The sequence below is a fragment of the Pagrus major genome, chromosome 18, assembly GCF_040436345.1.
Source record: "Pagrus major chromosome 18, Pma_NU_1.0".
Classification (NCBI taxonomy): domain Eukaryota; kingdom Metazoa; phylum Chordata; class Actinopteri; order Spariformes; family Sparidae; genus Pagrus; species Pagrus major.
This window is the reverse complement of record NC_133232.1, coordinates 20,495,860-20,777,958: the sequence shown is the minus strand read 5'-3', so window position 1 is coordinate 20,777,958 and position 282,099 is coordinate 20,495,860. Positions and strand designations below refer to the sequence as shown.

At 42.9% G+C, this 282,099-nt stretch overlaps 13 protein-coding genes across 21 annotated transcripts; 4 read left to right on the top strand and 9 right to left on the bottom strand.

The window, feature by feature from the left end:
* Positions 1-1,782: 1,782 nt before the first annotated feature.
* On the bottom strand, positions 1,783-8,141 carry stc2a (stanniocalcin 2a). The gene is made up of 4 exons (XM_073487124.1): positions 7,867-8,141; positions 5,739-5,881; positions 4,874-5,085; positions 1,783-4,717 (listed from the first exon to the last, which is right to left on the bottom strand). Exons 1-4 carry the CDS (start codon positions 8,003-8,005, stop codon positions 4,351-4,353), a joined length of 861 nt encoding a protein of 286 aa, XP_073343225.1. The 5' UTR covers positions 8,006-8,141; the 3' UTR covers positions 1,783-4,350.
* A 43,412-nt stretch (positions 8,142-51,553) lies between these two features.
* nkx2.5 (NK2 homeobox 5) lies at positions 51,554-53,146 on the top strand. The gene is made up of 2 exons (XM_073487650.1): positions 51,554-51,920; positions 52,536-53,146. The coding sequence occupies exons 1-2, from the start codon at positions 51,554-51,556 to the stop codon at positions 53,144-53,146; spliced, it is 978 nt and encodes a 325-aa protein (XP_073343751.1).
* Positions 53,147-55,267: 2,121 nt separating this feature from the next.
* bnip1a (BCL2 interacting protein 1a) lies at positions 55,268-60,656 on the bottom strand. Its single transcript, XM_073486352.1, has 6 exons — positions 60,567-60,656; positions 59,358-59,450; positions 58,831-58,922; positions 58,541-58,645; positions 58,197-58,315; positions 55,268-58,047 (listed from the first exon to the last, which is right to left on the bottom strand). Exons 1-6 carry the CDS (start codon positions 60,645-60,647, stop codon positions 57,851-57,853), a joined length of 687 nt encoding a protein of 228 aa, XP_073342453.1. The 5' UTR covers positions 60,648-60,656; the 3' UTR covers positions 55,268-57,850.
* Positions 60,657-61,065: 409 nt separating this feature from the next.
* On the bottom strand, positions 61,066-63,395 carry atp6v0e1 (ATPase H+ transporting V0 subunit e1). Its single transcript, XM_073486947.1, has 4 exons — positions 63,165-63,395; positions 62,576-62,623; positions 61,405-61,527; positions 61,066-61,279 (listed from the first exon to the last, which is right to left on the bottom strand). The coding sequence occupies exons 1-3, from the start codon at positions 63,266-63,268 to the stop codon at positions 61,434-61,436; spliced, it is 246 nt and encodes an 81-aa protein (XP_073343048.1). The 5' UTR covers positions 63,269-63,395; the 3' UTR covers positions 61,066-61,279; positions 61,405-61,433.
* Positions 63,396-64,797: 1,402 nt separating this feature from the next.
* On the bottom strand, positions 64,798-68,399 carry rpl26 (ribosomal protein L26). Its single transcript, XM_073486606.1, has 4 exons — positions 68,344-68,399; positions 67,432-67,603; positions 67,199-67,339; positions 64,798-64,963 (listed from the first exon to the last, which is right to left on the bottom strand). The coding sequence occupies exons 2-4, from the start codon at positions 67,597-67,599 to the stop codon at positions 64,835-64,837; spliced, it is 438 nt and encodes a 145-aa protein (XP_073342707.1). The 5' UTR covers positions 67,600-67,603; positions 68,344-68,399; the 3' UTR covers positions 64,798-64,834.
* A 1,055-nt stretch (positions 68,400-69,454) lies between these two features.
* Positions 69,455-113,341, top strand: ppp2r2ba (protein phosphatase 2, regulatory subunit B, beta a). 3 transcript variants are annotated; one of them, XM_073487117.1, is made up of 10 exons: positions 69,455-69,533; positions 100,929-101,026; positions 102,611-102,776; positions 103,703-103,815; positions 106,907-107,084; positions 107,234-107,398; positions 109,789-109,958; positions 110,515-110,606; positions 110,699-110,822; positions 112,975-113,341. In XM_073487117.1, exons 1-10 carry the CDS (start codon positions 69,455-69,457, stop codon positions 113,128-113,130), a joined length of 1,341 nt encoding a protein of 446 aa, XP_073343218.1. In that variant the 3' UTR covers positions 113,131-113,341. The 3 variants fall into 3 exon arrangements, with proteins under 3 accessions (XP_073343218.1, XP_073343219.1, XP_073343220.1); XM_073487118.1 differs by lacking the exon at positions 69,455-69,533 and adding an exon at positions 92,152-92,221; XM_073487119.1 differs by lacking the exon at positions 69,455-69,533 and adding an exon at positions 95,362-95,371.
* A 2,406-nt stretch (positions 113,342-115,747) lies between these two features.
* gpr151 (G protein-coupled receptor 151) lies at positions 115,748-117,070 on the top strand. Its single transcript, XM_073486600.1, has one exon. It carries the CDS (start codon positions 115,748-115,750, stop codon positions 117,068-117,070), a length of 1,323 nt encoding a protein of 440 aa, XP_073342701.1.
* Positions 117,071-122,218: 5,148 nt separating this feature from the next.
* adam19b (ADAM metallopeptidase domain 19b) lies at positions 122,219-141,810 on the bottom strand. The gene is made up of 23 exons (XM_073486961.1): positions 141,554-141,810; positions 140,784-140,896; positions 140,615-140,685; positions 132,075-132,153; positions 131,775-131,851; positions 129,217-129,418; positions 129,033-129,098; positions 128,668-128,739; positions 128,395-128,561; positions 128,122-128,206; positions 127,733-127,872; positions 127,143-127,320; positions 126,953-127,042; positions 126,659-126,854; positions 126,000-126,108; positions 125,694-125,910; positions 125,459-125,536; positions 124,646-124,754; positions 124,422-124,548; positions 124,149-124,251; positions 123,699-124,046; positions 123,511-123,608; positions 122,219-123,423 (listed from the first exon to the last, which is right to left on the bottom strand). Exons 1-23 carry the CDS (start codon positions 141,672-141,674, stop codon positions 123,417-123,419), a joined length of 2,853 nt encoding a protein of 950 aa, XP_073343062.1. The 5' UTR covers positions 141,675-141,810; the 3' UTR covers positions 122,219-123,416.
* A 2,827-nt stretch (positions 141,811-144,637) lies between these two features.
* thg1l (tRNA-histidine guanylyltransferase 1-like) lies at positions 144,638-150,007 on the bottom strand. 2 transcript variants are annotated; one of them, XM_073486330.1, is made up of 7 exons: positions 149,413-150,007; positions 149,017-149,217; positions 148,743-148,919; positions 148,485-148,654; positions 148,280-148,368; positions 146,765-146,872; positions 144,638-145,030 (listed from the first exon to the last, which is right to left on the bottom strand). In XM_073486330.1, exons 2-7 carry the CDS (start codon positions 149,205-149,207, stop codon positions 144,869-144,871), a joined length of 897 nt encoding a protein of 298 aa, XP_073342431.1. In that variant the 5' UTR covers positions 149,208-149,217; positions 149,413-150,007; the 3' UTR covers positions 144,638-144,868. The 2 variants fall into 2 exon arrangements, with proteins under 2 accessions (XP_073342431.1, XP_073342432.1); XM_073486331.1 differs by lacking the exons at positions 149,017-149,217; positions 149,413-150,007 and having other exon boundaries at positions 148,485-148,558; positions 148,730-148,905.
* Positions 150,008-150,167: 160 nt separating this feature from the next.
* lsm11 (LSM11, U7 small nuclear RNA associated) lies at positions 150,168-154,568 on the top strand. The gene is made up of 4 exons (XM_073487261.1): positions 150,168-150,666; positions 152,177-152,316; positions 152,431-152,514; positions 154,016-154,568. The coding sequence occupies exons 1-4, from the start codon at positions 150,204-150,206 to the stop codon at positions 154,319-154,321; spliced, it is 993 nt and encodes a 330-aa protein (XP_073343362.1). The 5' UTR covers positions 150,168-150,203; the 3' UTR covers positions 154,322-154,568.
* Positions 154,569-155,904: 1,336 nt separating this feature from the next.
* Positions 155,905-169,953, bottom strand: clint1a (clathrin interactor 1a). Its single transcript, XM_073486613.1, has 12 exons — positions 169,814-169,953; positions 165,908-166,012; positions 164,961-165,057; positions 164,323-164,431; positions 163,662-163,826; positions 163,362-163,545; positions 162,755-162,971; positions 162,567-162,654; positions 161,909-161,974; positions 161,120-161,418; positions 158,897-159,107; positions 155,905-158,766 (listed from the first exon to the last, which is right to left on the bottom strand). Exons 1-12 carry the CDS (start codon positions 169,852-169,854, stop codon positions 158,480-158,482), a joined length of 1,869 nt encoding a protein of 622 aa, XP_073342714.1. The 5' UTR covers positions 169,855-169,953; the 3' UTR covers positions 155,905-158,479.
* A 28,126-nt stretch (positions 169,954-198,079) lies between these two features.
* On the bottom strand, positions 198,080-249,376 carry ebf1a (EBF transcription factor 1a). Of its 3 annotated transcripts, none has more exons than XM_073486899.1 (17): positions 249,185-249,376; positions 248,208-248,364; positions 247,097-247,160; positions 246,390-246,445; positions 245,073-245,146; positions 243,492-243,560; positions 221,223-221,304; positions 219,943-220,084; positions 217,530-217,660; positions 215,652-215,778; positions 208,419-208,507; positions 205,175-205,240; positions 204,476-204,638; positions 203,171-203,350; positions 201,015-201,212; positions 200,716-200,787; positions 198,082-199,534 (listed from the first exon to the last, which is right to left on the bottom strand). In XM_073486899.1, the coding sequence occupies exons 1-16, from the start codon at positions 249,316-249,318 to the stop codon at positions 200,717-200,719; spliced, it is 1,803 nt and encodes a 600-aa protein (XP_073343000.1). In that variant the 5' UTR covers positions 249,319-249,376; the 3' UTR covers positions 198,082-199,534; position 200,716. The 3 variants fall into 3 exon arrangements, with proteins under 3 accessions (XP_073343002.1, XP_073343000.1, XP_073343001.1); XM_073486900.1 differs by having other exon boundaries at positions 198,292-199,534; positions 200,716-200,784; positions 249,185-249,373; XM_073486901.1 differs by lacking the exon at positions 200,716-200,787 and having other exon boundaries at positions 198,080-199,534; positions 249,185-249,318.
* A 7,981-nt stretch (positions 249,377-257,357) lies between these two features.
* On the bottom strand, positions 257,358-261,545 carry il12ba (interleukin 12Ba). Of its 4 annotated transcripts, none has more exons than XM_073487319.1 (9): positions 261,464-261,545; positions 260,777-260,973; positions 259,985-260,072; positions 259,606-259,893; positions 259,376-259,481; positions 258,806-259,047; positions 258,500-258,672; positions 258,182-258,303; positions 257,358-257,694 (listed from the first exon to the last, which is right to left on the bottom strand). In XM_073487319.1, the coding sequence occupies exons 2-9, from the start codon at positions 260,873-260,875 to the stop codon at positions 257,643-257,645; spliced, it is 1,170 nt and encodes a 389-aa protein (XP_073343420.1). In that variant the 5' UTR covers positions 260,876-260,973; positions 261,464-261,545; the 3' UTR covers positions 257,358-257,642. The 4 variants fall into 4 exon arrangements, with proteins under 4 accessions (XP_073343420.1, XP_073343422.1, XP_073343424.1 ...); XM_073487321.1 differs by having other exon boundaries at positions 260,777-260,984; positions 261,464-261,494; XM_073487323.1 differs by lacking the exon at positions 260,777-260,973 and having other exon boundaries at positions 261,464-261,502.
* Positions 261,546-282,099: the final 20,554 nt, after the last annotated feature.

Genomic DNA, 282,099 nt, shown 5'->3' with positions numbered 1-282,099 from the left:
CAACATAATGTTATCCCAGCATTCAAACTTCCTACCCTGAGCATGACGTCAGAGGAAACTGGCTGCCGTGTGAATATGGTCAGCAATTAACACTTGTGTGTGAAAACAAAGCAAACATATTTAAAAATTAGTTATATATATATAGATAGATAGATGTAAAAAAATAAATAAATAAGATGCAGTCGTCCCAGCAGTGTCTTTTCTGTCTCAACAAGCAAAAGCTATCGAGTGTATAAGGGACACTCCAGTGATTTCACTTCCACAAAGACAAAATACTCTCAAAAGATTTTTTTGGTGACAAATTAAGCTATCCCAGTCTGGGTCAGACTTCAAACATGCCGGGATTTCCCATAATGCAACTTGATTAGTGTTTTCCATTAGACCCTTACTGCATATTAACCCCCCCTCTTCTTTTACATTTCACACCTCTTTCTACGGCAGGAATTCGGTTAAAAAGTCTCAAGCAAAAACTGAGATAACCTTCATGACACCGCACAGAGCCCAAAGGAAAAGACAAAACCCATCTCAGCGCAGTCTGTTTACTCCGCTGCTGTCTGGCAAAAGATACAGAAGTATCCGCTGTCGTACCAACGGACTACAAAGCAGCTCCTTTCCTCAGGCTCTACGCCCTCCACCATAATAAGTAGTTTTTCTTGTGAAGTGTAAAGGAACTACAACTTGCATTTCATTGTACAACCCTGTGTTGTCGAACGACAAATACATTATCCTTGAACCTTTACATCAAGAGGGTGAATGTTTTAAAACTTTGGAAAGCTCAACGAGAGCAAGACGAAGCTGTTTTCACAGGCTGAGTGGTACTCATGCTGCTTCATCGTTAGAGTCCTCCTTTAATAAAAAAATAAAATAACAGAAATGCATCTGTTGTTCCTCATCAGATTGTTTGGAAACATCTTGTGTACTTCCTGTAATACAAGTTAAAGGAGGATAACAGGAAGTTGAGATACTTAAGTCATCAAATTCTTTGACCAACTATTCATTTTAGCTTTAAAAGCATCTGTAGCTTCAATCAAGTAACCCATCTCACCCCTATTAAAATTCTGATACTTGCACCTGCTCCCAACCTCTGCCTCCCTGTCAATACAAAGAGAAATGTCACCACCCAGTGGTCGTTGAGTGTCACTACACAATGAGAGCACCGACAGAATGTCCTTACGCAGCTTAAGAACTGCAGAGGTGCTGATATTAAAGGAGCTGTATGATATGTTACAACCTGGCATGTAGCCTTCCTTCTTCCCTGTCAAACCGTAGACTAATTGAAGAGAAAGACGCCAGGATTTGTCAAATTCCCTTATACGGCAACTGCGAAATGCACCTCCGTATGCTCAAGTTGACTCTAGGATAAGTTAAAGCTTCAAAACAACAGCTTGACGTCTACCTTTCAAATCAGAGCACTGTGTAAATGATTAGTGAGGCAATGTACACTGTTGGGCCAACTCATAAAAACTGACACGATGAACACACCTCGAGCATTGCACACAATCCAGAGCTGCTGACGTAAATGTTTAGGTTCCTTCAGTGGGGAGGATATTTCCAGGCCCTGAAACTTTAAACACAGCCCGTATTTCACTGTCAGAGAGGAGGCGGAGAGTCAAATGAGAATGGGGTGTCTTTTAACTTGTGTGTATACCTGAGACGACGAGGGCTTCTCTGCTGACCTGCTCAGAGCTCGTCCAATGTCTGAAAGTGACTTTTGTCCACAACAATGTGTTTGCCATGTTTTTATGCTGAATAAAAACTATATTGATAGACACATGTACAAAATACAGACAAACTTATTTTAATGATAACAAGATACATCTGACTTCATGAGTCCAAAGATATTTATAGGATCACATGCCCAATGTCTTACAGGTGTGTTACAAACTTCTAGACCATGTTCTGAGTCCTTGTGCCTGACAGAGGAAACACGTAATGTGGCGACGGAGCACCAGAAATACAGGAAACGTGGTTAGTTTTTATTCTCCTCTGAACACATAAAGAACAGCCATTCAAGCCACTAACATTATTACAAAAAGCCATATCAAACCTAATGACAGAGAGCTGAAACAGATTGTCACTTTACACACATACAGTACATTCTCAATAGGATTAGCTTATGTCTTGTGTTGGGATGTCACAGGAATCCCAACCTCCACAACAGAATAAAAAAAAAAAAGAAAAAAAAAAAGAAAAGCCTGAACGCCTCACTGATGATTCAAACCCTTGGAGCTTATAATAGTGTCTAAATGATTGGGAGGAAAAAGCATGACCTTCCTGTAAGAAAAGTGAAAAAACAAAAACCTTAACAGAGCCACAAAATCTGCACGTGTTTCATCTTCTTTTTTTTTTTTTTGCACCAGTCGCTCTCCAGCATGTGGTGTCGTGTGCTCACAGACTGCACCTCCACAGCTAAAGCATGTGACTGGCCTGAAATGGTCAGAAGCTGAAAGCAGGAAGAGAAAAAGAGTACAAGGAGAAGTAAGAGGAGAAGTGAATCATCACATTTAAAAAAAAGAAAGAAAGAAAGAAAGAAAGGTTGAGCATGTCTCTCTCCTTCTCGCCCCGCTCCTCTCTGCCTCTCTGGCTCTTGGCTGTGGCCCAGAGGAATTCTCTGGTGGCCTCAGTAAATATAACATTTAGAATAACAGCGCCAGAGCCCCCGTGTGTGGACTTAACCCAGTTCCTGGGTCCTCGCTGCGTTGCCTGCGGCTCTAACGGGTAGAATAACAGGCCTTCATGTCTCTCCTGACCTAGGTAAGGGACTGAGAGAGAAATAAGGGCTAATTTAGAGGGGCTGGAGATCTGGAGGGTTTCTGTCAAGCCTCTTTCCTGCCTGCTGGGACACCACAAAAGGGTAATGTTACTCTTCTAAAGAAGGGGCTCAGTCTGGTCCTACGGAGCATGTGGGGATACAGGAGTTGGTGAAATATCCTATACAGTAAGGTCTGATTAGAGGGCCTGGTCTTATGTCTTAACCTGCAGCAGTCCAACACAAACCGACAATCATCCAATCCAAAGTGCAAAATCTAAGACTGTGGCTCAACATCATCGTAATATAGCTCAACAGGAAAGCTTCCCCCATGACACAGTATCATCCATTCACTTAAATCACAGAGAAGCGGTCACTGTGGACAATAACAAGTTTAGGCACCTCGATGTGTGTGATTTGTTCAAGTGAAAGGACTCGGCATCAGAACGTGATGGAGCGTCCTCTCTTTGCTGCAGTTCACTGATAGCTGTATGGAAAAGCGACTCAAAGAGAATGTGGAACATTTGACGGATCGGTTATTATCTGTGAAACAAGAACAATAACGTCTCCTGAAGCTATGAACGTGACTTGCATCTGTCATGTCACCGAGACACAGCCTCTGAGGCTCTGTTAAAAATGAATGTGACACTTTTCCTGCAGCCTAACGAGTTGCACAATAAAAACAGAAGTCACCTCGTCTTCCACTCACTGCTGCCCAGACATCAGCGCTCGATGACATCACAGATCAGTCTTGGCTCTCTTATGTCTAGCTTTGCGAGAGACCTATCGATACATACAAGTGTCAAATAACCGTCCGTATTCATAGTATTACATCTGCATCCTCTTTAAAAATGGATTTTCACTTGAAGAATGCGCACAAGTTTGTTGGCTTCGTGGCCATCATGCACTACGATTCATATGTGCCAGAACTGGACTTGAAACCTGTACAATTTGTATTTGATCATCAAGTATCTATAATTAAAATACACATTCCCCACTCTGAAACAACAAATGGTGTATGTTACATATCTACAGACCGATGTGTGATGGGTGCAATACTGTGAAGAGAACGACAGACAGCACACCACATACTATGTCATCTATAGTATATCAGTATTGCATATTGTAACTATATTTATACATGTTTATATAAATATAGATAAGTATATTTCTATGTACATTTTGATATTTCAACATTGCATAAAGAATAAAATAAATAATACAAATATAATCAAATCTTACAGTAAGTATGATTTGAGAAAATGCTATATTAGAGCCAAAATAGTCCTAACAGTTGAAATAATCATGATAATAACAATTATTACTCCATTTTTAAAAAATCGTGGCCTACAGTCTGGCATAACAGTACAAGCTACACCACAATTACCCTGCAAGTTTACCATGTGGGGCTGCTGGAATGACTGGAGAGGGCGGAATAAGGACAGGAAATGTCGGGGCTTGTTTCCTTACGCTAAGTCTGTCTGGGAATTTGTGTGTGTGTGTGTGTGTGGGTGGGTGTGTGTGGATGTGTGCATAAGTCTGCAAGTGTGGTTTTGTTAGACGTTGTAGGGGGTCAAAGGTCGGGGCAGTCTCCTGCGCTTTCACCTCCGGATGTCGGTGGCTTCGGGGTCTTCCTGCTCGGCCACCACTCCGGCCGCTGGACTCTGGCGGCGGGGTCCCTGACTGCGATTGCGTGGGTGGGCATTGAAGCCCGCCTTACCAGGTTTGTCCTTGTCGCCTTGCCGTGGTGGGCGAGGGTGCTCCGGCTCGGGAAGGGAGGGCAAGGGGCGACGGTGGTTTTGCTCGACGACTGTTCCGGCAGGAGACGGGGCGAGGGAGGAGCAGAGGCTCAGGCTATCGCACAGAGCCCCCCAGTTCTGCTCGCACTGTAGCCGGACGCTTCGTGTCAGCGCCTCCTTCACCTCCTCTCCGCAGCTCAGCAGGATATTCACCAGCTCCACGTATGGACTGAAGACAGACAGGCAGAAGGTTGTGATATAACATTTGGAAGGATTACATCTAGGTTTCATGACAGGGATAAATAGCATGGTATTATTACCAAACATGGAAGAACAGAAGAGTCCAGGGAAGGTAAACAATCAGGAGAGAAACTATCTGTCTCACCCTTTAGGGAAGAGATCCTGGAAATGGATCATCTCCACCATGACGGCCACATTCTCCTTAGCAGCAGAGCACAGGTTGTGTTTGATGTAACACTCTCTCTGGAGCTGGAACACCATCTCTTTAATGGACACACACTTCCTGCTGATGCAGCTGAACTTGTGCCGTAGCCCGTGCGCCATACACTTGAGAGCATCCTTGATGAAGGACTTCCCCTACGGACACACAGACACACAACTGTTGAGTCCCTTGAAGTTGACACTTGAGGATTTAGACTTCAGCCAAAGAAAACACTGGCACGTTGGTATGTCATTTTGACTTCTGTATTACTTTGTGCACCTGTTTCAGCAGTGTTGGGAGTGCAGTGTGTGACTATATCATTCTGTGATCATGAATTCTGCGTGAATAACAGTAAATCGTGTCATTCTCCAGCTATAATCTTTTGGATTTGTCAGCCAAAGATGTGAATTTCATGCATGTGACTGCATAGACATGTTACGACCCCGGTCAGGCCTGGCTTGGCAGGACTTCAGCCTCCGCTATGTATGAAAATTGAGCAAACTGGGCTCGTGTCCAACTGGCTCATGACCCTTGGTCCGTACTGTACATGCATCGGTCACTGAGAGGGAAGTGAACGTCCCATGAGAGGAAAAGAGATTATGAGATGAGTGCACGTACAGTCTCGCTTCTAGATTGTACATGCAGTGTTTTGAGGTATGTAGAGAGAAGAAAAAGTAAACAAATCTGTTCATGGATGACGAGGGTGGAGCAGTGAACCAGTGAGAAGGAAAAGGAATGTTGCCTCTGGTTATACCATTTGTTTTTTTTTGTTTTTTTGCAAACACACAGACAAAGACAAGTTTAGTACCTGAGAGTCAAATTTGCCAGCGTTGTGCAGGAACGTCATGCAGATTTCCTGTAGCCCTCGTATCTCGCAGGAGTTATTCTCAAAGCACTCAAACACGCCACAGCCGACATCCCCTGCACTCACCAGGCAGTGCTGGATCTCAGCTGGAGAGAGAGAACAGGTTAGGGGAGGGACCTTATCATCTGTTCGCAGCAGAGACGGCAGCAGATTGTTGCAGGCGACGCGTTGCCAATGAAGACTACAGGGGCTTGAGGGCACAACTCCACTCCGGCGCTGATTGCCGCACGAATCACAAAGCTGATGTGGCGTGTAACTATTTCCACAGACACAGGCGGTCGTGGAGGAGAGTCGAGGGGAGAGAAAAGGGGGATGCAGGGCGGGTGAGAGGGGGTGGGTAGTCTAATTTCCCAAGCTGAGGGGTTCCTGCAGAGGAACACTTGGTGACAGATATTACTGTGTCATTCTGCAGCACAATCCTTCTGCACTGCCTGGCATTGAGATGGGATGGTGCATTGCAGATACCGAACAGCCTTGACGACAAATGCATTTCTGTCTGTCAACTACATGTGCATCAACAAGTCTCTGATTATTGCATTCGAAGATGATGCATCACATTATTCAAACGGTGCATCAGCTACACGAGGGGTGCACGGCAGCAATGCAGGCAGAAAAACTTGAAATATGTAAGTATATGTCATGTGAATACATAATATCAGCTTCTGCTCACAACTGGCCGGCTCTCAAGTGCCTCTTTACTGTAGCCATGAGAGACAGGAATAACGCAGAAGACATGAGGACAGAAATTACCAGGAGAAAGTGAAGGTCTCTCTCTTAACCCCTAATTGCTGTGTAAGACCATGCATTAAGAGACATGTGACCAGCAGCAGCAGCAGCATCAGCAGGGGAGCCTGTCACTGCTCACCCTATGTGACATCGTTGGGAGTGTTTTATTCTTAAGATAAGCCAGCAGGCCGCGTAGTGTTTCACTTTGGCTATGAACACCCAAACTGTTGACCTAAGTAAAACATAATTACACGCGTGATTTGTCTCGGAGCTGATAAGTGATGCGCGCAAGGAACATTTTCCCCTTTAGTGCGCACCAGTTGCGCAAAAGAAAACCGTCAGAAGGAGAAGAAGAAGACAGCAAACAACTGATTAAATGCGGCTTATTAGAAATCACGCTTGTCAACAAAGAGCCTCTGTCGGGGGGTCAGTAGTAGGAGGGGGGGCGGCTGCTGCGGGGTTTGTAGGCACAGAGTTGAACTTTAGTGCGCAGGAAAAGTGAGCCGCTGTCAGCAGTGCTTGTTTTGGCATCGCGGGAATGTGCTTGGATCGTACGAGCTTGGCCGCAACGTGCATTGAATTACACAGCGGTGTTAGCAAGGTCTCTGCTGGGGAACCTGCGTTGGAGTTTGTCCCTATTTGTCAGATAACAATTAATGCTGTAATATTTTGACACATGGCTCACATGGCGGGGCGCAGGTCATGCTGTGTGTGAGGTGGGGGGGATGAGCCGACATAGGGGAGAAGTTTCTGGGAAGAATCCAGCGAGGTCTCGTCGCTTTGTGTTAATCAGGGAAATCACACGTGCCTTTTTAATTAAAAAAAAAAAAAAAAAGGTATTTAATCGATATTTCCGCAGAGGACTGGTCTGATACATAAACTTGCCTTCGGCGCTGACCCTCCAGCACACTGCTGCACTCATTACTGCTCCACTAACCTGCTTGAACACATCAGCCCACATTGGTTTCAAGAGACAGCACATGCAAAAGCCAGATTTCCTCCAGAAAGCCGCTGAAACGGGTGATCCATAACGCGCGCGCACACGCGCAGACCCGCGCGCACGCACACCTAGATGCGCTGCCGTATACATTACCTATTACCTTGTGCCATTCTATTAATAGTTTACTAACATATTGAATTTCTGTCTGAGAGTATTTACAAGATATCGTCTGTCTGAGTAATCGAAAAGGCTCACCGGCGTGCACCGTCGCTTAAGTTATAAACAGCGGATTGCTCAAATCGCCCGCACGAGTCCCCCAGCATGGTTAAATCTGCAGCCACAGAAACACGTGTAGATGTGCGAGCAGCGAGAAACCTCCACATTCTTCCCCCACTTCTTTCTTACCTGTGTTCTGCAGGGAGAGGCGTCCTTTCTGGCTCGCAGGCTTCTCCGGGAGGCTGTCATGGATGTCAATATTATCCGATCCCACTACTTGCTCCAGCACTGACAAAACCAGCAGCGCCACGGCCAGTTTCACCAACATTGCGTCTCCGACGGTGCGCTTCGATTCCCAGCAAAGATCCGGCAGTGTGCGGAGCGTGTGTGCGTGTGCGTATCCGTGTGTGTGTGTGAGTGTGAGTGTGTGTGTGTGTGTATGTGAGGGTTCACCTTGGATCAGTAATAAGCGCAGCTGCGGCTTGGTGTCTTACGGGGCAGCTGTGGGACTGAATGCATGAGCTGCAAGGGATGCTGCCTATATTTCTCAGAGCCCCGGGTGTCAATTTGGATGAAGGAGTTAAGCAGGTGTTGTCGGTTGGGGCTTCACAACCAATCAGAGACGCAGACATCCACGTCCAAGGTTTTAGGGGAGTGTCCAGAGAAAGTCCCCTTTTTGCAATAAAACTGGCGCCATAAAGCAATATTCATGAGTAAGTTGAGTGTGACAGCTCTGGGATGAGTGTTTCACAAACCAAATCTGCACAAGTCAATCATAGATTGTCCAATATAGACCTCCAATAACACACAGGCATTATTATAATCCCTCACCAGCTCATATGTTTTGTATATATTGCAAGATACCTTCCAGCTCCTGCTTGTTGCAACAGTGAAAACGCAACAGAAAGTCTGTTTTTACCATAAAAACTGGAGCACATATTTAGGCTACAGGGCTAAGCATGAGAGCAGTGGGAGGATCAAGAAGTGCCAAGCTTGCCAACAAGCTGGAGAAAACTGAAGCATATGATGTCCAAGTGCTCTACATAAAATAGGCTCAGCTTGTCGGGGCTACAACCTACTAAGTCATTAATGCAAGGTGATTAAATGAGCAGCAGCTCGAAAAGGTGTCTGCAGCCAGTGTTCTCACACAAAGTGGGTGAAAAGTCACAGAACACTAAAAGAAAATGAACACAGCGTCATCTTGCAATCAATCCTTTAATAAAAATGTCACACAGAGAGCAGGGTGTCAGAACTTTATAAATACTCTATATTGATTTTCAGATCATGCTATAATCGCTGCATAATGACACTTGAAAGCCCCTATAAACACAATGCCTCAAACTAACTTTTTTTTATGGGGAAGTGAATATGAAGAGGTCTGTTACACAATGCCCAGTTTAGTCTGTGACAATGAGGTCTGCTAACCACTACTACAGAGTGTGATCTAAGAATAGAAGACCAGCATTGGCAAGGCTGCACATTTGGAGACGGTAGAGGAATCTTTGTCAAGAGCAACACTTGAGGATGCCATGTGGAATAACTGCTGCTACATGGGAACATAAAGTCTCTGTCTGCGAAATGTTTCCAGTGACCTAATGGTGCGTCTATAGGAGCCAGTGGTGCCACGCTCGCCACTCCAGGGGCCTACTGGTGGACAGGAAGCGGCACCGGTGGCAGGAAGTCACTATCAGAGTGCAGGGCGGGCGGCTGCACTTGGGTCCCGAGCCTCTAGGGGGCCCACTGATACTAATAGTTTCATTAATTACAGTGTAGAGGAACCTCACTGTTTAAACTTATAAACTTCAAACGGATAAATGCATTCACGTCTCCAGGCGATCTTTTTTCTTCTCCTTTAACCTTCTTATCGCTGTTAATTCTCAGATTTTTAAACCAAATTCAACCTATTTCTCAGGGAGGAAGAACAATGAGGAGCAATAAGGGTGGTTTAGTGTCTGAATGTGATTGGGTGTGTGCGGGGGGCCCGAGTAAAACCCAGACCCTGAGACTGATACGTTACGGCACTGCTCAGGCGCCCCATAAACGAACATAGGGAAACGATTGGGCATGGCGCGTGTGTGTGTGTGTGTGTGTGTATGTGTGTGTGTGTGTTGGTGTGAAGAGACAGACAAACAGGCATGTGATTGCGGTCAACCGAATTTCATAGATCTGTGACTTTAAAATCTGTTTATGATAACATTTCATTTATTTTCATAAAATCCTTTTCATGGGAAGCTCTGGCTCCATGTGCTGGAAAAACGTTCAAACCCAGGCTATATTTAGACCATCAATGAAATTAGCCTAACCTAACCAAAATGACGATCACTTATGGCTCTAAATATAGATAATTATCATCCTCAGACTGCAGTATCTATCGGTTTAATTGAGGTTTTGAGTGAGTGGAATGAATTCTGGACAAGTCACCACAGCTGAGAAATGGGAGGTATTTTGGCCAGGAGATGATGCAGCGTAGAAAACCTCAACATTTCAATATTCCCATTATATTCTTATGGTGGATGTGGTCTTTTTTTTTTCTCTTATGAATTTATGATGATCTTGTCCTACTTTTGTCTTCCATCCTCATGACATACTCTAACACAAAGATCAGCTTTGATGTCAAATTAGTGCAATCTAAAATTTAATATGCCATCACTATAGACTTTGTTCTCCTCAATAAAAAAAGTTGTTCCAGTCAGTGTGCCACAAATTGGCTTAAGCTTGCCGAGCACAGAACGGAAATTGCAATGCAGCATTTTCATTTCATTTTTTTTTTTTTCTTCAAAGTGCACAGGTTTTGCAGCAGGCGCACACACGCGGGTGTAGCGTACCGTGGCACGCGTCTGGAGATGGGCTTGGTGCGTTTCCAGTTGCGCCTATACCACAAACTGGAATCTCCTGCTCAATTCACGTCTGTTAAAAGCTGCCCACGCTGTGAACACACCCTCGATTTGGCCCAATCAGTGTGCTGCAGTGGACCACAGGCTTGTAATGGGCTGCATCACCGCTGCCGACTGGTGCTGCATTCAAGTCTTATGGGAAAAACTGCCCGGTGGTCTTCAAACCAGCATCAACGACCTGGAGGTATTCAAGTATCGTAGTTATTTAGAGACTTTCATGTTCCTGTCGTGTGTTTTCAAGCATCTTGCTGACATTAGTGAGCTCACAACAGACCAAATGCTTAATGAAGAAATTAATTATCTCTCCATAATAAACTACAGTTACTATCTTTGACTAAATTAAACTCTCAAGGTCAACTTATTAGATTTTTCCAGAGCTTATATACACATTTCAGACCAGACAACCACATGTCTTCCTCAGCAGATGGAGAAAGTACAGTCACTTAGGTCAGAAATCTGCCGAGGAACAGCTGGTAAGTGGACCTTGACTTTTTGTTATTTTGGTCAAAACGCTGTTTTCAAGAGCAAGACAGAGCAGTCGTACTGTACTATACAATTAGCACCTCTTCTCCAATTCACATTTAAAATTCAGGTAATCTACAGAGTTTTTGAACACTGGTAGCACTATGGGGCAGTTTTTCTATGCCTGGGTCACCAAGCTGTCTTTCGCATGATCGCCGACAGCAACACATCCTCATACCTAAACGACTACATAGGTCGTGTATCAGAGTCTCCCAAAACAACATATATCACCATTTCAGAAACAACATGGCTATTGCAGCATAACGTCAACACACATACCGGGCCTTTGTCAAACAGTTGTAGTTTGGTCAGGTTTAGGAAAGAAAACTACTTGGTTAGGTTTAGGAAAACTTTGTGGTTTGGGTTCGAATCACTACATTACTTCTGAAACTTCTGTTACAAATGTACCTACATCACTTGGGTAACTTATGTTACGTTATGTATGGGACATAACTTCACTACTTACTATGTTAAAAGAGCTCACTGTAGACTTTGGGTTTCACACTGGACACAAACAGCGGTCTCCTGAATCAAGGTCCTGTCCTTGTTTAATCTATCCACCATCCATCCCTCTACCTATACAGATTTTGACTACTTCTCCTTACTTCCTCCTCCACAGCTGTAAAACCTACTACAGCTGTTAGAGGATGCCGCCTAACAAGAAACGTAAATATGGGTCGTAATGACCACCTAGATTTTTCAACCTCGTTTTTCTGAGGAGAGGCTTATAGACTAAATACAATCCTGCCAATGGTGGTAAGACACCAACATATTCTCATTCTACACAATTCATAGCACTCAAGGATACACACAAATACATTTTGGGGAATGTAAACATAACTTTTTTTTCCCACGGGACACTTTTAAAGCTTGGAAATATGGGTGTAACTCTGAACTAAGAACTTTTAACATGTATTCTACTTTTTAAACAATTTACCACCGGATGACTTAAGTGAATTGCTGAAAGGTGTAGAAAGTGGTACTTCCAGTATCATTTACATTTACTACTTCACTTGAATGCATCACAAAACACCAAGCACTGGCAATGAGAATAAGAACATTCAGTGGTTTGACCATAGACTGCATAATAAATAGTGGACGGAGCCACTGTGACGTCACCCATTGATTTGTGGACTACTGTTTTGAAGCCTCGTGTTTGGCACTTTGGCTGTCGGCGTCTTGGTTTTTTGGAGCTGGAAGTGACCATATTTGGGCGGGAGGATGAAGCTGGACTGACTGGATGTGACTGAGAGCATGAAGACATGTTGTGGTTAGTGCTTGTCAATCGCAAGGTAGCCACACCATAAAGCATACCCCGCTTTATGGTCTATTTTACTCTGAATTGGGCCATAATTTACAAAATGAACACCATAATGTGTTGAAGACGACTGCAAAACTAGCGATTGAGACCATAAACTCACTAGAAAACCGCTCTGAACCATCCTGTTAATAAAGCTGTAAAAAGGCCAAAAAACAAACAAACAAAAAAAACAGTTTATGTGGGTTATAAATCAAGTGAGTAGGGTCATTTTCTCATAAGCTTGCATGTAATTGGGCATATTTTGGAACAAATACTCTCCTGGCCATTAGAAATAATGTGTGTTCAAGGCACTGCCACATTGGCTTCACTTTTCAGACCTGGAATCTCAACCTCACTATTTATTACACAGTCTATGGTGCGACTATCTGATGAATGGACACTGTGATTTAAAACTTCATTCAAAAGGTTTAAAATAATCTTTGAATACATGTATTCCAGCTGCAAATCATTACTTTGAAACATTTTTACAACACATTCATTTAAAGTATGTTTCAATTTGACAACACAATCTCACCTCAACCTCCACTCATCGGCAATTCTGGAGCTTTCAATCACATCGCATGATCGTCATTAGCAGATGGAGTTGTGGATAAATCCCATTTGTTGACATCTCGTCCATGTTGTTGTAACGGTTAAGTTGAACTGTATGTTGTATGTTTTATAAGGGTGTCACAGGGTGATGTTGCGCTGTATATGACGACCTTCAGCCTCAAAGCGCTTGTCATTCACAACTCGCCTGCTTCTGTCACTTGGCTGTGTGAACATGTTGCAGAGCTGTCGCTGCCTTTAATGACAACCATGCCGTATCTAAAGTGTGAGGACCGTTGCGGTCTGGTTGCTGCAGTTGGTCGCGCGACAGCCATGGTGATATGTTATTTATGTTCGTATTTAATCTGTTTGTTTTCAGAGGTATTCAGAATCTATGTGATGTTTATGTTGCATAAAGCCATTGTCTCCTTTTGGTGACACTGTCCAGAAAATACACAAGTATGCTCTGACAGCAGTGACATTCATTCACTCTGACTGCTGTACTGTAAACATACGGAAAGTAGACATGTGTTCTGAGTTGGGACCCCTGGGGCCCTGGCAAGTGATCAACCAATGAAACCACAACAGAGAGGCCAGGCTGGGGTGTGTGTGTGTATTTGTGTGTGAATGGGGGGTCGCTTCACTGGGAGGGAGGCTTCTGTAACAGCAATTAATGTTAGGAGTTTACAGACTCCTCATAGTACTTTGCTGGAAGCGTGTGAGTGTAATTCAGCGCTCAGTGGCGGAAAACGTCCGGACAATAACTCTTGAGTGACCCACACAGACAAACAAAGTGTTCCACTCACACAGTGGGTTTTTGTTGTCAGATGAGTGACACTACAGCTGTGATCACAAGGCAGGTAAAAGTGGCCCAAATCTGGTATTTTACCTTTCATACATGAGTAAAATCCTTTCAGCAGCGACTGAAACAAAACTAATTTCAAATTTTTCTCCGTGTGGTCCTAAATCTAATACATATCTCATGTGGAAATTGTGACTTTCCTGCAAAATTTGTCATGGTTCTGTGCGTGCATTTGAAAAAAAAAAAGACAACACACAGCTGTAATTGAGCTGTCCGAATGCGTAATTATGTAGGAATGTAATTTGGAATTTGGCCTCAATGCAAAAAGTAAACAAACAAACAAACACGCAAAAACAAGCTCCATGTGGTGTAACTAGTGGGAAAATAGCAAACAATCGCAAGTACGGAGATAGTTTGATGTTTTGTTCAATTAAATGCAGAGCGTTAGATGAGATGTTCAGTATCATTCTCACGTCCGTCTGTTAAATATGGAGAGGTGTGATTAGCTTCGCACAAAGACTGAAGATATGGGGGAACAGTGAGCCTGGCTCTGTCCAAAGGTAACACATCTGTTTACCAGCACCTTTACAGATATAGTACGTATTATTTCTGCATTAAAATGTCTAAAAATGACTCGACCTTTGTTATTTTATTGAGTTGTTTACTTATATTATCCCAAATGTTTCAGTTCAAACCAGAGAAATCCATAATTTTATTCAAGGTAACGCTGTGTTTCATTTGGTTCCCAGTTGCTTTAACCTGCGGGAGAGAGTCAGAGATTGAGAGGGGAAGTTGGCAAACGTGACTAAACATAACTGATTAAAACTTTAAAACATTACCTCATCTATTAACATTTCTGTCTGAGACATGTAGATTTTATTTGCAGCGGTGGCTGTTTAACAATGAAGACAACAACTCCCATGATTCAACGCTACTTGTGTGTTTTGTTTTGTTTTGATTGAGAGTAGAAATTAAATACTCTGCATTTGATTTGTTTTAAAGCAGTCGTGTGACATATCACGAAATACACTCATCAGCGTACTGAATCTTAGATGACAAGATTGATACCACTCTTTAAATCTGTATGCTAAACATGAAGCAATACAGCCAGCGGACCTTCTAGCTTAGCTTAGCACAACGACTATAAACAGTGGGAAACAGCTAGCCTTGCTGTCTGAAGGTTGTCTTTAAAGGTGCAATATGTAAAAATTGGCAACCTGTCAAATTCATACTCAAAACTCCTAGGGGGCAGCATATCACCAGAGTAACCGCTGACTGCTGCTAACTATAGCTGCTGTTAGCTCGTCTCGGCTCGAGGATCAGGGGAGTGTAAGTGTTCAGACCACACATCAGAATGTCAAAACAGCTATTTCTTCAGACTCTGTTGATAATGTTAGTTATTGCACGTTTGACGCTCCCATATTAACACAGCATATCTCAGTTTATTTGATCCGGACCAAAACAAGAGCAAAATTGCAAAAAAACGTTAGCTGTAGTTTCATATTTATTGGACAGACATGAGAGCGGTAATAGAAAGAGAATAAGAATATTTCCCAAATGTTGACTCACTCCTTTGAAACTAAAATAAATATATGTGTCAGTTAAACACTAATCTGTGTGATGACACATGGCCCTCCTATTTCACTTGCATACTTCTGTTCAAGAACGTCGGGTGTTAATTCTTTATATCAGTGTCATGATTTGGAATTAGGTGGCTCAGACTGATGCAGAGTACGGCCTCAAAAACATAATGTCTAAAAAAAAAATCTGAGCAGTAGAGAGTCTGGCAGTGTAAACATTAACCTCTAAAACCCCTGGAGGAGAAAGAGCATGAGAAGGGAGCAGTGTTGGGCTGTGAGAAGCAGGAGCCGTGAAATATCAAATACCAAAGTCTTCGAGGAACCTGAAGATGATATCTTAGTTTCTAAATTTGGCTCAGTTTATGACTGTGTGCATTTGTGAGTGTGCGTGTGTCTGTGTGTGTGTGTGTGTGTGTGCAGTCAGGTGAAAACCTTGTATCTCCCAAATGTTGACTTCTTGGGAGCCGCATTTAAGAAAACATTCCTGTTTTAGCAGGATGACAGTGCATTTTTAGCCTCATCCAACAGAGTTTTATGAGCGTAAGGAGTTGAAAAACTGTCTCAACTCATTAAAAAGGGCATGTAAACTTTATGTTTTAACAGAAAAAGACGCAATTTTGCAAGATTGAGCTGCAAAATCTCTCTCTCTCTCCCCATTACCACGCTCCTTGGTGTGTTAACTCACCTGACTCGTGAAAAGAGAGGTTTTACTGGCCCAGCTCAGCAGGCCAGCTCTGGGCTCTGATTCCAGCCGGTGTGAAAGCGCCACATCTCAGACCCTCACTTAACTCGCCTCAAACAATGTGCTATTATAGAGTTTGCCCTGTATGGGTTATATTGCTACAGCGCTGGCAGATTACAAAGTGCTCCGTCTCATTACTGTCCATATAAGCCCGCAGGCCTCGCCAGCACAAAGGAGTGATTGAGTGATAAGGGAAAAGAGATGGCCCGTAGCTGCCCATGAGAGCCCTCACCTTGGCTGCTCTAGCCTTGATGAGGGCAGAGGTGATGTCATCATGGCTAGAGACACAGGGGTCGACCCCTCTGATAGGTGGGCATGCTGGGACAAAAGCGAGCAGCTTGGACACAAAGGCCCCATTTAATGAGAGTGAGACATGAGGCCAGAGCGGACTCCGTGGGTGGCACATAGTGTCATAGCCGCTGAAAAGACCGGTGAGCAATTAATCATCTGATTCAAGAACTGGGCAAAGGGCTTATTATGTAAGATCAGTTTAGACAACATCATTGAGGCAGAGGGAGCCTTTCTGGGTTACACTTCTATTTAATCACACTGATCCCCCAAATTTTCCTAGATCCCATAATATTGGATCCTGGGATGCTATATTTATCATCATTGCTCAGGTCCAACAATTGTGCAACATAATATGACACACTTACCCCTCATTAGAGATGAAGGGTCCTTTGTGGCAGCCTGACAATCATTAAAACTTCTCCCCTGGCTTGGCTTGTTTACTCTCTGGTAATTACCAGGTGATTGTGTAGCCTGTGACCCACATTCAGAGTCAGGTCAGCCAAGACATGGGGGATAATTGACAATGTTCAGAGAAGTGCACGTAGAGAAAGAGTGTTAGAGTGGATAGTCATTTGTTCCTGCCTCATTAGACTGTGTTAGAAGACAAGCTGGCTCACGGTATTCTTACAGTGGAACAATGCCTCGTTCCACTGTAAGACCAAAACGTGGGCTCTGGTGTGTAAATGTGTTTGAGAGGGCATATGGCAGCCTCGTTCATCGCGTTATGCACTAATTTATTCATTCGCTGGTCATATGGAAAATAAATGAATAAACTGAGTGTGTAATGTATATGTGTTTTGTGTGAGCTCATTCCGACCGGGTATGGCTTCTGAATCATTTTTGGACAGCATGTATGGCTCTTCAGCTCTACCCATTTCACCTGTCCAAGTGAGCGAACCACTTCTCCTGGCAGCGATCCTGCCATGACAGAAACAAGTGGCTGACTGCCTCCCTGAAACACACACAGGCACACACACACACATAAAACATCTGCCCCATCTTGAATCGGTGGTCAAGAGTCTTCTGTCGTCATCCCCACTGTTCGTCAGCTGTAGTCTCACTTTAAAGGTGCAATATGTAAGAATAAATGGTATATAAAACGTGAGAAAGTGTCCTCCAGGATTCCTTCCAGCTCACTATAAATGTATCATGACTTTCTGTGGTGCCCCACTCCATACAGCTGGTGCCGTCCCCCTTTTTTTTTGCGCCCCTACCGCTCAAACATCCTGAGTCTGCCACTGCACTCAGTCCCATGACATTGTTAACTAACTGCAGGTAAGGGCCTGTTGCGGGACAGTGAACAAGGCTGTACAAAATAATTGCACAAGCTTGAGTGACTGCAGCTTTGTTTTTGGTTGCATCATGCAGTTTCACCCGTACACACACACCTGATTTGATTTTTTAAATTTAATTAATCTTCAATTAATCTTCTCAATTGGAAAACTTTAAAAGAAAGATTAGTGTACTGAAAAGAGCACCGTGACTTGTGATGTCTCTGTATTCTCTTACAAAGATGTCCACTGAAGTTAGCATGCTAACCAGCTAGCCCTGGTCCGTCCCGGTCCAGAGCTCTTGTGCTAATGGGGTTGCCACCAATAAACCCCTGGTCCCAGAGCTCCCAGTCTGGACCGCTAGCTGCACAGCTAACTAAGCTAAGTAAGTAAATAGTAAGTAATCCCAGAGTTGTTCAGTTTCCAGCCAAAAGCCAAAATTCACAAATGGTATGTTTGATGGAGTATGTCACCTCAGAATGAAGCAAGAAATTGAGTTAAACTCGTGTTAACCACCAGCATAATTTCAAGCTTTTGACCAAAGCCCCATTTAAATTGAGAACCAGCTGCTAACAATAGCTAAAGAAACGCTAAGTCACTGCTCTGTTTTAGCGCCAAAACCCCAAAATAACAATATTTAATTTCACCAACTCGTTGACTCTGTTTCATGTGGTTCTTAAGTCCTGGTTATATAAGAAGTCAGACTCTGAGGGAGAAATATCCCAGCTTTTATTTGTGTCTGAGACTATCCAGTGCTCCTCAGACACATCTTGGACCCTGTGCGAAGTATGCATTGGTGAGCAATAATAAGCCTTTTAGGTAGCTCATTAGAAAAGTGTTATTTGACGTGGCTTGATTGGAAAGCATTGTTTCTATACTGGCGCCTGTGTTTACAGAAAAGAGCATTGGACTGTTATGTTGATAATATAAAAGCCTCATATAAGTCTACATGTCTGTAAAACATAATGCATTTTATTGTACTGTTGAGGAGTACCATATGCATTTAGCATTTTTGCCGTGTTTGGAATACAAATCTCAAAGAAAGGAACTATTTTCTGATAGTGGTATAAATAAAGCACATGATATATTTAGAATAGTTGAGGTTAATTAGCCAGCTCATGAATTAGTGGTTGGGTCCAGATCAAACCAACATGTCACAGATGCTTGTGAACCTCAGTGCCATGAGGTTACAATTGTAGGATGTTTTGGGATATTTGTTGTTTACGATGTGTGTTCTACAGTTAGGGGTAATTGATTGCTGTGATGGTGTGTGTTGGAACATGTTGTATTTTTCCGTAAGGGCCAGCGGCTGGGTTGCTGCAGATAAAAAAAGTCTTCTAGGACCATCCAACCTTCCCAGGAATTCCCAGAATTCCAGTTCCTAATTATGACATCCGCGGAGCAGAGGCCCAACATCGTTCCCCCCAAACACCCCCTCCACACACACACACACACACACACACACTTGCGTGGACACGTGCACGCACGCACAAACACACGCACACATTCCAATTACCTCTCTGCGAGCATCATCACAGACGAGAGACAGAAAGTGACGGGGAAATGGAGGGAGAGGATGGAGAGCGTCGGCGCAGAAACAGGGAGACAGGAAGGCAACGATGGATGAAGAGGTAGAGAGTGGCTTCAGGTTTGAGAGGTATGGTGAACAGACCTCAGCTTGTTCCTGGAGATCAAATAACACGTTTTCTTAAAGGTAAGAAAATACATCATCTCCACATTTGATGGTTTACAGGTTTGTACAAAATTATAAATCATGATAGTTTTTGTTTGTCTGAACGTGCATAATCACCCGTCCTGGCCTTCAGTAAATGAAACTGAAGGTATATGAAAGTTTGAAAAGTGTCCTAGAATTAACAAACTATCAATAACAATCCATCAGAAAGAGTAACTTATGCTCTCTACGTGAGAAGAGCTGCTAGTATATCTAAGTTGAGCTAAGCTAGGCTAATGTCAGCAGTCAATACGATGCAGACCTCTATAATTTTCTATTCATTTAAATCTGCAATAACTAATATTTTTGCCCACTTGGGAGCAGCAGAAACAAGCTCTAAATACAACACTGAGATATTATCACCTTTTGACTCGGCATGGTGAACTTGTTAGCAAACAGTTGCCTATTTGCGCATCCTGCAGACATGGAAACACACTACCATTCTTATGGAGTCGTCAGTCTGGTCACGCTAACAAGTTTAAGTCCTGGGTTCACTTTGTTTTTGGCTCTGTTTTTGGTCTTTGCCATCTCTTGAGGGGAATATCTGGCTCATTAGCTGCTAAACGCTCCACTATGTTCACCGGTCGTTATTTGCCTTTGTCTGCCAGATAGTCAGTGTTCAGTCAGTTTTAGAGCTTCAGAGAGCTAAAAACAGCTGCTATCTGTGCCCAAGCAGTGACAGACAGGTATGAGAACGGTGAGAGGCAACCATACAGTAATGCCGCGAGCTGAAAAGAGCTGAAAGATGCTCAAATGGGCATTGTAGCATCTTTCAGCTCGTTGTTTTGGTTTTCCACATTACTGTTTGGTTAGCGAATTATCCCCTGACTTTGTAATTCCCATCAGCTCTGGAAAACCCAAACAACATCTGCAGAGTCAGACGATAATTTGGGTTCATCACTTCCCCATAAAAGTAGTCATGTAATCCACTGTTAATATAAAAACACTGATAAAAGCCACTTTGAATAGGAAAAATCTTAAAATTTCTTAAAACAAATCAATCATCAACCCCCATGCTCCCACATTTCGCAGTATGGGGCTGTTTAACTGGGTTGTCCGCCTGGCTTTATGTACAGCCTCTTCATTTCATGTGCCAGAAATGCTCTGGTGTGACTCGTGGGAGGTACGAGCTGAGCACGGGTGTTTCTGTTTGCTCTGTACATTTTGTTCCTTGGGGAAATCTCACTGATTAAGTGCTACTATTTTGACAATATGTCAACTCACAGGGAGTGAAGATGAATTTATGTGCTTGGCAGTTCTGTAAACAGCATCGCTGACCAACATGTTCCCAACCTCATCCCAATGCCGTCTGAAAAAAGAGGGTCAGAAGACCGCCTATTTTAGTGCTGCTGTCAGACTGCAAAACTGCAATGAATCCTTTTAATTACAACACATGAGGTGCCTTCTCTTTCTTTTAATTTCTCTTCTAAATAAATCTTTGGTGTAGCATCAGTGAGCGTGCATGAATTCTCTATGACACAAATACACCAATTCCTGAAATGCATATGTATGTTTCTTTATTTTTAGGATTGAGCCCCTGGCTAGACCACTCTGTGAGTCACCGTGGGGATAAAAGGGCCCTTTATTAGAGATGGCACACAGGGGTCCTTCATAAGGCCCACATGGGCACTTTATAACATCTGACATAAGCATTAGTGAGTCTGCTTACCAATGCTTGTGGTTCCATCACTGAGGCTGATGGAGTCCAATCTTATGAGCTGGGAGGCTCGCTGTTACTCACTTTCTCTCCACTCTGCGCTGCTCTCCGATGAAGAGAAAGAAAAAGGGAGAAAGAAACAGACAAACAGGGGAAAGGGGCAGAATCAAAATCTAGGGATGCTGGACTAAAAACACACAGAAGCAGTTGGATAAACACCATGAACTTCATATAAAAGCTCTAAGGGGGCTACTAATCATTGTTAGCCTGTGCTATATTAGTCTGCATCAGAGGTGTTGGCTGACTTTATTAATGTGTTATAGAAAAGTAATTCCAGAACAACTTATACGAGTGTTGTCTGATCCTGTGCCCCTTTCAGCAGGAGGGCACCTTTGTCAATGTTGTTCAAATGAATAATCCATATTATCACCACAAATCACCACTGATCTGACACCTGCATGGACTGAATAGGTTCATATACTTGGGTAAGGTCAGGGCATGACAGCATGATGTTTTTGTTCTTACCCTGTTTATGATCTTAATTTAGAGAGTTAGCATACTGACATTTGCTAATTAGCACTCAACACAAAGTATACAATAGATTGTCAAAGTAATTGAAGTTACCTTGAATGTCTGTACGAAATTTCAATCCAATATCAGACTCGCTAGCCCTGTAACACTATACATTTTAAACTGCTTGACCATAATTTCAGCTCACCAGATCTAGGATATGCATCAAATTGCACTCACTCATAGATACCAACCACTTAAATACACCTGATTTCTTCCATCTACGACCCATGCATTATTCCCTGAGAAATTAATGAAAATGCCGATTCCTGGATCCGTACCTTTCTCTGGATCCCCGCCGAAAGCTAGTGGGGTCTTTTCTGGCCCGACACCCATCCTTCATATAAGTTTCGCGGAAATCCGCTCAGTAGTCTGAACACATAATCTCCTTGGTGGATGTAACAAGTTGACAATCGTGACTCAGTCTGATATTATGCAAGAACATTCAGGGGATCAAGTCATTAGAATTCATCGTCTGGGAACCAGGAGTGTCTGGAGCAAATTTGATGTCCATCTCGTACGTATTGAGATAATTCTTTGAACAAGTGAAAACTGTAAAAAGTCAAAGGATCACTGAAGTTAAAGGGATCCATCCTCTGGAGACCATGAATGTCTGAACATAACATCTGTCTGGTATTGGTTCGATTATTTTATTCTGGACCAAATTAGTGGACCGAAGAACAAATAGGCAGACTTTTCCATCTCCCTGCCACTAGCATGGCTAAAAACTTCTTAGTCAAGGTTAGAAAAATATTGTGGTTTGGGTTTTAAAAAAATGTGGTAAAGTTTAGACGAAGATCACGGTAGAACGAAAACAACATTGGCAGCTGGTAGTAAAAGGGGATGCAAACAGCAGTTACTGGTGTCACCCAACCATCCATTCAGACCGCGTCCCAAAGAGATTATTTGCGGTGCTTTAACAACATCACGCTGCTTCCACCTTTGCTTCTGACAGACAACAGTCATAATTCGCACGGCCCCACAAAATCATAAACAGAGGTCATTTCAGGCATTGGAACAAACAAGCAGGGCTGTAGTTTTTCTCGTGAGGACCAAGGCTCCAAATTTAGCTGATGTCTTCCAGGTCAGGAATGTTAGATAACCTGCTACCAGTTTTCAGGCCATGCCTGAGTGTTTGTGTTTGTATCCGTATGTGTGAACATTCCTTGCACGGCAAAGCATCAGAGCTGAGTGGGGGGGAGGGGGAGTGCTTGTAGACCAACTCAGTGAACCCTGGAAGGCCGGTTCATCCTTCATCATTACCTTGTGCTGAAAGATCACAGTAACAGAGAGGGAGCAGGCTGTGTGCACACACAGAACACACTTTTATCCAGCTCACAATCCCTTATCTATCCCTTAAACCCTCACTTATCCATTGCCTCTGAGCACATTTTATTGAGTCATGTAATAAATCTGTTCTCTGCGTGGTTGGTTGGATTTTGAGGCAAGAGGCAAAAGTTATTTGTTATTCAAGAATCAGGATTTCTGAACCTTTTTGACCCAGAATTAAAGTCCCCAAATTCCATATGTTATCACAAATCACATTTTGATGTATTTAAAGCTCCTTACTTACAGTATAAACTAAATATATCAGACATCCATGTATCAGTTTGACAAATCTCCTCTGACCCTGTTTGCATATTAAACAACCACAAATAGCATCTCGACCCCGAGGTTGAGCACTCTGGTGTAAACATTTGAAGCTCTGCTGCTCTTGTGCAACAAGTTGAAATAAACTGGAGCCGTAAGTACTTGTTGCAATGTTGATGTCTTCCTCCAGCGTGAACCTCTTGTTTGGCTCTAAACACTCAATCGAAGGCGACCACATGGCACAGTGAGACATTTTTAAGGTCCAGGCGGCCTCAGCGCAGCGAGGTGCAGCTTAGTTTTCATGACATTGCGATGGTGGGCGCCACTCATCTTCATGGTTGCGGATTCCAACCCCCAATCTGATGATTACGCTGTCTTGGCCATCACAGCGTCTGTAGTCATACCTGTGGGTTGGATGGGAGCTGCAGACAGCTAGTGAATTGAAGTTGAGCGTTTATGGTGTGAGAAGCAGCCCCGGGGTCTAAGCGTGGTCTTAGTGGAGTCTGTCACGGTAGGTTTGGTGAGAGACGCAGACAATGGCTCCTCCGGTGCCTCCTCTGTGGTTATAGGCTTCTGTGGTGGGAGCTGATCTAAGCTGCGGTATCAGATGATTTGAGTTAGCTTAAACCTATATGTCTGCGGGCTAATGCTTCTGGTTAACAGCTAGCCAGTCTATATGTGTTGTGGGTTACACTGAGCTGCTAACCCAAGGCCAGGCTTCTTTGTGGGACCTAAACTGGATGAAGTTGCTGTGTGGGCTCTTTGCGCCGTTGGTTTGGGTTAGAGGGAGTTGGCCTGAGGAGCTGAGGATGTAGCAGACATGCACAGTGGTGGGAAGTATGTGGTAATTATTGTGTTCAGGACTGCCATCTGTCAACTCTCCCCTTCTAGATATTTACTGGACCCACATTCCTCCTGCCGGGTGGGTGGATGGGATGCACTTTGTGCTGTGCGTGTGTGTTTGCGTGTGCGTGGTTAATGCATGCATGCAGTAGACAAAGTGGTGCATATGGTGTGTGCACCAGAATCTATGCCCTGGGCCATCTTCCATCATAATACCTTATTGTCCAATTCTTCTTCTTCTTCTTCTTCTTCTCTCTCTCTCTCTCTCTCTCTCTCTCTCTCTCTCTCTCTCTCTTATTCTCGTGGCTTATGTCTGCTCTACAGATTCAGTTTGTCTTTTTGAGGTATTTACATTTTTCAGAGACGCAGTTATTCATTGAATATACAAATATAACTCTGTGTGTTTATGTGTTGTGTGTATGTTAGATTCCAAACATTCTCGTTGTAATGATGCACAAAGCATTAGGTGCATTAGTTGTGTTGCGTGTTTGCAGACAGACTGGGGGTGAATGCTTTCCGTTAGACAAACAAAATCCTTTATGGCATTTTTTGGTTTGTATAGTTACCCGCTGTCTCGCCAAGAAAAACAAATAAGAAGATCTGCGAGGTCGAGTTTGTCTTCGCTGTTGGTTTTAAGTGTACCTGCTCTCATGTGAGCTGAGCTCACCTCCACAGTTTGGGCAGAGCTCTTGGCTTTGCCAACGGAAAACTGCGGAGAGCTTATATGGGCATTTCAGTTTCCAGTTTGTGCTCTTCTATAGCTGGTAGAAATTGATTAAAAGTTTGTGTTTGAGCTGATTTGACTGCAGGGAGTGATGAATAAATGAATACAGATGAATAATGGCTCTATCTCTCTCTGTCTGATACAGGAGCAGTGGTCCTGGTCCATTGCCTGTGGAGCCGACTTGGAGGATTATTATAATCCAGTTAGATAACAAAGATATTCTTTTACTGACAGCGAAGGAAGCTTGTACAAGAAAATAAAGCTCAAGAGACATACAGTGGGACCGACAGGGACAGGCTGAAGGTGATGTGAGACAGGGGGACATGAGGAAAGTTAAAGGGGCACTATGTAGTGTTCGAGAAGCAATTCAACTCAGAAACTCAGAATTTTAATATTTACAATATTAATGAGGTAATCATACAAACTCAGAAACATTTATTTTTTCCATAACTGAATAAACAAGCTGTTCTCAGAGGACAGTAAGGTCACCAGAACACTGTTTGAAGCTAGAAAGGTGGCAGGGTCCGCCACATATAAACAAAGTAAAACAGTATGAAAGTGTGTTGTCCTTTAAGATCAGTTTGTTTATCAGAAAACAAAACAAAACACACAAAGAGAGTTTGATTATTTAGTTTGTCAATTTAGTCAATGTAGATCTTTCTCTTCTGGTTTGAATTTCTTCCTCAAGACTACACAGTGCACCTTTAATCAAACCATTCTCTGTCCGTCGATGCACATGCATACACCGCCGCTTTGGTTTGAGATGATTTCTCGCCACGCAGGTCTACCTACCATCCCCTCGCAGGTTCAGACGTGCGGTGATGTCAGAGGAGCGACTTCTGTCTGAGAGCTGCTCTTGGCATCGAGCCAGACAGGTCGGTCAGTAAACACGGCTCGGGTCCCCTGTAGCGTGTTTGATGTTTGAAGTATACACAGCAGGCAGGGCCCGAGCAGTGGTCTTGGCTGTCATGGTGGGACCCTTGAAGGAGTCTGTGTTGTTATAGGAAGGGTCCCAAGCCACGGCATTAGCTCTTATTCCCCACAGCCACTCATGACAAACCAGCAGGCTTCAGATGTGGCTTTTCCACACACACAAGAGCAGAGTGGGTCAGACTAATATTTTATAGACCTGTAAAAACAGCACCATAAACAGAGGCTTCACTGAGTAACACATGGGGGTCTTGTCCTGTGAACCAGCAACTCAAAGAGGCAATGATTTTTGTGTATTTGTGTGTGCAGCCATTAAAATTCTGTCATCGTGAGTGTTTAACCCCTCATCTGTAAAATGAACTGTGTGATTCTATGCATGTGAACTCGGCAGTTTATTGGAGCTGCACATCCATAGCATTCAGTCTGGACGTAGTCTCCTTTGCACTGTGGCAGCGACGACTTCAGCTTTTTTCCTTGAAGGTCTGTGTTTCTCATGGCAATAAACTTTATTTGTTGGCTGCATCTCCCACTGGCACGATCCTGAAAATCACGCTTTCCTAAATCAAAAATTCCAGTGAAGTATGGTTCTCTGAAATACTGTATGGTGGAAGTGTTCCCAGAATATGTTGTTCCTAGAAAACTGGGTGCTAAATCTCAGGAATGCGTCTGAAACCAAAATATGGGCCAAATGGTTTCTACGAAAGCCAAACTTGGAAACAGAATGACACAGAGACTCTTTGGATTAGCAAAAGAGAGCATTGTAGTGGTAGATGGGATGGTGAGGGGCACAAGGCAAGGAGGAGGAGGATGGGGAGCGCTGAGATGATTGATCCACCGAGTGAGCATTCTCCACTCGGCAACCTTAATGGACAAGATGGTGGGCACTGAGGCCAGTATTGTTTTCTGAGTGGCACACACGCATGCATACACACACACACACACACACTGTAGCGCAAAGCCAAGCATGAGTGCCACCACACATGAATGGAGATAAATGCAGTGAGTGCCTGAGGTTTCCAACGTGGCTGTGTCATATGAGTAAATGATTAATCCGCATACTTGGAGCCTGTCCGCAGCAGCATACTCCAAGGCCACACAGCTGGTACCAATTTGCGTGCCCCCGCCACATCGTGATCCAACTGCATGTGTAGGAATCATGGCTTATCGCGGCAGTAATTCACTGCTTCCTCTCATGCCGAGGCTATTCTTGGCCTTTCTGCCTCTTTATTTTTAGTCACGGCTGCTTCTCTGGGTCATTGAAGTGGTCTTGATGTGGTGTGTCAGTTCAAAGCAATGAGACCCTGGGTCTAAACTGTCATGAATCTTCTTTGGTATGCGTGCACGACCTCAGTCACAACATCTCACACCAGCAAAGAAACTGCTTTGTGTTGCTTTGTTCCTTTCTAAAAGCTGCAGATGTTACCACTCACCTGCATGTGGTGGAGCCAAGAATGCTTCATCTGTGTTTCTGCGCTCTGTTGTGTGACTGCTCTTGTTTGGGTGGCTAATTACATGTCAGAGTGCGTCCGTGTTTGACTCAGTGCATCAGGTTTAAATGGTTATCTTGCACAAAAGAGTCTGGGCCCCATTAAAGCTCTGGCAAATGAAAACACAAATAAAAATAGACTGATAAATCATCATTGGAGCGTGTATTCTTTAAAGACATCAAAGTGGTCACACACAGGACATGTGTTGTGTTTCCATGCAGCGGCAGGCCCTGAGGTGACCTCGCAGGAGAACGAATGGCCCCCGGGCTCCACATTTGATGACCTCATTCACCGTATGAACTCGTCTCCCCATCCTCTGTGTCTTGGCTCGTCCCCGGGTTCCTGGGTGGACTGGGAGCTAAAGGGAACATGGAGTGCATCCCAGATTAACATAATGGAGTTAATTGATCAACTAAAGTTCAGTCAGGGGACAGTGCTTGAATGCACTCACTCCTTTTTCTGTGTGTTACTCACTGAGGTCCAAGATTACCTCACTCCATTCATCGTTCATACCTGAATGTGAGCTCTCGGGTCACATCAGATAGTAATGACAGCTGCCTTTGTCTCTTTCTGTTGCCTTTTCTTTGTTCAGCTCTCTTATTACTGTTGGGGTCAAAGGAAATCAACCGCAGATTTGGAGACAGTTAGCTCCCATTCTTGAGACGAATGTAGAAACATTTCTAAAGTTATTGAGAGTTAGATGAAAAGATGGCCCAATCCCATTTTCAAGTTTTACCCCTATTCCTCTTTGTCAACTGAACCCTTTGCCCCTCAGAACAGACTTACGAGGGATAGTGATAAAATCTCTCCCTATGAAATGGGACAACCCTACAAGACCCTCATACCTCGTCAGTTACGTTACGACTAGACATTTCCAACATGGCGTTTACCGCTGCAGTGATTTTCTCCGTGTCAGTCCTGGTGTTATCACAATGCCATTTATCTGATGGAAAGAGAAAAGCGTGGAGGCTCGCATCTCATTCACAACTTCATGCTATCAATCAAGCCATCAAATAAAAAAGAACACTGCTTTGTTACCGGCTGCTAACGTTGACTAACATTAACCAGTTCTTCTACCCTGTCAGTCTTGGATGATTTGTGCATGACCGTCCCCCATTTGAATGTCGGACTCACCATCAGTGAACTGGTCGCGATTGTTTTACGCTCGTAATAAAGACAACACCGTAATACATTGAAATGACAGAGAGCTCTTACAACCCTCACTTTGATATGTGCCTCTGAAAAATCTCTGTTTGGAGGTCCATGTAGCCCAAACACGTCACCCTACCCCTCTATCCCAGCGACAATCAGAACACCCTTTCCCTGGACCTGATTGCGCAAAACAGAGGAAGTAAAAATATAATTTCCCGACCATATCTTTCTATCTAAGTGCTTTTGTTGCCAAAAACTAACAACAGACTGGGCACGAATAACCCTGGATTCACATTCGCCATCTACCCTGGCCGCCTCTGTGCGACTCCTGCGCTTTTCATAAATGTAGAGTCTCAATCAGTCAAAGAAACATAATGCAGCCTAGAAAGATAATCGAGCTGAGAGTCATGAAAACAACTGAACATTTTTATCAGTTTACATGAATTCTGTTCTATGTCGGTTAATAAGACAACAGTACTGGGAGTAGCTTTTCTCCTCTTTTGGACAAACGTGGACTGGACCAGTCAGACAAGGTTATTACCGACCCTATTATCTGGCTGGCCTTGACTTGTCTTTCTTCTGTACTGAAGAGATAAAAGGTGGAACACAGGTTGAGGACGGAGAGGAGGAGTGAGGGGATATTGATGGCAAAGCAAAAATAATGACCAGTTTTCATACAACAGCCAATGACCTTTGACAACAACTGAGGGGGAGGAAGGGAGACGCATGAGAAATGAGAAGAAGTGCGCGGAATGAACTGAGGTAACGTCTAACGCCCTCCTGCTTACTGCTTCATGAAGATCAGTGTTCCCTCATTAAAATATCTCCACAGGATGAACCTCGTCCTCAGCTCAGGGAGCGACTGCAATCTCTATATAGGCTTGATATCAGATTCAAATTAGATTAATAATGTGTGTGCATGCATGTGCAGGAGTGTGTTTTTGCAGAGACAGGGATCGATGTGTGGAGAGAGAGAGAAGCTATGAGGGGGTTATTCAAAATAGTTCCTGTTGAGGCAAATAAGCTGCCGCTGGCTGTTGAGGGATTTGCTAAGATTCCATTTTTATTATCAGACTTTCTCTTAATTACTTTTAGGACGAAAACTATGGGAGGATTTTGAATTTGGACGGTTGGAGCAGCTGGCATGCTGACAGACATTTCTATACTAATGCATTTTATGATTTCAGTCGCATTAATCATTGTGTGAATGTGGAACCGCAAAGGCTGACGCTTGTCACTAATGTCATTAAAAATATCATCCAATATTCCATAAATCAGTAGGCCATTGAAACCATTTAAAAGTATCATTTCAGACTTGATGTGTATTTGTGGTGGAATAACCCTTTATTAGGATCTTATTAAGAGCAGACTTCATTGAGTAAGTCATCATTTTTACATTATAATGGCTAATCACCTCTGTTGTTATACATAGTAGGTAGCTGTCAGTAAAGGGTTATTCCACCACAGTTATCAGGCCTTGCATGATAAATGTTAATAGTGTGTGAGTCAGTGGATTTGTTCAGATGCTTTGCAGCCAGAAGGAATGTGATTTAATGAACGGAGGGATTTTCCTGAATTATAGAACTGAATAAAAAAATGCTAGAGGAGGATAAACATCAGCCACAGGAATGTTTCACACCTCACAGTCCAAATCCTTACTACTGATCAATGATGAGTTAAAAGAACAGTCCAACATTTCGGGAAATACTTTTATTTGCTAAGACACAAGACAATTAGCATATCTTGGTTCATCTTAGCTTAGCATAGTTTAGCATGAAGACAGGAAACAGGGGTGTCAGCTTTGCACGTGTGAAAATGGTCCGGTCAGTTAAGAAGGTACATGCAATGTACGCCTGTTCAAAATGATTTGTGGCATGAATGACTGATCATAAAACAACCCTACTCAAACTAAATCTTTCAAATCAAGGTCACAAAATGTGTTTCAATCATTGTAAATTTAAAAAGTTCATTATTATGTAAAGAGGGAATTTACAGAAGCTATCAAAAACCTTATTGGACAGTACTGGGAATTTGACATTTCAAACAATAACACTGAAAGATATTGGGAATTGCTTTAAAACAAAATTAGGAAATTTAAAATCCAATTTAGCAAGGATGTATCTAAAAGGAAAGGTTAAAGTTAAAAATGTAGAAACTGATAAAATGTCAATGTCAAGTAAAGAAAGATAGAAAGGAATTCAAGATCTAAATTAAAAATAGAGAACTCTATATAACAGAGGATTACTCTGATTTCAACATCAATTATTTTTACATAATTTTTTTATGTATCTTTACAGCAACTTTCATAATGAAAAACTATCTGAAACATGTACTTTTCATATATTGAATCCATCGACTTGAACACCAAATTAAACTTTAATCTCAGCACAGATACAGAAAAGGAATAACTACCTTTGGTGACAATGTTTTACTTAAACAGTGTCTGAAATCTCTCTCTGTTTTCTATAGTGCACGACATAGTCCAAAATCTGAATTTACTTCTCACTATTGAGTGAACTATTGAAATATTATAATGATCCGTTCTACAGGGAGCAGTGAATGAGTGAACCGGGGAGTGATTTCGTATACAGCTGTTAGTTGGAGTCCCTTTAGAACCGCATCGTGTTAAATTTCAGTTAAAAAAACAACAAAAAACAACATGAAGGGTCTTAATTGGTCAGATTCGGAGTTGCTGGTATGCAAACTTTTATACTTGTGACGTAGCCAGACTCGCTGGTTTCCCCTGCTTTCAGTATTTACGCTAAGCTAAGCTAACAGCCTCCTGGCTCCAGCTCCATAGCTAGTGTTCAAATATGAGTGTTATTGTTCTAACTCTGAAAAGAAGAACTATTTCTTTAATCTATTACAAAGTAAGGCTAGTTAGTAATTGTAAAGCATAACCATGAAGGTTTTGTGTGTGCATGTGTGTGTTTGTGTACCAGCCTAGATCTCAAAATAGACCTCCACATCAGTCAGTAAGTCGTCCATAAACCACCTCAAACAGACAGAAGCCAAATGAAAACCTAATTTGGGTCCTAAATCATTACACCTGTGTGTGACAGGCTTTGACTTCTCTGGGCATTGTGTGTGTGTGTGTGTGTGTGTGTGTGAGAGAGAGAGAGAGAGAGAGAGAGAGAGAGAGAGAGAGAGAGAGAGAGAGAGAGAGAGAGAGAGAGTGTGCGCGTTTTGAAGGATTGCATACTGCCAACACTTCAGTTCTTCCTACGTCTGGCCAAGCACAACACTGGCATGGAAGCAAAATGGCCATAGCGAGCGCCTGGCAGGGGCATCCAAGAGGAGAAGGCCAAGCTGAGGCAGCAAGAATCGAGTCTATGCAAATAAAAGGTCGCACCTTCACCTCTGCCCTACAGTCCAGACTAGACTGACAGATACGCATCTCAGTCTGGTAGCTATTAACACACAAATGCATTCATCATTCATGCTCGTATCAGCCAATGTAGTCTCATAATTCAAGAAAAATAAGATGCAGTGATACGAGCATCTGTTAAATGTACATGAGGAGAAGCAGAGGTCTGGTTTGGCCTCTCGCTGAGCTCTGGCACCGATGTAGAATCATATCGCAGACATTTAGCATCATTCAAACTGAGGCATTGAAATCCTTCCTGTATGTTATAATGACATTTGTACATTTCTTCTGGTCACACCATAACTATTTAACTGTCTTCTTGGAAAAAGCAGCACTGGTAGACATTATTTGTCAAATCCAGTTTTTCCACCATTCATCACAGGGGCAGGGGTAATTGTGGAGGGTACAGCCTATGGAACATTCCATCCAGGGAGGAATGATGGGGGTGGATGGATTCAGTATCTCTCCTGTGCTGGACAGAGCCTCCGAACTGTCTTCCATTAAGGCATGTGTTCTGATGAGTGATTCAGTGTGTCTATATTGGGCAGGAACTCGAAACAGTAACATGAAAACGCAGTTGGCAGCAGCTTCACAAATCCCACATCAGGCCCAGGGAAACCATAATCACCACTTTCGTTTTTCAGCCTTGTTTATTTCAGAGGCTGGGGTTACAATTAAGACCATTTGCCTTGCAATTACTGTGTTAAAAATAATAAAACAATTTCGGCCTACCTAAAATACCTGCATTTTGTGTAATGATTCAGGGCGTGCAAATTGAAATTGCAATGTTTGGACATTGTCAGGGAGCTGTGCGAAGCTGCCAGAGTGATAGAACTATGTTTATCTGGATGTTTGTCTGCTTCTGGATTGCTAGCACTTTGTCAGAATGCAGCCAAACCCTGGTCACAATTTCTGCCTGACCTTCACGGGATAATTTTAACTGTGTGGATGTATAATGTCATGATTTACTGCGAGGATTAGTTTTTCAACAGCCACAACGTAACAGAGGAACGTCTCCCGAGGGCCAGTAAGTAAATTCCCTTGTCAGTAACTCGCCCCCGCTACAAACAGCCCCCCCCCTTCCCCTCTCCCTCGCCCACACGCTCACCACCACAACACTTACCCTAATTCTCCCAATCAAGTCAGTCACACAGCCCAACCGATCTGTAGACAGAGACGTACACAACATTTTGAGGGGGTGAGGGGGGTGAGGGGGCTGTCCCCTAGGAGACACTCTGCAACCTCCGACTGTCTGGCTCCCATCACCAGTGAGGAGAGCTGGCAGCTCTCATATCCCTGCTGGGAAAGTGTCCAACATACATCCCTTCTTTGTCTTTGTCTCTGCACCACATGTCCATATCTGTGTTGTGTTCAGCCTCTGAAGCGTAACACAAAGTTACCTGGCCAGCTATACCGAGGAAGCTTAGCTATGAGAACAATAGCACATGATTGAAAACACCACTAACAGTGGCCTGAAGCAAAAGAAACCGCTACCACCAATGTAAGTTAGGTCTGGGGTTTGCCTGGCCGGATTAAAGTTAATAAACTGGACATGGATACTTGCAGGGTAAGGGTTAGGGTGCATTTACCAGCGGCAAGAGCTTCTTCTCATGTCACAAACACCAACAACATTTCCCTTCCAGCAACTCTGAGGGGACAGACTACATTTAGTTCTCTCTGGCAGGCTCAGTGGTTGATGATTACCGGCGCTGATGGACAATGGCATTGTTCATTGGCACAACTGTAGTCTACAATCCTCAACCTGGAGCCCCCAAGAGCAGAAACTGCAGGTCACGTGATGCTGCCCCAAAACGCCTGGTTGAAAAACCCACGATTACAGCCTTTGGGTCAATAAAAAGGAGTCTCTGAGAGGTGTATCAGTACATTATTTTCCTGGCAGCACAAAGTGGGCCTGGTCAGCTCGAGAAGGGCTCTATATGTCTATATCTGACCCAAGCCAGAGAAATGTTTTTGGTACATGCACTTGGTGACCTGATACACATCTTTGCAGACTGCAGAGATGATAATGCAGTGTGGTGGGAAGTTTTGATCCTTTTTGAACCTTAATATATTTATTTATCACAGGCCATCATTACTTTCTTCAAACTTGTGATCATTATTTATTTGTAGGCTATACTTTGCTAATAATACGAGACAAATTAGGGACTGGGACAGGAAGGGAGACGTCTGGAGCCACTGTCTCCCACATGCAGCGTTGGTGAGCTCGGAGCACAAATGCTGCTCCCTGGGGAGGATGGTTTTCCACTTCCCGCTATCTGCTCTGTGCGCTTGTATCACATGTGCACACCACACCTGGTATTCATGTGCGGGAGTAATGAGACTAATTAACGCCACGGAAGAGCTCCTTTTAATCGCTTTTTAACAATGCTTTTTAACAATGCTTTTTAAATGTCAACACTAAAGGGTTCCAAGGATATTTAAAATCTTCTTTCACCCGGGTGAACACACTAAATTCCGCCACCCGAAGTGATGAAGCGTTATCAACATCCGGTGGTGGCGCGTAAATAAAAGAAGGAATTTTGGATGCGGCCTACTCAAGGACGTCTTATTACTGGACACAGTGTTGGAGGTGGAGCCATGTTTATTCCTATGAAAGCTGCTCAGTGGTGTTTTGAAGCCAAAAAAGCTCGACTTCCCGGCTATGAAAATACCTGGATCGCCGACCTAGCTGGCTAACTTCCGGTTTAGCATCCGGCTAAAATCAAATTATGATAGTGACTTGAATCATTTCACGGGGGTTGTGACGCTCAAAATAATTTATCCACCGTTTTACAGACGCTTCTTTCACAATAGGTCTATTGTTGTTTTCTCTTCTGTTACAACTGTTTCTGGCGCATTCGTGACGTGAAACATGACGCTTCACAGACAGGCTGTCTTTCCTGCGCGAAGTGGGAATGGGGTCAATGGGTTGACCTGGGTTTATAAAACCTGTGTATAAAACCATGCTAATTTTGGTGGAAAAATCGCATAAGTAGACTTTTTGGTAAACACTTAATGGTTATGGTAGTGAGCGAACACAAAGCAACATTAGCATCCATTCTTGCCAATTCTAACATCCACTCTCCTTTTAGCTCTGATTTTGGCCTCCACTCAGCCCTTGAGGGTAATATCTGGCTCTTAATGCTCCACTATGTTCCCCTCAGCTTGTTACTAACTTTGGCTGTTAGACAGGGGGCTGAGCAGGTAATGTGCAGTTGGATTTCTGCCTGCTGGGACAGGAAGCATTGGTTGAGGAATCAAAACAGTGATGTAGCTGAAAGACACTAAAAACTGCAGTGATATCAATTTCTCTGTGGGTTTGTCAACACAGCAACCACTTTCACATTACACATCATTTGATCTATTGTTAATGTACAACTATTGATGAGTGCAGCTGTTATAATGTTTCCACAACCTCTCTTACTGTCCTTTATTTCCTCGCTTTCCAAACTTTCTTTTCTCAACAACTTTCCTTCCCGACAGCCCTTTGTCATCTTTTAAAGGCCTTAAATCGATCCACTCTTGTAAGGCATTTGGCACTCATGAGCACCAAGATGTGTGTTTGTGTGTGTCTGTGTGTGTGTGTGTGTGAGGGCGGCACGGATTTGGATGTCGGTGTTTCATGTTTTTGATCCAGTTGTTTTGGAATCTTATTCAGAATGCGACACATGTGCTGTTAAGATGAGAAAAAGCGAGCCCATAAAAGTTGTGCGTCACATCCCACGCAATGCAAGCCGTATAGGCACGAGGTCTGGCCGTGCCGTGCGGGGGAGAGCTCGCAGTGCACGGAAAGCTCATGTCTCACACCAAGCTCTGTGCTGCAGGCCCACGTACACTAATTAGACCTGATATACAGCCTGATGTGTGCTGATTGAAAGCAGGCTCATCTAACTCAGGACAGGGTCCTGTTGCACTGCTGTGGAACGCCGGAGGGTGTCATTTTGTTTCCAGGCGTTGGTCTAAGGTCAGTTACACAGTCTCAAGACAAATTTCTTTGGTAGTGATTTAGAGAGGGTAAATGGATCTGCGGATCTCTGAGTATTATGCACCGATGTATTGACGGTGTAAAAGGATGTGGTGGTTTGAGCGCTCGCTCACACGGACAGCTCACAACCAGCTGTCCATGTGGCGACAGCTTCAGCTTCACACAGAAATGAGTAGCATGCACCAGGCAGCACAGGCCGCGGCACCATGCCAACCATGCCAGGCACTCCCTCGGTGCCTCTTGTTGCATGTGCCCTGTGTTGGATGTGCTCGGCTATAGTGCCTTGCTTGAGGAATGATAACAGGGAAACACGAAGCCCTCAACCCTCGTTGTCCATCTGTGTATCTCTTGCTTTCATGAAGTTGTCATGCAGTTTTTGTGTAACTGGTCCGAGAAGTACATGCTTTCATCATCCTCTCTGCTGATTAGCCAATGAGCTGTTTTCACTGGAACTGCAATCAAGCATCTGGAAGAATTGACCATCCATTATCAGGCTTTTAGCCAGAGCTTTACTATTTTACATTGAGACTGTTCATGTATAAATTGCTGTCGAGTGGACTCTCTGTTTAGGTATGGATTCCATTAGCCGTGTTATATAAGGCTGGATGCAGGGCTCTTTATTAACTATAGCAGGACTGTCCAACAGAGACTTCTCTCTGTGACTTCCAGTCTTCACTAAAAAAAAGGAAAATGCTGCGACAGTTAAGCAACTCAGACCAATAGCACATAGAGGACAGCCATCCTTGTGATTTTACAGCTGGTTTGCAATTGCAGCGTAATTATAGATTAAGAAAACATGACTTGTGTCAATGAAATAATGGCAGCCCATTGACAAAAACATCTATAGCAGCCCAACACCTGGTGAAAGACCAATTGTTAGGTTTAACAGCATGCCAGCTTGAAAAGAACACAGTGGGTACACCGGGTTCATTTGTCTTTGTAATGGACCAAGATTTCTCTTTGGGATGTGGACCTGCCATGTCTACGGAGCTTAAACAAATTGTGTTCCAATAGCTTTTTCAGTGAACCAGAGGTGATTTGACTTTCCTTCAACTCGCACACTATTAGTCAAAATATCACATTTCTATTTCTTCTGTTAGGACTGTGTGTACAATCACTGAGTATCCAGCAGAGTTGTTGACCTGACTGATGGTGGCCACAGCTTAATAACAGAGTCTGTCATGTGTGGATTTTAATTCCTAATCATGCATAATGCTAACACTTGCGCAATGAATACCCAAGCACACGGGTACAACTAAACAGATGGGACCGGCCGAACCACCAGCCTCCCTGACAAATAGCACATGAAGTCCAAGCTGTGTTCAATAAACTACTGAAACACATTTGCCTTTTATTTATAATCTTATATTTATGTTTCTCAGTTCTGAAGTCGGCAAGGAAAGATCTTTACGCAATAGTTTGATATTTTGGGAAATACACATATTTTCTGTCTTCGTGAGACTGAGATGAGAAGACATGTACCACGCTCGTGTTCGTGCAGGAGCCAGCAGCTGGTTAGCTTAGCTTAGCACAAAGACTGGAAACAGAAGGAAACAGCTAGCCTGGCTCTGGCCCAAAGTAACAAAATCTGGCTACCAGAACCTCTAAAGCTAGTTTAGAGTTTTAAGTGTGAAAACAACATGTTGGATTTTTACAGGGGGCTGTGAGCAGGACTATTTCTTGGCTGGGTGCAGTGACTCAGCAGTGTGATGTGTTTACATTTGAGTTTTTGTACAGATTAAACAAATGAGATATAACATATTGGTGAGCTTAAAAGGGGCTGGCAGACAGATTTTGTTACCGTTGGACAAAGCCAGTCTAGCTGTCTAGCTCTTGGTGCTAAGTTAAAGGGTGTGTTCACCCAAAAATGAAAATGTAGTCATTATCTACTTGACCCTCATGCCGATTGAAAGTCGGGGGACATTTTTTAGCCCACAAAACATTTCTGGAGCTTTACAGCAAAACAGTTTTGAAGCATTCTACTAAACAACTAAAGTAGATGGAGACCTGTTTTAAAATGTAAAACAACAACTGAAACAAAACCTAAAATGACTCCATACAGCTCGTCTGGCTAATCCAAGTCTCTGGAAACCCTGTGTTCCCTAATTGATTTTAAAAAATGTAGATTACACCCTGGACATGCGGTCAAACTCATGCTCCCACTTAAGACAGGGTGTGTGCTAGCGCTTTTAGCTTAGCAGCTCCAGTGAAGATTTTAGCTTTTAAAGGTGTGTAAATGAAGTATTTTTCAATCAATTTGCGATCTCAGGGCTTCCAGAGATTTGGATTATGCAATATAAGCTTTATGGAGCCATTTTATTTTTCATTTTCATTCATTGTTTTTTTACATTTTAAAAGTCCACATCTTTTTCAGTTATTTTTAGAAGAATGCTGCAACGCTGTTTTGCTGTGAAGCTCCAGAAAAGTTTTGTGGACTGCGAAACTTCAAACCGTCTTTCCATCAGAAGGACGAAGCGTAGATAATGACAACATTCTCATTTTTGGGTGAACTTATCCTTTAAACTCACCGGCAGCTGCCTGTAGCTTCAAACACACTGTGGAGCCGTTGTGACTGATAAGAAAGAAACATGTTGCGCCAACAGAAAACTATACAAGGTATGTCTATGTGTATGATGACGTTTAAAGGCAAATATAATTTATAATATAATCAGTTTTCTCGACAGTCATACAAAAATACACGCAACACCACCACGCAAATTTAAGCGTTTTTCCCTTTTCAAATACCAGACGATGTACTGGATGACATACACGACATGAGCCATCTTAGAGACACAACTTTGGTGTCAGAATATGCTGACTCAGCTAGTCTTCATTAAACTGTTTGACAAGGAGCAGGCTCTGGAGGATAAATGCTGGAGAGATGCCTGATGGGAGACATTGGTTCATCCTGTGATTTAGCTACCAGTTGGACCGTCTCACTGCGGCACTGATTCACTTATACAAGTCATTTCAGTAGCGCAAGCCGAAGCCAACTGTAATGACGAGTTGCAGTATGCCAACCACATGGTGGACGCTGCCTTACTAGTGGCCTGCTCAGACCTCAGACTGTCTGCACAGAGGTACACCTTACTGTGTAAGGAGTAGAAGAGCGTGCCAGAAAGCCAGGGGGGAAAGTATTCAGCAGTTTTTCATCCTTTAATCAAAATGACCTTTTATTTCTGCACACGCAAGGACGAATCTACACCCACAATCCATTTATGGAAAAAGACGTAGATGGACATGTCGCATGCACAGGTGATGTAGTTTTCAAAAAGTTGATCCTGTTTGTGTTGTTTAACTTCTCGTTCTTTCTCCCCATCCAGCTCTCTTCTTCCCGTCTCTCTCCTCCTCCTCCTCCTCCATCCCTTTTCTGTCTCCCACTTAAAGCTGCTTCTCCTCTCTGTTGACAGCTTTGCTCGGCTGAAAAAAAGAAGCAGAATTACTGAGTAAAAGGGAAAAAGAGAGCAAATAACAGCTCTTAGAATGTTTGGATTGTGAAACCAGAACATTAGTACAAACCATAATGGCTGGCCCAGAGAGCCCAGCGCCTCTCCAGAACTTCACTCTCACAGGCAATGATGTAACGCCAGCCATTTCATATGAAGCATTCGCTTGTTGCAGTCCTCAAAGTCTATTTATACCTTCTTCGTCTACTCAAAATAAAGCAGCCTATGTTAGGCTGATGCCCTTTAAATAGCCTGTTTGTTTAAGCTGAGGGAATCAGAAAAAAACTTTACGGTGGTGATAGCTTACTATGATTCTGGAAAAAAAAACTCTGAATTGCTTAATGCTGCAAAGTAGAAAAAGATGTGAGCTATTTATCGCAAAAACGATGAAAAAAAGAATTTTTTAACGTCAGACAACCTTGCCTGTTAGTGATGATGTCCTGCGCTCAGTTATCCATAAATGACTGAATTAATGGACATGAAATACAAGTGACTCACTCAACTGGCAGGTACAACCTGCTGCGCTGTCCAGGATAGATACTTTTACTACTACAAAGCGACGTGTGTGTGTGTGTGTGTGTGTGTGTGTGTGTGGCACGTGTGTTTGTGGTGCCAACCAGGCCTCAGTGTATACTACGCAGCAGAATAAACAAGTCTGTCTGTGTTCACAGTCTGTAATTAAAGCCGTATAAAAGTGCACACGCATGCAGTAACAGCACACGTCATGGCCCTCAGCGGCTCTGTTTCCCTCAGCCCTCAGCATGGGCCTGACAACAGCTGACCTAAACCATCTATGCCTAACTTCTCTGCACATATGAAACATAAAAACAAAGCATTAAAAAAAGCTGCACAGGCATGGGCTGCATAGCTTGCTTCATACAATGGTGCTGAATGTGCAGCATACAATAAATGCTGCGTAATAACATGCTGCTGCTGCTCACGTCTGCCCTTTGCAGTCGTGCTTTTTTCAAAACTGGATTAACAGAGCAGCGCCATGTATCAGCCACTGCAGGGAGATTTGATTGTATTGGCTTATTTTGAGGGGTAATCAGACCTCCCAATGGCTCCACCACCACCACCACCACCACCTCAGCCGTAAAAATAACCTAGACATGAGAGAAGACCACATCATGTTGAATCCTGCCAGAGTTTGGCTTGAACGCAGACATACTCCGGTGGCCCGTAATCTACCGTGAGGTGAGCTCATCGAGGGAGAGTCAGCCTCAAGACCTCACAGCTCAAAGATGACAGTTACCTGTGCTGGGCAATCAAATGAATTCTGGGGCCAATGCATCACATTTTCCTCCCTAAACATGCTATTTTGTTTGGATTAGAGGGTCAATCATTGCCTTCCAGTTGTAAGGGGCTATTCTTTGCTATATGCTATATGTGCTATATGTCCAGATCTACATGTTCAACAGAATGCCTAATATAAACAGCTCAAGCTGTGATTTGTATATACACGAGTGAAAGAATGTAAATGATGACATAGGAAGGCTTGTATGTATGTCGAATGGTGGGGAGTGTGCATCTGTGCATCTCACCACGTTCATGTGTGTCTGTGTGTACATGCACGAGCTTGAGAGACTCTTCATTATAGTTTCTGACCAGATTTTGCCCTCTGGTGGTTCAATTTGGGCAGCACTGTTTATACATCCCCTTCCTTGACAAGTGAAAAGCATCACTAACAGCTGCACACCGCAGATGAATGATGAGTTTTTTTACCGTTTAAATGCAGAAATGTGCTCCAGATGAAAACCGCACTTTATAGCTTACACTTGGAGATTTAAGGAGAAAAAAAACTGCAGGTAAGTAGCTCAGATGGACGCCTGCTGCAGCCAAGCATTAAATGGAAGGTTGTTGAGAGGACTAAGCCAAGGTGAATAAATCGCTCCACACTTACAGTGTGTGTGTTTGTGTGTGTATATCCATGCATATATGTACGTCCCAGTGTGTGCGTCAGTCACCAAACAGATCCCCTTGGAGCCAGTGATGGTCCAGAAGTCCCACGCATTTCCCATGCTCACTCACACCAAGCAGTGAGTTCCACCACACACACTCTCACTCCTCTCTCTTTCCCTCTCTCGTTTTCACCCTGTCATGTCCTCTTCCCCTCTCCTTTTCATTCTCTCGCTCCAGTCGTCACTGATGCCGTTATCATCCCACTTTGTTTTCAGCTGATTTTCAGCCTGACCTCATCTATGGTGGAGAATAATTACCAAATGGGGACACAGTGTTTTAACAGTGATTTCGAGGTCAACGACTCGCTCACGTTTTCTGGTCTTATTTGTTCTCGGCTGTGAAACTCGCCAATGTTCCTGTTCCACCACCCCCCTCTTTTCTCTGACCCCTGTGTATACATCAGTCCATAGTGAGATTGCTTTAGGAGCAATCATTGTAATCTCACACTGTCGGAGGAGTTGGCGGGGCACTGCGTCTTGGAACATGCTGTGCTAGATGTTAAAGAGTGGTGATTGCGGAGAATGTGGCATGGTTTTGCAGAATGCCAGCCTATTAAGTTCAGCCATGCCAAAGCTATATTTGTGCTCCAACTGCTCTTCTGAGTTGCAAAGTAGAATATACTGTACATTTTTTTCACATGAAAACACAAGAAAATGGCTTCAGTTTGCAAGGAAAAGGGGTCTAACAGGTAGGACATACAGATACAGTTTTATCGTAAGGTGTCGCTCTAAGAAAGTCTAATGAGGTTCTGACAGGAAGGAAGTAAAGATGGTCTTTGCTTTATTTTGCAGTACAGTTTTCTTTTAACGTGTTGCTAATTAACCTCCAAGAGTAAGTAAGTAGTATAAGTATAATAAGGTGCCAAGAAGAGAAATGGCTTTAGTTAGCAAAAAAAAGCCTATAAAAACATGTATCACGACCTCATAATCATTGGAGTTTTATTGGTGTGCGCAGTCTGAGCGGCTGCTAAGTGGCCACATGCAGGTTTCATTAGTGTGACCTGGTTAGGGGACAGTGTTGGAGCAGGTGGTCAGTGGTAGATAGGGCAGAGAGATGGGGACCCTGAGCGAGTAAAGCACAGGGCTAACAGGAGCTGCGCTGGTATTCCACTCACCTTGAGTATGTAAAACACTATCCCTGTGGAAGCAGCATGAGGCGTGGGGGGAAGGGGTCGGACTTTTCTTCCCTGCCTGGACATAGATCACATAACTGGGCCAGCATGGGACTGAGCCTGCCTCAGCTGTCGAGGCACAAACTACTCTTAAACATTCAGATCTGCGTAAGCTTGGCTCAGCATGTAAAGAAACCCATTTCTGTCACTTCATTGATTTTATTTTTAACAAGGAGAAGTGACCAAATCAAGATGACCCTCATAGGTCCCATTTTAGTGCAGTTTTAATTAAATCAGACACATACATGAATCAACACCCATCACTACCCTATTCATTCCCCAGTAACACCCATCACTGCCCCTACGTGTCAGTTTGAAGGAGCAGCATTCAGGGAATGTAAGTCATGTCGTACGTGCCTCGAGGTTGCCACAGAAATTAAGCACATAGGTGTAAAGAAATGCCAGTCAGCCTCTCCATGGCTGCCTCAGTTCACCTCCTAGCAGTGCGCTGGCGAGGCCTGGGACCCAGGAATGCTGTGCCCATCTGTCAACACGGAGCTGCCTTCCCTGGCAGATGCCACAGAGAGGATTTTTGTAACCTGGCCCTGGGTGGATTTCATAACCTGGCCTGGCAGTATAGCAGAGGGCCTACGAGCTGCAGGAAGATTATGTGCTACCCTAGGATGGAGCTGAATACATGTGTGTATATGTGCGTGCGTATCCCATGAACGTGGGTTGAACTTGAGGCTGATAAAGACACAAAAAAAGTTTATTTAGGTAGAATTTATTGAGCTATCATCGAGCAAATATCTAACATCTACCTGTGCTGCACTCCTCCACTCGCGTTCTGTGCTCATCTATCTGTCCTGCCCTCTCCTCCTTCACCTTCTCCTCCCCCTCTCATATCTCTTCCCACCACTCCTGCTCTGCTCTGATATTTATAATGAATGGTGTTCTCTGTGTGGGGCCTGAATGTGTGTTTGGTGGAGCAGAGGGAGCACCACCTGAGTGATGATTCTGTCTGCCCAAGTCTCTCTCTACCTCTCTCTCTCTCTCTCTCACTCACTCACACACACACATACACACACACACACACACACACACACACACACACACACACACACACACACACACACACACACACACACACACACGCCTGACCTGCTGGGAACACAGGGTCTTGCTGTATCAGGCCTCTGTGGCAGGGGCAATTAGAAAGGTCCAGACGGAGCACAAGCTCTCTTCTCATACTGTCCCCATTAGAGAGGGAGAGACAGGCAGTGAGGAAAGACAGGAAGAGGACACGCATTAACACACTGTCTCTCTCTGTCTCTCTCTCTCTCTCTCTCACACACACACACACACACACACACACACACACACACATGCAGTGTCTGTACAGTAACCTTACTCAGCCCTGCACTGGTTAAGGTGACTTGGTGGCATGGTGTGTTATAATTAGCTCGTTTTTTTAACTCCTCAGCTGTGCTTTGACCTGCTCAACAGACGTCTCAGTGAGTGCCCGAGACATGGGTCAGGCCATCGTCTTGGTTTCCCTGATGTCCACCATCAAATCCTGAAAATAATGGGCCGGAGTTGGATGAAGCAGTGTCCGATTTGTGCCAAGATGACGGCACAATGGTGGATTCTCTAAATGCTGCACAACTTACCACACAATTAGAAGTGATGAAAATGGACCCAGAGTCACTGAATGAGGTGTTTATGTGTGTGTGTGTGTGTGTGTGTGTGTGTGTGTGTGTGTGTGTACCACTAGAGTTTTTGCACATGATGATGCCAAGGACTCGGTGGCCTGCCTTGCAATACATGCACGTCACAGCTAACAGTGTGTGTGTGTGAGAGAGAAAGAGAGTACCTGATGGGTGGCTCATCCCTGAGCTGAGACGTGCACAGAGACCAGTGCTGTTTCCACGCTGCCTTTGTCTCCACATGAATTATCCATTGGGCCAAGTGTGGTAATCAAGCTGCTGCGGCAAGCCTTATTACAATGTTGGTCATTTAGCCTATTAGCAATGCTCTTACCTCATTTCTTGGTCAACTCCAATTGCATGGAAAACGGAGCAGTCAGCATGTTAAATGGGCTCTGGGATAGCTGGGTGTATTAAGGGCCATAAAGCGACAGCAGCTGATACAGCACAAGCAGGCTCGCCGCATGATGAGCGCCTGAAAACTAATATTTAACGAGTGGACAAAGGAGGACACAGAGCTAAACTGTATATACACAAACAGGCTGAGCATTAGGGAAATTATATGGCTCCTAACACACCAGTGAAGTATAATTCAGAGCTGAAAAAGTCCAGAAGAACAGATCAGATGAGCACGCTTTAAAGCAACACTGTGTAGGTCGGTCTCATCTGTTGTAAATACAATCTGAATAGGATTTCATAATATTATAAAATAATCATTTGACGTTTCATTTATTCAAAAAGACGTAATGACTTGAGCTGGCAAACTACTATGTGATGCTGCCCTCCTCTGGCCACTTTGTGTACTAACACAACAGAAGTCACATTCAAACTGGCACAGCAGATTACACTGCACTCCAGATGTAATGTTTAGTTTATAAAATGTATGTGTCAGGGACCTGAACATTAAGACTTTAATCTCATCAAATCACACATCTTTTTGTATTTGGATGTGCATGAAAGAATGAAGTCGGCCAACCCTTTGGTTAGGTTTAGGCACCAGAACTACCTGGTTAAGTTTAAGAAAATATTATGGTTTGGGTTCAGATAAGAACATCGTTTTAATGAGAACAAATAGTTTAATCAGGTAAGTTCTGAGTCTATTGTCAGAACAAAAGGCCTTCAGTGCAATTATCTATCAGTGACTATCAGGATTTTGGGATAACAGACTGTTGGAACAATCATAGCATCATCTCAGGTTGTGTTTGAGACTTCAATTGGTGCTTCTGGCCCGCCATCATGAAGGATGTCTCGGTTTGTTTTTATCTGCTGAGAGGAGTGAAGAGGGAGGATCGAGCAAGGACAGAGACAGTCTTTTATCAGACCCTTTAGCCCTTTTTGTAAAGACTTGTTGCTTCTGATCCGGGTTGCTTTGACACCGACACTTCCATTCAGGTGTCGTATTACTTCAAGTCTTTAAATTTAAATACACAGTATGTAATTTTTGCCACCAGGGGTCTCTCAATCAAATTAAAACAAAAGACATGTAGAGTGGGATCAGGGGAGTAGTCGTCTCCACTGAAAACTAGCACCATTGCTCATGAAAATCTATCTATGTGACTCAGAAATGTTCTTGGACGAGGTTTTCAAGTTTTATTCACGTTATGTTTATCCACGTTCGCCAGCTTCCTTCCTCACTCTCTGACTTTCTCCCAGAAGTTGTAGCGACAGGCGACCAAATGAAACGCCTCAAATAAAATGACAGATTTCTCTGGGTTTGAACATTGTTGGAAACATTTGGGATCATTTAACGACACACCTCAACAAAATATTGTTGGAAGTATTAATGCAGAAATGTTACATATTATATCTTTAATTGTTGTTTCTGATGCTCCGTCTAGTTAGGGGCACGGACATACGGACATACAGGCATACAGTGGCACTCAGTGGCTTTGATACTTGACTCACACAAAGGACTAAAATTCTGGATATCTCGGCATCTGCTGCTTCAATTTTGCCCTCCACCGTTACGATACTTACAGGAACAGCCCTTCAAAATCCTTTCTTCATATCCACTTTGCATATACTGTATCAACAGAGCACAACCTGTCCCTTAAAATCCATTCATCAGCTCATAAGCTACAACACAGCAGTTTCCCACCACTGACCTCAAACATCAGCTGTAGACAAAACTAAAGCAGGCACAGAGTAAGAAGCATCCTATTATGTCCCCTGAGGGCCCTAACATCACCTTGAACTCAGTGGAAGACTGTGTGAAGCCTTGCCAAGCCTGTTAACATGACCTGGCTTGAGTCTGTGTGAGTGGTGCAGAGGCAGATGATGGAGCGTAGATGAAGGGGATGCTGCTCCCTCCATCACAGACAAGACAAATGATGCACAGACAGACGGCACTCGACATCGCTAGTAGTTAGTGTCCAGTTACAACAAACTGACTCCGGACCAGCGGATGCTTTAAATGATACAGTGTGAACGAGCTCTGCCACAACAGGACCTCCGCCACGATCATTTGGCCGGAGTTAAGGTGTGTTCTTCCAAAGGCCACATGGGGGTGGTGTAACTCCCTAGGGAGTGATGGAGAAGGCAGAGGGAGCTACAGATTTAACTCATCCAACAGTAAACCACATCAGTCGTGTCCACACAGGAGTTCAGTTCATAACATCTCCACCACAGTTACTAATGAGACAAAATGTGAGATGTAGTTACAAAGACATGGCCTTGAACTGGAAGTAAACAAGACAGTCCGGAGCATTAACTGATACGTGGGGGACAAGGAAAGTATGATGGGAAATATGATATATGATGATCTCTTGACCACAAAGATGGAAAAACACAGCTGGTGATATGAATTTACAATGTATCAGGATACTGAAAGAAACTGTGATGTCTTACATGAACATCATGCGAGTCAGTTAAAGGTTTAGGTTTAACTTTGAAGCTGATTTAATCAACGACAGTCAGTATTTATTCTAAATTAAGAGTTGGACAGAAGCTGATTGAATGACAGTGATGGTAATCTGCATTTTCGATGAAAAGAAACATTATTTTATGGTTTAATGGATACCATTCTGTTTAAAGCAAACTGAAATCAAGAGCTTTTTAATGGTTTAATTTAAAAAGTGAACATTTCAGATATGAATTATGTAGGTTTTTCGGTCGTCTATCAGATTCTGTGAATAACTATACAATGTGTCATCATACAATTCATTTAAAAAGAAATAAACTCTTTTTTTTTACATCATTTTATTTTAAAATTTGTATCATTTCAGGACAGGTTATCTATATATTTCTTTCTGTCATTTGAAAAAAAAATGTTTTTATCATTGCTGCATTTCAACATATTTCCCATGTGGACTCTTGCACATAGAACATATTCATGTTGAAGTATAGTATTGGTTCAGAAGTTTGCATTAACTAATGTTTGTGTGAAATTGATTTATTCAATATGTTAAATTGTTGGATTCCCCTTTTAATATCCTCCTTTTGTTGGTGTTGCATGATTTTATGAATGATTTAGTGTAATAATTAAATCAATTTTATGTATATTGCCCAAAATCACAATCACGTTGCCACAGTGGGCTTTACAATCTGTACAGCGAGCGATATCCTCTGTCCTGACACCCTCGATTCGAGTGAGGAACAACTTGCCGCATTGGAAAAAAAATACTGTTAACAGGGAAAAAAAGACAGAAGAAGCCTCAGGAAGAGCCACAGAGGAGGGACCCTTCTCCCAGGACAGACAGACATGTAGTAGATGCCACATGTATGGAACAAAACTAACAAAATCAGTTTATACATTTCAATGACAGAATATCTGATACAAGGAAATTAAATACAGTGTGTGTCACTGTGTTGTTAGGAAAAACTCTCCTTTTGAAAAGTTAATGTATAGAAAATATGTAAAATTGGTCTGATGTCATTTTTTAGAGTAGAATATAATCTCATTGTCCACCAGAGAGGAGAAATATCTTTTAAAACTTTCTAAAGAAGCCTTTAATACATCCACAAACTGTATATTCTCTAATCTAGATTATTGCCACCAGACTCTCTATATGTACAAAATCACAGAGCATATCACTGCTTTCACTGGTTGCCAATGAAGTTTAGAGTTTTTACACATTTCAACATCACAGATCTTGTGGCTCTGTATGAACCGGGGTGTCATAAGATCCTCAGGCAGGCACTTCTACATTAGACGCATCAGGAGTGGACTTCTTCAGTCCTCGGAGGCGCCTGTCTGCCTCGTCGCGCCGCTTCACAGTGTGTCCTCGTATAAATTCAACTCTTAAAACTTCTCTTTCTTAACTATGAGGTCAAAATTGTTTTTCGTTTAAATTTTACTTTATTCTAATGGGTTACATTAGGCACGGCTATATTTCTGCATTTGTGTCTGAGTGTGAACATATATATAAATTGGTGTTTATATGTAGGACTGTATATGTGCACAGATGCAGTCGAATACTAAAAACATGTATATAAGTGTGTTTACATCTAGGTTTACGCAGGAACATATTTATGTACGTGTTGTGTGTATGTTGATGTGTTTATGAATATGTACTGCATATTTATATGTACGCTCAGGCTTCTTTTAGGCCCAAAGCTTTAAATGTTTTGGTTTTAATTGTTCAGCTGATTACTACCCTCGTGTTACCATTTGATTTGTGCTCGTTTCTTTTTTTATGTAAGCTTCGTAAGAATGTTTCAGGGGCTGAAAGTAACTGTATGCACTCTTCCTCGTGTATCATACTTCAACATTTTGAGGCACTTGTTCTTTATTTTACAGTTCCTCAGACGTTCTTCATTTACTCCTCAACTCTCCAACTTTTTAAGGGGAAAGTTGGATTTTCTTTTTTTTTTTCACTCACTTCTGACAGAAAAAGTTAGTTTGCAATTTGGGATCACATAATAAAATACATATAAGGCTGAAAAAGTGACTTAAAAAAAAATTGAGCAAACCGATTACCTCAAATTTGCAGTGCACCTAATAAAATATGAGGTAAAACAGTGTGAACAAGCCTGTAGTGATCTGTGTAGTTACAAGTAAAGCCAGCCGAAGGAACCAAAATGTTAACATAAAGCTTATAGAGTAATAATGTAACAATAATTCATCATGTCCATCAGGATAAGGGCTTTAATGGATTATTTAATAACTTCTGCATACACACTTTTGAATGCAAGAACACTTGATCTGTGGCCTATGTCCACCACTGCAACGCACGACCATGTTGAACTGGTAGTGATGCTCACCAGCTTTGGAGGAGAAAGTGTAAATCGTTTGCTGTGTCATTCTTGACCGGATTATATCCTCATTAGTCTAATCACTAAACAGTGAATGGATCTAAATCACCAAAAGGCCTCCAGGACAGAGAATACCAGCGGCGTCCTGCGCCACCAGGAACGTTTAGACAGGAGACAAAAATGTTAATTTGGGTCACACACACACACACACACACACACACACACACACACACACGGAGGGGCTCCCGACACGCAACCCTCAAAATACCCAAGCGTTCGTGCAGCGGAAGTTTTTAAGCAACCTTATCTGCAGCTTTATCTGAGCTGGAGATGTGCTGCAGAGAGACGGGTCAAAGGCGACCGCAGGGCTGCTGCAGCTCGGAGCATTAGGGATATGAAACACATGCCAGACCTGTCATGTTCAATTTACAGTCGACTCAATCGTTTACCATCCGGCAGAACTGGAGACGTGCGTAATTTGCTGGATGATTTGTCATCCCGCAGGATAAATCGTTTGAATTCTGAATTTCTTGTTGCAATTAATGACACAAAAACATTTCACTCAGGCCCAGTGTGAATCAATCATGATGAAAACATCTTCCCTGTGTCTTCTCCTCCTCCCCACCCCGCGTTTACTTTATTTCGCCAATTATTACAGCAAGAGCCGAGCCAGTGTTGACTCTCACTGCGTCTGAGAGAGATTTTACGGCCATTCATCAGCTCGCGAGGCGCACAAATAGTCTTTAAAACTATAAACACTATCGTTGGTCGGAGACAGGGGGACCCATTTACCCCGTGGCTGTGCTAAACGCTGAAGATAAAACAAACGATAATACTGTCTGTCTCCTGTGACCGTCTCCACAGGCATTAATAGCGGGTTTAGTGCCAACCGTGTTAGGGGGGGAAAAAAGACATGCGGGCTATGCGTCATTACGCACAGTTGTGTCAGTTTTACTGCCTCCAGGGGGAATGATTTGTGCTTTGTTATTGGGAATCTATAAATTACTGATTGGAAGTAATTGCTTGTCTTGAATTTGCAAAAATAAAATCTTACTCTCACATCGGTTAAAACTCGGGTGTCATATGTGGCACATCTTCAGGATAACCTGGCCTGCAGCGTGGGTGGGAGTGTGTCTGTGTGTGTGTGGTGTGTGTGTGCAGGTTTGTTGTCATCTGTTATCACGTCCTGATAACGCAGACAGCGGCTCCAGCATCTCTTGGACGCAGACAGCAGAGTGTGTCGCTCCTGGTTTCAGGTTCCGTGTCCAGGGACCCCGGCCTGTTGTCAGCTCTCCGTCTTTCTTGTCGCTCGTCTGCTCCGTTTCCCGTCGGATGAGGGCCGGGGCCGACACGTGCACGCGCATCGTCAGGCTAATCAGACACATTAAGTTAAATAATGTAGATTTGGCCTCCTTAGTCATCATTAGTCACGTTTTTATGCACGCAAAGTTAGATGAATTATTTCTCCGGGTACTTAAGGATATGTGTAAACATCCGCCCAAACGCTGCACGTGTAGATTTAAAGGGGCACTATGTAGTTTTGGAAAATTCAAACTCAGAATTTTAACATTTCCGATATGAATGAGGTTATAATACAAACTCAGAAATATTTATTGTGTCCATAATTGAATAAACAAGCTGTTCTCAGAGGAAAATAAGATCCCCAGAACACTGTTTCAAGCTAGAAAGGTGGCAGGGTCCGCCACATATAAACAAAGTGAAACAGTATGAATATGTGTTGTCCTTTAAGATCAGTTTGTTTAGAAGAGAGTTTGTTTAGTCATAAAAATCAGTCAACAGAGATATTTCTCTTCTGATTAAAATGTCTTCCCCAAATCTACATAGTGCTCCTTTAACTGGAAGCGCCTTACACGACTTACATCAACTGACAGCTTCAAAATCCGTCAAATCATTTATTTAGTTTTTTCCTTCATGTATGAACTTTATAAACCTTTTTTTTTTTTTTTTAACTAGAAACAAAGCAGAAGAACATAAATGTTTCCCACCAGGATTAATAAAATGGCTGATTTAAAGCAACATTTCTGACAATTTAATTTGTTTTGGAAAGAGAATTAAAAGCTCTGGGCTGGTGTAGGTTGGGTGTATGTACACTGATTGAACACACACACACACACACACACACACACAGAGAGAGAGAGCTATAACAGGACATCACTTTACGTCATAAAGTGGGAGTACCAGTGGCTCCATACAGAGGGTCCCACTGGCTCCCTCCCCCCTCCTCCCTGCGTCACCGGGAGGAGAGGGAGGCCAAGCAACAAAAAAAAAGAGAAAAGTTTGGAGACAGGGTTGACATTCAAAATGCACACTTCACTCAAGATCAGTCTGCTACACCAAACTAATACTTAAATCCAGTAAATATTACCAGGAAGGAGAGAGAGTTTGTTGACTTCTCCTCTGCTGCCTCCACATGACAGGTTAATAGGTGACTTTTTGGAGTTTCTTGGCAATGTTTCCCTGCCCCAGCAGCACGTCCACTCCCTTCTCTGTAAAGGATATATTAAACTTGGAGCAGACTCATGACGTTATGGTGTCTTCTCTGGACGTGTCTTCTCGCATGGACTGCTGCACCGTGCCGACCTCCTCCTCCTCCACCTCCTCCTCTTCCTCCTCCTGCATGCTGGCCCGCCTGAAGCAGGAGCCTCTCCGGGACATGTCCGCCGCCGCCTCGCTGTTTGGAGAGGAGCTCCACGAGTCCAGAGCCGGCAGAGGCAATGCGCTCAACTTTGCTGCTGCCTTTTATGGAAAATCTCTCCTGGAAATGGATGTGGTTAAGGACGGGAAATCAGACGCGTTTGAGGGGAAACGGAGAAAAGGTGAGTTGATAATGAGAGGATGATTTTTATTTATTTATTTGGTTTTTTTTGGAGGCCTGCGCAAAAATTAGGCCCACAGGCTCCTGTTTGATTTGTGCAAAACGCAACACATGCTTCAAAAAAATAAAAGAAAAGAAATAACACTGATACAGAAAATAATCTTGTACACGAAACAGGTTTTGATACCAGATATTAAAAAATCAAAGAAATCTAAATGTTGAGTTGATGGTGAGCGTTTCCTTTCAGGCCTGTTGACACTTTTTAATGAAATGTAGGAAAAGAAAATCGATGCAAAGACTACAAAATGTAAAACAGAATACATTGAATTCAATTACGTGTTTCATGTGTTACATTTTTGTAAATTATGTTTTTTAAGGGCTCACTGAACGCATCACGGGTGGCCAGGGAAATTGAGCCACCGACCACAATTTGTAAAAGCAAAAATAACAATATAATGCAACATGTATGGGATGCACGCTGCGTTCATTACTGGTGCTGTCAGTAGTAGAAGAAGTAAAAATAAGTTTAAAAACTGTGAAAATAAAGAACTATCCATCCCTGTGACCAGAGGTCATATTTAATGTCCATCCTCTCCTCTCTCTCTGCTGTATTCAGAGGAGTTCAGTCCTCCGGCCGAGCCTGTGGACGACATGAAGCCCGAGGATCCGGACCGACCGAGGCCGCGGAGACGCCGGAAGCCGCGGGTCCTCTTCTCCCAGGCGCAGGTGTACGAGCTGGAGCGCCGCTTCAAGCAGCAGAGGTACCTGTCCGCCCCGGAGAGAGACCACCTGGCCGGCGTGCTCAAACTCACCCCGACCCAGGTGAAGATCTGGTTCCAGAACAGGAGGTACAAGTGCAAGCGGCAGAGGCAGGACCAGAGCCTGGAGATGGTGTCTCTGCCGCCGCCCAGGAGGGTGTCGGTGCCGGTGCTGGTGCGGGACGGGAAGCCTTGTCTGGCGGCGGACTCGGCCCCCTACAACCCGTCCTCCTACAGCGTGGGTCACATCAACCACTTCACTTATAACAACTACCCAGCGTTCAGTAACTACACCAGCCCCGGCTGCAACACAAACTATGCGTGTAGTTACCCCGCAGCCACGATGCAAACTATGCAGGGACCCTCCGGCGGCGGGAACTACGTGAACTTCGGTGTGGGGGAGCTGAGTAGCGTGCAGAACACGTTCTCCTCCAGCAACGGGCCGTTACATGGCATCAGGACATGGTAACCTGCAGACCACGCGCTCAGTCACCTGTGAGGTTTAACGGGGCTGTTTTCTGACTGCATGTGTTTTTAAACGTGTCGAGACTTTACGGAGTTTGTGTAACTTCTCCTGTATTTAATAATTTACCTTGGGTAGTTTTTCGTTTTGGATTTCAGCACCAGTATTTGTCTGAATAGTGTAGATACATTTTTATTTATTCTCGTGACGTTAGCGCACAGACGTGACATTTCAGCCCAAATTAATGCAATTGAAAAAAAACAAATTGCAACTGCAGTTCTTTAAATGTTATCTTAAATCTTAAACCTGCCTCACCATTTTCTATTTTTTATTATATTAGAAACATTTTGACACGCGAAAATTGATTGTTAAATATTTTTTACCAAACAATCAGACAGTGACTATAAAAACATTGTAACAATTTAGTTCGTAACAATTATTAATTTTATGTAGGCCATAATTATTATTATAATTATTATAATTATAGTGAATATAGTTGACATAAACTTATTGAAATGGCTTTAAACTGTTTAAGGTAATAATGAGCCTCTAGTTTGGCTGTCAATCCATAAATCATTAAAAATACAAACAATAATATTAGAAAAAAATATATTTCAGCCACATTATATATAATATGTAATATGGAAGTATAATTATGACAATATATTGACAGCATGTAATCCATGTCTCCGGGTCACATACTGGTTAAACTGGTTATACAATAGATCAACATAAAGGGGCCCAACATCTGTACGGCCCTCATATGGTTTGTGTCTGGTTAAAATGTTCAAGTGGCTATTAGGAAGCTTCCTTCAATATGCTTCAACAAGGTTAAAAGGTTGCTAAAAGTTTACACATTTTACAACCCGCTGTCAGCCACATGTACACTCCACACATGTTTAAAGTCACTGGGACAGAGGCGGCTGTGAGCCGTGACCTTGAACGGTACTGAAGGTTTTGTTAAAGTCAGGGTTTTCTGATTTAATCAGTGTTTAATCTGTTTTTAATTCTTTAGAACTAAACATGTTATGATTTTTGGAAATTGTGTTGCTCACACACGCTTTTTCTGTAGAATCGGTCAAAAATTCTTCCTGAGTCGACAACTTTGTCAACAAGTTCAAGATGTTACCTGACCCAAGATATTCATCTATTTTTGGACATTTGATTATTAAACACTTTCTTTTTGAAACTTTGGCTGACTCATTAGTCTATTTTATTTGAGGAGTTTAACTGGACTCAGAATGAATGTCATTATCTACTCACGCTCACACAGATGGAGAGTTGGGTGAAACATTTCTGGAGCTTCACAGCAAAACAGTGTTGCAGCATTTTCCTAGACAGCTGAAGCAGATGAGGAATTGTTTTAAAACAAATAAAATAACTGAAATAAAAAACATAAAATGGCTCCATACATCCCATCCGGCACAATCCAAGTTTCTGGAAGCCCGGTGATCCTAAATTGATTTGAAAAAGACATTATTTACACATTCAACAGGCGGCTGAGCTCATGCACCCACTTCAGAAAGGTGCATGCTTTTAAAAGCTACAGTTCAGATTTCAGCTTTAAAAGGGGTATAAATAAAAAAAGGTCACGTAAATTTGGGATCTCGGGGGTTCAGGAGACTTGTATTATGCTAGACAAGCTGGATGGAGCATTTTCTTTCTTTCTTTCTTTCTTTTTCGTCAAGTCACCATCTACCTCAGTTGTGTAGGAGAATGCTGACTTCCCAATGGCAGTAGATAATCAGTACATTTTAATTTTTGGGTGAACCTATCCTTTAATATACGAACGCAAAGTTGAGACTCTGTCTGTTCCTGTGTTTACTCCATCAGTCCCCTGAGACCCTCGTCCACTTGTCCAGATACAAACCCGCACACTTGATTGACACTATCGTGGTGCTAAATGCAAGAATAGTCCAATTTGCTTGACAGAGAGCCAGAGTCCTCGTCTAAGTGTGCAGTTATACGAACAGGCTCGGAGCTGCGTGGCTCTGCCCAACTGCCTCCACTTTACATGAGTAAGAGATGCTTAGGCATCTCTCAGGTCTCTCCACACATGCTCAGTTCTTCTATCTCATTTTAAAGAACACACCCTCACAAACACACAACTCAGGAACACAACAAACATGAAGCCAGAAGATTTTGTATTTATTGATAATCAATAGACAGTTACATATTTTAAACAAAATGGCAATGCCAGGCAATTGCAGAAAGGGTAGCAAGGTCATGTAGCTCCTCTGGCCACCCTCTCCTCGGAGGTGTTGAAAAGGCAACGTCAGATAACAGCGGCACACAAACCTAAAAATATCCCCCCTCACCCTCCACCCACACTGGAAAGGGAGAGGGAAACGGGTCGGAATAATCTGCTTTTCCGGGTCTTATCTGAAGAAAGGCAGGGATGCATGCTGCTCTATCTCTGCCAGTGTGATCGCTGCCACTACTTTTCTGAGCTTTTCTGCTCTGCTGCAGACCGGAGCCAAGCGAACACGGGCAGAGATGGAGGGAAGTGTGCAGACTCTTTCTTTGAGAAAAGTTTTCTTTTTTTTTCTTCAGGTTTGCACGCCGACTGAATAAAACATACGTAAAGTGCACATGTACAAGCAGAAGCGTCGTTCTGATTTTCCAGCTAGTGAAACACAAGCTGAGTGAATGCAGTCAGCTTGTATCAAAGTTAAAATCCATTTCTATTCTATTCTCCCATAAAAAGGCATTCAGTCATTATTAAGCCGTAATAAATTAAACCTTACAGTATTTATACAGTACATGATTATAAATAAAAATAACACAAAATGTGTGTTCAGTCTTTGTGACTTCATGATATCAGGTTAAAACAACAGTTAGTGAGGAACATTTGCAGACACAGACATGTTTGTTTTTTTAATGTCCTAATATTGTTCCTACAATACGCATCCTTATATTAGAATTTGATACTACTATTGAATAATAGTAATTGATAGTATGTATATCACTATATTATTGTTTTGAGGACATGCATGCCAATAAAAGCCTGTTGAACTGACATGAAAAGTGCACTTGTTTTGTGATTACCAGATTTTACACAAATTCTGTCTAGTTATTTACCTTTAAATTTTATCATATTTGATTTTCCTTTACTTCATTTTTTCTGTCTCTAAGATCCCGTTGTCTGTCACACATAAACATGAGTTTTACTGCCGTCAGCACTCACACTTTTTTTCTTCATCTTCAGAATCTGTGTGTCTGTGTGTTTATTTTTGAGTGTCAAAACTCTCCAAATCCACAATTCAATTTGGTTTTCCATTATAAGGCCACGATTCAATTCAATGTTTGTTTTAAACATTTTTTTTCTCCAGAGCATTGGTTTCATGTCCTGACGACCGTCATTTACATTTTCATTTTTGTTAAAAAGATATATATATATATATATATATATATATATATATACTAAAGGCCCCTACACACTAGGCTGATGGTCGGCTGTTAGGCTTTGTCAGGACAGTCAGTGAGTGTCTGAGCTCTAGTCAGTGCAGTGTGTCCTGCACTGCTGGCACTCGATGGCCGTTGTCGGAGGCTTTTTGGCTGATTCAGCATGTAGAATCGGTGGCGGCTCGTCAGTGAGAAAAATCACCCTGACTGGCTGTTCAGGTAAGCAAATCAGTGCAGAAAAGAGAAATGGAAAAAGAAAGGCAAAGCCCCTTGAGCCTGTCGCTGTGTTATCCATGATTTCACCCATTTAGTGCAGTTTCTCCTCATTTTTCTCCTCTGCCTCTTTGCCAGTGCCATCTGCAACTTTTTATCAGACATATTCTTGATTAGAAGCGACTATATAAGCAAGAGTGGTGTCAAAGAATGTTTCTTAATCATAACAACAGTTTTTATATCTGCAGAGAAGTGTTTCCTTTAACATAGGTGCAGAACGTACAAGCTTGTTGGCTGCCAGCTGTAGTGTTAGCGGTGCGTTCAAGTGCAGCTTTTTGGCCGAGCTAAAGTAGACACAAGGCAACGCAACAGTCGGCCTTTGTAGCAGCTACTTCTCTGATGTCAGTTTGGTGTGTAGAGGCCTCAAGGCCATACGGTCAAATTTAAATTATTTATTTATAATGTAATAACAATATGTCATCATATTACAAACGACTACTTTAAAACAACAATTTGAGTTTCCTGCCATTTCATTTCGCTGACTGAAAGTGAATGCTTTTGATTGATTTTTGATTTAAAATTGAAATTGAGAAACCCCAATGTAAACGTACACACACACACACACACACACACACACACACACACACACACACACACACACACACACACACACAGTACATAGCGTTGTATACATGAAACAAAACCATACCGGACATCTTCCACAGGAATGTATAAAAGACTAGATCATTATAGTTGTCCACCTCCTCTCACAACTGATTTGATTAAAAGTAATGCACAGCATTGTTTTTTGTGCACGTGTTGTGCATCCTCTTTTCCTCTGTATGATGAACCACAATTTTCTAAACAAATTATACACTGCATGGAACTACAGGTCTGCAGGTTTATCTTCCTCTTTGTGGACAGTTTTCCCTCTCTGCAGCGTGTCAGTTAAGCAAAGTGAGCGGTCCACATTCCACTGAGCAGATACTCAAATGTAATGTGTGTGTAATAAGACGCACGGCATTCAGACTTGTTTATATCATGGAAAGCACTATATGCGGGAAAGGGAGAGCTCCTCGAAAGGTACCTGGTCTACAGGAAGGGGAACAGTCTCTTCTTAAGGATGTAGAGAACTGTGGCGAGGAAGAGGGCGAGCGCCAGGAAGATGAGCAGTTTGTCAGTGAGCTCTCGGCGGTTGTACTTGGTGATCAGTTTCCTCCCGAGCTGGATGGTCCCCGTCATGGTCTTAAACTCGTCATTGGTCTCTTGGATTGTCCTTGAGGAGGTTGCTTTAAACAGGAGAGAAGACTTTCTCAACACAATTTCGACTAATCTAAGTGGACAATTTAAGTATCAGTCATATATAAAGTATTAAAAGGATTATTAGGAATTTTGCTTAACAAACTCTCCCTTTTTAGGTTGTGTTTCCTTCACTAACCTAGTGATGTCATGGTGTCCTCGCTCTGCTGAACCTGCTGCGCCATCATACGGCTGATGCTCATGAGATTCTCTGTAATGTCACTGCTTGTCTGAGCCAGGCCCTCTTTGGTCATCTTCCTAAGAAAGAGATACAAAACAAGACATACTAACGATATAAATGTCCTTGTGCCAATTATCCTATAAGAGGAGAGTAAAGATGTAAAAACAATGTAGTTTTCTAATTAGAAACAGTGAGAAGAATTACTATGTTGTTTGAAAATACTTGACCAAGACATACAGCTGATATTATCTACAAACCTCTCAGTTATTTATGAGACTGTTTGGAACACATTGTGAGCTCACCTCTGCCTCACAGCACTATCTGCTCCATTAAGAAGTGCCCGCTTTTCCATGTTGTCTATGGATAGTTTGCTGGCCAGGTTGGCTTTCCTCCAAACTGTCTGGTTACTGTTAAAACAGCAGTGATAAAAAAAATAAAAAATAAATCATAAAGTAGATAGTAGATAATTTTCACATGCTTCTCCCCCACCAGTGAGGCGGAAAATATCAACACAAAAGTGTGATGAACTATACACAGTTCACATTAATAAAAGTCAGGGAAGAGTAGAAAATTCCAATCTAAAAGGCGCTACCTCAGCATCTGTTTTCTGTGGCCCTCTACCTGAGCCATCATAGCTTGCTTGTCTGACTCTTTATCCTGCTCCAGAGCCATCTGCTCGAAGTCCTGTCAAAGAAACGCAACAAACGTTTTCTGAGCCATGTGTTACAATAAAGCCAAGTGCATGTTCTGTCACGTTTGCAAAGATTAGAGCCCGAACAACGTATTGGTTGGCCGATATTGGCAGAACACAGATGTATCGGTTATCAGTGTATAGGTGGTCTTATATGTGCCGAAATGAAAACCTTTTTCAAAGATTACAATGCAGAAAATAGGTGCTTCAGTCATCTACAATTATTAAATTCACATTTAAGCCTACTGCTTCAGTGCACCAATGTTATTTTAGACAATAAAGTTTAAACATCCAGCCTATTTTCCCTGTCGGATAATCACATTTTAGGGCTCACTGCAAAAAACTTTACTTTACTACCTTACATCTGGCCCCAAATATCAAGTATCAGTCCAGCACTAGCAGAGATATTCACAAATAGCTTTGCTTACCTGAATTCGCAATCTGAGATTGTGGAAACTTTTCTTCACATCTGCGTTCAGCTCGGTCAGCTTGCTTTGAGGGCCTGTGCACTCAGTAATATCCTGGTGAGACATCAAAACAAGGATTAGCTCCTGTATCAATATAATAAGAGAAGTTACTGGCGTCAACATGAGGCTCTCATTTGTGAGGTAGAGACACGCTGCTGGACGATATTTGTTCTGACAGATTGAGCTGTTCTCTCAGGATTAACACCACTAGAGGGGTTGGAATAATCTGTTTACATGGGCTACCAACTGTGGCAAAAAATAAAGCAACTCCAATGACAATGCAATGACTCAATTTCTTGATAATTCTTCATCACTTCATTATCAGTTGATCTATTGATCAGATTTTCGTTATGATAATCAATTATCAACTGCTTGTTTATCATCTGTAAAATGTCAGAATAGACAAATCACATTTTCCTACAGTCAAAAAGATGCCTTCAAATCCCTTTATTTTCCCCTGATGAACCATTAAAAAGCCAAAATGTACTGAATGTTAAATGGTGTAAAAACAGAGAAAAGTGGAATCAGAAAATACTTGGAAATATTGCTTTAAAAATGACTTCAACCATATATCAATTATCGAAATGCTGTATTCATTTTCTGTAATGGGTTTATGGATTTATTTCGGCACTAAGTAGGGGAAATAAGCTTTTTTTTTTTTTTTAAAAAAGCTATAAACTTGAACTTTGATATTAAAAAACATTGCATAGGCTAATATTAAAGACAACATATGAAAATTTAACAAAGAATGGACTTTCTTATTACAAGCATGTTTCTGTCTGACTGGAAATCAGCTTTAAAACTATTTCTGTCGACCTAAGTGAGCTGACGTTACCTTTAATTATCACCAATTTTAAGTTTTTCTGTTCTTTTGCTGACATTTCTTACATGTGCCACTTCTTATAATAACCATAACTTGGCGGTGAGCATAATATGAGAGTTAATGTGGACTGAGACAGAGATTTCATTGAGCACTTTCCCTTCACTTCACCGGCAGCTCATCATGTGAGCGCGACTGTCGGTACACCGGCTGCCTGCGGCTGAAAACACAAACGTTGTGATGTAGCATAAAAGCTATCACACAAACACACGATTCAATTCACTGACAATCTCAGGAACCAGCGTGTCGTAACACAGCACTAAGTAATCTTACCAAATAAATACTCGCACCTGGATGAGAGCTTTGATTTCCAAGTCATATTTGAGTATTTCTTGTTCACATATTCGGACGTGGACATCGGAAGACGCCATGTTGCCAACGTAGTCGGCTCGAACTACGGCAAGCAGGAAGCCGGTTTTGAGCTTCGACTGTCGGCTTCGGCCGTACAACCACACTGATGCATTTACGACATTTAAAACATAACCTGTATTTAATATTATATATAATAAAAAAATATTTAACTATATATAAAACAATTCATATATTAATTGTAATACAGTCAATTAAAATCGAAATATTTTTTAAAATAGATATACCTCAGTGAGTATTTCAACATAATAGCCCTTTGAAGATATATTTGGTGAGTGAAAAAAGATGTATCATGAAAATAAAATAAACATTCTTTATAGATGAAAATTATAAGTGGAAATACTTTATCATCATAAACTTGATTCACTTGGACTATCGAGTCATAATGTTTTTGAGAAAACAAAAGCGTTGGATCACTTAAGTTGATTCTTAGTTTATTAATCAACAACTATTGAATGGATTTACAGCCATCACTAATATTACCAGACAGAAAGACATCACATCAAACACACTGCACATCAACGCTTTAAGGCAAGGTCATTCATATTAACAGCAGCAATAAACCTAATATACATAACAATTAAAGCAGTGAGCAGCAAACATCCATTGGTATGCAGCAGGGTCAGGTCCACTCCTGCGGAGAGAAATTACAATACACACAGTTTTAGACAAAACCAAGCCAAGCAATAACATACATTATCTATAGGCTACATCTAAGTACAGTGTCTATGTATATGCTGCATACAAGTAGGTAGTTACCTGCTTGGTCAGGAGTCCTGGGAGGGACATTATGCCCAGTGATAGCTCAAGTACCAGATGACATCAGAGGACAGAGAGGGCCCAAAAAGTGGGTTCAGCTGGGCCAGAATTGCTATCAACCAGCTGATGGACAGAGAGGATGTTCAGATCACACGTGTCAATACAAACCAACTCACATCCGTCAAAATGAGTGATGTAGGTCATTTCATTTTCTCTAAACATTTAAACGTAATTCTGAATTTAGGCCCAGGTCCAGTTGTTAGCATTGGTCTACACAGGCTTTGGGAAACTACTAAGCTGCAACACTACTTGTACTCTGCACTCTTTCACTCTCTGACGTGGAACATGACACCATATGCACACTAGCACCTCATTGTGAATATAAATAATTAAATAGGAACAAAGAAATACTACATCCATAACAGTACTAACTCCAATGACAGGCTTTGTTTTATTGTGACAGTAATTTACACAAACATAAACCCACTGGTGGAAAAAAGGTACTATATTATTTTTTTATTATGTATATAATTAGAGCTGCAAAAGATTTTCATTGTCAATAAATGTGACATCTTCAATTTAGAGCTACAAAGGTTAGTGGTCTAATCGATCTAATCTAATCAATTTCAACCATTTTGAGAATCGCTTAAGTGTTTCAGTCATTTTTCAAGAAAAAAAGTCAAACATTCGCTGGTTCCAGCTTCTTAAATTTAAGGGTTTTCTGCTTTTCTTTCTAATTCATGAGCGTAAATAAAGATTCTTTGGGTTTTTAACTGCTTGAACAAAATAAGCAATTTCAAGATGTCACTTGTCAATATTTTTTGACATCTTATAACAAAACAAATAATCGATTATTTTTGTTTTGTCTGACTAACAGTTCAAAACCCAAAATATTAATTTAACTATAAAACAAAGTTCTAACAAGGGATAGTTTGGTTTTTCTGCATGACGAATCACTTAAACGATTCATAGATTATAATGGATGCCACACAATTTCCTCTTAATGGATTAACTGATCGATAATCCAAGCTTTTTATATGATAGTTCAGTCACTGAGCCTCCATCAATTTGATTGAATATGTCCTATAAGTGCACATAAGTGTTTTTAAAGCACAAGCTGCCTCAACATGTGGAAGAAATCCTGGTTCATTTCCAGAATAATAATACTTACAACAGGTAGCAGCAGACTGCAGTTAACACCAGCATTGTGACTATCACTCTGTGGGAACAGGAGAAATTATTGAAGTCATATAAAAATACTTATACTCATCTAATGACTGCATACATGGTTTTAAAATATATCACAGGCCCATTCATTAACACGGGCTGATCTCGTGATGTGGGTGACAGACGGGAAAATAAGGGAAGTTGCATTAGGAACATTTTCCAGAGATGAAGTGTATATTTACTCTTGAGTTTGGTCTCTAAATACAATGAAACAGACAATCTAGACTTATTGTAGATTGATGTAAACAACTGCAGCATTAAAGAGGTAACACAGATGAAGTTTACTTCGACTCACGCAGGCGGAAGAGCTGTCAAATTAGCTTCAGCTAGCTAACCATTACTTTTACTTTACAATGCTAGCAGCGAGCAGCTAACCTTGAAACTTTTTGAAATAGTTCAAGTAACATTGATAAACTTGTTATAAAAGCATGTCCGCTTTATACACTGTATATCAAATGAGAGTCAGGGGATAACAAACAATAGAAACTTAGGTTCCAGCTGGCTAAAGAAAAAGAGCTAGCTAACAAACTCACCCTCTGTTTGGTCCTTTGGGGATGAACCAGGGCACAACTCCTCCGACAATAGCCCAAAACAGGGTCATCACAGACATGGCGATCACAAAACTTAGTTCCGCCATGGTGGGTTTTGTTTTAAACTAAGATTATATCAGAATACAAACTTTTTGACTAACTTCAGGACTGTCCAGCTGCCACACAAACAGAGAGAGGCAGCTCGTGTCACATGACCGTCAGCCACAGAGGGAGGAACCAAACTGAGCTGCACCTTCACAGCAGTCACTGCGAGGTTCACTAATGGTGGTTAAAGGTCTGAACCTCCTGAAAAGATGCAACAAGGAACAATTTGGCCCTTTTCTTTTGTAGATCAACGCACTATATCATATATTATAACAGTTATACATGAAACCTTGTAAGTTAGCTTGTAAAACATTAAGATTATGACATTTCTTCTTGATAAATAACATCAGCTGTTCAAGCAAAGCTTCAACTTGACAGGCTTGTTTGGTAAAGTTATGTAACTCTGAGACACTTAGTGGACATGTTTGAAATGTACATTTAAACCTACAGTTGGAAACTTTCAGACTGTGGTAAAAAAGTGACACCTATCGGTCATTTAGTAAAATTACATGAGCACCAAAGAGGCATCACCAGTCTGCTGTTGTTTAAACAAATGCATGTCAATTTCAGGCTGAATGGATGATGCTCATTTTAGTGTCAGACCATGAGAAATGATGAGCAGTTCAATCTGTTAAAGACAAACTACCATTGCCTTTCATTCAGGCAATCTGCAAATTCAACATCATATGAAATTTTGTTTCTATGCATAAATCACATTCTCCTTTGTGTCTGAGCCTTTCCTGACCCCATCATGCACCTCTGTATTATACAGGGTGTCTGTCTACATCTATGACACTTGAATTAAATGCTTTTTATGACATTTAAGATAATTTTTAACCAGCTTTCACACAAATCGTCTTTCTTTATTCAAGCATTGCAGGTTTTATGTAGGAATATGATGACAGTGACTTTTTAGTTTAACAGTATTAGGTTTCAAGATTTAGAAATGTGGACTTTCACACAGAAGAGCTTGGCTCCGTTTTACTAAAATTAACTATTTAATGGTCCCAGAATTTGTTTTTAAGACATTATAAAAAGGACCTGTGTTACTGTGTTTTTCAATCCTGGTCCTGGATGTTTGAAATCTTTCCCTGCTCCAACACACCTGATTTAAATGATCAGCTGATCAAGCTGTGGTGAAGCGTAATTCATCTGAATCAGGACAAGGATTTAAAAACACTGCTCTATAGCATGCCCACCTCAAACAAAAGAGCAGAATACAGTAAAATGAGTTTCTCTGAAGGGCAGCCAGCACAAATTCATGAATAAAAACCTAGGCCTTTGGCTGCTGCAAGATAAAATGTGCACTGGATTAAAATAGTGCACTATAATGTGTTTTCCTGGGATCTGTACAGCCCCAACACCTCGACCCAGTTTTCTTCTATGACATTTGATGTACAGTACGACAATCATTGACTTATGACTACCTCAAATAAAAGGTATGCACATCTGAAATCACTTCCTAAAAGAGATGTAACATGCAAAGACAAAATCATCCCGACTCCACAATAACATGACAGACACAGTATGGTCCATTTACACAGTTTATTGATAGCAAAAGATCATTTTTACTCCTGCATCTTCTCAATGGTCTCCTCCTTGTATTTGCCCTTCTCCTTTCCATCAGCGCGAGACTTGGCCTTGCGCTCCAGGATCTTCTTGCGGTCCTTGTCCAGCTTTAGCCTGGTGATGACCACCTGCAGAGAAAAAAATGGGTTAGGAACCAAGCCATGGAACGTTTCATTTGCAGTGGTACCAATCATGTGAAGACAAAGTTTTTCTGAGAATTGTTACCAGTGGACAACAAATACACAATGTAGAAACCACAAAAACCCTAACCGGCATCAACATAGGCTTCAGACTATGAGAGGCCTAACATTGTTTGATAGTAATTTGGCTTTGAGTTAATTTATGTAAATTTTCATGACATAAGTTGCCGTCAATTGAAAGTGACCCACTACTGTCAGACTGTCCTGACAGCACCAGTAAAATAACCCTTTTCTCTGCAGGGCCACAGCAAGACAAGTGCAGGTGCAATTAATTACATAAAAAATGGCTGCACTCCATTTGTGTGTGCCAGTTCCAGGGACCCAGGTGTTGTGCTTGCTGCCAAAAATCATATGACTTGCCCAAACACTAAACTGGAATGGAAACCCTCATTATTGCCATTAGATGCACCTGTGCCTTCTGTTACAACATGTCAAAATGTCTGAAAATGGACTACTAGCTCAGTCAAATGGTCCACTACAAGTATCAACACTGCAGTTTGCTTTGGCCAGGTCTCATGTACCTGTGAGAGCACTGCACAATGTTGCCGTTTAGTTTTCATCAATCACAGCTGGGCAACCGTCTCTGGACAGCTTACACACAGCTCACTGTCTACAGCACAGTAATGCTTCAATTTGGTCAGTAAAAGAAATGAATCTGCCAGATTGAAAAGAGGGACAAACTGGAGGAGAGGCAGGTGTGCTCCAGTGGGTTGAACAATAAGATCACAGGGGAGCATTTCGTCCAACAGAACTTTTTCACAGCAGACATTCTGACTTGAAGGAAAAACAGGCATTACTAATAATAATGCAGGCTCCAAACTGATCAAGTGTCCCAGCAACTCACAACAGTGAGCCAACATGTACAATATCAAGGCTGTGAAACTGAAGCAGCTACATGGAGTTCAGCCACCATTAATTTTACTTTTTACACTTCATGACTTTCATTAAAGAATGTTCCGCAAAGGCTCTATAATAAATACCTTAATGTAAGAGCTGTAATGTACTGCATGAGATTTTAGTCACTCTGGTTTTAAGGCTATATTTTAAAAAAATGGTAGTGGTACAGGGCATTAAACTGACATTTCTCATCAAGATAATGCGATGCATGTAACACTAAACTGCAGTCTTAAAAGCTACCAGTAATTCATCACATGGCTGTTCTAATGGATTGGACAATGTACAGCCCATTACACTCAAAACTTTTAAACAACTCTTCAGAGACATGGAAACTTTGCTTCCTGTCAGTGATATGTTCAAATATCATCTGATTAACTTGATCTGTACTCTGACTTTTTGATTAAAAAGAGGTCTACCTTTAGTGAGAACTACACCAATATTTTGCAGTTACACAAAAAGATATTTAGCAAAGGAAGTCCATTTAACATTGCTTTATCCAGTCAGATCCATCTAACGCTCCTCGTTTGTTATTGCCTTCAAAATATTAGTCAAAAAATGTGTGCAACTGCATTATGACAAACAATTACCAGGTAAGCGCATTAAAATACAAGATGGAGAACACAAGGTCTCAAGTCTGGATTATTTGATGGACTAAATGGAGGCCACCATTTTGCTGCTTCAGAGAAACCACAGAGACACTGTCTCAAACATAGTGTGTAAATGTTGTGGACAAATCAAAACTTCTCCATAGAACCCACTCCAATACAGCAACATCACTAACTGCAGCCTCAAAGATCATCACAGAGTTGAAACTGACAGTTAATAAAAAGTTAAGAGTCTACTTGTGTATCACACGTCTTTCACCTTGTGTATACACACACTGGGTTAAAACAATGACATTAAGTGTGGGCCTTCATTTTTCAATAATGTTAAAGGACAACTCACTACAGGTAGATGCTGCTCACACCTGCACTGCAGACTGCTCGCAAAAGTCACTTTTACAACTTCTGGGCCATGATAAAGTTTCTCTGGTACTCTATTCATGGCGAAGTGGCGTTTATCACTTAGGATTGCACTTAAGTTTGTGTGGCAACCTTAATTTCACATCACTGAGATGTCAAAAAGGCACCAAACAAACACAAGTGTCAGTGTCGACAGGTCCACATTCAGCTGCTTGGTATTGGTTTGCATCCATTGGCCTCTGTAGTGTGACCTTTAGTGTGCACATTTATAAGACTTTTTAACCGAGGTGCAAATGGGGCTCACCTTGCTGGGGTGGATGCCGACATGGACTGTGGTTCCGTTGGCCTTCTCTCTCTGCACACGCTCGATGTAGATGACGTACTTTTTCCTGTAGACCTGCACCACTTTGCCAATCTGCTGGCCTTTGTAGTGTCCACGGACAACCTGTTTGTACACAACACAAGCAAGTCAAGTAAATGAAACGTACACTTCTTATGCCAATTATGTTAAACTCTCAGCAAGTCACACTCAAGTACCTGGACTTCGTCATCTTTGCGGATGGGCATGGACCTCACGTTGTACTTCTGCCGGAGCTCCTTGGACAGGGGGGAAGACATGATCTTCCTCCTGATGTGTGAGGGGGCATTGAAGTGCCTCTTGCGGTTCTTGCGGCGGGAGGAGGTTACAAATGGATTGAGCTTCATGATGCTGTGAGCAAACAAGGAACACAGATCATTCACAGGTTAACAACAGCATTTTCCTGTTAAAAACACTGCAGTTAAATGACATATTGCTCTCTAAGCTGCTGAAAACGTGAAACCAGCAAGCAGAGTTCAATGGAAAATGTAGCTAAGTTAGCAAACCAATGCTAGTCTCGAAACGTTGACAGCAACTCGAGTTTTAAGTACATTGCCTTCATTTTTGTCCTCATGCCACCTCTCCTGAAACACGACAACCAGAGACTATACAACTGCAACTACATGAAACACATACGTTTACAGTAGGAACATAGCAGCTAGCTCGCTAAGGTATGGCTGCTCTTCAGAGGTGTATGCTAAGCTAGCAAAGGGACGCACTGAGTTAGCATAATATAACAAACTGGTTGAAGCGATGCCATTAGTGCCAACATTGACCAAGTGTTATTGTCGGGCGACCTGCCGACTATAAAGAAAACACCGTAACTGTAAAGAAAGCCGAGTATTAATCGCTAGCACCAGGAATCAAGCACCTTCACTAGCCGACATGCGGATACCGACAGAGTTAGCACTGGGACCAAATACTCAGAGATTTTAATTGTTAATCTATCATCAACATGTGTACAATATCGACAGTATTTTGATTGTGATAATGTTGACGAGGTGTTTAGACTGTTACAGGGATATACAATGATCCCGAAGGGAGGATGGATGGTGATAACTTTGGTGAAATTGTCTGCTAAGAATTCTTACCCTGCCTTTGCTCCTCTATGGCCGGCGGAAAAGAGACTCTCGTAGTACTTCCGCTGGCATTAGTTGACACTCAAATCTCGCGAGATGTCAACGGAAAGTGCATAAAAAAAATCGATATTAACGTCTATACTCGTAAACATATGACGTAAACAATTACAGTAAGTTGAATAAGACATTTTAACACTGTTAGGTAAAGATAATTGTTGAATTCGACACATTGGGCGATTTTTTAAAAAGCCTTTCGTTCATTTTAACGACTATTTTACGGCCAGCTTTTATAATAATTCATAATAATTAATAATAATTCATAATAATGACATTTACGAGTCGTCCTTTCAAATAATGCACAGTGGTTGCCCCTCTGGGTTTGTTTTTGCGCCGGTCTCACGCTGGCTCGCTGTCCGGATGACATGTTGTCACAAGATGGCGCCAAACCCAGTTAATCAATAACATGGTCAGCAGTTGGAAACAAGTTTTGTCTATGATTCATCAAGTTTTGGCTCGTGTGCTTATGTAATGTTTTCCTACCGCCGAGGATAGCGAACTGACACTGGTAATGTGATAAAACACACACACGGGACGACACAACACGGTGACGGCATAAAATGTGTAAATTCTAGTGAGGCCGGATTTTTATTGTGATATCGTTGAAATAACACTTATCATCTTCATCACCATCATGACGGGCTGTGGATGCTCTTTTCTGCTCCAGTAAGTTGTCACACAGACATGAGGGGAGGGGGTGTTTACACCGGCAGACCACACATACGCTGACCTCCCCTGTGAGAGGACGGAGGAGACCTCCTGTCCTGCGCTCACTCCAACAACTACACACGGACTGAACTGCCGACACGGAAGCGGAGGCGCTGACACCGTGCGCTGTTTCCTCCCCGAGCCCGGCGCGCAGTTTCCCCGGAGCCAGCTGCCTGCCTGCCTGCGCTGTCTGCCTGCGAAAAGTGATGCTGTCATAGCCCCCTGCGCCGCGGACAGAGAGCCTCTTTCCCCTCCCGCACCCCTCTGGTTCCTCTCTGGCTGGCTGTCGCGGCGACAGTGCGGATGTGGAGCCCGCAACGCAGCGCTCTTCAGCCGTCGGCAAGCATCGGAGAAGAAGATGAAATGTTTTTCCCGTTATCTCCCGTACCTTTTCCGCCCTCCGAGCACCATCCTCTCCTCCACTTGCCACACCGAAGGTAGGGTGGGACGCCGGGGGGGCTGTCACGGGCTGTGAGTTGCCTACTTTGAGCGTGTGACATGAATGTTTAGGCTGCTCCTCTGGTCCCCGACACACGCAGGACCACAGGCTTACATGTGTGCAGAAGTTAGGATGGTCCAATTGTTGGGCTGCTGCTAACACACTGCAGATTTGTCACTGTGCATGAAGTTGTGGGAGCCATTCTCACATCCAGAGATGGGGGAGATGTAAAGATCACTGATGCAAAAAGAGGATTTTTAATGTGTGTGATTGTGTGTGCATCTGTTCTGAAGAGTAGCACTCCTTGTTTCACTCATTTCCTTCAAGCCAGATCCATCAACACGGGCCTACGGCATGCCAAGAGAGACCCTCAGGTTGTGGAGTTGCATGACAAGTATCTTTTACTGCCCCTTATTATGTGTTTTGATTTATTTTACCCTGTCATCAGACAACATGCATGGCAGCAGGCCTTTCCGAGACAATATTAGACTCAATTCACCTGCAGTTCACTCAATATAGAGGATGGAGTCTCCTCAAAATGCCCAAACATCCACCCCTAACCTTTACCAGTCCAAACAGAGTTATCTCCACAGAGTTGTGCATAGTCAAAATCTCGAATTGAGTGAATTGACCCCAGCCACGATGGCAATAAATGAGTTCGTAAGAGCTGGGCGATTCATCCTGCTGATTGTGCTGTCAGACGGGGCAGCCCAAGAGGGTCTGAGTGTTTGTATAACCAGCCATTTACTAGGTCATAATGTGGAGACTGAGCCACTGCATTATTTAGCTTTGCATGGTTGCCCTCCTTCCTGTGCGCGCTCTGCCCTCAGCCCTCTGGCACAGGAAGGAAGATAGTGTGGTACAATCTACAGTGGAGTGGTCAAAGCCAGGGCCCTTCACAGCCTGTAGAGATGACCTATATACTGTATGTATTCAGTAGGCAGGAGGAAGAACTGAAGGGTGTTTACGTATGCATGCTCACTCAATCACTCACTCACTCATGTACTCTTCTGCTCCATCACACCCATTAACTTTCCTTTTTCCAAACTTTTACTCCCCGTCTACTTCTCACTATCCTCCTGAGCATTTTTGTATTGATTTGTCTGATAAAGCCCTTGTAAGGCTAAAAAATGAATGCTCCTACCCTGCAAGGTTGAAAAGTGAATCTATATTTTTTGGGACAAAATATTGAATATAGTTTACAAAAGATAACATGAGCTTCAGTTAAACAAACAAACCCATCTGCCAAAATAAATGTTGGCAGTGTACATTTCTGCAAACCACAGGGATGTTAACTCTTACATTAACATTTCTTTGTGTTCCATTTTCAATTTTATGTGTCAACAACACTGTGCTTAACGTCTGGTTAGGCTTCGGCCCAAACACCACTTGGTTAGAGTTGTCCCAGTGTCTATGTCACAAACATGGCTGAAAGAAATCCCCGGTTTTCAGCTAAAGTGGTCTTAAACAGTGTTCGTCTCAGCCTGGTGTCACGCCACAGATATTGATAGGGTGTGTAGTAATTGGACAGCAAAGCGTTTTTATGAAGGATCACGATAAAAACACTCAGGGTAAGTTGATAGTGGTGAATTTCCATTACAGGGATAATTGTGGAAATCCTCACATGAATAACTTGAAAAACCTGTCTAGCTCACTAACGTACAGTCATATGTAAATTTATGGGTTATTTTGAATTTGCCACAAAGGGTGGGGCCCAAATCTCTTCAGTCATTCCATAATCCTGAAGCTGTCACCATGGCTGAGGGCACGGCCTGCCCATGGTATCCCCCACAAAAGTCTCAAAAGTTACATTGGATGTGTGGAAATGTATTTAACACCAGTTTGCACTCCTACTCCGTTAGCTCAGTATTGTTTCTTAACAAAATGTAATGCAATGTTTTTGTTCAGGATATGAAATTTTCATATTGTCCGACGCCTAATGGTACTTATGAAATGTACAAACTTCACATATCTGTTGTTTGCAGAACTGTACAATGCTAGCATTTTATTCTGGTGACTGGGCTGAACAAACAACAAAAGATTAAATGCATTCACTATCCAAAAATAAATATCTTAAGAACTAATTAAGGGGTTTACACCAGTCAATTCTGTGTATCAAGACAGTCTTAAGAATTGTAGTTGAACACATTTAAAATTAACTAAAAGTATCATCAGATTGTGAAGAAGTAACTGTTTTGAGTTCACAGTCCGGGCTGCTAGCTGCACTGCTAACTGAGCTAACTAGCTAATGGCAGCTACAGTTAGCAGCAGTTAGCGGTTACTCCAGTAATATGCTGCCCTTTTTTTGGTTTTTAATATGAATTTGACAGGTGGCCTATTGCTATGACAACTGAACAAACTTGAAAACGTTAATAAAGATTTGTCTTGGTAAAGCCCTCTCTCCAAGGCCAAAAACATCTATTCTCATGCATTTTGTTATTCATATCTCTGGCTTATATTTCTCCATTTTAACAGCTGCTTATGCTTTCTTCACTTTCTTCACAGACAGTGTGTCTGTTTAAAATATATAGTAGGTCTGCACAGTTGATCAAAATATCCAAATCGGCTTTAAGTTTTAAATAAAGGTAAAACATGTGACAGAAAGCATTAGAATGAAGTACTGTAGTGCTGCAGAGATGCCCTGGCCTACAAATCTTCTTCTCCAGATGTAAGAAAACATGTTTGTTTGTTACAAACTCCAACAAATGTCACATCATCATGATTTTACTAGTTTTTTTAATCAAAATGAAAATTGTGATCCAAAAATGATCATTGCCACTAATCGTGAATCATATCACAATCATAATCTCTGCCCTAATATACAGCCCAAAAGATTTTTCGCCATAGAAGATGTAGAGATATGATTGTCTAAATCGTACACGTGAGCTCCTAATTTAAGAGGTGAGGTCAACAAACACAATCTTCCACTCTCTCAGACTGCCTCAGCCTGAGATAAGGGAGTGGTATAATAGAGGAAATGATAGATCAGTAAATGTGGGGCTGCAGAGCTCAGCCACAGTAATATGATACAAGATCCCGTGCTGCTCTCTGTGTGGAGAAATATGAAACAGTTGTACGCGGGAGTAGAGTGAGAGACGTTGAATCTCGTGTTCTGGATGGAGGCCTGGCGGGGTTGTGATGACACAGCAAACAACCTTGGAAATATGATGTGAATAAATGACACAGGCCGTCTCTTCTGCAGGCTATCTATGTGTTTAGAAAAGTGAGCGTTTGTGCGCACGTCAATGTGTGCTCGCATGGAAGCGTACGCCTCAGTGTTTGTTTACGCCCGTGTTTGCACTTCCTGCCGTGACCTTGTTGCTGCGGTTTGCCTCTCCATTAGACCTGCTGGTCTTGAGGAGGCTGGTGGGTGCACCGCTGTGGTCCTTCTTGTTCCTCTCAAGTCCCCTCCCTCCCTCCCTCCCTCCCTCCCTCTCACCCTCCCTCTCTTCAACATCTCCCAGCATTCATGTCTGCTCCAGCTGAGCAGAGTTCACCCGAGGGAAGATGAGTGTGCAGTTACCATGTTAGTGGAAAATACATTATATAAGCCCTGCACTGGACCATATTGTGTGTGCGTGTGTTCCCTTTGTTTATCTGGGCCGTTGTGGAGAGCAGTGTGCCAGCATCACTCGGATTCACCTGGGTCCAGTCTCTGAGGGATGCACAGCCAGCTTTGAATGCCTGTGTCTTTTTTAAACCTGTGTGTGTGTGTGTGTGTGTGTGTGTGTGTGTGTGTGTGTGTGTGTGTGTGTGTGTGTTTGGGGCCCTGTTTGAGTTTGCATGACTCTCACTGTGGCTTTTATGTATTTTTTTCTCTTCTTCAGTCCCCCTGGTGTTCTCTTTTTTCCCATTTCACATCAGTCTGTCAGTTCTGGTGTGATGGATTAAGTCTTAAAGGTTTCAGATGGGTGTGTGATTGTATGTGCGTCTCCCTTTCTGCTGTCCTGCGTTTGAGTCAGGGAAAAATATGCGTCCCCAACTGACACCTCGTCAAATCACACGCTGCCATCAGTCAACGCAGGCCTGTCCTGCTTCTTCTTCTTCCTCGTTGTCCTCCTTCTAGTTGCTGTAGCGTCTGAGGGTGACTCTGTGATACATTATTTGTTTGAGTGTGACAGAAAAAAGCAGAATCGAGTGATGAATATTTAAGATTAGATCTGCCACAAGACGGTCTTTGTGATTAATGACTATAGTTGGCATTTGTCATGTTGTCTGGTGTTTGTGTGTGTTCGTATTTGTGTATCTGTGTGTTTTGCATTCTTGCTCGGTTGTTTTATTTATAAGGAGAGCAGTGAGCTTGTCATGGCAGTGCCTGAGGGGAACTTCTGTCGGCATTTTGACATAGCATGACACCAAGTTGGAGTTTTTTTGGTGCGTATGCTGGTGTGCAAGTGTGCCGTTATCATGCGTCCCGTTGTGTTGTTGTTATCCTGACAGACACCCACTTCACAGCTCAGAACACACTTCTCGTATTCGCCCCGTCCTTGCATGCCACTGGGGACAAACACACACACACTCATAAGGCTTCCACACACTCATACACGTGACTGTTTCAGTTTGGTCAGCTTTTCTCTTCAGAGGGTAGAAAAATGGGAGAATGGGGAACAAAAGGGAGCTAAAAAGGATACCAGAGAGAAAGAGGGAAATGAGAAAACCACTTGTCAGTCCACCCTAGTTTAGTCCTCTCTGTTCATGAGCTGCTATACTTTATACTTTATCACTCTGACCAGAAGTGTGAGATGTTCAGAGAGAGGACTGTTCTTCAAGGAGTAGCCCACTCTTGTGATTGTATCACACTCCCATAATAAAGTTGGTGGACTTGCGAGAAAGGGACTAATAAAGCTGCAGCAGAGATATCCTGACTTGTAGTGTCTTGTGTGGGTCGAGGTCCAAAAACACTGGACCCCACATTTCCAAAAATGCACCAGAATAGCCCTTTTTTTGTTAGACCCTTGCCTGATAGATGTCCGTGTCCTTTAATTAAAATGGCATAAGTTTTCCAACACAGGTTTTCTGTCAAGATGTTTGTTCTACGCCCAGGCTGAGATAACTCTGATGACATCACTATGACATCATTCATGAATTGCAGCTTCCTGTGGAGCCTTAAAAGGCGTTATAGTACTTTCTTCACATATGCAGTCATACTCCCCAAGACCTGTAAACACACTTCAATGTGTAAAATTGGTGGAGTTATCCTTTAAGAAATCTCATCTAGAGCCACAGAAGGCTATACAACTGTTTGCACAGGCTGGATAGTGCTCTTCATGATGAGTAAACTGAACTTGATGTGTAGAGGGGAATCACCAGACAAGCTGATGTGACAGTAAACATCTGTTCTGCTAAGGTGCCCTCGAGCAAGACATTTTTAATGCCTGCTGGCTTCAGGTTCTCTTGTGTAGTTGTAAGAAAAGAGAATTTCCCTTCATGGAAACGATTGGAATGACGAGATAAGCGATTTGTTTCTGTTTTGGTAAAGGTTTGTTTGAAGCAGTTTTATTTCCAAAGAGTTAGGACCTTGTGTAAAACATAAAAAAACAGAATGTGATTATTTGTTAATATTTTTTGATCTATGCTCAGTTGAAAACGGTACAAAGACAACCTCAAAAATGTTGGTGAATGAAGCAGGTAAACCTGTGTGGGCATCGTAATCTAGTCCCTGCCTCTGTTGGTCCGGGTGCCTGTGTGATGAGACCTTGGCACTTATGCGCTGGTGGTAAAGCTCCTCACAGGTATGTGAAAAGCAGTGGCTGGCAGCTACATGTGTATTGCATCAGACATTTGCAAAACATGGTCTGCAATACAGTGTGTACCCTCCTGAGGCTAACAGTTAGCAGTGACAGGGAGTGTAATAGGAACTGACCGCTCTGAAATGGGGAGAGAAATGTAAATGAAATGTCATGTTTAAGTATGCGTCATCGTTGTAGACGTTTTAGTGTGGTTTAGTTTAGTGAGGTTTTTAGTTTAGTGTGGTTAGATCAGATACTTCCAGTCATCACACATAATACAATAATTGTAAACAGTTTAGACAGTGTAAACAAAATCAACAGTGTATATATTAAGTAGTGACTGAACAGTGATTTTCTGGTGATATGCTGCCCACTGTTTGTTTAAACTATGAATTTGAAGGGTGGCCAATTCTTACATATTCCAAATTTAACCCCAACACTAGAAATACTTCTCCTTTGTGCAGTAAACTTACACATACCTCTCAGATCATATTTGCTTTCCTGTAATGGAAAAAAAGGCTTTTGTACAATATCCCAAATGATTAGATTTCATAGCAGGAGCATTTAGAAACAGTAGATCAGTGTGATCGTAATAACCAGCCTTATTAATAATACATATGGCTCATTTTGGAGTAAGACTGTTGAATTCATAGTCATTTTAAAGGTTTAAACGACCTCCACAATTCCACCATTTTTATACTGAAATGAAGGGAACGAGTGGCTGCCTGGAAGGAAGGAAGGAAGTCAACATAAAAGATGATATGACGATATAAATGATAGGTGATGGGTGGTTTAAGGGATAAAACATGTCCTTTGAATCCATCTAGGTGGATCTCAGGAGGCTGTGGGAACTGAAACGAACACGGTGAGACGAAAACACCGGCTTCTTTTCTCACACAGCACTCATCCGCAGTCTCACTTTACCACAAACACTTCCTGCTAGGTCTCCACAGTAAGTCGACATGAAAACAAGGAAAAGAAGCGAGCAATTACAGTACCGCTGAAACTCCCTTCACTCCTCCAGCCTCACAGGAGGTAGCATATTATTACAGCAAACACTGTGACGCAGGTCTCATTCTCGCCTTTCTTTATCGCTGTTTCACAATGTGTAGAACAAGCGTAAATATTTCACCTCTGGCCTGTAACTAGGGCGGTGAGTCCCAGTGTTGGAACACCTTGTGTTACACAGCATCGACTGCCCCTGTTGGGAGCTATAGAGCCAGACAAAGAGGCTCCTTATCGAGCCGGACTGCGGGGCCTTTGCTCCGGCTGGCAGGCTCCAGCACAGAGACAGGGGCTGCTATTGGGATTGAGGTATATATAGAACATCAGGATGGGCTTCCTCTTTCTCTGCCTCTCCCTCTCCGCCCATCTGTCTCTGTGGTTTTATAAAGGGTCCTGATGTGTTGAGTGAGACAGGTTTGCACTGCTGCAATAACATCTATTCATTAAATCCTGATGTATGACAACGTTTGTGCATCTTATGATATTAATGTAGCATTGAAATATACAGTAACTGACTTGAACAGTATTGCAGTGTAATTTATTTTTAGACGTGGTGACACAACGTTCGTGGTTTTATGACTCTCGTCCCATATTAATCTCAATCCTTTTTACTTGCCCTTCGTCTAAAACCTGTAAAACAATTGAAGACAAACCCAGGCTAAGATATAACAAGTGCTCAGCGTACCCAGATGAATAGCTTTTTTTTATTGTTTGCATCGCAGCCTTTTTAAGTTGTGTGAGTTTAGAAGAATAGCCTCGCTTGGATGAAACATTAATGAGGCTGTGCAGCTGCTGAGAAGACGATTTACAGTTGATAAGAAGAACAAATGGTGCTGGAGACGATAAAACAAAGTGTTAGAGCAAAGTGTTACATATTTTAAATAATGCAACGGAAAGAAAAGGGTATCTGGTTTTCAGGTTTAGGCAGATGTATTTGAATTATCATGTGTGCTGGGAGAACATACTATAAACAGAAGGGCCCTGTAGAGCAATGTTTACCAGCCAGTGGCACTTGTACCCCAGGGGGTACTTCTAAAGTTGCCATGGGGTACACAAACAGACCGTGTAGTAGCTCAACTATCTTGGTAAAAAACAAAAAAACAAATTCTGATCCAGCCACAGCAGGCAGCTCAAAAAACAAAGCTACCTGCCCATCAGGGACAAAGTTAGTTTCTAGCTGATGAACATAGTAAAATGTTCAGCAGCTAAACAGCCAAATATACCCTTCAGGAATCAGTGAAGACCAAGAAGAGCTGTAAGGATGTTGGACTTTGCCAGGTGGCCAGAAACATGACACCTAATGAATGCTAATGTGCTCCGTGTCAGCTTGATGTGTAAATAACTGTCTGTTAACAAGTTCATTATGTTGTTTGCTCGCAGCCTGTTTCAGCTGCCACCATCAGTTATGGCAGGTTTAAATAACACGCAGTTTAAAATCAATTCAAACTAGAATGGCAGTCAGTAGAGTGCATACCTCCACCAAGGCCCAAAAGTCCCCGTTAATTAAATCAACCTATTCCAATATCAAATAAAACAGTTAAATCCACCAGCTGCGGATTTTTATTTGGATACGCATCAAATTGTACTCACTCATAGATACCAGCCACCTAAATATGGCTGATTTCTTTCAACAAGATCCATGCATTACTCCCTGAGAAATTAACAAAAAAGGCTAAAAACGCCCTATCTCAGAATGTTAAAGAAAATGAGAATAAAAATGTCCTGGATCCATCTCTTTATCCAGATCCACACCAAAAGTTAATGGGGTCTATTCATGGCCAAGACCCATCCTCCATCCAAGATTTGTGGAAATGCGTTCAGGAGTTTTTGTGTAATCCTGCTGACAAACCAACCAACAAACCAACAAACAAACGGACATGGGCGAAAACATAACCTCCTTGTGTTTTATTGTTTCAGGAGTACTTAAGCTTATTTAACATGGCTATGGGTGTACATGAGGCAAAAAAAGGTTGAATACCACCAGCATATGTCTTTATTTCATGGGAAAATAAAAGCAAAAGAGAGATGTGGGGCATTGACAAAGAGTAGTCCCACGACACTTGTTGGGTGTGAAAAACAATGAGTAACACTTCCCTCAATAAGTGAGAAATGTAGTTGCAATGGGCAGGTCCCAGATGTAAAACTTGTGTAAATGTAATGAGTGTGATGCACGGTGTTCCTGATCAAGAACATGCACGTTCAGCTGACTTTCGTTGGATAAATAAACATTAAAGGGGCACTATGTAGTTTAAATTCAAACTCAGAATTGTAATATTTACAATATTAATGAAGTAATAATACCAACTCAGAAACATTTGTTTTTCCATAACATAAACAAGATGCTCTCTGAGGAAATAAGGTCCCCAGAACACTGTTTGAAGCTAGAAAGGTGGCAGGGTCCGCCAAATATAGACAAGTAAAACAGAATGAAACACTGTTTGTTTATTCAGTTTATTCAGCCATGAAAACAAAGTGAGTTTATTTAGTTTGTTTAGGCATAAAAAAAATCCAATGAAGATCTTTCTCTTCTTATTAAAAGTTCTTCCCCCAAACTACATAGTGCACCTTTAATAAGATTTAAATATTAGAGGTTGAAAGGCATGAGAGCTTTAGGCCCCAGATGTTGGTTCCCGTGGCCTGACTGACATTAGTGTTCCCCGGGGAGGGAGAGGTGGTCATTGTCCAGGGTTCAGGAGCCCTCAGGAGACAGATGAGCAAGCACCCATATATCCTGACTTAAGTCCTGTAGGACGAACAGAGGAGGTGTTTTTAATTTAATTTCCTCTGCTGGTGTCGCTCCCATCCTGCTCTGTAGGGTAATAAAGGCAAGGCTCACACATCCCAATAATTACACACATACTATATCCCAACTGAGATGTGATTAGAAGTGAGCGATAACAGTGCCAGGGTGCTCTCAGGACGGTGTAGGAGCAGATTTACAGAGCCGGAGTCACTGCTGGGGGTTTATCTTTGTAGAAACCCGATCATACCCACAGGAGCAATGGCTCCCATCCACTTAGATCTTGCTTGAGGTCCCCTTTTATAGTTCCCTTCATACTTTCTCAATATCCCTCTGAAAATAGCTTCTTACTGCTGCAGAGTCATCACAGTCCTGTTTGTACGGAATAACCTGAGTAACGCTAATCAATATGGAGAAGGGATCAAACCAAAACACAGACGGGAGCAGAGCTGGGCTATAGATAGAAAGCTGCTTGTTGTGTTTTCAGTCTGTCAGCACCACGGACAGAGTATAGTGGTCACGAGAGAGAGAGGGAGATGCTACATCACTCCTCCAGCGACACTGTACTGAAGGCTTTCACTGTTCTGTCTGAATGGTGTTCTACGCATACGACATGGCACTGGATAAATAATGTAGCCTAATGCTACTGTGAGAGGCAGCAGACAGCAGCGGTACATGAAGTACCAGTCTGTCTCTCCTGTCTCTGTCTCTTTTTTACTTTCTCTGCACACACACACGCACACACACACACACACACATACACACACACACACACACACACAAACACACACACACACACACACACACACACACACACTCACACACAAAAAAAGTACAAAAAACACAACTCTCTGAATGGATGGATGACACATGATGTCACATGATGAGTCATAAATCAGCAATGCTATTCTCTCTCCGTCTCTGTCTGCCTCAGTCTTTTTATATTTTATTTGTGTGTCCCTACTCTAAGACCTCTGACATTAACAATTGTGATAACAGCATCTGCATGCAGCATTTATCATGAGTCACACTGTGAGAGCATTTATACCGTCTGTGTGTGAGACATACCTTATTTATAGCTGTTATTGTTGTGCAGGAGAGGATGCTGGTGGAGTTCCCCCTGTGTGAACCGTATTAGCCATCAGCTGGTAATACTGTGTGTCATTGTACAGTTTCATATCAGTAGTCAAACAGGTGTTTCACCACACATTATACAGAGCTAGAAATAAGAGAAATGGCCGTCATTTCATACAGTATCTGCTTAACTTGCAAAATCCATGGTCGTTCATATATAATACTGTGTACATGATCCAGATTTGTGCAAATTAACCAAACAATCATACGTCATAGACTTTGAGTGTGCGATCTTTTTTCTCTTGTTTGCCAAACACATTTTTGGTGAAGAGCCCTGTTGACACTTTGTCCCGCTGGAACTCAACCAGATTTTAAATCCCACCACCTGACACTGTTATCATACTCTGGCTTCACCTCTGCGTCTCGTCCAGTGGGATTATACAGACGTGACTGAATGAGACTCTGCGGGATCAGCGCTGGTTATCTCATTTGCTCGACATATTCACAGGCAGGCTCGAGAGACAGAGACTCCCGGAGTGATTTCAGTCAGAGGCCAATGAGTCCAAAAGGGGAAAAAAAGGCAGATTTTGTCACTTTGCATTATAAATAAAATCTCATAGAGTGAATATAGAAAACCAGCTTATCTGAAATATTGTCCAGAGTATCATTATCCTTTTCCCATCAACGTTAAACATCCATCAACACGTATATTTGAGATGAAATAATGAGATGTGAATTAAGAGGGTTCGATCATGTGCAGCAAAAATATGATTAGATACTGTTCTCTAGTGCACTGTTTTAATTTTCAACCCTACATTAACCTTTAAATAAATGACTTTTCCTGTCCTCTCCAAGGGTAATAGTCTCTCTTTAACTTATACGTCAATAAGTAGAGATTTGTTCCCGATCTGTTATGTAAAATGAGCTTTGTTCAGTTTGTTCTCAACCTCTGCTCTCAGTGATTAGCTCACATCGATCTGACCAAATGGCTCTGTGACCCACCTAGCATATAACGTGTTCAGAGGCCTGGTGTGCGACAAAGTATTAAAGTTCCCACCAGCAGCCAATTTAAAACTTGACTTACAGTAAATGTTTTCTTTTTTTTTCTTCTGTGTGTGATGACCTGCACATGCATTGCCCCGTACCAAGTGACATTGTGCTGGTTTTGTAGTAGACACTCGCTGAAATAAAGAAGCTCAGGAGAGCAGCAGCATTAAGGTGATTTAGTCGGCTGCAGACAGTGGGGTGTATTTCATTGAGCCCATCTGGCCTGTTTGAAAGTGTTGCTGAGTCTAAGAGAGGCGGTCAAGGCGGTGGAACAGAGAGGGTGATGGATGGGGTGATAGATGCAGGGGGAGGGAAGAAGATGAGAGTGCAGATATGCAGGGTGGGGTGGGGGTGGGGGGGGGTGTAAAAAAAAAAAAAAAGGAGCTCTTTTCCGGCAGAGTTGAATCTCAGGCTTGGCTGTGGCACACTGCTCTGCCTGTTTTCATACCAAGCACTCGGCTCTGGCTCCTAACCAGCTTCAAAGCGACCAATAGCCCTGAACCAACCCGCTCGCTCTCTTTCTCCCACTGACGTTTTGGCTCACCCCCGTCTTCCCCCTCTTCATCTTTTCTGACTCTCATTCACCGTCTCCTTCCTTTGGCTCTCTCCTTCTGATTTTCCTTACCTTCGCTCTCTTTCTCCACCCCTGTCGGGCCTTTTCTCCGGCCTTCCGGTAGTACAGAGGGGTGTGGGATCGGGCCAGGGCCTCCAGGTTGCCATAGTGACACTTTGTGTCCTGATGTCATTAGTATTGACGGTGTGCAGCTAGGCCAAGCTGTCCTGGCACAGGGGCTGTTTACTGTTTACCCCAAACTTAAACCATTCACAAAAAGATGAGTGTGTGCATCTGCATGCGTGTGTGACATCACGACTCTATTTCTATTTTACATTCAGATAATGTGTGTAACAATGAAAGAATAAGCGACAGAAAGAGAAGAAGTGGTTGATTTGATGATTGCCTGATGAGAAAGCTCTTTCCAGGAGCTGGATTTGCACCGTGGGGAGAACCTTGGCGAGGTGGAAGTGGCTGTTTTCATGAAGACACATCCCCTCTGTCTGCTCGCTCACTGTATGATTACTGAAGCGTGTCTGTAGAGCGGCACCCACTCTCCGTCTCGCTCTTCCTCGTTCTCCTGGCTGCTTCACCAGCTCGTCTGTCTAAGGAAATGGACGTCCCCTTAGAAATACATGTGTGCATTTATCTCCTCGCTTGTGACCTCATGCATCTGTGGTGAATGCACAAATCGCAGGGCTGCATCTCCACCTCTCGCAGACTGTTCAGCTCACAGCTGGCAGGTTGTGGCGTCGTCTACATTGCCAGAGCAATTAGTTCCGCTCGGCGTCTTGGGCCAGGGGTGGACAAGCTATGGATCCCATATTGATGCTGTCACATCACATGGAGGGAGATGCACAAACATAAATACAATCTTTGCATCATCCCCTGGTAATCCTTCATGTATGATATAATGGCTCAAGATTGTCTGCGGATGTGGAAAAGAAGCACTTCCTGCATTGATTGAAATGTGAACTGAGTGTTGTCCTTACACAGAGATAGAAATAGTTTATTTTTAGGGTCATTCGATTAGAGTCCGACCGATACCAGAGAGCAGATACTGCAGATCACGGATGAATCAGTGTATGTTTTTTGCTTTTGCTTTTTTCTTCCTTTAAAGAAACAGTCCATCCAAAAATAAAAAATCTAAAGTTCAGTCCCTATCTACTCACCCTCATGCTGATGGAAAGTCAGGTGAAGTTTTTGTAGCCCACAAAACATTTCTGGAGCTTCATCGGAAAAACAACAGCATCGCAGTATTCTCCTAAACACTGAAGTGGTTGGGACTTGTTTTAAGCGTAAAAAAACGATCAAAAAAGAAAACATACAATGGCTCCGTACAGTTTGCTCAGCGTAATTCAGCTACAATCAAGATTTCAGCTTAAAAAAGGGTGTAAATATTGTCCTTTCAAATCAATTTGGGATCTCAAAGCTTCTGAGCCTTGGATTATACCAGCACGTATGGAGCCATTTTGTGTATCTTTTTTTCCCATCTACTTCAGCCATCCAGCTGCAACGCTGTTTTGCTGTGAATATCCAGAAATTTTTCGTCGACTACGAAACATCACCTGACTTTGCTTCGGCATGAAGGTGAGTAGATAATGACAACAGTTTCCTTTTTGGCTGAACATATCCTTAACCCTTTTTTTGTGTTCATGTCTGTCAATTATTAATTCATTTTGGGTCATTTTATGCTTTTATTAGTGAATCAATGGTAGCAAGTTTACAGGAAATGAGTGAAGAAAGAGAGAGAACATGAAACAATGGATCCCAGGGGTTGTTCTTATTGTTCCCACTGCTCATACTGGGCGCAAAGAGCTTCCTCACCAAGACAATGGTACAAGTCACATTTTGTGCAAAAATGTAACCCAAAGTTCAGCCACAGTTAATATAAAGCGCCTGCAATTGTGCAAAGTTACAGTCTTTATAGTACAAAATTCCCTCTTTGTGCTTGAGCAGGCAGTGTTTGCTTACTGAGCCATGAAAGACAGAGAGAACCACAAAGAGGGAGTTTTTTTTTTAACTAAAGAGACTGCAACTTTGGAAGATACCACTTGATTTGACTAACTCAGACTGCTGAAGCCTCATATTAGTGTCCTAGTAGCTGTGGGTTTTGTCCCCCATCATTTACATTGTAATTGCAGCAGGAAGGGATCTCTTTACAGTAGGAACAATAACAACAAATAAAAACTCTTTCGATGTACATATGGGCATGTAAGTATTTAGGACAGGCTTGAAAGAATGCAAACACTTTAATTCCCAAGGCATGTCCATATTGGTATCTATGTATCTGCCTCAGTAGTCCAGAATCATTGAAGCTCTTCTTTGCATTGCCTCTGATTTGATTGGTCTATTCCCTGGGGTCTGCACTCTAACCAATGCATGCTCATGACCCTTAAATCTAATTTTAATTTAAACCCAACAAAGGCTGAAACCATTAGAGCTTGTGCCAAATGATGCAGCAGTTGTGTGTATGTATGTGTGTGTGTGTGTGTGTGTGTGTGTGTGTGTGTGTGTGTGTGTGTACAACTGGTTTGAAACCAAAACTTTGCCCCTGATTGTGATTTTTGATACCATACACACTCTCTTATGTTGATAACCATGTAATAATTCATTTCGCCAGATGGTGGTGCTCTAAGATCAGCTGTAGTGATGTTGAAGGGAGGTTGCTCATGTCAATAAGCTCAATTTCATTTATTCTATATGCATGTGTGCTGTATCATATCATAGATAGACAGATAGATAGATAGATAGATAGATAGATAGATAGATAGATAGATAAATAGATAGATATTAAGACTTTATATTATATCTATGTTTCATATGACCTGTGCATCATTTCACATTAGCAGACGAAAGTGTTTCTGACAGACAGCCAGCCAGCACGATAAACAGACAGATGGACAAACCACTTCTGCCAGCCAGTCTCCTCCAACTCCACCATGTCAGAAATGGCAGAGTCCCTGAGGCTACTTTGCAATAGAGATTCCTCCTGCCAGATCAATACATTGAGCCATAAAAATTAAGCCCTGTTCAAATGAGAACCTGGCTTGACATGTTTCCATTAAAACAAGTGGCATGAATTTATCATCGCAGTGGTAGGGCCTGATCCTACCTTAAGCTCGTCTTCAAATGTGTGTGTGTAGTTGATAGGAGAGCGTGGATGGACAGCTTGCCACCCTGTGGGCACCACGACTACAGTCTATCCGTGATCCACGCTGGCAGCTGCTCTGCCAAATGGGATTTTCCTGGAGATTACAGCCTCTAAGTGTGACACGCTCGCATGTGTTTGTCTTTGTTGTTGACGGAGTGCGTGAGAGGACTATTTGTAATAAAGCCGTGTGGGTTTTTTGTCTGTGTGTTTAAGCGTGTGTGTGGGGGTCTTGAGCCGAGGTGCAAAGAGAACATGTTCTGTTGTCACTTGGGGCTGGTTGGAACATGACTGAACTCTCTCTGGCAAGCTGTAGGAAGAAGAAGGGAGGGAACGTGCTCAGATGTGGGGTCAGGCTGGCTCCACACGGCTGCTGGTCTTATGAGCAACATAAACCCTTGTTGAATGGACCTTATTTAGTAGTAGCATGAGCCAATAGACAGGGTTATTATCCTATATGTCAACTGTTCAATGTTCAAGGTTTTTTTTAATTGGCATTGTTGTGTTACTTATAATATTGAAGAGGGCTGCAACAATTATTAAGTCATGATAGTATTCCTGATCAATTGATTGGTCTAAAAAGAGACATTTTATTTCACCAGAGACCAGAGCAACATCTTCACTTGTCTAATATCATCAGTCCAAATCTCAAATGTATTTTCATCACTGAAGTACGGTGGCCCTGAGGGTCAAAACACACATATCTTTAAATGTTACAGTTATGGCTGAAAATGGCAACACAAAAAATTTTGCCTACTTCACAAATCTCCACAACACATATCAACGGACAGCTTTCTACCCAGAAATGTCTGTTGTTACCGTTAACGTAGGGCCTACAGTTGCTGTAATAATATCATAGGAGTTTGCTCATTAATTCATGAAATTATTCATTAGTCTATGAGGCAGCCCCAGCATTCGTCACTAGATGACACCATTATAACAATTTTTCCTCTCCTTTCCAGACATGAGTTCAATTTTTAGGGTGGATTTTCCTTTAACCCATTTCAGAGACATTTCCTGTGCTCCTCCGCGTCGGCTCTGTGAAGAGCTGTCCACGGTCCTGAACATAAGCTGTGCATGGATCCCCGGTCATGTGTGGGGAGGTGGCTTTGTAGTCACTCACTAACCTGCTTAACCTACTTTCTACTTGCCCGTCTTTCATCCGTCCACAGAGAGGAAAGTGCTGTAGGATAAATATAGCATACTTATCAACACACGCAGTGTCCGTCCAAGCTTTCCGAACAACAGGAATAGTACAGTGCTTTGTTGTGCTCCTCGTATCCTCACCCTTAATGCTTCGCTGATCATTTCCCTAATGAAATCCAGCCTCACTCCGAACATGAACTCCCTGTGTTTGGCCCATTAACCCAACTGGTAGAAAACGTGTTGGGACGCGCTTGAACCTTTATTGAGATGAATATGACCAAAATAATGACGTTTTAAGATCTTAATTGTCCAATTATGTAGACAGCTGTTGTGCTGCATTGCAATGCCGGTTCAATAGCAGTTTCCTAGCAACCAGAGAGGTACAATGCAATGATTTTCTGTTAAGTGGCATCATTTTCTCTCAGCCAGACTCGACCGTGTGTTCACAAAACAAGTCCAAATCTGCAATGTGTGCATGCTTCCCCACCTTTTGGTTTAAAACATTAACGCAACAGAAAAAGGTCCGTGTGTGTGTGTGTTTGCGTGTGTTTTGTGGTGAGGTACCCGCTCATGTAGGCATCCAAATGGGTCATGTGTGCTTCTGTATACCCTGGAGGCGCAGGAGAGCCTTTGAAATATCTGTGTTGCTCCAAACAAATTCCTTTCAGTTGATTAATTTTCATCCAAAATGCACCGTCCCGAGCTAATCATTGTACATGCGTTCTTTTCAATTAATTCATTATCAAGGGAGGTAGAGAGAGGGGGGAGGTTGGGGGAGGGGAAAGGAGAGTCAGGGGGAAAACAGAAAATCCAATCCTGCTGGTCTGGAGTCTCGGAGCAATGGAGCATTAGTCTCATCCTGATGTAATTGGAATGACACCAAGAGTAAAGCCGGCTGATTTAGGGACAGCCTCTAGGCTTGATTTAATGCCCTCTACCAAAACTATACATCCATCTTTTTATCTTTCTCTCCTTCTCTCTCCAGGCCCGCCGTTCTCTTCCGTGTTCCTCCCCCACCCTGCCGCGCGCTTCATTCATTCACCAGCCACTGTCATGTATCTCCATCTGTACTCTATTAACAGAACAGTAGCTGCATTTTATAATATTTAAAGCAACACGGTAATAAACTCCCAACAGGGTGTGTATTTCTCAGCATTTTACTGACTTCTTTTGGCATTTACACCCTTGAATGGGTGTGTTTTACTCCTGCAAAGGTTGTGTTTTAACACTGAATAAATATCTCCAGAGAAGAGTGCAAAGTAGGGGCAGACTAAGCAGGTGTATCCAGGCCAGGGTGCTTCGTCCCCGGGGTTTGCTGCTGCTCATTCCCCTGACAGATGGACTGCCAGGGCAATCCTATTACCCCCATGTGTTTAGCTGCTCTTAATGCCAGGGTGGGTTGCATAGCTAATGGAAGACAATGAATGTGTGGAGGGAGAGTCTCATGCTGCTGAATGATCATCCCGATTTGTTTAATAACGTGGAGATCTAACAACAGTGAAAATTATAACCGTGACAGCTTCTGTACTTATACAGCTCGTCATATCACATAAGCCCAGCCACTAAATAAGCTTTATTGTCCAGCACAAAGTAAGAAAGTGAGTCTTGTGGCATTTATGAGCAACCCAATCGCCAGAATAAATGTTAGCTAAGTAAGTTTCTGCAAAACTGAGCAGAGAAATTAAAACTTTAAGTTTGTTTAGGTCCACTTCTCAATTTTTCTCATGTCACGATGCTGCGCTTATTTTCAGGTTAGGTTTAGGCACAAAAACGACTCTGTTATGGTTCGGAAAACATCCTGGTTTGACTTGAAACCTGTTTTGGCTGCTACAAACACAGCAGGAAATATCCAGAGGTCTCCTTAAAAACATCCGGTTGCGTTGCCACAAACACGGCTGGAAATTGTCCTGACTCTTGTGAAACACCATGGTCCCTGGTCACAAATATCCAGTAGTTTCACCCTTACAAATGCTGAAACGGGGACACAAACTGCGGTCACCCGTTTGGCAACCTTGTTGCCTGTAGCTCCACCACCATCCAGAGAACCCATTAAAAAAAAACACATTGAGATTGAGACAAGGGAACCGGAAGTGCAAAAATGCTAACTGATTTCTGCGGCACTGACAGTACAGAAACATTATTTTATCACGATAAACATCATTTTTGCAATATAAAATCACAGATATCGTATTAGGATTAAGGTGGTGGCAGTGCCCACTTCCACTCCTACCTGCAGATACTGTGAAACTTACTTCAGAAGACATAGTGCGTGTGACTATGGATCTGGAAAAACTACTGAAAATTGAGCTTTTACACAAAAGCATTGCTTTTTTTTGTTTGTTTTCATTCTGTCTAGAAACAATTGTGGATGGCTGTGCCACACACTTAAGATAGTGAATATCTTTGTCATTTTATCCTAATATTGAGAGAAAATTGTAATCTCCACATCACAAATCAGGTGTTTCAGTGTGATCTTAGGTTTAAAGGTTGTTGATAGAATTTCGCGGACTGATTTGTCCACATCTTTTATTTCATGGTATTACAGAGGTGATTTTTCTTCCTCAGGAAACCAACTTACAATTGACTCTCTGTCCACCAGTTAATTCAATTTATTGCGCAATGATAAGTTTCCACTCTCAGTTGTTACAGTATTTATACTTTATCCGTCTCAAAATACGATTAACAAAATAGGTCTTAAACAGCTTTTGTATTGATTATCTCAATATTTGTTGGATTAGCTGGATGAAGGTAATCAATATGTTACCCTATTTAAACCAGACATTATCCACTGGTCAATACACCATCGACTGCAATCTTGAGATATAAGGGGACTGCAGTGAAGGTGGGCCATAATTGTGCCGTGCAGCGCCTGTGTCGTCAAATATCTATACTCGTGTACATGTGTGGGCATGTATGGTGCTTGGTATGCAGACAGCGTCTTCGTAGCCCTACACCGGCCTCTGTAGGTCAAACAATTACCACACATCAAGGAAGGCAATTGGGCATGACTAAAATATCATTGCCGTGTGATTGTGTCCCTATGTTTGGGCTGCTAGAGCCTAATTTAACCCACTTTGTCCATACGATCGAGGAGAATTGAGGACACGCTCTCCAATTCTGGTGGGCCCCCCGAGCATTTCCTGCGAGCCTGACACACGGCAGCTGGGCTGTAGACGCGCCGTCACTGGTCTCTCAGCCAGCCGAGTGGGAGATGGGGGGTAATGAGCGAGAGAAGTGAGGCAGCAGAGAAGAACAAGTAGCTGGAGGAAGTGGAGGGAAGTGTTACAGGAGACCTATTGTGCTTTTATGAAGGGGTTTTCCCCCTTTCCTTCAGTGTTCTCCAGATCTCGAAAGCTAAAAAAGCTCCAGAAGCTCCTCTCTCCCACAGAAAACACTGCTCCTGAAATGCATCGTCAGAAGTCCCGCCTTTAATTCCTTGACTTTGTGACATCACGCTTCATCAAAGAGTCACATACTTGCATAATTTTTGCCTAGCTGCTAGTTTGGCACATAGGAATTGATTTAGCACAGCTGCTCTGTTGTTGTTAATGGTGCTGGCTCAGGTATGTGTGAGCTGACCAATCAGAGCAGACTAGGTATTCAGGAGGGGGGTCCTTAAAGAGACAGGAGCTAAAACAGGGTGTTTCAGCCAGAGGGGGAATACAGAGTTGCAGCACTGGACAGTATGAGAGAACTGATGTGTTTTTTGAACATTAAAGCATGAAAACCTATTCTAGAAATAACACAAAATAAAACGATGAACCCAAAAATTAGCATGTGTCTCCTTTAAATGAGACATGTGGTGCAGAAACTTGAAGCCTTTTGAGTGAAGGCTCTGAGAATGAGTGCGTATTGACCAGGTATCACATGATTGAATCATTGGTTTCCAGTCAGTGTTACTCTTTCCACTGGAGCCAGTGTGCTCTCATTTTGACTTAGCAGGAGAGAGTAGATTGGCATATATGCACAGGGACTGGGACAGAGGCAGGGAGGAGGATGGTGGATGTTATTAGCGAGGCTGCATTGATCTCAAGCTCTGGCTCCGAGCAGCATTCTCCATTTATTCCTTCATTATACAGTCAAATATTTCCCTGCCTTTAACCGCCACCCCTGGCCTTCATCTGCCTGTCTCTCCGTCTCAAGACTCCCCCCACCACACCTCCCAACAAACCCTTCCAAACCTCTCATCCAAGCAGCTTCATTCTGCTAAACCTATTGTTTCGCCGATTCCATTTCAATCTCATCGCGTCTCTGCTGCTCAGCTGTAACTTAGCCGAAGTCTTTGTGGAGGAGGAACGCTGTGTGTTCCTTTTGTCCTCGCAGACCCTGTTTAAATATTGATAGAGATTGGAAGCGCCGCCGACTGCTCAGTCAGATCTGAGAGGGTCAAGGATGGCAGAGTTTCTCTGCAGATTTCATTAGGGGAGCAGAGGACTGTAAATATGGAAGCATGTGCCTTCATTATCCCCCTGCATGGCTAACGCCCTATAATGTATTCCAGGAGGTTGGAGGGTGATGGGGTGTAAAATGGCATGTGTAGGAAGGCCCTGTTTTTTATTTTTTTATTTTATGCTATGAGCAGCATGCCTCTCTCACAGCCAGATCCCCATTAGTAGAGGAGCAGAGGATTGGATGTGCAAATGGTCCTGTGGATTAGAGAGCTAATGCATTTAGGAGAGGGGGCTCCACAATCTCTTTATTGCTGCTGCTGCTGCTGTTGAGGCTCGTGCAGGGGGAGATACCCGGTCCCTTTGTGGAGCCTGAGAGATTTAGGGTAAAGTGAGTAGATAAGGGCAGGGATGCACTGCGAGCACAGTGACACACACACTCTGCAAAGATTATGGCTGGAGCAGGAGAAGGCTGGTTGTGTGTGGCGTTATTAAACTCAGCATGAAAATGAGATCTTTCCAGAAAGAGGCGCAGACAGAGGCCCTACTAATCTAATTAATCAGCGTCTGGGGTTTTTTCATTTTCTTCCGTCCTCTTTTCTGCACCTCTCCACTCATCCCTCCCTCTCTATCTCTTTGTGTCGCTCTCTGAATCTGAACTTCACGCCCTCTCCCTCTACCTCTCAAGTGAAATGTGCCATGTCATGTGCTTCCTATAACACATCTTACTGTATAAAGGCCTGCCTGCCTTCTCCTCCTGGCATGAATAGCTGCTGTCACATAGACGCAGAGAGGAAACTCACTGCAACAATGTGCAGATGCCTCTGCAGCAGGATGGAGGGATGGTGATGCAGGATCTGCCAGGCTTAAGAGGCAACCTGCTACCAGGCCATAAGGCAGCTGTCGGCTTTAGGCGCACGAACCTCTCTTGGTGGTCACCAAGCTGTGAGAAGAAGGCAGAATTAAAAACTCTCTTCTCTGGTGGTGGTTCGAGTGAGCGTCACATTTGCAGCTTGTGGTTTTTTAAAGAGCCAGGCAGCATGGGAGGGGCCCAGCAGCATCAGCAGCAGCAGCACAGTGGGTAACTACAGCGCAGCTCTCCAGTCTGCGCTATCCGACCGGCACAGTGAGTCAGCTGAGAGAAGACGCCGGCGAATGAATGAATGAATGAACGAGAGGAGAAGAGGAGAGGAAGAGGAGAGAGCTGCAGGATCTGGAGACAGAAAAAAAAAAGGTGCTCCTGTGAAGTCTGACACGGAGATACTGAGGTGATCGGAGCAGGCTTGTTGACGCATAATCCCACCCGCCCCGCTGGCACTGGGAGGGGGCAAATCTAGCCTGCCTAAACTCAAATCCTCCAAAAGAGATTTACGGAGTGCGCTGCTGCTGTTGCTGCTGCGGGTTGAGCCACCTCCAAGAAGACATTTCCTACATTTTTCTTTTTTTCGACCACTTCTACAGGCGCTCCGAGGCGATCGGGACTACATTTTGACGTCTTTTGGGGAGATAAATACGCGTCGCTCATAATCAGGGTACCAAATCCCCACTGCGTCGCGGTTTCTTGGATGCGCCCTGAGGTGTGGACAGGAACACCACCACCACCACCACCATCATCATCACCTTCCTCACCATCACAGGTATTTAATCGCGATTGCGTTGATTACACCGGAGATCTGGAGCCATGACAGGCCCCCCGCTGGTCCCACAGCCCGCCTGCTGACGGTACCGGGCATGATGGGAGCAGGTCTGCCGCTTTCAGGATCCCGAACCAGCCGATTTATCAATGGAGGAGGAGAGTGACACCCGGAAAATCAACAACAGCTTCCTTCGCGACCACAACTATGCAACCGAAGGTATTTGAAGCGATGATATTGGGGGAAAAGACTGAGCCTGTAGCGAGAGGGATGATGATATCACTACAAAAATAAGGACTATTGAAGTAAACACAACTATAAAGCAAATATCGCCTGCTATCAATGATAAAAAAATAAATACATTCTTATATCTGGCGTCATAGTGATGTAATCTGGCCACCACATAGTGCGTAAAGGTCATTTAATTCACATTTAATCACCTCAGACACTATAAGCTGCTGTAGGGGTATTAGAGGAATATTCCAGCCATTTTTCATAAACATGGAGCTTGTAGGTTGGCCCGTGGTGTCAATAGCTGGAGATGATGATGATGATGATGAGGTGGCTTTCTCATCATGCCTGCTATTTTAGGATCCTGACCAAGAGGAATCAGGGCTCTAATCTGTGCGGACTACACAGGCAGCAGAGGACTAAAGCCTCCTGTTCAGCTGCCGTGAGGTCTGGAGTCCACAGTGAACATGTGATGCAGTTAGAAAATGATGGAAAAATGTGTTTTCATCGGACTGCGTTGACTTGTTGGAATAATTACACAGAGGCAGGGGAGGTGGCCTCATTTTAAGAGGCTGGATTGAAATATGGATCTCTCACACACCCACACAGCATGCATTTTTACTGTACAAGCTCATAACTGAACAATAGCTTTTTCCTGCAGCTATAAATGCTGCTCCTCTGCTGTGTGTGTGTGTGTGTGTGTTTCCTCCTCATTGACCACACAACCGCCTCTTGATTATCATCCTGTTTACTGTTTGATGCTTAATAGTTCCCTCATGTTCCACCAATCAGCTCCACCTGTCCTCCGCAAGCTGCTCAGATCATTGATCAACATAAAACATTGATTTACAGGTAAAAAGATATCATTAATCTCATTACCACCTCATTCCACATTTACTGATTATGCAGATCGGTTATGGGCATTAAATTCTCCTCATATCAGTAAGATAATGAAGACTGAGGGGCTTTTTATTACAGCAGCTGGAACTGATCGTGCTCAGTGAAAACAGACTTGTTTCATACAAATCAATTATTTATTTCAATTCAAATAACTGAGTACAAACAACAAGTAACAGGAATCATTTAAAAATACAGATTAATACAAGATTTCAGTCAACTTCTATGTAAGTAGATGTTAATTTTCTGCTATTGTAACAAATATGGCCTTAAAATGACATTGCAATACATTAGGTTATATCGCGATACACAACATATATCTTGATATTTTGTAATCTCATGAAAAGCTCGTTATAAATGGCAACACAATCAAATATCACAATATGTATTTGGCCAAATACCTCGATATTGTGACAACATTGTCTGTTGGCAGGCCCGTAGCTACCATTGAGGACACAGACGCCATGTTCTCTGTATTTTTTCTGGGTCTTTAATTTGATATTATAATATATATGTTTGATAACACTTTATAGTAACCATCATTAAAAACATGTCAAATTTATAAATTAAATTATTAATTATTATTTCACAGTTGACATTGAAATGCTTTATAAACTATTTGTTAAGCAGTTGTGTATTGAAAAGATGCAGCTGATGTAAATGGTTAATAAATTCTGTGTAGTTCATCTATGAACATTATTTGGATGGACATTATAAAGATTTTTTTGCATAAAAATAAGTTTAATAAGCTTTGAAGTAAAAAATGGCCATCATTTTTACTTACCTTCTGTTGAATCTACAGGCTGGCACTGAAATTATTTCCAAAATGATTATTGTTCCCGTCAAAATGCATCAAAATGGATTTATACTTTAGTCTGCAAAATTTTCTAATTGGATGGGTGGGGGTGGAGATACACGACCGAAGTATTCCTAAATTTCCTGGTTGCGGCCCTGTCTGTTGGTACTTTCACAAAATATTAATAAAATGAGATTTCAGATCAATACTCATCAGTATTGTGGATATAAAGACAAGGTGGGTCAAGGAAAAGATATTAGAACAAGTAGAACGGTCAGAACATTCACAAATTGCATCACTTTACTGTAATGCAGCCTTTAAAACCAGGAAAAGACGACAATAAAGCCATATCATGATATAATGATATCCAAAATATAAAATGATATATTGTCTCATATCACGCTAATGATCTATATCGATATATTGCACAGCCGTAGTAACAAATAGTTGATTAATATGTATTGTACAGACTAGGGGTCTCGAGATATCACGATATTGACGTTATTCACGATAACCGTGATATTAAAAGTAAAATATTGATATCGTGTTAATAAGACTCATATGATAATATCGTTTGAATGATGCAGGAAAATTAGACGTTATGCATCTTTCGTTTATGAGTTAATCTGTTTGGCTTTTCACTTGTAATAGCTTCTATTTGTTCTTCTTGTACACTTTTCTAAATGTATGGTTACAGACTCTCTCCACATCCCTACCCTCGTATTTTGAGGGTCATTTATTAGCCAAAAAAAGAGATAAAACATACAGTAAACAAAGTTAAAGATAGATTTGAGTTATAGCTTCTTTTTTCTTTTTTTAAATTTCTAGAGATATCGCGATGATATTGTTAGCGTGAATTCGTTTGGCCGCGATGATCATGTTGTGAAAACTGATACTGTGACAGACATTTGGAGGAGGACTGTTTTATTTGCAGTGTGGTCAGTTTTAATAATAGTCTCTGCAGCTCTGGGGCAGACTGTTATTCTTTCACATTTCACCACCCACATACCTACCATGAGCTTTGGAAATAGAAAATCTGACCAAGACAAACATATTTAAATATGAAATATGATGGAGAATCCAGTAAGGGAACGTTCAAATAGCATGTCTCCGACAGTTTTCTACAGAATTGAATAGACTGGAGGGCAGACAGCTTGTTGGAGGGTATGTGTGGCTGCAGGGTGCCTCAGAGAGTCTTCAGCTCAGGTTACTGATCCCACTGCAGGTTAGAGGAGAGACAAAGTCAAGGCTCTTTCTCGCAGCTTTCTTCAATGTGTTTTAAAATATGGGTGAGCATCATCATTCGCTCCGCTCCTGCACTTACAGATGATTCCCTGTCACCGCTAAACACACATTCACTGGTTCAGCACGAGAGGAAGTGAAGTGGGGGTGGGAGTGGGTGTGATGGATATCTTTGTTTCATGTGTGCGTTGAGATGAAAAACAGTAGGGGAGCTTCCTCTTTGAGCTCCTCTCTTCTGTCTCACTCTTTCAGTCAGGAGAAAGAGCGTGAGAGTCGCGCAGGGTGTAAAACACATCTCCTGAAAGCGAAGGACTGTCTGGTCTGCGGCCCATCTGCTCTTTTCAAACAAGAAGCGTCGACTTTTGTTATTTTTTATGGCTCTAATTTATGACTGATCGTCACACCTCATATATCATGAATGAGTGTGTGTCTCCTTGTCTTCTAAGTGGTGTGAAGTCAGCTTGCAGCCAAAGATCATACGGGCCGGTGTCTGGGTCCATCAGTTCAGACCACACACATACGCACACACACACAGTCACACACATATGCACACACAGGTCCCGGGTAGGGATTCCCCTCAGGCCATGCTTGCCTACAGCAGCAGGACACTTTAATGATGTCACATTTTAATGATGTCACTGGTGCTGACCTTTGGCTCGCACCAATCCCACGCCTCAGTGGGTCTGTGGGCGGGTACATTGACGAGTGAGTAGAGCTGCTCATCCGTAGTCGGGTATGAAAGTCTTCTCAACCTAAAGACAAAGTTTCTGGAGACATCATTGTCGTCGAGATGACAGAAAATTGCATTATACAGTCTGATTTGCATTCTCCAGACAACACCTTGCTAATGGTGACAGGATGGATGGTTCTGTGTATCACTGCTGGGCTGTTACACTCCGTCAACATGGCTCTCGTTTGATTTTCATAATCGGCACCTTGGATGGATCTGTAATGGTTGAAATTGCCAAACAGCAGAGCACCACTTCGGGGTGTAAAAATGTAAATAGCTTCCTCGCTGTGAGGCACGACCTAACCTAATGTCTGCTGCGGTATTGATTTCTGGTCCTTTACAATTTAGCCACCGGAACAATGACCTAAAGATCTATTGGTAGGACATGTAATCCCTTCCTCCTTCTCTCCCCTGCCCCCTCTTTCCCTCATCTTTTCTCCCTCTGAAGCATATACAAGCTTGCATGTGATGTGACCCCTCAAGCCCGCTGAATACTGATGCAGTCCCGTAACAGAGAGCTCACAGCCTTTATTGCGGACGCTGATGAGAGCGGAGCAGCGGCCGGTTGCCTCTGCCAAGGCAAACGGCCTGGGGCCACACTTTAGGACCCCGGCATGAAAAGACTTAGCCCACCATACCCCCAGGTCCCATCCATTATTCACTATGAAACACTCAAAAAGGCCGAACCCCGCCTTAGCACATAGTGCAAGAAAGATAATGTCTGTGTGTGTGTGTGTGTGTGTGTGTATGGGGGTGGAGACTGGTGCTTAATGGCAAGCTGTGAAGTTGGGGCAAGTCACACTCCTTATTCAGCAGCTGCTTTCATCCCCTGATTAGCTTCTTATTAAGTCTGCAGCTCCATGAAATTTTAATGAGAATTTATTAAAGATTACCCATGGTGTTGCTACTGTAGCGCCATTATAAATATATCCTGTTTCTCGACCAGATTTAAAGGTGCTGCTGCGATACATTCATCTGAGTCATTCGGTGGTGGTGCGCTGCCAGCCTGCAGGCGGAGCAGAGTTTGACCTTTCAGGACTTCATAATGGGATACATTTGTAAGTTTTGATAGCTAATTCCTGTGTCCTGTCGAGGAAGCGGCGTCGCTCGGAATCTTTCATGTTTCTGGTGATAAGGTTACTGTAGATACAGGATTTTTTTTTACAGCGGCGGCCCCACTGTCTTTGATTCACTCCAGCAGCCTTGAAAAACAGGAAGATGAAAGGGGATTGCACCAAAGCAACTCAGACAGACAGACAGATAGATGGAGAGAGAGAGGGAGAGACAGCTTTTGTTTTGTTGCTGGATTATAATTCTATGCACCCCCCCCCCCATCCTGCTTCCCAAACCATCCCCCTTCCCGCATCTTCAATTTCTAAGAGAATACCAAATAACAAGCATCTGAAATGATCCCTCTTGGTCGGCATCTCATTGCGCGAGACCAGGAATCAATCGCTGATCTCACTCCTCTTCACCACTTCTTCTTCTTTTCCTTGTTTCGTCCTGTCCTGTGTTGTGTCTGTAGTCAGATGTGTGCCACGCCGATGTGTTAATGAAGTGTGAGAAGGGAGGCAGTAACACGTCTCGCCCGTTTCACCCTCAGCTCCCCGGAGTGTGGGGATACAGAAAAGCAAGCGCACACGCACACATGAAGACGAAACACACACGCACACATTCTGTCTCACTCTCAAGGGGCTGATCCTGGAGAAACCAGGTTAATTAGCTTGTTCACTCCAGATCTTACAAAGAGTCATGCTCTTCTGATGAAGGGAGCCGCATTGTGCTCTGTTGCTTTGTGTGCTGCTAATAAAGCCTAATAAAGCCTTAATCATTATGGCTGGGTACCAGACCACTAGGTAGCAGGGTTTATTCAAACATTTGATTGATCTCCATTGTTGCTGAAGCCGTTATCAGCTGCTTATTCAGCACAGAAATGCTGTACCGAATTTGTGATGCCTGTTCCTGAAAACACAAGTCCAGACTGACACATATTGTCGATAGAAGGAACCAGAACGGACCTGAATTATCCCCTCGGCCTGATCCTTTGACGCAGGCAGCTCAGCACAAGTGCTGTAATCCTCTCCCCTCCGCGTCTAACAAAGCATTTACACGACACCATGTTGCTCACGTCCCTCCCTCTACCTGGAATTACTGCACGGCACTTACGCAACTAGCTTTTCCATGCAGTCATTTTGGGCCTGTGTCTGTCTTACACAACCCCTCCGATGCCACGGGATCGAGCCTCAGTTTGTTTTTGTTTGGTTTTTTCACCCCTGACAGGATTATGTGTTGTCTAGAGGTTAGCCAGGGTGCTCCTATTTTGGTCTTTGCGTGTGTCTGCACCGACGAGACTCACTGTACAAGCTTTTAATGACCTACTTAAGGCAACAAACCTCCCTTTCCCCTCCTCGTTTCTTTTAATGGACCTCTCTGTTCTGCGTGATAGATGTTGCATGCTCGGACGTCTATAAATACATTCAATATCCCCGTTCCCGACCCTGCGTCTCTCTGGCTCCTCGGGCTCGGTTTCATTCCAGAATCGATGCATATCTATGTTTCCATCCAATTGGTTGGACTCCTGATTCCATATTGCATGCTGAAGGGCGGTTATTAAGGTTCAGCTTGGTGGACAGAAACAGATAACACCCGTGCCTGTTTTATTTCAGTCGTACGTACAGTTATACACACACGCCTCACAGCAGCAGGCCAACAGTCTTGTCTGTGTTATTACCGGTGATGGATGTGTGTTATCTCGAGCGTCCCTCTGATGCATCAAGAAGCGCTGACCTGTCTGTGTCAGACCTGGCTGGCCACAGGATTTATGGGCTTCATCTGGTTATGGTCTGCTGATGAAGCTGGGTGTGTGCGAGAGAGAGAGAGAGAGTGTGTAAGCACACATTTGATCAGGCGAATCACCAGCCGGCTGCTAATTCCAAGCCACCTTGAACCTGCTGACGCTCGCGTAATAAAAATCTGACCCGGAAATCAAAGCAGAGACCACGCCCACCTGCGACTCTGCTGCTGATCGATTTGTTTCCCTGTAACGAAAATTTCATGTGAAAACATTCAGATGCAATTCTGTGAGCGGCTGAGGTCGGCTCGTTTGGTTTGAATATATTTGCATGCAGAAAAACTCATTTAGGGAAGCATTCCATCATGTTACGCAGAGTTTCGGCTTCACTGGCTCTCCCTGATTCTTCATTCAGTGAGATGATTGAAGGACGTATCCGTGTGTAAACTCGTTAAATGGCATCCATCAATTACTGTTTCTCCTCAGTGGCTTAATGTGTTGATGATGAGGGGAGAGGAGAGAGGAAGAGGAGTATGAAGGATAAAAAGAGAGAGAAGAGAAAAGCTCTGATACAAGAAAGCTGACCGATAAGCCGATTCCTTTCGATTCACACCAGTGGCGTCGACTTGATGGTGTTTGGGAAAGAAACCATTGTCTCTCTATGTGTGTGTGTGTGTGTGTGTGTGTGTGTGTGTGTGCTGAGGGGATTGTACCGCACATCTTTGCGCATGCACGAGGACAATGCATGCAGATACCGAAAGAGAGATAAGTGCCGAATGAGAGATGTGCATGCGACAACAATATGGCCTGTCAGTGGGGCACTCCCTGGCTGTAATTAGGTCAGAGTGTGTCTTCTCTCTGGAACATTATTAGCTTCTAGATTCAAACATGATTAGGATCGGCCCCACCTCCTCACGTCATTATCAACACATGGCCGTAAGAATCCCTCTGGCCTTGTCGCTGAATGAGGCTTTTCTCTCTGACAATTAAATGAAACAAGGGGAGAACACACACATTCACACACACACACATTCACACGTACACTCGAAGACATGCCGCTTAGTCATTTCCACCGTGCACGGCAGCTTTACGTGAAGCGATGAGCCCGTCTACAGGGACTCCATTGTCTGAAGTTGTGTGCTGCATTGAACTGCACACACTCCCCCAGATGCAGTAGCAGGTTTTCACTCCATTGCAGCACTCTCTCTGTCTGCTGAATTACAGCTAGCATCAGCAACTAAGTCTGAGAGCTATTGGCACACACGCACACATATACACCCCTCCGACTGCCGCTAGAGATGGAAACGGTCTCCATAGCAACATTCCCCTCTCCTGTTTAGCGCTCCGCCAGTAGCAGGTCCACAGAGGGCGTGGGGGGTACAAAACAACAAGCTCTCACTCTCTTTTTCTCTCTCTCTCTGTCTAATATTATTGTCACTATTAAATAGACCTTCGCTCTGGTGTGTGTTTGCATGTGTGTGTATGACAGACATTATGCTATTGCCTTTTTAGCCTGGGGCTGTATAATAATTACAGTCACCATTAGCCTCTTCTAAATCCAGGCAGATGTATGTCTTTGAGGAGGAGAGGAAAAGCTACCTTAAGGGTAGGTGTCTGTTATTTACTTTTTGGTGAAACTAGCTGTGCGGAGACACTGAGAAACGATGGCGATGGGTCAGGGTTAGAGAAACGATGGCGATGGGTCAGGGTTAGAAAAACGTTGGCGATGGAGTATAAATGGAGCAATTCTTATTGCTGTTATATTTTTACCACACACACCAAAAAGGAGCATGGTTTAAAGGGTTTGTGACTGTGTTTTTTAATGAAGGAGCAGGAGAGTCACTGAGCAGCACGGGGTCTCTCAGCCAGGAGAAGAGAGATGAATGGCATTATTAGCGTGGCGGCGGCCGCGTCCTCAAAAAAGCAGGAGTGAAATTAAATGACACAGATTGGCTCACTTCAATCAGACGAGGGGCTGAATTGGTTGATATCATGCAGTTAGTCATTGAGTGGCTTCGCCGAACCCATATTTCACCACACTAGGGTATCTGTGCCGCAAAGTCCTCTGTGGGTTTGTCACGAGATCCTCCTTTCATTCTTCCCCTGACATGTCTTCTACAAGTAACTCGACCAGATGTCTCTGAATTCTTGCCTTTTTGTCTGACTGATACCTTGACAGCTTTGTGCAGGACCACGCTGACATTTTCTCCCCCTCTCTGCTCTGCTTCCTGTGTTGCAGCTGACATTATCTCAACGGTCGAGTTTAACTCATCGGGGGAGCTGTTGGCCACCGGGGATAAAGGAGGCAGAGTGGTTGTCTTCCAGAGGGAGCAGGAGGTAGGAAATGCCAACAATGCAACACTAATTATGCTGCCCTTCTGCTGAAAGGATTTGACAGCCTTGGAACATTAAAGTAGGATTGTTTGTTTTATATTAGTGGTATATTTGAAAAGGATTGCTAGATGGAAATATATATCTTAAAACCACAAACAGCTAAAATCTCCCAAAAAGCTTTGGTGCGGCCATGAAAACGAAACCATACTACATGGAGAAGCATTGTTCATCTTTTCTTCTGAATCCCAGTTAAAATGAAAGGTTTCTAATGACACCACATATTTCATGCTGAATTACAGAGAAATATGTGCAGATGGTGCTCTGCACAACTAGAATGTCACATTTCATGTAATGGAGCAACAATAAAAATGTAGCATCTTAAAAATGAATGTTGATTCGATGTAAATTGTAAACTGTGATGCTAAACTTACCATAAACTGTAGCTTCAATGAAGTGCTAAACAAGCAAATAACTAGACTTTTTCATCAAGATCCATGCATTATCCCCTGAGAAATTCACAAAAATGTCGAAAAACGCCCTATCTCGCAATCTTAAAGAAAAATTCCTGGTCCACACAGAAAAGTTAATAGGGTCTATTCTGGGCCGAGACCCATCCTGAATCAAATTCTTGTAGAAATCCAGTCTGTAGTTTTTGTGTAATCCTGCTGACAAACCAACCAACCAATCAAAAACTGCACTGGTTGAAAACATAACCCCCTTGGTGGAGGTAAAAAATATTTCTAGGTTATATACAGTGTGAAAACATCACAAAGCTAGCAGCTCTGTGAGGCTGTACTTAGGCACAGTGACAATGCTAACATCAGCATAAGCTCACAGTGACAATGCTAGCATGCTGATGTTTAGCAAGTATAATACTTCAGCATGTTCACATGTTAACATTTACTGATTAGGACCAAACACAAAGTACTCTTACTCACCGGATGTATAATGTTGGTATAAAGCCTGCCATTGGCTGTCTATGTCAGTCGGCGTTGTCCTCCCATTCCCCATATTTCCAAGCTAGTTTTTCAAAAACCCTGCCTCTATGGGAAACAACAACAACAACCTCCAAGCTAACTTGCAAACTACATCCTGAAATTAGAAAGTTACCCTAACGGTTGCTAATGGTAGGCACGTAAACAAGCTAGCTGTTCCTAACTTTTCTTTTGTGGGGTTTTAGCCATTAAATGCCAGGACTATTTTGCAGGGGCACTGCCGCTTCATTCTGGGCTTAGTGGCTCCTAAGATGATTGCAGTTGCTTCAAAATAAATCCAAACAAGGTAGAGCATTTTTTTTTATCCTTATATGGGAATGATAATGGGTGCAGTCAGACCTTTTGCGCTGTGGAGATGCAGATAAATAAAGATGCTTTTACACAAAGTGAAACTAAGGCTGATGGGGATGTCATTAGTTTTGCAGGTACAGTATCTAGACATTTAAGGGGAGATGTACATTTGCACCAGAATGATTTTTGCTCAAATGTTGAACATTATGTTCAGTATTTTAACTGATTATAACAAAGTGGTGTGAACCAATATTTAACCTTCTAGTCTCACTATGTCTCTCGTGCTCTCTGTCTCTTGCAGAGTAAGAGCCAGCCCCAGCGTCGAGGGGAGTACAATGTTTACAGCACATTCCAGAGCCACGAGCCGGAGTTTGACTACCTGAAGAGTTTGGAGATTGAGGAGAAGATCAACAAGATCAAATGGCTTCCTCAGCAGAATGCCGCCTACTTCCTGCTATCCACCAACGGTCAGTCTGTTAGCTAAGTTAGCTTACCTTACTAATGTAGAAGCAACAAACGGGGCAAAACGGTCAAAAAAAACATACATCTGTCAAGAGAGTGCGTTTAAAAATGGGCTCCGTGTTGTTGTTAGTGACTAACGGTGTCAGCTAAAGGCATGATTTATTGCTCACTTTGCAGAATGGACAGATATACAGCTGATGTAACAGGAGATGTTATTAATACCACATGAAAATGTCTTTTTGACTATTGGTGTGAACGTATTGGTGTTATGCTTGGCTGAGCAAGTGCCACCAGCAGAAGCGTCTCAGATTGAGAAGTTCATGCATGGCTGCCACAGCAGGAACACACACACACACACACACACACATATATATCAAAGCATGTGCCACCACACACTCAGACAGACACACACACACACATCAGCAGAGAGACGTCTTACAGATTGTGGACTTCATGCATGGCTGCTACAGAAGTGCTAGCGGTGGCTGGAGCAGATGGCGGAGGGTCCTGTGGAGATGGCCTCGCTGCTCTGACACCAATATTCACAGCGGAAATTAAAAGAAAAAAAAAAAACAACCCGACTGCTGCCGCCATCCCCCTTCACTAGACCGACAAGATGAGATGTAACTGGTGTTTGTGTGAAGCAGAATTGAAAAAGCGCCCAGATGGCTTTGTCAGGGGGAGCGTACACTGCAGCAGGGAAATGTAGTCAAGTTGTAGATTGATATCAGTGACATCAGAATGTTCACAGGAGCCGCCATTCATCATTCTCGCTGGCTCCTGCCCAGCTACATGCCAGATTGGCCGCCCAACCCCCCGCATCCATCTTGTATGTGAGATACACTGTAGTGAGCCGTGATCTAACTGTATGTTGTGTGTCTGTTTGTGTGTGTGTGTGTGTGTGTATGTTTGTCTGATGTATCCATCCCAGACAAGACAGTGAAGCTGTGGAAAATCAGTGAGAGAGACAAGCGCCCGGAGGGCTACAACCTGAAGGATGAGGACGGACGGATCAGAAACCCGTCGACCATCACATCGCTACGGGTAAGAGGTCACACAACACCAACAGGTCTAACACCACCCAAAATGTCACATGGAGTCAGGTAGCGGCTCTATGTCCTGTCGTGCTGGTGTATGAAAATTTTACTGTTTGGCTCTGAGTCAAACAGCAGGTCATGATCGGAGCAGAAACAAAAACAAAACATTTCTAACTGCAGCCTCGGGCCTCTTCTAGAGGTAGAAAATGGAAGCACATAAGATGTTAATTTGATATAAATGTGAAATATGAAAACTTACAGCAACAACGTACATAAATATTTAATCAAAGTGGATGATTTCAAATCCCCACAGTGCACTATGAACTACAGTGCTGTCAAAGTCATCACGGTTCCAATGCTGATGCATATTTAAGCGCTTCAGTGGTTTTCAATATTGCATGTTCACCACATACTGTAGAAAACAATCCTCCAGCTTTGCCCCACCACATGTAACAAAATCCACCCACCAGCATGCATTTAAATTAAACTTGTGATTTTGAAAATGTGTTTTTTTGGTGCGGCTAAACAAACTAGATGTAGCTGTGTGCTAAATAGTAAAGCTGGTTGGTGAATTGTGTTACCTCATGAGAGAGAGAGAGAGCCAAGGTAAGCTAAGCTTATCAACTGCTGGTGCTAGCTTTAATAGATATGAAGCTAGAGCGAATGGCTGGTTAGCATAGCTTAGCATGATGACTGAAAACGAGGAAACAAATCCGCCCAACAAATAAAAATAACAAATAAAAAATGAACATAGAAAAAATGAAACTTTTTTTATTTGGTCCAGTTTAAACAAACTAGATACAGTGTGTTGACTAGTGAGCTGTAGAAGCTGGTAGGTGAATATTTTTACCTTTAGAGAGAGCTACGCTAACTATTTCTCTTTGTTTTCAGTCTTTAAGCTAACCAACTGTTATAATGGCAGATATAAGAGTGGCATCAATCTTGTCATCTAACTCTTGGCAAGAAAATAACCATATTTCCCAAAATCTCAAACCCTCCTTCAAAGGTACAACAGCTCAGAACAATGACAGAGAAGAGAAAATTATTTGAATTTGAAGGCTAAAGGTGCCAAAGCTTTGAATGTACCTGTCTTCCAAGAACGGCATGCTGACTTTTTCACAGCATTTTGACTCGTCGCAAAAGCACAAGTGTTACTAACAGCATAACTGGTGGCCTTTTTCTATTCCAGCGTCCCTGTAAGTCATGACAATGTGGCAGTGAACCAGCATGAACAATACCAGAAAACTGAAACTAATGCCGCTAAATGGAATTCAGCCATCATTCATTTTATAATTAACACCTGTGCTTTTCTTACTGTGACATGTCAAAATGTTTTAAGGTCTACCTTCAGGTTTGCACTGTGAGTAGTCTGAAGGCTGAATAAGTGCAGCTCAGTTAAGCTGATTAAAGCAAAATATAGCATTCAGCCATTATACCATGATAGCCTTTAATCCTCCCTAAACTTCTTAGAAACACACACCGACACTGATACACACATTAATATATATATATATGCTCACTTTCAGCTCACTTTTAGCTGATGAACAACACCAGCAAACACACAATCATTGGGCAAATTTGAACTTACACTGGTAGAAGAAAGTGAGGATGAGTGATCGATATGTGCACTGAGGTGAAGAGCATGAAGGGATCATCCTCTCCGCCCCCCTACCCTCTCTCATTCTTATCACCCCACTACCTCTTTAATTTTCACACAAAGCAGGCAGGCACGTAGGACAGTGTGTGTGTGTGTGTGTGTGTGTGCGTGTGTGTCTGCCATAGTAGATTAATGCTGTGTTCAGCGTGTCTGTCCCTCTTTGTCTGGCTGGCCAGGGGATCATAGCAACCTGGAGGACAGGCCGGGACTGTGGCAATCCTGTTTAGAGGCTGTGAAATCTGCGCAGGGGGGCGAAAGCAGAGGAGGAAAGGAAGAGCTTAGAAAAATCAGTCCAAAATGTAGTCAAAAAAATCACACAATAATGCTCCTTATTGTGTTATGTTAAGTCTTTCATTCAGTTTGTCCTTCAAACACAAAGTATGTCCCGCCTGTGCTGCTTTAAAAGAGGAAACAGCTTAAACATTCTGTGTTCTGAACATATTTCTAAGAGTATTTATGACTTTTTAAGCAAATATATCTTAATTTAAAGTAAACTGTTTTACTTACTGTAAGGAGGAGAGTCTATGGGGTCATTTCGAGCATGCTGAACAGTGTAACTGTCAGTGTTGGGGGTTATGGGTTAATACGGTCTGTGTCTCTCTGGACAGCTAGTGAAAGACATGGAAATGAAGTGACACCCATGGAGATACAGCAGCCTGCTGGGCTGCCATGTCTCTCTGTCAGTGCCAGCAACGGACGATAGAAAAAGGGAAGAAGCAGTCGATTTGTTCTCCTCTCTCCCTCCCCTCCCTTCTCTCTTTGTCTGGGTTTTATCTGGCCAACGGGGGGCTGCTTGCAGACTGGTGCTGGGTGTCTTTGAAGCCCGAGCAGTACTGTGCTTGTGTGTGTGTGTGAGTGTGTGTGCGTGTGTGTGTGTGTGTGTGTGAGCTGGTCTTAATTCTGCAGAGTTCAGTTATCATTCCTCAGCAGGGCCTAGCGATGCCCTCGGGCCATCTCTCTTTCTCTCACACAAACAAGAGAATGGGGGAACTTCTTCGACACTGATGGAGAGAGAGGGCAAGAGAAAGAGAGGGAGGGAGAGAGAGGGAGGGAGGGAGGGAGGAAGGGAGGCGTGATCACTGAGTAGCCGTGTAGCCAACGATATTCACATTCTGATTGAACCGGCTCATCAAACGGCCCCGGAGCCCCTCAGTCGCTGTCTCTGTTTCATTAAGATTTGTGGAGTAAATGTCAGATGAATCCCTGGAGTCATCTAGTTGTGACTCCCTCACACACACACACACACACACACACACACACACAAACACACACAAACGTGTATGCACATTCACACATACACAACAAATATCTGAGAAGGCCTCTAGGAGAGCAGCATCAAAGTGCACAAAATATCGTGTTACGCAACACGTCAAAGCCTTCGAGATGAACCCTTCTGGTTTTTCCTCTTCCTCTCCCTAACTGACCTGTCTTTCACCAATAGGTGCCGGTGCTGCAGCCGATGGACTTGATGGTCGAGGCTACGGCCAGGCGTGTGTTCAGCAACGCCCACACCTACCACATCAACTCCATCTCTGTCAACTCCGACCTGCAGACGTTCATCTCCACAGACGACCTCAGGGTGAACCTGTGGAACCTGGAGATCACCGACCGCAGCTTCAGTATCCTCTAACTCGGGTCCTGTTATTATCTATATCAGCTAAAGTCAACAGTAGTGATTTGTCAGTGATTTGGTCTTCACCGTGTGAAGCTGTCTGCTAAATATCCAGGGTAGCTGTCTGAAAGTTGATCCTTAGCGCCCGTCCCTCAGACATTGTGGACATCAAGCCAGCCAACATGGAGGAGCTGACGGAGGTGATCACCTCAGCAGAGTTTCATCCTCAGCACTGTCAAACCTTCGCCTACAGCAGCAGCAAGGGCTCAATACGCCTGTGTGACATGAGACAGGCTGCGCTCTGCGACAAACACTGCAAATGTGAGTACCAGCAGAGTGCATCATGGGAAAAATGACAAAGAAAGAAGCCAATACTTATCTTTATAGATTTCTTCTTCGTCGTCTTTTTTTCTTCTTCTTCTTTCTATGGGACTTCATTCCTCCAGCAAAATATTATCACTCTTTTTGACCAGACATCAAAAAGTGCTATAAACTCAAGAGTTAGCATGATTATTAGAATTTTTTCCACAATTTATTCTCCATCTGTCATCTAAATGTTGCTTCAAAGCCTTCTCTCTAGCAAGCTTCTGCATAAAATTAGCCTCGTTGTGATAAATAGTTAATTGAAATATAATTTGTATTATTTTATTTTCATTTTTTCTGGTTATCATCTGGTTTTCATTTTAAGTGCAGGGTCCGCAACAATTGGTGATAACAAAAAGGAATTTACTCTCTCTTAATAATTATTAATAAATGCTGCAATAAAAAAAACTTGAAAATGATCAGAGATAGACATGAAATATGGTTGCGGTTGCTGATTACAATTTGCTCTGATTTTTCCAAAATATTTTTTTTAATCTTCTCTTGCAGAAATGAATGTGATATTGTAAATATTTTAGCATCTAATTATTAAAAGTGCTGTTGTGAAAGAACAAGAAAGTACTAACAGATTTAGCCACGTATTTAAACAAAGGACGCTTGTGTAGCCATCAGAACCTCCACATTGAGTTGAGTAGTTGTAGTATTTTAAGTTTGATTAGCTTTAAACAAGGAAAGAGTCCTGTAGGTTTGACTTTGTGGACTCAGAACGGGGAAAGCAAAAACAAATATACACACAACAAGGAAGCAAATCAACACTCAGTGTTTCTGCTTCAGCTCCACCTTTGTGTTTCTTTGTGCCCCCCCCCCCCCCCCCCCCCCCCCCCGCTCAATATGCCAGGATTGATAACCCATCAATAATTCTCCCTGTGTGTCTCAAACAATGAATGGCCTTTCCTGAAGCTTAACACGGCACACATACACTTTGGATGAATGAATAATGAATACATTGACATTTTCGCTGGGAAATCAATGGCTTAAGAGCAATCGCATTAGTCCCTCATGGACACACCTTGTTGTTCAATAATGTCGCTCATTTCCTCAGACATATTGATGGGTTCACTGGACCGCTAACACGGGCCTGTTGAGTTTCACATTTATTTGAGGGGCTGAAAAAGGAGAAACGTTTGGGTTTTGGAGTAAAATTTAAGTTGTAGCGTTCACAACCATGCTCTGATTGTTTGATATTGACATGTGCGTGCCTTTACTTGACAGCTGCTTGCAGTACGCACACACACACGTAGGCACACACACACTCTTGCAGAGCAGGCAGGTGCTCTCGTTAGCCTCAGGACAGGTCTGTTGATACCGACCTACTGTCTCACTGCATGAACGCGGATGGCTCAGAGCGATGCATAATGCCCTCCCTCCCACACACATACACACACACACACAGCCCCTCCTTCTCTTGACATCCACACACACACACACACAACTTTGTGAAGCCTCTACCTTAACAACACAAACACACACATTCTACCTGCAAATCTGGGAGGATGGATGGATGGATGGATGGTTAGGGGAGGATTGCCAAAGCGTTGAGCCCCAGGACAGAGAGAGAGGGGGACCAAACAGCCCTCATGCTGACTCCCCAGGGACCCTATTATACAACGCGAGGGAGGGCAGGGACACACACACATGCATATAAACATGCACACACACTCGTACACAAACACTCATTCACCGACACACACACAAATCCAGCAGGGCTCAAATGGGCCCAACACTTTGACATTGATTTGTTTTTCTTATCCCTCCCTCATCCCCCCATTTTTTCATCTCTCACGCCGCATCCCTTGTTAGACTCCCCATCGGCACATCACAGAGCCTCAGCTGAGGAGGAGGAAGAGGAGGGGAGGGTAGGGGAGGGGGCATATTTGGAAAGATGGAGAGGAGAGAGAGGGGAGGAAGGGTGGGAGGAAAGGAGGAGGAGGAACAATAACTTGACAGCTAACGATGGAATGCCTGGCTCTTATCCCCAGCGTGCTGGCCTGCACACAGATCAGCAGCTGCCAGAATCAATATGAATCATAACCAATATTTACCCAGCATGCTGACCCATGACTGCCTCCCTAAACACACAGAGAAATAACACTGTGAGGAGATGCAGCTGCTGCAGGAAAACCCCACATCTAGGCATTGTTGTGGCTCTTACCGTTCACTAATGACGGCCCCCACCAGCCTAAACAAAATCTGTTTTGTTATTTCACACCGTGAATGATTAAAAGACTTGGAGGCGGAAAACATCTCTTTGAAGCGGCGACCTCCTACAGTGTAAAATGTGTTCGCTGTGTCAGAAGATAACCGCTTTTTGTTTTTTTTTGCTGTTGTAGACTTCGAGGAGCCAGAGGATCCGTCCACTCGCTCCTTCTTCTCTGAAATCATCTCATCCATCTCTGACGTGAAGTTCAGCCACAACGGGCGCTACCTGATGACAAGGGACTACCTCACTGTCAAGGTGTGGGATCTTCAAATGGAGAACAAACCACTAGAGACGTACCAGGTGAGCTTTCTTCCGTCATGCTTTTATGTGCCTGTTGGAAAGCTTGAAGGCTCCAAAGATAATTCTCAGCTGGTGGATCAAATCAAAACTTATTGATTTCAGACTAATCACTCAACATAATCCTGTTTCACCGTCACCCTGCCCATCTGTAACTGTGTCATCTCCAGCGATGACCCCAGGAGGGCTTATTGAGCCGACTGTCCGTAAAAAGACAGATAGCAGCGCTGCTGATGCAACCTGAAGGGCAAAACCTCCCACCGTGTGGTCACTGGGGTCAGATCCACACTGTCTTGATCAGGGGAAGCCATCTTAGGGCAGGTCATGATTGATAAGGCCATCAGCTGGGCTCAAGGGATTCTTCATCCAATTCCAGCTCCGCCTCCGCCTCCACCTGCTACCTTAGCATCTTAGCTTAGGTCACGAGGTCTGGAGGGATTACTGAAAGTAGAGCATATGGCAGCGCAGCTTATGGTTGTATGACGAACTTTAGATGCTTAGAAAGTGTGACAATAATCCACCAGCTGGTTCACACTTTCATGTTTTATTTATTTTTCAGGTTCACGACTATTTACGAGGCAAACTTTGTTCTCTGTATGAGAATGACTGCATCTTTGACAAGTTTGAGTGTGTCTGGAATGGATCGGACAGGTAAAGATTTGTTTCTTATTCATCCATGCACCCATCCATGCATCTATCCATGTTGTCTCAATAACCCTTCGCTCTGCTCTGCTCCCCCTCAGCGTCATAATGACCGGCTCCTATAACAACTTCTTCCGAATGTTTGACCGGAACACTAAACGTGACGTCACACTGGAAGCGTCCAGGGAGAACAGCAAACCCAGAGCCATTCTCAAGCCTCGCAAGGTACGACACTGCTCATCAGCACAAGTGACCTGCCATCTGGACGTCCTGCGTGTGTTTATGGCAGCTGGATTTGCTGTTTTATGTATCACTAATAGTGAGAAAACGCTTTGGGGCCTCTACTTGGCTTCAAATCCAGATTTTTAAATATCATGATGACTCAGAATAAGCTACAATATGGTTGATTATGACCTGAAATTTCATATCAAAATACCACTGCATAGACCATATTCACACTCCTCTGACATCAAACTCAGGTTGGGAAGCTCAAATGTTGTATTGCTGTGTTCAAGGGTGCAAGTCGTGTAAATGTAGGCAATCTGACACATGGTTGTCATTTCACGGCCTCCTGATTGATCAGTAACTGTAAAGACAATGCATAGTTTAAGCTAGAGGGACACCGGACCATATTTCAAGGTAAAACAACAGGTTTGATAACCAATTAGCTTCCTTTAGACTACTTTTTGATACTGTTTTGATGCGATATGATTAGGAAAGGCGTAAATTAACTCAGAAATATCAACACACATCCTGGAGACATTTGTCTAAACCAGGAAGTGAAACACACAGCATGTAATCAAACGGTAATGTAAGCTAGGCAGTTGTTGAATGCTAACGCCAGCTAACAGGTTATCAAATATGTTGTTTTATCCTAAAATATGGCTGAATGTGCCTCCAGATGTTCACTATCCATCATCCTATCAGTCGCTGATCAATTGGGAAGCTGTCTAATGATGACAATTTGCCAGATTACCTACGTTTATACAACTTGCAACCTGGAACACAGCAGCATAATATTATCACATGAATTAAGTTTCCCATCCTGAGCATGACGTTGGAGGAAAATGGCCGCCATGTTAATAAGATCTATTGGCAGTCAAAGTCACATAGTAGGATCACAACAGGCCAGAACAATGGGAAATTAATGTATTATATTAGCTGTGATAAATAAACATTTACAATAATAAATATATATACATATATATATGTATATACATATATATAATGAATATATTTTATGTATATATAATATTAATATACAGATAACTTTTTTTTTTTTACAAGAAAGTGATTGCTCTAGAGAAAGTTGGATATTCATTCATGCTAGATATTTTTGCCTCTTTTGTCTTTCTATTGCGTTGTTTTTTTTTTCACAACTAGATGACACTCAGTAGAGCGCACACATTCACCCCTTTAATAATATGAAACATAGATCTGGATTTTTTTTTATCATTGAATTGTGCCCATATAATGATACCAGCCACCTAAATGCACCTGAATTTTTTCACCAAGACCCATGCATTGTTCCCTGAGAAATTAATTAAAATGTTAAATCTCGCAGTGTGAGAAACAATTCGGGGATCTGCACCAAAAGTTAATGGGTTCTATTCTGGGCTCAGACCAATCCTCCATCCAAGTTTCGTGTAAATCTGTTCAGTAGTTATTGTGTAATCCTGCTCACAAACCAACAAACGGACACAGACACACTTCCTTGGCTGAGGTTATAAGTAGAATAGATGGCTCAATAAATAGAGCAAAGCAAACTAAGGCCAAATGATCGTTAAAGCTGCACAAATCAATATTTTCACATGACCAATGGGTCAGATTACTACCTTTATTGTGAAAGGAGTACCTCAAAATAGTGAATCCATACATAATTACCACCTGATTCTGATGTTTCTTTCAGCTGTCTGGGGCGTTTTGGCATCTTTCAGCTCATTGTTTTTTGTTTCTGGTTCACTCTCACCACTCTGACCAACATCAAAAAAAAAAGAAGAGAGAAAACGCTCTTATAAACTAGCTGTAAGGTACCTGCTCAGCAACAAACAGCACACAAACAAATTTAATAAGTGGCTGGTGCATTTAGCAGCTAAAGGCAAAACTAATAGAGATCAAACAGAGCTTTGAAGACAGTGTATATCACACTAACTCGTTGGGTGGTCAGAAACACGACTCAAATTAATGCTAATGTTGCTTCAGGTCTCCTGGATCTGTAAATTGGCAACTGTTTGCTAACACATTCGTCAACTTTATGATTCAATATAATATGTCAGTTTGTGTTTGACAGCTTGTTCTGGTCCTGTTTTAGCAAACTAATGCTTTAAAAACTGTCAACATATCTTAACTGCTCTTCATCCCTCCTGCCACCCTCCAGGTGTGTGTAGGTGGGAAGCGTCGTAAGGATGAGATCAGCGTAGACAGCCTGGACTTCAGCAAAAAGATCCTTCACACTACGTGGCACCCGCATGAGAACATCATCGCTGTAGCGGCCACCAACAACCTCTACATCTTTCAAGACAAGGTCAACTAACGGGCAGTCTGCCCCCTGCTGACCCCCCACACATGAGGGTCTGGGTTGGAGAAAGAGCGAGATGGAGCCCTTATCTACATCCTTCTCCTCCTCTCCCTGTGTCTTGTTGCTGCCGGTCTTGAATTTCGCTGCAGAGATGAATATCCAGTGACTCAACTTTGGGAAGTGATACAACCTGGATACAATTTGAGGAAAAAAGCTCCTCAAAAAATCAAGGATGGACTTTCATTCTTCAATTTGACTTCTCATTTAATTTATTTAGCCATGCGGACACCTGGAGAAGAAGTAAATCCTGTGCATTTATGCAACAAGAGGATTGCTGCATGAGTACCATGATGTAGCAGCCCTCTGCACCCTGAAGAAAGGGGCACGCTGAACATAAAGTAGAGCACACAGACAGAAACTTAGCTTACATGATGGTGGCTCATTGTCATGTAGCAACAGTGCCCCCTCTCTTTCAATCTGCTCATGCTACAGTGCATGTGATCGACCCCGTGGCCTCTAACTGAGGCAGAGTCTCGGACTGTGCAGAGTTCCTACAAATGAGGAAGAGACTGTTAATCTGTGACCCCACAAACTGAGAGTTTTCTCTGCCTGTGACACAACGTGGTCAGTCTTTCTAGTACCAATTGTGTGTCTCCCCACCTGGTGAGACTGCTGTAGTCTGTAATATGTGAATGAAGCCCTTCCGGGCTGTGTCAATGGTTTTATTTAATGCTGTTGTTTTATTGAGTCCTTCTCTCGGTCGATGAGTCTGTTTAGAAGCTGTGGTGCCTTCTTTTGGTATGTGGGGGTTTGATGTAGTGGGAGCGGGAGGGAGGGGGGGGACTGAGTACAAGGCAGGAGTGTGAATGTTTCAAATGAAATGTTAACTTAGGAAACTTTCTTTTGTTTCTTTTTTTTTTCTCTCTTTCTCTTAAAAACAAAAACAAAAAAATGCTCCACTGAGGTCCCGAAGTGGGAAAAAGTGCTTGAAGCAGTGTAGTCCAGAAGTACAGTATAGCACCGGCTACATGCTTGTGAGTTCAGGGGAGGACGCTGTGATATGTACAAAGTAATTGTTGCTCTGATCACATTGCAGTCAGTCTGATGTCATCAGTTTGCAAGAGACACGACAAAGCCACATACATTGTTTTTTTCTGTTTTGGAAGAAAATCTGACCTCCTCACCCCATTCTTTACCTTATTTGCATCGTCCTGAAAATGATCTGTAGATGGTAGAAGCGTAAACGTATCATGTTGAATTTATTGAACTTAAACTTGAGATTTTTTTGGCGTAACCTAATGCTAGCATAGCTCCTTTTGCATGCGTCGGATCTGATTCTGACGAAATTGACAGCCTGCACATAGATATTCGAGCATCTACAGATCATCTGAGGCACTATGCAAGTAAAAGCAAAAGTAGCCCGTTTAGAAATGTTTGATTTGAGACTGCTGCCGTTCCTGTCCGTGTTCCTGGTAACATTGAACAGTAGCAGGCTGTGTTTCAGCGCTCGTCTCAGATTTCTTTTAAGAGCCAACTCCCATTAAGGAAAGCAGTCAAAGGTCTAAATGAGCTCTGTGAAATCAGGGAATTATTAAGTGTGGTTCTGTTAAACAGTAATGTCTTCTAAACAACCTCCTTTGTGACACTAATTGAAACAAAAAAAAAAACCTTTTATAGCTCAGAATGTATTGAAATGCAATTAATTTACCATGCAGTCTTTATGCTTACTGGACTTTCTTTGAATAAAAAAATAAAGATGTGCAAGTTGAACGCCTACATTGTTGCATCTTCTTTGTTCACGCTGCTGACTCAAAGTGAATGTTAATCAAGTGATTCATGTCCTGACTGTGTTCAGTGCTGCTTGTGGTGCAAGGACGCCCTCTTGTGGATGAAGACTGACACATGAAAAGGAAGTCTTGCAAAAAAAAAAAAACAGGAAAAAAAAGGGAGGAAACATGATTTTCATCAACTGGACACAGTTGGTGGTTGATTTCAAATTAGTCCTTGTCAAAATTTTCTTAATTTCTTTTCATTTTTCATGTTTATTCATATCATCGTAATTAGCCGTTGTGAGAGCAGAAATCAGGCTTCCAGATGAGGGTTGCTGTCCGACACTAACAGCTCAGACAACACAGGATGGATTGCTGATGGATGCTTCATGTCATGTTCTGTTTCTAACAAACTCTTCGATGCCTTTGCTGTAAAAACAGATTTGTGCATCAGTCTCTAAGAACACCTCACTCTAATGACCACTCATTTACATTTACACAAATTAGAACGCCGATACATTCATCTATCATACTGTGCACATTATGCAGAGTTTTTCTAATTGGCCCCATGAGGCTGTAGTCGACGCACATTTTGTCAGCTGGGGACAGCAGCTGTCAATCAAAAAGCATCTTTATAACCAGCTGCAGAAGCTGAATCACTGTGTCTCAGGATAAGCCCGGGGACAGACAGGAGCTCCACTGTGATCATCGATCGTCAATCGATACCTTCTCTGATACGATTATTCTTTTGTGTTTAGATTCAGATATAACAAATCTTTCTTTTTTAGTTTTTGGAGATCTTACACCCAGATCCTTTTTCCTTCTCCTGGCTGCCTTTTTCTGATCCTTTCTTTTCGGGAAAGATGGACAAGTTGAGTGTGAATAACGCGACAGTGGTGAACAGCTCCTTAGACAACTGGTCATTCAATGACCATGGCTCATACCAACACCTGGACCCTGGGGAGCTGAGGGTCCTGGTGCCGGCTATTCTGGGAATCATCTGCGTCTTGGGTGTGGCTTGTAATCTCACTGCGATGGTGATCTTGTTCTCCAACGCTCATAGGGGCAAACTCTCTGTCATCAATTCCCTCATCTTCAACCTGATGTTTGCTGACGGGCTGGTGCTGATGTTCACGGTGCCTTTCAGGGCTGCCTCCTACTCCAAAGCCAGCTGGAACCTGGGCTGGGTGGTCTGCAAGACAGCCGACTGGTTCCTCCAGTCCTGTATGGCAGCAAAGAGCTTCACAGTGGCTGTCATGGCCAAAGCTTGCTACCGCCACGTGTCCAACCCCACCAAGCAGGTGAGCATCCACCTGGGCTCCATCCTGGTGGTGTTCTTCTTCATCTGGCTGTCCGCCTGCTCTGTCACAATCCCTCAGTGGCTGTTTGCTCGGCTGCAGAGAGGGATCCGCGGGCTGGTGTGTGTACTGATCGTTCCTGCTGAAGCCAAGGATTTCATGTCTGTGTACGTCAAAGCATACCCCCTGGGGGTCTACTGTGCACCTCTCAGCTTTGCCCTGATGTATTTCTGGAAGGCTTACGGCCAGTGCCAGCGCCGCTCCAGTAAGACTCAGAACCTGCGCACACAGATCCGATCCAGGAGAATCACCTTGATGCTGTTCAGCCTGACCGTGGCCATGGTTATTCTCTGGCTTCCACAGTGGGTCGTGTGGGTTTGGGAGCGTCACATAGCAGAGAAGGAAAGTCAAGGAGCCAAGCCCCTCGTCTCCTCGCTTCCCCTTTTTCTAAGCCTCTCTGCTCAGCTGCTCACCTTCTCTCTGTCTCTGGTGAACCCTCTCATCGTCCTGTCCCTCTCCGAGGAGTTCAGAGAGGGCTACAGGGGGCTGTGGAGGCGCCTCACCCTGCGCAAACAACCTCCCTCGAGGCCAAAACCTGGACCCCACAACCCCACGACTCTCCGGTCGCCTTGCCCCAGACCGGAGACTTCCGGCCAGCTGCAGGGGGAGAGGAGCCCTAGATCAAGCTCCAGCCAGGATCCAAGAGGAGAGGCTCAGCCCCAGCTGGAGCAGGGAGAAGGAGGGAGAGACGTAGACACAGTGAGCCTCAAAGATGGGATTGTCTTGCCTGATTTGGAGCAATTCTGGCACGAGAGGGAGAGTGGATCGCACATGGAGGAGAATGATCCCGTGCCCTGGGAGCACCAGAGCAAAGAGGAGAAAAAATAACAACCGCCTTCAAGATGATCTTATACACCATTTTCAGACAGGCTGAGTGCTACACTGAAAATCATTTGTATTCTGTCAGCTGTGTTCATGATATTATTCAAAGGTAAGAAGTACGATCAGTGTGGAATATGAGTGTGGACTATAGAGCAGGATCATCTGTATATATGATAAACATCACATAATGTGGTCTTATTGTTGTGTAATGAGGAAGAACTAGATTATAATTAGAGTAAGATGACTGGAAAGAATACAGAGTACTGTAGATATTTTCAGTATAATGTGGTTAACATTGTAAGTCACAGTTTTCTTGAAGTATTTGGCCATGATACTGCTCTTTAATTAAAGTTGCTGCAGAAAAATATGAGAATCTTAATTTGAAATCCTAACTGGGGGTAGATGTTAAAACCGTGAATGTGTTTTGCCTTTGGATAATGTTTGGATAGTGTTTGTGTTCCCTGTGCTCTTTCTGTGAGACCAGTGTTTACAATAAAGACAATTCTAAAACATGTAGCCTGTATGTGATAAAACCTGTCTTTGTGGTGTCAAAAATGTGAAAGATTAAGTGAAATATACACAAACAACTGCAGTATGGCTTTCGGCTCAGTCATGAATGTTTCCGTCATTGGTTAGATGAGTGACACACAAACATACGCAAACACACACATGTACAGTGGAGTCTTAATAGGACGGATCAGACATCAGCGGATGATCTCCCGCTGACATCGGGTCATTAAATGTATTTTCATCCATTAGAATTGCCATGGGTTCTAATTAGAGGTAAACAGCTTTGGTGTGAACTCAGATGGAGGCGTTTCAGTGGGAGTCTCATAAGGAATTCTCTCTGCATTGATCTGAATACACACGATAGGTCAAAACCTCAAGGTAAGAGGGATAAACAACATGAGCAAACTGTGCCTGAGATGATCTGTCATCGATCTGTCTGTCTGATGTAACAGCAACCCGACTGTGATGAACATTAAAGCCATGTGAAAATAATATGACTTTTTACTTGTTACTCTAATGATGTAAAATAATCTAACATGGGTTTACATTTATTAAGTTAGCATAAGAACAGGAATCTAATGACATTCAGATGAGAGCAGAAGAAAATTTAGTCACCACAGTTACCTTACACCTTTCTTTGCCCCCCCGCCTCCTCTTTATGACATTTTCCTCTCATTAATCATTTATGTTGACCTTTTATTGCCAGAGGCAAGTACCTCAATCAGAGCAACACTCACTTAACTATATAACCCTCCATCAGTCCCCGAGGTATTGACCCGGCCATAAACACTGCAGGGGAACAGCTATGAACTCATTTTTGGACTGAAATTGTAGCCTTCAATACATAAACAGAGGCATTATTGAAGGGTTATTGTACAGCAAAACACAAAAACAGTGACTGTTAACATAGTTTTCTTTAAATACATTATGGGACCACTATTTCCAGTTGTTACTGTTTGACCCCTCTGGCCCAGGCATTTACTCTGGTAAATGAGGCAGTAAATCTGCAGTTGTAGGGTTTTTATCCAATTTCAGTAGAAAGGCCTGAAGCCTCGAATCACTGGCAGGCAACTGGTTCAATCCAGGGCCGAACATCTTCTATTTAAAACATAGTGAATGGTGTTTAAAGCTCCTACATAAATTTGGAAACACCAGCCCAAGTGTTTTCCCAGATAAGACCAGGAATGTGTCAGAGCTGACTGACTGACATCTCCCCTGCTCATTCGCAGCACTGTGGGATTAACGCCACATACTACTTATATACAGTACCAACTATATACTGATGGGGGGTCTCATCTATTTCCTCTATACAGTGCAACATGGGATAATGGTGTGCATACTGACTGTTTTGAATACACTTAATTTTGTCACTTTTCAAGTGTGAGAGCAAAGATTACACTTATTGAGCCGGATCATGAGACATTGACATCTTCCTCAGATCTTCCTTTAGTTGCACATGTATGGGCAGGAAAACCTACACACTGGCTGTATCCTAAATAATTCAATCACTCACTCATTATTACCTCCATAAATATACATAAATACAGTATTGATTGTAAATCAGCAGTCAACATGGTTTGATACAGAGACACTGGCAGGTGTAGTGTCATATAAATCTAGCAAAGGCACTGCTATGGACACTACATTTCACCTTCATTACATGATATTTAAAAGGTGCAATATGTAATATGTTTTTTTTAAAAGCATTAAAAATTAACTCAAATTATCGACAAAATCCGAAGAAACAACAGTGACATTATATCACAAACATCTTTGAACCGTGTTCAGAAATATCTACTGAAGTTAGCATGCTAACTATCTAGCCCCAGGCCTGAAAACCTCTCAGCGCTCCAGAGTTCCTGTGTTAGCAGCATTAAACATCTCCCACAAAATACTCTCCAGGAAATCTGGCTAGCTGCACGGCTAACTGAGCTGAGAAGAGCTAACAGTAGCTACAGTCATTTATGTACAAGTAAAATACAGTTAACAGCAGTTACTCTTGTGATATGCTGCCTCTATTTATTGGGACTATAAATTCAACAGGTGGCCAATTCTTACACATCGCACCTTTTCACAGCACCATACAATGCATACATCTTACACTTAGAACTCAGACACTCTAAAACAATCGGTGCATTTATGGAAATCGGGACTGATTTCAGATACACTCATTAGGCGATGTAGTTTTGAGAGCTCATATAATTCTCAGCATGACAAGCTGAGTGTAATCAGCAGAATCACTGTAAACATCCGTGCAGGTGTGCTGGGTGACGAGGCATTTTTCCAGCTTGACCTCGTTAGGTCAACGTGTAACTAACGACTTTCTGCATTAGAGGCAAGTTGCGGCACCTAGTTTCACAAGCTGCTGCTGCCTACAGCCCTTAAAACAAACCAACAACTTACTAAAGATGCACTGGAGGTGCAACTGGGATTTAGTAATTACAAAATGCAGAGTAATAATGAAGAGATGATAATGGAGTTCAGGTAAGAAGTGATTGATTGAGAGAAAATTGGTGACAAATTTGAGTGTGATAATTCACATTACAAGTGGAAAAACAACTCAGGCTTAATTGGGTCATTACACAAGGCAGGGGAGCATTCAGCAGGTGAGATCCTCTCTTTACTGCCCTCCTGGCTGCGCCCCCTCCTGCTGTGATGGGAGGCGGGGGTGTCACCCTGGCGTTTTATCCCTCAGCCAATCATCATCTCTAATAAATGAAACTCCACAGGAAGTGACATACTAGCGAACACTAATTATGCTCAGCAGGAGAGGCTGCAATTAAGCCACATGCTAAAACCTTTGGCTGCCAGTACTGCATCTCCCTCTGAGTCACAGCTACCTTCGCCTCCCTTTGGTCCTGTGGAAGATCATCTGGATCTTCAGTCCGCACAGAGTCAGCCAGGGGTGTGTGTGAGTGTGTGTGTGTGTGTGGTTATTTTTGTGTTTGGGGAAGGTTGGTTCAGGGGGTCTGACCTTGGTATTTAGCAGTCTTTTGATTAGAATAAATCAGATAGCTTTCATCTCAGTGAAGGATGTGGAGAACTAAAGGGCAGGCACCTTTCAGCATTTCCAGCAGTGCTAAGAGGGGGTGTCATTTAAACCTATGCACTATCGATTTATAACTTTCAAAAGCAGAGGGATGTGAATTGACATCAAAGGCCTCCTCTAAAAACCCAAGATGGCGTCCTCAAGAAACCAGAAAATATTCACATTTAAGAAGATGGAACCAGAGAATTTTGAATTATTCTTAAAAAACACTCAAAATGATCAAAATAGTTTGTTGATATAATATTCTACTATTAATAGACTGATTAATTATCATCGCAGCTCTGAAAGGAGGTGATGGCATAAATCACATTATCTGAGTGGGGAGAACAACCTGATCATCAACACATGTTCACCACAATATCCGTCTTAAATATTCCACTCAGTGTGGCTCATGACTTGTCCAGCAGATGCAGTTAAGATCATTTAAAGCTGATCTATAAATTGATGGTTGGATTGACAATGGATAAAATGACCACATATAGTGTGCCGCTTGTGGTGATGAACCCACAGAGAACTAGAATGGCACTCAGTAGAGCGCATACCTCTGCCAAGGCCCAACAGCCCCCTTTAATTCAATCAAGCTTAATCCAAATCAAAAAAGGCATTCAGATGTTTATGTAGATTCACATCGAATGGCATTCACTCATACCTACCAGCCACCTAAAATGACTGATTATTTTCATCAAGATCCATTATTATTATTATTATTATTATTATTATTATTATTATTATTATGAGAAATTAAAGCAAATGTTGAAAACGGCCTTTCTCACAATGTTAATTAAAGTGAGATTAAATGCCTGGATCTGTCCTTTTATCCAGATCCTAACCAAAAGTTAATGGAGTCTGTTTTCAGGACTGAGAGCCATCCTCCAACCAAGTTGGGTGGAAATCCATTCTGGTTTCCATTACTGGTTTTTGTGTAATCCTGCTGACAAACAAACAAACAAACAAACACGGCTAAAAACACAACCTCTTTGGCTTATAATAAACCTACCTGTCCTCCACCAAACAACAGACAGGACAAAGTTACAACTAGCTGGTGAACAATGGGTCATTTAATGTAAGTCATATTTTCCTCAGTAGTTGGTAGACAATAAAAGAACAAAAAATAGTGAATAATGGACTTAAATCATTCAGGTGGCCACAAATGGGACTCCAAATAAATGCTAATGTTGCTAATGTCTATTCCTGCTTCTTGTGCTAATAAGCCATTGTTTGCTAGCACGTTAACCGCATCATCCATATCATGTCAGTGTTGCATTTCAAAAATGAATTAAACTAAAATTCAAATGATTTTCCACCAAGTTGTTGGTCTTTTGGTGGGAAGATGAAAACATACAAATTCCAGTGTTACGCTGTGCAGCTCCATGACAGTCATTTATAGTGAACAGACATCATTCTTCTTTCCCATTTGACCTATTTTTTTTTCATGTCAGCAGAAAGAAATCTCTCTTTTTAATGAAAAGCATGTACTCTAGCAGCGGTAATGAAAAGTGCAACAATTCCAATGTTACTCATTCAGTGAGCTGGGTGAGTGGGAACAAGATCACAAAACACAACCAGTTAAAACATTATATTTTTTATTTTTTTCTGTGTTTATTTGAATTCCAGTTGAAGACACAGTGTTGCACTGTGCCAGGGTTTGCATAGGTGTGATAAGAAGGTAAAACATGGCAGCTGACAGCCTGTATTTCCATATTACAGATAAAACCAGTTCATCCCCTCAGCAGTCAAATGGAGCATGATTTTTAACAGTATCTTACAGTAATGGCGGAGTGATCACCGTTACATAACCTGCAGTCACATAACATAGTCCTCTCTGATAGAAGAGTAGCATTATAGCATTTTGGTCACGAGGAAACTCCCACTGAGCGGTCAGATATTCCCATTTTTTCTGCAATTTTGAGACATTTAATTCGTTCTTAATATGAAATCATTTGAAAAGACAACTCATTGATTGTCAGAAACATAACTACGCATTAAAGGTTAGACTGAGTCTGAATGGTGACCTTAAAGTGATGAGTCTCCCCAAATCTGTATGGTGTCAAACACTCAAGTCCTGTAGGCTTGAGAGGTGAATGTGGAAGGATGTTTTAACAGCCACCTTTGACACCATCAGAGGGTATATGATACTAAAAAGATTGCTCAAAGTGCAATACAAAACCAATATAAAAACATGAAACAAAACGAATAATAAACAACAGAAAAATCACTAACATTTCCTGCTACATATTACACATGTAGCTCTCATCATAAGCATATACTTACAGCATGCATGAAGGGCTTTCACTGGTCCGCATTCGTCCAGTTAAACTCCCTTCCTTATTCACACATACGAAGCACTTCATTACTGGCGTCTTTTCTTAATATAAGATATTCCTTTACAGCTGATGCTCTTTAAGAGACACCACGTTTAGTACATAGACTACATTGTAAACATTCATTTTTCTTTGTGAATAAATACTCCTGTAACAGTGTTTCAACACTGCTGCACACATGGAACAGTTTCACATTTCTAACTTTGGGACAACAATAACAATAAAAAAAAAGAAGAAGTTCATAAATTCACAGCTCGGGCTGTTTCAAGTTGTTTACCAAACATGGATTAAGCCTTAAAGACTTAAGACATACTCACTGTGATATGTACTTTAATTTGCTATAATTCGACCCTTCAAGTATTTATCATATCCTACAGTGCCACCTTTACTTTTTTTAAGCTGCTAATAAAAATACAATTGAGGCAGTCCATTACTGAATGTAGGTGGTGTTCTTCAACATTTCCCTGAGCTCTTAGGTCCTAAAAAAAGCAAAAAAAAAGAAAGAAAGAGAAGTTAATAAGGAATTTGCAATCATTGTAATTCAAAATAACCAGCAGATGAATTACCTGTTTGGCCTTTTCTGTCCAGCAGATGGAGCCAAAGCAGCTTTTCCTCTTTGCAGGGCGTTAGTGGTCACCAGCAGGCCTCTCATTTGTTGCTGTTCCTACAAAAAAATTTAAAGTTAAACATTTCACCTTGAGTTCACTAAAGCAGAACTTTTTTTAAACTTGAAAACATACGAAAAGATATTCACCACTGATGGCTTGACAGGACAAGGCGGTGGAGGTCTGTTTGGAGGGTCTGTTGGGGGTTTGTATCCTGTTGAACTCTGCGAGTGTGTTTTGGTGTCCGGTGAAAGTAAAGGTGGAGGTCCTGAGGGCGGTGGTGGAGCCTGGTTTCGTCTCTGCTCAGATTTAAAGGTGTTTGCCTGAGGAGAGTATTGTCTCTGAGGAGAGGCTGCAGGCTGCGTCTGTGGCTTAGCCATCTGCTTTTTCTGCTCTGCAGCATACGCAGGTACGGGAGGAGGCTTCCCTGCTGGACGCACAATAGCATGTCTGGACCGAGTTGAGCAAGACGGGCTTGGACGAGGAGAGGATTTCGCCTGGGGGAGAATGCAACCATTACAAAGTTCAGTGGCTTGGTCCAATATTAAAAAAACAATATAGATTTACAGCACTTTCTGGTTCGTGAAGGGCTGTCTTACCAGGTGACTGGAGTCCTGTTTCTTTAGCAAGAACGTCGGGTTGGCGTGACCGTTCACCTGACTGTCTGCACGCAGAGGCTTGTTCTCGGCTGGGACTGAAACACTGAGGTGTAAAACACAAATACAAAAGTACATACCCATCATTAAAACATCCATACAACATACACAGAGACTAAAGCCAAAGCACAACAGCAGCTGGTATTTAAATACAGTATCTCATGGTCTGCTTATTTTCAGGTTCATACTTTTTATTATTATATCAGAATTACATACTTTGGTACTGGAGGTGGAGCAGAGGTTTTCAGTGGGCGGAGTTTATGTCTGTAGTAGCACCACAGGCCAACAGCAAAAACCACAAAGAGGACCAGCGGGACGACCAGCAGGAGTAGAAGGAAATTGCCTATTGGAATATAAAATAGACAAGAGTCAGAAAATTGCATAATTACAAAAACTATTAACTATAAATTGTCAGTATATGAAAAACACAGCTGTCTCACTTTGACTGATGACAGGTCCGCTGTCCACACTGCCCCCTGAGCCCCTCTGGTTACACAGAGGAGGAGCCCAGCCCGCGTCACAGTGGCAGTTGTGATTATTGTTGCACAGCTGGGGAAAGAACAAATTACCAACTAAATGTACAATGTAAAGGTTTATATTCATTATACTGACGTGAATAACATCTTATGTATACTTCACTGTATTTGAGAGAAAAATAATGTACATCTTACTCCACTATATTTATGACAGCTATAGTAACTTCACAGATATAACACTGATGGGGACCCTGCTGCATAATGAATGCTCTTACTTTTGATACTTTACGTATGTTTTTCTGACACTTTGGTACCTCTACTTGAAGCTGAACAGACAACCCCCTCAAGGCAAAACATGAGTTTCTTCATTCATATAGTCTCTAATGAAGACGTGAAAGCAGATAAAAATGGTGCCAGGCTGCCAGCCTACATCATTTTCCAGGGAGACTTCAAGGCCGGTGGCAGACACGACTGCGTAGTGGAAGAGAGGTTTATGGAACCAATCTAAACATCAGTGGTGTCTTTATTCTATAGCCATTACATTGTGCAAACAAGTTCAAGCAAAAAACTTGTCTATTGCCAGCTAAAGTTAGATTTCGAAGGCATGACTTTCATTTGTACTGCAGTATTTTTTACTGTGCTGTACAGCTACTTTTAATTAAGTAAAAGGTCTAAATACTTTTTGCGCCACTGCCAAGTTTGCCATCTTTCCATAAAAGTGGGCTGGCAGCCAAATCCATCTCCTCAGCATCCCTCCTCACGCACATAGAAACTTACCCCGTGTCCATGGCACTTGGCATTGCACTCATCAGCTCTGAGGAAAGATGCATTGCGGCATTCTCCATTAAAGCAAATCTGTTGAGAGAAGGAGGAGGAGAGTCAGAGAACAGGTTAGAGGACTGAGTTGTTCCTATAAGTGGTAGAATTTCTGACAGGTAAAAGACATAAAAAGATCTAAAGCATGCAATAATAAATTCAATTTCATATATCTTCATATATGTCTGAATCTCACCGAGTCAGCGCCACACTTGGTGCCCGTCATGACCAGGCCTGGGTCCAGAGTGTCTCCCTGTGCCTCCTCGTCCCCCTGCCCAGCCTTGTACACATGTGTTCCCATACACTGGATCTTCTTGTTGCCCACACTGATGGTGGTTTCTATGCGGACAGCATTGTTCTCAATTGGCTTGGAGGCTGAAGCTAAACACTGGATTTTCCCACACTTAGCATCCCTGGCAGAAATAACAAAAACGGTATCATCAGGTTGTTTAGATTGAGTAGATCTGTTGGAGTAGATGAACCTAAATGTTTCGATCTTCACCTGTCCTTACAGCTCCTGTACTTCCCAAACAGATCTTTGCCACAGTTCCCGTACATGTCTCCAGCCTCGTTTACCTTCTTAAAACACAGCTCAGGGGCCGCACGGCCTTCTGCGGTCAAAGAAGATAATGTACAGAAACACATCAGTATGGCCGCACAGACACACATAATGACACACACACACACACATGCACAGTGTGTTATGTGACCACCTGATGGAGACCAGATGGCGTCCCTTACTGTTCTGTGTGGCTCCTGTGGTACTACAAAGGCTCTCCAGGGAGGCTCTGTCACAACGTGAACATGGACACTGTCCAATAACAGTCCCTAATCCTGTGACCCACTGAGGGCTCATCTCTAACTCTACCCAGCCTCTCTGCTTCAACATGCACCGGATGTCTAACTGCTTTAAAGACACAATGTGACATTATATGATGGCCGAAATTTTGTGTGATTACACAGAGTAAGGTTACATTTATCAAAGCTTTTATGACTGATGTGATCGTGCAATGAAAACTAGAAAAAGAACAGGATGCCGCTTTTGCGAAAGACTTTAAGTGCACATGAATGTATAAAATATGCTATTGCGTGATCAAAATGGAGGATATATCCCATTTTGGAACAGCAGATTTCTAGATTATAAACATGCAGTTTACCCACCTCGTCCCCAGAGAGACCGACACTGCTGCTCCAGGGTCAGACACATGCCGGTGTAACAGTACGCCTGACCGTCTGCACACGTAGTGCCATCCACTAAATAGAAATTAGCAGGACAGGACTCTGCCTTCCCATCGCAATACTCTGGCAGGTCACATGACCCTGAGGGAGCACGACACAGCACGCCTGGACTCTTCAACTGGACAGAGAGAGAAGAAGAGAAGGGGAGGTTTACGGGGGAAAAACTGAGATGAAGAGACAGGATTTTTGTGTTTCTCTTGGATTAGATGATAGTACCTTGCAGTCCTCGCAGCAGACGCCATGAGCACACTCAGCTCCAGCTTTCAGAGTGCAGTTGTTGGCATTACAGCAGGGACTGGTGCACTCCTACACAAAACATACATCAGAGAGCAGAGCCATGGGTCTTGGCAGAAACATACAGGGAACATATACACTGCAACATTGAAGGGACACGACACACACGGACCTCTTCTTCTCCACAGTCACATTCTTCTCCGTCCTCCAGGTAACCGTTGCCGCAGCGCTGCCCTCCGTACATGACTCTGGTGTTCGGCATGTTGAAGAGACACTTTCCTCCTCCAGAACTCAGGTAGCTCCTCAGCTCCTTCAGGTTACAGTCGTTAAACACACGTGGAAATGGATGCCTGGGTTGCAGTGAGGAAAAGCACAAATACAATTAGTAAAAAATGTCAGGTGGAACAGGTGGAAATATCAAAAAACATCATTTCAAACTATAATTAAGCAGTAAATCTTTGCACAGAGATATGATTTCATTCATGAGTGAATTACAATGCATACTCATCTCAGCCTGCATGGCCTTACACAAGTTCATACATTACAGATCCAGAATGCAGATTTTCAGACATTCACATCAACAAAAAAGTTCAGAATTCAAAAAACATTTACTGTGTAATAGTTGAGAAAAGAGAATAAATGCCAATTAAAGAATACATCTTGCCTTCTCTTTGAGCAAATAACAGAAAAGTTGTAATACAAAAAAGTATTGTTTTGATAGTAATCAACTGGGAAAGTTTCATAGTGATATCTGTATCCTACCCAGTAGCAGCAGCCATGATACAGCCTCCGTCTTCGGCCCTCGCCTGGCAGCAACCTGTACTGTCGTGGCTCATGCCGAAGTTGTGGCCCATCTCATGTGCCATGGTGGCAGCTACACCCACTGCTGACTCTGAGTGGTCCTGGTCAAAAGAGAAGGAGTCAAAGAGAACTCAAGATCTGTAGAAATTCAATCTTTTATGTAGGTGGGTAAAAAATATATTATGTCTGATTAAATTATGGGAGACACGCTGGCATTCCAGTAAAATATCAGGAACTCAAGTGCCACATTGGGTCGTACTTTTTGTTTGTAAAAGAAAAAAGTTATGAGTTTTCATTTCCACTCAAGTGCCTGCAGAGGATTCATGTTTGTTTAGACTCATGTCTCTCACCGTGTTCACTCCACCAGACTGGTAGTCGGAGCACATGGCTTTAAGAGGGGCCAGCCCGATGGTGGTGCCCTGGAACCCCCTCCCCCTGGAGACACAAAACGCCACCGGTGATTAGTTCCAGCTGGACAAAGGCCCACTGGGATACAACTGGTGATGGTTATTGTCTCACACAATGTAGATAAAATCAATTGAGGGCTCTACCCCACGGGGACAAGAGGCTTAGAGGATACAGGGGGAGACTAGTGTCAGAGACAAAGTGAAGGAGTGACTGACGTGATGAGCTGAGCATTGTCGTTGGGGAGCGCGTGGAGCTGTTTGCGTCTCCAGGACAGGAATGCCGCCAGAGTGCCGTGAGGGTTGTCTGAGACGCTGATCATGTCCCCGCTGGTCCACACCTCCAGACCGATTAAGGCCACACGGATGTTCAGAGGCTTGTAGTACTGTGGGAGTGGAAGAGAGAGTGACAGACAAGGAATTAGACCTGTCACTTCTAAACACAAGCGTGAGTGTCTGTTTGTGGTTTTCACGCTTAATGCCAGATGTTACCTTGTCGACTAAGTTGGCAGCTTCCAGTAATTTCAGTTTTGTCTTGTCGAGACTACTCCCATGTTTGTCAAACTGCAAACGACATAAACCACACTTTAGACACACCCACGTTTCTTAATACGGCTTCCCAAACCTCGAACTTCACACTTCAGACGAAAAACAGGATGTGATTCAGAGCTTGAATTTAACTAGCTGATATACACCATTTATGCTACATATAAATATATCTTATGACACCAATCTATCCATCCATCAGCTCATGATACTTTTAACACACAAAGCCACATCCTGCACTCCCACATTTAATGGTTTCTGCCTACTTATAAAATAACCAAATATGTCCACATCCACATCTGTGTCCTCACCTCAGCCTTGTCTGCCACTATCAGCAGCTCCACATACTTCATATTCTTGCTCAGGTCCCTTTTCTCCTAAAAAATGAAGACAGAATACTTTAAAACAGAAAATGTGGGAGCACTCTTGCCTTTTTTTTTTTTTTTTTTTAAGTATTACAGGCAGGTGATCGCTGTCAGTCCTGTCCGAACTCACCCTCCTGCTCCGTGGTGACATCATCCCATGGATGAAGCCATTAAGCCCCTCCTCGTGCTCCTTGTTGCCGTGGTGATGCAGGCAGCTACCTCCGGGTAGATGGAGGCTCTCGGCTCTGAACACGGCGTGCTGCTGCGCGTCCGCGGAAGCAGGAAGAGGCTCTATCAGGTAGCTGACGCTTGTGTTCAGAGATATCAGTCCCCTGGGGAAACAAGACACTGCTGATGGTTCCAACCAATCATAGCTCGAGGAAATCAATGTGGATTTATGATGTTGCTGTCTGTTTATGTGGAATCTTTTTTTTTAATGCCAATATTGTAAACTGAGCGCCTTTTCAAAGCCTAAAACATCAGATTAAAAGCCATTTCTAACAGTAATCCTGAAGCGTGGTAAAACCATATGGTTGCACATCAGATATTAATATTTGTTAGTCGGCTGTGGATGTTTTATGGATGGGTGGAGCAGAGGAAGTGTCTCAGGTGATTTACTGCCCTTTATAAATGAAGATCAGCTGGGACAGACGGAGTGATACACACTCCTCTGGCCCCTTCACAAAACCACTCATGAATGAACACGTCTATACACAAACCCACGAGCATGCACACAGCAGCAGGTCAAGCAGCTGTAGAAAACATCTGGAGAGGTCGAACGCCCACATGTCAGCGTCCCTCTATGCTGCTTTGCATTTCTCCAGAGAATCTACATTAGTAGGAAGACGTATTCATTCACCCGTCCTCCAGTTGAGCATTCAAACCACAAAAACACACATATGGCTGCGATTTCTGTCAGCGCTTGCCAGTTCCTCCTCTGCTGCCGGCCTCTCCTTTCTGATTGTCTCTATAGGAAAGATCAGCTGCCCTGGATCCACACCAGGAAGAAACACAGGATCTCCATACTGAGCTGTACTCAATGAACCAACTCTGGAGCCAGTGACCTACTAACCTACTGGAGAGCACAAGACACTGCACACAACTGTTTCCTGCCACATCTATCTATTTAGATACAATTTGATCCCAGGATAAACTGTTGTGCAGGCTGTGGTTACGACTTCTATTCATCTGAAACATCTGGATTCTGTATGAGAGCTCTTAAGCCTTATTTTACAACTGTCGGCATCTACTGTGAAAATCTCAGTGTGTCGATTTAGGACTCGAAAATCGACACAATAGCATTTCAGCTCGTAAAGTGTGATTTACTGATACTGGCAGAATATATTCTGTTTGTAAAAATATCCTAAATATCTAACACGCGTACAGTCCCAACAGGCTGATGCGTGCCATGGATCTTATAGTGCATTCATCTGGTGTGTTTTTGCTCCCATGTAAAAAAAGTATGTAGCCATTGGTTGCTGTCCATGTAGAGTAACCTAGATTAGTTAGAAAAGTTATTTAACACATCAGTTTTCTCATACTGTCCAGGGCTTCTTCTGAAACACTCTATTTAAGCTCCTGTCTCTTTAAAGCTCCCACTCCTGAAAACCCAGTCTGCTCTGATTGGTCAGCTCACACATGCCTGAGCCAGCACTGCTAACAACAACAGAGCAGCTGTGTTGAACTAAATCTAAATCTAAACTAGCTGTGAGACATAAATGTGCAAATGCAAATGTGTGACATGGTGACGTATGATGTCACAAAGTCACTGAATTAAAGGCGGGACTACTGACGAGGCGTTTCAGGAGCAGTGTTTTCTGTGGGAGAGAGGAGCTTCTGTTGGCGTGGAACTTTTTATCTTTCCAGATCTTTTACATGCACAAGAACAGATAAAACACTGAAGGAAAGGGAAAAAAAACTAAAAAAAACTTAATAGGTCTCCTATAAACAGCGCCCATGTTGTTTCCACATTACGACTTAAAAGCTCATGAATGCACATTAGTTGGAAGAATGACTTCACAACATGGAAAATGGGACTATTCAAGGAGCAGGGTTAATGTGGCAAAGAGGGCGCTACATCAGATTTCTGCTACAACATGACTTCTCAAATGTTGTGTATAAAGGATAAACATGATTTCTGTAATCAGGGAAGGATATTATAAGCTACGTTTCTCATGGATAAAGGGATATCTTAGTTAGGTACAAGTGTAACCAGGTTTCTTTTTAACTATAAACAGGGTTAGGGTTAGGGGTGATGTTCAAAGCCATAAAAATGGCTCAACGTGGACACATTTCCTTGTCTCTTTGGCAAGTTGACCAAAATACAACAACTGAACAACAGTAAATGATTTATAAAATAATGTAGCTGCCTGGGTTTTCTATCAACGACTCAGACAACACTGAGGAAATTACTATGCATCCATTAATTTTGTTCTGCTGGCCCAAAATGAGCATGTCAGCTTGGAAACAAATAAACCGAGGCTGTAAAATTAGCCATAATGAAGCTAATGTTTTTAATTCAGTTTGTTGTAATCACAGTTTTCATAAGATCAATCACAAACATCATCCCGACGTGATTCAATCCGCAGCACTAACTCTTCTTGCAACTCTCTACTTCTTTTTCAAGAGAAGAAATAGAAAAGTCCTCTCAACAGAAAACTATGAATACAACATGTATGTTTTACACACCTGAGTCCTGAGCACGTGCTGACAGCCACACTGGAGCCCTCGACGCCCTGAACCTCCCCATGGTAGAAACAGTTTCCCTGGAAGACAAAAACAATTAAAGCTCTCCATGTAGGGAGGCAGCGATCAGAGAGACTGTCATTCAACCAGAGGACCTTGTTATGAAAGCAAAAAATGTAGAATGGTATGTCCATACTGTTATTTCCAGCCTGTTATACAGAAGCATTGATATTTATTTCTCTTTTATGATCATTTATAACTCCCACTGCAGTTTAAGAACATCAAACTGTCCAATAGACTTACAGCGCTGGCAGGAGACGACGACTTGCGGCCTCCATCGGGAGTGTACCATATTTCCTGATATCCAGGGGCCAACAGCTGCCTGGTGGAAGACAGCACAAACTCAGAGACAATTTGAAGAGATTACACGTAGCGCCAGACATTCAATCTCCTGAAACAGCAATATGGTGGAACAATGGTGAAAAATATACGGGAGTAAAAGCTGCAGGAAACAGTGGAGATGGAAGAGTCTCTCCAGCAGCTCAGAGGTCATAAAACATTTAGTCTGACAGAGACACTCTACAAAACCAGACCGCTTTAAAGGTTTAGACAAAGATCCTCTCAGAGATAAGAGGAAATACAAAGAAGAATGTAGCGACGGTAATAAAATCCATATGTACCTTTCCTGAATGACCCTTCTGACTTTAGCTAAAGTAGGATATATGGAAACATACAGAAAAAATAGGAAATTGGTAAATGTCAAACAAAAGCAGCCTGGATATACCAACAAACTTAAACTCTAAAACTTGGAATTTCTCCATCAGTATACATTTACAGACTGCACAGGAGAGGCTGATAAATCAGGCAAACATGCACAAATCGAGAGAGACATTAATTTAATTGTTGGAAAACATTACGCTCCTCTTCCTCTCCATCTATGTGTGTGTGTGTGATTGAGTGAGTGTCCTCAGACTCTGGCTGTTTCCGTCAAGCTTCTGTCACCGTACCGGCTCAATATTTACATCTCGTACAGATGCTTATTTTCCTGTCTTTCTCCACTCCAACTCTGTCTCAATCCATTCTTCCTGTTTTCATTCATAAGCTCTTCCTCACAGCTGGTTTTCTTTTGCTCTGTCTCCTCTCGCCTCTTCTCCCACAGTCTCACTCGGATCCATTAAACAGGCTGCGACTGCAATGAACTCAGGCTGGAGAGGAACCTACATGTAGGCCCATTTCCTGCTGCTGGTCGAAAGACTGGACTCAACTGAAGTCTGAAATACACATGAGACGGACCAAAGATGTTCTGCTAGGATTTTATTATTCATCATGTATCTTCATAAATTATTTTCTATCTCAGCTTAGTGGCTAGGCTAACTAAGTTAGACAAAAAAAGTGTAAATCAGTTGAATGAAGTTGAATAACCAGCTGAGACACTTATTTGCTTTCATGCTGAAAAAATGATGAGAACTCTCCTGTTTTTTTTCTCCATCAAATACAAAACTACAATCAGAGCTGGCTAGCTTAGCTTAGCGTATGGAAACAGTGGGAAATAGATAGCATGGCTCTATCTGAGGGTAAATAATACACCTGCCAGCACCTTTAAAAGCCCATGAATTAACAAGTCACATCTTTGGTTTAATTAATACAAAAACTAAAATGTAAAATCAAAAAGTTGTGGTTTTACAGGGGAGTTTAAAATTAGCAATTAGCTAGGCTATTGTCATTGTTGGACAGAGCCAGGCTACCTCTTTTCCCTCTTTAAGTTTTCAGTCTTGATGCTAACTAAGCTAGGCTGCAGCTTCTTCTGTCTTATATTTAATGGACAATCATGGGAGTGGTAGGCTATCAATCTTCTCATCTCTCAGCAGGGAAGCATGAGTGTATTTCCCAAAATGCTTAACTATTTATTTACACTTATCCAACACAGATGAAAAGGTTATAACAGTTAAGCTAGCAGATTTTGTCATTGCTGGACAGAGCCAGGCAGGCTATTTTCCTTTATGTTCAGTCTTTATGCTAAATTAAGCTAGCTAGCTCCCGGCTGTAGCCTATTTATTCTCAGCAGGAAAGCAATTCAGTGTATTTCAAAATGCTTCAGTATTAATTAAACTTTAACCTGCATTCATTATATCCAACAAAGATGAAAAGGGATTAACAATTAAGCCTAGCATATGCTAAATTAACTGGCTGCTGGCTATAAATAGCCTATTTAGAGCACAGACATGAGAGCAGTATCAAGTGTCTCATCTAACTCTTGTCAAGAAAGCGACCCAAAAGGTCAAACTATTCTTTTAAAGGATGATGGAGACAAATGAAGGGAAGATGGGGATTTTTCTTTTCTCTCCCGTCAGATGCCCTAAAGGAGACATGCCTCTTGAAACAATGACAGCCTGTTGATGCAATCAGCCAGAAAAGCAAGTCAAAGATAAAAGACGGCTGCTTCATCCTTTAACAGATTACCACTCTGGGGTTGGGGGGATGAGGGGGACTCTGTATGCAGACACACAACCAGTCTATGAGAAAACTTTAAAATGATCAGTCAGTGGTAATGTATCCGGCTGATGTCACCCTAAACGGGGTAACCCCCGCTGTGTTGTGATTTGACCCCCTAGCCTCATTTATATCTGGCCTTCCTCTAGCTTTCCTTATTTAAGTTTCCCTTATATTCCCACCGTGCTCTCCTCTCATCGGTGTTGCTATCTGTCACTCTACCAGACAGGATTAATGGCAGAGTGGCTGATGATTGACTGATCTTAACCCTGCTGCTCTTCAACAGTTGTTAAAATGATCGAGGAATCACTTCTTCCATGAGGAGATGCATAATGACTCTTTCTCTGCTCCATTCTTCTTTATTCTCACATGCCAGTCAGCAGCTGTGCTCGCTAGGCCGATGACCTGCTACCATGTGACATTTAGACACAACATGCCATTAACAGGGCAATTACCACTCCTGAAGGCACAATACCAGCTTAGTTTTGCGATATTTCTAAACATGCTGATGAAAAATCCAACCACTGTTTTTGTCACATTCAAAACGGCTTTTGTCAGTTCTGTTGAAGGTCAAATACAATTAATGCCTCAACTATTTTGGTATCGTAAACAACTTCAATGATATCTCTTTATATAACCACTGTAGTTGTACCGGTGGTTTATTCAAACCAAGAGATCAATCAACGCAACTGCCATCCGGTATGAAGAAGCAACCACAGGAACCACCCTAAAATCAGCAGCTGTGGTCTTACAGCATAGCTTCAACTTGCCTCAAAAGTTTACCAAGAAGAAAAATACAGTTCAGGTAAATGAGTCATTAACTGGGTGATAAAAAAAAAATATGAGGACAACAAAAAATGCACGTGCAGTTAAATATGATGACATTTGTTAATCTCTGCATACTGTTTTATTTTACATCAATGAGAGACCATGCTTCTGCAAGGTAGAGCCGACCACCAGCAGAAATGACTATAGATGTTCAGGATCGCGCTAAATGACAGGAAATGACAGAAAACAGTACTTGCACTGTTGCACACTTGTGTATGTCTCTGAATAAAGAGTGATCATGCCCGATGTTGATACGAGGAGAGCAGTTGAATTTGTGTATGAATATCCGTGCGTGACAAATGAATAAAATCTTGTTGTCAAACATACTGATAGCCTTTTGATCAGTGGTATCTGAGGCAGCCAGTTAGCTTAGTTTGGCATAAAGACTAGAAATAGCTAGCCTGGCTCTGTCTGGTAACTATATCTTTCAACCAGCATATCTAAAGCTCATTATTTAAAGCCCTTATATCTTTGTTTGCTTGTTATATTCGGTACAGAAAGAAGAAATGTAATTGTGTATTCGGTTTTATTGGGGTTGTGGACTATTTCTTGGCTGGGTGCAGTGACTTCATAGGCATTAGTTGTCACACTGAGGCTGCCAGGCTGAGACTCCAGGAACTAACTGCACTTTGTCAAGAAACAGTCGAGCAAATGACCGCCCGTAAATCTAAAAAGTGTTGTTCTTACACTTTGGTTTTTGTAGGGATTAAACAAACAAGATATAACGCGTTAGCTGGCTGGTTCCGCCTGTTTCCGGTCTTTATGCCAAGCTAAGCTAACCCACTGCTGGCTGTAGCTTCATATTTACGGGATATACATACAACTGCAATCAATTTTCTATCTAGCGTATTTTCCCAAAATGTTGAACCTTTGAATCAACCAGCTTTGGAATATCCCATACCATTGCGTCTAATTGCAGTCTGGTAAATGCTGTGACAGCATTCAAATCAGGACTGCAGAAGCCTCTGTGTGATGGCGTGAGCGCTGCGCAGAGTTTGGATGTCTTCCAGCGTCCGGACAGATGCTGTGATTGAGGAGCCCAATACTGGCTGAATCAGGACTGTCTAGTAGTGAGGCTGAGACAAAGGCTCAGTTCAGCCTCATGAGGGGAGAGAAACGGCGGGGGAGTAATGCTAATGTACTCGAGAGATAGGGAAGGAGAAGGGGACGTCGGGTAATGCATCGGGGTCAGTGGGTCGCATTCTCTCATAGTATCGGATGACATCACCGCACACAGGCGAAGGGAGGGAGAAGGGCTGACGCAAAGTCAAAGTAGCACTCAGCAATGGATGATGAAGAGGCTTTTTATTGCACAGGGAGGCCAATGTTCTGTTGTGTGAAGCCCTGAAAGTGTTTCCCCAACACACAGGCCTGGATTAAGATATAAGCAGTCAGGGCCGCGCCACTGTGAGACTAAACATAGAAACAAAGAAAACAAGGGCAAGCAAATACATCCCTCTGGTTCTGTGATCCATCAGGTCTGCGCTTTTAGCCTTGTTTGTGTTCATTGTGTGTCTACAAGTGTGTGTCGCCTGTCTGCGTGTGGCCACAGTCTGCTAAACCCTGACCGCAGAGAGCGCGTGGGAGATGTATATTTGTACTAGAGCCCTGGGGAACATCAGATCAGGGAAGAAAGGATGGGGTGCTCGTTTTTAGAGTGGACAGTGGAAGACGTATGAGGTGAGGAGAAGGAGAGGAGGAACAATGATGTGCACATTTCCCATGGGAGTGCTTAATTCAGGTTCATGCACTTAAGGCTGTGCAGGAAGGGCATTAAACAGAAGAGCAGGGAAAGTCATGCAGAGGAGGAAGCAAGGATATCCACACGGTTCGTATCTGCACATAACTCACACCCAAACTGACCCCAACTGTCTCCACTTTCCTCTTTCCATGACTTCTCTCAACTCAACCCTTCTCCTCCGGTCCATCATTCACTCTCTTACACTGTTTCCTCCCTCTATCACGTCCCTTTTCCTGCATTCTGAGTCAGCACACTAGCCTCTGTCTGGCTCTTAACCAAATCAAGCCTCTCCAGGCACTAGCACCACCCTTCATTAAGGTAAAAGCTCAAGCAGCCACACGCAGACACTCACACGGATTGCACGAACAAAACCAAAAAAAGACTCCTGCACACACACACACACACACACACACACGTGTACATTGACAAGTGCGACTGGGGAGGACGTAAATGGATTGAGTGTGTGCTCCAGCCACTGGGAGTACCGATGTACCGCAAAAATTCACAGCTCCGTCTTTCTCCAGGCTTTGCTTAAGTGATAGATTAAGTGAAGTGCAGATAAGGTGGACTGCAGATTGGGAAAAAATGAGATGTAAAATGCTGCAGAAGAATAAACAGAAAGACGAGATCAAGACCATCTCACAGCGAGTTTAGGTTCTCCTTTATCTGCTGACTGTCAGAGAAACACTCGCAGGGGCAATGAGGACAAGAGGGAGTAGCCAGGACACAGAGACGGACCCTGGCAGCATTTTCTCTGGCCTCTCTCCAAGATGAGACATTGATCTTCACTGACACAAACCGCTGTCTTCTTCAGACCTCCTATAGTCTCACATAGACAGATCTGTCTCCATGTGAGGCCAACAGAGGAAGAATCACAGTAACCAAGGGAATTGATGTTTAGGCTTGAACAGTGGGAGAGCACTGGCTGGTGGTGAACCTCAAACTAACGACGAGCCTGCAAGCTCTTTCTTTGAATTCAATAAAACACTTACGTAAGGCAGCGAGGGGCTCTGAACCTCACGGTGCAATGTTCTTAAAAAAGCTTTACTAAATTATTCAATGGATCCTTCCCCTGACTAAGGAAAACACTTTCTCCCTTAAAATCTCAAAATGCAATAACCTTGTTAAACTTGTTTAGTCATAATGCTTGAGGTGCACAAAGAAATTCAAATGTTGCACTATTAAAAAAACTTAGTATGATAAGTTTTTTGACCCCCTCTCTCCACCTAATCATTTTCATAGAGGCCCTGCGGGGAATATATTAAGTGTATTCTTATTTTCTGTCATATATCTAATGTCAGATATTCATATGATATATGACATAATACATTGGCCGATGTTTCCCACCTTTTTTTCTGCTTTCAGGACGACCAGATGACATTTTGTCGTCTGCTCTGTAAACACCTCCGTGTAAACACGCATGACACAAAAAAACTCGCTTTCCTCGCTGTTCAATAACCCGGATCTTCTGCAAAGCTTCTGCATTGTTCATGCCACAGAGCGTGCGTACTAAAGACTTCTGTCAGTCAAGCCAACTAACTTCCAGTTTAGCTTGAATGGGAATAAAACAATTTAATGGTATGGCTCTTCTCCACTTTCCAAATGTTATCAGACCAAGTGGCTCAAATTCTGATTTCATGGGGGTTGTGATGCTCCAAAACATTTATTCAGCGTTTTACAGCCTTTCACAATGCAAACTCACGGGAAAAAGTGTATTTGGCCAGTGTGCATCGTGTGACGTAATTATACTGTTTGGCCCCGATGTCAAATTGGCTTCAAAGCCCGGCGCTGTTCCTGGTGGCTTGGTGGTGGGCCTTAAAGAGACAGGAGCTAAAGTGTTTAAGACAGAGGATGAACTGAGGATAAATAAGGAATTTGTAAAGCTACTCTGATAAATAAACTTTATTTATATTGCACCTTTCAAAAAAAAGCCACACAGTGCTTTGTATCAACTGCAGTCTATGGATATTACTCTCAGGGACTCCCAGAGTAAAATGATAGAGCTGGAGATGAGCTTAATAGGCCCTTTTTAAAGACTGGAGCAGAAATAAGTATTTACATTACTTTTTATCCTGATCAATAAAGCTCTCAGACACGGTACACTAAAGGATCAATACTAAGGATGTGTTTCTTTAGTATTAACTCAATCTATTCATGCTTCATCATTTTTTTTAAAGATTAATTTCTACATTAATTTATTCAAATCACATTAAAACCATATTTCTCATCACTTTACTCCTACTGTACTGTAACTGTAGCAGCAGTGTTTCCCACCAGTGAAGAAATGTTCACACATTTCCTGTTCCAGGAAACTGTCGCACAAGTTGCACAAAAGGTGGTTTTCGAAACGGACTACAAGGAATCGCATTTTCTACTACATTGTATTTCCTCTTTTTCTGTTTATCAGTTCTGGTCAGTGATTTGTCTCTATCTCATGTTGGGCAACCCAGAAAACTGTAATAATATTTTCAACTGTCTTCCCTTGTCTCTGACCCTCTCTCAACACTGTGAGTGATTGATGAAAATTCTTTTGCCCAGAGGGAAATCTAACAGTGTGACCACCTGCTGGGGAGGGAGCGCAGAGGGGGGGCCGATCCCTGAGGGGACAGTCGGTCAGACACAGCGGAGTCATGGTCTGCTAATGTGTGAGTGAATGGACGACAGAGAGAGAGAGAGCCTATTTGATGGTAAAAATGGACTTCATAAAAGCTTCCCATTCCACTTGTGTGCTGGCTCAAATCCAAAAGTGATAAACTGCAGCTCTGTTGTCACCGCTGACATCTCCCACCCAGCCATCACACTGTCCATTAGAAGAGTCAGATACTCCGCTCCCTTCCTATCGCCATCCCCATTGTTCCTGGACAGGAACCACTCTGTCAGATTACAGGATGTTAGGTGCAGAGTCACGGTCTTACTTCCTGTTTGCCCAAGGCGCACGGATCGGGTGTCAACCTTCTGTCGTCCAAAACCATCACCCTGCTTTCCTCCCTTCATCCCCCCCTCTCTGCACCCACAGGAACACTGACCTTATAAATGTGTCTATGTGACAGCTAACATCTGGTCAAATAAACGGGGCGAGCTGGGGCATCTCGTGGACGTCTCAGGAGACACTGATTTGAAAATCAGTTTGGAATAATTGGTTACAGATAACGATTTGAATGCTTTTGGGTATTTTGTCTCTTTCTTACCTTTTCCTATGAAGCACTCCTATTCCAAAAGTTGTCGGACTGTACTTCAGTAGATTTTCCAGGTGTCTGTACTTTACTTGAGTATTAATTTTTCTGACAACTTTGTACTTTTACTTTACGAAACGACGTAAAAGACGTAACAAAACGGAAACAGACAGAGAGGGAGACTTGATTGGGGAGAAGAGGCGTGTTAGTGTCTCGTATCTGCAGAGACACTGCAGCCCTCTGCCTGGATTTTCTCATTTTCTCAGCTTGTTGCTGCTCGGGCACTTTACCAACCCAAAGTGTCGGTATTTGATGTCCTGAGAATGAGACTCAACAATCTTTCTGGTGCGTTTATGAACAGTTCGGACAAATCCTACTGATTCTACCTTCAAGTTTAAAAGTCTTTGAATTACATGAATATGACGTGAGGCTCAGATGGCTTTGCACAGAAATATCCTTCAGACTTTGAAGCACTTCTTTTACCAGAGTCTTTATACATCAGTATCTGTACTTCTACTTGAGTTATACTTTCGCCACCTCTGCAGATGTTTAACATCTCTAAGCATATGTATGAATCACTGCAGTGTTGTGTAGTATATTCAGTCACTCACTCGTTTTTCTCCAGGTGTAGTCTGAGCTCCTGGCCCTCAGCTGAGATCTGAACCACTGCCTCTGTGGGATGCTACAAGGACCAAAAAAACAGGTCGTCCATCCGGTAAACAAAAGCTGGATCATATTTTTAAATATTTTTTAAAATCATTTTGACTCAGATCGACTCACCTCTTTGTTGGCAGACCTCCTGCGTCTGTGAGGATGCAGCCATGTGGGATAAGTGATCTCATAACTGTGAACGTGCTCAAGGATGCTCCTCAGTGAAGCCTGCTTAATTTCTCCTAACGAAAAACAGAAAGAATGAAAATCAGAGACAGAAGCCGGTTTATTGCCTAATAGATTTTCACACACAATGAAGTATTGCAGTGCAAGACGATCACGTCAACAAAATATGAGAGAAGAAAAGGAAAATGGGGAGGACGCGTGACAAACTGCCATGTTGGAGTTGATCTGCAACATGTGCACTTAAAGGTGCACGCTGTAGTTTTGGGGAAGAAATCACTGACTTTTATATGTGGCGGACCCTGCCACCTTTTTTTTTTTAGCTTCAAACAGTGTTCTGGGGACCTTATTGTCCTCTGAGAACAGCTTGTTTATCCGAATATAGAAAAAAATAAACATGTTTGTGTTATTACCTCATTAATATTGTAAACAGTAAAATTCTGAGTTTGAATGTCTTCTCCAAAAATACACAGTGCCCCTTTAAATGATTGAATTACAGGCTATTAAAATATTCTTTCATTCATGCATTGGATGACTCACTTTTAACATGTAAAAAAATAAAAAACACAGACCTATATTGACATTAAATGCATGCCCAGCAAACACGTTAAGTTTGCATTTGCAGACTACAATTGATCTGTATCCTAATGCAATGCAATGCTGATCTCGTGTTCCCAGCACATCTCAATCATCCCCGAGAAAACGATCACACTCACCATTGTAAACACCGCCTTCAGACACGGCAGCCTCCACACAGCTGAGCAAAACTAAGAGACACAGACACAGAGAGGAGGACAGCGCAGCGTCGAGAGGAGGAGGACGCGCTCCTGGACGCATTCTAACAACAAAAGGCTCCGAGTAGATCTGCTGAACTGAGACATAAATGTGCAGTGAACGAGGTCTGCGCGTTTCACATCAGATGGAGGAGGGACCGCCGCCGGTGTGACATGATGAGAAGCTGCCGCTGCTGAATGAGATGCTCGCAGACCGCGGGGCGCACATCTCCTTCATTCTCAACCCCTCCCCTTCATTACGCACACACACACATGGAGAGACACTGTGCCGGCGAGGTGAGGCAAGGCGAGCCAGGATGTGATGAAAAGATGTAAGAGTGACAAGACACGACAATTATAGAAAAAAAATTTTAAAAAAAATCCCTTTATGATATCATTTCTACCACTCAAGAAATGTAGTGTTGTGCCTCCACAGAGCTGATGGATTTACAAAAGAAAAAAAAAATTAAAGCAGCAGAGACAGAGATATTTTTACTTTTACTCACTGGAGTGCTTTAAACTCTAAAAAAATGCTGGATCCTACATTTCCCATCATGCAACTTTCCCCCCATTCGACCTCCCTGCCTGTTAATGCCCATACCATACCAACTCCACATCTCCAACACAAGCTTAATGTCATACATTTGTAGTCCAAACTGAGCAAACCCCGATGACATCACAGTGACATCAGCAAATATATATACTCTGAACCACAGGCTTTATATTTTTTTTAAAAAGGAAAAAATTGGACGTAATCTCCGGGTCTGAAATGTGAAGCCAATCCAGCAGAGTCTTAAACCTGCATGCTTTCTGATGCCCAGTAGGGGGTGACTCCACTGGTTTCCTGAAGAAGTCTGACTGTATGTAAGCTTATGAGAAAATGACCCTACTTCAAACTTGGTTGATTACCTCAGTAAACAGTTCCAAAATGAGTTTGTGGTCTCAATCGCTAGTTTTAAGTCTTCTTCAACACAGCAGGATGTTCACTTTGTAAATAATGGTCCTATTCAGAAGTAAATAGATGATATAATTTATGCTTTAGGGCGTGGCTACCTTGTGACAAACAAGTTGCTACCACAACGTGCCATCGGGTTCTCAGTCAGAATCAGGAAATCCCCACCAGCTCCAACATCTCATCCAAATATTGTAACTTCTGACTCCAAAATACAAGACGGCAAGGCAAAGAGGCTTTAGAGAAGTAGTCCAGTAACCAGTGTCTGATCATAACATCACAGTGGCTCTGTCCTCTCTTTAAACAGCCTGAGAAGTACTCCTCATGAATGTTAAACAGATTTTTATGTGTAAAATTGAATGAGTGCAGCTTTAAATTGACTGTCACAGTATGGACAGTCACGCAAAAATCGGCAAAGATGGTTATCCCAACTGCTAGCTTTGTAGTAACACTTTAAAATGGCCTCAATTAGCCACTTTTGCTGTGTCAAGTATTTAAGTAGTTTATTAACAAGTGAAAACGGCTAAAAAAAAAGAGCATATCTGCTTTTAAATCAGCCAAATCAACTGTAATGACGTACAGAGGATTTTATTTAGCTGTAACAGCCAATGACAGTGTTTTTGCAGCCATGTTAGCACCACTTTCCAACAAAGTTATGTTGCTGTCAGAAATTCATGCATCTTATGTGAATATAATACTTGTTTGATTGTAATTGCAGTCTGAACAATATGATGTAGAAGCAGCGTGCATAACGTGTCTCAGTGGCTACGTAACAATTAGAACTGAGGACTAGAAATATTTTAAGAGTTTTTAAAGGTGCTATTCGTAAGAAAAGTAGAGTTTTTACTTGTCAAAAACTGACGCTTTGGGATAGCGGCAGACCCGTCCTACAATCCCAGAGCGTCCACCAGTTGACGAGTTGGGAATGAGACTCAAAAATCAACTTTTCTTACAAATAGCACCTTTAAAGAATAATTAAACTGAGGTTGTGTAAACTACTTCCTCTGTTTATTCCATCCAGTAGCCCGACAGGCTTACGTTTAGTTCCTGCATGTAAACACATGCTGTCTTTAAATAACTGCACCACTTGCCTCAACACGCTGTGGTTTATATACACGGGCCATATGTTGAGTCACTGTATGTGGTGGGTCTGGCGATGGTCCAAGTGAACTGATCTCGGCACACAATTACTTTATGTCATTAATATGTTTATTAGAGTGTAACTGAGCATTAACTCATTATAGAGCTCTTCTGTGAAGGAACTTGATCCCAAATGTGAGTTGAAGAGTTAAATTATGGTTACAATAAGTACAGTACAGAAGCTACCTGGTTTTAACAAGGTCACCAAACCAAAAATACACTAATACCCGACAGTAACCGAGCCTACTACAGTAACAAAATACAGCAGGCCTCTGCCGCTTCAAGCCTCCAGCAGCCATTCATACTTAGCCGGTCATTTATAAGTGTGATGATAAATATGCCACGGAGCACATGTCAGGAGGATAGAGTGTATGCGGGGCGTGTGAGGTATTCTTAGCACTGATGACAGTGCAGGCTGTTACATCCATTCACATCTCTAAAAGGTGTCCTGGCTTCAAAACAAGGCCACTCGTTACTGCCAAGGTATTGGTTTCTGCTTAACTCTGGCTTTTCCTCCCTCAGATGCGCTGTTTATTACGTCAAACTGGAAGTGATATTGAACACTGCAGATCCTGAATCATTAAAACATTGGGGGGAAAAGGAGACTAGTGAGAGTCAGACTGCCCACACTCACATAAAAACCCCTCAGCAAAACTAGGCAGTGGGCCAAAAGCAAACAAGCTGAAAGATCAAGTGATGGTAGTATCATAAATGTCATTCATGGTATCAAATGAGGGTATATATTTGGAGAGGCAATCTTAAAAATAAGCTAGAGAGGGATGGGCAGATGCCTGAGAAGTTGTGACAGTATAAACTATCATGATGACGTGCATGTCCTCAATACCTACAGCTAAAAGATTATGAAATCATCTGCTTCCCTTTGAACATGACAGACAACATCACGCAATTTAAGCAGAAAACTTACGACGTTAATGGAAAGTTATGACAGAAGTTTAATACATGAAAGTAAGAAAATGTCCCGGCTGTGAGAGAGTAATCGTACAAAGTTAATCATCAAAGGCTTCAGTCTCAGAAAAAGCTCTTTCAGGGAGTTCAACTGTGTTAAGCTTCATGTTGTTAGCTGTCCACTGCTTGTTTGAATCAACATCAACCGTTCTGGTTCGACCTCAGTTCAGTATTTTTCTCCTCCAGCAGCACAGGAGCTGTTAGCAGTTGTCGGCCTCCAGGATGTCCAGGTGTTCCTCCCAGAACTGATCTCCTATAATGTCACAGTGGTGGTCCTGCACCCTCCTCCTGCTGCGAGTCACAGGAACTTCCTTCTCCTCTTCATTTGGTAGCTTCACGCGTTTAGTGACAGTTTCATCTCGCTGGACATAAAGAATGAGGAATACGATTAATACAATTAAAGGTAACCTAAAGGATCAGTTATATAATTTTGAAAATACCACTCCAATATCTGTAGACTATAGGAGGCACTCGGCCAAGGAAAAGTCCAGCACATGACCTCAGTACAACCACATGATGGTTTTTGTATGGACCAAAGGAAGAAGTTATGCTAAGCTATGCTAAGCTAACTGTCTCCTGGCTGTAGCTTCATGTTTTAGACAGATATCAGAGTGGAATCAATCTTCTTAACTTAATCATGCAAATAAGTGCTATTCCAAAATTGTCAAACTATTCCTTTAAAAGAAAAATCCATAAAGAGCCATATAAAAAATAGCTGCTGGTTTCACGTTATTATGGATCCCACTGCTTTTCTTGCAAGACCCACCCTACTCTGCCTCTGAATGGCTTGCGTCTATCGTTTTTCGTATGATGAAAGCCTTGATGGCTTTGTAGTCCTGGTACTCTGTACTAAATACATCCATCAAGTATTTCGACAGGAGAAGGCGAGAAAACTCTTGTGGCCCTGGTAATCAGTTGGACAACAAGAGGTAGGGAGATTGGTGGGGCCCACGGCTGAGTGCCTGTTGTTGGCTGTCCTCCCATTTTCCACGCTCCCATGGGTGCCCTGTTAGGGCGCACTCACAGTAGGCAGTCCGTACCCCCAAAGTCCAGTTTGTTTGACTTGTGAGCGCTCTGTAGTACACTTCCTTGGTCCTGGCACAGTTGGAAGAGGTGTGCCTCGGCACAATATGGTTGCTAGTGCATGAGCACAAGCACAGGTGGGCAACGAGGACATGAAGTATAATCATGTGTATTATGCCGTCTTGCATAATTAAGAAATCCAGGAATGTGAGAGGGCCGTCTATGACCAGCTATGTTCTCCATTGTGATGCGACTGTGCAACAACGATATGACATATGTACAAGAGGTTACCGTGCTCAGGCCAGAGGAGGGACAATTGTGCTTCGGCACGGTGCAGAGCAACTGGGCCAAGTGTGAGTGCGCCCTTAGTCTGTCCCCAGATGGTGGGAGGGAGGTTAGTGGTGGAGAAAAAGTAGGCTGGGTCTTGCAAGAAAAGCAGAATTATCCATCATAAAGTGCTGGTGGCACATCTTGCTGAGTTTGGTTTGTTAACAGTTAAATAAATGAGTTTTTTCACATTGCAGGGGCACTACGTAGTTTTGGTGAAGAAATTCAAACTCAGAATTTTAATATTTACAATATTAGTGAAGTAATAATACAAACTCATATATTTGTTTTTCCCATAACTGAATAAACAAGCTGTTCTCAGAGGAAAATAAGGTCCCCAGAACACTGTCTGAAGCTAGAAAGGTGGCAGGGTCCGCCAAACAAGTAAAACAAAATGAAATTGTGTTGTCCTTTAAGGTCAGTTTGTTCATTCAGTTTATTTATTCATGAAAACAAAGTTTGTTTATTTAGTTTGTTTAGGCATAAAAAATGATGATTTAAATGTCTTGCCCAAAACTACATAGTCAACATAGTACAGCAGCATACAACTATTTGCTATGTGAAGATATAGTGAAGTAATGGCGTCCTGAACAGAGAATGATGTCACACTTCCTCTGTGTGTTGTGTAATCTGAGCATATTCTGTTCTTTGTTTTGGTAGCCTGGACGGCTGCACATGTATTACAGGGCTGAAGTCTATCTCTCAGTCCTCCCCAGTCTACTAATAAAGAGTAGGAAGTTGCTCACCTTTTCCCAGATGAGAATGGTTCCTTTCCGGTGGAGGGCAGATTCATTGTTGTAGTTGATATCAAACTCGGAGAACAGGATCTCGTTTTTGTCTGCAGCTAATGTTCCCTGGAGGGAGACACCACACAGTCAGACATATGCGTGCAATTATATCAAGAATGTGTTCATACAAAAATCAGCTCATTTGAGATGCCTCACTGGGTGCACAGAGTACAACATGTTGGTTCCTACCATCAACAAAACCATTAATTGACCACACCACCCACTGGTTCTACTATTTTTATAGTGGTAAAGGAACTAGGAAGTGCAAAGGTTTGATGGGCTATGAATGACTCATGCTGCCCAAAGCCAGAATGAAAATTTCCACAACTCATCAGCTGTCATCACATCATCTGAGTTTCCCTCACAACCCACTAGAGAATGAGGCGACTTCCAGGAACAGCTGTGTCGGTCAGTGGCAGCTTCCACAAATAGGCCCGGCCTGATGTTCTGTGAAAGATGTTATCATCTCCCTGTAAATCTTTGTAGTTCTGGAAATTACATTTTGATCACCACACCAACAGCTGAGGGGAAGGCTCGCCATTTCTCCACCTTTGTTTGTTCACACAGAACCAAGCAGCTCTGGCGTAAAGCTGCACCAGTGTGTCAATTCATACATCACTTCGGCACTGCGGATCCAAAAGAGGTGTGACGGTACACATCATGATGCTGAGATCTGTGTGGTTTTTTCAATGTTTTTCCCCCGGTTTCCACCTGTTAATCCAAACATGTACTTGCTTACTGTTTATAATCATATGGATGCTGTTATAAGTGTTGTGATTGAGATCCTGACCCACAATGCATTGTGGAAAGTGACAAGGTTGCCTTTTTGCTCTAAATGACATAATAACATAATCACAATCAGTAAACAGTGGGCGCTGTCTGGCTCTTTCACTCGCGGGGAGGGGATGCTGTTTTCTGGGGGAAGTACAAACACTCGGTACATAGAGTCATAGCTGTGCACATTTAGAGAAGTTGAATATTATCTGTAGTAAGCTTGGTATAAATTTAAGCACCTCTCACCTCTTGGCTGCTCTACTCGAGTTTACCAAATATGGTATCATCCATGTCATTTATCAGACACGTCCTTCACTTTGTCAGTCTTTAACAGTGACTGGCCTGAAGCCACATGACCACAGAACCAACCTACATATGTGGGTGTTTCACTGGCTGTTATGTGTGTGGATGTATATGATTGATTGTATTTTATTTTCACATACATAACATGTTGTTCGCTGCTTGATGACCCTGAATAAGGCTACAAGCTGAAATGCATACATCTAATAAAGTTGTTCTATATACTACAGTATTGCTCGAGCTTCTTGACTTCTTTACACAAAATAAATAACAATGCAAAGGTAGTGGTATTACCCTGTGATCTCATTATAACATGCAGTAAATTTGCATTAACGCGTGCATCTATGCATGTAAACACAAACACATGGTAATTAACTTAAGATTGTCTTTTGCTCTAACCTTTAAGCGATCCTCTGCCTGGGTGGTGGTGAGTCCTCCCCTCTGTACTAACGTCCAAAACACTGTGTTGTACAAATTATTAATGTGACCTGAAAGACACACAAACACATGTACAGTCTCACATATTTTACATCGGGGCTGTTTAATGAACAAAGTCACCTAAAGGTCAAATGTGTGAAACAGTGAGAGGACAGTATGTACTTACAATCTGCTTGCCTCCAGCTGAGGTAGTCTCTGAGGTTGCGGTTGCTAGGATACAGGACCACACGTCCATCAAAGCTTGGCGGGTACAAGAGGGGCTGCTCCCCAAAAAACTCCTTCCAGTTAAACACATATGAGGAGGAGAACTGGGAGGCCACGTGGGTCATCAGCTTACTGTCCAGAGAGAAAGAAGGAGAAATAAAGTCAGACAAAATGTAGCAACACGTGAAAGGCATGTGTGAGAATGACATCCGTGTGGTACCTGGCTCTCCTCTTAAACAAGTTGGAGGTCCTCTTGAAAACAAAGCTGAACTCATCACTTTGACCATAGGCGATGATAATATCCTCCATCTCAGCCATGACAGAGTGTGCACTCCGGGACATCAGGCCCAAGGCCCTGTTATCATTGGGCTTTGTAAACTTGTGCTGCTCTGAAAACCTAAAACAACAACAACAGTAAGGTTACTAATGATGCATCAACCTATTGATTTACAACATCACTCATATCAGATGTGTAGCTGGGAAAGGAAACTCACTTGTGGAAGTTGCGTCCATCCAGTCTCACAACAATATAACAATTTCGTAGACAACTGTCATCTGTCTCAAAGCTGCGGACGTACTCAAACTTACTCTTGGCCATGCTGGAACTAGTGAAAAAACAAGCTAAGGGTTTGACAACACAAGATCTGACACGTCCACCAAATCTGCAGGCTTTTGCGATCAGCATGAGGATGCTCCTGAAAAGAAAATCAATATGGAAGTTAAGCTAACACATTCCCAGAACGAATTAATTGGTCATATTTTCGGACAATACAGGATCATAACTACTTTATTAGTCTTAATAGCCAAATTAAAAATAAGTCTAACTCATGACAAGGGATAATTAGTATTAGATTTCCGTCCGCCCTATTGTAACATTTGTTATTACTTACACGTAGATGTCATGTGTTGTGTTTGTCCTCTTCACCAACCAGTAAGTTAGCCACTTTATGCTAGCTGATTGGCTAATTAGGCAGAGACCAATATTTCTAGCACGATTAATAAGGTATGAAAGATATATTATCAGTTGATAGATACATGTAATCAAGATAGCTGTCAGCTCACATGTGTAGGTTTGTGTACAGTCCGTCAATGAATTCTGTCGTAGGGGTACCGCAGACTCAGCGAACAGAAGTTCCGGTGTCTAAAATTAACAAACAATTCATTATAAACAAATAGCTTATTGTTCTCCGTTGCTTGTTCACCCTCTTTAAACATTTATCATCATAAATCGATTTATTCTTGTGCCGCTACAAGGGACAATCTATCAAAACGAGCCGATTCACATAAAAGCTACAAAACACCGTCTGTGTTTCAGCGCCATCTTGTGGTGGAGGGAGAACATGTAACCAAAGATCGTGTATGAGGAAGTGATGATGACAGAAAACACGGAACTTGTAGTCCAGTTGCAGGCTTGGTTCTTTTCTGTTTGGTTTCGTTGAGTTTTAAAAGATATATGTGCATAAATGAGTCACTACTGTGAAATTACTAGAGTAAAAATAGGAAAACTACACAGAAACAGCGCTTCCGGGATTAAAATGCAGTACATGACGGACACGCTGTAGTGTAGGATGTTTAGGGTGTTTTGAAATAGGTGTAGAGTGAAACCTCAGCCTCAAAACGACAACAAAACCTTCCCAGAATCCCTCGCTTCGCCGTGTGCTCATCTGCGGTTGTTTCAAACATGGAGGAGAGGGAAAGAAAAAGTGCAAAACCAGACAGTAAAGAAACGGCAACCTCATCCTGTTCCAGGACGCCGTCAGTACCGGAGCGTGAACCGGAGGCGGACGACGCAGCCGGGGACGATGACGCAGATAAAACAGACGTCTGCTCGGATAAGTTTGACCCTCTCTTGGCCCTGTACTCGCCCACTGTGCAGGTTCCGTTTCCAAATGTCAAATGCTTCAACAACGTGTCGGCGTACGAGAGCTTTCTGAGGGGCGGCCGGGGCAGAGCCAAGCCGGAGAATGTGGAGAAAAGGCGGCTGAAGGCGATGAAAGGGGTGGCGGACCCGGAGCGCATCGAGAGGCTGAAGAAGCTGATGGTGAACAACCCGACGCCGCAGTCAGAGGAGGGGGAGAGCAGCGGCACGGCGCGGAGGAGGCGGCAGCAGAAGCCCAAGAAGAATGTTCTGACGAGGATGCCCTGTAGGTCCAGCAACACCCAGCACCACCACCACTGCTGCTGCTACATTAGTACCTAAATACTTGGTTCTGTTGTTCATTAGAGGGACCACTCACTGTCATTAAGTGGGTTGACTTCTCATTTTCAATATTTAGGATCAGTTGGTATTATGCTCTCTCGAAACTTGCAGCTAATATACAGAAGTAATACAATGTCAACGAAAACCTTTGAAAGCACCATGAATGCAACTTATTTTTAAAGGTGCAGTATGTAAGAATTGGCACCTGTCATATTCGTACTCAAAACAAATAGGGGGCAGCGTATCACTAGGGTGACCGCTAACTGCTGCTGCCCTTAGCCAGTTAGCTCAGTTAGCTGTGCAGCTAGAGGTCCAGACTGGGAGCTCAGGGAGGGGTGGTGTTTACACTGCTGGCACAGGAGCTTTGGGTCAAGATGGGCCGGGGCTCGATGGTCAGCACGCTTCAGCAGAAATCTTTGCAACACAATACAAAATCATCATAATGTCTAAACTGTTTTCAACTAAAATTCTTACATATTGGACCTTTTAATGTCCTCTTCTTCCTCCTAAAGTCACTTTATGAAGGGTAGCATGTCCTCCACTTGAAAGCTGAGAAGGCCTGTCAGAATACAATTACACTTAATCTGTGGGTTGTTTGTAACTAGGGCTGCTGTTTACCATTATACTAAATAAGTAATTAATCTGTTATTGTATATAATTAAATAGGAAGCTTAACGTGTGTTTTTGTTAAGGTAATCTATTAATTTATACAAGTAGATGTCTACAGATGAGGCTGTCATGTATTTTGGTACTGATAAAAACTGATAAAATCATGTGCTAACTAATTTGAACTACATTATATATACCGTTGGGTGGTTTAATCACAGTTATCCATCATATTCTATATTATCATATATCTGTAGCAAGGTTGTCCTGTGAGAACCACAGATCTGTAAAAAGTGGACTTTTAATGGTGTTAGAAAAACAGCTAATTCCCTCACGAGGAACTTTTCAAATAATAATAGTTTAGAGAAAGGATAATGAATACTTGGACAATTAAATTAAGCCTCATTTGTTCATTGATGAACCCTTTTTGTCGCACTAAGCATGATGCCACTTGAGCAAAAGTCTCTGGATGTCTACTGGAGGAATGAACACTGTCCTTCCAACAGATTTCTCCTCATTTGGTGTTTTGCAGATGTTGGTTGAAAGCATTGGCTAATATGTTGGTCCAAACTTTTCTATTGGCAATGAGTGGGTTGAGTGCTTATTGAAATGGACACAGCAAATGATTCAAGTCATTTTCACACTCATCAGCCTACTCAGTGACCCCTTGTGCCTCCCTTATTTTTCTCCACACACTTTTGTGCATCATCAAATTGAAATATCACGTTCTGACTTTGCACATCTCAAATCTAGCAGTGACTTTTGCATGTTTAGCCTTTTTTGGGCAGAAGTCATTTTGTGCCTTAGGTGAATTCCTTCTATAATTTGTATCATCTGTTTGTCTTCAGTATGTAAAGGCAGTCCATTGGGGGAGCTGTACCGATGCGTTGAGGAGAGGATAAGGGTCAAAGTTCACATCAGGACCTTCAAGGGGCTGAGGGGAGTTTGCTCTGGCTTTGTCGTGGCCTTCGATAAGTTCTGGAACATGGTGAGCTCTCACACTCACGTTCTCTCACATGAAAGCTGCCATATGCTGAATCTGTTACCATGAATTTGATGTCTTTATATTATCTTTTCACTATTTGTTTTTGTTCTTCGTCAGGCGATGGTAGATGTAGACGAGACATACAGAGAGCCTCTGCTGGGAGAAGCGTTCTACCATGAGAAAGCCCTCACCATTTCACGGGTAGGGACCAGTTTCCATTGTTTATCTGACTGAAATGTACAAGGGGTGAGTGATTTGCTCATGGCCTAATGTAGGAGTTATACAGCTCTCGTTCCACGTATGTGCAATTCAGCTCTTTGACTGTGACTGAATACTGCAAGTGAGCGCTGTCCGAGACGACGCGCCAGCCCACAAGTCCCCAGTGGTAATGGCTGACATCTAGGAAAGCAGTTTTGAACTTGCTCAACGGTGCCCTATTCACCTGATCTGGCACCCTCAGACCACTAGCCCATACATAAGATGAATAACCAATTTGACTGTGATGATGAAGTTATTCCTGCTGTGGACCACTTTCTGGAGGTCCAAGAAGAAGGGGTCTGTAAGCCCCATGACCTCTGGATCAAGTGTGTAAATGCAGGAGGGTACTATGTTGAAAAAAACAAAACAAATACCAGGTTTTCTGAAATTGACTCGCTGTACCTCAGGCGATGAACTTAACTTATCACCACTCGTACTTCCTACTTGGTAATACCTAAAGTTACAATCTGGAAGATTCCAATCCTGTTTGATTTGGCGGTACAGTAAAGTTTGTTGCCTTGCAGAGGAGTTGGAAGTAAGCAGCTTGTTTCATTACGCCCTGAAATATTTCAAATTGATCTGCTGTCAAAGAAGACCAGAAACTTCTGTCCTGTCACTGTCAGCTCTTACCACACAAATTCACTGGGTTTCCTGTAAAAGGTGCCTTGTGTCATTTAAAGGGACAGTTCATCCCAAAATCAAAAATACATATTCTTCCTCTTACCCGGGGTGCTATTGATCCACCTAAATTGTTATGTTGTGAGTTGCTGAGTTTTGGAGATAAGTAAGGAGCTGTAAAGATTCTACTGTATAAAAAAATACATTTGAAAAACTAGGAACTATTTTGTTTCAGCCAACCGTATCACGGCACAGAAGGATGCACACATCTACTCATGGACGAGAAGCTAGCTAACATTACAGCTCAGCCGAGGAGGACGTTGCTAGTGTTTACATACTGTGCTGTGATGAGCACGAGCCTCGTTTCCATTAGCGGATGCACATTTCATTCAGTGTGCTGATACGGTTGGTAAAAAAGAAAATAGTTCCTACATGATGGTGCTCACACACTGTTGATTACACCACAAGCCATCTAGTTCCATTATATTTGAGAGAAGTCAGACATCCCTATGGCAGACATCTCCAAAACTCGGCAACTTACACCAAAAACAATCTAGATGGATAAAGAGCTCTACAGATGAGAGGAAACATGCATATTTGATTTTGGGGTAAACTGTCCCTTTACTACAGCTCTGACAGTAAACTGTGAGACTGTTATCACTTGCATGGGAATGGCGGACCCTGCCTACAGAAAGTAAATATGTTGAATAGTTCTTGCTGAAAGATGTTGACCATAAATGGCATCGAAAATGGGATTTGATTTTGATGAAACTTCAGGCTCTAAATTTAAACCACAAATATTAATGTGACTCTGATCTCTGTACAGCTCTTTGAGAAGCTAAAGCTCCAAGAGAGCTCAGCAGGTGAGGAACCGGAAAAGAAGCACGAAGCCCGGGAAACGGCCACCAAGCAGCAGCCTGCCGATTGTACGAGCGAGAGAGGGCACAGCAGGACAGCGTCCAAGCTGTCAGACTCTGTTAAAACTAAACACAAAGTCTCAGTGAAGGCCCAGGGTCCAGAGGTCTGTCAGAAGAAAGACTCCCAGACGTATGGCAAGGTCCATACACGGCACATCAACCAGCTTTTCATCCGGGGCGAGAACGTCCTCCTGGTTAACCCACAGCCACTCTGACCGTAGTTTTCTGTTTGTTATTTATCCTGGATAAAAGAAAGGCGAGCTTTAGGTGTATTTCACGCTCAACATCTGTAGTGATAGGTGTGACATACTGAAGATGAACTGCCAGATAGATATGATTTACTTAGATCCAGAAGAATCAAAGACTGTTGTTATATCACATTGATATGGAGGTTTTCTCTGCACACCAGAGAAATTATCTTTATTTTGAGGAATAAAAGCTTCTCAATTCTAATTATACTAATTCTTTGTCTTGTTTTCTTTTGTCCCACAGCCACTAAAGGAAATTTATTTTGACACCGCTTTAATAACAGTGTTTGTGTTATGTTTATTACCCAGCAGGTGGCAGCATAAACACATTAGTGCCATCTGCGAGGCCATTGTCATCTCAAAGAGCTTGTCCCTTTATGTTGCTTTTCCCCGTTAGTTTGAACAGGAATGACAGCGCAGTCTCAGCGGACTTCATAAATGCATTATGAATAATTGAGTTTGTGAAGCTAGAGATTGCAGATGGCACTCAAAATCTGTCATTTGTCTTGACGTCTCAGATTGCTTTTACTCTTTAATGGGCACATTACCCATAAAAGCACAATTTACTGCATCTCATGGAAGTTGTAAAGATGTTGCTTTTTTTTCTGTTTTAAATGGCAGAGGTTACTTTTGGATGATGAGCAGCACAGAGTGATTATATGTTGCTGTAATGTTTCTGGGTCTGAGTCAGAGTTTTAGCTTATTTTAGTTTTTTTTTTCTTAATTTGACTGCAGAGTTTAATTGACCCTCTTTCTATATATCTCTAAATAGGACAAATTCTAGCGTTAGCTGAGCTGTTTTTCATCTATATACTTTTCATATAATGTATCAGAATATTATTAGTATAGCCCATTTAACAGTCATCCTCTCCAGAGAGTGAAAACGGGGTCAATTGTTTAATGCAAGCTGTGTTTTAGTGGTGTTTGTCACACTAGTGTGTTCCTACAAACCTTCATACGATATGAGAAGGGCACGACACCACAATTAGACAACACAACCTTTCTCTTTAGTGTATTGTAGTAGAGTAATCAGGCCATCCATCTCACTGGGACAAACTGTAATTTTAATCAGTTGATGGAATATTAAAGCATTAAGGACACAGAGTATCAACAGTTTTTTAAATACAACCAGTAGCTGTTTTAGTAATAATAGGTGCCGTTACATGAACGCTTGAATCACTGAAGTGTTTGATCAACCACAGCAGCTGTCACAATAAGAATCAGGTATCACTTTATTTAAGTAGTGCTACATCAGTCGACTTGTTTTGCTTTTTCTCTGCACAGATCTTCAAGTTCACACACATTTACAGCTGATTAGTATGTATTGTTAAGAGTTTATATTCCCTATATTTGCTCTCTTGACTTTTCTGCCTTGTGAATATATTTATTAAAAGGCCTTCCTCTATTACCTCAAATAATAAAATTAACAAGCCCGTGTCAACTAAATGTAATTTGAAAAGTCGAGGGCAGCGGCTTCACTTTTGCTGCTTGAAGCTCTTTTGAATGAGGCTAATGACACAGCACACCAAATAACACACACCATTAACAAATTTCAATCAACTGTTTAATGTTGTAGATAAAGAATCTCGATGTGTAAATCAAATCAAAATGGGAATAATGCAAAAAAAAATCATTTTCTCAAAGGATTTTTTTTCTCTTTACATTTGCATATGCTAGTGTTTCAGTAACAATCCCATTTTAGAGAAGATCAAAATAATTTGAAGTAGAAAACAAATGCATAAAACAACCTCTACTGATATATTTTAGAAAAAAAAAATAAAATAAAACAGCAAACAGATTTTGGTCATTTTAATGCTCCAGACTTCGATGCAAGGCTACTACGTGTGTCTCTTGAGCCCTTGGGAGAATCGGAAAAAACGCAACTTAAAATCCTCTTGGGGCTGCAGAATCCACTGCCTTCTCCTCTGGTCAGTGAATTATTTATCCAATCGGCGACAAACCAAAATGCCAGGCAGCTGAGATTTACTTATCAATCACTCAATTACAAGGGTCGGGAGGCAACCGTCGGCAGGCACTTGAACCACTGAAGAGCAATGTTTTGTACATCTACCAGGTCAGCTGAATGAGGCCGTTCGTTATGCGCTATCCCACAACACATCTTCATCCAGCCACCATAATGTGCAGAGTGTGTACAAACTGCATCCCAACTGGTAAAAGTGCTTCCTATCACACAATCTTCCTGATGAGTTGAGAAACAGTCAGACTTGGACTGATGAGGGTAATGACAGCAAGATTGTTTAAGATGGCTCTTTATGTGTGACATTAAAGGTCCCATATTGTACAAAGTGTGATTTCCTGTATTATTATTTTTTTAAATTTAAAAAGCAGGTCTAGTTGCCGTAGAAATACTTTGAAAATATCAAAACGCTCAATTGACAAATGTACACAGCCCATTTTCAGAAACTGTGTTTCAAACGAGCTGTCAGGACTTCTGTGAGGTTGTGATGTCACAACTATACAGTCACCACCCTCACCCACGCCCCCAGCACGGCCTTAATTGCAAAAAAAGTCAGCAGGGTTGATGCAGAAACCTGATTGGCAGTGCCTGCTCGGGCCTGTGAGAGCTGACCAATTAGAGCAGACTGGGCTTTTCAGGAGGAGACACTAAAACCGAGCATTCAGAGGATGAATAAAGGTGCTGCAGCAAAGGACCATAAGAGGAAGAAATAATGTTTTTGAACAATAAAAGAACATAAAAACATGAACCTGAAAATGTGTAAATATGGGACCTTTAAAAAAGGTGGAGGGCGAGAAGGCAGCATTTACCAAGATGAACTGGTGCACATTTAACAGACAGACGCATGTTGGAATCTTAATAACAGTCTTGAGGTGTTGATTTAAGCTGAGCTCAATATATTTAAATAACTTGGGTGTTTTTTTTTAGCTCTGAAGTTAACACCAACCTGGACAGAGTGGAAATAACTGAACTGTGCATGGGACAAACAAAGCTGAGTGAGTGAAAAAATTACACAATTGCATCTGATATATCTGTACAGACAGTACGCTTGGCTTGAGGCATTAGTACAAACACACGTTTGTACACAGTACAGACGGCGGTCCGTCCTCAACACTGCACAGTCACATTGTCTCCTTCAAAGAGGTTAACTGAAGAGAAAAGGCAAAGGTCTTTCAGGCACTCTGTGCTGTAATAAAGAACCCACAACCCCAACCTGGATGAGGCTTATTCTACCTACTGATTATCACATTTGGATGCAAACTGATTATAATCATCTTCATAAGTAAAATATATAGATATATATACCAATAAGAAAGGCCACAAATGATGGTCTATTGAAGGAGAAACTCCTCAAATTAATCAATCGTCTTCACTCCAAACACTCGTTCATTACTCCAACTGCAGCACTGTCAAGCCACATGTGGAGTGTGTGGACATTTATGTACACAGAGAAGGTGTCAATGTGCTTTGTTATAGGTCTTAATTCATATCAGATTTGGTCTGCATGACAACTCTTCACACTGTCACTTCCTCTCATATAGAAACTTCATAACTTATCTGTAAGGGCTCCAGATTTATATTTACAGGTCAAAGGAAGAGCAAGGACAAAAGGGAAAAGAGGTAACTTGACATTCTTAAATGTACATTAGAAAGTTAAAATGGCTGATCATGTTATTCAAACTTCATTCAGTAAAGTTACTGAGAATGCATGGTCAAAACAAAATTATGCAGCTACAGATATATTTTTGCTATTCTGGTGATTTTACTTTTGATTGAGGTTATAAAGCAAGTCCCCCTGACGTTCTCTTGGTGGCAAACTCTTCCCTCCTCTCACTGGCTTAAGAACCGAAAAAAGGCACACTGTCATCAGTGTGTGTCTGACCATGGCCCCAGACCGGACAGACCATTGGTTCAAACACGACACAAACACATTCATTTAGATCCAAATTATTACACAGCATTACTTTTAAAAAATTAAGGAGATTGTGGGCTGTTGGTATTGTGACAGTTGAAATTATTCAAGTACTCTTTGTTTGCAGCTCATAACAATCCTTCACCAATGGACGGAGAGAGAGAGGGAGAGAGAGAGAGACACAGAGAGAGAGACCAACACCACTCCACCATATTATATTTGCTCTCTGGCTCCATCACTTTCCAAAGTTAGCGAAGTCAGCGAAGGCATCTTGTTTGGGCTGTTGGACCACTGCAGGGTTCATTCCCATTCCCATTCCCATAGCACCGGGCATCCCCATGTTCATGCCCATCCCCATCATGCCCTGGTTGGGGGCCATTCCCATTCCCATCCCCATCCCCATGCCCATTCCCATGCCAGCACCAGGGTGCATCATGGGATTTCCAGCCGGTTTTCCTGCTGTAGGTCCAAGGCTCATGGCTGAAAATCCCTGGGAGAGCATGTTGGCGGGTACTTGGTTGCCTGGAAACGACAGAACCAACTCAATGAATAAAAAGTGCCAAATTTTAAATCACATTTGATCAACGGGGTGCTTTGAAGGAGAACCTGGCTGCAGTGTCACTGCTCATGCCAGCTCCACAATTCCTCTCACCTTGTTGGAGGGTGTTGAGGGTGGGCTGGCTAGGCTTGGGTGGCTGCATGCCTGGGCCCAGGAAGTCCAGACTGATGTTAACTGCGTGGTCCGACCAGGTGGAGGGGAGGGACGCTTTGGCTCCAGCACCCTGAGAGGCCATTCCCTGCTGCACAGGCTGGAGGGGCATGACAGACTGCGGTTGTAGAGGACCCCCCATGTTCTGGAGGGGCTGGCAAATACAGATACACTGTTAGAGAAGGAGCTAATCCATGCTTAAATAACAGAAATATACAGTGACAATGAAATACATGATGAAAAGATACAGTCCCTTCTCTTAAATCAAGGGTTTAACCTTAAGCCTGACCCACTTAACATCAATACTGTCATAGGAAAGACTACTGTCTCTTTCTAAACTCATTAAAACATACAATCTAAAACAACTACAGTAAAAATCAGTGATGGGTGAAACGAAGACTGAGTTTTTTTTTTTTTTTAAGTAGGTCAACAACCTTTTAACATGAGATACAGTCGACATCCAGAAGCTTTTGTAATGTTTTTGTAACTCAAAACCTATTCTTTTCATTCTGTATGTCAGTAACAGGAGGAGTGGGTGGTTAGTAGGCGGTCTCTGGGGGAGACGAGCATCTGGTGAGGCTGCATGTTAACCCTCTACCATCAGGCTTGTCCTCCATCTTTCAATCACACGAGTTACGTCTTCATCACACAGGCAAACTGATGGATTAGGTCAACGAGCAAGTGTGAACAGAGTAAATGAGTACATCTGTGAAATCTTTTAGTTTTTGTATTTGAATACTACTTTAACTTTACAGTATCTTAATGTTTAAAATGTATTTATTTCCCACTCCATGCTTGAAATGGTTAAAAGGGTCTTTGTGTGTACATGCCAGAATGTTACTCATAGCACTTTTATTTCACAACCAAGGCTAAATCAACATGCCTGTGGTTTGACGATTACAAACACCAATTCTATGAATTCTGGCTGAATCTTAAATGGTGCTAGTTACAGTTGGCTTTCACAATATCTGAAATTGATGACAACAAGATTTGTATTTTTCTCGGCCTAATACTGATGTTTGGCTGTGATTATATTCAAGCAAAATACAGAGCATAAAGAGTGATAGTCATGTATTAAAGCTTGTAACCACAACACTTTTTTATTTGATAAGTCATTTTATCTTCATATCTAATACTGCAATACTGTTGTTCCTTCTTATAGCATTCTTCACATATACGCACACTGATCAGCCACAACATTAAAACCACTGTCAGGTAGAATGAATAACATTGATCATCTTGTTACAACGCCATGTTCTGTTTGGCCCAGGAATGGCTAGAGGAATGTGACAAAGACCTCCAGGTGTCGATCTGACTTCCAAATTCCCCAGATCCCAATTAATCAAGCATCCATGGGAGCTGCCGGACCAAGTCTGATCCATTTTTCAAGGTTTGTTTTTAAATTTTAACAAAAACATGCAGATAACTTTTTTCAATATATATTATTTTAAAAGGAGTTGCGCAGACGTCAAAAACAACACTCCCCAAACATGAGATGCTACAAAACACCACTCAGACCACAACAACACTCCTCCTGTATGTCGTCTCCCTCACCCGACAAATGAACAAATGAGGTGTGGAATTCTGCCAAACCCCAGTGGACGGTATGCACCAAGGTGTACACCATATTTAGAGACCATTCAATATACGTAGATGTTTACTCTTATTATTTTCAAAAGGTTCATTCAGAACAAAGCCACTGCACTGAAAGCATTTCATGCATATTTTTTTCACAGACATTTTATCATAATCTCAGTACTGTGTCATTTTCCAGGTTTTGCAATGGCTGACTGAGATTGACAACAGGCTTCCACACAACACCTCCAACATAGTTTCAACATTGCTTTGTATAAATGCACAAGTTTGTGGCTGGATATCTTAAATACTGCAGTCAACTGGTAAACTATTACGATTATAATAGCATTAACTGTTTTAATCAAAATTAAGTGCTGTATTTTTGCCATGCCAACACATAAAAAATACAGCTCTAAAACATATCAGTCTAGCTCTGTATCCATGAAATGTGAAATCATAAAGTGTGTCGTTATTTCCCTGAGGATTCTATGTCTCCACCTGTATCATTTAGGCCCCCCTCCACGAGTCTTGTAATGATATGTATATCAATAAATTATTAAAAAACAGATGCGTGTGTGCAATCATGCATACCTGTGACCTAGACTGGGGCAGGACTGTGGAGCTCATGCTCTGTGTGCTGCTCATGCTAAAGTTGAGGCTCTGGGAGGAGGTGAGGGACTGATTTGGCCCCATCAAGTCGAACAGGTCTGCTGAGCCTGGAGCGGAGACTGGGGCGGGGGCTTGGGCTGGGGCAGTGGCAGGACCTGCTGTCATGGCTGCAAAAAGGTCATTTCCACTGTTGTCAACAGTCTGCGCAGATGTTGGCATCTGACCTCCAGGGAAGGCGTTCCACTCTCCGAAGTCTCCATTGCTGCTGGAGGCTGGTGCTGCTGCAATAAGACAGTAGCATGGATGTTTATGTTTGCCATCCACATGGTGATGTTTGTATTGTGAGCTGTGTAAATAATTGCAAGATGTTGCAAACGAAAGTCACGCGAGCAAATTCAAATCTGTCATAACAATTAAGCCTAAGCAGCTGAGTGTTCAGTGAGGCCAGTCTAGCTTTAACCAGGGCATGCACAGTGACCACTGGTGCCACATTTTAAATTTTCATTGAAGTGACCCTGCTTGTTGTCTCTATCCCTCCTCTCAATCTCTCAGCCTCCTCCACCCCCTCCAACTTCTTCCTCTGTCCCTGTCTCCTTGTCATCCATAACAGGAGTTGATGTGTGTCTGTTCTTGTTATGCAGAGCAGGTAGCAGGCTCCATATGGCCAGGGCTTCCTCCCAGCATCCCTTTGAATATTCTAGCAGTATGGCTGCAACAGCATAGCACACACATGCACACACTAACAAAAAAAAAAACAGTCTTGAAACCAACCAGTTCCCGAGGAGAGGCCGGTGGAGGCAGCAGGCGAGGAGAAGTCAGCAAATCCGCCGATCAGGTCTGCATTGAGAAAATCAACATAAACACCTCAATTTTAAACAAGTGAGCTCCAGGTGTCACTCTACCATGGTTAGCATTCCTTCAGTGTCACAAGTGTAGGAGGGAGGGGAGGGGTGGTGTCAGTAGATAGGTGGAGAAGACCAAACATCTGTTCAGCGCTCCCGCCCTCTCCATTCACGAGGGACTGCTCCAAAAACATCTGGTGCACTTAGTTCCTATACATCAACTCCCTCCCCCTGCTGTCCCCAAAAATGTGAAGCTAGCATCAGCAGCTGGTCACTGTCACTGCTGAGTCTAGTCCTGCAGTCACTCTGGAGTTTCTTGTTTTGTACAATGTTGTATCACTGATCAAAAAGGTTATTCGTGGATTTAAACTACACTAAACTACAAATATAAAACACATCAGTAAAACATGTTTTGCTATTTGAAAGCCAAATTGTTGCTTTTTGAGCAGAGACTAGTTGTTTCCCTGTGGTGCACACGTTTTGGATCAATTTCTTTGCTGAACCACAAAAATGCAACTGATACCAATCTTCTCAGTTAGCTCCTATTTCACAAAATGACAGAGTATTACTTGATTACTACATTATACCTGTCATAGCTGGCTTACTCGGCATTGTGTCTACCATTAGTAGGTCAGCTAGGCCGGTGCTGGAGGGCTGAGGGGCTGCTGGCTGGGGCTGGAATGAGGAAGAAAAAAAAGATCAGGGCACAGTGCATACATTACTACACAAATACCAATTAAGTCTTATCTTATATGCTCACATGTGCTCTTGCTACCTGTTTGGTGGCGGTGTCTGGGCTCCCGTCTCCTGTGTAGTGGGCTGCAGCCCCCAAGTCTACTTTCCTGGACGGGACTCCTCTCTTCCGTGTTGCTGTGGTCTCTGTTGCCTGGACTATGTGAACACTCTTGGTGGTAACAGTCTCCTCTTCATCTTTGAATTCTTTTCCTGGCTGGCCATTGTGAGACGAGCGACCCCGGTCCTCCTCGTTGTCACTATGGAGACAATAATGGCTCCGGTAAGACAGCAAGTTATATGAGGACACGTTACATTTCCCTCGTGCATACGATATCCATCAAAAAACCAAAGGAGCAAATATCTGAACCATGTCAGACTGCTTAATTTACAGGTATAATCACAATATGATTGAAAAGTTTAGCCTTGTACTGTTACTGAATCGTTACTGAAAATAAAAGGCCCAGTCACTGCCGTGTTTTCAAGCTGTGTTGATATAAGAACATTTAACAGCATCAGAAAATGTAACTTTGGCCTAGTTACTGTTTGTTCTGTAATGGAAACAGTGTGAGAGTGATGCCAATTTTCATTTCTGGTTGTGAGGGCTTCTGTTTTGTTTATATTCAGACCATGGTTTGTCGGTCTCCAACCTGAATCGATCTGGCGAGTCATCTCTCTCCTTCTTCCTAAATCTGCTTATGGTATCGTCAATGGTGCTCCCGATTTTGTCGCTGATCTCCCCCAGCTTCTCACTGAAGGGGAATTGCCCTTTATTCCTGTCCCAGTCATCGTCCCACTTTCCCCGGCTATCGCTGGAGTCGTACCTGTCCCCCGCTGGAGGTAAAGAAGACAGGAGCAAAAAAAAAAAAAGAGGTCATGAATTTAATTAAAACCCAAACGGTCTGTTAATTATCAGTTGGTTTATATTACTCATTGTACTGAGGACTTACAGTAACCTCTGTATCCCATACTGTCTGAGGATACCCCAATATATTTGTCTTTGTTCTTCTTTGCTTTTTTCCGTTCTTCCCTAAGCCTGTCATCATCCTGGACAAAATCCACCATCTCCTTCACCTTCTGACGCACGTTCACACCTTGGTCCTTCCCATTCTCATCTAGAGACAGAAACACAGACATTAATGTAATTATTTAAATGAATCAGCAATGTTTTGTGTTAACTTTAAAATTTATTGAAACCACACACATAGGCAATAAACACGAAAACTGCCCTACGAGGAAGTTAATGCTCTTGTTTGTAAACTGCACCTTTATTACACACATGGTTGGGAGGAGTGAAAGCAGCTTTAGGGCAGTGTGTGTGTGTCTGTGTGTGTCTGTGTGTGTGTGTGTGTGTGTGTGTGTGTGTGCGTGTGTGTGTGGTTTAAGGGTTTGGTGACTAAGCGGTGCTTAGGGCCCCCGTCCTTTCATTACTGCTCACACAGAAGCTTTTGTTAATAAACACGAAACACTACATTGCTCGAGTGAAGAGAGGGCCTCACTAAATCAAAGCTAAAATTGAAAAAGTGCTTTTTGTTTAGCATGTTTGTTTGGTTACAACATGCAAAGAAAAAGATGGTATGAAGGAGAAAAAAATAAAGAGTGATAACTTACCTATAAAGTGGTAGCTTTCTAACGATCTCAGGTCATACAGATGTTCTCTGGTACTGGTAACAACCCTCTCCGATCCGTTCCTGATTAGATGGGCCAGCAGTAGCAGGGACTGAGAAACAGACACACAACAGTAGTTAGAACAAAAAGCGCTTGAGGTTTGATTCTTAATTTTAGTCTTGGAGTCAATCTGGCCTGTTTTTCTCTCCCATGGCCTTGAACTGGATCTGTTATGGGTATGATTTTATTCTTAAGAATTTTTCCCCGTTTAATTCAGACATGAGGTGTCTCACTGTTTCTATTCAAGGCCAACTGTATTTGTTTTGTGAATTATAAAAAAAAATGTAATTTCAATTAAAACATCCCTCTTCACCTAAGGTTTTCTTATTAGAGTTTGTTGTTGATACCCAATTCCTGCCTGTAAGTAATGAGCTCAAACTCTAAAGTTAAATATAAACAGATGGCTCATTTAAAAGTGTACCAGCTTGAGTCAGGTCACACCGAAGCCCTGTTGGTTTGAGTTGGGTCTGGTCCAAAAATTTAGCTCAAATCACGACTGTACTTAGTGCTTAGGCATTCAAGCATTGTGTCATAATTAAGCATGTGTGTTTGTGGGATGTTGCAACCGCACTGTGGCAGACCTTGTAAACTCTCCTCCAGTTCTTCTTGTTATCTCTCAGCATGCGGTTCCACAGCATGTTCATCACTTCTGGAAACTGCTCGTACATGAAGGTGGCTCTGATTACAACAGAAGAGGGAGAAGTCGTCTTTTTACTGACAAAGTTTTTATTTGCAAAGCACAACAACCAACAGTTGGACTTGTTTGCTCTTTTACAGCCTTTGACCAAAGACTCCCTTGTACTAACAAACCCCCAGGAATAAAAATTGATCTATTTCAAGAATTACAGGTTCCTTCAGCACATTCGTGTTTGTATCCACCGAATCTCAAGAACTGCTAGGATTACGCAAATGAGACCAATAAAAGATCAGTTAATAAGTAACTTTAAATGGGACAAAGCAAATACAACAAGTCTGTAAATTTAGGAGTTCAGGTCATTGTCTTATTTTAAATAATTTACTGCTGTGCGACTGTAATGTGTAAATCAATGTAGGATATGACATGTGCAGAGGTGGAAAGGAGAGTCTGCAACACCTCAGGGTCAGGACTATTAGCAGCAGGAAAGATCTTCTCAGTGTTTCTTTTTCTGCTTTAGTCTGCAACTACAATAAAACAATTACAAAAGTATGTTTCAGTCTCGGTTTTTTCTTTTCTTTCACTCGGCTACTTTGGTCTCTACTTGGCTACATGATTATAAATTAAATGTCAGTAGGATTTTAATTTCCAATCTGACACTACAACCAGTGACTGCAGCAGTTTGCTGTACATGCTGTACACATGTTGTAGCAGTTGTGAGACTTGTGTTCAGTACTGCTTACAGCAGTGCCGTGATTTCCGGCAGGCAGATAACTACTACTCTGGACTTTTGTGGGCAGCGCCCAAGAACCTAAACTTAAAATAAGTTCCTATGGTTGAAATGGAGGCGATTTTCAGCAGGACACGTTGTACAACATTGTGTGTTGTTCTTACCTAGAGATTTCAGCCATCAGCTGTCCTGATGGTCCCCAGGGGTCGTCATTGGTGGCCTCTCTTACTTTAGACTCCACCTCTGAATAGTTCATCACAACGTTGGTTCTATACAGCAGGATAAAGAAAAAACACAAACATCATTTCGTTAATCATGCTCATGTGAAGTGATCTACAAGGCATTTGGCATTTCAGTTCAAAATATGTGGCCTCCAATGAGACCAACAACATGGAGAATAATAGATGAAAGGTACTCTCATTACAGTCACTCCCATGCACTTGTCCTTTTAGAGTCTAAATGGACCGTGGGACAATAGGGAGTGCTTTTTGTGTGTGCATGTGCATCTAACCACCCAGCCACTTGTCCAAACCAAAAACAAGGGACTAAACAAGCAAATACAAATCTGTGTTCACCATAAACACACAAATGAGCCCTAAAATGGCACTGAGTAATACAGGACTGTGCTCCGTGTGGGCGAGCTCTTACTTGCTTGTTGACTTTCTAAGAAATTGACTAGAAAAGAAAAAGGAAACTCAAATGTGAAGACCACAAGAAATGCTTCTCATATTAATAGAGAGGCTGTTATCTAAATTACTGGGCTTCTATATTTAAAAATAAATAAATTATGCATTTACAATGTTAGGCAGGGTGTCAAAATATTCACAATCATGATGATTACGCAACAATCTACTGCAAACCAAGCACTAACTTTTACTATTCAATCTGACAACAAAAAATAACTGCAGCTTCTATTTGTAGGTCTACAATGTGTCATCATATACGCCATCACAACCAGCACTTATTATAGGACAGAAAATACATCTCCATTCAATGTCCAGTCTGTTTGGGAGGTATGTTACGAAAGAGGAACACATGATTATATGTTTATGCTAAAAACAATAAAGGATGCGGAACATTTCTGGTGTGTTACTGTTTACTTAAACTATGTACGTTTTTCTTTGAAAGGACTGCTTTGAAAAAGAGATTTAAATCTAACTTGGACTTTTCCTGAAAAAAGACAATGAATATGTTATCCGCCATCTATTCAGCAATGACTCGGTAAACTGGTTATGTGGCCAATTCCTGCAAAGCATGGGGACTTCCAATACATTGCCCTGAGAGTATGTGTAGCGTATAGCCAAGCCCTTTTCTGCAGCAAATGGCCACGGTGCATTTGATTTTTCGTCTGTTAGCTTGGTTCTTACAGGACCACAGAAGTGTACTCTATAACCAAACAAGCATCTTATTACTCCAGATAATTAAATGAACCCTGTCACAGCATTAGCCAAAACATGGTGAGCCAAAACATTTGAACCCTGCACCTCCTCGTCCCTTCCTCACTACTGTCACATCAGCAGTAAAATGCAGAGGGCCTGAAAGAGCAGCATTGATTTGAGGGGTGGAGATATACTCTCTGTGGCTCTGGAGAAAGGCTGTATTACTGCAGGGTAAAGTTACCACTCTGACAACATACTCTCATTTGTAAGATTAAGTCTATGCCAACAACATTATTTGAAAATGACCATGCCAGGTAGCTTTTCACAGCTGATTAAAATAAGCCTCCAGGTTGGACCATGGGTTACAGTAAATGTATGTGCTGTGAGATCCGTGACAGACATGAAGCCTCATCCTGAATCAGGCTGAATTGTGATGGTAATATTCCTCATATTACTGTCAGTTCAGTTCCACACAAAATTTAATATGCATTTACGTGGCTGTCATATTTTAGTTCAGGGTTCAGGTCAACTACATGCATCCTGAGGCTCTTTAGCTAGGTCAGTGATACAGCAAAAGTTTAATGATTGCGTGAACTGCAGGCAAAACAAAAGAAGAAATGATGTGGTAAAGCAACATCTTATCTCTTTGTAGCATTTGGCCCTGCCCTAGATATCAGCTAGATAAAACGGAAGTTATGATACTTTCACAGTGACACACTACCACACAGATTTCCGTTAGACTTCTGTAGTGCTTTATCTGCCAAAAAATTTGCTTAGCAGTTTCTCATGAACCCAATTTAATACATGTGGCTTTCATTCATTGCAAGACCCATTTTAAATAGGATGAAACATCTGCTTGCATGTCCTATCTCAGCAAAAACTTCACCTTCATCATACAAACAGGAAATGTTGCGTTACGCCACACCGCTAGTGTGAATGGCTTGCAGCTCGGTGGCACTTCATGAAAATCATTTTGGAATTGCGTCAATGCAAAAAAACTTTCAAAAAGGTCACAAACACAAGCTCTTTGCATCAAAGGAACATTTAGGAAAATGAAAATGGAAACTCCCGTCCCTCTAATCTTTAAAACTTGTCTATCTCCTTCTTCTTCTCTCCTGGTCGGCCGCCCCTCTCTGCCTCCCTCTCATGAAAGTGACCCATGTTCAGGGGGTCACACTCCAGGGAGACAAGTGCATTCGGCAGGAATGCGTTCGTGGATGGACTTAAGGACACACTGTTGTCTGGGTGTGCAGAATTAGCTATTAAGCCTTTGAAGGGAGGACAATTGCGCAATAGCCTGCCACAGCCCTACAGTACAAGACAGCATGCTCACGTTCAGCCAGCAGCTAAAAGTAAACCACGGCAGAACAAAAGATACACAATCCCAGCGGTGTTACCAAAGTTCACTGCTGGCTGGTATATGATTTCAGGTATTGAATTACTGCTTCCGGTTATGCAGGCTTTGACTAGAGCTACTACCATCAAACAATGCAGAGACTCTCTGAGTGGACAGTGTACTCATGCTTTTTGGTCACTTCCTGTACATTTTGCATGACAGTTGCCTGACTATCTCTCTCCTAAGTCCGATCAAACAACTTGTGGAAAAGTAAACAGTAACTACTATTTCTAGTCCAACTGAAATCATCAAGTTTTTGCACTTAGGCCAGCAGCTGGAAATCCACCAACAAGTTGCAAAACACTGCAGGGTCACTGGTCACTGATTAATAAGTAGCCTGTTGTGGCTATGTTGTTTATCTCGTTCAATGATGTCACATATCACAATAAAATGGCCATGTAATACCATATATTATATAACCTAGTGATTAAACAAGTAGTGATGACTGCTATGTATTGTAGATTTGATTAACGGGGGTTGTAGTCGCAGCAGTAGTCGTTTGAACTCGCTGCTAATAATCTTTAGTATCTCACGTTTAAAGTCAGACATTTTTGATACCTGAGTCTGAGTTTATGTTGTCCGACTAACCAGTTGCATTTGACAAGCAGTCTAGGGTGTAAGACAAAAATAACAATTTGACTGTGAGGTAGTGGAGACATGTTGTGTGATCACAGGTTTAACAACCGACTTTTACAGTAAAGACACTGTAACGTTAAGTGTAACCTAGCTACAAGTGTCATAACAATCATACCGGAGGGTAACCTTTAGCATTTCTACACTCAATGAAGTTGTAAAAATATGTCCACACAGTGGTAGCCAAGCTAGGTTGGGACGATAGGTTCGTGAATGGATAATAATTTAAGATAAAAACATTCTCCGCCGATTGTTCAGCCCCAGAGCTGTCAAACTAGCTTAGCTGGCTAGCCTGGTCTGCTAGCTACCTCGCCAGAAGGCTAGGTAATTAGCTCGCTAGTTAGCTAAGTGTGTTAGCTTGGAGTGTCGGCGAAAACACACAAACAACACGCTCACTAATCCCACAACAGTGAGAATGTCCTCTCACACCAACCACAAGACCAATCATAATAGCTGTGAGAACGAAGGAGCAGTTTCTCACACTTAAAGCAACTAGTATTTGTCAAAGTCAGCTAACTAACTCGCTAGTAGCATACGGGCTAGCTGACTTGTTAGAGTGACGTGACGTCAAAGTTTTGGGTACGTGTCTCTTTCAAACAGGTAAAGTACGGTTACAAACAACACCAAGCAGACGGTAGACAATACAGTCAGGAGATACTCACGCTTTGTCAACCAACTCCCTAACCTTCCACATGTTCAGCATCTTGGCTCCGTGAAAAGGGGCTTTCTGCCTCGGCAAACCCTTTTACTCCAGACGATCACCGAAACCAAACCTTGAACTCTGGAAAGTAAACTCTTCTTCACCTCTTTCAAGACAGGAGGCGCAAACGCACCAGCAGACGGGCAGGAAAGGTTACTACGGGAAGTGCCGCTGTAACGTCATTTTACGTAGAGCAGCATTGGAGTTGTAGTTTCTCATTAGTGCTCAGGTGCCACCGTGCTGTAAGTACATTAACCTGTTAACACACACTTGGTAAACAATTACAAACCGATTGTGAGGAGATAAAAACATTAAGTACTTTAAGTTAGTACAATTTTGAGATACTTGTACTTTACTTGAGTATTTCCATTTTCTGATACTTTATACTTCTACTCCACTACAGTTCAGAGGCAGATATCTGCAACCAAGTAAAAAACATACAGCAGACTGAGTGACATGAAGAATCATTTATTTAATAATAATGAAACCTCCGATAATGTTATTAAAGACTCACATACCTGTGTCCTAAAGTCATCTTCACCTCAGTAAATAAAAGGAATACATGGAAATAGAAAAGAGTGAGTAATCTTTAACTTATGAAATAAGTGATATTATATGAATAAATGGCTCTAACATATTTCTTTATATAACAGACTCTTGTACATAAGCTGAGACTTTAAGGTGCTGCTGATGACATACAAACCGTACACGGCCTTGCCCCGTCGTACATGTCAGATCTCACTGTACCATATATCCCACCTCGTGCATTACGCTCTCAAGATTCGGGGCTCCTGACGGTTCCCAGGGGTAAGAAGAAGTCAGCTGGCTGCAGGGCTTTTTCCTATCGCGCCCCTTTCCTCAGGAGTAACCTCCCAGCTGACATCAGACAATCTGGCTCTACCGACGCCTTTAAATCTAAACTCAAAACTTACTTCTTTGACTTAGCCTCTGATTAGTCCTTGACTTCGATTGTTAGCTTCTTCAGTGGGTCGGTCTCAGTCTCAATGAGTTACCTATAGTATTAGAATATACATCGTCCTGCCGACGAGAAACAATCTGTTTATTCTGGTTAACATCACTTTTCTCTAACTTTTGTTTTTGTTTTCTGTCCCCACAAGCTGCAAGCTGTGTCGCTCTCTCACTCTCTATAGCTTCTTCCTCCTCCTCCTCCTCCTCTCTTTTCATTCAGGCTCTTTTCTGATGGACCACGGGCCCCTGGGACCATCTGCCTCTCCTGGCTCCTTCTGCCTCACATACTGTTGGATCTGGATCGTCACACCCTGGGCTCTGCTGGATCATTGCTCTCCTCTGTTTTACCATCTACCTATATCTGTATTTCTGTAAAATGTGATGCCTCTTCACTCTTATGTCTCTGTCTATTACTAATTATCCTGTGTGGCCTGCCCTCTTCCAGGTCACCACGGTGGACAGGAGGTCAGGTGGCTCGGGCACCACTTAGCGATGCCTCGTCCTGCTCAGTCGTCTCCTGGATCCACACACTTTACATATATTATAATTTGTATCAGATATTCTGTCAGTGCAACTTGTAAACTGTGATTTTGTTGTTCTTTTCTGTACATGCAACATGTATTGCATGTCTGTCCGTCCTGAGAGAGGGATCGCTCCTCTGTGGCTCTTCCTGAGGTTTCTTCCATCTTCTTTATTTCCCTGTTAAAAGGTTTTTTTCCTCAACATGGCAAGTTTCTCCTCACTCAAATCGAGGGTCTGAGGACAGAGGATGTTAATGCATCACTATTTATAATCCAATAAAAAACTGTATACATGTATATACATAATATGTGTACTTTTGCTTTCGGTACTTTAAATACATTTTAAAGATAATACTTTTGTACTTTTACTTAAACATTTCTATTTCTACACTGCATTATCGCTACTTTTGATTAACTACAATATCTGAGAACTTCTTCCGCTTCTGCCAGCATTACCTGTCTCTAGGCCGAGAGGCAGTCATGATGTGGTTTTGCATAGATCTTGACCAGGTATTGTGGTTTATATGCGCGCTAGTGACGCATGAAATGTCCGTTTATCCAGTAGAAAATGACTGATATGGTGTTAGTGCAGGTACGTTGGTATCGCTGTAAATGCTGGTCCATAACATGAAATTGAAGAAGAGAAATAACCAAATATATGTTTGAGGTAGTTTCAAAATGACAATATATAGTTTGTCCGTCAAAGAGCACTGACACGTTTATATATAAGTGTCATGTTTTCTTTAAAGAGAAGAAAAAAAGACACAGGGTAACCTTGTTATGTTTTTATACAAAAAATAAATCAGTTGATATATTGTTTTAAGATTATTTTTACACTTTTCAAATATTGAGCTCTGTATCAGCTTTAAAAAATAAAGTACCTATTGGGCTGTTTTATCCAGACCAGCCAATTTTCTAACATTTTATTCTGTATTTATTGTTTCAATTCAGAAGCGACCTTCCTCTGGCTTTGTGCTCTATTGTAAAACCTTTTTGTCCTTTTTCCTTTTTGTCCAAACGTGTTCCAGCTTCTCCAGAACTGTAGGCTGGCCTGCCTCCTCATCAGCAGGTCACCGCCCTGTGTGTTCTCCTCATCTGGCATTCAGGCATGCTACAATGACCCAGTGATGCTGTGTGACAGGCCAGGCAGGGCACTGGCTGTTTGTGTCAATCCAGATCAATCACTCCCTCTTCTGGACGGACAACGTCATCAACGCACTCAAAGGTCACGGGGTGTACTCAAGCCAGGCCTGATGTGGTGAACAGGGAGGTCAGCGTGGTGAGAGAACACCCTTGACTGACTGACTGAGTGTCATCTTAAGTAGACACGAGTAAGAAAAAATAGTTTTCCACAACTGTCCATTTTTGTAAAGGCAGAATTAAATGACTCATTCTGACTGAGATGTTTTTCTAATTCTCCTGCGACTGGGCGTATACCGAAAGTATTAAGACTCTTTGTCGTATTGATTGATATTCCAGCGGGTGAGATAAGCCCCTCGGATGGCCCGCATCTGACAGGGTCTCTATTCTCTAATGATACGTGTAAATATGGCCCACGGCTTACACTTCTATAGGAGAGCAGGAAGAAACAACACAATAGCCAAAATACAACCCATTTGAGAAAAAAACAACAAGAAACAGCACTTAACGGCCCAGAATGCACCGCACCCAAGGGAGCAACCTCAATTACTGTTACACGTCCGAAGAGGAGAACTCTAGGAGAAGTGATTGCCGAGATGGAAATGGCTGTGTGTGCGTACGTGTGTGTGTTTGTGCATGTGTGAGTGTGTGGGTTGGAGGAGGATGGATGGAAAGGCACTCAGTAAAAAGATCTTTCAGAAACACTTTGCCTCGGTGACGTTGACGCGAGCTGTTGATTGACGTGCACTTCTCGACAGAAACCAGAGCTATCAACCTATCTGCCACGCATTAAGAATGGCACGGTCCTCGGGGAGGGGCCTAAGTGGCAAATGATGTTGCTCAAGACACTCTCTGTCAACAATGTGCGTGTATTTGTGAGTGTGTGAGTGCTGAGGATGGCAAAGTATTCAATCAAAGCTTTGATTGAAAAACCCCCAGTGTCCTTAAAGATCAGAATTCTGTACACTCATGTATGGGACGCATGTGTGTGTGTGTGTGTGTGTGTGTGTCTCTCTGTGTGTGTGTGTTTGCAGGGCCGGTCTTTGTTTTGAATGTAGTACGGTCCTTTGCAACTGAGCTAGAAACCTGATCTCAAACAATATTTATGTGGTTAAATTGTGCTGAGTTTTAATTTAAAAAAAAAAAGAAGGGGAAGCAAAAACATTCTCTGTAAGAAATCTCGTGGACCCACATTCTGTCTTTGTGCAGGAGAAAAAAAAGTCTGCCTTTCCTTGATATTTCATATTTTATAACCGCGCTCCATTCATCATCTCGCTCCTCGGTTGATCATCAATTTGGTCTACTGAGACCAAGTTGTCACTAACAACTTTGGAGTTGAAGGAGATGAAAAAGTAAGCCAGATAAACATGATGTAATGGTAACACAAGCAGCACTAGGGGGCACTCTGACTTCTCTGGTACAGTGAGTGTGTTCAATGTCTGTGCACATGCGAGTGTGTATGTGTCAGTCAGTGCAACCGCTGGGTCGAGGCTGTGTGTTTACATGGCTGAAGTTCCCATGACAAATGTGGTCAGAACATCAATGTGCACAAAACAGACTGGGCCCTTTTATTCTCCCTCTGCGAACATGTGCTTCCAATCTCTTGAAACACTTCTTCTTTTTTTCTCTTTGCAGATTTACAATGTCATTAGAAAACAATGTTCTTTGTTTTGCACATTAGCTATGAATTAACGCTCCCGCCCATCTCTGTGCCCGCAGATCTGTAGAGTCGCTCGCTGGGGCCCAGCTTCCCTCCTGTCAGAGCGAGGCTTCTTTCGACTGCTGTTATATTTCAGGCTGTTATTGTTGGCCCTCCTGCAGCCTCGGTAAGATCTTTAGTCCTTTTCCCAAGCGATATAACCCCCACACACATCACACAGTATCTGACCCCTGTCTCCATGACACATGACAGGTCCACTGCGGTGCATGTGTGTGGGCATGTGAGCCAAGACTGATGTGTGAGTGCTTTCATGTAAATGTGTAAGTAAATATGTGTGTGAGCATATCTGGCGCAGTATGTATTGAATATGCTAAAACAATGAGGCCACTTGTCATATGTTCAAAGTCGCACAGACAACCCGCTGTGATCTCAAAACCACACACACAGATGTTCCTAATGGGGCTAAAGTAGCATTCACATTCTTGTGGATAACCAGTCTGTTTATTTTTCTCTCCGAACTGGACCGGGTTGCCACTTTCCCTGGTGAGAAAAAGGATGGAAGATGATAAAAAAAACATGAGGAGGCTGATGAGAGAGGCTCCCACCACAGTTTAGACCTCCGAAGCCAACTGTCAGTCCTGCTAAACCAGCAAACCTCAGCGGCGGTGATTTAAGGGTGACAGTAATTCAGAGTATAATGGAAGTTGATGCCAGTGTGCAATACTTTGCAAGTCAAAACCGCTGTTGTCTTATTCCCCTACATGAGGAAATGGGCTTGGTGTAATTGCGATGGCTTATGTTTATGAGTCGGGACGTTACAGTAAATCCTGTTGCTTTTGTACAGGGCCGAGAAAGCCGATGCACATACACGCAGACAAACCCACACAGGTATGCTCAAGTCCTGAGAGCATCTGCTCCTTTACAACCAGATTGAATTAGCAATTACAGAGAGTAAAAACCAGAACAAAACATCTGGAGCTGTAAGCAGCAGAGGTTATAAATCTGAGAGAGAGAAGAGGGGGATATGAAAATGAGCCAAAGTGAGATTCTCAAGGACAGTGTCTCTGATTGGCCCATTAACGTGCCAGGGGTGTCAAAAAGGACCTGAGGCAATGGGAGAAATGGGACAGAGCAGAGGGCTTTAGAGGGCATATGGAACACCAGTGAATGGAGAGGTAGAGGGGAGAGCACGGGAGAGGGACTGTAGGAAGTGAAGTGCAGTATGAGCAAAGATAACACAACCGAGGAGATACATGGATGTTGTTTGTGTCTTGAACCTCTTCACAGGAAATCGTCCCGATAAGCAGAAAACTGCGGAAAAGCTGAAGGGAAGTTGTGATAAAAGACCTGGGGAGAAGGCGGGGGGTTGTTAGGAAAAAGACCTGGAGCTGCTTGGGTGCAAGAATTAAGGAAACAGACGCTGAAGATCACCACTTTGCCAAACCATAATCATGCATGCTCGGACACAGAAAAATGCTCAGGGTAAACTTGAGGTTGTGTGTTCATAAATGTATTTTAACGATTACATCCAGTTTGGTTTAAGTCCATATAAATGTGAGGTTGGAAAGCCGCAGTGCCATTACCACATCTGTTTTTGCTATTATTGGCACAATAAATTACGTAGGCAATTTGTTTGCGCTGTTGTTAGAGTAATAGAATCAAATTATCCCATGTTAGGGAAATGATTATGTACGAAGCGGAACCCATCAGGGATTCACAAGGCAATCAGTGAAGTAAGACAGAGCTGAAATGTTGGCGCTCTGCACATCAACTGTTCCAGGTCCGCTACGTCATTCGAAAGAACTTCTCAACCTCGGATGGGAGATGATTGTACCTGGTTCACACAGACTGTTTCACTCAACGTTAAGAGTGCTAAGTCAGTGCACGTTGTAGTAGATCTCCAGTGGAGCTGTATGAAAAAGCACAGAGGGAGAGAGAGAGGTAGGAGCACAGTCATAATTGCAAGAGCCTGACACAAGCGAAATGAGAAGCGCTTGCAATGAAGGACAATATCAAATGAGTCTTATCAATTAAAAGTCAGGGAAGCGGTATTTACATTCCCACTCCAAGGCCAGACACTGGGTGGATGTTTCAAATAGGTCAAGGTTGAAGCGAAAACAAAAGTTAGTCGATTAGCAGTCGAGGTGCAACATTCCTACTTTGTATGCTAATCTGGCAGATCATCATATCGTGCCGGCACTGCCTGCGATTCTACATCTGCACGCACTCATTTAATTATCCAAACACAATTCACAAAAGTCACTGGAAACAAACCAAACCAAAATAAAATAATTTGCATATATTTAAAAGAGCAGATAAAGTCCCTCGGGGTTGGTTAATATTTCAGAGGCATAATAATAATATGCTAAATCATTCACATTTTATCCAGCACCAAAACAAAGTGGCTTTGTCGATGTAATTAGGGTGTTTTAGAGTTGAATCACCCTGGCAAATGACCATGTTTTTCTCTCTGGGAGATCTGGGTGTGAATGTATCCAAGCCTCTCTCTCCCCCTCTCTCTCTCTCCCCACATATGTGTGTTTGTGTGTGTGTGCTTGTGTTGTATTGTCACCGTTCCTCCATGTGCGCGCAGTCTTAGAAAAGGATTGATTAAAGAGAGAGTGTCTGTCTCAGAGCAGTTAATGAGGTTTAGTCCCATGAGCTGCGAGGTTTTGGGTGTGCGCGAGTGCACGTGTGTGTGTGTTTGCGTGTGTGCGTGCAGACCTAGTGGAAGACGTTGTTAATTGGCTAAGACTTACTTTCAGCAGGGGGATAGTCAAGGGCACAGTGCCTCCATATTTGTGGAGAGCCATTTGTAGAACACGGTGATGCGTTCACTTCCTATATTAAATATTATTTTGAGGGAATGATGAGTCAGTAGCAGGCTGACGGAGAGAAATATGACATTATGAAATTTTACTTAATTTAAATCTGTAGATAAAACATCTGGATATTTTTCTTCATGTGAAAGATAGAAATGACCAAAACACATGCTAAAAGCTGAATGGAAACATGTTATTTTGCTGTTTTGAGTTACCTGAAGATGTGAATGAAACTCATTCATTGTTTCTCTCTGGGGACAAGAAGAAGAAGAAAAGGAAAGAGAAAGAAGAAGAAGAAGAAAAGGAGAGAAGAAAAAGACGATGAAAAGGAAAGAGGAAGAAGAAGAAGGAGAGAGGAAAAAGAAATATAAAAAGACAGAAAAAGACAGAGGATGAGAGAAACAGGAAATGAGGCAGGGAGGGAGAAAGAGAGATACTCCACAAAGGCCAAGGTGCTGTAGATGGATACAATCTCACCTGCTCTTGTCTCCACACAGACCTGTCCGTCTACATGTAGATACAGACCTGCATGTTCTGTTGCAGAGCAACACACAGCTCGTCTCAAACAGCAGGAAGCATCGACGCTTTCATGTGGAGCACAGCCCAAAGTAGAGCAAGATCACAATGTGTGTGTGAGTATATGTGTGTGTGACTGTGTGTGTGCGTGTGTGCGTGTGTGAAACCCAGGCTTTTCCCCCCTTGGGACCCGCACAAACACGCTTCCCATCTTTCCTTTGAGTTTCACATTCAAAGGTTCCACTCGTTCAGCTGTCAATCATCCTCTCAGCCAATCAAGGCCCTTCATTCTCAGTCTGTTTATAGATCAAGGGTGGTTTAAGCGTACGTATGTGATGTGACTGGAATTTTTACCATGACTAATACTAATACTGTAAATATTCATATCTTTTTTTTACACATCACCAAGGGTGTCAATCAAAATCAACACTTATTGTGCCATACTGCGTGCATGCAGGAAGTCTATAACAATGTTTCTGACTGCAGGTCCTGGAAACACGTCGTTGCTACTAGAAGGATGCCAGAAAATGCAAAAAAAGAGATCTGGACCAAGGAAGTAAAAAAAGGTCTGAAATGTGAATGGATGTATGTGGAAAGGAAAGAGAGACTTCTTTAAAAACAGGCACAGATGGAGGTTATAAAAGGAAGTAGCTCTGTGTGTGAGTGTGTGTGTCAGTGAGTGTGTGTGTGAGTGTGTTATCAAAGGAGATTCAGTGCTGTATAGAGGCATTAACTATTGTGTTATAGGGCTATCGCAACCCAGATATGTCATGCTTAATTTAGTGGCTAAGAGTACAAGAGTAAAAAACAAAAACAAATTACTGAGAAATGTACAATACATGTGTGAGTGTGAGTACATCACACAGCAGCTGCACTTGTGCTTTAACACATGGGAAAACTGAGTGGGAAAGAGAGCTATAAGAGCCTGAAACAGACGGAGCATCAGGTGACAGCAGGCGTTATCAGACTTCACCTCTGATTGCCATCTATTATGATGGAACAATAGTTTCCTGTGGGCCATGCTAATGACCTGTGTTTGTCAGCAACAGGGGAAATTAACCCAAGCCACACTTTGTTTGCTTCATGCCAGGAGGGAAATTCACAAAGGGAGAGGAGCCGAGCGGGAGAAGGAGGAATCACTCACACACCTGTTAATGTGCTGATAGACAGCTGCCATATGTCCATACCTGCGCTGGCTGCGTGGGCAGGGTGTGGGTGAGGTTTGGCGACCAACAGAGGGCAGCAGAGGGCTTCAGAGCTGCCCTCGGAGGTGGGTCAAACAAGCTCACAGACAATCCTCCTCTAGATCTACATGTCACCTCACAAATGTCCACTCAACACTCACTTTAGATTTGATTTACAATAATTTAAGGACTCTGCAGTGTTTGTGCCTAAACCTTAGTGAGAGAGCCGCGACGATGAGAGTTTGTTTTCGTCAACTTTACCTATTTTCCCCCAGCTGCAACAAGGTGGGAGTGAGGTTTGAACTGCAGGGCACTGGTAATGGCGGAGTGTGTGTTCTACAGCACGTCTCGGCGAGAAACTAGCTCGATCTATTCACACTACATGCAGAGCCGTGGCCTCCAGGCTTGAGTTTCTGCTTCGGTAATGACTCTGTTCCCCTGTGGAATGTAGAACATTGTCTTTCCTCAAATGAAGGAAAGCACACAATCACACACACACACAATCACACAATCACACACTCACACACACTCACACACAAGCATGCGCTTCAATATGCATGAAATTCACAAGGTTGTAAACAGACACAGACAAAACAGTGCACACAAAAAACACTCACACATACTTGCACCCACACATGCCCAGACACACACACACACACATACACTATCTCCCCAGTCTCAGAAACATTGATTGGGCCTCCCTCTCAGGTTCGCTTGCCTCCACCATGATCAATCAGTGAGTTTATAGACCACAATGTGTGGCAGCTTGTATTGCTCTTTCTCCCTCTTCGTTACCGATCAGAGAAAATCCCACTCTAAGCAAGCGCAATGCACATTCATACAATTTTAATGACTCTTAAATTAACCATCATATTTTTTTGCTCCACTCCTTCACCGACTAAATCGCTTAATATGCATCAACACTGGCCTCACTCGTGGGGCTCGCCGTGACATTTTTATAATTCCTCTGCACGGGCATTGTGTTTATTTATGAGTGTGTAGGCTTTTTTGGCTGATAAATGGCACAATTAAACAGTGCTCAGACACTCGAGCAGGCGTTTCGGGCTGCTGACAGATTTTTAGTGTCCTCTTCTTTGGCTAACGATGAAAGTAAATAATGCCTTAACGAGGTTGCTGGAGCAGTTGTTTGAGGATTCATTTTACATTTGCTTTGAGCAGCAGCGGTTGAACACGACACAAAAAAAAAGTGAGGTTCACAGCCTAGATCTCAAGGCTTTGAACATAATTTAGCAGCTTGTTAACAAAATTCCTTTACTATTATCACCGAGGTTACAAATGAAAATCGAAATAAATTCTGAATTTTTCAGGATTGTGTCAGCAGTAATTACATTATTCAGAACATTTTCCTCAACTGCTCTTTCTGCTGTATATTTTAAGGCTTTAGGAGTCTATTTCTGTCCATTTTATATTGGCAGGATCAATTTAGACAGACTAACAGCGGTGTAAAGCTGCAGTTTGCAGGGTGCCACGGAACTCGATTCTTCCGACTTCCTGTATGCATTATTCAAGGGCCCCTATTGGCTGCTGTGGGTTTAGTGATGAAAGCAGCCTGACGCAATACTCGGCAACAGTGTTTTACAGTATTGTTTTACAAACTATTGTTAGGCAGGGTTAGAACAAGGGAGAGTATTAGCCGGGCCCTGGGAGGAGGAGGGTAGCTTTATGAGCCCTCTGAGGCCGGCTGGGGAGTGCCTGGGCTCCTGTGCAGTTAAGCAGTGGGCTACGGCGCTACAAGCTGCCCCCACATTTACAGAATGCCCTTGGACGGAGGATGTGTGTGAGAGAGAGAAAGTGTGGGGCATGCATGCTCATGGGCTAATGAGTGCATGTGTTAATGCCTGTGTGTGTGCGTTTGTGTGCACATGTGAGCGTGCGCGGACGAGATGTTGTTGGGTTGAGTCAGTCTCCAGAGGGAAGGAGAAGGACAAATGCTCCTTAAAAATAGCCCCTGGGCAGCTGGTGTACACAGTCTATCAGCAGTCCGTCCCTGGGGCCAAGGAGGGAGTGAGGGAGGGGGGGTATGGAGAGAGAGAGAGAGAGAGAGAGAGAGAGACAGAGACAGAGAGAGAAAGAGAGAGAGGATGGATGTAAAAGAGAGAGTGAGAGAAATGTGGAAAAATAGGGTGGTTGGAATGGAAAGAGAGGAGGAGAAAAATAATATATATATGGACAAAAAAAGATAACCCTCCTCTCAAGAAAGTAAAAAAAAAGAGGGAACCAAAAGTCAAAGCGAAAGGGAGAACAAACTGAGAGAGTCAGCGAAAGAGAGAAGGCAAAAGATGGAGAGTGCCTCCTGGTCCCAGTTGTGAATGCTCTGGAGGTCACAGAGGAGGGATAGGGTTTTAGAGAGAGCAGCCTCGTCCCCAGACATCTTCAGTTACTAATATACCAGTGTGTGCTTCGCTAAATCGCTCCCAGTCGGCGGGAGTAGAGATCCTTGAGACCCACTGAGACCCTTTATGGAAATAACTATACCCCATTTGCTCTCAATAACTTGCTGCAACCTTCTGTGTGTGCATGCATGTGTGTGCGTTTGAACTGAAGTTGCTCATTGAACATTTGCGTGCGTAGTTTTAATGGACATGCGCATAATGGATAGATGGTTTTTTACAACTGTTCAATCTACTGGGAGCAACAAAATCATCAAGCTATTAGATATTTATGGCACTCGAATGCTCTGATTTGAAGGCTGCCGAGTGTGTGCTGCTGCTTTTTTTGTGATCTTGGAGTGATCTCAGGTTTGGCATTATCACATACTGGGAGAAATTAGATTAAACCCAGACATAAGAAAGGAATCTCAAAAGAAAAATATCAGGTGGAATATAGTTTGCAGCATGCGACGGGGAAGGTTTGTGGGTGTATTTCAACTTTAAATGAGAAATAAAGAGCTGGAAGTCATTCTATGTTTGCCTGAAGGATCCCACACTCTCACAGTATCATCAACACACCAATTAGAGCCATAGACTGGGAAAGGATCAATGCGAATGCAAGTGTGTGTATGCGAGTGGGTGGTGTGTGTGTGCATGTATAGATGTATTTCGTTAGTTCCTCCACTGAGCTAATTGAGCTGTTTTTCCTCAACAGTTGGGAGCTCTTAGGCTGCGGACAGATGCCCTTGGGCACAAGGTGTGTGTGTTGGTTTGTGTGTGGTTGCCACTGCGAGCATGTGTTCCACCCCTGCCATAGTGATTGCGAGAGTTTGTCGGTGCATGCCAGAACGAAACCCTGTATGTCATCTGTGTGTGTGTGTGTGTGTGTGCATGGCATGCAGGCCGTTGGTCTGTCAGTGGCGTATTTAGCGGTCTCCAGGCATCATTAGTGCCCTGACTGTCACATCGAGCCGTCTTAGTTGAGCTCTTTATAAAGCTTTGTTTAGAATACTCCGGCCACATGTGCTCCGCTGCGACTGATGGGCCCTGAGCGGGTGCTGATGGAGTGTGTGTGTATGTGTGTGCGTGGAAAGCAAAGGGCGCTGATGGAGCAAAGCCGCCCTGACAGAGATGTTACCCAGCAGCAGGATCCTGTGCCCCCACCCCCATACACACACACATAGAGAGAGAAACACACATACCACCATCACCTATCCAAACAGGCTGGCTCTCAATGTCATCGTTGGGGTCATGTTTAACTTGAGAGAAGAGGATATACTTTGTTTATTCCACGGAAAGGACAGTTGACCATTCCTCACATACAGGAAATGCAACAAGGCAACAATAGTCACACTACACTGCAGCAGTGGTGGAAAGTAATTAAGTACATTTACTCAAGTATTGTTCTTTGAAACACTCTGAGTGAGTTTACTAAACTATTTCCCTTGTATGCATCTTTATTATTCTACTCTACAACACTTTAAAGGGAAGTAGTTATTCATTAAAAAACATATCGAAGCATTATCATAGACAAAATAGCCGAACGCATACAAAGATAAAATTAGCCAACATTAGAGGACGATTGCCTCATTCTTCTTTAAACAAAGATCTTGTTGGATCATTCTGCAGCATCTGAACCTTCTCTAACAACACTTTCCCGATGTTTCAACAGGAGGTGCTGTGTCAGGTGTGTGGAAGTATGTGAGTAAAGTTTTATATGGCAGTTCCATGAGACTGTGCACCCCAACTTGTACAAGACTATAAAAAAATACAGCGTTCTTTGAGAAAGATCGGAGAGTCAGTCGATCCAGCCAGTAGGGGAATCTGATGGAGGCTTTTCACGTTGCCTTCAAGTGTGGCTGTGTGCTACCGTTATAAATACTTTTGCCTTCCCTGCCGAGACACATCTCAGCCAAAAAGCTTGACTTGAACACACCGCAAAGACTCCATCTGACGACCCTCCATACCACCAGGTGGCAGTAGTCTGCATTCATTCAAAGGGTGAACCGGAAAACGTTGAATTGAATTGCAAATAAATAAACCATTGTTCTGATAAAGCAGCGTCATTTTTTCTGTTAACCCCCAGAGAGGAACTTCAGGTGGAAAATAGCACATATAATAAATAATCAGAAGCACATGAAATAAAGATTAAGGATGAAAACATACACAAACAATTAAAATCAAAACCACCAGTCAAGCTATGTACATGTGGCACCTCGATTAGTGTTGCACTAACACCAATAGTGCAGCACTGTCTCCAGGTAAGTGATATAGTGATGTGTTAAGTAGCAGCAAAGTCAGGTTCAACGACATCCTAAAAAAAAGATTCAAAAAAGTATATTTTAATTTTATAAACAGGCCAATACATTTCCTAAAACAGCTGGGCACTGTAGTTATTTCCAAATGCTGCTCTAACAGGAGTAAACAGAGCATTTGTTGGGGACTATTTTCAGCGGTGGATTAATACATACTTGGTGGTCGATTGAGCATTTCCAACAACAGGACGATGGATGTGGGATTGACTCAAAATAAACTACAGTGCCCATGTTCATAGTAATGAAAGAACATGTCAGCAAGAGCAACATGGATTTGTTTCTGATTATTGTGTCTGACAATTTAAACTATGGTGCAAAGAAGAGAAAGATTTATCAGACTTTGGCGACAGACAATTCTTGTCAGCAGGATAATATTATTGTTGATTTTGGGTGTTTAATGAAAATATAGAATACTGACAACCTTTCATTTAAAACTCTGCTTAACATGTTGATGCATCAGTGATAATGATTCAGATTATAATGTGTGTGTAATAATAAAACACTCTGAAAGGAACCATTGTTCACAACTTTTCTTTTTAATACTTAAGAACATTTTGCCTGCACATTTTGACTCTTACTGTGTTAATGTGAATTTCTATATGACAGGCTGTTTGGATTTAATGCGCTCACATTTTTTCTTTGATAATAATGTGGAATAGATGTGAGCACCCGAGGAATCAACAAGTATTCAATGTTGTTTTCAAGAATACTTCCCTGCAGCATCTAGCTGGTGCTGGTCGTCTCTCTTCACCACGGCAGCTGCCTGTGATGGTTATCTCTCATTCATTTTCAAACACACACACACCCACTCAGACCCGCGCACGTTTGCACGCTCGCGCACTTTCACATTTGCACACGTTCACACACTTGAACATGCTTTATCTTTTTACCCCCTCTCTCCTCTTCCCTCTTTTTGACAACACAACTTCCAGCTTAACTTCCAGCAGAAGTGCGCCACTCTCAGTCCTTCAGCGGGAGTCGTTACTTTGAGCTACTCGGGGAATGCAGTCTAACTTTCTAGTACGAGACTAGTCATTGAGTCTCTCTCCAGGGACCCCTGCTATATAACTTATACTCACTTTACAGGACTTCCATATCAGTGCAAGGCATCTCTCTCTCTGTGAGAGCGCCGGGGTAGGAGTTGGGATAAAGCTATTTGATGTTTTGTAGCAAACGTATCTGAGGTAATGGATACTGTGTGAAAGGCTATGGCTGCGTGAGTGAAGTGACAAAGTTAGTTTGGGCCTTACAGATCTTTAACTCCCTCCGGATCACTCAAACTGCCCCCTTCTACACTCACCGCTCCGCTGATTGTGTGTGTGTTTGTGTGTGTGTGTCAGATGATTGGTACCTGGGCTAACAGAGAGGAGTCCCTCAGGTCCTCCTGTGGAGGTTCTCAGGTCTGGTCAGTTAACCTCCATCTCTCTCTTTGATCGCTGCGGCTCAGACGACCCTCTGGGAAAACACAACACACTCAAACCTCCTTTGGCAGACACACACACACACACACACACAGACACACACACTTATCCACAGCAGACAGACAGATTGACACGTATACACCAGAAGGAACACAAGAAACTTTGCACATATGCCAATGCACCCCCCCCCCCCCCCCCCCCCCCCCCCCTCCTCGTCCACACATGCACTCACTCTGCCACACAGTCTGACCAAGGGGTAATGCTATACAGCCAGTGTCAGTGAGAGCAGGGTACTTAAGGTGCTATTACACTCCCATTACCTCTACTCTCATGTGCAATCAGGGAGAGGTGATGGCCTGCGCTCTGGCAACACACACCCTGTTTCCCCTTCTGACAGCACTGCGGACAGAAGCCCGAGGCAGCGGGCTCTGGGATTGCGAGGCGAGGAGATTTAATCTGAAGGGTGTGTGTCGTATCTGGTAGGTAGACGAGATGGAATGCATCGTGTAGCAGCGAGGCTAACAGGGATGAAACTCATGCTCCTGTTTGCATGTGATGATGATGGATATGCAGAGTTTCATGTGTTTGTGAATCTGTTTTAATGATACATATGAAAAGAAAACACCCCGCCCCCATTTTCTACCTCTGTTTTTTGTGCCCCCCCACTCTCTGTCTCTCTCTCTCTCTCTCTCTCTCACACACACACACACACTCTCTCTCTCTCGCTCTCTCTCAGCTGGCCCTAGATAGTTTTGCTCTTCCCCCAGCTCCTCTGGGACCCCTTCTCTGTGTCGTTAATCAGAGCTTCTCAGCTCAGCTTCTCTCCCTCTCTCTCTCTCCCTTTTTCTTTCTTTTCCAACCGACACACACACTTGCACACACACACACACACACACACACACACACACACACACACACACACACACACACACACACACACACACACACACACACACACAGTCTTATAGTCTCTCTCCCCTCCTCCCCTGTGCATCCTCAGCCCCATCCATCATAAAACGGCAGTGGGAAGGTGGGGTTGTGTGTGAGTGTAAGTGTAAGTGCGTGGATGTGTGCGCGCCATGTTATGTGTGTGTCGGTTCATGTATGTGCGCACATCACTGTGTCTCCTCAGCAGAAATGAATTGAGACTTTACAAGAAGAAAGCAATTAGGCCAGGGCTTTGCCCTATCATTCACTGGCTAATGTATCAGAGGCAGAGTGAATATTATTAACGGACGGGGAGGGTAAGGCTCTGTGGGTTTTACAGCCAGAAGGTAGGACAAGAAAAGACTAATGATTGTGATGAAGTAACCCTGAGTTGAAGGGTTTTAATCACTTGTAGGCTTTGTGGCTTCGCAGTTGACATGCTCTTTATGATAACTGCACGGCTTCCAGCTCTCAGTTGCCGCCAGCCGCTGAACACTGGTAGGAAAGAATCAAATGAGCCATTATCAAACATGGACAAGGATGGCTGAGTACAATGCAACAAGATTACTCATTCATCAGGATGTGTGAGCGAGGGCCACAGGGCTGAGGGAGCAGAGAGACAACAAGTCAGAAAAATGGAAACTATGATGAGCAGAGGACAAAGAGGCAAATTATGTGAGCGAGAGGGCACAGAGACAAAAAAGTGCAGAGGAGAGGAGAGAGGAGAGGAGAGGAGAGAGGTGACTGAGGTGGAGCGTTGATGGACAGAGTCAAGAAGGAGCAGACGGAGGAGAGAGGAGGTGAAGGAGCGTAGTTGGGTCAGTGAGGCGTAGAGACGAACCATTTGCACCTCAGCGGCGACTGAGCAGAGTGCTCTTGACTTGTGTGTGCGTGTGTGAGAGAGAAAGTGTGTGTGACATGAAACTGGGTTCAGATCTAGGATAGGTCACACTGTAATGGTGGGTTTTAACAGCATTTTTGTTTCACATCTCCACGGCGCTCTTAAATGTCATGCATTTGAAAAAGTCAGGTCTCGGCGGGTCGTGCTGACATTGATGTGTGTGCTTTCTTCAAACAGGAACCTTCCTCTTTGTGATTTAAAGCAACATTTCATGCTCTTTGGTTACATTTGTTGACATCACTCAGCTCTTAACAGCAAATGTGATATGATAACTCAATCAGGCAAGACGCTAAATATTGAGATAAGCCCGTAGTGACCCTGAAGAAAAATATGAGGCCAATCTGTTCCAGCCCTGTTTCTGTGTTACAGTCACAATTACTGGAGATTACAGCTAAATCACTTCCACATGGGCTCAATGAAAACTTTACAATGTCTCCCACAATACACGATGAGGTGACTTTGTTTGGACTTAAACCAACAGAGGGAAAAGGAGAGGGGGTGAAGGAAGTAAAGCAGAGCGAGAGGGAGATTTGAAGGGATAGGTGGAGGATTTTTGTAAAGAGCTTATTTTTGAACCATCATGCAGCCATCATTTTCTCTCCCAAGAATTCCTGTTCCAAAATCTGTCAAATGGGAAACAAATGTTGTGGGTGAGACCGCAGGGGGATAAAAAACATTCTTGTTGTTTCACAATCCACCACCAGAAAAGAGCTGGCTCAGAGGAGGAATAAAAGAATGAGCAAGCAAAGACAAAAATCAAAATCAGCTTCAACATCACAGAAAGCAGAGGAATGCTCCAAGACAGGCCCTTTAAAAATGCATTTGGACCTGAAAAGGAGACAGGCATAATAAGGGAGTGTACAGAAATTATTAGGGCTGTCAGAAGTGTGAAGGGTGATTTATTTTTCTTTTTTTTGTTTTTGCTGTAGGGAGTGTAGTCATAATTTAACTGTTTCTCATGCCAGATTTATATTTTATTTCATTTCCCCCCTTGTAAGATTTAAAGCAATTTAAAAAAAATAGTTATATGGCTTTTGTGTGTAGCAGTTCATAAAGGTTTGTTTCACCACACGCAGAGGACAACAACCATCTTATAACAATGACAACTGGTGGCGAAGTGAAAACTATCAATAGTGACTTAGCAATGCACTCCATCGATCCATCACTACGTTGATGGACAGTTTAAAAAAATGGCTAAAATCGATGAAACAGAACCAGAGATCTTTATTTATTGGTACCTAAATTACCCACAATGCAACTCAATCATCAATAGTTCAGTCTAAGATTAGAGTGTTTAATGCTAGTTGTGGCTAATGTGACCTCGAGCCACTAGCGGCAAGTAGAGATGAGGAGCAGGTTATAGAGGTCTGAAAATCACCTGAGGCAATTTACCAGACTTTGCACAGCTTCTTCTGAAGACACAATATGCTTTATAAAACATCATGCATGCAGTTCAAGCGGTGTTATGATCGGGCACAGACCAAAATGCCTCTTGAAACAACTGAATAGATCTCCAACCAGTCACAGAAACGAGACATGTGAGGAAGCACTGAGCTAATTAACATGACAGCAGAGTGCACAACTCAATGTACGGGAGAAATTTAACCTTGAGAGCTCCGACTCAATCGTAGTTTGGGGAAGCTAGCTAACTACTGCTAATGTTACAACAAAGAGCAGCGTGGATCACGGCCTGCTGCTGCTTCGCTTGTTTCGGCAGTGTTAGAATGTTTCAGTCAACAGTTAAAGGTATGATATGTAACTTCTGCCACGAGAGGGCTCTGTATCAAAACAAGACAAAAGATGTTTGCCGAGTGTTGTGTGGAGGGCCGGGCGGAGCCGAGGGCAAGAGCCGCTGTTCAGCTGCTCAGAGCCGGCTAGAGTGTCTGGATTTGAGCCCGACCCTCTGGAGAACCAACACCTGGAGTCACTTCGGCTCCTGCTCTGATCCAGAAACATTTACCAACGGGAGGAAAGCTCAGAAGATTATTCTGAAACTGTTGGGATTAAAAAGTGGATTTTCCTTCACTCCTGTTTATCAACCTGACTGCAGCAGCGATCCACGGAGCTGAACTCAGTTTTCAGGTGTTTATGTACTTTACCTCATGAACAACATTACAGAGAGGAGAGGGTAAAAGAAGAGAAAGAAGCCGAGTCTTTGGTGAGTACCAGAATTCACTGAGAGTTGTCCTGAATGTGTGCCGTTGCTTGCTAACATTAGCTTACAGCTGGTGTACAGTAAAGTAAACTGGCTGTTTGGGGCAGATAAACACTGCATGAGTAACACAAATAAACACAAATGTTCCTGCCGTCAAACTCGCTTCACTGTTGATGTATACACCATGAAGCTACCACCACTGCTGATGAAAAAAATGTGATGTGACTGAGACACAAATGTTCACAGACGAGGAATTGTTTAAAAGTTATTTGTGTTAAGTTTAGTTCGCCGACTTACCTATCCCAGATGTAGTGACGGCGTCCTAATGAAATACACCGTAAACTTGTGGATTTCTCTGGTTTTAACATTGTTGGAAACATTTGGGATAATATAAGTACACAAGTCAACAAAATATATAACAAAGGTCTGGTCATTTTGATGCAGAATTAACACATATTATATCTTTATCACGTGTTAAACCCAAAACACTTGCAGTGCAGTAGTGCTCTTGCCTTACGAATGTTGAAACAAACCTTTAAACAAGGCCTTATAGATCTAGCATGAGTGAAGACACAGCAACTGGATTTGTTATTTCTTGTCTCAGATGTGTTCAGAAACAGATTTTGGTGAACTGCTCGGGTGAAATAAGTTTAAGTTTACTTACTGCAAGTGTCCTTATGGCAAGGCCCCCTAACTACTCATGCACAAGAGACTACATATAAAGTAAATATATCAAACCCGTCATAGATTGGCTAAACAGTTGTGATTTGCCCGGGGGGCCAGAAGCATCTGCCAGAGCAAATGAAACATGAGCTCACATATTCCTTTGGTTCCCAAACTGGTCGTCCACAGGACCTGCAGACAGATGTTAATGTGTAAAGTCACAGTTCTACTTTAACGTCAAGTTTAAACTGAGTTGCACCGTCTGAGATTATCTAATTTATCAACCCTTTTGTACTCACCAGTCACCTACATGAACCTGATTTTTTTCATCAAGATCGATCCATTATTTCCTGAGAAATTCATAAAAATGTTGAAAGTAGCCCTCTCACGCAATGTTTGCAAACAAAGTTAGAAGAAATTCCTGCATCCGTCCCTTCATCTGGATCCATACCAAAAGTTAATGGGGTCTATTCTGGGCCGAGACCCATCCTCCACCCAAGTTTGGTGGAAATCTGATCAGTAGTTTTTGTGTAATCCTGCTGACAAACCAACCAAGAAACGGAAACGGGTGAAAACATAACCTCCTTGCCATGAGGTAATTATACAGAATAAATGTAGTACTTTTATTTTATCTTGAGACATTGGGGGTCGTGTACTGCATTTTTTCTCTTAATCAAGGGGAGGGACCAAAAGAAACATGAAGTTCACCCCTCCTCTCAACTCAAGTAATTTATATACAGTCCCTAACTCAGTGAAAGGAAGGGGGGCGATTGTTCAGCAAAGTCATTTCTAGTTTTTCCCACTTTTTAGTCCATAAAGCGAACTTGTTGAAATGTCCTCTTTGTCCACAGCAGCTCCTTGGTAAAACAATCCAGGGCAAAGTCAGAGCGTGTGGTCGTTAACTCCGGCTGGCATACCTGTCTTGCTTTTATAGGTGGCAAAAGCTACTAATCCTTCAGTCCAATATTTACTTAGTCCAAGTTATGCTTTCCTGGACCCTAGCTATGCATCTCTTGCTGCTGCGTGCTTATATATTCTTGGCCCTTGATGTATTCCTGGCTCAGGAAACAACTTTTAGTGCCCCGCAAGGGCTGAGTGAGAATTGACAGTGTGTGCCAGAGTGAGAGCGAGAAGGTAGGGGGCCTGTTTTAGTTCCACTGTGTTTGTAAGGTCACTCAGAGTACATCTGTATGGAGTGGGAACTCACTCGCTTTCACTGTCACAACCACTCACAACAGCCATCTGTAATGCTGTTATGTGGAGCACTGTGTCCCTTTGTCCCTTACACACACACAAACACACACACACACTCACACACAGGCAACCACACACACCCTCACACGTATAAGAGCATACGGCGTCACCGTTCACACGACAATAAATGAACCAGCGCGAGCACACATTAACATAATGCTGGGTTTCTAATTGCGAGAGCATGTGTTTCTAATGAAAAAGTTGTTTTAGGGTTTTATTCCGCCCGGCTGTCAAACAATTCGCCCGTGTTTTGAAATATAATTATGGGGACCGTAAGAGTTTCGAAACCAAACCAAAACATTGCCGCGATCCTGGTTTCTAATGTTTCTAATTTGTTAAAATATGCTGAGTGAATGACAAAAGTAGATGTCTGACCTGCCAAGAAAAACATATCAGAGGCGAGGGCCATGTGGAAATACAGAGTCTCTTTTAGAAACATGATCAATGTAACCTTTGTTACAGGAAGGAGAGCGAGAGAGAGGAGAGGAGAGGAGAGGGAGAGAGGCGGGGGAGGGAGGGAGGTGAGGAGACAACATACAGAGACAGTAGGTTCATGTTTGTGTACATGTTTATTTATCGCTCTATCCGCGGCGCGCACGCTGAAAAGAAGCTTAAGAATTCAAGTGGACACTTTGGTTCTGCTGGTGTACACACTGATGTACGCACATTGTTGTGGCGGAGCGAATATGTTGGAGTTATTCTCACAAATGCTGCGAGGAAGAGGAGAAGGATTTAAACATTTACAGATGGGAAGTATATCTTTTACTTCTCATTTATGCTCATTCTCTCTCAGGCTGGACTGAGGGAGAGGATGTCAAGCCCCTTCCTCCTCCTCCTCCTCCTCCTCCTCATCCCACACACTTCTTCTAACCCAAAACTAACATACAGCCTGGAAGTGGGCTGAGAGGTGTGTGTGTATGTAGTATGTGTGTGTAGAGTATTCATATGGTTGTAGAGCATCTCTTTTTTTTTTCTTCTTCCCCCCGCTGCTCTCTGCTTCTCTTTCTCCCTGTCTCCCCTTCCCTCCCCACATATCTGTTTCTCCGAAGAATAACATACAAACCCTCTGTGAAAGGATTCATGGTTTATTAAACCAGAGGTCCTTTTCCTGTTTCAACACTGAGAAGAAAAAATAAATACCGCAGTTTGTTTTCTCTCCCTCTGGCTTAGTTCTCTATCTATCTCTCTATCTATTTTCATGCATTTTTTCCTAAATCATTTTTTTCCTATCGTCCTGTCAATCTCTCAGCTTTGAGTCTATTTTTTTTCTCCTGAACTTTCCTCACTCCACTTCTGGTTTTTTAAGTCTGTCTCTTTTTTTTTTTTTTTATCTCTTGGACACCAATCAGCCACACAGCCCATTAAAGTGGATTGTGTGACCGCTCAATGGGTCGCACTAGTTTGTCTGAGTGTGTGTGTGTGTGTGTGTGTGTGAGACGGAGGGCAGACTAGGATAACTCAGGGTAATGTATTGTCCTGGGCGTGCACCCTGACAGTTCCCCCTGCCGGTGCCTGGTCATTCATTACTGCTAATTTGACATGTTTACGGACCCCCCTCCTAACATTACATACTTAAGGCAATCGACTGACCTTAAATGGAAACACCTACAGCCGCGCGGCATGTCAATACCAGATGAGGACGTGTGTGTTTGTGTGTGTGTGTGTGTGTGTGCTCTCATTCGTACCTGAGAAGCAGTGCATCAATACTGAGTTAGTGGTTAATCTCGAGGAGCAGGTGAGTTATGCCTGCCGAGACGGTCTCTAGCATTATCTGAGTAAGTGTGTGTAATACGGCTAAGAGGTGAACAATTCAGAATAATGTAGGTGTGTGTGTCTGAGTGTGTGTGTGTGTTAGAGCAGCATCATATTGGAAAAAAGAGACATTGCAGTAGCTTTCTTTTCTGCAATATATAGAAATAAAGATACATGATACATGCAGTGTGTTATTCCTGTTCACATAAATATCTAACAATCATAATTTTCATCATCTGGTTACTTTAAAAGTCTTCCGACAAAACAACCTGCCCTACTTCTCAAACGCTGGTTCAACTTTCGGTTTCACGAATGCGACTCTGGTGTTACATTGAATCCTGCAACCCACACACTGAACGACCCCTTAACCCCGACCATGAACACCCTAATCAGGGGCCTCATTATACAAAAAATATTTTAAGAAATCCTAACTAGAACTTTAAATTTGATCATTCAATCGGCACTCGTCCTGTCATGCCCGTCTATGTTTAGGATGCACACAAGACTGGTTGTGTCCATGACAACAGCTGTCTCACTTTTAGCTAGCTTGCAGTAATGGACAAGAAAAGACGAGTGTTGAGTTTGAGCTTCTATTAGTTGAGAGGCATTTATAGTGTTGGTAGAAGAGGGGATATATACAACATTTTCTGGGACCGGAAATTGAAAGCTAACATGCTAATGTCAATATAAGCTTCTCCAACAGGCTAACATCAGTTTCAGCTTCTCCAATAGATTAACATCAGTGTTAGCTTCTCCAACAGGCTAACATCAGTGTTAGCTTCTCCAACAGGCTAACATCCAGTTTTGGCAGTTATTTTTAATTTAGGACGTTATCTTTGCTATCCTAAGTAAAGAAATTCTTCAGTTTGGATGGTGCTTTAATGGCTAAATTCTTGTCCTAAGATTAGATATGATGCAGTGAGGAAACGTTTCTGTAATATCAAAACTCCTGAATGTCAGCCTAACCTGAGATGGGATAGGATTTGGATGAAGTTCATCTCAGGAGGATCCAGGTCCTAGAATCTGAAGGGTCAACAGCATGGACATCTGAACTCTGAACTGATCAAACTATCCAAGAATTATGTAATTATGTAACACCAGAGGGCCTTTCCTTGTAGATTAGTCATGGAAAATGAGAACCTTGAAGGGTTTCTTTAGTATCAAGCATCAAAAAAAGTGTTGCCGTGTCAACATGCGCACATCCCTCGGTTGATTCTGAAACGATACACTACTGTGCAGTCCCAATGTGTGTGTGTGTGTGTGTGCATAAAGCAGGGGGAGAAAGTCAGGTAAGGTGTGAGGCCTCGAGTTAAAAGTGAGAAATTAGACCTGTGAGAACCGACATCTTTTTGATTTCAATCACGGCTTCTCTAATTCCCCCTTCCTCTGTTTGTGTTTTTACATATTCAGCACTTAAATACAGTGTTGTGTCATTAAACGGCCAATCTTGCATTGTCTCTCACTGATACACAACATTAATCACCAATTAGCTTGTCCTGCGACTGGCCACCTCTCTCATTAGAATATGATAGAATATAATGGTACTTAATGATGCTTAGGAAACATAATTAAATGAGTGAGCTGTAGAACATGTGGAAGAACCGCGGTGCATCAATCAAAGACGACCCTGTCAATCCAGCGCTCGTCAAGAGCAAAAACAGAGGGTGTGTGTGCGCCGAAACCGCTGGCCTCTATCATGACCTCATTAGGGAGAAATGAAGGGTGGACGTGTCCCCATCACGAGATACCATTGGTGCTTCAAAGTGTGAATGACATTAATATGTGACTGTCTCTGCCTCCGTCTGAATGTCAGTCGGTCTATCCGGCTCCACTGGAACACATGAGGAAAAAAAAAAAAAAAAAAAAAAAGGCCATCTCTCTGAGGTGTCTGCTCCCAGCTCTAATTAGCATGTGAATAAATGGAATAAATAATCTATATTATTTATGGATTTGCTTTTATCGTTAATCAACATAACAAAAAGCTCGTCTAATGTGCTCGCTGCAGTCGCCACTGCACTGTCAGCTGAGGGGAGGATGGAGGGGGGAGAAGGAAAGCAGGAGGGAGGGAGGGAGGGAGGGAGAGAGGGAGGGAGGGGGGATAGCTTATCTTTTGTTTTTTTTTTTTTTTTCATTTTAGTAGAACAATAAAGATAAGTGTTCTACATGCTTGCTTAACACACACAGTTCGCCGGCCTCCTCCCCTTCTCCCTCTCTCCCGGCAGTGGTGAGATCCATCTCTCTATCGCTATCTCTCTAACATCCATTACATACCCCAGCCCCTCACCTCCCTACTCATTAGGCCAACGCACAGTAAATTAGCAGCAGCAATTACAGGGAATATAAAGCATAGGCTCTGCCGGGCTCCCTCTGACAGGTACCACACAGATCATAGACAGACACCCACAGTCACCGGGATAATTACTGTGGGAAACGACCACACACCTTCGTGGAGCGCAGAACCTGAATGTGAGTGCACACGCTCACTCTGGGTAGGCCTGCACTCAAATATGATTTGTCTTGCTGGTGTTCGTGCATGCACAGATGCAGGAAGGCGGCTCGTGTGCACCTGCAGCAGTCCAGGAATGAAACTTGCTTCCCATTGCCTCTCTTCATCTCGCTATGATGTCCATTGTGACTATTTTCCAACATTGAGCATTATTAATATTCATTCCTCCTTTCCTTGTCTTTGGCTCAGCCTGTCTAGGCCTGATACCCCCCCTCCCTCTCCTCCCTCTCCTCCCCACACTCCCATCCTCTCTCCTTTCCATTTCTTTCCTTTCTTTATCCGGGAACCCCCATGGGGACTCCTTTTTTTTTTCTTTCAAATACGCCTCTCCGCTCTTCCTCCCTTCATGTGTCCATGCAGGGAGGAGAATGAGAAAGGAGATGTTGAGGAATATGTGCATTAATATATTTCATTAGGATACTAGTAGCACAGAAGCTCCTGAGCAGCACCTCTGTCGATGTACGGAGGCTCTGCCGCCTCTATCCAGAAGGAGTAGCTCTCCAGGAATAGCGTCTTTTAATGCTACGTCTCCGGAGGGCTGAGGTCTGCTGGCTCCGCGCTGCCCTCAGCCTCCCACTCCCATTGTCCTCCTCCCACACTGACCAGTCTATCAGGGCCTGAAAAGCAGCTGGAAATAAAGAGCAAAATGGCCTCACCTTTTGTCTGTGTGTATTTATGATTTATGAGCGTGTTTGAATGTGTGTGTTGCACCGCGAGCAGGAATCCCTGGAGCCGCGTGGTGCAACATGGCAGCGGTGCCCGGATCGCTAATCAAAAACATTAGGCTCCAGGACTCATTTTCCCCAGCACTGAGTGTGTAACCTCCATAATTCAATATCCCACCTCTTACTGCTAAATCGTGCACACTACAGCCCACTTTAGTGTTTGTCAGCAAACTATCAACTCTGTTTTTAGATTTATTGGAGGAAAAAGCCCCGCGCAGTTACAAACCTATAGGCAATTAAGGAGACAAACACACACAAGCACGCACAGTGTTTACCAGCCCTTACTTCATCAGTACTTCCAGGTCGCTCCCGCCCCCCCCGCTCCCCCCCGGCGCTACGGAAGCCTCCAGTTACCGTGGAGACCCTGCAACACTGTGAGGTCAGCAGAATCCTGGGATCCGCTGTTTTCACAGGCTAATCCAATCGCGGCCCCCTAAATTAGATATGCAAAAAATAAAAAAGAAATTAATTTTCTGCTGATGACCGGGTATGCAAATGATGACTCAATTATGGTGGGCTGGTGCGTTCGCAATTAATAACCTTGGAATCATCATTAACTAATATGTTTAGGAGGAAACTTGTCAGGCTAACCATGTTCACCATGCCATCAGTAATGCATTAATGAATTAGATTCATTAGAGAAAGGAGCCTAGCGGGGGAGGGGACGCAGGCCTGCTCCTGACCTGTGGAATTAGTCTTCGCCAGTTCTCCTCTATTCTTAGCCGACAGACATTTTCAATCAAAAACGTGAAGAAAGCCACAAAGAAACATCTTCCTCGATCTGTCACGAGTTGATAATGAAGATATCCGAAAGGCGTTTAAAAATAACAAAATGACAACTGACAAAGTCACAGACAAGAGGTAACTTTAATTCAACATTGTGAGAGTCCAAAAGTTATCTTACAGCTCAATTTTCATCAAAAACAATAACAATCTATACAGTAGAATTTTTTTCTTCCCTTATATCATAGAGCTGTTCAGTGTATTTGCAGTCAAAGACAAAACAGAGGAAAAAATAGACACCAGCTATTTGGTTTGCATCTTTTTTTTTGTTTGTTTGTTACCTAAATACAAAACTTTGTCACCCATTACCAATATTCATAATCAGGATGGAACTTTGCTTACAAAGAAGCCATTGTATGACAACAGACCTCTGTAGTTCATTTGAAACAGATATGGTGCGGCCCCTCCCGCCCCGGCCCGACCAGCACAGGCACACAAGTGCCTGAAAAACACTCGTCTGTCAGCAGGCGCCTCTGTTAAAACGCTCCTTTCTACCCACTTAACAAAACCAGGCTCTAGAAAAGAAAAGCAGAGAGAAAAGCCCTATTCTCTGTCCAGCAACAGCTTGAAGACACACGGCAGACACAAAGAAAAGACTACAGAAATGGCTGAGGGGCCAAGGAGCTCCCTTTCATGCTTCCTCACTTGTTCTTGTTCTGTTTAGCTTGTAATGAAGCTGTATTGTCCCAAAGGCTGATACAGGGAGAGAAGGACCGGGGGATCGACTGTCAGACACCGGAGTCAGACCTACGACTCCGTGTGTGAGATTAAAATTGTGCTGTGACAGTGCTTGTCTTCACTGTGCGCCCCTTTGTACTACAATTAACACAGCTCTGCGTTGTCGTACTGTTGTGATCCTGTGGTTAATGAATAATATTACCAACATGCGGTTGAAATTATTTCATTAATCAAAAAAAAAAAGCTACATAATCGCTACAAAAAGAAAAAGAAAAAGACAAAGTGTTTCTGTGAACACTAAAGTGCAATGAGCACAGCTGAGACAGGCCTCTCAGCGTCGACTGTCCTTCAAAGCGTGCCATTGCTGTAGTATTATAGTACATCGGGGTGTGTGTGATTGTTGAATTATGGCTCTTTGTATTCTAGTCTGGCTTCACCACCAAACAGAGTGGGTTTGTGCTTTGTCCCCAAGTTCCCATGAATTCCTCTGTGGCAATAGACAATTGTGGTGAGGGTAGAAAACTGTACACGTGATTGAATGAAGAATGGGTTTGCATTGTTAAGGCATCTAGACTGCTGGTAAAGATTACAGTGACAGAAAAAACAGAAAGAGTATATAGATACAGTATGTAAGCAGGCATAAATAACACAGGAAAAGAAAGAAAGAACAGAGAGGGGGAAAAAAAGAGGAACTCAAAGAAAGAAAAACACAGAGCAATTTCTTAGTTCTCTTGGTTTCCACACACACAAAAAAGAAAGTGTCACTCAAGAGAAGAACCCATGCATATTATCAGTTCAAGAACAGTTTCAATCTGAAAGCCGCAAACAAAAAGATATAGATTTACAGTATATATTAATGTGTGTATATATTCTTAAAAAATCTACTTCAACCAAATACTCTGAATAAGATGCTACTTTTTTGCCATACAATAAACATTTTCATAAGGAAAAAAACTGAAATTTTTTTTATTAACTTACAAATAATACAAAAATAGACAATGGCATGTTTTTTGAATCAACAAATGAAAGCATGGTATACCGAGGCAAAACAATCAACATACAAAACAAACAAACAAACAAACAAAAAAGATAAAAAAGTCACATTTAAATAGTGAGAGACAACAGTAAATAATGAAACAAAACACTGTGAAATATGTTCACTTACTGTATTAAACTTACACAACACAACTAAACGAGGGTGAGAGGCAATGTACAAATACAAGGGATAAATACATTATTTATAGGATATTTTACAGGAATCCCCTTTTTGTATCCAAATCCATGTTTCTCATGTTTAGCAGATGAGATATTGACAACACACAGTAAATCTATCTTCTGTACTGAGAAGCTGCCTTAAGACATTTAATGTTTACATTTCAAACTAGAGCTATCGCAAAAAGAAAAAGAAACGTCAAATGAAAAACATTTTTTTTATATACAAAAATATATCACATATATCACGCTTTTATTTTCTAATTTGATATTTGCTAGACTCCTTCAGTACAGTGCTGGCTGGACGCACACATCCTCTGGCTTTTCAAGTCTTCGCTCGAATCTCCGACAAAAAAAAAAAAAAAAGGTCAATTTTGGCTAAAATCATCACCTTTTTCTTCACATGACAAGCAGAAAAGCATATTGCAAACAGCTCAATCCTCACAGTTTTATTAAAAGTCAAACAAACAAACAAACCAAGAAAAAAAACAAAAAGGCATGTTTTCTGATGTTGAACTAGCAGAGGGCGATTTCGTGAGACCACTTTTAGATTTACGGGAGAATTAGCAGCAGAATTGAGGGTTGATTTTGTTCTTTTCTGTATTTCTGTTTCTTTGTGTCGTTGACCTTCGTCCCATTTGGCCAGTGTGTTTTTATGTGGTTTTTGCAAGCGAGGCTGAGCTAGGGAAAGCATCTTCTATTGTGACAGAGGTTATGTAAACTTCATGGCCAAACCAACACTTGACTGTTGTTTGTGCGAGCTACGCATTGCGAGACGGCGTGGGGGCCTCCAGTAATCAAACCCAAACCTTACAGGCATAAACATAAAGATAAATAAATGCTCTTTTCATGAGGTCAGTGTCACACTCTGGGTAAACTATCAGTCTCTATACACTCCATCCAACGCGGTGTCAGAGAAGCTACACTAATTCAACCAAGAGGGAAATAACATCACAAAGGTTTGTGTTGTCCCTTTTTTTTCCTCCTCCCCATCCCTTCAGATGAAATCCCGATGGAAAGGCCTGAGTTTAACAGAGTCCTGTGTCTTATCTTGACTTCCTTCAGTTCAGCTCCAGAGCATAACAGAGACTCGCCAGACTCTGCTGCTGCGTCCTTTTCCTCTCAACATTCCCAAATCTCCAGCTATCCCAGATCTTCTACATGGGTGGAACGATCATCCCGGGAATCGCTGCTTTGTGGGAAAACAGGGGGAGGAAGAGAGAGAGAGAGAGAGAGAGAGAGAGAGAGAGAGAGAGAGAGAGAGGTCAGTCATGTGATTGCTGGGTTTCATCTGTCATCACAACAGTCACATAGCAGAAATGTGCTCCAGCATCTGGCGAACAAAGACGACTCTCCCTCATTATCTCTTCATTCCGAGGCCCCAAAATCAAAACATTTTTCCCCGCCGCGCCGCTAACTTGGCGCACACCGACGACATCATTCAACTTTTTGCAGGCTCTCTGAATAGCTTCATGCAAGAGCTGCCACTGTTAATTGTTAGCAGCTACGTTGTGTAAGCCCATTGTGCATCATGGAGCATAATTCAAACATGAGAGAGACGCAGTGACGTGGGATGACAGAGGCGGTGAAATTAAGCACAACACTCGAACATGGAAATGGAATCCGTGAGCCTTTATTCACACTTTTACCTCCTCGTATCATGCTCTGCCTTTCTCTAGATCCGACATCTTCACCTCCTCACTCCCACAACCCCCTCACCCCTCACCCTCCCCCTCTTTTTTTACACAGAAGCCATCACAGGGAGGATTTTTTTCATATAACATATTGGCTCCCCATTGATTCCCCTCTCTCTTCAATTCACTAATTCCCTGGTTATTTCCTAAGTGTCTCCAGCTGTGTGTGTGTGCGTGCGCGCGTGTGTGTCAGCGTGATCAGCTCACAGTGGCCAATGGCCTTTGGGTCACCGTGGTCAGCGCTCATCAACGCCGACAGAGGAAGTGAGGAAGTGCTTAGCTCGGGGCTCTGATAAAGATTCCCATCCATCATTTTTCTCTCTCAGGATCTCAACACCATACAACATCCTGCCTAGACGAACAGACCCCGCGCTGCACTGCATGGAAATGGGAGAGCAGAATGACCCGCGGTGGCGTAACACCCCCCCCTCCTCCTCCTCTACCACCTCCCTACAGAGACACCCACCGGAGCGCAGGCAGGAAGCAGGAAGTGAAAACAGGAAATGGAACACATATGGTGTGGCATGCCGCTCTCTCAGTCAAGTCAAGAGTGACAAATAAAAACAGAAACGAGAAGGAAGGGCAGGGCAGGATGAGCCGGCGGTGCAAATGAGCGGCGTGGGACAGTGCGGCATGGAAAGAAACAGAGAAAATGAAAGAGAGGCATTTAACATACTTCAGGAGAAGGCCAGGCCCTGCAGAGCGTTGGCTGATGAGTACTTGCTAGAGTCCACAAAAGACTGATCTACTGTGAGGAAGGAGAGTGGAGGGTAAAGAAAGGAAAAAACGGGGAGTGAGGAGGGGGGAGAAAAAGGAAAATCGGAGGAAGAAGTGGGAGTAAAAGTGAGAAATTGTTATAAGGAGGTGAAGAAGAGCAGGATTAAAGCCTAATGAAGAGGTAGAGACAGGCAGTATACTTTTATATGAAACAGAACTCATCAGATATAAATAAATGTTATCTGTCTTGTGGCTTACCTTGCAGGCTGTTAGCATTAGCGCTGGTGCAGGTGGGCGGAGGGGAGTTCTGGGGTCGCACGACAGGGGCAAAGGCGCTCTTCTGCTTGACGGCGGCGGACACCATGTTGGCTGGAGAGAAAGAGAAGATGCCGGAGGAGCTGCTGCAGTTGGAGGGCAGGCTGGTCGACGAGGCCATGGTGGGGCTCGATGGGACGACTGAGAGAAGAGAGACGGGTGAGGAAAGGAGGGGGGTTAAGGGGGTCACGGGGAGCACGTCAGGGAAGAATGACAGGGAGGAAAGATGAAGACGGAGCGGGGAGAGACGAGGTTAGAGAGAGGGCCGAGGGCAGAGGACGGGCAGACGGGACGAACAGAAAGGGACTGATCAATGGACGATGGCAGGAGGGATAATATTTTGGTCTCAGATCAACCGGCTCAGAATTATTTTTTGTTGTTAAGCAATCACCTGGCAATTAGATATTCCATAGCTAAGACAAAAAAAGTGTTTAGTTGGAAACTTGCACCGTAAACAACCCAAAGCCTTTTTCCCCCTCTGATCAGTCTGTTTTGATGACTCATCCTGTTGCTCAAGGGGTGCAGCGGCTTGGTAAACAACTCCTCGCTAACTTGGGGAGCTGTACCCGTAATTTGTTTTTGAGGCACCTTACAAACTCCCCCAGGTTACCTTTTTTTTTTTTAAAGATAATTCTGCAGGAGATTTCAGTGAAAATCAAACACATGGACTGATAACATCTGCTTGACAATAATCGCTGCTTCTTTATGTTTTTATTGCCATCTTAAACATGGCTGAATATGGCTGTTGGTCATATGTCCTACCTTCTAATTAGTGTCATAATCTACAGCCTAGAGGCCTGTGAAATATGTGTTTGTAGAGGCTTGTTCACACAGTTTGTTCTTACGACATACAGTATATTGAATGTACCATTGACTCCTGTCTTAACTACATGTAAAATAGTCTTTATTGTGAAAAAGGGTGTCACAAGGGTTGATTAATCTTGATGGCAACATTAGCTAATAAGCTATGATAGCTATATCAATTCTGGACTATCCTTTCCTTCAAATGTTAACACTGTCAGAGGGGCTTGTTATTGAACAATGGCTCAAAAGTTGATCACCACATTACCATAGAAATAGACAGATTTTTCAGCAAAATTATGCCTTTTTTTAAAGTTGGCGTGACCAGGATTTAAAGCCTTAAAATGGTAAATCCTCAGCCTTAGATCCATCATCATTAGAGCTCTGGATTAAATCTTGTGAAGATTTCACACATAAGACAGCATAACAGCTTTCTAACAAATGCTCCAAACAGAAATTCTCTGAAATATTCGGCCTAGCTATTAGCTGGACAAGTTGTCGCCTTGTGTAAGTCACAATCGTGAGACAAACCTGAGCAGGAGGTTATCCTCACAGCCCAAATCCTGTCTCCCTCTGACATCATCCCATCCATCCTCTTCGCCTGGGTTTGTCTTTTGTCTTCTAATATACTAAGAGCATTTTCCCCCTCAGTGATTTTACAATCAACCAAGTCGTATTTCACCTGCCCTCTGATATCTGCTTCTGCCTTTATTGTTGTTATTATCCAACACTTAGCTTTTATGGCTCTCCCTGACAAATCCCCGCAATAAAGTCATAATCCATTTATGAAGGGGCCTAACTAATCAATTAATGAAAATTGGACCTACAAAGGCAGGCCGAGGGGCCATTGATTGAAAGTGTCTGTGTGGGGCCGATGAGCCTGTTAAAATACTTGTTAACACCCAGGAATCAAAGCGCTGAAATGGAATTGCTTCTCTAGCAATTAGTTTATTGATTTAATCAAGGGTCTTTAATGTAGAGGGTGAATGTGTGTGTGTGTGTGTGAGCAGAGGTGGTGGGGTGTGCGTGTTGAGGGGGGGTGCTAGGTGATCTGCTCCCCTGGCCAATAAAGTGGGGATTTGCGTTTGACTCTGTTCTTAAAGAAACAGATGAGCAAGCTGAACTGCACGACTTTCTCCTTGAGTGTCACTTCTTATTTCCACCTCCCGTTCTCGGTTCCCATCAAACACTTATTCTTTTATGTTCAAAGGGCTCCGAGTCAATCTTTACAGCTTTGCATGCTCTGATTCTGGCATCCCCTCCTGGTTTCATATCTAGGATGTGGTGTGTTTACTCACTAGCATAGGGCGAGTTGCCTGCAGATCCATTGAGGAAGTTGGGCGAGGTGCCCAAGGTTGCCATGCCAGAGTTAGCGTAGCCATTCATGCTAGTGGAGACAGAGCTGTAGCTACTCTGCTGAGGGGTGGAGCTGGGGACATAACCGTGAGGGGACACACTGCTTGTGCTCCTACTGAAACCTATGGACAGGGAAAGAGAGGGAGACGGAGAGAGAATAGGTGTTAGAGGTGTAGCAGGAGGCAGAAAAAACCAAAGGCCTACATGCAACGCTGCCAAATACTCTTTTCCTCACACGGCTAATGGACATAGCAATAAAAGCCAAAAGGAATTTACGAAAAATCTTAGACAGCATATGGCAGAGCGAGAAAAGCCATGAACAGAGCGGAGGAAGAATGATATGAGCGAGAACTAGCTGTGAAACAAGAGGCCTTTGACCTCACTGGCTCCTCTCCAAAATTAGATGTATTGATAAGGCAATTAACACTAAAAGGCCTCTGCAGCTCTCCTGTAATTTATAAAGAATGAAGCCAGTATTTCTGACAGGACCTCTTTCTCCTTTATGCTCTGCAGGGGCAGCGAACAGAAAGAGGACAAGATGGAAAGAAGACTATAAATATACATCTCAGGTCCAATGCGCTGACACTGGAGAATAAAAAACAGCTGGAATTGAACATCAGGAATCTCCACTGTAGCGGCCTCCCTTCTTGATAATTAGGTCCCAAAGATTCCCCCTCCTCATCTGTTATGAGTTGGAAACTTCACGCAGCTGATATCTGTTGTTTTCCTCACATCTCAACATGTTTCCAGATGAAGATGGAGGACAGAGGAAGAGGCGAGGAAGCTCATTGAAAGTATTGAGACATATCCAGAGGCCGGTCCATCCACTCTCCTCTCCTTCCCCTGATACATGTGATGAATCACCGCTGACTGCACCCACATCTCTCTCTGTCAGACAGGGGCCGACCCCAGTCTAATATACACACCCCTAGGACCTGCTCATATTTCTCCATCGCACTCCATCCGTGCCTCTCTTTTTCTCCATTCTTCACTCTCTTGCCTTCCTTCTTCCCTCCTCTCAAGTTTTCCCTGTTTCTCACTGCCTCCTCCTCCTCCTGTCCTCTTTTTTCAGAACCTTCTTTATTCGCTCCGTGCTCCTAAATCACCCTCCCTGAATTTCCCACATGAAAAATAAAATGTCCCCATTGCACCACTCATCTTTACTATCCATCAAGAAAGAAAAAAAAATCCCCACCACATTTCCCATGATTATAGACTCTAATTGTTTCCTGTTTGAGTTTGCTCACCCTGATTGGCTGTTTGTGCCACCTCTGACCCCGTGAAGGAGTTTACGGACATCATGCCAGCGTGGACGGAGCCGCTGCCAAGGCTGGCTAGCTGGTTGTGCCCTCGTGGCACTGTTGTGTAGAGGGCCTCTGCGATATCCGCCGCTCGTTTCAGAATCATCTCCTGACAATGAGGAAAGGAAAAAAGAGCTGTGGTCAGCAAGAGAGGCAGCAGAGAAGAGAGGAGAGGAGAAGAAGAGAAAATATGCCCTTGATGCAGGCTTTATGGTCTCACAAGAATGCTCGATCTCCACTTGAGATATTGCGCATGTAAACCTAGTAGGCTGAGTGGTTTTTATCAGTGGTCACTGGGAGTGGTGGGATTGGTTCCAGTAAATGGAGGAAAGCCTCATTAAGAGACTCATCAAATCTTTAGCCTCCTCCTCCCTGCTTCATGTTTCCATTCTCCTCCTCCTCCTCCTCATGTGCTTCTTTTCTCCTCCCCCTACATTTAGTTTCCATTGTGCTTCTCCTCCTCAACATACAAGCTGATAAAAGCAAACTTATTCCCACGTGAGTGTTTGTGGGTCCCGGATCTTGCATGAGCGCAGCAGGGTGCTGCAGGGCCAGCGGAGGCTCCGCCTTTGATGCTGCCAGTGGTCCAAACCACAAACATAATTTCATCTGAGGGAAGATATTGATGTTTGTGTGCGTGTTTACCTGGTTATTGTGAGGCATCCCGTACAAAGCCTCCACCAGGTCCGCCGCTCTCTTTAAGATCACCTCCTACAATCAAGCGCAGAAAGAGGAAGGGGATTGATCATGAGTGTGACGGCTCAAGGAGTTCAGTCACTTTTATTACATTTCACGTCTTGCATTATGCTGTGAATGCAGAACAGAGAGCGCGAGGGAGAGAGAGAGAGAAAGAGAGAGAGAGAGGAAGGAGGCAGACAGTGGAAGAGGGAGAGGAAGAGAAATGGGCCTGTCCCGGCACTTTGTTACCAGCCGGGCAGTTTGGGAGAGCAGAGGTAAGATACTGTTATCTGTGAATAAAACATGAGCCTATATCTCTTTATCAGTCAACCATCTTCTACGTCTTCTCCTCCCCGCTGTCAGCGCCCAATCATGAATCTACCGCACATGATCACACATCAATCTCATTTAACACAACATATCATCAGGTTGACGGCGATACAACTCCCCTCGTCAGCCGGGACACACCCGTCCCCTGCCCTGCATTAACCCCGGTAATGATCCACGTGAATAGCCACGCATCCACTTTGTGTGATAAATGTAGAACATCATTGCTCAGGTGAAAACCGCCGAGTGGAATTTCCCACATCAAACATTTATCCTTTCCGTAGCGTTGCCGTTTCTCCGCGCTCATTTTCTACCCCTTTACCCTCTTCTCTCTCTCTGTCTCTATTCTTTCCCCTCCTTGAGTGTATGAGTGTGTGACTCCAGGCAGTCGTTATGTGTGTGTGTGATGTAGACACCTACAGCCCTACGAAACCCTTTTTAAAAGTTAATGTGCCGGGGCCAGGATATATGCTGGAGGCGCGACAACCAGAAAATTGCAGCCCCCCCTCCCCTCCAACCTTCCCCTCGTTTCTTTCTCTCTCTCCTTTCCTTCCACTCGCGCACACACACGCTGTGCGCCATACCCTCCTGAGTGTATCCCTCGCTGTGAACAAGCCCCGGAGCATGTGTGCTCTCTGTTCCGTGACACACCGCCTTTCAATCAGACCTCATATCACACACACACACGCAGCCGCGCACATGCAGAGGCTGTCGAGCACGCCCAGGACATGACGAGAGGGTCAGCAAAGCAATAAAGATTGTAGAGCGCTGTCCGAGGTGCTAAATTCACTCAATAATGGGAGCGCTGCCTCTGTGTTAACCTCCCATTACTAGCACTATCTGGGGGAGGCAGAGAGGGAGGCGGGGGGGAGGAGAAGGAAAGAGGGGAGACCAGAGAGGAGGCCTGCTCGAGGTGATTGAGAGATGTAGAGGCCCTAGGAAGGTAAGTGGTTCTTTAGTATGTATGCACCGCTCCTCGCTTCCTTCTCTCTGCTTTTCCTCGACTCCCTGTGCCTCCCAGGGATTGCTAGATAGGTAGATGGATGGATGACGGGCGGGAGGAGGAGGAGGAGGAGGGGAAATGAGGGAAGTGTGAAGCATTAGGACACAAACAGATCAGAAGCTGGAGTGTAACGGTGTTCAGGTAGGACATGTGAAACCTTGGTCACTTCATCTAAAACATTTTTGAGCCTGACATCCTTTTAGCTCCGTCTCTCTCCAGACTGTCTGTGCATCTCCATCCTTAATGTCCACTCTCTCTTCACCTGCGTCTCCAAACCACTTCCTCTCTTCTTCTTCTCCTCTCCCTTTCTCTCTATTAATCACTCTCTCGTGGTCCTGTGCCCTGTCTGTACCTATCAGTCTCTCGTTAGCAGAGGGGATCTGTCCAGTAGCTAAACGCGATTAGGCAGCGCTCCAGAGTCGTTCTGATAAACAGATAAATGTGGTTAGCGCCGCGCTGCCTCCCCAGCGCTGCTGCTGTAAGGGGAGACCATTTCCTGGGCGCAGGGTCTCTTCCCGTAAAGTCAGGCCCACAGAGACGTCAACAGGAAGGGGAACCTGATCCAGAGCAGAGCCTGGCCCCGTCTGGCAGGGCGGTCACTCATTAGCCGGCCCCAGACCCCCAGCTACACCACAGCCTGAGCTAAACACCCTGCAGTCTGGCTGTGCCTGAGCTCACTCTGACTGCCTGACTATTAGCTACAGCACAGTATGGGGGCTGTTTTCAGCTGGACACGACATACAGAGATAGAACAGGCATTGGCAGATATCCTGCTTGTTCCCCGCTCAGTGTGTGTGTTCATTAAGAATCCCCTCGATGAAGGTTCCACTGGAGAGGAATACATTATATTCCCAATCAATTTATTCCCGATTAAAAGCCAAACGCTTTGCCAAGGCAGCCATGAGTGGACATTTGTAGCACAAGAAGTTGCCAGTGCATGCCCCTCTCTCTCATGATTGAGGCCAACAGTTGAGAGAAGTGTGGTCAACAAACTGTTATTACCTCAATAAAGGCACAAATCAATAGAGCTGAAATGAACAACCGGGCCTGCCAGCTACCGCTGTTCATTTAGAGGAGAAAGAGACACCGCGGAGTGAGGGAGGAAGAGGAGGAGAGGAGATGGATGGATACAAAGATATTTAGAGAGATACAGGGGGTTGATAGGCTAAAGACCAGAACTCACCAGGACAAGTCTTGCATCCAGCAGACATGACACACGGCGAGGACAAGTGATTTCTCTATCTTCCTTCTGCATCTACCTGGGCTCTCCATCTCTGCCTCATGGTGACTTCCTTCCACTGAGTGTATGTGTGTGCGCATGTACAGGCACAGAGAAGTGTGTATGTGCTTCTGTGTGTGTTTGTGTGTGCTGGAAGTAATAAAGTCCACCCGGGGTTGACTTCGATCCACTGACCCAGCAGGAGGTAAGACTGGACAGCTATGATGGATCACCTAACCTGCTTCTGCCTCTCTCTTCCTCTCTCCCCTCAACCTCCTTTCCTCCCTCTCTCCCTCTTTTCCTCTCTCCATCCATCCCCTTTTCCTCTCCCACTACTTTGCCAGTCTAAATGACCTTACGCTCAGTGGAAGGATGAATAGAGCTGCTTGTGCGTCCGCTATGCAAATAAAGTGTTTGTTTGAGCAGAAAATGACCATGAACGTATGATAAAATGTTAACGTATCCTGGATGGTGTCATGTATAGCCTCCTGTCTAGAGCACACAGTCATTCCTCTGTTTGTGAGGTCACGCTGCCCTTGTGCCGTGTATATCCATATATTCTATGAAACTCTAGAAGTTGTCAATACCTCTCTCAAGACAAATTCCTATAAAATAATTGCATGTGGCAAACCAGACACATGAGAGGAGCACAGGCACTGTACCTTGGGTAATCTCTCTTGGTCTCCGGGATGTCTGGGGATGACCTTCTGTAACCTCTGGAAGCCGTAGTCTATGGTTGGCTCGTTCAGCGCTAAAGAGAGACAGAAAAAAAACAACAAAAAACATTTAATGCTCGATTCTCAATAATGAAAACACCTACTGTTCAAGATACAGCAGGAGCAAACGAGTGATTCTCTCCTGCGGTAGAAACGACTGAATTAAGCTCGGTTTTTACATGAATATTTCAACATTAAACCAAACACGCCGAAAATGTGGGTGTTCTCTATTAAGTCTGGTGTGTGTCTTTGTTTGCCTGTGATGTAATGAATCTCTCTCTGTCGCCTGCTTTGGTGCTTAATAAAAAGACTGTCAGGAATCAGGCGCAGTGTATGCGTGTTTGTGTGCAAGCGTGTGTGTGTGTGTGTGTCCTGTGGTCTTGCGTTGATCAGCGACTAATATAAGCAATTACAGAGCCTGGTTCCAATATAACAAAGGCTTGATCGCTCCGGGGAACAAGCTAAACACACACACGTAGAGACAGTCGTATATACACACACACACACACACACACACACACACACACACACACACACAAACACACACACACACACACACACACACACACAAACACACAGAGTCAGATCATCCAGGCAGCAGGGAGAAAGCACTCTCTCGGCATGCTGTGGTCGTGCTACGGTAATTGAATATGAGAAGATTTACCATGAATATTTAAACATTAGAATAAATACAATGAAGATCTGAGGCTTATAGTACAAACACTTCAGAGGAGGATTGTTGGATAAGTGCTCTCTCCACATAATTCATTCCTAATGTACTCTCTCTCTCTCTCTCTCTTCTGTCTTTTACCCTCCTCCCCCCTGTGTCTCTTTGTGGGTAGCCTGGGGAGTCGATGCACATACATGGATAACAGTCTTGACTACTTCTCTGGGCTGCAGCCTACAAGACGCTGCTTCTGTTCCGAGTTTGTGGCTCGAGCATGTGTGTATTTGTACTTGCATGTGTGTAAAAAGTGAAAGAGAAGGCACTGTATGTGTCTGTGCCGTCCGTCTGTTTCCCCTGTGGGTCGCAGCTTGGACGTTTCCTGAGGGCTGATGCCCTGCTCGCCTCACATCTGAGCAGCCAGGCTGACTAGGCGGCCCCCAGAAAAAAAAAAAAGGCCCCCAGAGGCTATGAGTACAAGCTGTCCTGCTGGACCTCTAGTGACTTCACCATGGCTCCTCCTGAGCCGCTCGCTCAGACACACAAACTGAAAAGAGAGCAAAGGGGGCGAGAATCGGCGATGCTCTGTTTTGGCAACACAAACGTATTTGGACAGCTCTCCCAGCGGACCGCTCCAGTAATCCATAAGAGTGAAAGAAAGGAAAGGTGAATAGCTGGAAGCAAAGACAGTGCAGAGGAGAAAAAAAAGTAGGAGTAGAGACGCCAGAGGCAGGCTCAACTTCTGAAGAATGACACACATATTACAGGCCAGCTGGTCCGCTGATAAAATAAGCCAAAACAATGAGATGATCACATGCAACAAATAAAGTATGAATTATTTCTGAGGACAAATATTTGACATTACTTCCCTATTCTCTGATCTCTCTAAAGCCTTAAGGAGGATTTGCCCTGGATTAGGCCTGCAGTCTGAGGAGGGGATTGTTCCGACAACATCCTCTCTTTTCGTCTCAAAGGCTTTTGTTTTTATGATGAATTTTTTATCAGTTCTCCACAATGTGCCAAATGAGCCTCGAGTGAACAATAGCATAAAAACCCCAAGACATACACAGATACCCCCTATTACAAATAAAAGAGACAATTTTGGTAATTGAGAGAGGAAGTGATATTGTCTCTGCTCGCTTTCAAGGACCATAAACCAGAGGAGGAGTACGTGGGGGACAATGCGCACCACTAACTACCTGGCTGTGTCTCTTTGGGGATTATCTTGGTGTTTTATGCTCATATATCTATGCTCAATATCTCACATTTCACATCAGGAATTAGTACTGGAAGAAAAAAAACTTGTCTGCCTCGAAAGAGGAGTGGTGTGCCGGTACACTCCAGGATTCAAAGCACACTCTCCCATACAGGTATATTTATAATCCTTAGCTGTCGCTCTCCAGAAGAGCAAATCAAAGCCAGTAAAACATAACTGCCATAAATAAATGAATAGATGAGCAACAGCCCTGGACTGGAGGGATTCACCTAGCAATCACCCACATCAGATCAGATCAATGCTCATGGAAATTTCATGAAGCCTAGAATCCACACCGCTTCATATTTCACTATAATAACCCACAGAGCCGCAGGGGGAGTGTGTATGAAGGGGTGAGGGGGTAGGAAAAGGAGGAGACGAGGCTAGAGTGGAGGGGTGCTGGAGGTATGAGCTTTAGGGGGAAGAATATGTCAGGGAGGGGGTGGATGTTTGGGGTGCAAAGAGTAGGTGGGGGGATGAGGGATAATTGAGAGGTCAGTACGGTGGAGTCGTCGTGGAAACACAAGAGAGGAGGAGGAGGAGGAGGAGGAGGAGGAGGGGAAACTACAGTAAGTGTCCGGTAGCCCTGTCTCCTTCTCCTCCTGTGTCACAACACCATGTGTGTGTGTGCAGTGAGTAGGTAGTGTACTTGCAGGGTTAGGTAATTGGCTCTGAGGCTTGATGTTAACACCTTAACAGGCCCTCAGACAGTAGGTAAGGAGCTGATCATATCACAACCCTCTGTTTCTCTCTCTCTTTTTCACTCTCCACTCCTTCGTCTCCCCTCTCTCCCTCCTCACATCCCCTCTCCCCCTCCCCCCTCTTATTCCTCCCCTCTGCAGTCTCCAGTGCTCAGGTGTGATCTCATAAGCGCTGCCTGGCGATCGATGCCGCCAGTGGCAGGGGGTTCAATAGCCCTGAATTACGGCTTCATTTCTCCCCCCCTCACACAGATGAGAGCTGCACCCCCCCCATCACCACCACCACACACACACACACACACACACACACACACATACACAACACCCCCACTGACTACTCACAATCCAGATCAATACCTTACAATCTAATTTTTATCCATTTTTCCATAAACCCCAAGATTGCGTTTATTTGCAGAATCCGACAAGCTAAATAAAGCATCGCTTGAACATGTCAGGGAGACTAATGCATGGCTGGAAATTCATACACAGAAAACAGATGAGTAGAGCTTTCTGCTCCTAAAGGAAGGAAGAGGCTGAGAGAGGAGGGGAGGGTGGAGGGGAGGCAGAGGCGGGGGGCGCTAAGAGATTCTACAAATCAATGGAGGTGTGGATGCTACTACAACCTAAGCTCTAATTATGTGTTGCAAAAAGTGCACACCGACAGTTAACAATACCTGACAGCACAGATCCTCACTGGGAAAAATGCAAATTCTGAAAATCTGGAAGAAAAGTGCACGCTTGAATTAAGGTATAAGAAAACATAAGAAATCATTCCCCTCGGTGAACGCCGCTCATTTCAGCGGGGTATAAAATAATCCACGTTCGAAATTCATTTACATCATCATCATGGACCAGATGCTCCTGTAATAAGAACGTGGCATGCTAAAGAGGGAAGACAAGCCACATGGTGCAGAAAATTAATCTCAATCTCAAATAGAGGTGTGAATTTCCTCACTGTTAAGACTGTGCGCCGTAAATGTGAGCGTGTGTAGCTATCTCAGCTGGCCCTGTCTCCAGCTGGAGACCGGCCGTTTTAATCAACAGCAGGCCTCCACCCAAGCTCAATAAAAGACAGCATTCACAAATAGGAGCAAGACGAGTAATTGACCAGCTCGTGGCTGCACCCCACTTTTATTGCCAGATGACTACATGCTGCATTTGTGTGTCTGTGATCTGTGGATGTGCTCATGCGTGGGTGTAGATGTATCACATGTGCATATGGATGCAGAATATATCTGTATCTGTAAAAAAGGCAATTGATTTTCTCACTGATTATCCTGTAAATTGCACCAACATCGTGATGTCAACACAATCAGCATCAGATGTATTACTGAACTGAAGTACTCTGAGTAAAACAGTCTCAATGTTCTCAATGTGTGTGAACAGCTTCGTTAGGGCTGAAACTTTACAGAGCATGTTCCTGCTTGCCACACTTGCAGTGGCACCGTCTGTGTTTCACGCCAGAGTCTGCAGTGTATAAAATGACAGACAAGTGACGGTCCTTCCTCCACTCCTAAAACTAATTTGGAGCACAGAGGCAGGCAGAGAGAGACGGAGAGAAATGTCAGCAGCATCCCGCCTGGTTTAAATTCTCTTCTTGACTTTTGTCTTTTCCCTCGCTGTTTGCTGCAACTGAGTGATGTTTCCTACACACCTAATCTGCACTCAGTGCTGAAAAACTACTCCTAATGTTTGTGCGTGTGTGTGTGCGGATGCGCATCGGCGCGCGTGGTGCCGGCCTTAATGTGAGCCAGCAGAGCCTTTTAATATCAGCAGAAGCTGTAGCGGAAGCACTAAGCAGACAAGGCTGCATACTGAGGAGGGAGGGATTGCCTTTTGAACGACAAGGGTGATTCATCAACTCCCCCAATCTATGACCAGTATCCCTGCGTCACACACGCAAACACACACACACAAGCACACACACACACACACACGTGGGCCATAGTGGCAGAGAGCATTATCACTCTATATTGCATGGAGAAAAGAAAAGGGAGAGCTTCCCTGATGAATGTTACAAAGACAGCAATCCACTAAAAGGTGATACACAACCAAACATGGAGATGCATTTGTACAGGGGAGAGGGGGGAGGGCGGGGGGTGGGCAATGACCTGATAATGAGAGAGTGAGAGTGAGGGAGGGAGAGAGAGAGAGGGAGATTAGGGAGAGCTCTCAGCCCCAGAGGTGGGTAAGGCAGAGGGCAGAGAGAGGAACAGAAGGGGGATAAGGGGATAAAAAGACAGAGGAAGAGCAGGGAATGAAAAAAAAAACATTCTTTTATTCTTATCAGTGGAGAGCTTAATTGCCTTTGATGAGTCTAATTGGAGCTTTCTGAAGTCTAATGGCAGAGGAGTCCTCAGAGACGACAGAGGACACATTACTGTAATAGCTTCTCTATGAATCTCCTCTGCACCAAAAGTCCCCTGCTTGTCCTGAACTACAGCTGAAACGTTTCCAGTCAGCGACGGGCGGTCGTGGACTATCAATGATCACATAGAGGAGGGTGGAGGGGTGGAGTAAACCTATAGACGGGTTATATGTGTGTGTGTACGTGTTGGGTATGTTTGCAAAGTAGCAGTAGCAGCAGTATTGGGTATGTGGTGACTTAATTAGGTCTGTGAGCTGCTCGCTTTCCTCTCCTCAGCTGAAGTTGATTAGCAATGCCAGCTGTCCCCAATGTAATTCAGTGCGCGCATGTGTGTGTGATCGTGTGTGCACAAGTAATATATGAGTATATGCATGTCTGTGAGTGCGGTGCTGTGTTAATGTGTGTGTGTGTACGCTAGCTGCCAGCTGCCACGCGGTGCTGCCAATCCTCCATGATTAGTACCCACTGGCAACTGGGCTCAAACTGGTGCCAAACAGACCCAGGAGGGCAACATGGCCCATGGTAATCCTCCATCCCTCTCTCCCATCCTTCTCCTCTCCTCCCTTTCTCATCCACCACTCTCATCAATTGATTTTTTTTTGCTCCAAATGCTCTGCTCACACTCTTGTCGTCATCCTCTCATTCGAGGTACCAAATGTGAGCTGGTACTCCCTCGCAATGTTATTTTAAAAAAGTGGCCTGATAACGGAGCTGTGGGTTTGGTACAAATACCCGCCGAGGTTGCAGAGCAGTGGCTGAAGTGAAGTGTGTGAAGAGCAGAGCTGGGATCTATGCCTCGACACGCTTGACTATGTCACCGTGAAGGTGCCAGGGCTTGGCAAGCAGCAGCACAGTGTGTGTGTTCAGCTCCCAGTGGATGACCTCTTGCTACCTCTCACCTGTTGAGATTCTTCGATGTGCCTCCATAGAAGCCCAGAGGCCGAAAGAGAGAGAGGGAGAGAGAGAGAGAGGGGATGAATTCATCCAAAGAAGCAAGTTTTGAATAAGTGAACGTGACAAGGGGAAAAGAGTGGAGGGCTGGGAAGAGATAGGGCGTTTATGCATACGGTTCCCACATGTCTGGCACATTAAAAGGCTGTGCACACACACACACACACACACACACACCACAAACCTATACACACTTAAATACACACACAGCTCTATGGGTTTGGCAGGATGCGGGCTGTTGGACAGCTCTGGCATGGCAAAGGCTGCCCACCCATCTGCCCTCTGTCTTCGTAATGCAGTTACTTGTCAATGTGCATGTGTGTGCTTGGAGTACATTCACACGTACGTATAAACAAACACAGGCAGCCTATCGCAGCCTTTCCCGTGAGTACACAAACACAGAGTCATAATTATGACCCATGGACATGGATTGTGTCCACGCACAGTAATTAGGACACACACAGGAGATGCAGGAAACGCCGGCGTTGACATGACACACACGCTCTCTCTCGATTGTGATTTTGTCAAATGTTGGCAATACCAGCCGGGACTTACGGCCTAAGTCTATCAGTGGTTGAGATTACAGACAGATTTATGTGATTCACAATCTCCCCAGGGACCTGTGGCCTCGCGTTGGTTAATCACCGCTTCACATTCACTCTCCCTGCCGCTCTATTCGCCGCACGGCTATAACTCTGCACCGATACACGCTCTCTGATGTAACACTCGAGGTATTCATGCCCCTGCACGCAATGTCAAAAATCACACCCACCTTGTGGACTTCTCCCTTTGCGAACAACGCCTTCGACAGGGTTAAATCTCAATAATCCCACTAATCAAAAGGTTAAACCTCCCCCTGACCTTCACCTGCTTCATAAAAGAGGGCAAACACTTTTCCTCCTCTGATCAGGAGACTTTTTTTCGCTGAATTATTGAGTCATGTTATTGAATTTTAAATTGTTTAGCATGCACATTTTTCTCCAGAAACAATGTAGAGAAAACGGCATCTTATGCACCAGGTTAGTTTTAGCAGATATTGCAAATATAAAACCCTAATAAAGCTTGAAGCCACTATGTGACTTTTTTATGTGATTACAGTTTTTTTTTATATTACTCTAAAAAAAAGTTGTTTATAGAAAATGAGAATAACCAGAGAAAATTGCATGAACAAAGCCAGCAGCCTCCATAGATTACTCTGTAAATTAGTGTCATTAGCAAGTGTTAGTGCGTACTGTGTTACCTGTGTAGATGAAGCGTCCAGGTGTCCCTTTGCAGAACTGTTTGGATTTGTAGGACAGCGTGACCTCCACCACCCCGGGGATGTGTCTGGGTGGAGTTTGCACACGAATGGCATGAGGGGTGATCAGCTATGGAGAGCCAGAGAGGGCAAAAAGATTAATGCAATGAAACTTCATATCCAAACATGTGCTCAGGGGACTATTCTCGGCTCGCCTCAGACCTTTTTCCTTTGCAGCTTTTGACTTTCTTTCTTTGTATAATCAGCCTGAAAATGATGTGTTAGCGCTAAAGCCCTCAGGTGGCCTCGTAGCCCGAGGCAATGTCACTGTGAGGCTTAGGATGGTTATCAGTGCTGACATGGGCTCTGTAAGAGGGGGTTCAAAAGCAGTTATCTGTTTATGAATAAAACACACCTTCCTCTGCATACGTCTATTACACAGTATAAGTACAGATATAATATGCTCGTCCCTGCTGCCCCCGTCTCTGTGTCTGTCAGCTCAGGATGTCTAGCTGCCGTTTGCCACATTAAAGCGCCACTGTGTCTTAAACAGGCTCACTTAGTGTGGTTGATGAGCCTCCTCGCTACGTATGTCTGTGTCTGTGTGTGTATGGTGAAGGCTCTTTGAAGGAAAACGGTAACAAGACAAAACACAGATGAGACCTCACTGAGAGCTCGTTTTTTGCACACTATAGTGAACTAGCACTCAAAGCTAGCAGTGCTCAAAAGCTATCAATGCTGCTGCCACAGCCTTGTGTATGTGCGCACATGTGTGTGTATGTGTGTGCGGTAATAACTGTCCCTTTCATTGCTCACTTAGCTACGCTTTTATTCCACCATTGTCTGGCCCCACTCACCTCGCAGCGAGATAATATAAGAGCTTTTTATAGAATTATTCCTTTACTAAAGAGAAAGCTGTTTAGCTGCGGCGCTCACTGACCTTCAATTTCACACATACACTACATTTACATTTTAGTCATGTGGCAGATGCTCCCTACAAAGAGAGTCATACTGTACGGTGTGCACATACTCCAAGAAGGCAGATACCAACATAATAAAAGACAGGAAGGGAGCTGAAAGGAGATATGACAAATATAAGAGCTGCTGCAGAGAACTGAGACAGCAGGCTGTTCAGACTGTGAAATATTTTTGATATGGGTTTACAGTAAGGCTGCAATTAACGATGATTATCATTATTAATTAATCTATTTATTACTTTTTTATGTGATGATTTTTTAGTCTATAAAATGAAAATGAATCACAAATAGGAAGTTTACAGAGACCTTGGTGATGCCTCAAGTTTGTCTGTAAATCAGTAAAAAAATCTTAAATGGATTCAATTTCGATTGATGAGAAACACAGAAAATAAAAAATTGTAAAAGATTTTATAAACAATAATAAAACATCAAGTTATCTCTTAATTTTAGCGATTCAGCTCATTTAAAGCAGTGAATCCCAATGTGCTATATATTTGATGGAGTCACAAGTTGATTTGAGTAATAGAAAAGGAAGAAAATATATTTCTGTCAGTGGTTGAAAGAGTACAGAAAGTCTGTACTCAAGTACGAGTACAGATACGTTACTGAAATATTACTCAATTACAAGTAATCTGCTGGCATAAAAAAAATACTTAAGTAAATTACGAATTCCAGTGCACGTACACTTAGACTTCACAGTGAAGTCTTCTCTGATGTAGTTCAACTTTTTAAATGGCACATATTTGCATATTGATAGATTCAGGATTCTTTAAGGAGGAAGACGGAGTCGATGTCATTTTAAAGATTTTAACAAGATAATAGAACATTATTAGTCAACTTATAATGTTAAAAGTGTCTGGAGGGGAAATATTTTGTTCTTTGAGGAGACCAGATGGTGACTAACCTCACTCCAGACCAGCATGGTCCCGAAGATGACCTGCAGGCCGTCAAAGAAGTTGTCCCCGATGATGATGACGGTAGCACCCCCTGTGGTCCAGCCTTCACTGGGGCTGATGGCTTTGATGCTGGGGGTTGCTGCAAGATTCACAGATAAAATAGATTAGATGCTAACTAACCTAATGACAGCCAGTAAAGGTCTTTCGCTGATGGCACCACGTACAGTCCCCTCTTCCTCTCTCTCACACACATCACCTCTCTCCTCTCTCCCAGGGGTCGGGGGCGAGCAAGGAATACTAATCAGAGTGATTATACGCACCCCGTTATTAAACATCACCCCTGCCCTGTGTGTGAGGGCAGCGGCGGTGCGCTTGTTTTATGACACGTGGCAAAGCGTGCAGGCGTGTAAATGTCAGGTGTGCTGAGTGTCTGATCAAAGGCCACGCGACCGGGGAGCAGAGCAGAGCCAACAGTAGCTCTGCCCTCTGAATACGCCGCCTTCATTAACCAAACACTTAGCTCTTGCTCAGCTGTCTGTTTAGTACATATCGGTGGAAATATCTCAGCGAGCACATGACCACACACACGGGGTCATTTCAGCTGCTGTTCGGATATTTGTAATGCATTTTGTAAGCTTTCAATGTTTTCTCTTAAAGCATATTCTTCGAGTATTATCGGACAGAGTAGATGGAATAACAACAAAAAAACACATTTTCAATAACTGGTATTCAATGGGCTTTTTGACCTTATCTCCTGGTATTATGGACTTGGAGATTACTGGATGTGATTGAGGAAAAAGAACAGCATTGGGAAAATACATGTTTATACAGGCTAAATCTCCTCTCCTTAACAGATATGCAGCTTGTCAGACATGCTGTAATTCTGTAAAGCGGCATAATCCACTTTAGACTGGGCTGACTTTTTTCCCTGAAGCCTAGCCTTTGCTCTTTGCCTGACTCCCTGTTCTGTTGATCCTCCCCAACAAGCTGGAATGATATTTAGCCCCCTGATACGCCTGCAGAGATCAACGTTCACCAAGCAGCAATCTGTGGCCGTAATCATGGCCTAAGATGCCTCCTTTTCACAGCCGCTGATATTATGTGCGCTCCATGTGCATGTGTGGACGTGTGTGTGTGTGGATTAACCAGATGGTGGAACGTGAATCCATGTGATAGGATTATACTTTGGGGTGTTCCTCGGTGCCATCTGTTCAACTCTATGCGCTGCTCATCTATTACCGCCTGAAATGGGCCCCCAAAGTTGTGTATCCTGCACACAAACTCAACACACACTGGAAACAACAACAAAAAAAAAAGAAAGAAAGAAACCGCTGTCTTCTTTGTTATCATTTCGTAATTTCTTTAAGCTATCCTCTCATCACGTCTCTCCATTTCCCCCCAAACTCTCTAGTTCTTTCACTCCTGTTGTTCCTCTTTCCAACCCCAGTCACCAGGAGAATAGAAAATCAGAGAAGAGGAAATTCCCAAACAAATCTCTCTGACACAGGGAACATCTGTTAACGTAACGGGCGTACTCTTCTTTCTGTGTAAGATCCAAGTCTTGCTGACATCTCCAATATGTCGTCTTTGTGAACTTTTCTAATCGTCTGTGAGACCAGTTGCAGGGTACAAGCGGTCCACCTTGCCTCTGGAGGATAGTCATTAGAAAGACTTAACCACAACATTCAATCTTAATGCAATCTACTGTAGGCCATCATGTAAATCCCTTCTTAGTTTTTTTGTCATTATCATCCCTGAGGTTGACTTTCCTCAAAGAAAAAAAATATGTTTCTCTTATTCAATGTCTGGGAAATCGAAATGAGAAAATAACTGGATTAGGGACTTGGGAATCAGTGCGGGCTCCTAAATCATGTGCACATGTCATTATGAAGTATTAAAGGTTTGGGTCTGACTGTGTGTACGTGTGTGCATGGGCTTTTTTCGTGTGTGCATGGGTGTGTTTGAAAACCTGAGGGATGGGGAGTGATGGAGGGCTGGAGGATAAAAGCAGGTCTCCGAGGAAATAAAGCCAGTGTTGGCTTTAAGCAGAACAGACCTCATAAGACATATAGTGCTTATGCGAGGCAGAGTAGAAGGCCCAGAGGCAGAGACCTGAGGGGAGCAAGCCACCAGGGAGAGACAAGAGACTCACTAGCTACCACTCTCTCCTCTCTTAGCTCGACTTAGAAACCCTACAAGAGAGGAAAGTGAGAATCTGGGAGGAAGCAGGAGAGAGATAAGAAAGAAGGCAAGAGAGCAGGTTTGAGAGGGATAGCGCCGAGACAGAGGAGGGGTTGGGTGAGGAGCCAGACGGGGGGGAGGGAGTGGGGAGAGAGAGGGAGGGAAGGGGGGGTTTGAACAGACAGAAAGAAAGTGAGGAAGACAAAGAAAGAGCGGGTGTTTTGTTCCAGCTTTTAATACCATGTTCCAGGTAGGACGGCGTTCCTTCCGAGGGGTCCAGTCTTCGAGCTCGGCGCCCGTGTTTGGAGTTGTTGTGCACAAACATGTTGTCGGAGACGGCCAGGACGTGACCCTCCACGCTCACCGTAGTCGACACAACCACCTGAGAAACCATGAAACTACAATAAGCCTTACTATGTTACAGACACCTGCAAATTATATATGTAGTAAAATCCTGTAAAATCTAAAGTGGATTATGTGCAAACTTTTCTTATGAAGGGAACATACTAACACCTTCAGTATTATACTTCACATTTATCCTAAGCCTGCTAAAGAGTTGCTAATAGATTCAATGGAATAAATATGTTCTGTCGTAGCATTAATAAACAGGAATTCAAGCACTCATTTTAATTTATTTTTTTGGACTTTGCCCTTCACTTTCTGTGTTTTAGCTATGTTGTGACGTTGAGTTAATTTAAACCTGCAATAACAGATTTTTGGATACTGAGGAGCAGGATTAACAAACTATGAGGCCTGAACTTAACACCTTTCACACTGATATGGTGAACTTACCAGACAGTTACCTATTTTAAGTCCAATATTCACTCTACTTTTAGTTCTGTTTTTTTTTTTCACTGATTTCTGAAGGAAATACCTGGCTCTTAGCTGCTAAATGCTCTACTATGATCACCAGCTAGTTGGTAACTTCTACAATTTGCCGCGGGTCAGATAGTGCACAGTGGGTTTTTAAAGCTTTTAAGTAAAAAAAAAAAAAATAAGTTGCCTGCTGCAGCTGTAAATGACTATTATCATTTTGAGAGTGAACCAGAAATTTCAACTATAGCTTATTTAAATACACTTTAAATTAATATATAGACAATTATTATTATATGAGTATGGGGCATGTTGTAACTTTGCTCATGGTGTTACAGAAGCACAGAGAGCATTTAGGCAAGACAGGCCACGTGAATGATTTGTTTCTCTACAATTGCAGGAATGTCTGGAATCGTGCATGGATATTTTCTGCTGTAAAAATCGACAGAAACATATTTATTTTATTATTTATAGGGATTTTATTTGCAGTGTGTACTGTGCTCTCTTTCCTCTCTGGTCTTATCTCTGGGACAGCACAGAGAGCATTTCTGTGAGAGAGCCTGTAAAAACCTTGTTTGTCTTCAACTGTAGGATGCTGTTGCCATGTCTAGGGCTTTAAAAAAGAATTCTGAAAGAAGGTTTGAGTACGTGTGGTCCTTGCCCACACTGCAGCACACACTGTACACTTGCAGACAGCTGCATCTCACCTGAAAACGCCTCATGTCTCGAGGGTTCCCTGCATTCTTCAGGCAGTTCTGGTTACACTTCAGGAAGAACTTGAGGAAGAACCTGCACAGGCAGAGAAAGAGAGACGGAGAGGGAGACAAATGAGATTGTGAACGAGCAAAGTACAGCATGAGCTACTTCAACAAAACACAAAATACAAATAAAACAAATAAAACAGCAGAGGCAGACAAGCCTCATACACTATCCCCCCCTCATCCATCAGATGTTTATGACAAAGGCAGTTTTCTATGTAAAAACAGCTCGGGGATATTGAGTAAGATGCTACCTTGTATATCCATCTCCGAGCTGCTGTCACAGCTTGCCATAAACTCACCGGGGCAGACATGGCCCCCCCTCCACCCCACCCCTAGCTGCAGAGTGACGGAGGTTGTGCTGTAGCTACTATGCAGCACAGTGTTGCCATTCCTGCCTCTCTCAATCTCAGTGTGAGAGACCACATCAACAGCACCTGCCATGCATTATTAATAGGCTGAGATGGCAAGTATGGCTACCCACATCAATACTTAATGAGGGAGGGAGGGAGGAGGGAGGGTCGGAGGAGTAAAGGGGGGAGTGTGGGGAGGCACCGGAGGCCTGAAAAGCAGAAAAGGGGACGGCTGACAATTTATTCCCTAGCCCCACCCCGAGGCTTGAAGCCGGACAACTTCTTTTTTAACTGAAACTACGGCACTGTACATCTCTTCCACTCGCCCTTCTGCATTGTCTGCCTCGCTGAAAAGAAAAAAAAGATATCAAATGAACCGCGAAAATAAACAGCGCCGTGTACAAATAAACAGGAACCCTCAAAAGGGGGAAAATAAAACTACAACATCCCGCCCTCCTCCTCCTCCTCCTCCTCCCTTTGAGGTAGCTCAAAGAAATGCTGACAGCTGAAACTGCTTACAATACAGATCTCCACCAGCCAGAGAGAGAATCACTCCTTTGCTCAGCTTTTCTTTCATATGTCTTATTTTCTACCCTCTGTTCATTTGTTATGGCTAGGATTCTGCACTGGGCAGCGCGTTTGGAGCCAACCGCCTTAGATATAATCATGCACGAGCAAAGGCATCACACACACACACATAGAGAGAGACATGTCAAGAGAAACACTGTAAGCAGCAGCAGCGTGCGTTGGACAATTGCTTCATCTAGTAAAAAAAAAAAAAAAACACAAGAGAGCAAAGAAGATAAATGGACAGACCAGAGTTCTGTCTCATTTCAGGGCCGGCCAACTGCTGTGCGTATTACGAGCATCTGATGTAACACAAGAACTCGTGGATTTATCCCTGACAACTTTTAAATGCATGACAGCTGGTTAGTGGTCGACGCTCTTCTTCAAGTGAGGAAGAAAAAGCCTCGTATGATGTGAAAAACAAACTGTCCCTCTCTGCTGCGCCTCTTTTTTTCCTCTGCTTTGTTTGTGTTCTGATTTACGATCTTGCTGCTGCAAAAGGCTAAATCCGAATGAGAAGGGGAAAAGGAAAGAGAGGGAGAGGGAGGGAGAGGAGAAAATGATAGAAAGTTAGACAGAAGGACGCGGTGGAGAGTATGTGAAATCTGAAAGGAGAGACAGACCACCCTCCTGTATATTTTAGAGGCTGTAGGCCAATATCTCAATAATTCATGAAGCAGAGAGATGGATTTTTTTTTTTTACAGTGGCTGTTGGACCCCAAAGGCTGAGGGTCTCCCAACTTTCTTATCTCCTCGAGGTCAGAGAGCAGCCTCGCAGACAGCTGTGGACCACATCCACTTGTCCAACATACACTCCACCTTCCTCGCTGCACCTCCTGTTTAATTCATCGACTCCATTCATTCCCCAATGTGGCCTTCTCCTCCTCCTCTGAGGTATTCATGATGGACGGATGGTGGATAAGTGGATACAGGAAAGTTGGGGTCATCAGAGTCAGAGGTGGCCAAATCAGAAGGCTAAATATTAGAGTTTGGATGGGACAGAGGAGGAGGAGGCGGTGGAGGAAAAGGTAAGACTGTGCTGAGATATTGAGTGCGAAAAAGAGATGAAGACAGTAAGTCAGAGAGTCAGCATGCCTCATTCGCTTTGCCATATGTCAGCATGTCCCCTCGATCTCCTGCACCCGTGGATCATCTGATTCATTATTTACATGACTTAAGGTGTCTGGAGTCAGCCGCACGGAAACATTACAAAACTGTAGCATGTTGATTCCTCAGTGCTCTATCTCATCTCCCCGGGAGCCGGGGGACCAGAATCACCGCTGCACACATTTACATGGATCAACAGAGAGTGGGTGTTTGGTGGTGGTGGAGGGGTGGGGGGATAAAGAGCAGCGCGTGTTGATATGCAGTAGCAAAGAGATTACCATAAGGATTTATGGATAATCTGATTGACAGCTGACCAGTAAATATGGACAGATAACTGATGATAGCCCATAATTCTCTCATTTGATCTGTTAAGCTCCCTATTATCATGTTTTCCTTGCTTTTTAATCAATAAAAAGGATCATTTATTGCTTCACAATTGTTGCTCTGTTTGGCTTTATATCAGTGGTTCTCAGCCTTTGTTGTCAGATGTATCCCCACACCCCTCTCTGATGAGATCAAGCACTCTGTAACACCTGCTGTGTTCTAAATGTGTTCATTTAATTGTGGGTGTTTTTTAACACAACAAAAGTGGATGTGTTACAGTAAGTTTTTCAGTTTCTCATTTAGCTACAACCTAACTATTTGTCAGTTTTTTAGCTAACCCAACCATTGATCCATTACTTTTATCTAACTATCTTAAGCGTTTATCCATTACTTTAAGCATATTCAGTGGTTTATCTATTACTTCAGCTGACTATGTTCACCTCTCTGCTAACTTGCTAAATAGTGTTTTTGCACTCTTAATAGCAACATTACTGACCCAGGTTGGCGTGTCTCATTTGGACTCCTCAGTATATGTAATATCTTTGCTCTAGCCCGGCATATAATGTTTCAAATTCTAACAGATAATGTGTAAACTTAAACCGTATCTCATCTCAAAACATGTATTTTCAGTTGCTTTGTAGATAGTACTGTCTCCTGCATAAATTCTTGCTTTGATTATTGCCCCCTCTACCTTGTTTGTATTTGAGACTCTCGCTGGTTTCAAGCTGTTTTACTATGCAGACTCCACAGCTACAAATATTACCAGTGCAAATTGCTGCGGCGGCCGGATTAAATGAAATAAAACCATTTTGCTCTCACGTAATTACCCCCAAATCCAGGAATGGCTGTGGAAGTGAATTTGTGTAAATAACTGCTTGGCCTCTTGAAGCCTCATGGCATAAATTTGTAACAGCGAAAACGAACGAATAAACACATGCAGCCGGTCGCCGTGGTAATTTAATGATCTCACACTTTCATCATATCATAACGCGCATTATTTGTCACTTTGGAGCAATTAAACACAAAATCACCCTCTGCCCATAAAAAAGAAAACAAGGAAAGCAATTATAACACAACTTTTAAGTAATCCCTGTAGCATCTAAATATTATTACTGTGGTGATAAAGATTGTCTAAGCGATTAGCTAACAGCAAGGAAGCCTCCGAGGGACAATTCTGTTATATTTTCTAATAATTTTCCTACATTAGCAACAAATGAGGTAAAGAGTTGTTTTTCCTTGTCAAATTTAACATGGATAACTTCAGAACTGTGTGCTTTTATCTTCCTCAGTAGTTCGAGTTTATTCATCTTATCAGCCTTTTGTTACACGTTGTGCTGTACATCTTTGTGCCTCATTTCTTTATTCTTCGCCCCTCCTCTCTCTGCTCTCTCTGTTTTGTTCTGATGCCGAGGCGCTGTAAAAATGGCTGTGGGTGATGCCATAACTCAGCCCTCTCCTCTCCCTCTCCCTCCATCCATTCCTGCCATACAGATCATCTCCAGAAGAAAAGCACTGTGTCTGGCTCCTAATATGCTTCATGAGGTGTGTAATTCACTGTGCTCCGGAGGGGAGCCATTTGTCTCGGGGGTTAACTAAGTGACACAACAGCACTTCCCCATGCCTGTTACCACCGTGGGACATGTTGAACTAATCTAGGCAGGTAGAGGAATGGAGGATCCTGCACTTCAGCAATTAAGCATTAAGATTTGTTGAGGAAATCGATCCTAATGAAGTCAGAGGCCAGTTCAAATTAAGTGTAAATATTTGTAAGTAAATATAATGTTACGGCTGAAAGAAAGGAGTGACAAATAGGCAACCGAAGTAGAAATTAAGTCTGGCGCTCTCAGAGAACCAAATATCTTCTTCAACTCATGCTTTGTGTATTTTCTTTTCCTCCTCTTGTGTTCATTTCTCGTAGTCTTTCTTTTTTCTGCAACTCCTTCCCTCCGCCATGCATCACTGACACTTCAACCATGAGCCTGACTGGCTTGTTTTCATGGTGACCTGTCTCCCAGTCTGCAGTATATGTTTTAGGCACACACACACTCTCTCACACACACAGACACACATGCACACATACACACACTAATTTAGGGAGATTTATGAGGGGGGCCTTGCACTAGGAGCCATGCAGGCTGACCCCAGGGGTGTAGGGGGGCACTGAGAGAAGGAGGGGGCCTGGCTCCACAGGGGGGGACATTAATAATCCAGAACCAGGTCTGTCTCTGGGCCTGGCCCTGGGCCTCGGACACCAGGCTGTAACAGGCTACAGTGGCCCAGTTTACTGAGAGAGATACATCCAGCTCTACATGCCATACTAATATCAGATAGATAGATACCTAGACTCAAAACGACAAAACATAAAAGAAAACATGCAGAAACACATATTGAAACACAAGGGCAGACACACAAAGAGAGAGCATCACACACACGAACACTTCGCTCCATTCCTTTGGAGTGCTACTCCTCAAAGTAGCAGCGAGCACCTCTATATTGCCCTCATGTCTATCTTAAGTGTCATGATTTATTTAAATAGAACATCTCACTGCACTGAAAAATTCATTTCCAGCTCGCTCTGTGCATCGTCGCATCCTGCTCCGCGTCTGTATCTGCTCGTGTGTGTGTGCATGTCATGTCAGCTGAATTTGCCCCGTTGTTAAATATTTCTCAGAACAAATGGACCCTGGAGGAGGGAGGCAGGGGTTCAGGGGAAGATCTGCGCTGTGCCTTTGCCGCTCAGGGAGAGGCCCCACTTGGGAGAGATCGCTCCTCGCTTCCCCCGGAGCCGGAGCTCCAGTCCCAGCTTGGGGACAGAAGTCCCAGAGACACTTAACCAATTGCGTTTCATCCATTTCATCCGAAAAGGATCATTCAAAATTCAACTGAGAAATCGTGCAGGGAGCATTGAAAGACGGGCAGTAAGATCTCTCCTGCGTGGGAACAGCGTAGGAGAAAGTAGTGCCAGGTCCGACAACTTGTAGCCTGATAACATCGCTACCTGTGGCCTGGCTTTACACCAGGGGGAAAAATAAAACCAAATAAACATCTGTGCATGTGTGTGTGTGAATGTGTGAGTATCAAAGCCATGATGAATAAGAGGCTGTCTGGGTGATGGACAAGCTTGGCAGGCGGTGCTGATTGAAACACTTCCTCTGTCGGGGCCTGGCCCATTAATCTGATGGAGACAGAGACAAAGAGAGCGGGAGAGAGAGAGAGAGAAAAGCTCCAGGCCCCAGACCGCGGGAGTAATGAAGGGTCCTGGTCCCTCTCACCTCAGTGCTGTCCTGCCATGCTGGGACGCTCTGCTACCCTGTCCAGCCCAAACCCTGCCCTCGTGGGACTGACCAGTGAATAATGGCCCTGTCATCAGCCTGGGTAGACGCTGCCGCACAGCCGAAGGGTGTGTGTGACCGCGTGTGTGTGTGACCGCGTGCTTATGCCTCCCCGCGCAGTCATTTGCCCTAACTGTTCCCCTCTCTTGCTTAGTTGAAAACTGATGTATTCATATTGAATAGTGTTGATTTAAGCACATGTTAAACTTAATGCATAATGCATCGACTATATATAGCTTGATAAAGAGCATTGTGTCAGCCCGGGACCAGCCCCATACATTGTGGGGATGAATGTGCCGCTTGCAAAAGTTCTTTCTTTTTGTTCCATTTAAGCACCGTATTAAATCATAACTATGACTGTGACTGTACACAGGCTCAAGGTTATGTTTCTAAATGCAGCAGGATCAGAAATCAGAAACTTAATTAGTGTGCCGCGTTTGTTCTCGGGTGAAAAGTTGTTCCCTCCAATGGGTCTTGAGGGAGGAATCTGGGAGCAGAGAGTGGGAGAGACTGTGAGGCAGAGAGAGTGTGTGCGACGGGGGAATGCAAGAGGGAGATGGATACTGAACAGAGACGTATGGCTTCCTACAGAGTGTGTGTGTGTGCGCATGTGGACACGAGCACATGTGTGTTTTGGCCTTAGCATCCCTCTGTGTTTATCAAACATATTACAGCTCCTTCTAGATTCCTCACCTGCACACCCCCAGCCTGCTACATATGGCCCACCAATCACAAAATAAGGAATCATGCATACATTAGCATAGCTAATGGCCTACCCTCTCCATTTAATATGCTAATTTCCTGAAACATTACTGAATGCCGTCTGTTCTAAATGAATAAATTTGAATCGCAATTAGAATAATCCTTTATAATTAATGAAAACTGTCAATTTTGGTTCATAAGTAATTTGATTAAAGTGGTGATGGGACACTTATGAAGTTCATCGGGCTGCGAGGAGTGAGAACGCACGCTCGCACGCGAGCATGCAAACACACATGCACAAGCTGCATGACAACCAACAGCAGAGCTAGGACTGCATTATTGATGAAGATGATTAATAAACTTATGAAAGTGGTTGTCACACATGCCAGACCTTTTTTTTCTCTTTTTTTTTTAACCCAACACAACTTCTTTCCACTCCTTTACCGCCGTGGAGAAACAACAGATCAATCACGCCTTTCTGCCACCTGACAGAGAGGGAAAAGTGAGGGAGTGATTGAAAAGGTTTCCCGGCCTCGTGGTGCTGTGTCAGTGGCCTGTCTGTCCAGTGGGAGACACTGATGGACTGTCGAGGCAGGAAGAGCACCATACACGCGCGCGTGCGTGCGTGCACACACACACACACACACACACACACTCATGCCAAGTCATTACATGGAGGCTGAAACATTTCCCTGTTGTGTCTCACACAGGCGGGACGGGGCAATTCTGCTGTTTGCTGGGTTTTATCAGTATATAATAACATGTTATGAGGAGCGTATAGTTGAAGAAGAGGTCTGTAACTGTTCATCAACATCCCCTTCTTCACCATTAACTCTCTCATGCTGTGCCATGCTGCCACTGAAGCGTATAATGGTGTCACTTAAATTAGGGTCACTCAACTGTGGGAAATTGTTGCAATGTGCGCTGCATGTGTATCTCATCCTCTTGCACCGTATGTATATTGAGCACGCTGGTGTTTGCCAGTGTGTGTACGCGAGTGTGTTTGCATGGCTTCAACCCAATAATAATGGTCCAGATAGTGTAGAGCCTCGCAGACTAATTAGCCATATCACTGAGAAAATAGCAGCCTGCTAATTAATGGGTATTATGGCATTTCAGAAGTCACTGCTCTAATTGGGAGGGAACTGAGCCTCGCATTTCCATACTGCAGTAATACCGGCTTTATCCGCCCATCTATCTGTCGGTCTGTCTGTCTACCTACTTGGCATGCTTGCTTTTAAACACAATCCTCCACACGCACACAGGGAAAATAATTATCCTGCACATGCTTTTTTAAACACACACATACACACAGTAATGCTCAGAATATATACACTGCCAAGTGTTTCCACATAGAAAGAGCTACTTCAACCACAAGGGGACAAGAATCATTCGTTTTTGTAACCCCTGACCCATAATCTTATATATTTATTCTGATTAAATATCTTTATATTGCTTTTAGAGAACAAAAAGCCTAATGCAAGTGAATTGGTGAGTAATATAATACATCTGAATAATTCTCTGTATCATTGTGTGTGTGTGTGTCTTTGATTCACATGCATATCCCCTATAGATTCCTCTTAACCCTATCAGACAGTGGGACAATCAAAATAGATTTGCATTCAAATGCCACACGCTCGGTATCAAATATCAAATCAAGCCCGAGTCACTGAGACAGACAGACAGTCATCTCCTCCCTGCTTCCTCCTCCTCCTCCTCCTTTCTCCTCTAAGGGTCCCAGGGACTCCCATTCTCCCCCGGACGAGCTCTATCGAGGAGTGACAGGCTGTGGCTGGGGCTTGATTGACAGCCTGTTGATGCCCCTCTTTCCACACACAACCCTTCTCCTGCTACACACACACACTGCCCATTCTGCCTCCACCACCTCCCCCAGCGCGTGCACTGGTCTGGGTGTCAGTGATAGCCCCTGGGCTAGTGCCCCGCAGGCTGCACAGCACTATACATACAAATCACAGTGTGTCAGCCTTGTGAATGGACCCATTTTGACTTTGTCCTTGTAAAGTCAGGCCCCCCCTTGAAGCAGACTGGATCTGTATCCTGCCTCCTTTTTTTTTTTTTTTAACTTTCCCTTTCATTCGTAAATGCAGACAGAGGCAGATGCATGATGAAACCTACACAAAAGGACATCCAGCAGGAGTTTGCACACATTTAAACACAAACACACGTGCACAGAAACGCACAGGAAAAATGTCAGATTTAAATGCGGTGCTAATGGGCAGCACCTCACAGGAGCAGGGTATAAATACATCAACAACAACACACACGTAGACGGTCCACACCCCCTCCATAACGGCCAAGACCCGGGGCCTAATCTCACACACTCAGCTAGTACACCTGGTTAATGTTAAGAGGGCAGTTATAGTCAATTACATTCCCATATAACGCATAAACCTCCACCCTGCCTGTGCTGGGAGAGTAATTGAAAACAGGCGCAGGACGCAGAATGAAGTCCAGACAAAAAGTCAACTTCCCACCCCTGACTTTCCCATTCACTATATATGCTGTCGTCCATATTCTGGAGTCCTGGGGGCAAACGTAAAGGGAGCGGAAGAGGTGGGTTGCCATTTGGATAGTGAAAGAGCAGGAGGATATGGAGTCATATGAGGTTCTGGAGAGGAAGACAAAAGGGAGATGGTGAGGGCTTTGTCTCCCAGGTGAGGTCCAGGGAAGGGGGAAGTTAGGGTTGGGGTGAGAGGGTGACGGACTGGTGGTGGTGGTGGTGGTGTTCCATGTGGATGGGGTGGGGGAGTTAAGGGGGGACAGCGGTTGTAAGTAGGAGTTTGAGACTGACAGGTGACATTACCCTGCGTCATGGCTGGAGGGACAGGGGGACAGAGGGCGCGATGGTTATCCAAGCAGAGAAATGTCAACGTCCAGACACCGCTGTGACACACACACACATACACACACACACACACAAACAAGAGCTGCACAGACAGACACACAAGTACACAAAGATCCAGGACAAAGGAGTCTGGAGTCTTTGAGAGCGAGAAAGGCTGGCTACAGTGGGCAGAGATGAAGCGATTACATCCTCTCCATTTAAAAAAGGAGGATATGAGGATAAAGAGACAAAGCAGGAGAAAAGGCGAAGAGTCTCTGACGCTACTATTACGAGTCAACAACCTTGCATTTATTCAGATCGTTTGCTTTCCAAACACAAGCTTCCATCCTTTTGGCGAAGTTCACATTTGTCCCTTTTCAATCTGCTCTCTGCTGCCGTTTTCATTAAAGCCTAACCTAATTTTGGCAAAGCTTATAAAATGTCCATATTGCTGCTCATTCGACCCCATTGATTTAGCGTTCGGTTAAATATTCACGACTGTGGATGCAATTAACATGCTGTTAATGAATAATTGATCGCATCTTAAGCGGCCATAAAACTCATGCATATTAATTATTGAAACAGGAAATATGAAAAAAAACAACCTTCCTTGTTTTGCCTCAATCAACGCTCTTTCATTTTGTTTCTTTAGTCAGGAAGGCCTGTTGAGAGTGTTCGAGGGGGAAAAGTGCAGCTTACATGAGTGTGTGTGTGTGTGTGTGTGTGTATGGGAAGGAGACAGGAGCCAGAGAGTGTCATGAACACTATGCAAATGCCTCCCGTAAACACCGCTTTAACAGCTCTCGTATGCATTTAAGCTGCCTTTGAGTACATCCATTTAGCTCGTACATACGTCTCTACAGTGTGTCCGTGCAGCTCAGTGTGATATGGAGTACAGTGCATTGAGTTGACAGCTTTGGTGTGACAGAGGTAGTAGCTGCCTGTTTTGAGAGGCAAGTGTTTACTGGGAGTGAACACAACACACACACACACAAAAAAAAAACAAATCTTGTGAACATGGGAGGCTTGTCAGCGCGAGACTGGAGATCAGTCAGCCAACAATGAGCTTTCCTCTCCCACTGTGTCTCTACTAGTGTTTGGTTATAGGCTGATGTCACCCCTGGCACCTCCCCGGGCCCCGTGAGTGGAGAACAATAGTGTAGAGAGGGAGATGAGAGGGTGGGAGTCAGCCTGAATGTGCCTCACACTAATGCTGCCATGCACCTGTGGTCAGGTGAATATTTGCTTCCCTTCCCCTGTGTGTGTGTGTGTGTAAGAGAGCAAAACTGTGTGTTTGTGCACAGTTTAGTTGGGGGGGTTAATTCATTATCGTGCACTCTAAACCACTCTAAAATGTCTTGACATGAAAAATACATCCCAGAAGCAGCCACACACTGCAGGAAAACACCAATTTACATCGTCGCTTGTTATTTATTTAGCACTCAAAAAGCTCTCGGAGGTGTGTGTGTGTGTTATGTGTGTGCTATGTGTGTTACCCCCCTCTATCTCCCTCGCCGGCACCTAACTAACTACTCTGCGATGTTGGTGCCTGGAAGCTAAAAGTGACAAGCCGTCAATTGTGTTCCAATATTAACCCCCCCTCTCAAAGTCTGCGTGCCCGTCTTCTTCTCTGTGATGTCGGCTTGATCAAAGAAGCAGCACTTTGGCAAAAAATAACCAGGGAGAGTGAGATGGAGGACACCATGCTGCTTACAGACTGATGAACGACGGCCAGTCTCTCTGCAAAACACTGTCCCCCTTATCTTTTTTCTTTGTCTCTCCTTCTCAGTCTTTCTCATTATCTCCTTCTCCCTCTCTCTCTGTTGGAGAGGCAACATGAGGCGTTGGCTGAGCATGATTCAATATCTTCTATACAGCCAGGCGGTAAGTAGTAGTTCATGGAGTGTACGGTATACAATTTTATGGAGAGGGAGAGGATATATGCTCGAGCTTTTTATATGGAGAGGAAGGCAGTGCTCGCCAACATTTTTTTCCCGCTTTTTCGCTCCTACTGTTCTGAATAGAGATTGAAAGAAGGCTGGGCAGGGGATAAAAGAGAGAAACAGACCACCAGAGAGACAGAATATGATAGAAAGATGCCCCGTGTCTGTGTTTCATCTTATCTTAGCAGGTTCACCTAGCGGTGAGATTCCTCAAACGCACCTTCACTCATCGGCACGGGGGGGCTGAAGGGAAAGGGACACATAGAGAGAGAGAGAGAGAGAGAGAGAGAGAGAGAGAGAGAGAGAGACACACAGAGAGAAAGAAAGACACAAGATAAAGTAAGCACACACACAGACACACAGGAAGAGAGAGAGGGAAAGAGGGAGAGAGAGAAGAGAGGTGGATCTCTCTGTGGCTAATTCTCTGGGTGTGGGAAAGCAGAGCACCTAACACAGGTTGGCCTGGTTTCAGTAATGAGTTTGATTCTTCTCTCTGCCTCCTCAGTCTCACGGGGGACCAAGACTGCATAATAACATCCTCCATACACACACACACACACACACACACAGGCACAAACAGGTCTATGGGGAGCTAATTATTCTCACCTGTGTTAATTATTGCTGTAAGCCAATCAGCGGACTCTGTGCTAATTAGGCAGTGTTAGGTCTGATTAGTGTTTTGCAGCAGGCCCACTCAAACTGTTATCTACCATACTAGTCCCCTCAGGCGAGACAGGAGAGGAGAACAGGTGGAGGCTTGCCCTGCGTGTGTGAGTGTGTATGCGCTCATGCTTAATAATAAATAACTGAGGGACAGCTTAAATTCACAATACAACAAAGTCTAATCAGTTTCTTTTCGAATCAAACTTCCATTAAACCAAAACAACGCATGCCATCAATCTAACCAGTCTCTGCCCTCCGAGTTAATTGGCCCTGGTTTAGGGTCAGTTCTTTTATCTGGACAAACAGCCCCTGTGCCCTTCTAGTTAATGAGGGCTGATCCAGGATAAGTTCTGTCACTAATGGCTCCTTTTTGCCAGGATAACCCCTCGGATTGATCCACGCATCACACATGCAACCCCTGTCCTGACCCAGGACTGCTAGATTCTGTGTGAGTCTGTGTGTGTGTGTGTGTTTGGCAGGAAAAACAGAGATGCTCAAAGCAGGATGAAAGACGGAGAAGAGAGGAGGTGTAAACGTATAAATGGGTAAAAGGAAAAAAAGGAGAGAAGGGGAGAAATGAGGAGAAAGGATGAGAGGAGGAGCAGGAGGGGGGAGAGAGAGGGGGAGTAGCTGGAGGAAACCTTCCTCTTATGACACGATTGATTTTCTTTCAGAGGCTTGAGCCTGTCACTACTGAACACTTGGTCCCCCACTCCTCCTCACACACACACACACACACACACACACACACACACACACACACACACACACACACACACACACACATACACACTCAATCCCACGGACACACACATGCACAAACTCCGTGCCCTGACCTCCACGTGTGCCTGCTGGTCCATACTGGGTCTAATGACACTGGGGCCTCCCACAGATCAATACCAAACTGTCACTCAGCTGGCAAGCACACACACACACACACACACACACACACACACACACACACACAACACACACACAAAAACAGTTGGCCAGATGCAGACACACACATGCACACATGCTAGGTAGGCTATGCGTTTGCACATTTGTGTATGCTGGAAGCGATGTTTTCTACAACCTCAGCAGATGCCCTCCTCCTCCTCCCCCTCCTCCGCCCACACCACCCCCTACACACACACACACACATGCACAAACACTGGACCAAAGCCATATTCTCTCTCCTCAGCCGTTTTCTCACCCTCCTGCTCCCTCACACCAAGAGTCTAGGTCCTGATGTAATATTGATGAGCGAGGATGGAAGCCCTATAAAAAGTGATAGGTCCTTGTGATTGTAAATTATAAATTGTCATCGATTTAACGTCACTTCCCACATACGCACACATGCAAATGCACACACACACAAGTATCAAAATAGACACACAACTGCTCGTTTTGCCCAGGAGAGAAGGAGGAGAGTCCTTTTCCCCCGTCCTCTTGACTAACTTATTCCACGTCATTCACCGGCATCTCTTCCTGTTTCTTTTCTTCTTTCCACCCCACCTCCCTCCTTCTCTCCCTCCTTCACTCTCTCCTCCTCCTCAACAATCTCAAGCACCCATCCGCCCCTCTCCATACACATCTCAAGTGCCACTTAGAAAACCAGACTGAGGCTAGAGCCAAACTCTACTCTCAGTGGCTCTGTGTTTGTGTGACTGTCTGGTTTTGTGTGTCACTTTTTGGTGTCTCGGAGTCAAGATCACAGAGGAAGAAAGCCTCACAAATCACCCCGGCAGCCACGCGTTTTTCTTTTAATTCTGGACATAATTTACGTCCAAGAGAAAATCTGTTGACTGTGAAAAGCTCTGGCTAAAAACATTTGTTTGTCTCTGTTAAATCACTAATTATAGCCTGGCACAACACAGGGCAGATGCAGGCTAATTCACCATTAGGCCGTTTGGTGTTTATTAAACTTTTATAATGTGATCACTCTGATAACGGCACAATTGTTTCCCTGGGCGTGTGTGATTATACTGTTGTACCCCTCTGTCCCCTTGTAATGGCTCCCGCCGAGCGTGTGTGTGCGTCCCTGTATGTGTGTGTGTCTTGGAGCTTGCGGAGCAGTGTTTTCCATTTCTCATTAGAGTGGCACAGACTCCTGCTGCAGGGTCAATGGAGGGGGAGAGGGTGTGTGAATATGTGTGTATCTGTTTGAAGGGGAGTGGGGTGGTAATGAGCGCAGGAACATAATACTACGGCGTCCATTAATGCTCTGAGGCAGTGACATTAGGCATACTTAACTAATAGAGCCAGTCTCTGCAATTACCCACTGTTATCTCTGCAGCTTTAGAGGGGAACCGGCTTTAATAAATGTTTGTAGTGATGTGATAAATGCCAGGTTTGCTCATTTGTAATCTACACTGCGGGACAAGGGGAAGCGGGCGGATGTAATTGTTTTCCTCCGGATTGGAGAATGTGGTTGAGTTCAGAGAGGAAAAAAAAAAGCGTCTTTCCTTTTCAGAACATTTTCCTCACAGGTACATCTTCCTCCCTCTCTGTCTATCTATCTCTCTAAGTCTCTCTCTCTCTCTCTCTCTCCCAGCTCTCAGTGGGGTACTGTTACAACTGTCCTCCTGTCAAACAGAGAAAAGCAGTCCGTACCTGACGCTCACCGTCACGTCTCTGCCTCCTCTTTTTCCTTTCCTCTCATCTCTCTTTCATCCCGGCCCACATCAGAGGCGCGGCCGTGATTGTGTGTGTAAACATCTTGTCATGCTAACATGGGCGTCATGACAGAAGAGAGATGCGCTTCATTAACGCTGCGCTTGTAAGTTTGTCTTTGTGTTTGAACGTGCGTGTGTGGGCTATATGTCTGCCCATACACACTATTTCAAGTGTGTAATAGTGTGTTTCTTGAATTTCTCTCGGGTCACTGGCAGAAACGCAGAGGATCTGTATACGCTGGGTGCTTTTATTGTACAAATGTGACACAATGTAAGGAGTACCAGCAACTACAGTCCTGCAAAAGCAAAGTTAATACCTTCTCCATGTCGGCCTCACTCCAGACTTCTACCACAAAGAATAACAGTCAATTAACAAGCAAGTAATCATTCGCCACAGAAAAAACACACCAACAGTTTCACCTCCTTGCACAGCCCTCACTCTTTTGGCAGTAAATCTTCTCTGTTTGTGTGAAGACAATAGCCAGAGGAAGAGAGTGAGGGAGTGGTAAGCGAGAGAGAGAAAGAGGGTACAGGAGGGAGGCAGAGGAGAAAGCGGGGCTGTTAATTGTTTTCCAGAAAAAGGTTGCGAAGGTCTGCACGTTTGAACTGAATGTCACCTCATGTAAATCACAGCCTGTGCGTTGGAGAAGCCAATAACCGGGATAATTAGCGCGACTCTCTCCGGCGCCGCACGCAGAGATCGAGGAAGAGCACGCCGCCGCTGAGGAAAGAGCGTTCAAACGCAGGGGAAGATTCCAAGTGTGATTAACCAAAAAACCCTTCAGAGTTAAATCTGGAGTTTTGAGTGGGAGGACCAAAGAAAAAGACACATAGACAGAGGGGCAGACAGAGAGATGAAGAAGAGAGACACATGGATGGAGAAAATCAGAGAGTCAAACACAGAAGGAGGCGCGGAAGAAAAGGAAACGAGTGAACATTCCTCCCAGCGAGGTCAAGCCACTCAGTAAACAAACAAACAACGTTAGCTGCGCACACACAAAGGGGGTGAGGCGGTGTAAAACAACAAAGTGTCTCAGTCGATTGCCTACGCCTTACTTTGTCTCCCCTCATCAGTTACATAAACACAAACAAAGGCCTTTAAATTCAGCTCGGCTTTTTGAAGTGGAACAGTGACATGTGCTTGGGTCTCATTTGTTGATGATTAATGCAAAGTATAAAGAATATATTGGGAGCGTAAGAATATATCATCCCTTTGATCGAACAATGCTGTTGACCATAATTGTCTGCATGTTGACGCCGCTGCTTTACATTTAATTACGGCAAAGACACTTGCTTGAAGATTTCCTTTTGTCTCTTAACATTACAGCTCAAATTAGTCGAGCTCAATGTCACAAAACTTGTATACAGGAGCAGATATGAAAAGGTTGAACTTGGAAATAATGATATAGTTTTACAGCTTTTTTAAAGAAAAAGAAAAATCATCCTGCAGAACAAAAAGAAAATCATCAGAATATATTAAAAGGATCAGTCCTGTGTTGCAGAGTCCCACCACAGCTATCACCCTCCATATTGTCCCTCCCTGTCTCCCCCATGCCGTGCAGGTTTTCCTTCCATTGTGGTGTGTGAAACTGAGAGCGGCGCTCACAGCGCCTGGCCAGCGATCCATTCTTCCTGGACAGATTGATGGAAAACAATCAACAGACTATACATCTTGCTCGGGCACAGCAGGTCACCAGCACTCATCCTGGACACCTGGACCTACATCCTGGGCTACAAGCGCTGAGGTAAGAGAGCCAGAAGAGGGGACGGGACGGAAACTGGCTGATGGGAAGTGAGACGCCAGGTTGGGGGGCACATGGAGCTGGCATGAAGCGTAAAAGTCTGTGTTCTCACTTAGCAGAAATAATCAGCAAACAATGAATCATCAGTGAGGGCTGAGATCAGGCTGCTCGATGAGAGGAGAGAGGAGGCCTGAGTATCCTTCACTGAGAGGAGCTGGTGTGTCTATTCAATTACGACCGGCAACACAGGCAGCCATGTAACACATTGGCTGTGAGAGAGCACTTAGTGGGCCATGCGCTAGACTGTCCACACACATCAGAGCGCTGAGAAAACAAAGCATTGCTCCTGCCGCACACACATAACCGCGCACGTCCAAACGTATAGCATCACACCGGGAGAGGCACACACTCGCGCTCTTCACGCCTCATTTGAAAAGCAAATTGAGCGCATCTTCTAGGGCGAGTCACAGACCGAATCCTGGAAAACGTTACTCTTTCCTCACTCGCAGTACCACACACACACATGCTCACACACCATACATGAGACCTTTCATATGGTAAATATATCTTCATTCTATTTAAATCCCCTACTATCTCTATCTCTCCATCCTGCAATTTCCAACACCAAAAATGTCTTAAATAGCTCTTGGAGAAGTAGGACGCTACTCATTTGGGTCAGATCTGGCTGGCCAAACCCCTTCATTCTGGGACAGAACAAACACTGACACAAAGGCAGAGGGACCGGCCAAGGAGAGTGGCCAGGTCAAGCAGGGAATGTCAAGCAGTAATGACAAAGCAGTTTGCAGAGAAAATAGAGCGCTATTTACAGTAGCTCTGGCCAAAAAATGAATGAGTCATGAAACCCAGAACTTTTCACTGTTATGACATTTGTAAATTTCAGTTTATATGCCCTAATAAACTGTTTGTTACCTGTATTCAGCTGGGAAGCATTAGCTTAACTACCTATAAAGGAGCTCTGTTTAGTTTATTGGGGAAAGAATTAAAACACAACAACGCAACACACACTCAAACTCAAGCTCACTTATTTCCAGTGTGTTCCTCATTGTTTCCTCACCACAAAACAAAAACAGCTTGCCTTAATTTAAAATTTCATATCATAGAAACAGACCCGTGTTTACTCAGACAATGAAGTGTAATTTTTCGTGAGGTGTTCGCAAATGAAAGAGAGCCAGCAGTTGGGGGGTGAGAGTGCTGAAGGTCTGGATGAGAGAGAAAGAGGCAGCGCTGTTTTAGAGGCTTCTCGACCTCCAAACTCCCTGCTGTCAATCAGCGCAGCCGTCCGTCCCCTGGGGCTGCGCTTTCCTCCAACCCTGGGGGGGGGAAACCACCGCAGGGAAAGAAAAAGAACACAACCAAACAGATGCAGAGAGCTGCAGGTCAATGTGTGTCTATGTATGTGTGCGTTATATTTTTGCACGCCTGTGGATTCTTAAAACTGCGCATGCGTGCATCTGCATATGCCTTTGTGCGCTGTGTATGAGTTTATCTGAGGGTGAGGGATGCATCTGTGTCTATGTGTGTGTGTGTGTGGTTTCTTATGTGTGTGTGAGGCAGATTTGTGAGGCAGCCAACACCTGAGGGAGGGGAGTTCTGCCTGCATATCGATGAGCCAGCAACTCTGCCTCTTTGCCCCTGAGCCCTGCACAAACACCACAACCAGCTCAGGGCCAGTCCTTTTCAAAGCCTCCCATAACATCTAATGCAGCTGTCCCCCCTGACGACTGCACATCTACGAGAAAAAAACACAAATCGGGGAACAGTCAAGAAAAGATCTCTTTTCCCCCAAACAGCAAAAGATGCCGTCAGCTAAGGGGTCTCATGGCTCTGTTTCTCTTTGTCTTGGAGGGGAACGTAAGCTAGTGATGTCTGTTCAGAGACGCAATCCGAAACAAAATGTAAGAAAAAAAAGTAAAATAGACAGAAAAATCTAAGACTATCCTGCATAAAACATAACAAATCCAGGACCTGGGAAACAAAAAAAATATCAATAAAGTCCTCAACATTCAGATGTCAGACACATCAGCAGATACAGTCAGAAGAAAGTAGCATAGCCGTGTTGTAAGTGTGTTTCCACCTTCTCTCTAACACAGTCATGGATATGAAAGTGAAACTAAGCTGAGGGGACGGAAGGCGCTGCCAGTAAACCACATTAGCATCAAATGCAAATGAGAAGGGGGCTAATGGCTGGACAGGTGCAGACTGGGCCTCTAAATGACACACACACATATTCGCAGGCACACACACACACACACACACAAATGAGATGGATGAATTAAACATGGGTGGGCTCGGCTTGGGGGGCTGGCAGGGCTGACATAAAGTCAATGACATACATTATTCACTAGCGCACGTTAGCCCAGCCAAGGCAACACATGACCTCTCACCCCAGGAAGTGCATCCAAACATAACAACCAAAACAATGAGGGGGTTCCCCACTATAGAGGGAGACAAAGAGGGAGAGAGTGACAAACAAGCTGTGCAGCAAAATGCATCAGCTTGTAAAAAGCAGTCCTCAAAACACTGCTAGCCACTAAGTTTAACCACACCAGGTGTAGACCAAAGACAGGCTCCACAAGTGCTAACCACCATGAAGCTGAGAGTCAGTCCGTTCCACTGGCTCGCAGAACAGGAAACTGTTGGCCATGACATCATCCTCCCCGGGAGGAGCACTTCCTGCCCGACATTCTTCACTCAAGACACACACACACTCGGCAGGAAATGGCCTCTATCAACACACACACACACACTCCTGGGGAAACAACCAACATCGACGCGGATACACAGGCACAGACACGCATGCAAGGAAATGGGCCACATCAACGGCGGGCTGCAGGAGTGTGTGCAAACGCAAACACACACAGGCACACACTCCAAAACAGCTATGAACCTGAAATAACATCGCCTGTGCATGTAAACTTGACACCCCCCCCCCTCATATACACACAGCACCGCTCCCTACACCGTGACTGGAAAGAGGAATCACGGGATATATCCAGTGGATCCTTATCTCTGGTCACAGAGAGTATCTCTCCCCCCTCCAGAGAGGCTCTCCCTGCCTGGGGGACACCCTGCGGCAGGCCTGGGGGACCTGGATGGGCAGGAAAGGGCCACGGGACACAGGTGGTAAGAGGCAAGAGAGGACACTTGGGGCCGGAGGGACAGTCATACCCCCAAAGCGAGTAGGGTGGAGAGATTAGTGCGCAATTATATGGATGCAGCAAGTAAATGAACAAAAACATTTCTGTGGGGAGATGAATTTAAGAAAAGCTGTGCGGAGGGAAATGTGTTTGTGATTTGAGGCCCAACCAGGCACATGATAGACTGACTCGCAGTGGCTGCATATGATTAACCCTACATTTACCAGGAGCGATGAAGAGAGAGGTGGAAGTGGAGGTGGGGGGGTTAAGGGCTCCCCTCATATTATCCTGCCTCTGTAAGAGGCTAAAGTGGACCACACATGTTTCCCTGGGGAAGACATAGAGAGGCACACAGGAGCTTCTCACCTTTCAGCTGCTTCCCCTACCCAGTGTCAAGCACAGACACAGCACGTCATGCCAAGCTCTCTCTGAATTTACGAACTCAACACCTCAGAGGTTAAACACATAAAATATGGTATGAGTTGTCTGACTGATGGAGATCAGATGAAAAATCTGAGTCAGAGATGATAACAACTGCGACTTGTAAAACTGAATGGCATTAAAAGAGGACAGATTGTGGGAGATGTGTTTTCGTTAAACTTCAGTAAAAAAAATCAATGTTAAAGTGCTTTTTGCTATCATAGCCTAAACAAATAACACTTCATAATTAAAAATCTGTATCGTGTTGCTCCTTGTAGACGCTTTAAAGCCCAAACAAATTCTCTTTTCAACAGGAGGCGAGATAAAGAGCGAGGTGAGAGAGATTCTCCCGGTGAGCGAGTACAGTACCCAGAGCGCTGCCGATTCACACTGTACCAGATTTGTTCTCCTAACAATCAAATAAGTTTCTCATTAGCTGACTTTATTTTTCCTCATTCCTGCGGTTTTGCTGCAGTGGCCTGTTTCTCCCATCTTAACGAGAGAGAGCTAATTAGGCAATCAGACCCATTACTCTTCCAGAAGAGTTAGAGCTAGCCCAGCTAATTAGGGCTGTAAAATCTAATCATCTCTGCGAAACAGCAGAGGGCTAACGAGCCCTTATTTAACGAACTAAATAACTTCAAGGGTGGAGAGGGGCTGCTGATGGTATTTCTTTATGAATTTGAAGGAGGGGAACTCATGGTAATTGAGTCAGTTTCACCCTCACAGTTGTTTGTTTGTTTATGAATCCCTGATTATTACAACTGCCAAGAATATATTGGTACTAAATGAGCAAACGTATAAACCCTCCTCTCCTTATTCCCCCTTCAGTCCCACACTTTACAACAAGCCAGCCCCCCCAATCGCTCTCCTCTCACCTGACCTATTTTCCTGTCCAGAAAGAGTACTCGCTGGAGAGGAAAAACGGAGATATTGCTGTTGTTTTCCCTCCCCCTGTTCTAATTTGTTGTTCGTTAATGCTGCCCTCACACCTGAGCCATTGGGCGCCGGGGGAATACCGCAAGCGAGCGGCCACAACACATGCTCAGTGTGGAAAAGCTGTTCACGGCAGAGCTCGGCCTGTTTCGCCAAGGTGGCTCTGTTCAAACTGCGGCAAAGTGAGGGGAAAGTTTAATCGTAGTGAGCCCGGATGGCGCCCGAAAGAAACAGAGCGACAGAGCGCACATATCAAGAATTCAACAAGTACGCACATGTGAAAACAAAAATCAGAAATATGGCACAGAGTGATGGGCAGGCGTGTTGTCTGAGGCCACGTGGTGGGGTGCAGCTGTCTCAGGGAGCGCTGAGGTGAGGCCTTCCGCTTCACTGGAGCGGAATGAGGGTGGCGCACACAAACTCGCACACATAAACACACAACACACACACATACATACGCAGGTAAAGAGTAGCTTTTGACAGAGCGGCAGCGAGAACAGGACAGCTGTGTTCATCAGATAGCACAGGTCACTGCCTCATTAACACACACACACACAAACACACTCAAATGTGATAAATTCAAATCAGACATAAAACCTCAATAACCCACAATGCACTTTTTTTTTACCTGATGATGCAGTTCTTTGGGCAGGTTATAGATCGCAAAATACAGTCAGAAAATCACTGTTTGTACTCTGAGCAGCGTTAAATCTGCACGCTCCAACAGTTGCTCAAGTATAAACAAATAATTTCCCTCACACAGTACCTCCACATGTGTACCGCAGACACACACACACAGCACAAGGCGGACTGTAAATCTGCAGGGCTTCTCTTTTTTCCGACTGACCGTAAATCATGCGCGCCGCTGCATCAGTCAGAGGTAGTTTATGACGGCAGGAGAAAGGTGTACACTCAAAGAAAAGTGTGTGTGTGCAGGAGTGTGTCAAAAGCGACAGACAGGCTCCACTGCCACAGAGTGAAATTTATATACAGAAACACACAAACACACACAGCCACACTCTCAGGCTGTAGCTGAAACCCTAACTGCTCATCAGCTAAGTCATCAGCCCAACCACACAAACACTGTTTGACCACACTTGAAGCTGAGCTCAACTGCTCTGTGATTGCTCCTCCACTTCACACACACACACACACACACACACACACACACACACACACACACACACACACACACACCACTGGAATATTATTTACTGCTGTTTCACACATTTTGCTTACACAGTCAATTATGGTCACTGAGATTTAAACAACCTGTGGCCTGCTTTTATTAGGCCTGCAGGTTTTATTTATCCCAGCCAAATCACATGTCGATAACAGCTTTAATTTATTTTTAAATTTGTCAGGATTTTTACATCTATAGTGTGTTTCTGCAACTTCTGCTGCCTGCGCAGTCATACGAGCTGTGTTTGCAGTGACAGCGCAGGGGTAAAGGGCGAAAGTTTGCTTACCTGTCAATGATGACAGGGTCTGATGGGGTCTCGTTCCTGTTGCCACAGCTCTTCTTATCACAGCATCGACTGCAGGGAGGAGAGAGAAGAGGAGGTTGGGGGGGTTAGGGGGTGCAGAGACAAAGGAGAGTTAGTCACAGACATGTGAACAACACAAAAAGCAAGATAAGGTAAAGCCCAGACAAGGAGAGGAAGTCAGATGAGCATTACAGGAAAGAGAAAAAGAAGAGTAAAAGGGCGTGAGACTTTGCTGGAGTTTAAGAAACAGCATGGATTGGATTTCTGTTGGGCTTTTCCAGGTAAGACTGGGGGCTCTAGCGCTACAGTAGGTGAGATCAGCGGGGCTATTTTGGAAAAAGTTTGGAGGAGAAGCGCAAAGCAGTGAGCCTGAATGGGGCTGGATACAAACTTGAATTAGCCTCCAGGGCTCAGGTTAGCTCCATTTCTGTCAGACATCACACAACCAGACATCTTATGTTCTCTATTTTTCCTCAGTGCTCGTCCCCTCCCTCCATCCCGCCTCTCTCTCTCTCGCGCTCGTTCTCTCTCTCAGAAGTGGGTCACAGAGTGGTCCCACTGGACCTGGGGAGTAGTGCATGCTGGGTAGAAGGGGGTTGCATACTGATGTGACGAGTTCTTTCTGAATCATTTGACTGCACTACAATGTAACAGTGTATTGTGTGCCGTCTACACTCCCTCCTCCTCCCCCGAGTTCCCCCAAAAAGTATCATCCCGTCTACCTTTTCTTCTCTGTCTGCCTGTCTGTGCGTACAGTATGCATGTCTGTGTGTGCACCTATGTGCATCTACAGTATGTGTGTGTGTGGGAGGAGATGGAGAAAGGCACAAAAGAGAGAGAGAGAGTGGGAGAAGGGGGGAGAGTGATTGACCCTCCCCCCCCTTACTTTCTTGAGTCCCTCAGGACAGGAGGCTTGGAGAGCCAGATCAGATTTCTGATCTCGACCGTTTCCTGCAGCATATGAAAACAAGTGGTCTAAATTGCCTTGTGTGATAACCAGGAAGTGGCTACATTTTGCCACCAGCCATTTCTCTACACGTTAACTCTCCATGTATTTCCAAATGGATGGTTTGCAAACGACAGTCACATGCTGCGTGATGCTTTTATTGATTGCAAATGCACGCAACGGCCCGTGAGATCTACACTTGCTTTAGTATATTTGACTGTGTGTGTGTGTGTATTATGTGTAATTCGAGTCTGTCCCCCTCTGCACATAGCTCACTGTCAGGACACAGCAAACTGCATGTATTACACAGACTAAGGAGGATGGGTTTGAGTAATGAGCTTTTCCTTGTCCTAATTAGCTGAACATGAGAGGGATGCACACACACACATATACACAGACACACACACACATCCCTATCAACAGAAATAGGCCAGGGCCCATCTCCCCAACCCACTTTGGAGGAAAATGATAAGATTTCTATTGTAATTTAGCAGCGCTCCTCATGTCTTCGCCTCCTCTTTGCACCAACAGACACCTCCAACCTGAGAAAACTCTCATCTTCATCCAGAGTATAAAACATTGGCAAGACAGCTGTAGCTGGGTGTGTTTTGTCTTACCTGCACATGATCTCGTGGGTCAACAGGACCCGACACATCTCTGGGTTTTTATCCTGGCCCTCGTAGACAATCGCCTAAAGGATGCAAGAAAAAAAAAATCACAGAAAATTTAAATAACTGTCTGCTTTTTTTTTTTTTTTTTTAATGTGGCATGCTGAAAGGAAAAAAAAAAGTGAGCCACGCTGCAGGGGCAAATAAAAAACAGAAAAGCGTGCATGTCTTTCATCTGGGAGTAGTGTTGTCTATCTGGCAAATGTGTGTATCGTGGGAATCCAGTCCTGCCGAACAGGAACGCTCTGTTCTGAGAGAGACAGTGAGAGAGAAAGGTTTCTGTGTGTGTGTGTGTGTGCTCGTGCATGTGTGCGCTCCTGCGTGCTCATATGTGTTTGTGCGCGCACGTATGTTTATATGCTGTGTACAGTGAGCAGTTGGACTGCCAGACTGGAGTATAGTGCACCATCTGGTCCATACAGCTCAGCGTCCAAAAATCTAGTCTGGTTACCCCTCCAACCCCACTCAACATGCTCTCCAGGGCTGTGATCACCCTGCACACACACACACACACACACACACACACAAACACACACGCACACACATCGATAAACATGCAGACACACGCACACTCGCACAAACAACATCCCCTCCTACTCCTTTCATTCTAAGGCAAACTCTCTTCAAGCCTAATGGCACTAGAGGCAGAATTGGCAAAACAAAAGACCTGATATCAAAACAGCGTCGAAGCGGCTTATTTTCTTCGTTATCTAATTCATCCAAACGAAGAATTCCCTCAGTGTGCGCCAGCCCACATGCGCTGCTTTGTGTTTCTTTGTGTGATTGTATTGGCCATAACACACTCAGGGATAGTTTGTTCTGTTTCACATTGAGGAAATGAGGGTCAAGGTCCTCAAAAAGTGAGCTGGCATGCATCACTGTCTCTCTCAAACACTAACACACAACAGCTCCTGCACCTCACACACCATCACAATCACACAGCCTCACACGCACACACATACACACACATATATATGAACTGCCTTATAAAAACACACACCAGCCTCACTTACAGGCTGCTGTGCAGAGTATGAGGACACATGTCCTCTACTTTTCTGGGCCTCTGTAAATGTATTCCACAGGTAAGACAGGTCGTTTATCAAGCCGGCTGTGCTGTGCTGAAGTTGAGGGTCTCAGACACAGGCATGCAGCGGGGTGAGGGGGAGGAGGAGGAGGAGGAAGAAGAGGAGGGGGGCAGTGGAAGGTGGGGGCAACATTCAGACCAACACAAGCAGCCGACCTGATAGTTTAATGCAAACCTCTCACCTGTTTAGTCATGGAGTCAATGAGTCGAACATATAAGTCCTGCTCTGTCCTGATCCCTGCAGGCACACAGAGAGAGAGAGAGTGTTATAATGTAACCAGCAGGATTCATATCACATCTGAGGCAAAGCTTTCCTCAATCTGGGGGATGTTTCAGATCACAAGTTTTATTCATTCATTCCCCTGTGAGGCTCTTTATGGAAACCGAATGAGTCCAAACTCTTGCTAATGACTTTCAGTATTTGTTGCAAGCTGTCAGTTTTCTTGGAACTTTAACATTTTGATTTACTCTTCATTCCTCCTGTTGATTTTATCTCTAAAAACAATTATTAAGAACTTCAATGTGAAAAATGCAGTCATCAGTTTTTCCCCCCCAAATTATAATTAACACAATTAAATTATTCAGTGGAGGCACCGAGACTAAAAAAAATTAAAAAGAGCATAGGAAACATTTTATTTTGCTGTCTGACCAAAGAAGATATATTTACTGTAGAAATCAGCAAGCACATAATTACAATAATAATAATAATAATAATAATAATAATAATAATTAAAACATTTTACAATTTAAACTATAAATACATACATAAAACAAAACACTCGATGTGAACTCACACATTTCTTTCCTGAGTTTCCTCTCTTTGGTTTAACGTATCATTCACTCACTGCTTTTGTTATTGCCCCATAAAAATTATGGAAACTAAACTCACCGTTACTGTAGAGGAGCTGGAGTCTATAATGGATCCCATTGTTGGTCTTTTCCCCCGTCGTTTCCTATGAAAATTAAACCAAACAGAGCCGGTCAGAGCAAGCAATCCAGCTCCTCCTGGGACTTTAACTGCGCGTCCACAAGGCCTACTTGATATTTTTAGATTATTTACGTCTCTCGGACTGTGATCCAATTTAAGTCACTTCGTTTCTATCGACCAAATCCAAAAAAGGGCTTCTGTTTGTAACTCCAAAAACTTTTATATTATATATATATATATTCTTTAAACTTATCTTCTTAATTATCTGAAAAAAAATGTCGAAAAAATGTTTAAAAACAGGCCTGTTTACAACTTTATTAACACACACTTGAAATGGAAAATGTTTAGAAAGATGCAATAAACATGAACAAATTCAAAAATAATAATTTGACCTATTTATTATTTCTATAATCCAACAAATCGCAGCGTAATATTAAAACGTGTTATACATATTGACCAGCAGCAGGACATTTAGATTTAATAAATAATAAACAAGCCGATGCCAAATGCTGATGAATAAAACAAACATTTAAAGTAAAACACTTTCCACGCCGCCTGCAAACAAAATCAATATCACACTGAATCGACTTATCAAACACTAATATTGATGTTTGTTTAAAAAATTAAATATCCCGTCTGACAACACCTGCAGGAACAGGCGCCACGCTGTGCTCAAGTGTCATAAAAATGTGATTCAGTATTATTATTAGTGGCAGCTGAGTGCAAAAGTGTTCATGCACGTGATTTACTGCTTTAAGTAAATTAGTGTGAAATTGATTTGGAAGGTTTTATAATTATAAAGAAAAGCTAAAATAATCAGAAGTCTGTAAGCCTTTCAGGAAACCCACATGTAAAAATCACATGAGGGGAAGCCTTCAGGACCTGAGCCCTGCTGTGTGCGTCTGGACACTTTGTTAACACACGTCTGCTAATTTATCACTCTGCCTGAACGGGCCGGTGTTCTGTGTCAGCCATCAGTCCGGTAAAACGTGTGCAATGTAAGCTTATTTTAAAGATTTATTATAAAGTCTCACATGGGGGAAATATATTTTTTTTGAATGTGCAAACTCACCTTTTCCTTCTCTACAAAGTCAACGAAGGTGGTTCTCTCTATTTCCACCGGCTGACCCTGTCTGTCGTACAAAGCCAGCACGAAGTGGAAGAAGTTGGACTTGCGCAGGTTGGAGGGCGGCTGCTTCTCGAAGTGTGCCCGAGCAAGACCCACTCCGCTGCGGACACAAGCACAAACCAGCACCATCCACAACGAGGGCGATTAAAAAAATAATTCATTCAGTAGAAATGCAACACAAGACAAATCTGCGTTTAAACTCCAGGCTGTCCATTCTGAAATCCGTACCTCGGTAGCCCATAATTAAATTAAAACCTCTAATGCGCACACGCCCTTTACAGTTTAATCAGCAATAATGAAACACATAAGTTAAAATATAGGCCTAAAATTGTTAAATACTAATTTATATTACAAGCATAATTTGGGCTGATTAATTGCTTCCATGTTAGCAGCACTGCTGTCGATAAAAGTGTGACATTTTCATTTTAAACTTGATTCACAGAAAAGTTTATTATTATTATTATTATTATTATTATTTTTAAAGACAAACTACTAAATTCAAGCTGGAAATTATTTATGCATGCAGTCTGTGAAAAGTAACCCGCTCTGCTTTATCACAACCAACAGAAACAAACACCGAAGTGAGCAGAAAATCTTAAACACAAACTCACAGCACACTTTCCACACACAGAAGTGAATCTACATTTAAACCCTAACTGTGCTTCCCGTCAATAAATAAGCTATATCGAAGCACTTTGAGCCACATGCAGGATTTAATCATGTTGGACTGAGAGCTAAAAACTTCTAAAGCCAGCAGGAACAGCGGTTTATCCAACAACTGCGTCCTCTGGGAACGCGTGCTGCCCCAAGTGATGCAGCCGCTCCGTCTTTTAACACCGCTCATCTTTACGCGCTCTCTTCCCCCCAGAAGCTCTCCACGCCCCGGTGTCAGCGCAGCGCCAAGGCCGCCTCGGGCTCACCTCTGGGCGGCTGTGTTGGCGTCCAGCACTCCGGCGCCCTGCATCCATGTCCGAACCGCGTTCATCCCGGCCACCATGGGCTCTTCTTTCATACTACTCCCACTCCTCTGGATGCTCTCGTGGATGCCAAACATCAAAACGCACCTTCACGCCGTCGCTATCTCTCTCTCGCTCTCTCTCCTCTCTCTCTATCCTCCTCTCCTTGGCTCCCTCCTTTTTTTTCTCCTCCCTGCCTCCCCTCCTCTTGCGTCTATTTGATCGCGCTGTCAGAGGAGCAAAGTGGCGTGGTCTATTTCACTTGGCGTTTAGTTGCGCGCGTGTTTCTCAAAGTAAACAAAAGATGCGACATGTGGAAGGAAAAAGGGGAGCTGTCAGCATCCAGGGTTAGCTGCACCTCATGTCAGCGACTCCACAAGAAAAAGAAGGGGGGAAGCGGCGGCTGTGAAGATGAACAACGTGAGAGCGATGAAAGGGGTAGCGCAGGATGAGAGCCTGCACTGAGTTGGCGACAGTCCCCCGGATCAAGGTGCAGCTGACAAAAACACAAGCAAAATGTCAGTTTCTGCAACAAACAGTCCACGGTGACAGAGAAAAACCAGGGAGATGAAACGCGCTTCGCCCTCCTTCGCTCCGCGTCTTTATTTACAAAGTCTTCTCCTTTGCTCTGATGAATGAAACGGAAGATTACGCGCAATTAAGAGGCAGTCCTGGGCAACAGCGGCTCCGCTCCTCGTCAGCTCCTGCTCGGGTGATTTGCGCTCTATTCTTCCCTGAGGAATCACTTTGGACCATCTCTGGGATGCCAAACAGGAGAGAACTAGTAGGTGAGGGAGGCGTGGTCTGCGAGTCGAGCAGGAACGCCCCCCCAAACACAGTTAATAACACGGACAATCAGCTGTCCACCAACCCCGACCAGCACGCTGCCCGCCCGCATGCCTGCTGTCCCCGCCTCGTCCCACGCAGCGTCCCGCCCCAGCCACTTAGCCAGAAGCTGTGCTCGGTGTGTGTGTGTGTGTGTGTGTGTGTGTGTGTGTGTGTGTGTGTGTGTGTGTGTGTGTGTGTGTGTGAATGCGTGTGTGTTCAGAGTTGACAATTAATGCATTCGCGACTATCAAACATCAGCTCAGGGGAGGACATTAGTTTAATCCATCTGAGACTAAAGGGCAGGGTGAGGAGGAGACCCGGGGCGGTTGTAACATCACTCGTCTGCTTGCCGCGTTGTCACTTGAGCTGCAGCGATGAAAATGTGCCCGCGTCTGTCTGCAAAACAAGACGAAACACAATCCCCCTTATTATTTTTTCCACACAAGCATCAGATGAGGCACATATTTGTCTCATTATGATGTGAGGAAAAAAACGCGCAAAAGCACAACGTCGGGGAACAATCTGAGGAATAGTTTGCAGGACTCGTGTGCAGATTTTTTACTTGCATGTAAATGTGACAAATAAAATCAACACGAACAAATTGAGCATCCGTATTTTAATTCCCCCACATTGTGCACGAGTGTTTCTGCATGCATCTGCTTTGAGAAGTCACAAAAAAGACGACTTAATTTGGACATTTAAAGGGAAATGTAAATGTTGTAGTTTTCTCATAATAACCCAACCAACTGTGTTGAACAGTGTAAGTGCTCATTCAGAGTATCAACTCTGGCAGATTATGAGCTTAAGAAAAGTTTCAGCTCAACCAAAAAGCCTGGCAGCCGCTGCGCACATTTCTCCCCCCCCCCCCCCCTGCTCCAGCCCGATGGTTTGAAATTAGCTTTGATTAGATGCATTACATAAATCTTGCGGGACTAAGTGCTGAATCCAACATAAATATGAGGATTACAGCTAAACCGCGCCGTGTCCCGCTGTCCAAAAAAATTGCAAACACTCTAAAATAACAGGCCAAAAACAAAAAACTTAAAATAAATAAATAAACGTGTGAAGTAAAAGAAAAAAAAAAAGAGATTTGCATGGTTGCTCACAGAAGCGTGAAGCTGCACAGTGGAGCTCACATGCATGAAAAGTGCAGAGCCAAGAGAGCATCTTGCAGAAAGTGAGGATGTTGCAGCTCTCCTCATGTTCTCCATCAGTCCTGGTCCCCCCCCTCCAACCACCACCACCAACCCCCCCCCACATCATTACAGACTCATTGCTAAATTGTCAAATTGAATTGTCTGGGGGCCATCTGTTCAATAAGTACTGTTTGGTTTATTATAATGAAAAGGAAAGGAGGAGAGAGTCGTGTTTTATCAGAGGGGGGCATCTCTGAAAAATTAAGATTTTATCAAGAGTTGTTGAAATGAAACAGTTTGACACGTCGGTGTTGTTTGGATCACAGTTAAAACTGCCCTCAGAAATGAAGTTGCATAAAAATATAACAAATTTCACGCAATTTCGCACAGCATAATTACATTTTTGTTATCTTAATAAAGTAAAAACCACTTTTACTTTAATTTACGCAATGATGTGACATTTTATTGAGTTGCATAAGTGCCCTCATCTATACTGTGCAGCCAGCAGACTCGCACATGAGAGTCTCAGCCGGTTGCAGAGTCTAATAAATGCCATAAACGGTCAAGGTTTGACACCACACCCCCGCAATCATCTCATCATTGTCTATAGCTGTTTATTTATGTCTCCTGCTGTGGGAGGAGAAATGTGAGCGGCCCACCACGTGAGTACACGATACAAGAAATAGTGATATATAAAAGCAACGTGAGATAAAATGTCTGTCACACTCACACTTTTACGCACACACACACACACACACACGGTCGGGGCCATCCTTCAGCACATTTGTTTGATTGTGGCCGGCTCTCTCGCCGCGATCCGTCTGCCTTGGTCGGCATGCGGGCCAGCGCGAACACTCCATGCCCCCCTGAGGTGGCATATATTTATATCCCCGAGCACCCACACACACTGTTAGCCCAAATATCACTGTCCCAGTGTCCAAAAACAGAGATGTCAGTTGGGGCTCGATGATCCACCCTTCTTAATACTGTGATTTACTAACTCCATGGCAGCCAGACATAAAGGTTTACAAAATATCTCTGTCCATTACGCGCAGGCGGGAATGCGCACGCCATGTAAACGATGTAAAGGTGTTTGTGTGTGTGTGTATATATGTGTGTGTATACGACTTCTATTCAAGTGTCCACATATGGGAAGGCTATTAAAAATCCCCCGCGTTATAACTCTATTAGACATTTTGAAGTAAGTGATCAGAAAGGAGTTGTAGGCGCCGCCTGTACAACCACCAGATGTTCCCGTAAATCAAAAGGTTGGGCTGATGATAATAATGGCCTGATTGAATTGAAGACTCATAAAAATGACTAGTTGTAAAAAAAATAAATAAAAAAAAAAGCAGACATATGCTTATGAGAATGGGCCTTATGTCTTACAATATGCTCTCTACTCGACATAAAAGAAGACAAATATAGATGTTAACCATCTCTGCATGTAGACAAGATACCACCAGAATGTGATGTCCTTGATACCTACATAAAAAACATATTGTTATCAAGAGTGTGTAGACTCAAATAGTTTGTAAAAACATGCAAGGAAATATTCCACCGCTCTAAAATGAAAGAAAAAAGCAGATGTATTGATTGAATCGGGGCAAACAAGGAGAAATTGTTTGCACTACTTGTAATAAATAAACTGTAACAAACTAATTCTAATTTTTCACTTTCTGTGCAACACATCTGTGACACTTCCTCCTCATGACCTCTCCCACTTTTACTTCAGGTGACTCAAAGATCCCTAAATCACAAACACTAGTCACAATTTAGTGCAATGTTGCCATCTAGTGGCTTTGAAAGGACGTTGCACGACTACGTTCAATTGCGCCCACTGAAAGTCACTTGTATTCTCAAATGCACTTGCATAGTAAGTAGAATGCAGATAAATGCCATCTGCCCAAATTGCTGTTTATCTGTGCCCATTAATTAACATGGTCAACAAATGTGGACAAGGTCAGTGGGACCGTGGATTCATGAGAACAAGTTGTGAATGTAATTGATCTTGTAGAAGATAAACTGTTGGAATAAATCATGTCGATTCAGCTCTAATTTGTTATTGTGTTGAAACGGAATTTACCAGCTTCTTTATAAATTTTCTTGATTTTGTTGTTCTTCTTTTAAATCAATGCGTCTTTGTTTTGAGTTGAGTTTTTGAGTCAAGATGGGTATAAATTTGCGTTTTTTGTGGTTGGGGAAAAGTCATCATGTCATACCCACCGACTTCTCTATTTGGTTTCTGAAGAGATACTTCTGCTATTCGTTTAATTTCAACATGACTAAAAGGTGGGCTTTTGTCGTCCGTACTTAATGTGCTTTTATGATCACAAATTACATTGTTTCTTTAGACTCTAAGATTTAATATGACTACTGATTTACTACTCCAAGTGTTTCTCAACCGTTCTGGCTTGTGACCCAATATAATGAAGCGACGTGCCTATTTGTAGCTCCTCTTCACCAGCTGCATGTCTGTGAGTCATGACTGCTTCAGCCAGACTCATTTTTTGTTGTATCAGATCATTTTTTAAGGCCCGAGAGACTAAATTCACCAAGTAATCAAGTGAGCAATAAAAGCTTAGATTACAACATAGTTTTGTGTAGCAGTATATGTTATTCTGCTGAGACAGATCAGATTTACGGAGACTCCTGTAGGAAAAAGATGCGTCACAGTCAGCTCATGTTTTCCATGCTTTTATCAAATGGATATACGTGATTTAAGTGTTCTGATGAGGCCTGTGACTTGACCATGACTACTGAATGAGAAGCTGAAAATCCCTCATTGTTTTGGTTTATTAGACTAAACAATCTGTGAAAATTCAAACAGATGAAGTCTTGACTCAATATTTTGTTTACATTTATAATAACACGTCATGGTCGTGCTTTGATTTGCTTCTTGTGTGAAGCTTTATGTACTAAACTGAACTTGTTTCTAAATAGAACTTCTTTCCCAAATTAAGTTTTCCAGACCTCCTTGCATTAAGTCTGTTCAGCTGTTTAACAAGAAGAGTCCCATATGTGACATCATGAGAGTCCATTAACCACTGAAAGTGCAGTGTATTGATGGCTGCGTAAAAACAATCAACCACTCTGATTTCACTTGTAGCCTTTGACCTTTATTAACCACAGACATACTGTTGTTGGTTCCAGTGAAACTATGTGTCTGGTGTGATGAGTAGCGTTCAATATATCATCATAGTGAGACTGGTGCCAAGGTCACGTCTGACTCACCATTACTCATAATGTACAATTAACCATCTCCATCACTGTCCATTCTATCTCAGTTTCCCCTGTTTATCTACACAACAACTTCTCTACTTTTAATCCATCGTGACATCCGTCTTATACATGATGTGCTCATGTCAATGTAGTGACATGTATCGTTGCTTGTGAAAGCTTACAGAAGTATTTTTTATTTATATTCTTCTATTAAACATAATGTAAACTTGAGCTAACGCAGTCAGCCCATAAACTTTAATCGTATTAGTATTTTTTCAAGCAAAAATGCCAAACACCTGCTGGTTTCTGCTCTATAACTGAAGGAGTTTGGTGCTTTTTGGACTGTAAAACAAGAATTTTGAATATACCCCCTTGGGTTCTGTGAGACTGGACTGGGCACTTTTTGAAACTATTTTCTGACACATTTTGGACAAGATGATCGATTTATTGAGCAAAAAAACTGACAAATCAATCTATAATAATAATATGATTAGTCCTACTTTGAACCTATCAATACATGTTTTAATTATGTAATATCAGAAGCCAACATGTAGCCAAATAAACTTTCACTGATAAATGTCACTTTCAGCAGTGCCACACAGCATGCATCACTCTAGTTACTGTCCATCTCATTGTTCTTCCCTTTGACTTTTCACACAGGGGGAAATGAAGACAAAAGGAGCAACATTTCCCAAAAAATGTGTCAAGTGCCCTGTGTAACATAAACTCAAAAAAATCAAAGGTCAGGGATGTCAGGTTTAAAATATGCGGTGTGTTGGCCCCTGAAAGTGCTTGTATCTCTTTACCTCTTCTGCTTTTTATGAGAGGGAAGTGAAGGCTCATTACAAACTCCTGACCAGACACGTTGTACAACAATACTGAAAAGAATGACTGACTATTGTGTAGGTGTTTGTTTGGGTTTTTCTTACATGTGATGTGGAATTTCAGTCATAAATAACTCTGTGTGGGATAACTGTGTATCCACTTCACTTATAACTGCACTAGCGTTTTAGGTTGTTTGGATCTTTTTTGTTTTCACTGATTGGCAGTGTATAAAGCCACAACCTTTTCTACAATCGAGATGGGATTTAATATGTGATTAATATGTACTTATTTGTGATAAGACCACAAATTTGTCTCATCATATTTGTGCCTGGTACATTTCCTCTATCTGCTGAATTACATAACTTTCTGTAAATGTATAGTTTCTGGAAAGAACAGACAGCATGCAGTTTGACGTAGTTTAATTGTGATTTCCCAACCACCCGCCCTGGTTTTCTGGCATTTTGCAGCCCACTGATGTGTGATGCTTTCAAGTGTTTTAGGTCAGAGTGGCAACCAGAGATATTTTACACCTAACAAAGCATTGTCATCATTTTTGGTATTTTGTTTGTTCAGACAATAAATCCTATTCAACTGTTTGCACTCAGTCGACCACCAACCCGGGGACTGGGACCCTGATGGAAGGAGTACTGAGATTTATTTCCTTAAAGGTCCAATATGTAAAAAAGTTGATTTTTGAGTCTTGATAACTGACTCTTTGGGATTACAGGTCAGGTCGGCAGCCATCCCAAAGCGTCAGTATTTGATGAGTTGGGAATTCTTACAAATTAGACCTTTAAGGAAGTAATACCACAATGAAAAATATATGCAAATTAAAAGGCGTGCATTCAAATCTTACTCAAGTAAAAGTCGTTATGAAAAATGGCCCCAATAAAATACAGTATGTATCATTGAAATATTGTTACTGACTTATTGAAGTGTAGATATAAGCAGCATTTTAATGCCCTGAAGGTAAAGCTAGTTTTAACAACTTGTGCTGTTGGTTAGTCTAATCTATGACGATGCATATTTTATAAACTGATCATATATTTCACTTAAATATTAATCAGAGAGGAAACTAGTAACTATTGCTGTCAAATAAGTGAACAGTAATAAGGTACAATATTTTCCTTTGAAATGTAATGGAGTATAAGTATAAAGTAATAAATAATAAAAGTAATAAAATGAAAATAAAAGGAAAAGTACCTAAAAGTTGTACTTTTTTATATTCTCTCATGTGAAACTGAAGGATCACAAGTTGACAGAAAATGATGGGAATTACAGTAAAAACAATATTCCTGTGTCATAGCATACTCAGCTAGATTTAACACAACGTTTTTCCTTTCACTTGTAAAAGCCGAGATACTTAAATACTTAAAGGCCACAACCTGCAATGAGGGGAAACAAATTGACATTTCTTCACAAGCCAAAAGCTTTGGGAACCACTGCACCAGACAAACCCAGTCCTGCTCACTGTGATGCACTGGTCACAATAACTGGATTAGTACACCATCATGCTGTTGCTGAACTGTGGTAAATCAAACTTATTCTCATGAGGCTGAGTAACACAAGACACTTCCTCTCCTTTCAGAGGGAAAAGTCAGCCGCACTGGGGATGTCAGTAGTGACGGGTGTCGTTCAGTAATAATAACCAGAGGACCCACTTTTGTGGTTTATTGGTTAATGCCTGGCTGTGAGCACATAACTATCAAAATACTAGATGTGAGATTCCCCTCATAGGGATGTATCAAACAAAACTTATTGAGGAACTCTTTCTCAGTGTTCACTTTTTAATATTACTGTACTATTTCTTTACCTCCTTTACTAAAGCATATAGGCTGTAATTTAACAGAAAACTCAGTTTTTCTTTTTTCAGCTGATCCAAAGTAAAATTGTAGTTGTTCACAACCCTGATTTGCAGATGAATATGCAGTTGCATCCAGGAGAAGGACAAAGAGAGCAATAGACAGATGTGAGAAGAACGCAACACAAAAAGTGTGTGAGGAGGAGAGTTTCCACCAAAAGGCCACGCTCTCACCTTCAGGTAAGGGAACAGCCAAAAACAGTCAGAGCAGCTGATGATATTTCAACCTTTCGTTTATTGGTCAAATAGAAACAATCATTAAGGTTTCTGTTCTCTAAGGTACAAGGTTAGGTGTTTAGAGTGCGTATCACAGGTTGTGTTGAAGGTAACATGAAAATGTTTTTCAAAATTCCCATAAAGACTACAGGACAGACTTAGACAATGTTCCTGTTCAATGATTCAATGGTTACAATAGTTGATGTGAAAGAAATGAAGATCAAATGTCAATACATATTACACACCACAATATAAGCCACAATAAATAGAAATATATATAAAAGCATATAAATAAACACAACATTATTTCAGATGTCAGATTCTCCCTCTTCTCTCACGCTCTTTTTTTGTTTCGCTGATGTTTGTTCTTCTTGTTCTTCTCCAATCTGCAATGGAATACAAATAAGTAAATTAGCATGAAACATCTCTTTCAATTATATTACAACAGTGTTTATGTGTTCATACAAAAACTATTCAAAAGTTGCAACCTTGTCTAATTCCCGTGAGCCCATTCTGAGATCTATCTCGATGGATAAGGTAACCATGTAAAATAGTCTGTTAATCGGTACAAAATCAGTAATAATGCAAGTAAAATTAGCAGCACAGTTCACATATGCATCACCTTTTCGGGGTTAAGACGCACCAATATCTGTATAAAAATCACCCCTCCAAGAACAGTGAAATGTCTTTTTTGTAAAAAATCAGGAAGCAAAAAAGACCAAGGGGAAAAGAGCGCTGGATCACTGAGGATATGAGGCACAACAGACAATCAAGCAGGGAATTAAAGCTACTGAGAAGCTATACACAGTTTGTTTTGTTTTGTTTGAAAATAAAGTCTGAATCCCCTTCTTTACACCACTGGGATGCACTGACCCAAAGTGGCTCCACTCGCTCCATGGTGAGTTGCAGAAAGCGTCCTTAGCTCGGATACAGACAGCCTTAGTCTTGCGCTTGACTTCAAACTGACAAATGTCTGCGAAGTCGACTGTCAAGGTCTGAGAAATAAAAAATAAATGACATCACTCAAGTTATGGAACATTTACTCTTTCTGATTTTTTTGTGTGCAGTTCTTTTATGACTTGTGGGATTCCCTGTCATCTGACACAAATAATTTGACTGTTCATTTTTATTTTCACTCCACTTTCGTTTTATTTTAGAATAGTTTCATTATAATCATTTGGGTCCTCTTACCTTTGTGGCCTTTGAGTCAGTGCACGGGTTATCACACCTTTTACATGGCCGTTTGAACAGAGCAATCTGGAAAGTGAGAGGGAAGTAGGAGAAGGGACTGCTCCAGGAGCTTGGGTAAGTCCACTCTATCATCGTAGTGTTGACTTTACTGATCTTCACCTTATCAGGTTTCACTATCAGGGGTGAAAGCAAAAGGTAAGGGTGCGTTGAAAACAAAGATCAGAAGCGAGGGAAAGATGAGGCGATAAAAGAGAACATGGCACTGTGTGCTGAAAAATAAAAATGTCAGTGTCACAGATGTCTCACCTATATCTGACAGGAAAAATTGTTTGGAGTAGTTCTCCACCAGGAAGTGCTCTGTCTTCACATAGACAGTGATGAGGATCCGCTCACTCTCCTCAGCGTAGGGGCAGTGCTGCTTGTCCGCACACAAGATCCTGTTGCCGCTGTCGTCCACCGAACATAAAAAATTGCTCTGACCTGAGGAGCATGTCCAATTCTGACCACTGGTGTCTACAGAACACTCAGTGTCAATGTCGTCAGAAACCCTGCATAAAAAAGCACAGAAAAAATATTTGTATTCACACTGATTCAGATTTTAATGCCAAAAAGCTGTAACAACCTCTCATGGACAAATAAGTGAAGGAGTAGTTACTTATGAAAGCGCTGCAGAAGCAAAACATATATCCCTCAGAAGCCTTTGACATGACATGGCCTTGATCCCCAAATAACATTTAAAAAGTACTTTGTTATGTTTTCTTTCATAAGGAGGTATTTATGGGTGCCACTGTGTAGTCTCAGCTCTGACATGAGTCTGAACACTGTGTTATTATTGGAGAGCGACACAGAAAACATTTCAGCAGTCTGTGAGCTTACCGTCGAGCCTTGATGAATGCTACTTTGCCAACGCGATGGCGGTGCCAGGTCCAAGAGCAGTGGAACTCTCCCTTGTAATTTTGAGCCGAGCACTTCAAATAATCTTCTAATGAGTGACAACACACACATAAAAAACAAATAAGAGGACATTTATCAGTTGAATTATTATGGTTTTATCTCCCTAAATCTAGTTACCGTTTAACAGTGACTTGTCTTAAATAACACCATACCTTGGTCAGCTTTCACAAGAATCTTCCTCTTTTTAGTTTCGTCCTCTTTGATCAGAACCACGGTGTGATTGAGGAGTGATCCGTCCTCACTGTAACAGGTGTAGTTGGCTCCTCCTAAGCTCTCCTCCAGCTCCACCACATACGAGTTTCCTCTCTGTGCTGTCTTCTCTCCGTTCTTCATCCATAAAATATCCTGACTCTTGTTGTCACTCCTCGTAAGCTCCTCTGGTGTCTCCAGACAGCTCAGGGGCAGCTGGCCATTAGTGCCGTCCACCTCCACAACCAGAACTAACAAGAGGACACAAAGGAATAGAAGGAGGTTAAGCAAGAATGATTTGAGCTTGGAGTCAGTGATATGTTTCATAGAGGTCAAACATACTGTGGGGTAGCAGAGGCCAGTGGCTGATGGGATTTTGGCGAGTGACTTGTAGAAGCACACAGACGATGCTGAAAATAAATAACTTCATCTACATATCACAGAGAAGACAGAGGGGGAGAAAGTAACATGGTGAAATTAAGACAGAAAAGAAAGAGCACAGGGGAAATGACAAGAATAAAAAAATCAGTACAGATATGAGTCTTGGACACATGCCCAAAGACATCACATCTTGAGTCAGTGACGCAGAAAAAAAACATAAAATTGCTTTTGTAATTATCGAATATATTAATGTTAGTCCATAAATACAACAATGCCAAACGTGAAAATATTCAAATAGTAAATTAATGAAAAAATAAAAGCCATCAAAGACAAAATCTCACCTATCAAAAGTACAGACAAAAAACACAGCTCACAAAATTATTGAGCTTATAGTTCTGACATTAGAAAATATAGAAAATAGCTCCAATACAGTCAAAATACAGACACATATTTCAAAAATGACCTATACCAGTTACAAAGGCTCACAAGTCTTTATACATGCGAACCTCAAACAAAATTCAGAAAACTTTACAATTAACTTTCATCTGAGTCCAGCCATCTCAAGAAAAACAACTGCACTAATTATCAATAAAAGTGGTTAAATATAAAAATATTATTAAATGCACACAGTTAAACATACATTTGACATACATTAACAATTACACCTGCAGCTATACACTCATCTCACATCTTTTCTATTAATAAAGATATAAATAAGCAACTGTTTAACATATCAGTAAACACTCATCTTACCTTGGCACTGATGTCCAGGATAAATGTCGAGTCTTGCGTCTTGTGAGCGCCTTTTATGTGAGTGATGAGCTGACATTTCGTGGACGAATTTCCCCACATGGCCAAGAATAGAAAAAGTCCAGAGGAACTTCGCTTTCCAGCCAGGACAGAGGTACTGAACCGCTCTCTGCTCACTTCCACTTACAGTGTGTGCCTCACTGATGGAGCACTGATATTTTATCACCCTCAACACGCTGCACATCATCATTTCAGTTGTACTCTCCAGCATTAGTACCTTTTTTTTTTAACACCGACGTTGTCTGCTAGCTCTAGCTAATTACGTGCACTACATGTTTGTTTACTTTCCGACGGGCAGGTTTCCTATTTCATTTTCATTTTGGCTGCACCTTTTGTTGAACCGGAAGGATTACACACACTGTTGTTGCTACCGCTAACCTACCTGTTGAATGCCTTGCGAAATGCCTCCTTTCCACTGGGCATTTTTCCTCATGACATCATTGTTTCAGAGTGCTACCTTTAATTTATTTAATGAAAACAAGATGCAAACTAGCATTGCAAAACAACAAAAGTCCCACACGCCTAAGACAGTGTAACCACCAGTGGAAAAACACAGAAGAAGTCTGCTGTAGCTTATCATGTTACCTGAAATTAACTTAAAAGAGAAATAGGTGAAAATACTTATCATACCTGGCCTTGGGAATGCGAATGAGAGTTACACAAATTATTATAATTGAAAAGAAAAAAATACCTTCTTTCTCCTTCATTAGCAAAACTTTAACGGTATCCAAAAGAAAGTTAACTGTTATCTAACCATTTAATTGCTCGTGCCCACCGGAAGTAACAGCAACACGACTTCCGGACGCAATCCTTTCAGAATAAAAAAGCTATTTCCAGGGGTGGAAGTAGATAATTACAGCCACTATGTTTGTCAATTTAAAAGATTATTTTTCATTTTGAGACAGAAGTAGTTTGTCATGAAATTAATGGCATATAAGTCTGTGAAAACACGTAATCATAAAGACTACACACCCAACAGTCGGGTTAGTGATGTCGTCTTGTCACCAAACCCGCAACTTAAACATTGTAGAGCTGGTCCTCACTAGAGTCTGTAAAAAAGCTTTTTGCACAGTGTATTGATGTTAAACTGACAGGTTTAATGTCAAACTAACTAGCTGCAATGTAACACCCTGACTTGAAATCAAGTAGTCACTGAGCTGGTGCAACAGACTCTGGTGTCAGTGTCTTACCAGTTGTCTATGGAGAGCAGCTTGAAACTGATGGACAGGCTCTCCACAGGGTTGTTCAGCATTACAACTCTACTTCTTTATCTGTTGGAGTCTGGAGACTGCAGTCAGTGGCTGTCTTTGTGCCTGGTAACCCACACACACACAAAAAAAGCACTCCTGTCTTTCCTTCTTTTCTTAACATCCTCGACCTGGAGACTACACCCACTGGCAACCTGCTTGTCTTTTTGTCTTGTCTCCTCACCAGGGCTTCTACTGAGAGGAATGTCTCTCAGCTCAGTGGGTGTGTGACTGTCCACAGAGCTGCACTGGCTCCGATCGATGTCTTCAATGTTCAAATGAGGAGCATCTAACAAGGACTGAGTGTCCATCCCCGCAGTTAGCATCTTGGGATTCTTCTGGGTAAAGCTGAGCGTGGAGGTTTAGGCAGGTCAGTTTCTGGCTTTTCCCAAAGAGCACAGCCTTTTTGCATATTGGGCTAACGCAATCATCTTCGCCCTCTCAGCCCTCTCTATCTCCAGGGCCCTGGAGTCACTGGTCGAGCGATCAGGGTTATCCTGTCTATGGTGGCTCCCAGTTTGTAACTTATAATACCCAACACTTCCAAGTAATCAACTGCTCTGTATGTGTCTATGAAAGACTTTTAGATAAAAACAGAAGGAAGATCACAGATTGGAAAGTTGATTACTTACATCCCCGTCACTGGGTACACTTCGGAAATCGGTGTAACACCTTAGATGTTTCTTCAATAACAATCACTTCAAGAAAAAATTAAACGAAATTGACAAAATTGTGTGTTTGTGTGTGTGTGTGTGTGTAGGGGGTTTATTGTGTGAAATATGAGAGTCCATCTGAACAATTCTTCATTGGTGCCCCTAGATAAAGTGAATTATGTTTAGTGATGCCTTGGAGAAATATGTAAAACGGTATGTAAATAGATACATTTATTTATGATTTGGGTTTCAGTTGCACCCCTCTGTGTCTGTTTAATTTTTGATTCCTTTTTGATTTCCTGGGATTTTGTCAGCTTGAAAGCCATGATCAAACACCAGAATTTGGGAGCTTCTCCTGCAAGATCAAGTCACTATATTTATGACCGCATCCTTTAATATCATAGCATGTTATTTATCTTTCTAGTATCACAATGATGTCATCTGCATGCCATTTAGTAGTGTGTGAGCTTTAAAACTGGTTTGGCAAACCTCAGTTATCATCATCCTTAAAGTGAAAACAGGAAAGGGAAGACAAAAAAAGGCTTGCCAGGTGAAAGAAGGCTGATAATAGAAAACAAATGGGGCATTCAGATTGAGATATGAGAAAATGAAAAGAAACATGAGTCGGTCAGCAGATGGGACGTGGTCCAAATAGGTAGATAGACAAAGGACCTGATTTCCCACACATTGCAAAAGTGTTGAACAAAGCAACATATTGCATACACAGACAAACAGCAGTTTGAGGAAGTAAGATAAATATCGCAGAGTAAAGTGGCCTACAGGTGGATATTTAAAGGTGCAATATGTGAGAATTTTAGTTGACAAACATGAACAAAAATTACCTAAAGAAATATAAACAAAAGGTGAAGAAATTTTGAGTTTTGACATTATGATGTCTCTATTGTGCTACAAAGATATCTACTGAAGTTAGCATGCTAACCAGCTAGCCCCAGCCAGTCTCTGTCCACAGCTCCTGTGCTAACAGCAACACTAACTCTAGCTACAGTTAGCAGCGTTATCTGTTATTCAGGTGATCTGCTGCCCCTGTTTGTTTTTAGTATTAATTTGACATGACACTAATTCTTACATACTGCACCTTTAACAGGAAGTTTACTAAAAACTGAAAACTTTTTGTCGCACATGTAACTTTATCAGTTCTTTATGTGAGTCATTATTTATTTATGTATTGAACAGTTTGAATGAAAACGCTTTTTTTTTTTAACCTAGATCTCCCAAATCTCTATTATCTCTGTGTCCACTTTTTAAGTCAGGTTTTGAGTGACAGAAGTTCACAAGCAAGAGTTTCTCTCTCTCTCTCTGTACTTTCCCATGAAGCATCTATTAATTCCAGCTTCCTTAAGTGTCAACATACCTGTAACTGTGCAACACTGTCTGTAAACATAAACCAACATTATTACTGCCCAGAATCTATTCATGAAATTAACAATGTTGATTAGACCACAAAAGGTTTTTATGGGCAATGTTCAATGAAGACATGTGACATATGTGGTGTAAGGCAGTCTCATAAACATGCAGTGATGAAACTCATTGTCTCTAGTCTCGATGAATTGTGGATGTGGTTAATGTCACCCTTCAGGTCAGGGGTAAAGCAGAACGGGAACTGATCACAGTTCAAATCTGTCTCATCTTGTTCCCTTTTGTTCAACAGCTGTCACGTGCATGTGTACATGTGTATTTTGTGTATGATTAACACAGAAAATGTGCTGAATTGAATGTTATAATCTTGCAGTAGGATCATCTGAGGTTTTACTTATGAAGGCTGTCGTGTGAAATTCAGCTCCTGAATAAAATATAGGAATTCCTTTCAGGCACGTAAACACTTGATGTAGCTTCTCACTCGCATTCTTTTGTACGTATTAAACGATAACAATCATTTCCAACAGTCACGTAAATGCTGATTTGTAATCTGTGAAGACTCAAACTATGACAAAGAAATCCATTTTTAAAATGTGATTTGTGTAAATTAAAAAAAAGTGTACCTTCATGAATTAACTCCTGATGTTCTAGTTTGGAGTCGTGGAGAGCCTGCGCCCTCTTTAACAGCACAAAAACTACAAACAGTTGTTTTGTCAGCTTGATTCTTCATGACTCTTCCAAACTGAATAAGAATTTCTTTGAGTTCACATCAAGTCTTATCTTTATGTTGCTTTTATTAATGTCGGCAGAAAAGAAAAAACGGAAAGAAAAATGGTTAATTTTGCAATTGCTATTTTTTTTTTACACATACAGCAGTGGAGTCTGAGACCCCAAACAATGAGGAAGTAAAACCAATGTCAACAAAACACAAGATTTAAAAGATGTTTCTATGAAGAGCAGGCAAAAATCTTCTGTAGTGTTTATCTTTGACCACTAGATGTGCCCAGAGGGTTGCAGGTGTTTTCATATGAGACTTTATAGCTTTATGGTTGTACATTTCACTTTACTGTGGTGATCTCAGTCCTGTTAACAAACTGGTAAAGTGTACTATTGACCTTAATTTCTGGATGTCCAGCAACTTTTCACAGCTGAATACAGACTGAGACAGTCATAGTTGATTCATTAAAGTCAAAAACAGAAAATGTATTCACACTTGGCCTATCGTCTCTGAAATACAGTGTGCAAGTCTGAAACCTTGCATTATTTTGGATACTGATCTCAGTTTTGAAAATCACTTAATATATAACTGAAACTGTTTCATGCATTCATCTCAGCAGGTACTGTAGCTTTTGTATTTGCAGGGTAATCCAAACAATCACTATGACGATCCCAGATCATTCAAAATGCAGCAGCCGACGTTTTTAGCGTTACTCGTTACTGAAATCACTTCACTGGCTCAAAGTACAATGCAGAATCACCTACTAAATCCTGCTAATAGTCTATAAAGCACTTAATGGGTTGGCTTCTCAGCACATTTCTGACATGCTCACTGATTATAACTGAGAGTGCCTTCTGTTACTGTGCTCCTGCTATCTGGAACACGCTGCCTGCTGACTTTAGGTCCATCACAACTGTGACCACATTGAACAAAATCAGAACTTTCCTGTTCTCCCAGGCTCATGGTTAATTACTAAAGGGTTAGGAATGAAGTAGCTCTGTAGTCTGGCGCTATGGCAGCGGTACTTCTGTATCTTTTGTCAGGCGGCAGCAGGGTGAACAGACTTTGGCTGGGGTGGGTGTTGTCCTTTAGTATCCTTTGGGCTCTGTGCAGCCCTCACTTCACCACAATCAATGATGCTCAGTAAATGGGTACCAATAATGTTCTGGGTGGTTTTAATCACCTGCTGCAGAGCCTTCATGTCCTTGTCAGTTTGTAATGTTTCCAGTCTGAATGCTTGTTCTGTCTTTCAATGTAAAGCTCATTTACTGTGCTATCTAAATGAAATTACAATTGCCATCATGGAGGTTTCCATTTGAAATGAAAAGTCTAATCAGTTGTAGTAATAGTTCAGAACGTCCACATATGAAATTCCTGTGGTTTGAACAGTAATGCAGTCAGCACAGTCTAAGCATTATAATTACATCACACAGAGTGTACTTTTGCTCAGGGAAGATTGAGATTTAATTGAGTATGGCTGGTGTCCTTGCTCAAGTGTCACAGCACGTTGTTCTGCAGCTGTTGAGAATTACACAGCTGGGCAAGAGGCTCTGTATGTGCTTGTGATCTGTGGCTGTGCGCTGGAACGTTTCCCAGATGCACCAAAACCGTAACAGCTGGAATGAAATCAGTGCAATGATCTCATCTGTGTGAGGGAAGGAAAGTAGGGAAACAAAAGGGAAAAGGAGAAGACTCTGATGACGTAATGTGTGTGTGGTATAGAGAGAGGCGGAAAGGAGCGGATGGAGGTGCAGAAAGGTCAAGTCATATAAAGTGGTGGATTCTGCGACCTGATCCACAGCTCCCTCTCTCTAATTGACGCAGCCCTTTGTGATTCTGAGCAACAACAGATTTGTTTTTTCAGTTTGGGCGGTCCTGGGTGGCATTTCGTTTGTTTTGCTTTGTTGGTGTATGTTTGTGTCCCTTGAAAGATTTGTGGGCAAAAGGGAGATTGGTTTTGTGTACAGATTCACAGATTAATTGAACTGTCTTTGTTAAATAGTTCCAACTGTTAACATTCCTCTGAACACAGAACCACCTATTAGTACGAGACCAGATTTACTGTTAATAACAATGAAGTCAAACTGCCAAGGGAGGAATTTCCAGCATGTGAGCTAGTCTGAGAGCCAGAGGAGTTTTAACAGGAAACGGCAGATTCTCATTCATTCTTCCTGTAATAGGATCCTGCATGATGGATACTCAGGTTTAAGCTCAGTGTGTCGTGACTGAACCATACTGTAGTAAAAGTATGTCTCTATCTGTCTCCCTCTTTAACTGTCCATTGTCATTTTATTCCTGCTTATCCTAAAACAAGACCAACCCCTTGATTCCACTGGGCATGGCTATAGTACCTGGCGTGTGTGACAATGTTTTGTTCCTTCCTCCACATGACTTCACATCCCACTGAGGGCGTTTCAGATGCGGAATGCACTCCTGCCTTTGACTAGTTCAGATTGTGCTTATTTCGTCACAAACACGAGCATTGTCTAGAACGGTTGCGATCTGCTCCGGCAACTGTATTGCGCCCGTAATGCAATGAAGACAGGCCCGGTGGAATCTGGTGTGCTGGCACCTTGAGCTAAATGCTAACATCAGCATGGTAATAAAAAGTTTTTGGTATATTGAAAATTAATCTTAAACAATGAATCTTTAAACTGAACAGACCAGCCTGAATTACATTGTCAGTGATAATAAGCTTTTAGCAGTAGAGTTTCCTCAGTGGTGACGGAGAGCGCCATCATCAACTCAACTGTATTACGTTACTGCCTTGTTCTTAGCCTATAGAGTGGTGTAGCAATGACGTATTTTTGTAGGCTAACCCTAGTTAGCAGCACCCTAGTTCCCTCGTCTAAATGCTCATGGGATTTTTCCACTGGATTTTGGAATACTGCGGAAAATAAGCTCTGTGACAAACACAGAATAATTGCTAAATACACAGTATCATCTCTGTGTCCTTTATATGAACAATTTGACAAGTGGGTGCATTCAGGAAATCTATTTCCCTGTGTCAAACAGCCCTGTGTCCTTCTGCACATTGTATATTTGACCTCTCCATTAAGATGCTGAAAAACGGCACTTTGCTCATTAAGACAATTTGGTTATCAATATATTTTCTGATTTATAAAAGGTGCCCGATTTCACATTACAATCAGTCAATAACTCTTGACTCTAGGCTGCTTAACTTTCTGTCAAGTCATCTCTTGAGAAAAGTCAGGGGGAAACAAATACCAAAGCTTGTTTCGGAGTTAGTGGGAGTTCCCAGGGTTCAATAAGTTTTAATGCGAGACTTTCGCTGCAGATGAAGAGTTATTAATGAACACAGCGTCCCACGGTGCCACAGTCTGTATCACCTTCGCTCAGGGAAATACAGGCTGGTGCTTCCCCGTTTATCATCTTCTCTCAGAAGAACAGTGTCAGTGAGGGGTAGCCTTCTGGAGAGAAAGGGTAGGTAGAAGGACTTTCTCAGGCATTATATCACCTTTCCCCAGACTGCCTGCAAAGTGTCTCTTCTACCACTGGAAAAAAGTCCCTTGATTTAAGTTTTAGTCAGGTTTTCTTTCCAAACACTTGTCAGAAAATATTGTTGTTACGTATGGGGATTGAAAAAGCTTGAGATCAAATGGCCTGATGTATTGGCTTTACAAAAAGGTCCTTTGTGTGTAACAAAGAGGATTCTCAAGAGGAACTGATCATTTTCTCAATAGACAAGAGAAGAAGAAGGTAACAATCAATTGAAGAATGCAGACACACCAGGAAATGTTCAGGGCATTGATTTTCCTATTGTGCATTGAGAAGCAAGAGATTATTACGGGGAAGTGAACATTGACAGTTTTGTTGCCAATTGTCAAATCTTATGAAATTACCACAGATCAGAATTGGTATTTTTGAACTGAGGAGGAGGGACAGGACACAGCCAAAGTTCTTCGTCATCTTCCTCCCTATCACATACGTACATGAGTTACTTAAATTAATGAGTGTACAGGAGTTTTATATTTTTAGGGGAATCCACATGGCAGGAAGCAATAATTGGAATTATATTCCTGAACTATGCTTTACTCCAATACTGGTTTAGCCAAGGGTTGTAATATTAAAATGTACAGGATTAGTTTCAGTGGATCACGCAGGGCCATTTTATTTAAACTCTGAATGTCCTCCTGTATTCCTAAGGAGGACAGTTTTCCATTTCAAAGAACTCATGGTGTGTGGGATAGAGCTGTAGCCCTTGTTCGCCCTTAATCTGTGGGTGGTATGATATAAAAAGGAGCTGGTTCATGCACAAGATGTTGTTGTTTCTGTCTGACAGCTTTATCAGAATGCTTTATGAGGTCAGTGACTGCTGTCTGTGTTTGTGTGTGTGCATGAAGTGCATATACTTAACTAAAAAAGGACAAATAAGCTCAGTGACTCACTGATCACTTCCTTTCAAGTGTTATTTTCAGCATCTGCCCGTAACAGTGACTTCAGCTTGCCAGATAGACTTTCTTTGAACAACTCAACCTTTGGCCTGGCTGGCTCTCTAATTGCCAGGCGAGGTGCCAAGCGCTACATGAAGTGTCACATTTTGTTCTTTTTGTTTTACATTTTTTCTGTAATTAATGTGTATCTTCCGGTTCTGGTGTCCCGATAGTGGCACAGGGCAAATGTCTGGACTCTCCTCGGGGGTCCTGGCATTCTGCCTGAAGCAAAACCAGAGACATCAGAGGCAAAATGGGCTAATCTGTCCCGCTATGTGCGAAGTAATCAAAACCTCACCCTAGCAACGTCAAGTACTTCTTGCATGTACAGTCATGATAAAGAAAGGATGTCACAGAGACAAAGGGAACATGACTGTCCAGTCAGTTCGACAAAAGCAGCTTCGCTTTCAGGCTCTTACCTTCATGGTAATTGTGTCTGTAGCCTGGGATACTGTCTTTTGTTAAACTGTGTATTAGGATGCACACACACACACACACACACACACACACACACACACACACACACACACACACACACACACACACACACACACACACACACACACACACACTCACAGAGAGAGAGAGAGAGAGAGTACTTGAAAAGCATAGGGCCAAATATTGACCCTTGTGCGACTCCACAGTCAACCCTCATACATTGAGATTCACTGCCAGCAATTGTCCATGTTATTGTCTGCTTTACAAATAACCTAAGGAGGGTGCTTCCCAAGATTAGGCCCAGCATTTACAAAAAATGTTTATTTTTTGTTTTGTTATCATCATAAAAACTGAGTAGACAGTATGTTTAATGGTTGGCATCCTTGTTTGTTTGTAAAAAAATCTGCTCAACTGTGTAGACGTGATTATTTTCCGACCAGCTGGATTGAAGAATCTTTGTGGAGTCCAGATAAGGCCTTAAAAAGCAGTGAGTGTCTGTGACTGAATCATAATTTAAAAGTCTCAGCAATGATGATTACGTGAACAGGCACACACTGGGACAATCTTCTCTGAATTACCGCAGCTTATTCTTGTCAGTCAGCCCGAGCTGTCAGTCTTGCTGTATATCTGTGGAGAGAGGTGGTGTGTGACAGGGAGAAAATAAGAAGAGTCTACAAGTTAGTCAGTACATTTGATTAAAGGCAGAACTTCGTATCTCAGACGCATTCAGGTATAATTTTGGATCAGAGAGGGATGTGTAATTGGTGGTAGTGCGGGCCAACACAATCAATGTAATGGACTATTTTGGTCAGGTCACATTGTATTATCAGAGCTGCACAAGCTGATATGTGAAGTAGACCTGTGATGCCGTGCCAGTGGAATGTCAAATGTCCACTGAGCCTGCCTCTTCAAAGGGTCATGCCATGCTGTTGTTTTCTCTTTCATGCTGGTTGAACAGCTCGAGCAAGTGTACGAGAAAGACTCACAATTCAGAAAACAACAGGAAATGTCCAGCCTGTCTCAAAACTCAGGGCCCTCCAGGAAACAATTCATTATAGTTACATCAATGACCTCAAACTCCACTGAATATTTTTCCATGTGTAGTTAGTTGTGAAGATGACATGTTTTGCTTATAAAGCTCAACTTACATTACAATGTGCTTAGAGGTGAAACACTGGTCAACAGCAGAGAAAGAAACCCCCCAAAAATTGACTTAAAAGCAAACAGCATGAATGTATTAATAATTTGCAACTGAAAAGCATTTCAAAGAAAAACCTCTCTTTTAATGAGCAATTGTTTTTAATTAAAGATCTTGATACAGTTTATGACCTTTAAAAATTCCTGTCTCATATGTTTTTTTTCACAGAGGTTCAGTGACCTGGTAAACAATTCTTTAAGTTAATCTATGAATATGGAAATATAATATTTAAATTCACACGTGCAACTACCCCTATAGCTCTGATGTAAGTTGCATATTCGTACACGATTGGCTCCAAAGTAGTTGTGATGACCTAAATCCTGCCCATACACACGAAATAGCCCGAGATTTAGAGCAACATTATGTAAAAAAATATATTTTTTTTATGATGTACCAATTTCCCCTCAGGGATCAATAAAATATTTCTGATTCTGACCTTCCCTTTTCTGCACTGCTTTGAGCAGGTTCAGCCAACAGAGCAGCTACAGGTTGCTTTCAGGAAACTCCGTTAGAAGAGAGTTGAGGCAGAGCAGCCAGAGGACATCAGAGGGAAAACCATAAAACATTTTCTCCATAAAATATTATTCACTTAGACCAAAATCCCTGATAACTGGTGCTCAAATGATTTTGAAGCTGTTTTTTTTAAGGTGAAAGAGCTACATAATGTTGTTTTAAGATGAGCACGGATAAACGTTCACCTTTAGCAGATGAATGTGAGAGCAGTCCTCTAGTGTTGAAATCTGCTACACATCATTCTGCACAGTGAAGATCAAACATCTGAATGTATACAATGAATAAAGCATATGTCTGAGTGGAGGGGGGCTTTCATGTATCTGCGTAGTCTCAAAATGTTGATACTGACCGTATCTGCAAAATGTTCACTGACAACCAATTACATTTTTTGTACCATATCTGCTTGGGCCATCTATAGCATGATTGTTATTTCATGGTTTATATAAACATAATTTCTAGATGACAAGCTTGTGCTCTGCGAATTGAAGTGACTCATCATCACCAATCAGTCCTCGTCATAAAATACAGAAAAGACACATCTGTGATTCTCTTCTAGGCCTCCTGGAAAAAGCCTTTCAATGCCTACTCCTCATGGTCAGAAATATAATAACCAACTTCAATACCCATACAAACCTTTGTATCCAGGCATTGTGCTGTGGTCATCTCAGAAACATCTGAGGTTTTCTGTCATTTTACAGACCATGCAGAATCACAGAGGGTGAAAAACTAAATATTTCTTAAAAGAATTAGAAGTCAGTCAACACAACAAAGAAAAAATGTTCCCATGGTCGTAACTCACGCAAGTTCTACTAAACTTTTTTCTCTCCTTACATGAACTCAGATGTTTGTTGTTTCAGCCAATTTCCATGTCGTTATTTATGTTTTTACCTCTTTCCTACCCTTTTTTTTTAACTCCCACTCCACTGTTCAAAAGTGAATTTATTCAGTTTAGGTTGGAAAATGTTGAAGGCATTATAATACATACTTCCATCACCAATGGGTTCGCCGAACAATGCTCTGCTCCAGCACTCTGATCAATGCGCTCATCACCTCATCAGGCGTTGGCCTTCCGTACAGAAGAAATATCTGTATTTTTCCTTGCAGGGTATCCGCTTCCCATCCAGTAGTGATGTTGGGGTGCTGCACTTGAGGTATTTATGTGTGCAGTTTTCGAGAATGTGTGCTTCAAGTTAAAGAGGGTTGGAGGGGCTGCAACGGGCTGCAGGTATTTACAAGACATAAATGCTCCATCAGACCAGCGATGTTGCCGTTGCTCCACAGAATCAAAACATCTATGTTAAAAAATTGCTATGTTGTCCTGGCAACTGATTATTGAGGCTCACTTTGCCTCTGGTTCTCTTCCGAGTGTAATGAAGATAAGGCCTCTGCTGGTCCTGGTTCTGTTCATGGTCCTGTTTTAAGCAGGTGATAAAATATCCACTCGTCTGGTTTTCAGCTCAGACCCTCGCCTGCAGATTCTCAGAGAACTTCATTGAGTTAACAGCATGGCTGTGTGCACTTTACGTCTGACTTCTGGTTCAAGATAACAACCTCAAAATCAGCATCAGTAAATGAAAACCTTGTTGTGACGCGATATTTGGAGATAATGATACACCAACAAATGAAAATAAGCAATGAATTAGGATGCGTGTCAGCTGGGATGGTGCAGGTTACTTACGGGCAGAATTTTAATGAAAAAATCATAGCACTGTTGAGCAGAACATAATTACAATGTTCCTCTGTTGCAATTACCTATTATTGAATGAGTGTTGTAAATATGTAAGCCAGGTTCATAAATCATTTTCATACAAGTGTATATTTAGTGAGATGTGTTTGTCTGAAGTTTTAGTGTTTGGTCTAACCACTTTTATCTTTGCTGTTGGCACACATATCCACATATCCACTTCACACCCATGGAAAATGTGTGCACATACTTGACTTGTGGTTTTGTGCTGAAACCCATTAACTACAAATCACTTTTATTTCTACTCTGTAATCACATTTTGCCACGACACAACATGACAATAGCCACCAGTTCGACACCAGGAAAAACAGGACCAGGCCCGAACATTAGTCAGCTAATAGGACTGCTAACGTTAGCTGCATGACTAAATGAATGAGCAGCAAATGTCTAACTCCGTAAACCACCACAGAACTGGATTCCCAGTCGGCATATTGGCCTTGGCAGAGCTATGCACTCTACTGAGTGCATGCTAGTTAAGAAAGTAATTATAGTGTTTGTGAAAACAGGTGATAAGGAAATAAAGGGGAAAAGATGGAAGGTATTCGGAACTATGGTACATAATAAATAACTTATTTCAATCTTCCACCTTATTCACTCTCTATATCTGGAGGCATTTTCTGAGCTGTGCTTGTTTGCTCTGGTGAACAGTATAGACCTCAATAGTACAACATACAAATATTTCATATAAATTTCAGGCCTCCTGCTTACGTCATCATTCAACAAACAACATATTTTGACATTTAGAGACCAAGACATACCAAACAAAGTAACCTGCCTGTAACACAAAAAAAAGAAAAAGAAAAGATTGTTAACTACTGAAGCATCATGGTAAAATTACACATTTAGGTAATCTGGTTGTTTAGCTGTGTGTGGGTGTTATGCTTTTTGTAAAAACAAATCTCTTTATCTTCTTTAAAATCTTATGATGTGTCAAAAAATCTTGTTTTATCTAAAATATGAATCAAAACAAGATGTTTTCAAGACTCGTTCAATTAACACGTTATTAAAGTGGAACTGTGTGTATTTGATGTTTGTTTTGTTTGGTAGGTGATGTGTTGTTTCCCTGATAATACTTTTTGCAGTGACAAAGTCTGCCCTACATGTTTGTCTGTGATCTTGCTGCTATAGCAACTGCTATCGCAGACAGGCTTACATCCCGTGTAATTTGTGCTTCAGAAACAAAAAGCATCAGATATCAGCAGTAATTTACTATAATATTTGCACCAGCCCCCAGCCAGACAGAAAAACAGACACAGTTTCATATCCCTGTGTTTCTAAGTGTCAGACACAGAATTAACGTTCAAGTAGGACTCGGGGGTATTGGCTTCAACTGTTTTAAATTCTAAACTTGGCTCAGTGTTGGTCTGAGTCAAACGTCATTATTTAGGCCTAGATGTGCTGTAGAAATGAAAAGATGAGCGGGGAAAGGAGAAAAAGGCCTGGAACGTTCTACCTCTTTGTCTTCCCTCCCACTCACAGGTTCTTTGGGATTCAGTTTTTTCTTCGCTAAATATTCCCATTTATATGCAGGTGAGTGAGCAGGTGGGTGCTAGTCTATTATCCCTTTGATTTGTATTTCGTAAACAACACGTCAGAGATGATGGTGGAGATGGAGAGCAATCATATTCTATAATTATATCAGCCCTCTTCCGGAACACAACGCTAATAGTACAGATTCTGCAAATGCATCTTTCAGTTAAATTCAGAATTTAAAAGCTGCATTATTTATCACTCACGATCTTGGCAAAGAACCCGGGAGCCTGTTATTCAAGGCTTAGGAGCCATTTTTCTGAACTGAAGGGGGTTGGAAACACACTGAGATGTCTTAATGCCGCTCTCTTGGATATGTTACTACTGTAATTATAAATAGACCTAGAAGTTGTTTTTAAAAACACATTACATCTTCTTCATTAATCAAAAAGGTTTGAGGTAGCTCACACAGGGAGTACATTTTTATACATTTTATGTTGTGTGAACATTAGGATCATAAAAGCTGCCTTTCTCATTGTCGGCTGCGTAGGAATTAGCTAACGCAGCAGCCATAATTAGCCGCAGATGTTAAAAGAAAAACACTTCTTTTACAAAGTACAGTGGTTATTGTTTGTGGCTTGAATTTAGCTAGTCTTTTGGAGTGACATTTTTCTATGTATTACTTCATTATCTTTGCAGTTGAGGTGGGCTATGGCAGCTATTACTACTCCTGAGCTAACAATACTCATGAAGTAAGGAGCTACTAAGTTAGCTGTTAACTTTAGCTACTAATTTGTGCTGCTCAATAAATTAAGGGATTTAAATTAGATGTTTATGTCATCAAGATATATGGTGCCACTTTGAGAACTTCACCTACAGGTGGAAGTATTCAGCCACAAAGGGCAAGGTAAAGGTTAGATAAACTCCTACCTAATTGCTGAGGAAAAAGGACTTTTGGAAGGCTGAAGCTAATAACAATCAGATTTTCAGTTGGACTATGTTGGACTATGAAATGTGCAGTGTGGCTTGTAGTTTTCTTCTTCACAGGCCTTTAAAAGGGCAACAGGACATAAGAAGTCTGTTCTAAGGTCACACCTGTTTTCCGATGCTTAGCTAATGTTAGCTTACTTCACCACTTCAGTGAGAAATATTCATGTGAAGGCTGGGCAATGATATAATGTCTACATACCAACACAAAATGAGTTGAAACAACTTCACAAATGCAATGCCAGATGCTCATTTAAAAAGATTTTAGTTTGGCTGTCAATTTGCTGAAATCATTATAAATGAACTGGACAAATAAGAGAGAAGCGGTACCTAGATTTTTAAAAACAAACATAAAGCTGGCTAAAATAATGGTTTTACAAATTCCATGACGTTAAAAAATGTTCATTAAGTTGGCCTTTATCTGAGAATTAGCAGCATAAGAGTACAAAATGTTTCAGTGCATTCTCATTAAGTGGTCCGCAGCGCATACCGCAGCGCTCTCAGCACAAACTTGTTCTGAGCAGGAAGGTCACATTGATCATATTTGATGTAAAGTGACAGGCAGTATAATGAAACAGCTCCTCATCGTTAATAACTCATGACTCTGCTTATCTGAACCATAAAACAGAACATCTCTGTCTCTCACTGTATCGTGCCTGGCTTCCTTTTATCTCATGCCTGTGTCCTGAGTGGGGGTGACATGCACAAGCACTCGTGTCTTTTAGCAAAATACCGTATACAGCCACACAATGTTGCTATGTTGCTGACACAAAGGAATTGCACTGCTTGGTTTTATTATTAACGATGCAATGTCTGCCTTGATGATTCTTAAATCATAATCAGTTAACGTTAACAGCAATATTTTATATATCCAATCCACTGGTTCTCATTGTTATCCTTAGTTTTTATAGTTTTTAAGTCCACATCCTCTTTAGGTTAGCAGTGTTGCCAAAGCTACAAAAATTTGGTTGTCGTGAACCAAAATTATTCTGTACATGAACCACTGTGTCCCTCAACAAAAACAACCACAGAGTGAATCAGCAGCGCAGTATTGGATGGAGACACTCATTCTCTATTGTTTTTTGCTCTGTGCTCTGACACCCAGGGATATAGAGTCAAACACAGACAATAAATGTAGGTGTTGCTGTCGTTTGAAATCTTGTTAATACTCCTACGTTACTCTTCTCACTATTCATCGAACACATAGGAGCGTGGCCTTTCTGTTAAGGTCCCATTTTCCCCGCTTTGTCTGAGTTCTAATGACGTCTGTTCTGTACAGAAATGTGTGTTATGCAATGTTTTAAAGTGGCGCCACAAAGCACTAGATGTAGACCAGACTTTTGTATAAAAAAATAATATGCCTTTGGTATAAACACTCAACTTATCAGATGCTGCAAAGCCCATGGTTTGCTGTCTTCATTAATCAGATTCCTCTCCCTCTGTTTGTGGTCCAGTCTAAATTAGGAGTATATCAGTAATTGGAGACATTTCTGGAAGACCTTTACTGTGAACAGTGGTGAGCAAGTTCACACTTCACAAGCACTAGCTTACAGTTCAGTTCACACAGAAATGACAATAAAATGAACAGGAAAATGAAATGAACTAGCTCAGAAGTCACAATTTTGAATTTTAAACAAAGTCCCAAAACATGAACTACTTCACGTTTATCTCTTCCGTGTTCTTCTATGTAACTTTAATGCATTACTTACCACCCGACCTCGTCACCTAGGGTCCACTACGTCATATACTATATCAAAATATGTCGTATACAACATGCTAAATATCTCCTGAGAGCTGCATGTTAGTGACTTACTTTTCTTTTTGTCCAGAGGGATACCATTGTGCCAATGAGGGCTCCGATGTGATCGCGTTCCTTTGAGCAGCTTTGAAATTCAGCCTCGAACTGCAGTCTTTTTGTCGTCTTCTGTGAATATTTATACATTTTCCGTGTTGAAAACAGTTGTTGTTGTTGGCACGACTGCTTTGCCGCCCACTGGCAATTCCACAGTTGAGTCTATTGGCCAATCAGAGGCTGTTTTTATGATTTGGACGTGGATTGGGCGACCAATCTTAGGGTGGGTCTTTTAAAGAGAAGCAGTGGGATCCATAATTATGCCGCTATGTGTGAAACATTACCCTCATCCATTTATAATGCAGTGCATGAGCGTCAGTAACTCTTGGAGTTAGCGACTCTCACGTTCATTAGTTGCAAACAGTTATGTTCAGTTCACTGGTCACCAAAAATATTTAGTGCGTTCATCTTCAACACTGAATTCAAACACAACAAAAGTTACAGAGAGGCAATTCAAGGCTCAACCAAAGATGTTCTAGATTTGGAGATCGATGCTTTTTTGTCTGTTTGAAATGGACTTAACAAAGCAAGGCAGAGCAGATGAGAGGACAGTGAGCCTCCTATCTGTTCTATGAATAGAGCGTCTTTGTTAAGGCTGTGGCCCCAATCGCCCCGCAGCTTTTGATTTCCAGAATAAAGAAAGCCAACTCACTGAATTAACCACTCCAGCAAGAAGCTTCGGTACACAGGTCAAAATGAAGCCTAAACTAACTCAAATGAATTGTCGGCTATGGAAAAACTTCCTTTGACTCCATATTTCTACAGCAGCTTTGTGTTCAAGTTCACGTGGAGGCCACCCAGGCTCTGCAGAAGTTGTGTTTGAACTGCATTAGCAGTGTTTGTGATGTGATTATAGCTCGATGTTATCATTTGTAAGTCTCATTTTTATGTAAAATAATAATAGTAAAAATAAATATAATAAATCTACAGAGCTTGTAGAAATGTGCAGAATAAAAGTATATCTGTTCCCTTAAAACATTATTATGATTGTGAATCAATAATTTAAAAAAAATGTTCAGGTCAAAAATGATTATTTTGTTTATCTCTCTGTAAGAATTCTGACTGTTGGTTCCAGTTTCTATCAAGGTTTGTGAGCCAGTAGTATAACGCCGTTGGTATCACGTGGTATCCATGCTTCGTCAGCGGTCAACAGTCTTGGTAAACCGTGAAAATGGTACAGTTGTACAGTACAGTATGTTACCAGCATAGTGTACTGCCCTGACGTTAACTAGCAACAAACTTGCAACCACTTGAGGAGGCAGATGATTTGAAAAACAGTGATGTTGTGATGTGAAGGCAATGGAAGGGGGAGATGGAATGGCACATTTAGCGGCTGAATGTTATCAACAGCACCTTCAGTGCCCCTTTGCTCTCAATGATTCTGATTGTCTTGAGTGAAATGTTACACAATGATCGCCTTTTTTCAAGCGTAGTGCACAATTCTACACATCTAGATACTCTCAAGGCAGTCAGTGAGCAGGACGGTGACTCATGTTGTGCGCCTTGTCCTCCTACTAATGGCATTTTACCCTTCGTTTGAAGGACACCTTTGCTGAAGGTCTTCTCTGCCGAGGAAGCCTTTAATTGTTGCTCTTTTGTCATTTAGGTTTTTAAATGTGAAGGACAACAAGGCCAGAGCTGATGTTTTCCTAAATCTCTCCTCTCTGTATGCCTCTATGTGGGCATGGCAACCAGGCAGAGCAGCAATAAAGGTGAGTGAAAAAGAAAAGAGTGAGTCATCCTCAGCCACAACCAAATGGGCAAATCAATGTAAAGAAATACTCTTGTAAGAGGTTTTTATAGTCAGCCAGACTAGATCACACCATGTGACAATATATGACTGTATGCAGTATTATGATTTTGTGTCAGTGTGCTGTTTTTACTCAGAATCCTCCCAAGCATGAGTCAAAAAATAATTGAAACCTTTCTGTCGGGTCACCTCACACAGCTTTGTATTATTAACCCCAAAAGAAGTTATCTGTGTTTGCTCTCATTACTTAACTGTTGTACTGTGTCAAAAATAATGAGTGCAGTATAGTCAGGGGCTGCTTCCCATCATTAAACATCCATTTGAAACACCAGGGAGCACGCTGCGTGTTAAGGAATAAAACACCCACATTAAAGCAACTTTCTTTTCATGACTCGTATCTTTGTATCTGTAGATGAACACGACTATTAGGACAACTTTTTTGCACTAAGTTTTCTGACACTGTTTTTTCTTGGTCTCCCTCAGTGAACTTCTCGGCTCGGCTTGTTATTGAAAGAAAAATTATGTGAAATAGGAGTGTGAGTAATTTAAGGCTGCCTTGCTTGACACCTGCAGGAAGTGAGATAGCATATGTTCGAAGAGCATCTCTGTAACGCAATTACCAGAGCACTCTCCAATTCTGAGAGCTTCACTCAGGCATGTGTTTATAGTTGGCCTCATTAAAGGCAGCCTTGCAATGCAGCTCTCCTTTAAACTCAAAGTCGCACCTTCAGAACTCCAGACATTTATGAATTTGAGTGGCTTCTCATTAAAAATACATTGATTTTCGATTGACGTCTACATGCAGCACATGCCACAGTATGTTCACCGGCCCCCTGCACATGACCCACATATAGTACAATTGTCAAGTGTGCACATTTGAATGTTTCAGAGGTGTAAGTTACCTGGAAGCTTTGTTGTAGTTGTTCAAGTTTAGTTTCAGGCAGCAGGAACTCATCAGACCAGCCAGACCTGTTCACACCTTTCTATTCCTGCCTGCTGGCTGTTCACATAGTGTTCCAGGTCATAAAAACTGGAGTGGAGCCTTCAGACAGAGGTGGTGACTGACGGATATATTTTTGTCAATAAAACACTGACGCATGACGGCTGAAGTCAGTTATTTGTGCTGTAGAAAAGCATATTGTGACAAATCCTACTTGTGGGTGTGAGACAAACAGTTCAACGTTTTGTCTTTATTTTAATTACTTTTACAGCATCATGGTGCAGGAAAATAAAAACTAGGCCCGCGATCATGAGCTGACGTCAGTTTGCTGCATCTGTGCCAAACATTTTTGTGAAAAGACATTTCTATTTGCAGTTTTTCCACCTCTTGCTTTCGTTGTCAGTTGATGAATAAGGACCCTGAACTCGTGAATTGGTTTCAGAAATGTATTCATGAAAGGATAAAAAACATTTCAGTCACTGAGAGTCTCGCTGTTGTCTCTTTTTCATCACTGACACCTAAACTGAAATCCTTGTGTAATTCTCTATTATTAAATATCTATTATCCTATTTTATATAATTATTCTTATTTTAACTGTTTAGATCAAACTTATACTGAATGACCCTTTCTGCTCTTCAAAGTGCAAAAACTGCAAAAACACTGTAAAATAGGATACATGCATCCCCAGAGTACTGTATGTCCTCATTTTAAACTAAAGTGATTGTAACTTCTTCATGCCGTCATGTGATAAGGAGGGAAGTAGCCTAAGGTATAAATAGTAGGTCTGTCTGGAAGTAATTTTGGCCTGGTGCTGTCCTGGGCTGAACTGCCAACTATCAGGAACACTCAGGGGTACAAGGTTTCATCTCATCGAAATGCATATGCTGTCTGCTCATGACGAACCAGCATCATGTGCCCAGGGAGAGAGAGATAAGGTGCCATACACCACTCAAACGCAGGCATGCAGAGACATAGACATACCAACACCCAACAAGATCCAAGCATGTGTGTCTAATTTGCATTAGCTGGCACACACACACACACACCGGTGTGTTTGTGAATATAAATTAAACTCTCACACCGCTCTGGTAATGTCACATGCGGCACTTGTCTTTAGCCTGGCCTCGAATTTCAAACCATTTACTCTGCAACACCATGTGACCACAGACGCTGAATACACACTTTCTCCTTTGATGCACCACTTGATGCCCTCCATACGTAATGTGGATGTGTTAAGTCATATGGTATCAGCCAGGGCTGCATAAAAGCTTGCATTGACAGCTTGCAAGAACAGAACATGCAAACATTTACATTATTTTTATGAGAGAAGTGAAAAGCTTCTTTGTGTTGATGCATTTTTCTTCCGGTGTTGTGTTTCCTCCGATGGGCTGTAAAGAATCACTTTTTCTGTGTTTCTGTGTTGAAAGTGAAGTGAAATGGGTCTTATCCATAGTTCTTATGAGCTTCACTGAACAGTAACAAGCATCATCTGACCTTTCTTTAGCACAGGGTTTATCTGAATTCGCTATCCCCATGAATGCCCCAACACAGAGGCTGTCCTTACTTTAAACCAGCCAGTTGGTGCATCACTCTCTCTGCCTCCAGGAAATGAATGCTCAGCATTAGCCCCCTGCATCTCTTTTCCTCTCTCAGTCCCTCACTGTTTTTCACTTGACAGTACTTCTTTCTCTCTTCAGCTAAAGAAAAAGACCCATTCACCCTTCACTCAGACTCAGTATCCATGTGATTCCCATAACAAAGCTCATTTAGGCCCCTGTGACCATAAGAGTTCATTAAAAGCTGCCCACCCATCTGCTAGGATCTTTATGTATGCTTGTCATGCCTCCTTCTTGCTGCACATTGCTGTCACCAAATGTTCACCTCCAGGTCCAGGGTTCAGTGGACGAGCACAGATCTCATTGTTT

Bases quoted from the DNA above. Each gene is read 5' to 3' on its own strand.
- bnip1a (XM_073486352.1), bottom strand. From the start codon at position 60,647: ATGGCGTCTTCCGATGTCCACGTCCGAATATGTGAACAAGAAATACTC. The intron at 58,316-58,540 runs GTGAGCTCACAA...TCTCTTTCTTAG, and splicing joins GATAGTGCTGTGAGGCAGAG to GAAGATGACCAAAGAGGGCC. The intron at 58,048-58,196 runs GTTAGTGAAGGA...TCCTGTTTAAAG, and splicing joins GGACACCATGACATCACTAG to CAACCTCCTCAAGGACAATC.
- nkx2.5 (XM_073487650.1), top strand. From the start codon at position 51,554: ATGTTTCCCTGCCCCAGCAGCACGTCCACTCCCTTCTCTGTAAAGGAT. The intron at 51,921-52,535 runs GTGAGTTGATAA...TGCTGTATTCAG, and splicing joins TGAGGGGAAACGGAGAAAAG to AGGAGTTCAGTCCTCCGGCC.
- rpl26 (XM_073486606.1), bottom strand. From the start codon at position 67,599: ATGAAGCTCAATCCATTTGTAACCTCCTCCCGCCGCAAGAACCGCAAG. The intron at 67,340-67,431 runs GTACTTGAGTGT...GTGTACAAACAG, and splicing joins GCAAAGATGACGAAGTCCAG to GTTGTCCGTGGACACTACAA. The intron at 64,964-67,198 runs GTGAGCCCCATT...TTTTCTCTGCAG, and splicing joins TCGGCATCCACCCCAGCAAG to GTGGTCATCACCAGGCTAAA.
- stc2a (XM_073487124.1), bottom strand. From the start codon at position 8,005: ATGTTGGTGAAACTGGCCGTGGCGCTGCTGGTTTTGTCAGTGCTGGAG. The intron at 5,882-7,866 runs GTAAGAAAGAAG...CTCTCTCTCCAG, and splicing joins CCTCTCCCTGCAGAACACAG to CTGAGATCCAGCACTGCCTG. The intron at 4,718-4,873 runs GTGAGACAGATA...GTCTGTCTTCAG, and splicing joins CAGGATCTCTTCCCTAAAGG to TCCATACGTGGAGCTGGTGA.
- clint1a (XM_073486613.1), bottom strand. From the start codon at position 169,854: ATGCTGAACATGTGGAAGGTTAGGGAGTTGGTTGACAAAGC. The intron at 165,058-165,907 runs GTAAGAACAACA...TGTTGTAATCAG, and splicing joins CTGATGGCTGAAATCTCTAG to AGCCACCTTCATGTACGAGC. The intron at 162,972-163,361 runs GTTGGAGACCGA...TTGTCTCCATAG, and splicing joins GACTCGCCAGATCGATTCAG to TGACAACGAGGAGGACCGGG.
- lsm11 (XM_073487261.1), top strand. From the start codon at position 150,204: ATGGAGGAGAGGGAAAGAAAAAGTGCAAAACCAGACAGTAAAGAAACG. The intron at 150,667-152,176 runs GTAGGTCCAGCA...GTTTGTCTTCAG, and splicing joins TGTTCTGACGAGGATGCCCT to TATGTAAAGGCAGTCCATTG. The intron at 152,317-152,430 runs GTGAGCTCTCAC...GTTCTTCGTCAG, and splicing joins TCGATAAGTTCTGGAACATG to GCGATGGTAGATGTAGACGA.
- il12ba (XM_073487319.1), bottom strand. From the start codon at position 260,875: ATGTGGGGAAATTCGTCCACGAAATGTCAGCTCATCACTCACATAAAA. The intron at 259,894-259,984 runs GTATGTTTGACC...TCCTCTTGTTAG, and splicing joins CTGGCCTCTGCTACCCCACA to TTCTGGTTGTGGAGGTGGAC. The intron at 259,482-259,605 runs GTATGGTGTTAT...GTCACTCATTAG, and splicing joins TCTTGTGAAAGCTGACCAAG to AAGATTATTTGAAGTGCTCG.
- atp6v0e1 (XM_073486947.1), bottom strand. From the start codon at position 63,268: ATGGCGGAACTAAGTTTTGTGATCGCCATGTCTGTGATGACCCTGTTT. The intron at 62,624-63,164 runs GTGAGTTTGTTA...CTGTTCCCACAG, and splicing joins CCCAAAGGACCAAACAGAGG to AGTGATAGTCACAATGCTGG. The intron at 61,528-62,575 runs GTAAGTATTATT...TCTGTCCATCAG, and splicing joins GCAGTCTGCTGCTACCTGTT to CTGGTTGATAGCAATTCTGG.
- thg1l (XM_073486330.1), bottom strand. From the start codon at position 149,207: ATGCTGATCGCAAAAGCCTGCAGATTTGGTGGACGTGTCAGATCTTGT. The intron at 148,369-148,484 runs GTAAGTACATAC...TGTGTCTTTCAG, and splicing joins CAGCTGGAGGCAAGCAGATT to GTCACATTAATAATTTGTAC. The intron at 145,031-146,764 runs GTGAGCAACTTC...CTTTATGTCCAG, and splicing joins CCATTCTCATCTGGGAAAAG to CGAGATGAAACTGTCACTAA.
- ebf1a (XM_073486899.1), bottom strand. From the start codon at position 249,318: ATGTTTGGCATCCACGAGAGCATCCAGAGGAGTGGGAGTAGTATGAAA. The intron at 248,365-249,184 runs GTGAGCCCGAGG...TTGTGTCCGCAG, and splicing joins GCCAACACAGCCGCCCAGAG to CGGAGTGGGTCTTGCTCGGG. The intron at 221,305-243,491 runs GTAAGCAAACTT...CTGCCTGTGCAG, and splicing joins GACCCTGTCATCATTGACAG to GTTCTTCCTCAAGTTCTTCC.
- ppp2r2ba (XM_073487117.1), top strand. From the start codon at position 69,455: ATGAAATGTTTTTCCCGTTATCTCCCGTACCTTTTCCGCCCTCCGAGC. The intron at 107,085-107,233 runs GTATCCTCTAAC...CCCGTCCCTCAG, and splicing joins GATCACCGACCGCAGCTTCA to ACATTGTGGACATCAAGCCA. The intron at 110,607-110,698 runs GTAAAGATTTGT...GCTCCCCCTCAG, and splicing joins GTCTGGAATGGATCGGACAG to CGTCATAATGACCGGCTCCT.
- adam19b (XM_073486961.1), bottom strand. From the start codon at position 141,674: ATGCGTCCAGGAGCGCGTCCTCCTCCTCTCGACGCTGCGCTGTCCTCC. The intron at 128,207-128,394 runs GTCAGTCACTCC...TTGTGTCTCCAG, and splicing joins GACAATGCTCAGCTCATCAC to GGGGAGGGGGTTCCAGGGCA. The intron at 125,911-125,999 runs GTGAAGATCGAA...TATTTCTGCCAG, and splicing joins TACAGGAGCTGTAAGGACAG to GGATGCTAAGTGTGGGAAAA.
- gpr151 (XM_073486600.1), top strand. From the start codon at position 115,748: ATGGACAAGTTGAGTGTGAATAACGCGACAGTGGTGAACAGCTCCTTA.